The 244,995-nt window shown below is 46.3% G+C and overlaps 6 protein-coding genes and 1 long non-coding RNA gene across 13 annotated transcripts; 1 reads left to right on the top strand and 6 right to left on the bottom strand.

Moving 5' to 3' along the window:
* Nucleotides 1-3,650: 3,650 nt before the first annotated feature.
* CDIP1 (cell death inducing p53 target 1) lies at nt 3,651-27,896 on the top strand. 5 transcript variants are annotated; one of them, XM_082490310.1, is made up of 6 exons: nt 3,651-3,744; nt 23,844-23,945; nt 24,534-24,632; nt 25,090-25,236; nt 25,465-25,726; nt 26,397-27,896. In XM_082490310.1, the coding sequence occupies exons 3-6, from the start codon at nt 24,548-24,550 to the stop codon at nt 26,506-26,508; spliced, it is 606 nt and encodes a 201-aa protein (XP_082346436.1). In that variant the 5' UTR covers nt 3,651-3,744; nt 23,844-23,945; nt 24,534-24,547; the 3' UTR covers nt 26,509-27,896. The 5 variants fall into 5 exon arrangements, with proteins under 5 accessions (XP_082346436.1, XP_082346432.1, XP_082346434.1 ...); XM_082490306.1 differs by having other exon boundaries at nt 25,462-25,726; XM_082490308.1 differs by having other exon boundaries at nt 23,844-23,961; nt 25,462-25,726.
* A 637-nt stretch (nt 27,897-28,533) lies between these two features.
* On the bottom strand, nt 28,534-38,793 carry HMOX2 (heme oxygenase 2). 3 transcript variants are annotated; one of them, XM_082490642.1, is made up of 7 exons: nt 38,754-38,780; nt 35,724-35,854; nt 33,736-33,839; nt 31,852-31,969; nt 30,570-31,061; nt 29,471-29,591; nt 28,534-29,390 (listed from the first exon to the last, which is right to left on the bottom strand). In XM_082490642.1, the coding sequence occupies exons 3-7, from the start codon at nt 33,816-33,818 to the stop codon at nt 29,263-29,265; spliced, it is 942 nt and encodes a 313-aa protein (XP_082346768.1). In that variant the 5' UTR covers nt 33,819-33,839; nt 35,724-35,854; nt 38,754-38,780; the 3' UTR covers nt 28,534-29,262. The 3 variants fall into 3 exon arrangements, with proteins under 3 accessions (XP_082346768.1, XP_082346767.1, XP_082346769.1); XM_082490641.1 differs by lacking the exon at nt 35,724-35,854 and having other exon boundaries at nt 38,754-38,793; XM_082490643.1 differs by lacking the exon at nt 35,724-35,854 and having other exon boundaries at nt 28,534-29,387; nt 38,754-38,793.
* A 256-nt stretch (nt 38,794-39,049) lies between these two features.
* On the bottom strand, nt 39,050-45,285 carry LOC309677930 (uncharacterized protein). Its single transcript, XM_082490835.1, has 3 exons — nt 45,251-45,285; nt 44,976-45,094; nt 39,050-40,849 (listed from the first exon to the last, which is right to left on the bottom strand). The coding sequence occupies exons 2-3, from the start codon at nt 45,064-45,066 to the stop codon at nt 39,663-39,665; spliced, it is 1,278 nt and encodes a 425-aa protein (XP_082346961.1). The 5' UTR covers nt 45,067-45,094; nt 45,251-45,285; the 3' UTR covers nt 39,050-39,662.
* Nucleotides 45,286-48,061: 2,776 nt separating this feature from the next.
* SLX4 (SLX4 structure-specific endonuclease subunit) lies at nt 48,062-71,780 on the bottom strand. The gene is made up of 14 exons (XM_082490429.1): nt 71,280-71,780; nt 69,832-70,098; nt 68,829-69,003; nt 66,847-67,062; nt 65,660-65,874; nt 64,242-64,555; nt 62,814-63,096; nt 61,394-61,482; nt 58,099-58,245; nt 56,199-56,368; nt 52,597-55,055; nt 50,855-50,957; nt 50,150-50,632; nt 48,062-49,619 (listed from the first exon to the last, which is right to left on the bottom strand). The coding sequence occupies exons 1-14, from the start codon at nt 71,647-71,649 to the stop codon at nt 49,283-49,285; spliced, it is 5,628 nt and encodes a 1,875-aa protein (XP_082346555.1). The 5' UTR covers nt 71,650-71,780; the 3' UTR covers nt 48,062-49,282.
* Nucleotides 71,781-89,525: 17,745 nt separating this feature from the next.
* On the bottom strand, nt 89,526-114,636 carry TRAP1 (TNF receptor associated protein 1; the record flags this gene model as incomplete). Its single annotated transcript, XM_082490347.1, has 18 exons — nt 89,526-90,383; nt 90,673-90,745; nt 91,266-91,411; nt 91,951-92,036; nt 92,526-92,664; nt 93,254-93,439; nt 93,967-94,114; nt 95,321-95,390; nt 95,518-95,638; nt 96,030-96,185; nt 98,214-98,287; nt 98,476-98,585; nt 99,795-99,955; nt 100,636-100,707; nt 107,357-107,497; nt 107,904-107,986; nt 109,239-109,406; nt 114,558-114,636. The coding sequence occupies 18 exons, from the start codon at nt 114,634-114,636 to the stop codon at nt 90,282-90,284; spliced, it is 2,115 nt and encodes a 704-aa protein (XP_082346473.1). The 3' UTR covers nt 89,526-90,281.
* Nucleotides 114,637-119,401: 4,765 nt separating this feature from the next.
* Nucleotides 119,402-216,637, bottom strand: CREBBP (CREB binding lysine acetyltransferase). The gene is made up of 31 exons (XM_082490367.1): nt 216,205-216,637; nt 201,404-202,116; nt 179,967-180,143; nt 169,725-169,974; nt 169,078-169,191; nt 161,839-162,081; nt 161,123-161,222; nt 159,231-159,377; nt 158,739-158,856; nt 155,854-156,046; nt 155,666-155,719; nt 154,304-154,428; nt 153,458-153,646; nt 151,556-151,972; nt 150,738-150,917; nt 150,322-150,508; nt 145,256-145,374; nt 144,878-145,117; nt 144,288-144,376; nt 138,777-138,887; nt 137,967-138,023; nt 136,640-136,717; nt 136,075-136,142; nt 131,836-131,986; nt 130,881-131,027; nt 130,336-130,449; nt 129,719-129,884; nt 128,097-128,264; nt 124,825-124,986; nt 124,269-124,550; nt 119,402-122,609 (listed from the first exon to the last, which is right to left on the bottom strand). Exons 1-31 carry the CDS (start codon nt 216,284-216,286, stop codon nt 120,441-120,443), a joined length of 7,410 nt encoding a protein of 2,469 aa, XP_082346493.1. The 5' UTR covers nt 216,287-216,637; the 3' UTR covers nt 119,402-120,440.
* Nucleotides 216,638-227,175: 10,538 nt separating this feature from the next.
* On the bottom strand, nt 227,176-231,603 carry LOC309677495. The gene is made up of 4 exons (XR_014269683.1): nt 231,394-231,603; nt 230,215-230,619; nt 227,496-227,729; nt 227,176-227,348 (listed from the first exon to the last, which is right to left on the bottom strand). It is a non-coding gene; the product is annotated as an uncharacterized lncRNA (long non-coding RNA).
* Between the last annotated feature and the right edge of the window lie 13,392 nt (nt 231,604-244,995).

Here is a 244,995-nt window from a genome sequence, read left to right as displayed (position 1 = left end):
CCAGGGGTGCCACAGAGGGCAGTGACCATGTCCGCAGTCATACCAGCGTGGCTGGGAGTGGGGCAGAGGGACGAGGGGGCTGCAGCAGCTTGGCGACTCAGACAGGATGGCCGAGTGTGGCCCTGCCATCCACCAGTCCTGGCAAAGGTCTGGTGGCACAACCCAGCATGGTGGCCCAGCATGGTGGAGATGTTGGCGCTCACTGTGCTGCTGGAGCTGGCTGTCATGGCAGCTGACATGGCTCCCCACGACTTCATGCTGCTCCCTGAACCAGCTTAGCATGCACGGGGCCTCGTGGGCTGGTTCCTGTGAGGGCTCAGGGCCGAGCTCCTGGCTGGACACCTTCTGAAACAAAACAGCCCCCAAGGTTTTGGGGAGTGAGAAGATCCCCGTGCCGTCCTAGAGCTGAGGGGCATTGCCAGCCCCCAGCAAGGGAGCCTGGCACCCAGGAGCCTGCACGCACCTCACCAGCGGGTGTCCTGCAGACAGTGCTCTGGCAGAGCGTGGTGGCATGCCAGGGGAAGGAGCTCAGCTCCTGCCGCACCTCTGCCTGCGACCAGGAGAGAAATCATCCTTTCTGCCCTGCTCTGGGAGCAGAGAGCCTGGACAGCCCCGGGATGAGGAGGGCAACGCCAAACCTTGCCACCACCCTTGCAGGTCCCCTGGGGCCTCAAAATCTAGAGGGTGTAATCCACCCCTGTGTCTGTGCTGCCATGTCCCAGGGTGAAGATGCTCTCTTGGCATTGCAGGAGGGACAAGAGTAGCAGAGGTGGCTGGTGGAAGCCATCGGGACACCTGGGCACCCAGGGATGGATGTTCCTGCTCTGGTGGCTGGGAAGGTTACATGGACCCTGCCATGTGACCACCCAGCCTTGTGGGGCCAGATGCTTGCCCAGGGAGGTTACCACAGCCAGGGCAGCCCTTGGGAGGCTTGAGTGCGTTTTCCGTAAGGATTTGCCTTAGCCTGACCCTGGATAGATTGGGAACAGTCGCAGGGGCTGGGTGCTGAGTGCCTCTGTGCATGGTGCCACAGACGCTTGCTCCCAGCCCCTCTGCCAGGGCTCCCCCCACTCACCAGTTGGTCCAGGATGCTCTGCAGGAGGTGGCCGTGCTCGTCCTGCTGCACTGACCGCTCTCGCAGGTCCTCCAGACCAGCCTGTTAAACAGAGCCATTGGAGGGTTCGGCATCCACAGGGGTTGGGAATGGGGAGGATCAGCATCCGCAGGGACAGGCAGGGATGGGCAGCAGGGCTCCGTGGCTGCGGGCTGTGTCTACCCAAAACCCCTGGGCTCCAGGGCAGATCCCACATCTCACAGATTAGCCTCAGAGTGGGAAGGAGCCTGAGCTCGAGACCTCATTCCTGTCACCCTGTGCAACCTGGCCATCCACGCAGGTCCTTGGGGAGCCCAACCGCTCTGCCAAGAGATCTCTAGCAACCGGCCTGGCTTCATGCACACACCTTCTGGAAACTGTCCTTCAGGAGCTGCAGCTCCTCCTGGAAGCCCTCGACAGTGGTTTTCAGGGAGCAGGTGGTGGTAAGCATCTCCTGCAGCGTGTCCATGACCTGAGGAACACAGGTTTGGCCAGTGATGCTGTGTCCCCGTGGGCTCCGGGGGACATCAGGAGAAGGAAAGTTGAGGTACACCATGAAGACCTGGATTTGGGGGTGTATCTGGGACCCAGTGGAGCTGCCACAGTGTTGCCACATCTGGCTGGCCCATGGCTGTGCCCACGAAGCTCCCCCAAACTAAAGTGGAAGACACTTAAAAGGGACAAGTGTCCCAGCTCCAGCTTCCTCCCCCTGGCAAAGTTCTGTCACCTTTTCCCTTTGCTCTGTGGTTGTGCTCAAAGCCAAGGTTGTGACATGTGAGATGGGATTGGCTCAGGGCTGCCAGGTCTCACAAGGGATGAAGAGGTGGGTTTACTGTGGGCCAGCCCAATTTTGAGAGGATAGCCAGGCACAAGGCCATCACAACTCTCTCGCGCTGCAACGTGTGGCTCGAGCGAGGAAGACAGTTATGTTGTTACGTGTTGCGTTTCCCACTCAAGAGTCTAAACTTGAACAGCCAAATAACTTGAACTTGTGCTGCAGCAATGACTCCCACGGGATTCTGCCTTGGCATGGGGAAAGCCTGCCTTATGGGGCAGCACTTCTGTCACATGCAGCTCAGCCACTTGCTCTGCCACAGGGAAGAGAGGAGAAGAGGAGTCCAATGGGGTCACTGCTGTCCCTGCTGGGGGAGTGGGAGCTGTGTGCTTCAGCCCACAGCCACCCCAGCCCAGGCACAGCTGGGGGACCCTTGCCAGGGCAGGATGGGACCCAACAGACCTAAATGTCGGAGCAAATACGGATGGAGCCTCAGGGGCAGGTGAGAAGTGACCAAAACTACCTTTGGCTAGTGGCTGTGTTAAATACTGCTCTTTAATTACTCTCAGGTGGAGCTGGGGTCAGCAGAGCCAGAAAGGTTCCTCTGTGCTTCACCGAGCTCCCTGGTCCTGGGCCAGCAGATGTCATGGCAAGGGTAAGACATGACATGGGCGTGTCACTGTGTAGGGCAGGACACTACATAAGGCTGGACATGTGTGTGGCAGGATGCTGTGTCAGGTGGGACACTGCGTAGGGTACAAGATAGGGCTGGTCACTGCATGGGCAGGACGCTGCATAGGGCAGGATGCAACCCAGAGCAGTACACCGTGTCAGGCAGCATGTGGCAGAAGCCAGGACACCACGCAGGGCAGGATGCTTGTGTAGGACAGCATGCTATGTAGAGCAGGACCCTCTGTAGGGCAGAATACTGCACAGGGCAGGAGGCCACACCGAGCAGGACCCCATGGTGGCACCCTGCCAGAGGATGGTTTCTCACCTTTGTTATCCCCTCCTCAGTTACCTCCATCCTCTTCTTCAGCTGCACCATTTGCCACACCTCAGCAGCCGGCCTGCCCATGGCTGGCAGCTCTGCGGTGCCCAGGGGCCCGCTGGGGCGGCTCAGCTGCCCCTCAGCCCTCCCCAGCCACGGCCGCCTCTGCTGATGGAGAGAGCAGGGCTTCCCCCCGGCCACGGGCTCTGGGAGACCCCTCTCGTCCTCCCCCACCTGCGCCGCAGCCTCCTGCGGGTGGAGGTGCTCCAGGAGGCCCCGCAGGAGGATGCGGAGGGCACTGACTTGGGGACCATCAGCTGTGCCGAAGGCCATGTCTGCCAGCTCCGCCAGCGTGATGGTAACACTCATGCTGCCTTCGGCCCCCCCGGGGGCACCCCGGGCCGGGGACGCTGGAGGAGGGCCCGGGGCTGAGGTCACAGGGGATGTTACCGGGAGATGGCCCGCAGGGTTCTGCCCCAGCCCCTTCCCTGCAGCAGCCCGGCAGGGGGTAGCAGGCCCCGGGCCTGGCCCCGGGCCGGTGCGGCCGGGCGAAGGGAGCAGGCCCCGGCCCGGCCCAGTGCGTACCGGGGGCGGGGAAGCAGGCCCAGGCCCAGGCCCAGGCCCAGGCCCCGGCCTGGTGCGGCCGGGCGAAGGGAGCAGGCCCCGGCCCGGCCCAGTGCGTACCGGGGGGGGGAAGCAGGCCCAGGCCCCGGCCTGGTGCGGCCCGGCGAGGTGAAGCAGGCCCCGGCCCGGCGGGGGGAGCAGGCCGCGGCCCCCGGCTGTGAGAGCACGGCCTAGGCCCGCCCCGCCACGGCACCGCCCGCCCCGCCTCGCCCCGCCCCGGAGCCGGCAGGTGCCGGAGCCGCCGCCGGGAGCCGGCAGCCGGTAGGTTCCTTCCCGAGAGGTCGAGGCGGGGGTCGGGCGCAGGGCCCTGGGGAGTGGTGGGGCCGGGCGAGGGAGGGAGGGAGGGAGGGAGGCAGGGAGGCCCGGTGGGGCCGGTGTCCACCCTCCCAGCCCCGGGCAGGCCGCGGCGGCCTGCCGGCAGCGAGGCCAGCTGGAGGCGTGGGGACACTGAGCACGGGGGGCGGGGGGAAGGTGGGAAACGCCGGAGAAGTCCAGCAAAATCCGCCGCCGATAAGAAAAAAAGGGATGAAAATAAATCCCTGGTTAAGTCTTTGAGGGAGGACCGCGCTTCTCCAGGCAGAGGGAAGGGCTCGGTGGCCCGAGCGTTTGCTGCGGAGCGGCACGTCCCGGGGAGAAGAGGTATGGATAGATGGTGATGGGGGCTGGGGGGCCGGGGAGGCAGCCCTGGGGTGTCCGCAGCAGCCACATAGTGCTGCTAAAATCTTAAAAAGCTTCAGCTTTGTACCCTCAGCAGTGCAGGGAAGGGTTGGGACGGGAGGACCGAGGAGGGCCGGAGCAGCGGGCACGGGATGAAATTTAATCGTATGGAAAGCGAGGTCGTGTACTTGGGGAAAGACTTTCCGCTGTAAGGCGAGCGCTCCAGGCCAGCCGAGGTGGTGCCGGCTTGCGGAGAGGATGGCTGGGAGCTGCCAGCAGGGCACAGCTGTGAGAAGAGCAAATATGATCCGTTACCCGGCCAGAGGGAGCCAGGCCTAGGCCACAAGTGTGTGTGTTTCCAGTCATTCTGTGCTCCAGAGAGATGAGCTTAGGCTGGAACTGCCCGTTCAGTGATCAGGAATGGCGAGCCTGTTTTAGAGGAGCTGAAAGAAGCTTGGATGTCTTGGCAAGCAGGAGGAGAAATCATAATGATGGGAATATTGGCCATCAGCACATTGGCAGTGTGAACCCCGTAAAAGGAGGCGAGCTCATTCAGCTAATGGGTAGCTCAGCACAACAACAAATACCAATGAATAAATGTTAGCGGGAGGCTTGGAGGTCTGTAACCATTATAGTGGTGAGATCTTGGTTCTGCCTCCCGAGGGGACTGGAGAGGCAAAAGGGTAGGAGCTGTTAGGGCAGTGTACAGTTGCTCTCTGAAAAGCACAGGGGCTTGTGATTGCTGCCAAATGGAGGGATGGGGCTTGGGACCCTGGGAACAGCCCCAGGGCCGTGCAGGGGAGCGGGAACAGGCAGGCTGGGATGGACACCGCCATGCCGGCATCATCTGGATCGTCCGCAGGAGTCATGCTCAAGGTTAAACTTCTCCAAGTCACTGCAAGCGTAGGTGTGTGCCCCTTGGCCCAAGGCATCACTGGAAAAATTGCTCAGAGACAGTGTCCGCACACCAGTGAGAACTGGTGAGGTGCGCGGTGGTTGTCACGTTCCAGGCTGAGCCTAAAATATCGGGTGGTAGACTAGGTCAGGCACAATGATTTTAAATAGAAATGTTTTAAATGATAATTAATAGTCGTTTGGGGCTGTGTGTAAAACTTGCTGAGAAACGCTTTGTGACTATGCAAGATATCCTCCTGTTTGTTCCCTTTCAACCAGTGAGCTTGAAATGGGGCTTTCGTTTCAGCAGGGGCCCTTCTGCTTTCCGGAGTGTGTGACTGGAACAGGCAGTAGGGGAAACTAGAGCGAGTATTAGGTAGCGTAATATATAACCATAGTATGTCATTCATTCATTTTTAGGAACTAAACAAAACTCATGTCAGCGTGGAAAGCTCAGGCTGACAACTTCCCTTTCCCAAAGGCTTCTCTGTCTAAATGTTGTAACGATGTCCATGTGCCCCAGGAAATCCCCGGAAGCATTTAGCCATGTACCTGCTCTGTTTTTCTTAGGCATTATGCGAGGAAAGAATTCCTCCTTGGAGTAGGGAGGCAGTGACTTTAGGAACTGATACGAGGCTGTCCAGTGGTGTGGCTTGCGCGCAGATGGGGGCTGAGGCTGTAACAAGGGCCCAGATGTCCTCTGAGTGATGCCAAGTGGAGGAAATATGCCCAAGTCTTCCTCAGCTGCTCTTGGTGGTGGGGCTGCAGTGGCTGCATCTGCTTGGAGCTGCGCTCTAAGAGATGCTGGGAGAGAGCATGTACATGTTCATATGCTGAGTATCACAAGTGTCACTGGACTGGGACAGTTAACAGAGAGGGAGCTTCTCTTTCGGAACCTGAGCCCTTCCTAAGAAGATGCAATACCACGCTGAATTTCTTGTTGTGTTCCCTCAACAGGTCCTGCACCTGAGATTCATTTCTGAAATGAAGTTCCTCCTGTGTCTGTTCTGATTGGAGCTCTGTCTCAGCTGCTGTTATGAAAGGAGGGAGGGTGTCTCCCTTAGCACCTTGTTTTGGTTTATGAGCATGTTTTTGAAGCTCGCTTCCTAATCAGCCATGCTTTCTGTGCATGGGAAATCATGCCGTGATGCAAAGCTTTCCTTCTGGATGAAGCACAACTGGCAGATGCACTCTGGGAGCGCAGCTAATGCGCTCCTGTAGCTGAAGGGCATTCAGCCAGGGGCCAGACTAGAGCCTGTCCACCACACCCACACGGTATGTGTTTCAGGGGGTTTTGGGTCCTTGGCACAGTGTTGTCATCTGCAGAAGTGTTCCCAGTGCCAGTGCTACTCACTAACGTAACGAGAGAAGGGATGAAAGTAACTTTATTATGTAAAAGATTATTTTTTTTCCCCCTTCAGATGTGAATTTAGCAAATAAATACTTGTATTTAAAGGATATGGTTGATGCAGACATCTTCCAGTGTGAGGACGAGTGGTTTTGGAAGGAGATATTCTAGTATCTGCTCCGAACCAAGTCCATTTTTTTGCTTAAGGGTAAAGAGAAGTATGAAATTAGGTGTTCTACATCTGTTTATGGTAGCATTGTAAAGCCATTGTATTTGATTTCTAATAATTGCTTTAATCAGGAAAGAATATCCTATATTGAAAGAAGCTAAGTTATTTTAAATTCTTTTTAATAGCGTTTTTTGTAGGGTCTGCAATGGGACTGTGCATCACTTTTGCTGGTATTACCATGGCTCTGTACGTGTGCTGAATGTACCGTCTGTACTGTGATAGTTTTTCTGTGTGCAGGCTCACATTTACTCAGTTTTGCACCAAGCCGAGGAAAAGATTTGTGGCTGCCAGGTGAGACAAGGAGCAAATAGTATTTGCATAATATGGAGTTTAAAATACTAACAAAGGCAGCAGGACTGACTATATCTTTGAACTTTGAGACAGGTATGTCAACTTCTCATCAAACTGCGATGAGAAGGTGTTCTCCCAGACTGGTCTGTTCAAAGCTGCTGAAAACAGGGAGGACAGGACAGTTGGAAAACAACAAATAGATGCTGATATGCCTCATGGTTCTTAGCAGCCGTCAATGATGTTCTAAGAGGAGAGATTTTAATTCCACAAAACTCTTCCCTCTCCCCGATACAGTAAAAGTGATGGTTTGTAGTGGGAACTTCAGTTGTTCTGCAAGTTGTTGGAGGTTTTTGGTTGGTTTTACTTCCAGGACCTGATTTTGCAGCTGTTATGTAGGCAAAGTACTCTAGCCTGAAACCGATTGACTCTCCTGAAGATTTCAGAGCAAGGCACCTGAGCACAGAAGTTAGCAGACACAGATGTGTATGTACCTTTTTTTCCTTCAAAAAACACATGATGAGCAACTTCTGCCTTGGGATGTGGTTCCCGATCGGCACTCAGTATCTGTCTTGCAACTGGGGAGAAGCAGTGCGATTTTCATAAGCAGTATCAGATCTTCGCATGGTCTGCAAAGGACGTATCTCCTTCTCTGATCAAAGGGAACGCAATTAGAACAGATGCCGTAGGAAACCACAATCCATTTTCTCAACAGTATAAAATATCTGAGTCAGGGGGAGCGCAGTTTTTACTTCTGGCATGAAACGCTTGGGGAAACTCTTGGCTGCTGTTACCGTTTTACTTTGGGCTCATTCATTCAGAGCTGCCTGGTGGCTGCAGTCTAAAATTTGTTGTGTTTGTGGTGGTGAAAAAGGGCTGTTTGAGAGCCCAGGGAGTACAGCAGGCCTGTGCTGGTCATAGGTCTGGGTAGAGGATGGAGGTAGGAAGGAAGCTGCTTCATGCTGCACATTTCCCCTGTGAGGCCCCACTTTAGTGCAGCTATCTAATCCGAACTCTCTTAGCAGGCCTGAATTTAGAGTGAGAAAATACAATAACCCCAAAAGATGGCAATGTAATTAGCATCTTAGGAACTGTGAAGAACAGCTGACAGCCGTGTGTGTTCGACTTTGTACTTCTTTGCACAATTGAAACCTGAGATGATCAGAGAATGAAGAAATGAGCTGGGTCTTCCTGTGCAAATTAAGTAATATACTTCTCTATTACCTATTGTAATTAGTAAGGTAACTGCATTAGTAACAGTTATGTTTCCTTTGCCTCCTTTATACATAAGAAAGCAGAATAATACCCAGATCTCGTATAGATTAAGAGAATTTAAGATAAAGTGTTTGTGCTGAGATGGTGGTCCCTCTGCCTTGAACCAGTGTGCAGGTAGACATTCGCTATTGTGTATGTCTGTCACAGATGGAAATGTTTATGATTTAGCAGCGACTCAAAATTTATTAGTGATTTGAGGCAGATCAAGAGGTTGAATTTTAGCAGCACTTAATCATTAACCGATTTAGGGGTTTACAAAGTGATTTAACAAAATCATTGAACAGTGACTTAATTACGGATTTGAAGATGGCAAGATTCAAACTAACTAACTACAAGGTATCCCAAATCAATACATATACATATGAGCAAAAGCATATATTTCAAATTAATACATATACGTATGAGCAAAGCATATAAGCGCACACACTCATACACAGGTCTCTGGTTACTGGAATCAGGAATCTCTTAATAGCGGGCAACTTTAATGAGCTGACAGATACCACTTTTAACTCCTATGCGTGCACGGACAAACAGAAAAAAACCATCCACGTGCATAAAGCCAACGTGTATATCACAAACATATAGGTGGAGAGGTGGCTGAAAGAGAGGCTAGCCTATAGTCAAAATTTCCCTTTGCTGAGTTTAGGTTAAATACGATGCATCGACGTTCCTCAGCAGGCAGCAGTTGAGGCTCGAGAGGGATTGTCTCACCCCGGCCTTCCAATCCTTGAGGTGTCAGTGTCCCCAAACCTTCTTTGATACCCAGTCTCGGCATTTAGAAAGAAAATCTTCTCTACCTTGCCCTAACAGGCTGGCTACCTATTACCTAGTTTTGGCAGATGTGGTTTTGGAAGGAGCATTCTAACTTCAAGGTTACACACAGTTTTGTCTTGCGTTCCATTTTACAATTGTAAATTCCACCCATTGCATCTTACCGTGGTGCATGCACATCCCATGCTCTAGCTATGTTTCATCTTTATTTACTTGTTGCATTGCACGGTCGCAGAGAAAAAGAATTATTTTACTTACAATTTGAACCATGAGAGCCTGTTTGCTTTGGGACAGTTTCCTTGAGCTCTCCTTCTGGGAGTTAGAGTCAAGGCTGGGTCAATGTGCGAAGGCCTTGTGTTGTAGTTATCCCAGCAAGTCCTGGTGCTACTGGGAAGAGGTTGGGTCTGTGGGAGCTGCCTTCTCAGCAGGGTGCCTCCCCCTGCCCTGCCTGGGACGAGTTATGGGAGGCTTGAGGACCTGTGTGGGCTGCAGGGAGAGGCTCTGACTGCTGCAGAGGGGTAAGTTAGGCTTTCTGAGCTCCCCCATGGTTTATACTGGCTCCCTGGAAAAACAAAACAAACCAAAAATACAGCTCACTCTCAGGCTAAAAGGACTTTGCAGATGTGAAAAGGAAAAGCACAGAGGCTTGCTCTCTCTTGCTCTTGGGCTGCGTGTGTAGACACAGTACGCTTCCCGCCTCACTCCAGATCTCAGCCAATATTGTTTTTGTGAGCACTGATGTCCCAAAATGGTATCTACTGCACTTATCTTTACAAAGGAAGCCCTGACTTACGTCATTTGACAATTGAGTCTTTTACCGAGACAAGACGTGGTGGCTGAGGCATGGTTACACGTGAGTACATGTTATCTGCCAGAGTTGGGGACAGCAGGCACAGTCAGCCCACTCCCTGCAGGGATGGACTCGGAGGGTCTTCCCACTTCTTACCTTTGTATTTTTAATCTGGCAGAACCTCACGGTGCAAGATAAAATGAATTGGAGGGGTTTTTTTGCCAAACATGTTTGAAGCACAGTTATTTGATTGAAAAGATACAGCCCCCTCCCTAGTTTGTGAGGGGTAGCCGAGGAATTGTATTAAAAATAAGCCCTCATTGCTCAGAAATCCCTGGTGCTTCCTCCCAGAGCCCCACAGCTGGAGAGCGGGTATAATCTTTTAGATTATGGGTGAGTGAATAAGATTACTGTCCCGGGGAGAATTATTGTAAAATTGATTTCATTTAGGTCACGGAACAAAGATTGTCACGTGGGAAGACTTGAGCAAAACTTAACCGTAGCCTGGCCTTGCTGGGGGCCAGACGGGCAGCGCTGAGGCTGGCTGCGAGATGGGAGCACTTGTCTTCTGCTCGGCCATTTGCAGAGAGTTGTAGGAAACCCGTCCAAGTCGTACTTTACCTCGTGCCCTTCCAGTGTGGGTACGGGAAACGTCTCCCCACCCTCTGCTAATAGCATCCCTGAAATGGACTGTACTTCCCCTTCTGGAAAGCTTTTGTCCAGCCTGTAAATCTTTGTGATATTGGGCTGCTAATGCTGTAGAGGCACAAATAAAGGCAAAGATCAGGGCATAAACGGGGACCAGTTTGTGTCCTGGTAGCCATGCATGGCTGAGCGTGTGTTGCGTCAAGAGGCTGGGTGCCGGGAAGCACCACCAACTTTGCCTGATTCAGCCAGAGCTAAATTTGCCTCCCAGGAGCAGAGGGAGGGTGGACTGCTTTTTATGGCAGTACCATGTGCTTGCAGAGCTTTTAAAATTAAAGATTGGCTAATAAGTTCTGGATTGGCTTATTCATATCTCCAAGACCCAGAACAGCTGCTGACCACGTTTTCTTTCCCTCCCTTTTGGGTTGTTTTGTTTTGGGTTTGTTTTGAGTTTTTTTTTTTTTTTGTATGTGTTTGTTTTTTTTCAAATGGCCATGACTCAGCCCTTCCCTGCTGCTCTCCGAGTTTCCTGATTTCTGAATAGGCTATTCTTGGGACAGCGGTTCCTGACAGATAGGAACAAGGGGAGTGTTGTGTTGTTTTTTTTTTTTTCTCCTATGGCCTGACTTAATGTTCAGCTTTCCTCTGATTTTTTCCTTGTTCCCGAATTACTGAATCATCCTAAATTGTTGGATGTCATCTGCGACATGTTCTTGCCCTTGTACCAAAGGAGCCCTCTCAGGCATGATCCAGGCTGTGATTCTTGCACAGAAACTGGCTTTTCTTCTGCAGCAGAACGATGATGACACTCATAAGAGCATGGAGGGTTATCCTGGTTCGGCTCTATCGTAATGCTTTAAAATTCCTTGTTTTAGCCCTTCTTGTTCCAAGGACAGTGCTTGGCTCTCCAGTGATCTACCTTGCAAGGGATAGATCCAGGTGAGGACCACTTCTTCATGCCGTGTCCATATGACATGGGTGATACAGTGACTCTCACTGCAGAGCTGAGACAGCACACTCCAGTTCCAATGGCAAAGCGTGACTTTGGATGGATGCTGCCTCTGTGCATACTTTCACAAGTAAGGGGGAAAATAGGAACTGGAATTTAAAAACAGTGAAAAAAAGCTTTCTGATTGCTTAATTAGTTACTGCCCCCCTACAGATGGCAGAGGCTGGAAATTTGAAGGATGCTCACTCTGAAATGCTTCATGATGCAGCTACGTAGCTTCTTAACATGGAGGGCTTTTGAATTTCTCCACAAGTTTATTCCTCTGTAGTGTGGGCTGGGGAAAGTCACCTTCCAGCGGCAGGTAGTACACCCCAGGCCAGGCGTGCTGGCTGCCACTCTTGCTGTGCAGATGAGCAGTTGGAAGTGAACGTGGTGTCTAATACTAAACAATCTTTGCTGGGTTCTAGTTTTATTAAGAGCACAGCTCTTTCTGTCAAGACACAGTTGTACGTGAGGGGGAAGTAGCCTGAGCTGTTGTATATTTTGCCTTGAAAACACAGTTGGCTTTTTAAAAAAACCAGAGGCACTCTGTATTTTCTCAAAGTCTGTGGTTACCAGGAGAAATTTCTCAAACAAAAGTACTAGAGGACTCAAAACACAAGGGTAGTGTTCTTCTTTAGCATCCCTCCACGTTTTTGGATATGCTGTGTTGTTGTTAAGCCAACCAAGATAAAAGCTTTTCTGTGCAAGGAGGCTTTGAGAACATTCACTGCCAGATTAAATTAGCCTTTCTGAGAATAAATTAATCGTTGTGATGTAGGCAGCCCTGCTCACTGCGGCTGTAATATCCACTCATGCTCCATCCACAGCAGATAACTTAAACGATAGATGCGGTATCTGTGTTCAGGGTCGCGCTGTTAACTTGAGATTAGATTTCTGGCTGGTGATGAATGAAAATCAGTCCATTGCATTGTATTGATTGTTTCTCCAAATAAGTAGCAGGCTACCTTTTTAAGAGGCAGAGGAACCCCTGGAGTTCCGCGCAGCATCATTTTGGGAGGAAACCATGGGCCAAAGCCAGCGCTGTACCTCTGCTGCAGTAACTCTTCAACCTGGGATGCTTTTGTGATCCTCAGGGGTCCCGGTCACCCAACACGTGGCAGAAGGAGAGTGTTGGAGCCCTACATTGGAAGGAAGGACAAAGACTAGAACAGAGAGTGGAGGAGAGCGGTCGTGGTGGGATTTCTGTACTGTTGCCGACTCCTTTGGGCTTGTGTTTTTAACTGACCACTGGATAAATAGCTGTTGCTAGTGTGTGTGTGCAGCTCTATTCTTAAAGGCATGTACAGTTTGTCTTCCAATTAACTTAGTGCCTTTATGCTGCTTTATGGTATATAAGGAAGTGCTCGCAGGAGGTGTGGTTGCGTGCTGAAGGCTCAACTTGCTCTTCCCACCTGCTCTGCTGTGACCATTCAGCTCCTCCAAAATCTTAACGTGGTCTTTGAGCAAGAGGGTGAAGGTGGGACTGAAAACCATTTCCATTGTCATTAAAAAAGCTTTTCTCCTGGGCTTGTTTAGCTCTTCCACAGAGATCTTACCTGGAGCACATTTGCCTGTTGGGAATGGAGGTTCCCCCAAAGTTCACGGGTTCAAGCTACAAGTGCCGTTATTGGACCGTGCTCAGGCTTTCAGACTGCCTCTTGGGTGCCATGGTTCAGGAGGCGTTAGCGCGGTGGGAGCTCAGTTTTGAGCTGGCTGCTGGGCTATTCTGATGAGAGGGAAAACAGTTCCCAGCTTGTTTAGTGTTGTAGCTGTGGGAGCTGCTCTGTCTCCATCAGGCTCAGGAGGGCGTTTCAGTCCTGAATCCTCCAGAGCAGCTGAGCTATTTACCTGCCCTGAGGACATCTTGGTATAATGCATTTGAATTTTCCCTGTCTCGTCCCCTGCTGTGAGAGCAGTGACCCAGCCTTAGGACTGTTGGAAACCCTCTGACCAGTGATGCTTTTAATTTAACAGTAAAGCAGTGAGGTGTCGCCTGGACAGAGAGGCAGGGAAAGGGTTTAGAAAAGCTTAGAGTGGAGACTTGAGCGGATGCGCTGCTGCGTATTAGGGATGCTTCGAATCCATCTCCTGTGTCTCGTTTTTCAGCGAGAGGTCTTCTGCTTGCTTTGTCTGCGGTTCTGGAGTTGGTGCTGCTCGTGTCCAGGTGATGTCCCACGCATGCCAAAACTGGGACGGTGCCTGGAGCTGTGGCCTGGAGAGGTACGAGGGCATAATTTCTTCACTCTTGTTTTCAAAGGGAAAGGGCTCTGTGTGCCCGATTGCACGTGTTGCTGAATTTGGCTAGCTGATTTGTATGTTGGTCAGTGTTCTTGTCAGATCTGCTTACATTTAAGTGAGGCAGGCTAACGATGTGGCTTTGTTTTCTCCCCTGGCAGAACTGCTGCGCGTTGCCTCCGAGCAAGCAGTAGTGGCAAATTAGGCTCATGGGGAAGCAGCTTTTTGGGTGATTTGAGGGACATATATGTAGCAGCTTGGTAGGTGGCTTTGTTTAGCAGATAGCAACAGAGTTTTGGGGAAGGTGTTACAAAGGAGTTGGCAGGAACTTGGTGCTGCAAACTGAAACCAAAGTCATGAAATGCTTTGGAGTAAAAATGAATGCCATGGACCAGGAAGTCAGTGCAGACTAGCCGAGTCTGGCTGGAACTGGAGGCAGAAATGGGCCCGGCGGGAGCAGAGTGTGACTCAGGGGTGCGTCGCAGTGCTCCCTCTGAGCCACCGCCGTGCTGCTGGAGATGACCCAGCACTGAGCACACTCGGTGGCTGTTGATTAACCCAGGGGGTTAATCCCCTCTGTGAGCTGGGACATTGTCATCAGTCCTTGAGCAGCCCAGATGAGCTGGGCTTGGGAGCAGGGGAGTGTGGGGTACCCTCCTCCTGTCATGGGACGCCATGGGACGAGCGAGCCCCATGCTAGCAGGGTCCTGGGCCACCCTGAGAGAGGTCCTGGTCTGGAAACGGGAAGGTCTGGTCATGCCATGGGAGTAAGAAGGTGAGTGTGATACTATGAGTGGTCTCAGCACGGAGGAGTTCCTCCAGTGCATGTGTCTCTGGAGGTGCATGTGTCCTCCTCGTTGGCAGTAGGACTCAGGAGAGATCTCAGACTTTACACACACACACTCCTGCTTAACCCCAAACAACACTTCTTTGCAAAGAGGGAGCCATGGCCTTAAATAAAATGGAGTGACATAGAGCGCTTCTCCCTAGTCCTCAGGAAAAAAAAAAGCAAGCAAGGTGACACTGTACCTGTTAAATGTAAATGTCAGCAGCTTCTCTGGCGCCAAGGCAGGGGTATCTGTGAGGACAGAAAACGCTAATGTTGCTGGAGGCTGGAGTCAGTCCTATAGCAAGCTGGTGCTATGCCTCGGATAAGAAAACATCAGTACCATGACATATGTTTTGTATATCGCTTGGAAGGAAAATGGATCTGGAATCACCACCACTGTAGTCAAAATTATTTCATTGTGTTGCAAAATCTGCAAGGGAATTCTGAATAGGCTCTTGGGCTCTGATTAATTCTGAAACTGAAATGTGGCTACATCTCCACAAAAGTGCTGATCCTCTATGACTCTAATTTCCTCCTCCCTTGGAGCTTACTGTGTTATTTAATGGGAGTCACACATCTAATCAGTTTGATTCAGAGACGACGTAGCTGTATTATTTGACTTTCTCTCAAAAACCTATAGAATGAGGGAGTAATGAAAAAATGGGGTGCATAAAGGAATAAAATATTTTTAGTGTAGTTTTGGAAAGGAAATTATAAAATCCTGAGTTGTGCTGTGAGTTGTAGTGGGTAATCATCCTGTATTCATCTTCTCTGTGTGAGAGCTGGGGTTGCCGTTGAAATGGGCAGGCAGGAGACACTTTTTCTTGTAGGTAACTGAGGGGCAAAACTCGCCACTGCCGTCTGTGGCAGCGCTCAGCGAGCTGGTGGGCTGTAAAGGAATTAGGGTGGTCCGTGGAGGAACTCCAGGCTGTCTAATCTCTACAACCCCGAGTGCTGGGAGTGGGAGGGGCTGATGGGGGGTCATTCTGCCTTCGCTTGCTGCCGAACTCGTCCTTATGTGTCTGTTATGGGCTGCCATCAGAGGTCAGCTTCGGACCCGTGACTGTCTTTAATGCAAGAAACTGCGGAGCTTCTGCCCGATTTCCTCTGGGACTTCTGCTTGCTGTTAAGCTTTTTGAGATGGGTTTTTTTGTTTGTTTAAACAAACAACTAGTCTTGTGGCACAGTTAAGTTTGGTGTTACATTAAAACACTAGTGTTGGAGTAGATCTTGGCTTTAGTTGCTCTAGATTATTGCAGGTTATGTTATTAACATAATTAACTAGATATCAAATGGATGATGTCATGCAGTATTTATCCTCTCAGGGGAAAAATTAAGTAGATGCACAGGACTCCAGCTGCTGATACCACTGGGTGCTTTCCCATGGATGTTATCAAGTGTTGGCTTGGACTGTTTGTGATCTTCAGTGAAAGTATCACGGAAAAGCTCTCTGGTTCCCCAGAGATTTGGCTTGCGGCACCTTTCTTTTGTCATCTGACTCTCTGGAGCAGGTTGCTAGGGTGCTGAGGAACTCAGGTTAGTTTCTTTTAAATCACATCTTTGCATCCAGGAGAACACCTGCTGTATTGTAGCCTGTCTGCTCTCATGAGGCCAGGTCACCAGCTGGCAAGGTGTGAACAGAAAGCACCTCCTGAGTGGGAGGGAGTGTGTTTTCCAGGGCCAGTATCAGCCTGCAAGGCAGCTTTGGCTGCAGCGTGCTCTGTGCTTGCTCTGCGTTCACAAAACTATCTTTTGGGGGCTGAGTTCAGCTGCCCTGGTGGTGCAGAGCGCTCTGTGCACGCCTGAGCCTTCCCGATGCCCCTAAATGTGTAAGGGCTGGGGTTCAGTTTTGAAGTGTGGGGTAGTGGCCTCTCCGCGCTGATAGCTCACAGGCTCCCCTGCAGCCCCTCTTGGCTCTTGTCGGATGTCACCGCCAGCACGGTGAGCTCTGCAGACGTGTGATGTTTCCCACAGCTGTGTGCTGCAGCTTGGGAGCCTGCGGCAGAGAGCAAAGAGCTACCCCAGTTCATTCTTTTCATTTCGGCTGGTTTTTCTTTAAATGTTCAGGTTAACCAGGTTTTGGCAATGCTGTTTCTGCAGCCTGGGTGTGGAGAGCCAACAAACACTTGGTCAGCCCATCTGGAGTCAAATAGCACTGGAGAGAATCCCAGAGGCGGCAGCAGGTCCTGACAAAGGCTCCTCCTGCACATAACCCTTTGTGGGTGTTGCAGATAAATCATCCTTGTCTTAAGCAGGGGGATTTTGTGTCCTGTTTTCCTAATATCCATACAGAGTTGCTGCGCGAAGCAGTAATTTGAGTCTCTGGCTGAGGACAGCTGAGCCTCGGCTGCATTGTGGAGATTATCTGATTGTGCTTTGGATTTAATACCCTGAGAAATCTTGCTTTGGACACAGCACCTGGCTTCCAGCGAGGATCCTGCTCTTGGTTGGTTTGCCTACTGGGTTACGGTGGCACACAGAAGGTCAAATGACATGTTTGAGGTCCCAAGGTAAATGACTCCAACGAGGATGCTCCTCCAGAGATTCGCGTACTGTAGAGCAGAGCGGGGAACTTCGGACGTCTGACATATCCAGATTGAATGGTGAATAACCTTCTCCTCCGGCAGTCCTTTGTTTTAAAGGACTGCTTCTGTCCTGCTTTGCCAGCAGAGCTCTCCGTGCCCGCACTGAAGGAAGAGCCTGATCCTCCTGGAAGTAACAGTTTTCTGCAGCTGAAATCTGACTGCAGAAGTGTGGGAGAAATCTGCTGTTCTGCGAGCAGCCTGGCTGTTTCTGCACGGTGGGTTTGCCCTCCCTGGCAGCGATGCTGGAGGTGCAGGGCTTGCACTTGGGGAAATGCAGCTGAGTCTCTCCGAAAAAGAACAGACCTTTCTGTTAGTCCTTAACTTAGATTTCCATCTGCGCCGTGCGCGAGTGTGTTGTAGGCATGCACCCTCTTGCTGTCTTGCCCAGGACCTGGACGATGAGTTGAGGAGGTGCTGCTAGGGTTAGCAGCGGGGTAAAGGAAGGGGGTAAATGCCGCCTGGTCAAGGATTGCCGGGGCATGCTCTTTCTAAATGAGGCTGCAGCACTCTCTGCTGTTTATTCCTTCCCTCCTGGCTCTGGGGAGATGGTGAGCAGGCTGGAGGCAGCAAATGCGCATGGGAAGAGGCAAGGCTGAGGCGGAAGTTTGGCTCGCTCACAGGGAAAACGTCTCTTTTCTTTGCTCCGCATAAAAACCAGGCAGAAGTAACAACTGAAGTTGCTTTTTCAGCAGGGATTTTTGCTACCTTTCAAGGTAAGAGCTGTCCGCCGTGGATTGCGTGTAGTGCTTTCAGGAGCAGTGGGAGTTGAGCCACATCCCTGCAAGCTCTGTGCGAGCGTGTGAGTAGGCATGTGCGTGGAGAGGGCAGCAACCCTGGCTTGCTCTGTGGCACAGGTGGAACGCAGAGAGCACGCTGCAGAGCAGGTCCAGGCTGGGCTTCGGAGATGCTGTTCAGAAATGCCATTGTGGAGGAGGGCAATTGTGATTGCCACAGTCAGGGCATGGCTCTGGCCACCTCTCATCCGACCCCTCTCGGTTCAATCTCTTCTTGCTACCGCTAAAGCCCTTTTAAAGGGGGCTTTCAGCCAAATAACATTTTGCCAGCATCTGATCTGCCTTTTGTGCTCATACTTAGCATATTTGTCTGCCTTCCTAGTCTCAGTATTTCCCCGTTTCTGGAGCAGGTAGAATCCCAGGACACACAGGTAGCTTTCCTGGGACCACCAGCTGGGGTGGTATTGGCCACAACGGCTGTTCCTTTTAAAAAAGGAAGGAGGCTGGCCTTAGCAAGGGAGCCCGCCTTCTTTGGAGCTCTTGACTTTGCTTTTAAAGATGTATTTATAAAAGCCTGGAAGCTGAAATTTGTGTCTGATGAGCAACAAAGCTGGAAGTGGTCATATCCTTTTCTCTTATTTATTAATTTAATTTTAGTGTGATTTTTTCCTTTTCTAAATATTGGAAGTTATTTTGGGGGGAGGAAGAGCTCCAAAACCGTGCAGTAGCAGCTTTTGAAGTGCTAACATCACTGAATGTGCTTGAGTATGAGCAAACGCTGCTTCCTGTCTCAGTGGCTGGAGCCACTACTCACATAGGCAAAACAAATCCGAATCACCGTGGGTCTCCAGTTATGCGATGCAGGAGGAGCAAGGACAACACAGGCCGTGTTTCTGCTCGTGGGAGTGGATCTCAGCTGCGCTGTGAGGCTGACTCAGAGCTGCATGGGGCCAGCGCTGCACCATCAGGGTTTGCACGTGAGTTGGACTTGCCAGCAATCTGCTCCGTCCTTCTCAGATTTGTCTCTCCCTTGGTGATTTTGTCCAGGAGGAAGCAGCCTGAAGCGCACACGGCTGCCGCTGGGGAAGGACAGCCTTAAGGAACCAAATCTTTGAATCTCCAAGCAGTGCAGGAATTATCTGTGACTGTCCTCTTCGTGGCATTATCTATTTCATGGTGTGTTAGAATACGTTCAGCTAGGACCTGTTTTGGTGGTGTGGTGTTCCCTGGTCCCACTGCATGCCACGGCTCAATTGTTTTTGGCAAATGGTGCCCGCCGTACCTGTTTGGAGAGCAGATCGGATGGGCAGATCTTTCCTCTTGCCATGTTTGAATCCCAAAGTGTTTCCGCAGTGATCCTGTGTGATGTAGCAGAGGGAAATACAGCCAGTGGGGAGCACTGGACCCTAACACATCCACACATTGCTGCTCTGAGCAGCTGGGAGAGCTTTGTGGTCACCAGTTTTGGATGTGTAATGGGAACTGTGAGCTTTGGGGTATCGATCCCTAATTAGAGCTGGGGTTGCTGAGCATGGGAAGGAGGTGGATTAGAAAGCCTTGTGTTTCTGCATGCAGGGATGCGTGCTGCCCCACTGGCTCTTTGGCTGTGGTCACTGCTGTAGAGAAACCTCAGACAGACCTCTCAGGGCTGGGAGTTAAGCCCTGGTCTGGGGGGATCCAGAGACCTGCTGTTCATTCTTCTCCTTGCCCAAAAGCTGCCTGAAATGAGACCTTGGGTGAACCAGGAGGCACAGAGCCAGCTGTAGGGGAGAGTCCATGGATCGAAGCTGTGGCTGGGGTGGGCCAGGCCCTTTCTGGCCTCGGGGCTGCGATGGAGTCGTGCTCTCCTGGTTGTGTCTGTCACGCTGCTGTGCCCCGGCAGGTGGTGGGAATCTGGGATCTTTTCTCTTTTGTTTCCATTAGCAAATTTCCGGCCTAGCCTCTGTGTGGACTCCCACGCAGCTGTGGTTTAGTCCCTCACGTCCACACTGAATCCAAGCAATCCATGAAGGCCACAAGCTCCGAGATGGCAAGGGAGGGAGGACGAGGAGTGACTGGGTGCATGCGTGGGCCCGGCAGGTGAATCTGGCTGGAGCAGCTCGGCCAGCCACAGCTCGCTGTGCCGTCCATGCTGCAGCAGCACGTGCCAGAGAGCGTGCCAGCACGGGCGATGCTTGCCATTGCACAGCTTCGGGTTGCTGCAGCAGCCACTCCAGACTTTGGGGAGACACAGCGCAGAAATACCCTGCCGGAGCTCGGTGTGTTCAGCCTAGCAAAACAAAGTCCAAGTCAGAGTACGATGGCTCTTTGCAGAAAACAGAGAGCGAAGGGAACTTCAGGCTCTAGAGCAGATGGGTGTAATCCGGCTACAAATAAACTAGAAACTGTAAGGCTGTCAGAGCAGTGGGGGGCCTGAAACAGGCTTCCCACAAGAATAGCAGGAGCAGGGCAGCCAATGCACGTGAAGGGGAGGTTTTGGGGTGTTGTCCCCAGAGAGAAAAAGACGGGTGGGCCGATCCAGCGGGTCCCCTCTGTCCTCTGATCCTTGTTCTGCTTGGTTTGTCACACTGCCAGCCCACAGGGGCCCTTTGCTTGTCTCCTGTGTTTAACAGGAACAGTGTTTGCAGTAATTGCGTGGTGGGTTCATCTTTTGTTGTTAGTTTAAAGTAGAGGAGCCAGTAAAAGCTGTTCTTCCAGTTAAGAACTAATCTGCATTTTTAGCTGGAAATAGCAACTTCTCTGTCCATCCTTTTACTGCTAACCAACTCCTTTTGAGTCTTATGATCCTGCAATGGGTCCTTGCTCCCAAAGGACTTGCACTAGACGTTGGTGATTCCATCAGATCTTGAAGTTAAGCCCGGTAAACTTAGCCTACATTTTTTGTAAAGCTCTTATTTTTTTCCCCTAGGTTTTCAGCTGGTCTATGAGCACGGTTGTTTCAGTAAGTCCGAGTGTGGATGCAATTTCTGCAGTCTTTGGGAACGTTTCTTCCCATGTGAGAACAGCTAGTTTGATCTAAGCTGTTTTCACAACACAGAAATGCACTGGTGGTTCAGCCGTAATAAACCAGCATGGTTAACGTGGGACAGCTTTGTAGTGTACTGGCAGAATGGCTCGTTGTGCTGGTGTGGGTGGCTGGAGATCCTGGGGCACGGTGCAGCCTGCCAGGGCTGTCCTCCCTGGGAAGGGTGCACCGTGAAGTCACTGCTGTGAGCTGCCACCAGACTCCAAGTCCATCTCTCTGTGGCAGTGCCGTGGGCAGGGGAAGTCTCGTTTCTCTTTTGAAAGGCAGAGGGAGCAAAGTAAGTCAACATCACCAAAAGCTAGTGGGTAAAACCAGAAACGACCAGCAGCAAGAGCCCTTTTCGCATGATTCTGGGAATCATATTTGGATGCAAAGTACTGCTATGCTTTTGTTTAAAGGCTGGATCTTCCCAGCTCACCTGCCTGTGCCTGTACCGTCAACCTGCTTCAGCCCAGAAGGGCTGTCCTGGCAGGGGCACACTCGGGGCTTCCCGCTTTCCTGTGCTGAGTGGGTGCTGCTGAGGGAAACTCTGCCTCTTTGCAGGGGTGCCGCCAGCTGCCTCCTGAGAGCGAGGTTGCCTCTGCCCTGCCTTATGAGGGGGAGGATCTGGGTTGCTTTGCTTCAGCCGTGGTTGCTTTTGAGGGGGAATACTGCAGGGTTGTCCGTGCCAGGGCGGTGAGTGATGTTCTGGGCTACCTCCTGTCCAGCGCTGACCCAGCATGGAGGAGGAGCTCTGTGCCCTCCAGCTCCCCATGGAGCTCTCTGGAGGAAACAGGCTGGAGTGGGTTTTGTGCTTCTCACGTTAAGATAAAAGAAAGCACAGGAGAAAGAGCTTCTAAGAGGCTTAAAAGCAACAGGCTTGCTTTTCCTCCCGGGAAGGGCACGCAGACAACATCTTGCTCTTTAGGGATCTCTCTTAATAAGCAGAATATCGCATTAAGAGTGACTGAGTCTGCCAAGTATGAACAGAACAGCTCTGCGGCCCCTGCAGCTTCCTTCATCCCAGTGCACGCGTGGCTCTGAGATTCACTGGCCGTTGCAGTTGTGGCTGCGTTTTCCTACTGGTCAAGGTGGCAGGATTAATTGCTGGCTCAATCTGGGGCTGTTACTTCATCTGACAGGTGTTTCTAGATCGGCTGGCAGAGCACGTGGGTGGGATTGCCTCTTGGTCTCCTCGTCTTCCGAGTTTTCTCGCCAGCTGCTTTGATGATGGGGGGAATAGTGCTGGGGTGTGTTGAAAGATGTTCCATTACGGGAAGGCAGCATCTGAGCAGTAATGGGAGGAGATCTGTTACATTACGAACGCCTTGGGCTCAGCTGGCCTGCGAGGGCAAGGAAAGCTGCCTGGCAGGCGGTGTCCCCAGGTAGAGACTTGGGGATGCTCGGGTTGGGCTGGGCTCATCCAGGAGCCCTGCAGGCACAGGGACAGGAAGGTCTGAAGCTCCGGGGTGCGCAGGGTGGGTTGGTTGGCTACCTTCAAAAGAATAAGTCCTCCTTTTCTCTACATCCCCAGTGAAGCTAAAAAGAGTGTGGCCCAATTTGTAGCTTTGTAGGTCATTGAAGGAGAAGGAGGGCTCTGCAGTGCGCTGCACTTCGGGTGCTTTCCTCCGCCTGGAAGCGCTCTGTGCTACGGCAGCTCTGGCATACTGACTGCACAGGCCGGCTCTCCTTCCCCTGGCTCTTAAGGAAGAAATGGGAGAGAAAAGCAGGAGGAAGATGACCCCCAGCCACCCTTGTATTACACTTTGAAACTGTGTGTCTGTAACATATGGCTTAAGACCTTGGGGGTGAAAATTACTAGTAAATACAGTCATCCTGGGGAGACCCTATGCTGGTCCAGGCTTTGCTCCTCTCAGGGTGATCAGCAACGGGTAACTGTGCTCCTCTGCAGACTTGTGACCTGATTAGATTGCCTGGCACCTTGCAGGAGGCTGCTCGGAGGCAGGGAGCCTGAGCTAGAATAACAGGAGTGGAATAAAGCGAAGCCAAGCAGCTCGGGGAGGGATGGGTCATCCTTCCCGTGCTTGCTGAGGCCTTGGTTTCGCTTAACCCAGCAGCCACAGATGGAGGTGGCCGTGTCACAGGCACCTCTTGGGGCACACCTGCAATGCAGGCAGGATGGGCAGTGCTCGCTGCCTGGCCCAGTGCCCATGGAGGCTTGTGCCATGCTGTGCCATGCCAAGGAGGTTGGTGTGCCCTGGGCGGGTTGTCCAGCATGTGGCATTGGTGCCAGGGCCAGAGGGAGCCTCTCCTCCCAAAGCAGTGACCCCAGCAGGGTGCTGCCCATCTTGGCCCTGCTCTGGCACCCCTTGGCCCCGAGCTCTCTGGGGCTGAGCGAGTGATTCGTACCTCGCCAGGGCTCCGGGCAGCCTTGCTGAGGGGGTGGGGATGTGGCAGCAGCACCTGCTTTGGCCATCTCTTGGGGTGCAGAGCTGCCCTGGTTGTGCCTGTGGGATTTTTGCAGGCTGGTTGTAGCCTCGGTGCATTTTTCCTGCTCAGTTGGGAGCTGCTGGAGTGGGACCGGCTGAGAAATCACCGTCCTTGCAGCGTGCTGACCTGCCTCAGGAGAGCAGGACACCAAGGGGAATGGGACAAGCAGGACCACACTTGCTCCTGGCCTTTTGGGGACAAAGGATGAGGGGGGGTCAAATAGCTGCTCAGACCCCAGGGGGAGCTCCTAGCACTGCTCCCTGGGCTCTGACAGCAATGTCACCACGTCCCATGCCTGTTGGCAGCCTTCCCAAGCACCGAGTGAACAGCCTTTCATTTGTATTTCCCAATTTAGTCACGTCCTATCAGATATAACTGAGCCAGAGTAAACAGGGAAATCGGGTTTCTTGATGCTGTTGCGCTTCCTTGGTGTTCAGAGCAAGCCCCATGTGCCAGGGACGAGAGTCTTCGTGCTGGCCAGCGAGGGGGCACACGTGGGGAGGTTCCTGCCCAGAGCCACTCTCCCCATGCCTGCACCACGGAGGGGAGGGGGTTTGGCGTGGTGGCCAAGGCAGCGCTGGAGCAGTGGCTCCTCTCCGCCTCTGTAACTCACTCACTGTCTCCTTTCACTCAGGTTCGGTGGAGTAAGCCGGCTTCCAACCTACACAGCTCAGAAGAATTGTTTTTCTCAGCTCTGTCACAGCCTCTGAGCTCCTTGCTGCAAGGAAGAGGACAGGTAAAATTTATCCCAGGTAAAATGATGTCTTCAGCAGTTAAAGATGGTCTTACCTTAACTCACTTGAGAGTGTTTAGAGATGCTCTCTGTAGGTTTTCACCCTCCGCCCCAGAGTTTGTGCTTCAGGTTCAGGGGGTTGTGCCATCCTCTTGGCACAGTGTTGCATGTCACACAGCTGGGTGGAGTTGGGGGCTGTGGGCAGCTCTTCCCCGTCTTTGGTCCTATAACACTGCAGCTGAGGAGCTTGGCAGAGCGGCTTCCAGCCCAGTACTGCCCACCATGTGGGCCACACAGCTGAGCCGCACTGAGGAGCTGCTGTGCCCCACATGTGGGCCTTACCAGGGAAGACTTGTGGAGCCAGCGGGAAGATGTTGCACCTTGGATTTGCTGCCTGGGTCGAAGCCCATCCAGCTTTGGGGCCACAGCCATTTGTCTCCCCGTGGCGGAGCTGAGCCAGTGCAGTGGTGGCACCAGCCCCGGACCCCTCCGTTACCTGTCACCTTGTTCCCCAAGCACTGCGCAGCTCCGGGCGGGTGCCTGTGCGCAGCCAAAGGCTGGTGGCTCTTCTAAAAGCTTCTGTCCTTGCAGGGCTGCCTTGAGCCATGTCCAATGACCCTCCGCCACCCTACCCAGGAGGCCCTTCAGCACCGCTGATAGAAGAGAAGCATGGCCCACCCCCCGCAGCAGGTATTGGGGGTCCTAGCGGCTCTGGGGTGTTGGGGTGACATTGCTGAGTGGGCAGGAGGAGGGTGAGCGTGGTTTCCCTGGCAGCGCCCTGGCCATGGCCTCTCCTCAGTGCTCTGCTCTGTGGTGTGCAGTGTAATGGGGAGTGTGGTGTGATGCCCGTCTCCATCTGTCACGGTATCACGCTCCAGGGAGGCAGGAGGTCCCAGGGGCAGTGACGAGAGCAGAGAGCACTCCCTGCTCATAACCTGGGTCTGCTCGCTGCTGTGGGTAATGTGGGGTGAATTTGGGCTGCTTGTGATGCAGAGGATGAGGCCTGGGGTGAAGTGGGGTGGGAGCAGGGGGGGCCACCCCATCTGATGTCCCCTTTCCCTGCTGGGGCTAACCCCCAGACCGCTCAGCCGAGCCCACCATCTCCACCACCTCCTGCCCTGGCAGCTAACTCTGTGTTTCCTTACAGATGGCGTCGCCCCAGTCGTGGGACAGCCCCAGGGGGTTCCCATCCCCCCTCCTGAATTTGGGCCCCCCCCATATGAGCCGCCGTCGCAGCCAGGGTTCGTGCCCCCCCACATGCCCACAGACAGCTCTGGGCCCTACGTGCCACCTGGTGAGTACTGCAAGGTGCCCCAGGGAGGGGGGGAGGGGGACACAATGGGGTTGGGGCTGCCATTGGGGGCTTGCAGGGAGGTTCCTCGGGGTGGGCTGGGGACGCAGTGCCTGCAGCAGGGTTGGCCCCAAGTCAAGGTGGTGGTGTGGCAGCAGCCCCCAGTGAGGATCTGGCCTCTTCTGCCACATGCGACGATGTTCACCTGTGCATGTTTCTCATTCCCAGCAGGTTACTACCCTCCCCCAGGTCCTCACCCTGCCATGGGCTACTACCCTCCCCCAGGCCACTACCCCTCTCCTGGTGGCCACACAGCGACGGTGCTCGTCCCGTCGGGGGCTGCAACCACAGTGACAGTGCTGCAGGGAGAGATCTTCCAGGGCGCCCCCGTGCAGACGGTGTGTCCCCACTGCCAGCAAGCCATCACCACCAAGATCACCTATGAGATTGGGCTCATGAGCTTCCTTCTTGGCTTCTTCTGCTGCTTTGTGGGGTAGGTGCTGGGGCCTCCCTGCTACCAGCAGCCCCGCGGTGATGGTGGTCGCTCAGCCCTGGTCCTGGTAGCCCCAACACTGGTGGCCTTAGCCGAGATGGTGGGCATGGGGGAAGTCTTGGCACTGAGGTGTTACTGGGACAGCAGATGGGTTCCTGGGGTGACGGTGCCTGGACACCTGGGTTCCTGCCAGGGGAGGGGAAGGTGCCACCTCCAAAGGCCCACTGTAGACCCTGGCAACAGAGCAGGTGCTGTCTGTCCCCCAGCCCAGCACCCGCGGCGCTGCAGGGAGCTGCAGGCTCTCCTTGCGGCCAAGGGCTGGCAGCAGTGGGGGCTGCAGGAGGGGCGGCGGGGGGGCGCTTGTCCTAGCCCCCTGCCCCAGCAGTGGCGGTAGGTCAGGCCTCAGTGCTTGCATGCGTCTCACCAAGCTGTCCCTTCCCTCTGCAAGGTGCGCATCAGCCTACTAATGAAGCTCTTACCGTTGTAGCCCACCCCAAAGGGCAGGGTGCTTTGTGCCGCCCTTTGCAGCAGCAGGGGGTGCAGTTGGCTCCCAGGACTCCCCTCTCTTGCCCATGCCCCAGAGTGAACCCCACGTGTACACCCCCCCGCTTTCTCCCTGTGCCCAGGGGCTGCCTGAGCTCACAGCACTCTGCCTCTTCCTGTGCTCCAGGTGTGATCTCTGCTGCTGCCTGATCCCCTGCCTGTTCGATGACTTCAAGGATGTGACACACACGTGTCCCAACTGCAAGGCCTATATCTACACGTACAAGCGCATGTGCTAACAGCATCCCGGGAGCCCGAACCGCTGGAATGACACCAGCCCCTCTCCCGCTGCCGTCCTAGTCTATGCGTGTCCAACACTCTTTCGCTTAACCTCCAGTGGTGTGTATGTGTGTATCCCCTGGCTCCCTCCTGCTTGGCACTGCGCCCACCTTCCCCGAGCTCCAGCCCTCGCTGTGAATGGTCGGATGGGCGATGCTGGCCTGGGTGCACAGGGGAGGTCGGCTCAGGCCTCAGCTGCTCGGGGGGGGGGGGGGGGGAGGCTGCCCTGCAGTGCACAGGAGTGTGTGTGTTTGGGGGGAGGGAGCATCCCTCTGCACCCCCTTACCCTCCAGGTCACCAGTGAGGGCTCTCTCGCCTGGAGCCACCTGGGGAAGAGGAGCAGCTGCTGGAGGTGCCCACCCCTCACTGCCCTGCAGGGAGCTGCTGCAGGCAGGAGGGGCAGCTGCCCCCCAGGAGGGGAAGGGGGACCTGAGCAGCCCAGAGCACACACAGGGGAGGCAGCACAGCCCCTGTGGCACTTTTAGGATGGGGCCCAATGGTGGGTCAGTGCTGAAGAGACAGAGAAGGCAGTGCCACGCATGCCAGGTTTCAGCGTGGTTCATGGCCTGTAGGCAAATCCCCTTCCTCAGGAGACACAGGCAGAGCTGCCTCTGAGGCGTAGTGGGGGGAAAATGGCAGCAGCACCACACCCTTGATCAGCACCTCCGTCCTGCCAGAGCAGCCACCAGCGTCTGGTGGCCGTGGCTGCTCCAGCTGCATGCACCTCCTCCCAGCCCCTGCTGAGGCTCTTTCGGGGAAGGAAAGCCCCTGGCAGTTCCTCGCCCACCTGGCAAACTGCTAGCGAAAAAATGCATCCGGCACATCGCTACCTGCCCCAGCGCTGTAGAGTAGAGGAGTTTGTTACCAGGCCGCAGCTGGCTCGCAGCTCTGGAGCAGACCCATGCCCGCCACAGAGCCATGTCCCGAGCCCAGCAGGGTCTGCGGGCGCACACCCTGCAGCACCCGTCCTGCCACCACCACGGCTGCACCTTGTGGGGTTCCTCGTTGCATGTGGGTGTAGGGGTTTATTTTTAGCTCACTTGATATGGGGCAGAAGGAAGGGGGCAACCAGGCAGTGACAGGAGCTGCCACCAGCACTGTAACAGATGAGGACAAGAGGACCTGGGAGCCACTTTCAGTGTCTCTGTGGCTGCTCCTCCTGCTCCCTCACCTGGCCCCCAGCCTTGCAGTCAGGGCAGCTGGAGCGTGCAGCCCCCAGGGAGAAGCAGGGGGGGGTGTCTCACAGTACACAGGGCTGCAAACACAGCCTGGCCTGCCCAGGCAGCTGCTGTTTGCTCAGAGGTGGAACGGTGGCACTAGTCAGTGTTTTTATGTAAATAAATAACAGACCCTGAACTCTGTGTGCATCTTTTCTTCTCCCCCTGCTCCAAATCCACAGCAGATCTGCCCTCAGGGGAGCTGAGGATGAGGAGGGATGGTAGCAGGTGGGGGGCACAGCAGTGCCAGGTGCTGGAAGATCAGCAGCTTCCCCACCGCAGGCCAGGGCAGCGGCGGCCCTGGGGGGGAACAGGAGCTTTCTCTGCCCATCCCTCAGCTGCAGCCAGGGCTTCCCCAGCTCTGCCCCTCAGGCAGCCTCTCTCCTTGTGCCCCAACGCTCAGCTGAAGGGGATAAAATGCCCCTGAGACTGGGCTGGAGGAAGGCAGAGAGGTGCCTCTGAGGCTCAACACAGCGCCAGGAAGCAGAGCCGGGGCAGCTGTGTGCCCCAGAAGCAGAGCAGCCCCTGCCACCGGGGAAGCATTGCCCCCACCAGGGGAAAGCTCCAGGCTTTGACACCGCCTGGCTGAGCCCCCCCCCCACCCGGAGCTGGGGGAAACCCAAGGGGAGGCAGCAGGGAGAGGGTGGGGTATAAGGATGGGAGTGTCCTGAATCACATGAATCAGAGACAAGTACAAGAGCAATGGAGTCCGTACCCACTCCGCTTCACCCCCTAAGCCTCATCCCCCACACAGACAACACCTCATGGCACCGTTCACTCATTTTCCCAGTGATGCACTCTTGGCTTTCCCCAGCTCCAGCATTGCAACTTTTTATTCCAGTCAAGGCTTCGGAAATAAAACCCAAACCACCCCCACCCCCAACGTTGCACAATACACATTTGTCACCTTCATACCTCCGCACATGGTCCTGTCCCCACTCCCAGGGAGCTTCCTCCAACACCAGTCAGACTTGGTCCCTGGGACACTGCAACACGCAGGACGCTGCTTTGAGCTAATGGCCCCACGGCACAGCCACTGCAGCACGACTGAAACATCAGTTTCTCAGGGCAGGAAACCGAGTGCTCTTTACTGAAAAGGCCGATGAAACATCTTCTGGTTGCAGCCCAGGGCAGGAAACTCCCTCCAGGCGACTGCTCCCGGGAAGGAGATGAAGAGCCAAGCACATGAAGCCTTTGCCAGTACAGGACAAGGACACCTCTAGCCTTAAAATCTGCCCCAGCCCGGGTAGGACAGTGCTGAAGTGGAATCCTCACACCAGATCAGTCCTGTACACTAGTCAGCTAAAGCCATTATATTACAGTGCTTGCATTATTGGTGTGCGAAGAGTCTTTGCCAGTCCTGCAGGATTCCCATTTATTTTCTTACTTACTTCCACCCTGTGGTCAAACTCACCACCAACAGCAAGGGAACAGTTTGAAAGGACCAGACGCGCCTCTCCCCTTGTCACCATTGGGAGCCACGCGCCGCTCTTCCCATCACATCATGTACCACGCCGCAGCTCCTGCTGCCACAGCGATGCAGGCCGCCAGGATCAGCTGCACCAGGGGCTGCTTTGCCAGGGCCATGGCAGCGTGATAGGGACAGCCGGGTGCTGCCTTGCCTGCTAGAACACAGAACACACTGTTAGCGCTGCGAGTCTTGTGCCATACACCTGTGGCAGCTCCGTCGCTGCCCACAACCTACCTAATTTGTCTGCATAGTAAGGGCATTTGCGTATGTCTCCTTTTCCGTCGTGGACTGGAAAGCCTCCGTCTTGGGCTTCTTCTGTCAGTGACCTGCCAATCTTGTCCAGTTCATCAAACACCTGCAAGTGGTCACAGTGAGTACAAGAAGCGGGGAGAGCCAGGCAGCTTTCACCTGGACCCCTGGAACGATCTGGAGAACAGGCACGAGCCACTCCTGCCTGTCTCGCCAAGAAGAACAGCACGTGCGACTCATTCCGGAGCACTTTGCAGGCAGACCTGTGGTGACACCTGGCACATGCTACAGCTTTGAGAAGGCACAGCCCATTCCCAGAGCATCAAGTCAGACCCAGGAGCGAGACAGGCACAGCATCACCCTGCTATTCCCCTCCCAGTGGGAGTACGAGGCAACGCATTCTCCCCTCCCTGCTGCACACCCGCTCTGGGGGTCACTGCTCTGGCAGCCCCTCTGGCTCCCCTGCCAGGGGTTTCCGTGAGGATCCTGACAAAGAAGCCAACCACATCCCATCGTGTTTCTGGCCAGCTTAAACCACACCAACCTGCTCCAGATTAAAGCTTCCATCCAGTAGCTAAAACTATGTTCATAACCTGGGGGCATGTGGCAGCTTGGTCAGGTTTCATGAAAGGCAAATACTATGGGAAGGAACAAGAGGCTACAGACATTTTTGGCCATTGGGCAACATGTCAGACGTGAGAAAGGAGAGGAATTGTAACCGGTGTTGTGCAACATGCTCAAACTGTTTAGGGCTGTCTCTGAGCCAGAGCTCTGCTCCCTTTGCTGCTTCACAGCCACACAGCCCACAGGAATCTTGTAGTGAAGTCATCTTAATTTTTCCCTAATCAAAGGCCTGGCTGCGGTGTTGGAACACGGGAGGAATTCCTACCCACATCTCCAGAAGCTAGCAGAAGAGCTATTCAATCCCAAATCCCACCCCTGCCAGATGGAGGGACTCTGGTGGTCTCAGACCCAAACCACTGCCTGGATGAGCAGTCTGACCGAACTAACCTGGGCCTCAGAGCTGGTCCAGACCCAAAAGCAGCAGCACCTACACATACAAGGAACTCAAGGGATTTAGTACCTGCATGTTAAACCTGAAGGCCCGGTTGGCCTCTTCCACGATCCTTTCCTTGGTGTTCTTGTCCAAGTCCAGAGCATTCATCCTCGCTCTGTAGAGCTGCTTGAACTGTTGCGCATTGGAAATGTTCTCAAACATGTAGAATTGGATCCCTTCCTCAGTATTGGGCAACTTCAGGGCCCTCTGGGCTACCTTCTTCAGTACTTGGCCTCCTGAGAGGTCTCCCATGTAGCGTGTGTAAGCGTGAGCCACTAGCAGCTCTGGCTCGTGCTGTCCCACATGATGGATTCTGTCCACATAGTGCTGAGTTGCCTCTGAACACTGGATCTTCTGTTTCCAGTCTTCTCCATAGAAATATTTCAGGTCTTTGACCAACGCTTCTCTCCGGTGAAGCTCTAGGGGGAAATACAGAGGAGCAAAGACTGGGTTGTCCTTGTTGCGATCCATTTCCTCTTCCAGAGCAGAGTAGGTGAAGTAAAGCGCCACGGTGGCCAGCTACAGACAAAGCACAGCTGAGGTGAGAAACCATTCACTAGATCAGCACATCACACCTTGTAACTACTCCCCCCCCGCACAGAGTTGGGGTAAATGAGGAGGAAACCCCCAGGCTTGACAAAACCAGCCTGGACAGCCCACGGGAGGCACGTATTGCTTGAAGGATCAGAGGCTCTTCTCTACGTTCATAACAACAATGCCTACAGCACACAAGCTAAGAATTAGTCTAATGTTGCCAGCTGTGTCCTCTGGGCCTCCTGTCACCTTGAGAGCAAGGCACAGGGACAAACTTCATTAAAAGTTACAAGTAACACCAACAGCCTCGTGCTATAGCAGACTACTGTATACACTAAGGCCTTCAGGATCAGACTGTGCTGCTCAGACCCAGAATACCATCTCTTCTCTACAGAAGAGAAAGCAATCCAATCTGGAAAACAGTCTAGTCTTCAGAAGATAGACTAAGTGCTGTAATCTCACAAGGATTTCACTCCTGAATATCTTATGGCACCAGTATCTGTCCTGCAGCCACACCTGCCTTGAGCAGCCAGCAGATGCTGGCCCAGCGCTTCCACCTAATCAAACTTGTGCTGGGCCAGCAGCTCCTCACCACCTGGATACACCAGGCAGAAGTTCTAGAGGAGTGCCCTCCTGTAGTTTTGACTATGCCATCTAGAAACTGGATTCCCCCCCATCCCCTACACCCAGGGCTGCGGGGCTCTGCTTCAGAGTCTGCCTCAGTCACTGGGTATGTCAAAGAGCTTTTCTGCCACGGGAGCAGAGCAGCACTCACCTTGAAGAGTTCCTTCTTGATCCGTCCTTTCAGGAAGTCTTTGACAAACTGAGTGTTCTCCGCACGATCGTGGGATTCCTTAGTTCCCTCCTTCAGCAGCTCTGAAAGGTCAGTGGGACTGCAGGCAAAACCAGGGAGAGTTCTTTTCACCCCACTTCCACACGCAGTAATGAGTTTGTCCCTGCTGTGTTTGGAGGGATCCCCCCCTCCCTACCTTCTCAGGCCCAGTCTGGAGAAGGTGGGATCCCTCAGGCCATCCCCACAGGCTTGGCACCACCAGGAGGAAGCAGCAGGGTGGCAGCAGCCAGAGGGTCCTTCCGCAGATGCGGGCACCCATGTGCCAGCCAGAGCTGCCATTCTAAGAGGGCTGGGGTTTACCAGGGGCCCAGACCCAGGATGCTGAAGAACCTGCCAAGCATCCTCTGATCCCTGCACCATTACTTCCGCTTCTCATCCACGCGAGCCCCAACAGTACTACAAAAGGAGGCCTTGAGCATAAAAAGAGCAACTACCGGGGCAGGCTAAAAGGCACAGGAGCCTTGGTGGTATCCTCCTTGGTGACTCTGGGGAAGGAGAAAGGCTCAGGTAAGAGCAGATGGACCCTAGCTTTTCCAACTTGGGTATCAACTGCAGGAGATATGAGAGCCAAGTGACAAAACAGGGCAAGAACAACATTAAGGAATTTATTTAACCTGAATTAGACTGGTTTTGTAAGTTTCCACAAGCTCTCTTTCTAAAAAAAAAAAAATAATCTATTATTTTAAGTTATAGCTGCTGCATCTACCTGGAGTTTGGTACAGAGTTATGAACACCTACACTCATTCAAAATTATGCCAAAGCGCACCTTACAGTTTTTATGACTGTTTTGCTACGGATAGCATGTTCATGTTAGCTGTAAGAGAGACTTTTAACACTCCAGACCCACTGAGTGGCTGAACATGGCAGCCAAGAGGCTAGACAAGGTCTGGATGTGCCAGGAGAGACAGGTAGCATTAACTTCTTATGAAACTGAGCCTGTCAAGTCAAAGAGAAGCCAACCAGCCTACCTAGGTATTCTGGGAAGCATCCTATTCATCCTTCCCATTTTCCAAGTCTGAAGCCTTGGCTTTTAAAGCATGTGTAGGAGTGTAGTGATAGGATGAAGGGTAATGGTTTTAAACAGAAAGAGGGGAGATTTAGATTAGCTATTAGGAAGAAATTTTTCACTCTGAGGGTGGTGAGGCACTGGCCCAGGCTGCCCAGGGAAGCTGTGGCTGCCCCATCCCTGGAGGTGTTCAAGGCCAGGTTGGACGGGACTTGAAGCAACCTGGGCTGGTGGGAGGTGTCCCTGCTCATGGCAGGGGAGTGGAATTAAGTTATCTTTAAGGCCCCTTCCAACCCAAACCATTCTATGATTCTATGAGTAAATTTGGTTTTTAAACTAACCTGCAAGAAAAGATCCTTGCCTAGACCAGTGAGTATTCTGCAAAGGCAAGAGAGGCAGCTCACTGGGGCAGAGTTCACCTCTAGAGTCATCTTCCAAAACAAGAAGCTGCTATCACATGAGACTGCCCAACAAGCCATGGAAAACTGGCTCATCTTGGCCAGGAAGGCACAAACACAACTGCCAAATGGTCAAAGCATTTCTGAAATGCAAGTTTGATAGTAGAGACTAAAAAAAACCAAAGCTGCTTGTTGTCAGCCTTAGCCAAATCTCTCCTTCCCATCCCTTCCACCCTTCCAGTACAGTTTGATTAAACAGATTTTACTGCATATATATTTGATTAATCACCTCTTGGAGTCCCTCACTCCTTTTCAGATCAGGAGAGAGATCACTCCTTTACCTGGAAGGTCTCCTGCCTTGCCCAAGACTGTGCCTGTCCCACGTTGCCAGACAGGACTCACCTGACATTGTTATCTTCTGTTTCCTCATAGCGCAAGATTTCCCCTTCATCTCCCCCTTCTGAGCCCTCCATAGCTGATGGCATTGCTGATGGAGATTAGACAACCTGAAAGGCAAAAATCAGAAAGGAGCTGCCTTAGCAAAGGGATGGGTATGAAATGCTGAGCAGCCTCACAAGGAGCCTCAGAGCTGCAGCACCACACAGGGCGGTGAGGAACAGCCACTGGCTGTTTCCATTGCACATCAGGCACTTTCAAGCCAGCAGTGCTTGTTCAGTTTAGTTACCCCAGGTAAACCTCAATGCTAACACCCAGTACACAAAACATTAATCTCAGAGGAGGCCTATAACATAGCAAGCAGCCTGCACTGGGTTTCCCCACTTCCGAACAGCTGCTGGATGAAGATGACCAGAGACCTCTGCATTTGCGATCTGCATTGAAATGGTGAGAAAGCTGCTTTCCACTGGTGCTACCAAAAAGCTCATCCCATGTTAGACTCCCAGCAGAGTAACTGGAAAGGGAAGCACCTCTCCTTCAGTCAGGAGGGAGAAAAAGCCACTTTGTTTTCACAGCAGTACGAAGCCTCCCCTGGGAGAAAGCTGCAGTGAATTAGGCCAGCTAAGCCCTGAAGTCAGGCAGCTCACAGGGCAAACAAAAGCCTTCCCTGCAGCAGAGAATATGAAGAAGAACTTCCAAAGCAGGGGCAGATTTCACTGCTCTGCCTTCCCTGGGCTGTACTGCATGAAGAGTCAAAGCAGCTGCCCTTCGAACAGAATGAGCTGCAGATAGCTCCTGCTACCACTCACACACTCCTCTCCTGCCTAGCAGGGTTTACTTCAAACCCCAGAAGTAACTGGGCTCTCCCTCCTCTTTCGCAAAAGGAAAAAAATCTCCTCGGATGCAGCAGGATGCACAAGACTCACCCAGAAGCAAGACACCTGGCTTACACCAGCCAAACACCCGTTAAGCCAGAAATCCAGACACCTCATTTATAAAATGGACCTGCAATCAGCTTTGTGCAGAGCAGCACCACCACCTTACAGGCAGCCTTGCCAGATGAGCAAGGAACTAAGCTGCTTGCTGGCTCTTTGGAAAGCACTCACTCTAAGAGAGCCATCCCTCATGCTCTCCCACTTCAGTGGGGTCCCCCTCGGTGGGCTGCATCTGCAGGTTCGCTGCTCAGGCCGTGTCCAGGGGCTGGGAGAACAGCAGACAAGCAGCTGAGAGCTCGTTAGCACAGAGCCAGCACCAGCACATCAGTTGATGACTCCCGGCACACATGAAGCACACCAGTTATAAATTAACTGCCTTCTGGTTCCTCACCCCCGAGTTTCTAAGCCCTGTTTTGCAGCCACTCTCGCTGCCCTCCACGCTCCCACAGGACTCAGCCTATGCACCCGTTCCCCATGTACGGCACAGCAAGGCCCCCCGGCTCGGGCATAGCACCCAGTACGGGGACACATCCCCAGGGTGAAGGTTTCCCCTGCAATCACACAGCCTTTGGGCTCACCAGGACAGAGCCTTCCCCAAAGGGAGGACTGACCAAAATGCATTACTTCGTGATGCAAGCCAGCCCAGTGCAGCAGCAGAAGCCATTAGGGGTGGCCTCCCCATCCCTTGGGTAGAGAAGTTTAGGGCAGGATGATGCAACTGGGGCAGAAAGGCACACCAGCACAAGGGCTCAGAGATATTTGAGGAAACGAGATTCAGGTGCTGTATTGTCTATTTAATCATTCAGTAGAACTGCAAGCATGTTCATAGCACATCAGCAAACGAGGCCTACCTCCATTCATCACACAGCTTCAAAATCAGGAAATACCCACCATTGGGAAGGGAAACCAAAGTAAAGAGGCAAATAATCTGCCAGGGCTCAGACACAAACCTGTCATGGGCACAGGGGGGGAACAGCCTGCTTGCCCTACAGCCAGCCAGCCTCCTGCCAATAGAGACACACAAGTGCTCATGACACCCTAGTGTTCTGCTCAGCTTACCTCAGCCCAGGCACTGCTGAAGAAATGCAGATTCCAAAATTAAACTAGATGAACTGGTTCCAGTTTATCTTATACTTCCAGAGAGCCAGAGTCCTGGAGGAAGGGCGTGCTGCCTCTGCGCACTGCCAGACCTGCAACAGCCAACAGGTGAGAGCAGAGCTACAAAGGGCACTTCAGCACCGGCCATACGTTGGGTTTACCTTAAATCCAGCCCAAGTGAACGCACCAGATCAGAAACTAGTAGTTAAAAGCAGCAACAACCAGAGGCTCCCAATGGCCAGACATACACGGCACAACCCCCGAGAGTTGTACAAGACAAGTCTGCTAACTCACTCGTTAGAGCCTCTGCACCCACGCTGCCCATCACACCTGTGTTTAGCAACACTCACCAACACTGGAGGTTTTGGTGCTCTCCATGCTACATATGGGGCATCCCATGGGGTCTCACAAGCCTTTACCCAAGCCTGTTGATGGCATTGCAGAAGCACAACTGAATTCACAACAGTGAATTATTGTTCCAGTAGCACTGTCTGCTGCTAGAAGAAGGGGTTAGCATGCAAAAAGTCATTTAAGGACTATTCTGCACTCTCTGACTTGTATCTCCCACAGCTTTTTTTGTAAAGGCTCAGTCTGACATGTACATCTCTACAGCAATACACAGGGCAGTGATGACACCGGTCTCTCTACCCTGAAGTAAGGGCAGTACACACACAGGAAAACATGGAATCTTAGATTTTTTCCTGATACCGTCTCTAGTACAGACACCACCCTGATAAGCCATGAATACAAGAGACAAGTCGGCACAAATCAAACTCCTGTCATTTTCAGTATTCGGATATTGCACCAGAACTTGAAGGAGGGGGGCAAAAAATCAAAAGCATTATAACTCTCATAGACCATTGCTTTAACAACTGGCAACTGAAAGCCCAAGACATGGTCACTGGTCAAAGCCCTGGTTTCTCAAGGCATTCTGCTCCTCTGAAAGAGGCAGTGTCCTACGCACCAAGGGGGAGGTTCAAGCAGCTGCCTACCTCCACTGCAGAGGCTGGAACATCCTTTCATTTGCTATGAGGAGCTCTGCTCATCAAGACCCTGGCCGATGTTCAGGGTAAACACATACCTCCCCGGTGCCCTGACTGCAGCCTGCTTGGGACAAATCCAACAGCTAACAAGAGCTGGGATAGCAGGACTGGAGAGTGCAGAGGTTTGGTACAGAACAGCTCAGCACTCCAAACATTTCTTTCCCAATAACAGTATTTAAACTCTCCGAGAAAATATCCCTATCCCATGTAGCCAGCAATTAGTTTGTCCTCACACACATTTCCACAGCAAGCTTCACACTCAAGATGCGCAGCCATTCTCCTCAGTGTGGGAAGACAATCCCAATAATCCTGTACCTTTTGAAGGAAGTAGACGCTGCTGCTGCAGGGAAGCTGGACTGAAAGTCCTGGATTTGCTCGGGCGCCCTCAGGAGAAGTTCAATAATTCACAAACACACAGGCAGTACAAAGTTCATGATTGCTGTTCAACTAGCATGCAACTTCAAGGGATTTCCCCACACGCAGAGCTTGTATCCTTGCTTTAACAAGCAGCAGAGTGTGCCTGGACCTACCCAAGCATCACTGCAGCAGAGACAAACCCCAGAACTCCAGGCCTAGTGGCGTGCAGAGTCATCACAGAGGTAACCTGGCAAGAACGTCAGGAGAGCTTCATGTCTCCTCCCTCTGGGGGGGTATTTGGCACCGGCTGCTGCTGGAAATGGAGACCCACAGAACAGATTACTACATTACCTGATCCCAGGTAGGTTTAAGACTTCACCTGGGCACAGCCTAAATATATGCAATAATTCAAGTCTAAGACACTTCTAACAGTGCCCACGCAAATACTACTTCTGTACCCCAGAGCTGCAGTCCAGCACCTCAACAAACTGAGGAGGGAAACTCCTGGTGAGTTCATAGATCTTGCCCAATCCTGCACTTCGGTAAGCAGCCCTTATGTCAGGCAGCACATCAGGAATCTATTTTTGCACACTGGCTAGGAGAACAGCACAAGGGGCAAGTCAGTCAGTCAGGGTTAGATCAAGGGGGAGAAAGAACGCAAAGTGACAGACACCCATGAATATATCAAACAGCCTTTCCTCCAGGGAGAGCCAGTCCCTGCCCTGTCTGTCCCAGCTCACAGTTGGCTGTGCCTGGGACAACACGAGCAGGGCTAGTGACAGGCACTTACAGCTGATGTATGTAATGTGTACAAGTGCTAGGCACTGTGAGGCTTGAATAAGACATTTGTTTCACCCAGCAATGGAAAAACAGGGATACCAAGAGGCCCCAGAGGCCTCCTGGGCCAAGAGGAGCCAAGTGACCCCCAAGCTACTGCAAGAACCCAGCACAGGACTCCTGTCCCGAAAGACATCCTTCACAAGAAGCTGCGCACAGGAATTCCTGCGGGGACATGAGGCGACCGTTCTGGCACACGTCCTCAGCTGCTGTGCAGACGCTCGCCCACGGGAGCAGAAGGAAGTGATTAGGGAGGCCCGGCGACCGCTGGCCCGGCTCGGCCCGGCGCCAGAGCTTGGCCAGTCACGAGCACGCAGCTCGCGGACTGGCGCGGCGGACCCCGAACAGCTACGAGGCCTGTCAAGGACCGGCCTTCCGCGGCACAGCACCGGCAGTCCGGCCCGGGGCAAGACGGACGGGGCGGCCGACACAGCCCTCCCCGCGGCCGGGGGCAGAGCTAGGCCCTGAGACGGTCCGGACGGGTTTCCCGGCCGAGCGCCGCCCCGCCGCAGGTTACCGGGCCCACCTGCCTCCGGGAGCGGGGAGGCCGGGACAGGCTGGCCTCCTTCGCCCGACGGGGCAGCGGCGAGGGCCGGGAGCAGAGCCCCGCGGGGGGTGGAAGGAAGTCCCACGGGGGGGTCCCGAGGGCCTCAGCTCAGTGCCGACCCGCGGGAGAGGGGCCCCGTCCCCGTCCCCGTCCCCCGTCGCCCCCGGCCCGGCCGCGTTGCCATAGAAACGAGCCGCGCGTACTCACCCGCCGGCACCACTACCTCCGCCCGCCCTCTGCCCCGCGGCGCAAGACAAAAGGCCCGGCCCGGCCGCACGGCATTTATTGACGAGGTGCTGAGGGCGCGGCCAATCAGGAGCCACAGACGACTCGCGGCGGCACCGCCCATTGGTGGAGGCGGCTCGTACGTCACACGGACGCTCCTAGGCCCCGCCCCCGGGGGCAGCTGCCGCGTGCGGCCGCGCAGGCGCAGGCCGACCCCAGCCCCGGGGGCGGGGAAGGTTGTGTAGTAAAGGGAAAATGGCGGAGGCGCTGGTTTGGAACTGCGGTTTTATTGGGCAGTTTTAGAACCGATGACACCGTTGGGGTCCCGGAGCCCCCCCGCAGCCATCCCCACCAGCAGGGCCGCCCCGCGCTAACGAACAGCCCGGGCTTTGGGCCTCTCCCTGCCACAGGCCCAGCCCGTGGCCTGAGGAAGGTAATTCAAAGCCTGTGGATGAAGCAGACGCAGGGAGGGAACTAGAGAGCTTTCCTTTATCGAGTCGGAACGTTGCAGGCTCTACGATGGTCCATTTTGTTCCCTCCCTAAATTGTCCAAAATGAGAAAGGGCATTCCCCTTCCTCTAAAATACACCACTGCGTACCTTCCAGTCTTTTCAAACTACTTCTTTTCTGTCCCTCTCCCCAGAGCTATCTGTCTGAACACCACCTCCTTCCCCTGCTGTGGCACACGCTCTTCCCCAAACCTCCGATTCCACTCCTTGCACCATCTCTCCCCCTTCTTCCACCTCCCTCTTTTAGGACTCATTCTCCTAAAAAGAAATCGCCCGCTGCAAGCAGGGCGGTTGATAGAGCGAAGGGAGAGACGCTCTGGGCTTTGCTCCCCAGGGATGCTCACAGGGTATCAGACCTAACGGCTCCCCACACTCATCCCTCCTATGGCTCCCCGCCCCTGTGGATCTGCTGGTGCCGGAGGAGCGCAGAGCTCACGGTGAAGCCCTTCCCACAGTCAGCACAGGCGTAGGGGCGCTCCCCGGTGTGGATGCGCTGGTGCTGGATGAGGTGGGCGCTTTGCCGAAAGCTGTCCCCGCAGTCGGCACAAGCGTAGGGTCTCTCCCCTGTGTGGACCCGGTGGTGCCGGAGCAGGGCTGATCTCCATAGGAAGCTTTTCCTGCACTCGGTGCACTCAAAGGGGCGCTCCCCGGTGTGGAAGCGGAGGTGCTGGATGAGGTGGGAGCTCACGGTGAAGCTCTTTCCACACTCGGTGCACCCATAGGGACGCTCGCCCATGTGGAACCGCCGGTGTTGGATGAGGGCTGAACTTACGGTGAAGCTCTTCCCGCACTCGGAGCACTCGTACGGCTTCTCCCCCGTGTGGATCCGCTGGTGCTTCATGAGCTCGGAGCTCTGGCTGAAGCTCTTCCCGCACTCCACACACTCGTAGGGTTTCTCCCCGGTGTGGACCCGCTGGTGTCGCGTCAGGGCTGAGCTCACGCTGAAGCTCTTCCCACAGTCGCTGCACTCGTAGGGTTTCTCCCCAGTGTGCACTCGCTGGTGCTGGATGAGCTGCGAGTTCCCGGAGAAGCTCTTCCCACACTCGGCACACTTGTAGGGCTTCTCCCCGGTGTGGGTTACCTGGTGCCGGATCAGCTTCGAGCTCATGCTGAAGCTCTTTCCACACTCGGAGCACTTGTAGGGCCTTTCCCCTGTGTGGATTCTCTGGTGCTGGATGAGATGTGACCGCTGTCGGAAACTCTCCCCGCACTCGGCGCAGGCGAAGGGTTTCTCTCCAGTGTGGATTCTCCGATGCTGGACAAGGTTGGAGCTTACTCGGAAGCTCTTCCCACAGTCCCCACATATCGTCAGTCTCCCTGCAGAAGGATTTCTCTGCTGGATAATATCTGGCAGCCTCCGGAAACTTTTTCCACGTGGCGTCACTCGGCTTTGCCTCTTCCCCAGAGGTCTCTGAACCCTTTCTGACCTGCGTGGGAGGACCGGCTCCTGTGCAGGACTCTGGGAACTGTTCTCCTTGGAGAGTCCTGAGAGTAAACCCATGGGCTCCACTGGCCTGGGGATGCCTTGGTGGGCATTTTCCTCTTTCTTGCTCACAATCCCATCTTCAGCTGCAATAAAATGAGAATCCAGAGGGGAGTCACGGGCAGGACATGGAATTTTGGAAAGGGGAAATCAAAAGAGGCCAAATTCTAAAAATTCAGCAGATTCACTTTAAGTAGAAAGAGTTTGATATTTACCTCCAAACTACACAGTGGATATTTCAGAGTGTTCACAGGAACAAACCCAGCAAATAGCCCTGCATGCTCTGCCAGAACCTGCATGTACTGAAATTATTGGCATATTGGAGGTAAAAGTTTAGTGCTCGAATGGGAAAGATGGCTGCTCTCCCAGGATATTATATCTAAAAATGTTATTAAAAGTTGAACTGGGAGTCAGCCATAAAGAACTACCTTGCTCAGCAGAACGTTACTTGGGTTGCAACAGATGCAACCTCCCTGCTCTTGCGCTGCTAGTATTGCAGAGAGAGAGAGAAGATACACAAAGGAGACACTGGCCCTAAGGCATGAGACACGGAGACCGCCTGGAGCCTGGCTTACGCCAATCTCAGAGCAGAAGAAAGGTAACTTTACGCTTCCATTGGAGCAGAACAAATCTGTTGCCAAAGGTGGCTGGCGAACTGAAGATCCTCCATGGCTGACTCCAGATTACACGCTGAGGAAATCTGATAAACGTAGAAGATGAAGGTAGTGCAAGCCAGTGAAAGTAACGTTAGCTCAACAGTTACGAATGGCTCTTGGGGCATAGGCAGTGAACAAATCCCTGTCCTCTTATTCACATAAAGCCTTTCAGAAGTGGTATGAATCTATGATGCACAGACCCAAGGTCAGCTGAAGGCCTTTCCAAGAGAAGGGGCTTTCTAGGGAGCAGGGACGCCTTCCAGCCCACTGCTCTACTGGGGTTTGATAAGCATCCTAGCAGGTTCAAAAGCACATACCCCCAGCAATTGCTATCAGCAGGGAAATGTAGCTCTTTGCAAGCTTACTGAGGGCTTATACGTTAAACAGTCAAGACAAGACCTGTGTGGCACGCTCCCTTCTGCTGTCAGGGCAGGACAAATGGACATCAGAGGGACATACATGTGATGTAGAAATGGCAACACGTATCTCTGAAGAAAGGCATCACATCCAGGTTTAAGATAGGTCAATGAGGGAAACAGATTTCCAGATGATCTCTTTATACGGACTTTCAGGGGTGAAGGACTTGGAAGGATGACTGGCTGTTGACTATACCCAAAATATGGAACAGGTTGAGGACTTAAGCCACAAACACACAGACCTCCAGATTTGCCTGCTTAAAAGATTCAACAGTACGTCCTGGTTCTCCGAAAACTCTTGTGAAATAAACTGGTAACATATTGGTCGCGTGGGATTGATGTACAAACCACAGGCACTTCCTGTGGTCTGGCAGATTTGTGATAAGGAAGCACAGGCCTTGGAAAAGGAGAGTCACCACTGAACCGTAAGCATGCAATAAAGGAAGGAGAGTATAGAATTTCAACCCACACTGATATATGTACATATTTAATCTTCCCCTTTCTAGTCAGTATAGGAAAACATCACAATATGGTTTTACAGAGAGCTCCTGAGATACCTTTTGTGCCAGTTTGGTGTGGTAGTGATGCCACTTCTTCCCTCACACAGCTTTCACTAAAATCATCCCTTGAGAGGAACAAAAATTGGAACTTTGCAGTTCACCGTAAAGACATTTCCATTCGTCTGCAGCTACTCCATCCAGGCCTGGAGGAAAAGACAAAGGTGATATCCAAAGACAGGACAAGATGAGGACGTTTCTGGCAGGCCAGCATGAAGGTCTTGACCTCTATGTCAGACTTAGTACAGAGCTAGTGAAGTTGTTCTGTTGCTGTTAGGCCCAAAGAGATATCCTTCACCTACACTAGCTTTGGTACTTACACTGAATTTTGATTCGTTACACAGAACTTGAAAAGGCCTTCAAAATACACAAGAATCAAGTCTCCTATGGTGTTCTGTACTTTTGGGGGAAGGTCAGGAGTTTCAAGCTTCTTATTACAATGATGACAGTCACGGCTCCAGCTTTCAACTTCTACAACCAGTTTTGTTACTTCTGAGTTACTCGTTATCTTCACTGGCATCCGGAACAAGTTGTCTGTAAAGGGTTTGATCAAAATCATGACAACTGGAACCCACTGGAGGTATTTTAAGTGGAGAGAGAGTAAGTTCACAATGCTGAGGAATTAATACTAGAAGCATGAAGGTGAACTGGCAAAAATTAATAAGCAAGAGAGACAGGAAGAATGCAGTTCTTCCTCAGCCCATGCCAATTTGGGTTGATGGCAAGACCTCTGTTACATCCAAGACTTCCAGTGCTATAGCTAAAAGACGAGCTCCAGGTAAGCAGAGTAAGCGTACATATTGGGAGATAACCTAAATATCACCCTACATGTACCCTTGGATCCCTCTCTCAAGAGAAGCCAGCAATTTGGCTGATGCTCTGGCCTGCCTCACAGCAGCAAGAGCACACAGCAACTGTGTCCGGCACTGAATCCGAGTTCACAGACGAGAAACTGCTGACAACTATTAAAAATAAGACACCACCATCACAAGTAAGCCTCAGGCTGCTGGAGGATGGTAGACTGTGCTGGGGAGGTGTCACCGGATGCTCATCTTATCGCCTTTTCTGGCATCCACTTCTGGCGAGATCCTGAATCCCTGAGATGGGGCTTGGAGCTACGGGGACCTTTGGTCTAACCCAGCAGGGCTGTTCACAACACCTCACAACACTGCTGGACTCCTGACTGTGGTACCTCACTGCCGGGGGACTGGGAGGTGGCTGATGTGATGCCAGAGAAAGGGCTCGAGGGGAGATCTGGGGCCCAAGAGACTCTTCAAGCAAATGAACAGAAACCGGAGTAAAAGAATTAATGAACAGATGGGCAAAGAGGGCAGACTGGGGAAGAGCTGGTGTGGCCTTGGGAAAGAGATGCCTCACTTCACAAACCACTTAGAATTCTTCAGAGATGTTACCAATTTCAGCAAAAGGGAGATCTGGAGTTCAAAGGCATTCCCAAAAGATGTTCGTCTTTCACCCAAACTGATGAAGAAACTAAGCTGCTGCGGGATGAGTGAGTGACCCACAATAAGGTGGTAAAGGAGGGAAAGGGGAGGTGGAAACATCTGCTGATGGTTCGGAATTATTCAGGGTTAAAGCAACAAAGGCTGACTGTAAAGATCAACTGTGGCAGAGACGTATAATACTGACCAACTAGTTGACAGGGGAACGACAGGGGACATTCATTGCAGGTAAACATGAAGAGCTGCAGAGGGGAAAAGCCTCTATACCTTCTGCTTATACCAGGATGGGCGTAAGATGTTCCTGGTTATCACCCAGGAATAGCACCTTAGAGTTAGAGCAGACAGATGAAAACAACAGCTCCTAGGCAGATAAAACAGCAAATCAAATGTTAGCAATTGTTGGGGAAAAACAAAGAGAATAAAAGACAATGCCTCTCTGCTCAAACCCCACATCCTGACTATGTGGAAGGGGGAGGATGGAACTCCCATTTCAGAGCAACTCTTATAGAGCTGAGAAAGATAGAGAGGCGTGACGTGACTGATCAAAGGTACGGGACAGCTTCTGTATCGGAGATGACTCAACTGCCTGTTCTGCTGCGAAAAGGCACAGCTGATAGGGGAATATCAGAGGACTATAAAAACATAAGTGGCCCATGGGGTGGATACGGACCCATCCTGCACCGTCTATTCTAAATTAAGAACTACTGACACCGAGAGAACTACTAGAAGGCAGCTTCAGAGCAAACCAAAGGAGGTGGCGACTCCCAAAACAGCTCAGCAAGCTGTGGAACTCCTTGCTGCAAGCTGCCACGGATGCTAACGCGTACACAACTGAAGAAGGCAGGAAAATACCCCAAGAGCGGCCAGAGACGAAAACGTCACACGTCTAGTTCAGGAGTTCCTGATCGCTTGGGCCTGGGACAGGGACAGACAGGGACACACCACCGCTCGTCTGCTCTTCTGTGGGTCTCCGGCCCCGGCCACCCTCAGAGACGGCAGGCAGAGCTGGGAGGACCCTGGTGTGACCCAGTACTGCTACTCCTGTGCGTTCCGGTGGGATTTGGGGATCCTGGCGCCGCTTTCCTCCCCGCCGGGTTCACCGATGGTGGCACGGGCCCGTTACCTGGACAGGTGCCGCTGGGAACGCTCTTCCCTCGGTAGGCGTGGAGGTGGGAGAACCACCGTTCCTCCTTCTGATCCATGTGGGAGATCATCTCCAGCGCCGCTCCCGGGGGCCCTGCTCTGGGGAGAGAAACGGGGAGGGTGTGACGAGCCGGGCGGTAACGGACGGGCTTCCCCCCTTGGGAACCGGCGGCTCCCCGCACCCCTACGGCCCCGGGGAGTGAATGCAGCCGCCGGGCTGGGGATCCCCGGGACACCCCCCCTCAGCCCCGGTACCTGCGCTGGGCCCGGCCGGCCCCGCCGTCAGCCACCGGTCCCGGCGGGGGGGGGAGGGGGGGGGGGGGGCGACGGCGCCGCTGTCACGTGACAGCAGCGGCCAATGGCGGGCGGCGCCTTCGCCTCCGAGGGCGAACGAAAATGGCGGCGGCGGGTGGTGGGATGGCGCCGGTCCCGTCCCACTGCCGGATCCGCTCCCAGCTCACGCCGACGCTCTCCCCGCGCTCGGAGGGCCTCCCCGGCGCTGGAGGAGACTCCATGGCGGCCGGAGGGTTTCTCTGGGGGTCTCGGCGGAGGGCAAGGCCGGGCAGGCTCCTCCCTGTCAGGCCAATGCGGGCCCCTCCTCGCAGGAGCGGAGTGAGCAAGACCCACGATAGCAGCCAGCGCTTTCGGAGGAGAAGAAAGGATGTAGAGGACACTGAGGCAGAGCTTCAGGAACTGGTCCTTGGATCAGTGCCCTCCTGAATGATGAGGGCCTCCCCAGAGCACCACGGGGCTGCTGGCGCCTCCTCGGCCCCCAGAGCGGAGACGTGGCCTTCGGTGTTGGGAGAGGGGCAGTGGGCTTGTGCTGAGCTTGGGCACGAGCTCCAATCCTTAGCAATCACTTAAATCCTTACTGAGAACTCATTCCTTAGTAATCTAAGCTTACAAGATGGCGCCTGGGCAGCAGAGTGGCTGTAGAGGCGAGGAACCGGAGCAGAGGAGTACTGCAGGTACCTCAGAAGCCCTGTGCCAGGGGACAGCAACTGACTCACGGGGACACCTTTGCTGAAGGCTGCGTCACCTCTCCCAGGAGCTTTATGTTTCATTAAACAACAAAGCAGTTTACATCCAATGCCTCTGAAAGAAATTCTGTGCTGGAATGGTATGATAAGCAAATGAATACATTTGAAATGCATTTCCGGAACAGCTCCAGTCCCCTTGAAGAACTGCAGGAAGGATTGCTCTCAGATTTATCCCTTCGATATCTAACCGCTGGCACTGTAAAAGTGTAATACCCAGGCTGTGTTGGCCCAGCGGAAGGGGAAGGCACAGCAGCCACCACTCTGCGCTTTACAGCATGCTCATATTTCGTAGCGAATTGGCCCCTCTGTGGGTCTTGGCCGTTGGCAGAGGTGATGGGATCACACCCATGTAAGCAATGCCACTAAGACAGGGTGACTTCTGGAGTAAGTAGGCGCACAGAACTGTGCCTGTGTAAGGAAACAGCTCTCTTCTCACTTGTGAGATTATTACATAAACATCTGCAGGACAGCTTTTCAGAATAAACCTATTGAGACTTATTTTTTTCAGGCAGGAAATGTGCCAGTACACAAACCAACATGGTGTAGCTGCAAAGGAGTATCCATAATCGATCCCACAGCCCATTTGATTGTCGCAGGGAATTCAGAAGCAGGGTTTTGCAAAGCTCACACAGAGCTCACATGGTACACGTGCTTTGTGCAATGCCAGTAACATATCTGCTCCTTTCTTTAACTGATAAAAACAACTAATACCTTAGTTCAAAAGGTACTTTTTTCTGCAGCCTTGGAAGCGTAAAACAGAAGTATCAAAATATTTTTGATAGCTACACAGTTGGAAATAAAAAATGATGACAATGTCTTTTCCAAGACAAACAAGCCTGCATTAGGAAGGTAAGAAAACACAGAAATATATACAAATCAAACTGTTTGGCAACACATTATCACTGGCAGATGGCAGCACCCGCGTTAGCTTTGGGAAGCACTCTTTGCTTATGGATAAATGAAGCAGGGAAATGAATAATTGCTTTCAGATAATTTGCAGCGTATGTCAGATCTGTCCTTGTGGTCTTGAAGGCTGTAAAAGATTTTAAGTCCTTTTCTCATCATCTGAGAAAAGTTTTAGAATTACAAGAGACGTTTTGTCAGCTTCAGCAACAAGAAAGCATTGAGGCAAACCTCTGCAGAGTGCTCACCTCCAAACACTGACAGCGCAGACAGGATATTTAAAATCATCTTTCCACATGAGGCAAAGACTGCCCGGTTGTAAGGTTTAAGGATGACAAAGATAGGGGGATGGAGACATTTCAGTGACTACAATTCATATTTTTTTCATAACACACTAAACAGATTTTTTTATGACACAATGCTATTTGAGTAATTGTAATTTATATCCATTGAACTGTGACACTCTGTTCACAGAAGGTTAAGATATAATAACCAATTACAAAATCTTTGATCATAAATATAATTCTTACCTAAAGAAAGAGGAAAAAAAGCTGGGAAAGGCTCTTATTTATTTTCCCATATTAAGACTGGTAAGTAGGACGTGAGCTTTTTCCGTGTATGAAGTGTGTGCTTGAGAGAGAAATACATGGAACACTGAGGGAAACAACATTTCCTAGAATGCCACTTAAAGCGAGCCTTGTCCTTTTCACGTACCAAAGTCATCTCCCAGCAGCTCTTGCACAAGAAGGTGGGGGAGGAAAAGTGATGCGACTGCCAAGGAAGAAAACCATCCCAAATTCCTGAAAATTCACCATTTTGCCCATTTCCCCCTCACCAGCAGCTCTCCCCTCCAAGGCCAGACCACACTCTTCCCCCCAGGTCTCCCTTACCTTTGCGCAGCTCGTCTCTTTCCAAGTCGCCAATTCATCAGCCACTGCTGCGTGATCGCTCCCATTCCACCTCTCCTTCCTGCCGGGCGCCCGTGACAACTCCTATTCCTCCAGTTCTCTGCTTGGGAGTTTCAGCCAGTACAGGCACAGAGTGCGGACTCTCCTGCTCTTGGCTGGACCCAGTGTTGCTGCTTAGAACCCCCCCAAGTCTGTCATAAGACGTTATTTATAGTTTATCATCACCTTACAAATTGTTTATTGTATATAATATAAATCAAATAAAACCAAGGATAAACTTTATCAAAAATAGAGAAATATTTATGAGTTCCAAATATATAAATACGTTTAGAAATCTGGCTTTTTTTTTTTTTTGAAGTGTTGTGTCCACATTTTGTTGAGTGAGACTCTCTGCAGACTCAGAACTGCCAGAACAGACAAAAGTCAGAAGATGTGAAAATAAATACATAAAAGACAACAATTTAGGGTCCAAGGCTTCCCGCAGAGTCTCAGACAGTTTACAACCTAAGATCAGTCCAGTTTGGAAACGAGCCTGATCAGAGACGTGGGTTTAGATCAGGTTGTAAGAAGTGCTGAAGAGATCCAGTGGGCACTATAATACTGTTGTCTTAAAAACACCTGTCGAGGACATACTCAAGCTACACTGAGAAGGTAAAACGGCGCTCAGGAAATGCAGCAGATGGTATCTCTAACAGATCCAGCACGCAAGTGAATGTACAGAACTGAATGTTCGCATCTAAAGGGCTTTCAGATGACATCTCGTGTCAGAGGGCGCTTTTGGGAGCCATCACAAAGAGACCAGAAAAAACACCTCCACTGTTTGGCAGCCATTTAAGAAACACAGATTTAGGAGTTTTACCAGAGATTACAAATGGAACCAAAGACAGAAGAAAGGCATCGTATTTCCACAATGCTTTCTGCCTTAACCATCAGCAGGGCAATCGTATGCTGAAGAAAGGAAGACAGAAGTCCCTGGGCTCTAAAGATTCAGTGCTTTACACAGGGGAAAGGGGACCAGTTCCTGGCAGGTGGGTTATTCTACCAAATACTGGAGTTCGAAGGGTGAAGCATTTTGCAGCCCAAGGCCAGGGAAAAGGTCTTGGCAAGTGTTGCGGGGGAAAGCACCATCAAGAAGAAAAATTGGGGACCTAAAACCTATTAGAAAAATGGAGAGGAAAAAAAAAAGGCACAGGAAGAAAATCGGGGGGAAAAAAAGAGGCTCCAGACGACCTGTGTGCTGAAGGCAGGACAGCGACTGGAGGAGTGTGCAATTCGTTAGAGCCATTCTCCAGCGTGTCATCTGACAGCAGGCCACAAGGAGGAGCAGTGCACCCACAGACCACAGCACCACTGCTAGCACCAGCCTGGAACGGATTTCCAGCTTCTGGGGAAGGCCTCCACGTACAAAATTTTCAGGATGGAGGAGTGGGCTCCATTCAGTATCGTCTCCTCTGTTTTTTGTTCCCTTTCCTTTTCTGTTCCTTCTCTTTCCGGGCTCTGGCTGTGGTAAATGTGATACAGTGAGCATCTAAAAAATCCAGCAGCTTTGCCTTGGAAATTTTAATGCCATTCTGTTTCAGCTCTGTGTGCAGGTCAGCCAGCTCGATTGGCTCATAAAAGAGAATCTTGCGGTAGAGGGCTGTGTTTGAACGGATGTAGCACCTTACTGCCTCCAGCTTTTCTTCTTCCCGAGCTGCTGCCTGAGATGCTGGAAGCTCCTCTTCCTCCTCCTCAGATGCAAAAGCACAGGCTTCAAATCCATTCATGAAAGAACTAAAAGCAAGATCAAGTAGACCAGAGATGAAGGAAAGAACAGGCCATCGAGAACAGGACCAGAGCTCCCCAGTTCCTCGGTGGCCAACCCCAGTGAGTACCCTCGATAGGATCCCAGACTCTCCATTACCTGCACCCACAAAATGAGCAAAGCAGAACATGGCACATGTTCTGCAAACCTCCTTGCCGAGTAGTGCTGTGCCGTCCTCTCCCTACTCTGGCTGCAGGCTCTCAGCCAACACTGAGGGCTCCTTACCCTCTAACTTGCATGCCAGGCATGCCAGATTCGGATCTTGCCCACGTGGAGCTACAGGCACTTTTGTGTTCTGAGAATAGCTCACTGGGAATTAGACTAAAAAAACCCAAAGCCTATTTCTGTTGTAGGAGCATGTTGACCTTCAAATGATAAGCCTAAGGAGGTGGCAGGGCCACTGTAGGCCACATGGACGCTCACTTCTTTGTTTGCCACGTTCCTAGCTCATCTCTGTCTCGCACCATTGACTGCTTTGTTTAGTATTTTGTTCCCTTACCTCTGTGAACCAAAAGAGATGTCACTCCCATCCACTGAAGAAACTGCAGACTCCTGAGATGCTGAGAGCACTGATTCCTCACCATCAGCTGCCAGAGACCATCTCTCTGGAGATACAGATGACCTTTTCTGCTCTTTGGCTCCTTCTGGGTGATGTGTCACTTTAGTTCCCTCCTTGGGTGCTGCACAGGCTGTTTCATGGGATCCAACAAGCTCATCATCAGCTCTCCCCACAGGGAGCACTGAAGAAGCCGTAGCAACCTGCTTCCTCTTGCCCACAGCCCTGGAGGCATTGGCACGCTTTCGACCTGCAGTCTGGTCCACCTTTGACTGCCTAGAGCGTTTGGCCGGCGACTTCCGCTGGGGAGGCTGGGAAGATGGGATTTCATCCTCAAAGTCAGAGTCCACGTCCTGGTGAGTATACTGGAATATCTCCTTCAGCTTCAACACCATCTGGCGTTTTGGGAGAGCACGAACTCCAAATCTGAAAGAGAAAGGTGGGAGCTTCAGTTAAGATGATGTCACAGCTCAGGAAGGGGCTTGGGCCAGGAAGTCCAGTGGTCTGCTGGAAAAGTGTGACATGACCTCAAAAAACACTGACTGGAGCTTCACCAAGGTTTCCCTTTCAGCCCAGGGGCTTGCCTTCACGCTACCTGCCAGCAAGTTCCTGCTCATAAGGAGATATACTCGTGGAGGTAATGCTAACCTGCTCAGCTCCTTCTTCAGCTGTGGGGTCTCCATCATGGAGTAAGCTGGCATTGGTGTCATCGGAGTGCTGGGAGGCTTGTCATTCTCCTGACAAGAAGGTTCTGCAGCAGGATGAAATTACCATGATCAGAATTAGTACAGAAAGGACTCAGAACAGCTGATATCTTCCCCTATTAGTGGCAGATAACCTAATATTATATAATAATTGTTTAAATAGCACTACTTTTCTACAAGCTCTTTTAATTATTACTCAGCTTCATACTGCACAGAACAGTCAACACTTTTTTTTCCCCTAAGCTGGGATACTTGGGTTTTACTGCCTTTAAATCAGAAAACAGCTTAAATTAAGACATATGTCACGCCTGAATACGAACCCCATTCAGGGCTTTGTTAGAACAGGCAACATTTAAAAGGCAGTTAAAAAAAACCCCATGTTTACTGAATTCTGTGAAGTGGTTCTTCTCCCAGGAAGGAAATTTCGTAACAGGAACCTGCAGAATCACAGAGAATCACAGAATAGTCAGGGTTGGAAGGGACCTCTGGAGATCATCTAGTCCAACCCCCCTGCCAGAGCAGGGTCACCTACAACAGGTTGCACAGGACAGCGTCCAGGCGGGTTTTGAATGTCTCCAGAGTGGGAGACTCCACAACCTCTCTGGGCAGCCTGTTCCAGTGCTCCACTACCCTCAAAGTGAAGAAGTCCCTCCTCATGTTAAGATGGAACTTCCTATGTTCAAGCTTGTGCCCATTACCCCTCGTCCTATCAATGGGCACCACTGAAAAAAGACTCCTCCCATCCCTCTGGCATCCTCCCTTTAAGTATTTGAAAGCATTAATAAGATCCCCCCTCATTCTTCTTTTCTCTAGACTAAAGAGACCCAAGTTCCTCAGCCTTTCCTCATATGAAAGATGTTCTAATCCCCTAATCATCTTCGTAGCCCTTTGCTGGACCCTCTCCAGCAGATCCCTGTCTTTCTTGAACTGGGGAGCCCAGAACTGGACACAGTACTCCAGATGTGGCCTCACCAGGGCAGAGTAGAGGGGGAGGATGACCTCCCTCGACCTGCTGGCCACACTCTTTTTGATGCACCCCAGGATGCCATTGGCCCTCTTGGCCGCCAGGGCACATTGCTGGCTCATGGTCATCCTGTTGTCCACCAGGACTCCCGGGTCCCTTTCCACAGAGCTGCTCTCCAGGAGGTCAGCCCCCAACCTGTACTGATGCGTGGGGTTATTCCTCCCCAGATGCAGTACCCTACATTTACCCTTGTTGAATTTCATTAGGTTCCTCTCTGCCCAGAAGAAGAAACTGAGCAAGTCAGGCTCCTGGGGTCCTGAGTTAGATACTGATTTAATGATACCAATTTACTAATATTGTGAAGCACAGTCAATCCTCACACGTCATGTTCTAAACACCTGTTAAACTCATCACTTAGTATGGCATAATTAATAATACATTTAATTAGATACTATGAGATCAATTACTGGTCTTAGATGGAAGGAACCACGCAAGGATATGTGCCAGGCATGCAGAGGTCTGTTATGAAGGCGCAGAACCAGCAAAGAGAAGGCAGCACCAGACAGCACTGCATCCGCAGAGCTTTGCAGGAAAGCAGGCGTGAAGCCTACCCATGGGCTGGACCCTTTCAATGGATCAAGTGAACTCTAGGTGAGAGGACTACTTAAAATGAAAACAACTGAACCTAGTCAAATAAATCTAGTCTCAATACAAGCTCTCACCAGGAGTCTTTACAGGATCTGTCCGACAGGCACCTGCTGCAGCTGACAACCTCTGAGACAGAGGAAGCATCTCTGGAAATTCATCTTCCTCCTCTTCTCCATTCCAGTCATCCCAGATTTTGGAGTTCAGGTAACTTGGTCTACTGCCCACTGGTGAACATGCCTCAATAGGGCTCTTTTCAAGACAGAGCAAAGTTGTTCTTCTGCCAACAGGACTGCCTCGAAGAGGGGTACTGCCCCTAATTTCCTGCGCATGGGCTGGGCTCTCCCACTGGTCATGCCAAGAGTCTGCTTTGGCGCTGCTGGCAGTGTTGGTCTTTGCACGGCTGACCTGTTTGGAGTCCTGGCTGTTAGCTCTGACTGGCGACAGATAGTCAACGTGCCAGCAGTCATCAACGGGGACCGGGGGCTCGTCACAAAGCAAGACGCTACTACTCACAGAAGGCAGACTTATTTCCTTTTCACTGTCTTCCACCTCAACCACACTGATGTTTGCTTTCTCTTCCAATGACTGCTCGTGGCACGGAGGCACAGGTTTGGATAAAAATGAGATCTTGGCGCACTTACTTTCTATGTTGGTGTGGCCAGGGGAGATGAAAACTGAATCCACTGGAGAAACTGGTGGGGAGTTCTTGGAAAATGATCCTGCTGCTGGGCTGCTGGAAGGGCTCCTTTCACTGACTGAGGTCTCCATAGGCAAATGGTTGTCTGACAATGTTGTTTCACGAACTTCTATTAAATTTCCAGCCATTTCATGGTTACTATTACCTGCTGCTAAGTTCTTTGTATTGAGTTTAGATCCTGAACTCTTTAACAAATTAATACTTGTGACCTCAGTCTGTGTTGAGAAATTTCTGCTTTTGCTCAGAACTGGTGTGTCTGGCACTAGCCAGGAGCTGTCTGTACCTGAAGACATTTCATGACCGAGCCTTTTTTGGGAGCTCAGGTTTGGACTCCGTTTGCTCTCTGTACAAGCATCTGCTTTGCTGAGAGGCAATTCAGTGGGTATCTTTACATCATTACTTATAGGCACTGTATCTGTAAGATCACATGAGACCTGGGTTGATCTCTGCTCTGTTTCAGTGACTGATGAGTTAGGTTCAGGTTTGGGTATCTCGGGACCTCGTTCTATGTTTGTACATTTCAGTCGCCCAGGGATTTCCATTTCCTTCAGAGCAAAGACTGACTCTGGCAACTTCTTGTTTTGTTGTAACTCCATTTCATCATCAGAAGATAAAACAATAACATCGCCTTCCTTGTCCCCCTGAGCTGCAGCATCCTGAGTTCTGATGACTGGTGGTGACAACACAGGGACATACATCTGCTTGTTTAAATCAACACTGCGAAGCTCTTCTGGAGAAATTACATTGTCGTTTCTTGATGCAGTATCCAGCTCGTTGGCTTTCTGAAAGGGTGTGTCATCAGATGGGAATGATATTTCCTTTTTGTTTTGCTTTGGTGTTGCCACATGTTCTCTGGCAAACTTTCTCTCTGATTTTGGAGATGCAGGTGAAGAGCCAACAGCAGGAAAAAGGGGCACATAAGGTTTGGGAGGAGGAGTCCTGTAAAAAACGTTCCTATGTGGAGAGAGGTCTTTTTGTGACTTGTTGTACAGAAGTGAATCATTAACATCAACATGTTTTTCACTAGGAGCCTTTCCTGATTCTCTGATAACTTCTTTCACTGGGGAAAGCTCACAGTATTCCCCCTGAGTTGCAGAAAACAAGTGTTCATAGCTTTCATTTATATTAGTATCACCGTTGAGGCCAGGAAACTGTTTTTCACAGTGATCTGCCCCATCATGTGAGACCTGAGATGACTTGGAATCCTTCACATCTTCACATCTCCTCACAGTCTCTCCTTCATTAGTGGTGGCACCATGGGATGCTACGTCCCATTTTTGAGGTTCACTGTGGTGAGGAACAAAAGTGGTCTGTACAGCATTCACACTCTTGCACCTATTTATATTCTGCATTTTCTCTTCTGCAGACAAGTCACATTTAGATCTTTCCACATCATTGTCATCCCTCAAATCTTTGAAGTTGTTGCTTATTGAAGCAGATTCAGATCTCTCTACCTCTTCTTCCTCAGTTTGCTGGTTCGTACCTTGGGCTGCCTCAGTATCACTGCAGATGCTGCAGTCTGTTCCCTCGCTCACCTCTGTTTCACCTTGAACCATCTTTCTCTGAGTTGCAGCAAACTCATAGATTTCCTCCAGCTCCTGTTCACCCACCGCATTGTCATCTTCCTTCTGGCATTCAGCGTTCAGCAAAGCTACTTCTTCCTCATCTTCACCCACCCACACTGACTTCAAGAGGTCTTGGAAGTTCTCAGCTCTGTCCTCGCAATCTTTTTCATCCCTCACAGAGATAAGATCATCTTCTGAATCCACTCCAGAAGACACCTGACTCTCTCCAGCATTGTTTTCACACTTTGCCATCAGTTCCCTCACACCAAACCTGCAAAGATATAATAGGAATGTTAGTATTTTCTTCCTCCAGTATTTCTTCACCATTTGACTGCCTGATCAGTCTTGTGAGCCTTGTAATTTACATGAGGATGCTGGTTTCCTAAGACATACAAGATCCAGTATACTCCTAAAATCTGGAATTCCCTTTTCCAGGTGTCACTCATGTGAAAGCATTAGGCTCACTCTTCCTTTTTTATGTCTGAGACTAAACAGCTATATGACTACACTAAAACCCCTTTGCTATTTGCACTGATGAGAGCCCCATGGAATGGCTGGATGATGTCTGTCACTTGCAAGCTCCATGGCTTTCTGGAGTGACAGGGCACCTCTGCACATGTAATTTGGCAAGACCCAGCCATTTTCCGTCAGTATCTCAGCAACTGCTCCTATTTCAAGCTCTTTAATTAGCGCGCACCTAGGATCATGACCGAGACCATGGCTGACACAACACGTTAGGATTCTAATGCAAGTGTTGTTCAGATTAAGTGCATCGCTAGTGCAATGCTTTGAGAATCAGATACAGAAAATATGCTCATCATCACCGTCAACATCATCTGTCAATAAAGATCCTGAGACAAAACTCTTGGCAAAAGTTTGCTATTGAACATAGAAAAACTCACACAGATGCAATCTGAAGAGAGACTCACAGAAAAGATGAGGGGTAGAATGATCACAGAATCACAGAATCGTCTAGGTTGGAAGGGACCTTTAAGATCATCAAGTTCAATCATCAACCTAACACTGTCAAAACCACCACTAAACCATGTCCCTCAGCACCACGTCTACACGTCTTTTAAATACCTCCAGGGATGGCAATTCCACTACTCCCCTGGGAAGCATGTTCCAATACTTGACAACGCTTTTGGTGAAGAATCTAAACCTCTCCTGGCATAACTTGAGGCCATTTCCTCTTGTCCTATCACTTGTTACTTGGGAGAAGAGACTGACCCCCACCTCGCTACAAAATCCTTTCAGATAGTTGTAGAGAGCGATCTTATGTTCAAGTTTCATTTAAGATGTAAGCAGAGGACTATGGAATTTGTAAGCCACTAAAACTGCAAGGGAAGATATCAGGTTGGGGTCTGTATGGCTGAAAGCACGAGGGGATTCAAAACATGCTCATGACACAAACCTGGCAGCCAGAGCCCCCACCTGGGGCAGCACCCCAGCAGGAATGTCAGCATCAGCAGCATAAAGGTATCGCAAGAATGCACACACCGCCTCTCCCGTCACGTCACTCAGCAGCACACGGCGTGTCTGCACGTTCCCATCCTCCTCCACTAAGAACCCTTCGCTGTGAACCTGGGGTAGGTAGAAAGCAAAAAAAGTCTATTTGCTGGTAAAGGAATGGCAACACCAATGTTCTTGTTCATGTCAGCTTATTCCTTTCATTCGTTAAAGTCTCATCCTGGGACCAGGACCTGATGCCTCAGAGGGAATCTAAAATGACCAGTTATGCAGAGCTTCATTTCCTTCCTGACCCTACAGCTGTTAGCTTGGATAAAGTTTGACTACTCAGACTGTTTTAGTGGTGCATATAAATGATGGTCTTAGAGTCCTCCAGTTAGTTTTGGAATCAAATTACTTCCCAGAGCACCATTTCCAGAGTTATCAATACCTCTCTACAAGCGAGCTTCCTCTGATCTGTTTTAAATTTACCTACCCTTGGTGCATTGCCAAAATGCCAGTTCTCCTGGTGCCTCACAGGAAAAGAGACACCATACAAAATACTGCTCCCCTCAACTGGACCATTATCTGTGTGGGTCCAGCTTGACCTCAGGTTTTGGTGAAAATGCATCTTCAGTTCGGGAAGGTCTTACTTCCTTTTCAGCCAGATCCTGTATTGCGCTATCTGAAACTCTCTCCAAAGTCAGAGGACACCATGCAACAGAAAACACGAGCTCCAGAGTCATCTCTGATTAATTTCTGTCTCCTTGTTACCCAAAATCTCCAACAAAGAGCACTCCCTCACCTATACAGAAAATAAACATGAAACACTGTTCTGCAGGTGGGGGTCTTACAGGAAAACAACCCTCTGCCACGATCAAAAATACAGCACGGGGCCAATCCCACAACTCTACCCACACAAATGATTCCTGCCCATGAAAACAGTCGATGGGAATGCTGAAGCCAGGCAGAGTTGCAGGGAAATAATAAGAGAACATGGCTAACCCAGTTGTTTTTAAAGTCATTTGATCTATGGGCACATGCATATTTGCTAATGGTTGTGAAGATCCCTTAAACAAATTTCACCTAAGACTGCTGTATGGCATATATGAACCTGCTCCCCCTCCCCAAACTCTCATGGATGCCTTAGAAATGGCCTGAGTCACCCTGGGTGGAAACCGCTGCCAACATGCACGAGGATAAAACTGATTCCACTGTTTTTCCACAAGGACAGCTCTAAAGAAAGCTTCCTTTGTCAGGGAGCTGGCTGTATGGACTGGCAGCAGCTCTGTGAAAGAGTAGAGTTAAATCTTAGGCTCAGTGCCTTTCACTGTCCCGACAGGAGACTGCATAGGAGCAGGCTGGGAACTGTTCAACCCAAAATGCTTCTGGGAACAGAACAACTACTTCACTAGACTTGCAAAATTCAGCGCAGCTACCTCCAAAGCAACTCTGAGAGTGACAAAACCTCTGTGTAGATTATTTTCAAGTACTTCCCAGAATCTCTCTATTCAGGCTCAGGCTTCCCGGCCTGGGTGACAGGCAGGACACACCAAGATGGACAAGGCAGTCTGCACTTGGCACAGGTACAAAAATTCAAGGTCAAAAATCACTTAGGAAGCTTCCTCCATTGCTCATGGGCAGAAGAGGGATCCTTGCCTCCTCATAGCCCCCCTGGACAAAGTACTACATTTTCCACCACTTTGTCAGGATTCTGGTTTCCTCAGCTGAAAAACCAGTGCAGATCCAGAGGCACTTGCCATCAGGCCCAGCTTTGTGCCGATTCTGTCGTGTTAACTGATTGTAGGTGTGGGCAACCTGGGCTTTCCTGAAGCAGAAGAGGAAAGTATGTCAGCAGTACTTACAAATTGAACAGCCTGCGGACACCGTGCGTACAACACAAACATGTGGGTATAAAGGACTTCCCCAGAGTCCACCTGGAACTGGACATCACTTAAGTGGGGGTTGTTGACCATTGCACTGAAATCTTCAGCCAGCAACCTGAGACAGGACTAGAACACAGAAGGAACACAAAGACTGAAGTTACATTACAGCGGTCACACAATTCCCTGAAAAATAAGAAGGGAATAACCCAGTTTGTCAGCACTGCTGTACTGTGGGCCCCAATCGGGATACACTGCCTCTGCCTCCTGAAGATAACTGTCAGCATTATCAACCTCAGGTCCTCCCATACGACAAATAAGCAGACAAGTCTTAACAGACATTTCTGGCTTTGTTTTCCTCGGCTTTTTCAGAGTCTGGCAATTGTGAAGAAAGGGCAGTTGTGTTGTATTCGACTATACTTGTTCTGCCTTGTATTACAGCAAATTATCACCCTCAGATCTTCACCACACCATTTCCTGATGTGGTCTAGCCACTGCCTAGAGTTGGCTTCTTGATCTACTGCCTTCCACCACATTTTTAGGAAACTGCAATTTCCACTTTGATGGACTTGAACTCAATTCACTATAATTAGAGTAAGAGGAAAGAGGATGACTCAGGGATGGGGTAATGAGCCTTTCTTCTCACATTCACTGTCTGGCAGTGACAGCTGAGAAGAGCAGCTCCACAACAAGGGGCCCATATAGAATAAAACTAATGGAGGTGCCTAGTTCAAAGCAATTTATGTGCATGTTACTGAAACCCCTTTTGAAAATTCCACTCAATTATAAAAAAGAAACATAATTTCAATTATCATTCTAGAACCCCTTGCTGGAATTTTGGGGAGGGGTGGCTGACTGAGCTACCTGTGACTGGCTACTGGTGATGGTAAGGTCAGGCCTGGGCTACGCTTCCACAGACAGCAGTGATGAACACTGTTTCTGCTCTGGAGCTGCTCCCAGTACAAACACACCGCAGGCAATCTTCTAAAGGCTCAGATCCCTCTAGGCAAGTGTTGCTCTGGCTGTGGCCAGTGCTCCAGAGAAGTGTGAAATACCCTCAGCTCACGGTTGAGAAGCTGTCTGACTGTAAGTGGAAACCAGTTTAGAGTTAACACACTAATCATTGACCTTGCGCTTTTCAAACCTATTGCAGAGTTGAGGAACTGCAAGTTCTATTCCAGTGAACATCTGCATGAGATGCAGTTCCACCTGGAACAACACAGCTCTGTTTTATTAGCAGGTTTCTACATTAGCAGTGGACTGTGGAAACCCAACCTTTCTACTCACTCCAGCATGTGTTTGCGGGCAGCCAACACTAATTAGCACCAAAACAGCAGCACACACCAGAACACTTCTTCCAGGCCTTCATAGGTGGGCTAGAGAAGACTCTGCATGTCGTGGCAGTGGTGTGGACTGATCTCCAAGGGGAAGACAGGAAGCTCAGTCTGGAAACTAATCTGGTGTTTCTTGCTTTCTTATTCTTGGCAGGTAGGATACCTGCAAGACAGTACCTCAGGAAGCCAGCAAACACAGACTCCTGATGCTACGTTCCAGGCAGCAAGCCCAGAACAGCTTTCCTGCTGATGCTAAAATTACGAATCAGGAATGGGGAAATTAAATAAGGCTAGAAACCTCCTGGCTGCACCATCCTCTGTGCAAAGCAAACGTGCCGGTCTGAAGGCAGCACCAAGCGGCCATGTGCTCCTGTGGGGGAGTACACACCAGAACACGCTCTCCTACCGAGAAGGCCAGCCAGACTGGACTTCACAGGCGTGACAAAAGTCTTAAGCATGGGTGGGGGACCAATGCAATGGATGTATTTGCTCTACATGGTTAAACTCTGTCTGTGCTCATATAAAGCACAAATCTCTCCCACTGGCAATCCAACTCTTCAGCAACACTTCATTTGCTCAGGAAAACTATCATGGAATCAAACTAAATCTGAAAAAATGATCATACTGGTTTTTCTGGTAGCAACTGAGTTTCAACAACAGTATCAGAACAGTTTCTGTATTGCTAAAGGCCTCTGGTTCAATTGGCTCAGAAGCTTATAAAACAAGATGTTTTTTTCCTGCTAAGGATTTTTTTTTTTAATATCCCCAAAGAATATCTAGAGTTTCTGTAACAAGTAGCTGGGATGCTCCAGTTCGGTAGATTCCCACCTCAGAGAACTGTCTCTTTTTACAAGTCTCTTAATTCTATTAGCACAATATGAAAGTGGGTCCTCAAGGCATCAAAATTTATCTGGCATCAAAAGCTATTAGCTTTCATGGCATGATTATTTATTATCAAACCAAAGATAGTAAGTTTCACCAGATAAAGTGGCTGACCCTGGTAGGAAGATGAATTACGGGTTTTTTACATGCACTTCAACTGAAGAAAACTGATTATATATCCATGGGTGATTACACATCCACTGGCGTATCTGGGGTAAGATGTGATCTACAGAACACTACTAGCCTGATAAAAAAATCATCTGTGACTTACTAGCCTGTATTCTTCACCTATTCACCACAGACAGGACACAGACAATTTTCAAGCTAGATCTGATATGCATTCTCGAAATTGAGGATTCTCTATACTAAACCTTTTAAAAGCTCACATTAGCAGCAAAGAAGTGCTCATCTTGAATGGACCTCACAGCATTCCACATCATCTATCAGGCTGTTATGCCAAATGAGAGGATTTAGTGTGAGTCAGCCAGTCCTTGCAAGAATTCTCTCTTCCACTGCAAGGTACGGCATGGAGAGGAAGGTGACAAGAGGAGGAACAGCCCAGTTCAGAACCACCCAAAGTAGTTGGGGGTGTGAGCGTGGAGGAAGCACCAGGCGGCTCTTGTCCCTTCTGGGCTGCAGCCAGTTTTCTCTTGGATAGCCTGGGCATTAAAGCAGAGTTCTGCCGAACGTGGTGCAGCTGCACTCCTAGTTCCTACCCCCGAATACTCTTAGTGCTATACATAACTGTTTAACCTGGTTCTTTTTATATGAACTATGCACAAATTGGCCTTATGTTACCTGTCATTTTAAATCACCTCTCTCATCAGTGCCGAAAAATCCACAGGCCTGCCTGTGGGCATCACTGAAATACATGCTGATCTCACCTGTGCCCACGATGATTCCTGAGTGACTGCGAACCTTAAATACCTCTTTGTTTCTACAGTAAGGAATGGGAAATATTCCATACTTCTATGAATTGCACAAATGCAATAGTTTTTTTTTTTTCTTACAGTGCTAAATAAATAAAAAAAAAAAGTGGGAAAAAAAAGGGTTGTCCTTACTCTTTTACTGCTGCTCGTCAGAAGGCTCTTCTCTTTGGATGGGGGCACAAAGCCACTATGTGGCATATCGCTGGAAGGCAGTTCTTGTCCTCAAAGAAAAAAAACGCGCATCACAAATCACATACAACTCCTTTGTGAGACAGCGTGATCTCCTAACATGATCCTTGCTGTGACAGCTCCCCGAGACAACTGCTATAAGCAACCTGACCGAGCTGAAGGCTCAGCCTCTCCCTCACGCCTTTATTGGAGGGTTTGGCTCAGGGCTGTGACAGGCTGTGGGTACCCGAGTACCATTCAGCCACAACCAGCACCAATCTACTGCACATCTATGCGTGCCACCATGCTCCTTTGCTTTCACGTCTCAGTCTTCCTCCAGTGGGGAAAAAATGACGACTCAGAGCGGGATGGGACATGCCACCGTCCCATCCTAGCAGACAGGCAGGACGCATCTTGGATCCGCATTTCAACCCCAACAAAATGCTGTGAGCCCGCACGAGGCAGCCAGCGAAATCAGTTTTGCACAGCCTGAGCCCTGTGGTAATCTACAGAGTACGCAGAACAGGATGTAGAGCAACAGAAAGAATTAATGTTTTCAGAAATGGGTTCTGGTGCATTAGTGTCTGCACAGTGTTTTCTCCACCTGGTCTCATTTACACACACAATATACATTTATGTGCAGAAATTATTTCCCTCACCCAGGAAGCTGTATCTCCACTGAAATCTCAGGAATAGTTTTATAGGATCAGGAATCATTTGCTGCAGTTTAGTAGGGAAGTGACAAATACTATACCCAAGTGAAAATGCAGACAGGTGAATTTAGCAGCCATGTTCTCTTTCACAGGTGAACAGGAGACACACAACACATACTGCTGAATAGCCAGGCCATTTTAAGGGATATCATTGACCTTGAAATGTGCAGTTGTGCACCACGTGCAACTATGACTCGGGACATTAGAGAGCTGCCCATAGAGGAATTCTAGATGTTCTATTTTTTCAACTCTGTACAGGTACAGATAAACTTCAGGTTTGTGTAATCTTTGTACCAACGTAAAATCATTCCTCTTGCACGTCTCTTTCACCTGAATGTCTCAAGACCTCAAAAGACAGTGCACATAACAGAAAGACTGTCCAAATAGCTGGGATGAGCATTTTGGCCCAGCTGCTGAACATGCCTGGTAGAAAATACTTTGATATTTTAAGGGAATTTTAAAATATGGGATTTATGAATAATTTCAGAAACATCAGCTTGATTGTAACTAAAACTGACTGCAGAAAAATGTCCCTCCACAGTATCACCTCTTGGATCAACAACAACATCCTGTGGGTGCCGTCACGGCTCTCCTAACTCAGCACAGCAAAAGTCTGGCTCTGTGCAGCTGAAAGGACTGGGGACAGGGATCACAGAGCTGCCAGAACTCACCTGGCTGCTCCGCTGCCTGAACGTGGTCAACATCAAGGTTCCACTGAGTGAGGGTAAGTCCTTCCTTGGCCAACTCAACAAGGTCCTGCAGCGTCTGAACATCCTTCTGGCTGGGAGATAAAAACTGCCCATCTCCTTCACGGCCTGACTTGGATTCATCAGATGTTTGGCCTCCAACCTCTGTGCAAGTGGGCTCATGAGAAGTGAGGTCTGGCTGAATTTGCTGGGATACTTTTGGCTGATCAGATCCCACTGAAGGCAAAAGGTTCTCTGGCTTATGATTCTGATCAAAAGAGGGGGAAAAAAAAGACACCAATAAATTAGGTCTCGCTTTATGTATTTGCAGAGCTCACAGTAGTCTCTACTTCATACTTTTGAAACATCTAGTAAAGGATTACAGAATGTTCCCCAGGTACATGGGCTTCAGTGGCAAAAGCTCTCTGCAGTTTTATGAAGGAGTCTCCAGAGATAAGACAGCTCTGAACAGAAGAAAGGAAAATACAACAGAAAATGCAGAAAAGGTGGTTCCTCCAGGAACATGTCTGTGCAGGCAATTGCCAAGCAGGGAGAAAGGATGGTGGAAATGCTCCCACTCCAACATCTAAATATTTCGTTATAGCTGGAGTGCCTGGCAACGGTCACAGATGAAGCTCTCCAGGTGCTCCTGTTCTGAGTTCTGAAATGCTTTTGCAATTACATGTAACTAAATCAAACTTTCACCTTGGAGCTGATATTTTCCAGGTCTGGTCTCTGTTTCCCAATAAAAATAGTTTTGTTTGTTTATTTCTGACTAAAAATGGTTTAGCCATTTCTGTGAATGGAAAGAACCAGAGGGAAAACACACTCTTGCCATGATTTTAAAGGCCTTTCTACTCTTTATTTTTTTAACTTCTCTGGCAGTTTTTCGCTTGAATGAAAGGTCAACAATCTTCATAGAATGGAGTCCCTCCACTACAGCCCTAGCCTGCAATAAGCCAGTGAAAAACTCTGGGCTTTTACAAGGGCAGAATTATTAAGTAAAGCACCTATATATGCACAGTAGTTTTTGAACAGAAGCACCAAATAATTCTTCTTCAAGGAAAGAACGAAGGAAGAGAAGTGATATCCTTCTTCTCAGAGAGCAACAACGTGATGAGAGACTAAAAGAGCTTTGTCTGTTTCTGTAGGCTTGTTTTGTAAAAATGCAGAACACTGAAAGAGGCAGGAGATCTAGGTGAAAAACAGAATGAAACAGTGGTACTGAAAAACGGATCAAAGTCCACATGCATCAAGAGGCAGTGGGATGGGACAACAGGACACGAGCAGTGAGTATGAGTATGCAGAGGCAGGGGATCGCTCGTTTAAATACCAAATGAGGAAACAGAAGGGTTACAGAGCAAGTGAACTGGGGCACACAAGTATCAGAACAAGGACAACAGAGCATCGCACCTGCACAGGCTTCCACGGTACAATTGGAGGGGTTAATTCAGCAGTGTAGAATGATTCAGGGTCACAGGGTCCCGTCAGAGCACTGATATTCCATAAAAAGCACTCCCTGGTTTTGGACAATGGCAAGAGCCAGGTTGCTTTCCCAGATTCATCCTCCAAAATCCTACTAGTGGGAAGCTGAGGGGTGGGAGGGAATTCCACCTCTTCTGCAAGCAGCATAGCAACTCGCTCTTGGATCCTTTTGCGGGCCTTCTCTGGGTCCTGAAGCAGTAATGGTGGAGGTGCAGTTGGCCCTCTTTTACGCCGTTTTTTCTCTTTAAAACGAAAAGGAAGAAGAACTCAAATAAATATACAGCTGAACACATAGAGCAGAGGAGCTAAACATGCCAGGTCCTTCAGGTGTTGAAGTCAGTGATGACCGAAAGGCAGCTACAAGCCGAACACAGCTCTTAAAAGATTTCCACAGGGAGTCGAAAGCCTCACATCACCCTTATGGGAGACATGAACTCCAGAAAAGACTGACTCCTGCTCACATTGCTCTGCTGCCTGTTGGGAGTGGTCACATCTTTACAAGATGTGATCATTATGAAAGCTACTGATATCCATGCCATCTACCTCCCAGACCCATGGAACGGTGCCTGTATGGCACTTGACTAAATCCCAGTGCTTCGCAAAAAAGGGAGAAAAAAACCCTGCCAACAAATCCATGAAAGATTCCTTTTCTTGTGTACTTGTCACTGATTATATCAAACCACAGCTCACAGAAACACTGCACAGCTTCATTTGGGAATCTTCTGCCTTACTACCACCCAACCCCAAATCCAACTGGCAGTACTTACTGCCAGGAGGCAGTGGCACAAAGAGTGAATTCTCCCCTCTACACAGCACTCAATGCTCTCCCCTGGCAGTTGTCTTCCTTCCTAAACCTTTTTACACGCTGAAATAGCAAAGCACATGCTCAACAGCATGTAGTATACACATATGTCCACTATAAAAAGAAAACAGAGATGAGAGATAAGGCTGAAAAAGCTGCATTAATCCAGGTTGCAGCAGGATGAATAGGAAAAATCTATTGCAGGAGAAATAGCAATAATCTGTTCACATTATTTCTTTTCACTTCCACAGTTTACAAAAAACAAGAGCTTATCTTAAGAATATTTTACAGATTCAAAACAATCAATCAGTGAAAAAAATCATGAGATTCCTAAGGGATTTCACTAAAACCCACAGACATTCTGCAACCTTTCTTGACTGTGTGTGGATACTGCATATTGTTGAAGCTTTGACAGCTTAAATAAAACAGAAACAGGGCTGTCATCCCTCCTATACCCAACAAGAAAGCTTTGGTGAAGTGCAAGCTGTGCTACGTTACTCCTCCAATAACACAGCCTTTGATACTAACTCACTTCAACACATACCTGATCCTGGCTTCCATTTGATTGGCAAAGCAGCCACTGGTTTCACATTTGTAACTGATTTTGCTTGTTCCTGCTTTTCTTGCTCCAACAGAGAGCGTGACATTGCCATAGCAACCAGCAAATCTTCATCCTTAGTCTCCATTTTGGCCCTCTTCTGCGTTTTTTTTGACTCCTCTTTGGAAGAGCCTTTTCGCTTTGACCTGCTTGGTTGATTGCTGAAATACAAGAATGCAGCAGGAAGCCCAAGTTAATGTGACTGGATCACAGACAAGAAACACTGAACACTCCAGACCAGCTGCTCTACTGGCTCAGAGAGATTCCCATATCCACGATAATGAAAAACTATTCAGTACCTTCTTCCCTAGCACAGAGCAAAGTATTTCTTATCACCCATGGAATTTAGAGCAATTTAGAGAAAGTCCTGTTTTGAAAGGTAATCACAAGACCACAGCACTGATGTTTACATCTGCTACCTCTATCTTGAATGCTTTTTTGTACCTAAGGGGAAAAAAGTTGAAGCAGGGCAAAACCAAGATTGCCAGAAAATGCTTTCCCACTCTTTCGCTTCTGCGGGGAACAGGCAATGGTCCTTCCTCAGCACAAAGGGACTTACGAGCCCTTCTACAAATTCAGTCAGGCACCTCTTGCTGTACTCCGAATTTTATGCTCAAATCCAAGACAGCAGATGCAGCTCTGCATTTCAAAACACCACGTCTGTTTCCTGTTTGGCTCAGGGTGTAAAGCATTATATCCAGTACAGCCACAAGCCGAATAGCTGAGGCATTGGCATGAGAGATGCTCAGGAGAGACTGCATACTCATACTATGTGGTTTGCTTAATAAACTCACACGCACCGTTCAGCTTTACTGCACAGTTGTCTCCTAGAGCACAAATATTTCTGACACACCAGTGCAAGATTATTTAGACCCCATTTTGCTCCTGCCTGCTGACTTTTAAAGTCAGCCATCACCTGACCACTTCTGAAGGAAAGCAGTATGATTTCTCCAACTACCTACCACATTCTCCTCATGTGGTACTGGGTCATGGCTCCACTTGACCTTCTTTGGACTTTGGGCCCACCCAGAGTGTGAGTCTGCCTCGCTTCTACCGTTCATCCCCAGGAGCACAAGGTCAATGTCTCTCAGGCCAAAGTAAGTAACCAGCATATTTTATTTTCACCAGCTTACCTGGGACACTGAAGAGGTGCATCACCAAGCGTGGACACCTGCAACTGCACTGCCTGAAGAAGCAGCTTAGGAGGAACATCCATCTCGACAGCACAGCGTTTCAAGTGACTGACTCGGCTCTGTGGGGTTTGGAACTGCTTCCCGCAGATGGGACATTCAGGGACCAGTGGTTTGCTGGAGGATGACATCTGTGCTTCTTCCATCTCATCCAGACACCTGTAAGATGACGGCAAAGCTTACCTCTGAAAACTTTAAAACTGTCTGCGCTAAGATTTAAACCATGTTAAAGAAAAGGAAGCACAATAATCTCTAATATCTGTAACAGCCAGAGAAACATCACCTAAAGAAGCAAGAATTATGTGCCCACCACTGTGACAAATATGACATGTTAACAGTTACACAGAGATTATGGCCTCAGAGGCATTTTAAAAACATTTTGCTCAGAAGCAAGCACAGGCAATAACCTTCTTTAACTTCATCATGTGTACATTACCTATTCTGTCTTTCTGCATTCATTCTAACATCCCAGCTAACTTATAAACTACCATTAAAAAAAGAATGACCCTACCAGAGAAATGGCAAGTCTTTCTTATCCAAAACAGGACTACTTCTTGTCCTTCTTACTACTTTTGTAGGCATGACCATATGCAGTGTCAAGAACACAAGCGTTTTCAAGCCAGGTATCTCACTTGACAAGGACAGTGTTTTATGCCATAGAAGAGGGATCAGTCAAAATTAACACCGCATTCAAGAGTGCAAGATAATGAACTTCTAATAATTTCTGGTAGGTCAAAACTATGTAAAAAATTTTAATGTTTCTTTTTGTGTCCTCTCCAAAGAGATTTAGAGTGTGAAATCCTGGATCTGCAGTACCTGATATGAAAATCACTCCCCGATTAGGTAATGACACACACAATGGTCTCCGTGTAAGAAACCATTCATCTGATGTACTAGGACCGGTGATTACTAGTTTGCCACTGCATCTATCCATCTACAGCTTTACCTCTTGTGATAAAGACTGCTATCAAAAAATCCATGGCTAGTATAACCTTGTAATCTCATCTTACGATTACACGCTTAATAGTTCAGAAAGCAGACAATTTAAAAAAAAAACAAACATTTCTGACACACCGTCACTGTTTTACAACCTCTGTCCTCTCAAGCAGCAGTAAGCATCTGAAGACAGAAACAGCAATCCCACCTCTAAAGCTGCAGCTGCAGACAACCCTAATGAGCGTGAGCCACTCAATAACGTGATGTAGGACTGGACAAATCAAATCACCCTTGCCCTCTGAAAGTGCTGGAATTAAGAAATTACAACCATTCAAATGTGCTGTTTCTGCTACTTTCTCAACGGAGAAGCACACACTTTTAATTTACAAAGAGCTATCTGTACATAATATATTAACAGTACTTGACACCACTAAGGAAACTGTTAAATTGAGGGCACTAATTTCAATTTAATTGCATGCATTCTGACAAAAGAGAAGGCAGGGACGCCCTCCCTTAGCCTCTCTACTCTCACTGTCAAAGCTCTACAGTGCAAGTTAGTCATCTTTCTGAATATCACCTTTCCCTCAGCAAACAGCTGGGATACACAGTGACATACTAGATGTCCTTAGACAAACAATTTTTAGCAAAATAGATCAAACATGACTCTGTTGACTGAAAATGCCAGATCTCAGAATCTGCAGTAGAGGGTCCTCATTAATTTTGCTAGCCACTTTACAATCACAGCTCCGCTGCCACAATACTGATGAAAGCAGCATTAGCCTTACCGCACACATCCAGTGTGCCCTTGTGGGGCAAAACAATCAGCCTCCACTTTGAGATAAAACCGACTTGTTAATTCAAGCCATAAAGGTCAATGTCACCATGCAGCTTCCCCTTCTACCATTTTCTTTAATGGCTAAGCTGAGCGAGCAGTCTATAAGGTTAAGGGGGAGAGGATGTGGAAAGGACATATCAAGCTGGTCTTTCACCTGTTAACATGCTGCTCTCGTCGTGTTGTGTTCATGGCTGAGAGATCCTTCTGGCAGATCTGACAAAAAAACAAGCCTACATCCTCTAGGCTTGCCAGGGCTTCCTCTTTGGTTTCCTGCTGAAGAGCCAAAGCCAGAGCACCGTCATGCTCCATGGATGGAAGATGGTGGGTATCTGGCAAAGAAGGGAAAGATGATCTAAGATAGAAAACTAAGAATCCTGTATGAAAGGCGTGGAGCTGTTATGCTTGTCATTATTAGTTTATTAAGCTAGACACGTAAAAAGAAATTGCAATCTTTCTCTTGCATCTTCATCTTTGATCTCTCACAAGGGAATGTACAAACTGCACTTTAAATGCCACAGGCCTGCACTAGCTGAGGAGCAGGAGGTGGCAATTTGTTCACAGTACATCCTACGCAGAGCCAAATGAAGGGTAAATTTTGGCTAAAGTTTCTGGGAAGAACATGGGATGGTTTACACCACATACTATAACACAGCAGATTTTCATGTCCATACAGAACCAACAGGACCTTGACTTATGAAGAACCAAACCAGAGAAAAATTGCTGTCAATTTAATTCATCTGCATAGAACACATTACTTTTGTAGAGTGCTTGGAGATCTACCAAAGACAGGGCCTACCTAAGAGTCACATTTACCTAACAGCTGCCTAACACTGTCCCATGGGAAGGGTGACAAAGTTCACTGATCCTGTTGGAATTTCAACCTGTTTCCAAGACGACAATTATTCCTCCAGAATTGAGCATAAGTTTAATTCAGCCTCAGAGAAAAGCTGGGAGAAAAGTATGGATAGTCCTTTAACAATAGAGAAAGCAAGTTTCCGCAGCAATCCGGAGTGATTTATTCAGTGCTGCACACCGAGCTGCACACTGAGGCTAGCTGGGAACAAAGCCCAGGAATCCGGACTGCTTCTCATGCAACCATTCTCACCAGCCCACAGCACTCTTTTCTGCACGTACAAGAGCTAACAGGAGAAACGTACCATTCTCTGGTGGGTTCTGCTCCTGGCTTTCGTCAGGGAAATCCCCACTGGCTACAGACTTTGGCAAGCTATCATCGTCTGTGCTGTGCTTCAGCTGTTCAGGTGCTACTCTCTTGAACTGCTGCATCCTCTCCACTACCAGCTCTGCTACCCGCATCTTCGACCCTGCGAGCAGTGGTATCTTTGAGGTGGGTGAAGAGCAGGTCCCTGGCTGCGTAGCAGGATGGAAGGATAATGTAGTCTGGGAACAGCCACTCAGAGGATTTACTAGAGGGGGAGAAAACACCAGAGCTTTACCGATCAGTTTTAGGCACATAGCTGAGCTGCCCAGAGAGCTGCTGGGAAGCCTTCCCCTACAGCAGCCTAAGCCAGACACAGTTTTGCAACAGCCATTCTTAGAGGAAGAAGAGAACAACGTGTTTAGTTATTACATGACTTTATACTTGATAACCACAGTAACAGCATCAGGCTTCTGTGCTACAGTGGAGTTTAGATATCTCTATATCCCTTTTAGAGGAAGGAATATTAAGGAAGGTCTCGCCTGAAGGTCACGAGCAAGAACAACAAGCAAGGCAGCCCTACTGCCCCACTTTCCCCAGCATTCCCACCGCAGAATGTCCTGTGGTTCCTGCCGTTCTTCGCTCTGATCTCCAAACCCTATCTGTGACACGAACTTTCAGGCTCTGAGCTGAAGGGCCCGTGAGTTCCCAAAGAGAGGTGGCAGCAAGCAGCAGGTAGAGGCGATGCCAGACTAACACCTCCACATACCACTGCTCTGCTTGAGGTACCCCGTGGTTATGGGCAGCATGTAAGATGGGACCAACTATCTCGCCAGACCATTATCTTGTCTCTGAGTACGGTCAGCAGCACCTACTTAAGAAAGGACAATCGGACAGGACAGGAACAAAATAATCCTTCTATTGGCTGACCTTATTTATCAGTTTAAGGACTCCCTGCACTGGTGACTGCATTCTGGTCATCATGTTTAATAACCACTGAAGGACTAATCCTTTATGAATTAATCCAACACCTTTCTTAACTTGTTTATATTTCTGGCCTTGACAACATCCAGTGGCAATATATTTCACAACACAACGATGCACTGGGTGAAAAAGTACCTCAATATATTCTTAGCTTGCTTCTAGATGATTTGAGGGTGTTTTTCTCAGTTCTGATTTTGCAAAAAACAGTGAACTCCTTAAAACATCACCAAGGCTTCACCTTACTGAAGGACATCTTCTGCCTGCCTGTAGCACAGACCGCACTCCTAGGTTAAACCCCTGGGTAAGCCTAAGTAGCTAAGGGTAGATGGAAACACAAGATGCAAGTCTGCTTTGACCAGTGCTGCTATGCGTCCCCTCCAGCTGGACTTCTGAAGAGCCCCACGGAACTACGGAGTGCTTTCAGTCCTTGCCTATGTTCTTTTTGAAAGATTTTAGTTCACTCACCTGTCAGGGTCTTCTGGCTACACTCACTGGCCACCGTGCTCAGCTGGCTGGCAGGGAAAGGGTTTCTCTTTCCATCCCCTTGTGCAGTCTCACCACTACTACAGGCCACAGCGTCACCATCTTCTTTGTGCACCAACGTTTGTTCCTTTGGACCCCAACCTTGAGACAAGTTTGTTGCCTTCACTGCTGGTAAGTGATGATGGTTTTGGCTCTTTGCAGCAGCTTTGCCTCTTCTTAATTTGCTTTTTGCTACAGTGCTCTTTGACCTGTTCTGAGCCCTCTTTGCTGCCTCAGCATCCCCAGCTTTTTTCTTCGCTCTACCCAAAAGATTTGCCCACAACTCTTTAAAATCACTGTCCTGTTCATCCATTGGCCTGCAGGTTCCAGTACCACTGTGGTCTAACGACACTGTGAGGACGGGAGGGCAGGGGAAGACAGTAGAGTCGGTTCAGGTTTGCATCCTCCGTGACCTGCAATTTTCACCAAGTCCCTTCCACCACCTTGAATATCTCCATTCCCCAGACTTCAATGAGGTCAACACAGTGGGCACCTCTCTGCTGTTCTGACAGTTCATTCTTCCACACTTAATTCACAGCCATTTTGTAGAGCACATTCTCTCTCCAAGGACCTCGCTTGCTTTCACACATAATGCATCGACAAGTTGGTTCTTCAGAGGTCTTGAGACCATAAGTTAAGCACCTTGGTTCGTACAGAACATGCATAGGATCTTTGTGATATGCTTTAGGACTTCAGAAAGACACTTAAAGCTCTAAAAATAAAATAAAATAAAGGTGATTATGTAGGATGGTATGTGCAGATGAACTGTGGGACAGGGCTGAGGTAGAACTCCGAAGGAGAGAATTTGTATAAAATAGTAAGATCAGAAAAAGCACATATTGACCCAAAACACTATCACTGTGATTGTACTACAGACATGCACAAGCCACATTAGGAAAGAAGAGGAAAGTGTTCAAAACAGATATCTGATACTGGGTAGGCTTTTGTCCTGGAGCTCAGGATTTGAGACTGTCCTTTTTTAAAATGTATTCATACTTACATTTATATAACACAAGACCAGGGAATGCAGCAGGGGAGGAAAAAAAAACATCCTTCAGATCAAGCAGCCATTCTAGAGTGTAAAATTCTGCTTTGCGACACTGCAGCTTTAAAGAGGAGAGCCCGACCTCATTTTGAGAAGTAAATAAAGGCAGTTTCTGGCATTTCAGAAGGGTTTCTGGGACAAGTGTGAGAACATCTCTGTCAAACACGTTCATCCTTTCTCTCCTCTTACGCCACGGCTGCTCCCATTCAGGATTAGCTCTCCTGCCAACACTGAACTCTTCCTCCGAGTACTCAATAAACCATGGCACTGACCATGTTTCCCAAACTGCAGTCAAATACACAAGGTAAACAGACTAAACAAATGGTATTTTTAAATGAATTTCTTAATCTTTTCAGCTACAATAAGAACAGCAGTACTAGCTAGGGATTACTTGGAACAGCACTAGGTACAATGTCCAGATGGAAATGCCATCAAGCCCCAGGCAACATTAAAACTAGATCTCTATTCTTAGACATTTTGATTGTCCTCTTCTTCCTAGTCCTGAGTTCACTATGGTTCTGGCTATTTTACCAGAGGTTTTATATTGCTCCCCAAACCTATTTCTTTCAAGCCTAAACCAGAGTGTTTCACTTGGAATGGCAGCAGCTGTGGTTCAGTTTCTCCAGTAAAGCTCTGGGCACACAAAGATTCAAAAAGCAGGAAAAACACACACGAGATTGTTTTCTCAAATGGCTTGGCTGCAGACATGCGAGGCTAAGGAATGCTGGTTACACACTTTCATGGGTCAGCCTTTCCTATAAGCAATTACAGATGTTAATGGATTTATTTATTTTAAACTCAGGCTCCCAAACCAGCAGAGGATTTTGCTGTGAATCTTGGAGTCATTTCCTGTTAGAGAGAAACTGAAGTTTTATGTAGCCAGTTCATAAATTTAATTTTCCTGGACAGAATCTTGGTGTAGTTATCACTGTAAATTGACCATTTTCTTCTAAGTAGGAGACAGCATGTGGAGAAAAACAGAATCTCACAGCCTCCATGGCTTTAAATACCTCTCACAGACACATTTGTACTGTCATATTATTTATGGAGAGTTCCTGATATTAAACTTTGAAACACATCAGCACTTTTGCATTTGCAATCAATGCTCAGTGCCCCAGGATGACCAACTCAGACATAGAAATGATGCAAAACTAACTAAGAATTTATCTGTCTTACTCCCCCCTTTCCAGCCTTGTATTTACAGGCTCCTGCTCTGTTCAACATCTCAGTATTTCTGATGCTGCTGCTATTGGTGTACCTAACAGCCAGTTTTGGCAATAGTTTGTAGAGCTCAAAAAGTAATGGCTTTGAAAATAATTTCTTTCAGTACAGCATTCAATTCAATTTGGAAGATTTTAGTACTCGACAAATCACAAAGCTAGTCAAATAAAATAAACAGCAGCACTCACCTATCCACTTAGATGTCAAATCTATAGCACAGCTGTGCCCTTCAAGTGCGGATCAGCAAAATGGTACAAAACAGGAACTATAAGAATGAAAGATGGAACCTGGAAAATGGAAGGAAAAGGTTAGATTTAGTGTATTTTGTACCAACTGCTCTTTTTGCTCAAGGTCCAAGTTGCAGGGGGAGGGAAACAGCAATAGCACATGCTCTAATGGTGCTAAGTTCTGCCATTTCCATTGACCTGCGTACTTGAAATGTGTAGGTGAGTTAGATGCACTGCTCAGGGGCTGCTCAGCTCAGCAGCATGTCCCCAGCAGTGAGCAGCAGCGCACGCTGCTGCAGGAAAAGCTCAGAACCCTTCAGAAGGCAGAGCAGGTCAGACAGACTGGATAAAGTCCCGAGGAACCTGATCTGACCCCATAGCTGACCCTGCTTTGAGCAGGACATTGGACTAGAGACCTCCTGAAGTCACTTCCAACCTGAGTTATCTTCTGGTCCTACAAATAGTCAGTCCTTGCTTTTTCCACTTGGGATTAATTTTGTTTCATGGTAACTTTCTTGAAACCAGAACCACAACAGGTAATTCTTCTATCCATCACTGTTACTGTCATAACCCTCTAGTCATGCAACACCCTCACCTTTTTGATCCTGCCATTTTTAGACTCACAGGCATCTACTGAATCGAGTTCCCTGGTTTAACTGAAAAAAATCCAGGAGAAAGTACCCCTTTTCCTCACTTCTGTTTGCTTCTTTGGTACTTCACTGACTGTCTTCTGTTGAGACAAGGAGGACAGAAGCTCCAAATACACTCTCTTTAGACCACTCAGAATTTTATTAAATTATATGTATCACATCCTCCAGTGTCTGTGCTCTAAAATAAGAGTCCTGGATTTTTTTTCCTAGCATAATCTTTCCTAACCATCTCCATCAGCATTCCCTGAATCTCCTTCACTCTCCATTGCTTCTTCTGAGACGCGTTGACCAGTACTGCAGACAGCAGAGTGCTGATACTGAAGAAGAGGAAGTTTTACATTGTTCACATTCCTTCCTCATCCAGGCCTCGCAGACCCTAACATCTTCTCTGCTTTGTTTTGAAAGCACCTGCCTGTCGAGCAAAGGTTTTACCTGAACAGAGATGCCCAGGGATCTTTCAGTATCTGGTATTGTTAAGGTGTTCCATATGATTTATCTCTTTTTCCACCTCCATGCTCTACTTCACACTCCTCCATACTGAAGTTCATGATCTACTGTGTCACCTGCAGCTCGGAGCCTGCTGGAACCACCTCTGATCTTGACTGTGCTGAAAAAGCTGTGTCACTGCCCAGCGGGACCACCGGGCACACACCAAGGCGGATTCAGAACAAACCCTTGGATGATCTTTGCTACCATTCAGCCAATTTCCTCTCTCAGATCATTTACCATTCATGATAATTCTTTCTCCCTTTCCCCCTTCTGATTTCTGAGCAAGCTACATTAATCCGTTCTTAATTTCCTGATTTGTTGACAAATTCAAAAGACTCCATTAGACTACTGAGAGACAGCCTACTGGAGAAACTAGGCTACCATGTTGATAAGATGCTATCAGGTTAAAAATATATAATGACAGACATCTACAAATAACCAGCTGATCATTTCAACCGGTTTAATAGGTACATATAAAAGACTTACTGCCTTGTAATTACTTGGTTCAACCATGGAATCCTTCTTAAAAAGAAAAACAAACCACAAAACAACAGGTAAAACATCTGCTACCCTTCTACCTTTCAGAGCAGCTTCTCTTTTAACTACTTAAAGTGTATTTCTACCAGCAGTCAAATCACTTGACATTTCTCTTCTGAGCTCTCAAATATACTACATCCGGGCCTGCCCACTTGCTGCGTAAAACTGTCTTTGTCCGAGGAACAATTCTCCTGCCATTTCAGTCTCCAAGAATATGTCATCATTATGGCCAGAAAGCGCAGATCAGTGCCAGGTAAGCCTCAAAACTCATACCCAGAAGATACCTTTTCCTCTATCAACCCTGCAGTGGTGCCTCAGTATATATCCCTCCTCAATTATTCATCTTTAAGGAAAGCTTGACTCTATAGCTTCAAAAAAGGAAAGTGCCGGGCTACCTTGGGGCCATATTCCTACATTTTGCAAGAAATACTACCGGAATTGGGATTATTTAACACTAGAAAGCGAGGCAAAAAGTCACCTGATTTTTTTTTTTCATACATACCATTTCCTTGTGGTGAAAGTACAACCCACCCTATTCTGGAGAGAGATCCTCTCCCCCCATCTCCACCAGTGAAACAGGCTAACAGGCGGCTGCATTCCTAACTGGGTGCAGGAAGACATGGAGCTGAGCCTGCAGCACCCGTCTCCTCTGACGGGAAACATGGAGTGAGGCCGTCTGTGTGTGCCCGGCAGAGTGGGTTGCTGCAAGAAGGGCGGCACCTTTCTTGGCAGGAGCACCTTCTCCCACTTCCTCCACCAGCAAGATCAACATAGGAGTGGTCCTGACAGTCCCGTAAGGCTGGCCAGAACATAAGGGAAAGTCAAAGAATGGGATCAAAGTGACTGATAGCACCTCACTCTTCAGAAATGAGTTAATTGCCATGGCCTGTACAAACCTAGGCTGCTAATTACAGAGTGTTGACAGCAGACAGGATGATGGGATGCACGCTGTTGCGTTGGCACCGAAACTTTTAGTACCCCCTCCCCTCTCTTTTTCTTTTTTTTTTTTTTAAAGTTGCAGCCTGAAGATCTGAAGGCTGGTAGCAAAACTTTCAGTCAAGCCAGTCCAAATACTGCAAAGGGAAAGAATGTCTGTAGTGTTTGTTCTGGAAACCACACCAGAAGGCGGTCCCTAGGGATTCTTCCAGACCAAATCCTGTAAATAAATCTTCCAACAGGTTCCTGATGGAGAAGAACCTACATGTCAACAGTATAACTTCTGAGAAAACATATTATCCTCCATACTTTCAGAAACCTCTTCACTAGAGCCTGTTCTCCCCAGGTCCCTGAACTATCCAATACCTTTATCACTGACTCGACTCTACAAAGATACGACACTACATCTGTACAGTGCAGGGTTTCTGTGTTTGTGGAAATGCAAATATATTAACACTGAGGACAGCAGCTCTTGTTCTGGCAGGAGAGAACAAATCTAAGTGCAGAGGAGGAATTCCAAGTCAGGTACCAACCCTCTTGTCCTGGTCTCTGCCAGTGCTCCTGTGCCCAAAAAGGATAACAAAACCAGACATGGAAATATAGGAAACGACAAATTAACTCAAGCCTATATAAGTAAGGAAATGATAGCTAGGAAAATCATAACCAGATTCTAATGAGCAATCTTAGCAATGACCAGTATCAATGCGTACTTGACACCACCCACTTCCATTACCTGATATCCCATCAGAGCACCACGCTCACATTTCATTTAAAGACTACACCTGCCCCTGCTAGTCCCTTGTGCATATGGTAAAGCATTTCACAGCTGGTGAGAAACCTAGCACATTCCAGACATGAATTTTAAATCACTACTTACATGACAAAATGCCCTTCTGTCTTTCAAACGCTGTAGAAACTAACCTTACCTTATAAAGCACTTCACCGCAATAGAAAGTTTTACTTCATACCTCCTCTGGAAGGATAAAGGGGAAGTGAACGTAAAAATAAAAACTAACGGTTGCTCAGGTGCAAATGCTCATGGTTTGTATGCAAACACTGTAGCATACAAATCAGAAATATATGCAGCTGGTGTTTCAAAAATGCTTATTTGATTTGATTGAAAACAACAAAAAATTATTAATTTAAACAGAAAGATACAATTGAATTAAGACTGAATAAAAACAATTCACTAGAGGCCCAAAAAATCAATAAAGAGAACATTAAAATCTAATTTGGTTTTCAGAGAAACAGAAGTAATGAGAGTAATAATAAAAAGAAATATGTAAAATAACATCACGATAAGGGAATTGGATAGCACTGAATATAAACAAGGAATTGTATTAAAATGAGGAGGAGGTAAAATTTCAGAAGATTAGTTTTTTGGTCAGAAAAGTTAAGGACTCTCAAAAAGATCTTTTGGTGTACATCAAAAGCAAAAAAGAAAAACCTACCAAGGCCGCTAGATCATCATCAAAACTGTAAAACTGTTAATACTGAGAATATGCAGAACTAAATATTCTTATAATATCCATCCCACAACGTTGATGAAAATAGCCTGTTCTAACAGGAATCCAAAGGGTACTGAACAGCAGCTATTGAAGGTATTTCTGTCAAGAGAATCAGATCATTTGCAAGCAGAAGTCACTGTGATTTTTCAAAAAGGACAATTAGGGAAGTAAACACCAATCTTTCAGACTGAGATCAACTTCACACAGTTGAAAAAATGGCTTATATGGGAATTGACGAATAAAGATGGATAATACAATCAATAACAATCAACACAGTTTTATGAAAACCAAGATGTCCTACGTTAAACTAATAGCTTTTTAATGAGACCTCTGTGTATTAACAGAGGTGTAATTCTTCTGTAAACCATTAAAGAAGTATTGAGGGACAAAATGATTAATTAAAATCATACAAAATCAATACAGCACATTTAAAATTACTAAAATGTCGCTAGATAGGTTTCAAAATGCAACTGCAAACATCAGTCATTGCGCACATACTTCTAGTACCATGCCACAGCAATTAACTCTCTGCCTATCTTGTTTCCTATTATTTAGACTTAGGAAATGAGTTAGGAGAGACATAAACCACCACTGATCAAGCTGTCTGATGATGCAGAGAAAGGAACCGTTAGATAGCGTTGATGACAGACAGAGGCAGAATGGTGCAGACCACTTGGTAAACTAGCACAAAGTCATCGTTTTGGGACAGGGCCATACTTCCAAGATCAGTAAATATGTAGTAATCTATCCTGGGAAGCAATGACTACAAAGGAGTCAGGAGTCCAGACAGATCATCAGAAGAATGGCAAGTCCCTATACGAGGCTGTGGCCATACTGTAACAGTAAAAAGGTTATATTTCCTTTACAGTGGTGAAATTGTTACAGTGAACCTACAGCATGATCCACTCAAAAGAGGATGTGCTGCCCACAGACCCTACAGCACCAGTGGCATACAGCTTAGTACCAGCACTGTTTCAACCCACCTTTACAGTGGCCAGTACAAAGTCTTGCCCAGCCAATCATTCTTCCAAACCGACCACAACATCACCTTATCCCAGGGGTCTGACCCCACTCCAATACCGGCAGTTTGACCATGTCAGACAACTCTATCATTTCGTAGCTCAAGAATGGAGTAATCAATGTTACAGATGTTTATGGCAAGAAAAATCAACAGAATAACTAATGAAAAAGGGAATATAAAGAGAAATAAGAACACTTCAATATTAAATACTCAAGCCATTTCTCTCCAGGACGACACTGTTATTCTTAAAGACATGTTCACTTAAAACAGTGCAAGTTCTACTGATACCATTTTTTCCCAAAATGTGTATCTTCTGATTTGTGACTATGTTGAAGCTTATCATCACAAAAGCCAAATATAAAGTGAAATGTAACACAGTATCTTGATATTCCTATATTCTCTAAAATAGAAGGATGCTTGCTTTGAAAAGGTGACCAAACTCATCATGGATTTCTAAAGGTGATCTAATCATCTATCTTTTACACTCACACTTCATTATTTTGTAACAACGAATAATAATTTGTTCCCTTCTCAGCTAAAATCACATGTAAGAGCTACAGTAAAATACACAACACACTACTTTGTAGGTATGTTCCTTTATGATGTTTCCATGCTTTCATATCTGTTCTCCATACTCCAGCATCCATCGTAAACAGGCTTGGCTTACTGTTCTGAAAATACACTTTAAATTTTTTTCCTATTAAAATATCTTCTCCTTTTATTAACTTAGTTCGTTCACCTTCTCAATATCCAAATATATTGTTACGTATAGACTTGCTGCGAGGGCTCTGGGAACTTCTAGTATCATACCAATGATCTCAGGGATGCATAAATGTGTTTTCCACAGACTGCTACAACAACAGCAAGAAGTCAGCTCTCAGACAACGTCAATTCCTCTGTGTTTAGATTTCAGGAAAATTCTTTCTAGAGACTCTGGACAAGGGCCTTGAATTCAACTGAAGACCCCAAAGGATAACTTGAGTTTCACTAGCATACAATAACGTGTAAAACATACTGTTTAAATTGCTATTTTCTACCATTTCACAGTTTCTTTGGGAAAAAATCTTTGTTAAAAAAAACTGTGGGAAAAGCAAATGCTCAGAAGAACTTGAGGCCCATTTTCTTCCAAATGTAAAACTTATGACAAAAATTCTGTTTCTGTTTCTAGTCTGCCTCTGACACATCTGTATAGTGTAAAGCAATAAAATGACTTCTGGCTATCCAGAAAACTGTTTTAATCCAAACAGCAAAATCAACGGAGAGAGGAGGGACTAGGAGGGAGATGAAGAATAGGATCTTAGGTAGATATGAAAGCAAATCACACAAAGTTTTTTTTTGTAGGTAAAACAGCAACTGTACCCAGCCTGTGATTTTTGAGAGTTGATTCACGAACCAACAGACGGTTGTTGATACAGGAACCAACCATCAGTCACTGTTACCGCCTCTGGCCTTTACCAGAGTCAAACTATTTAGTACAAATAATACGTTTATCCCCAGAAAACGTGGAATTTTGGCTTTATTTAAAATCAGCACAGTTAAAAGAAGCACCTGTGTATCTGCAGGATCAGGGACAAAGTGTTGTCAGTAAAACAGCTGCCAACCACTGCTTCCCCTCAAGGCAGGCCCATACGCTGTTCCTCGTGCCCCCAAGCCTGGAAGAGAAAGATAACATTCCACATTGCTTCATGAAGCAGCTGACAAGACTCCACAGAATCACCTTCCCTGATAACAATGCATGAAAGAAGTCTGCTTTGAGACTTAGAAGTTTTTCCTGAGTCTTCCTAGCAGGCAACGTATGCCACCCTCGCAATCAGCCCTTCCACTGAACAGCTTTGCCTTTGCTTTATCACTGAATTTTTGATTTTGCTGCCACGTTAATGTCGAGGATGGAGCTTCACCCTACCCAGCAGCTGCGGTACAGCCATGAGAGACCCCTCCAAACCCACCCTGTGGTCCCCCAAAGCGTCAGTGCTTCGAAGCCACGCTCGGCGGTGCCCCGGGGCTCTGACAGGCCCCAGAGCGCCAAGGCCCGGCCTCACCTCATGAAGGCCCGCGGCCACCAGGCCCCGCCGCTCGCCCCCCCACACAGGAACCCTCCTCCCGCTCTCAGGGGGATGACGTCCCGCCACTGACGTCGCATCCTCATGCAGATTTACGTCACGCCCTTGGCGGGGTGACGCCAGCCCCTGGACGCGACGCCGACACCTCCCCGCCGGCAGATGGCGCCGCCCCGCGCCCATGGCGCCGGCGTCGTGACGTCACGCCGCCCGCCGGCTCGCAGGGCCGCCGCTGTGGCCGAGCCGCCCCGTTCCGCCCCGCCCGGCCCCGACCGCTCGGCCCCGCTCGGTTCCGCCGCTGACCTCTCCGCCGCGGCACGCGCTCCCGCCGCTCCTCGCGCCCCGCCACCGCGGCGGCGAGCCCCGCTGCCCAGCCGGGGCGCATGCGCGGGGCGCCAACGGTTTCCCGCGACGGGCACAGCGCGCATGCGCGACTAGTCTCCAGCGCCTCTCGGCGCCCCGCGCATGCGCGCTGGGCGAGGGCCGCGCCCTCCCCCGGCGCATGCGCACGGGCTTCCCGCCATCGGTTGCTATGGTGATGCCCCCTCGGCAGGGCCTGGGGAAGCGGACGGTAGTCTTCCCCTCTGCCGGGCGGGCAGCGAGGCGAACCGGGCCTGAGGCGGGCGGTCCGGCGGCCGCCGTGCTCCAGGGGAAGCGGCGGCGGGCCCGGCCGCGTCCCCCCGCCTCAGGGCCGCAGCCGGGCCAGGCCCCGGCCGGGGGGAACGCAACGCGCTGCAGCGTTTCATGAGGTTCTCGGCTCTGGTTGCAACTTACATGAATTAACTAAATACCCCCGAAAGAGGAAAGCATACAGCATTGTTTACTAATATTTTAAAAGAATTCTAATCTATATAAATACTCACATATTAGTAGAAAAACTGTGAATAAGGAGGTAAATACCACATAAGCATGGAACTGTCACTAAAAGTTACTCACCTTCACATTTAAAACCAAAGGTACACATTTGCAGGCTGCAGAGCTGCAGCTAAAGCCCATTGTAATTGTAAAGCACTGGAGTTCTAATGAATGCTGTGCTGTTCCAACAGAAATTTCAGTATTGAAATTTCAAGGTGAGCAGTTACATAGATCAGGCTTTGGCAGAGCTCATCTGCCAAAAGAAAGAGCGTTGCCTTTTTATTTTGTACTTCTTACTACCTGGGGTTGAGCAGGAAGATGGATACCATTTTTTCACTAAGGCTCAGAGACCTCATACTGAATATTAACTTGGAGTTGGGATCAAGAATCATTTCCTCCAAATGAATCATTAATTGTGGCCAAAGGTCTGCAGGTAGAAAATCAGAGATGCGATGGGTGTGAGGGAGTTCATACACTGGATTTGAGTTTTGAATGCATGTTTTGTGTTGAAATCAGGATTTCTTTCTCAAGGCTTGGTATGGACGCAGCAAGAACCAAAATCACTCCTGGGTAACACTTAACAGGCCAAGAGGCAGAGAGGAGAGGTTTAGCAGCACACTGAACATGCTGACATTCCTATTAGTTTGCTTCAAAAACATCCCGATAAGCATTTTACTAACAAATACCAAGCACTGCTTCGAACTATGAGCAATATGATGGCTGCTTTACACATAACATTTATTTTTCCAGAATTATATCTTGATCTGTAATTTGACATCACCAAGAGAAACTGGCACTGTCATAGCACTGCTTGTTTGGAAAGCTTACAGGAAAAAAAAAATCAACTTTTAAAATAGAAGAAGCTCCTGAGACACCATGCTTTTTCACTTTGAGCAAAGCAATTTCGTTTTTAACCCATGCTAAGTTCAAACAATTTTAGCTGGAAACCCTTGAATTTCAAGCAAAGAATTGGTGCCCCTGGTTATTTTGGCAGGACTGATGGGTGTATGTTCTGCAGTGACTCTCCCCAGGAGATGCAATGAGCCCATGTCAGCATGAGAACCCAAAACTGATATGAAGAAATCCTTTGGTTTGTGTCTTTCAACACTTCTGCTAGTTTATTCAAGTTCTTTCTCAAGTTGCTACACTTATGGGAATTAAAAGCACTCTTAAGAAAATCCTGCAAGAACTTGCAAGCGCACATTGCACAAACATACTGAAAAATACTCCTGTTATGATGTACTGAGGCACCACATTGGTTCCACAAGAACAACTAAGCCAAGTCAGAGTAACATTTTGTTGCACAGTACCGTAAATGCAAACAAAATTCGAAAGCACCAAACATTTAAAAGAATAACCGTGAGGAGTCAGAGTGGCACCTCCAGAAGGCACCGGACAGCCTGCAAACCCTGTCCTACATCTGCAGTCGGGGAAACTGCCCATCGGTGTTCGAAGCGATGCTGAACACAGCAAACGTGAGCATCTTCAGCCAGACCAGCCTCCACATCGCAGCTGCCAGGCAACACTGCAGCCTTCTACTGCATTTCACGTAGTCAAATGCAATTTTCTATTCCAAAAGCGCTGAGGTACCAAAGAAAAGAGCCCCTGAGAAATGTGAAACGCATAACATGCACAAGCATGTTTTTTCACCACTTAAATCCTTTAAAGTGCTCAGTGTGAGGAGCACAAACACGCTGAGCCTTGCTGATGTAAATAAATGCAGCCTTTTTAAAGTCTGCATTGAGAAGAGCCAAAAGAACTGTGGTATTTCTAATACAGACGGGTTCAAAAGCACCAACATGCAACAGTACGTACTGGCTACTAAACAGTTATCTGTTTCATGGGACGTTTCAAGGCCCCTCACCATTCCTAAAGGCAACAAGGACGTGGCTGCTGCACCAGGCTCTATTCCCAATTTGTACCCAACATCAGCTAGAAGACACAGTTGCAGTTACAGGTATAGAGGGGAGAAGCAGCTCTCCCCAAATCAGGCAGCTGATCGGAGGCAGACTATCCAATTCTCCACATAGACCTACTGGACTTCTGCTAGCAATTTTTTAATAATTCCTTTTTTCTCCGCACCGGGATATGGCATAAGCCCCCAGTGCTTTAGACTCTAGTATAAAAATCTTGGCTTAATTCAATCCTGTTTGTGGTACTCTCCCATGAATTGTAACTGTATAGATGCAGGCAGGTGCCTGAAATAGCAACACTTCTGATACACATTGTGAAAGACAGGATATTTACTATCACACTTTGGTTTTGAGCTGTCTCTGCAGAAAACGATTATGGAACTTGCGGACACTATTGCCGATACTAAAATGTTTTTAAAATAACCATGCTTGAATTCACCATGCAACGGTATTTATAGTAAATATGTTTATCTACATATCTATGAATACACACATTACCTATTATATATATGTATACATATTTATCCCCAGTATGCTAGTCAGCATTTTTCAAAATGTGTGTTTCGCTTCATTATCTCTGCTCAGTCTGATGGGCAGATCTACTGATCGGTTTTAAGACTTGTAACACTGGTGACTCTTTGGAAGCTCCAGATTAACTTTTTAAAGCTTTCGATACAAATTGATTGAATCCAGGTCAGTGGTAATCAGAGAAGCAGCCACGGAGGCCAATACCAATGAGTAAAGTTTAGGGTTTGCATTAATTTATTGTGTTAATCTGGCCTTCTTGGCACAATACTCAGTGTGCTGAGTATCTTGAAAGGGCAAAACAAGCACAAATGCAGCATTTTCCTCAAAAGCAGGTTTGTTTTGTTTTCCTCTAAAGTGTGATTTTTGGGATGATGCATGCCACTACATCCATCTCCTCTTGTAAGCCTGCCAGAAAAATATCCATGTTTCCATTCAGTAAGTCACATAGCGCGAGTTAGAGCACGCATGTCAAATTAACTTGTTATAAACCAAAATTTGTCTTGTTCTCCTGGGAGGTGAAATCAAATACAATTTCCAAGAAGAACCACCACCATTCGGTAAAGGGCACAGGGCATTAAACATGCAAAGGATCTCTAAACACTTTAAAAATACAGTGCCCAACTAAAAAAAAAAAGTCCATATCCTTTGATTTCTTGAAGCACATTGCAAGATAACTTAGCACACTTGTTTTTTAAAATATCTGCTAAACCACTTGAGACAGAACAAGTCCAGTGACTGAAACACATGAGCGAAACAAAACTCAAGTTGAATCTGTCTGAATCTCCTGTCACAGCTCTGACTTCCTGAGTTTCTAAGGGTTTAATTTGGGACAGTTCCATGAGGATTTACTTACTGATTTACTTCAGGATCAGGTTTTAACCCCAATTACCCCTCATTTACGTGGGCTGCTAAAGGAGATCCAAGCTTTGCTTGGCTTCACAGACTGCTGCTTTGTTAACTGCTATTCCCTGACCCCAAATCCCTTGCAGATCGTATCTTGACATTTGGAATAAATTTGGACAGATATGTTTAATGGACAATTCATTGCGATACCTTTTACCATATAGCTTAAAAAGAGGGGGAAAGTCTGCTGCTTTCACCATTTTTTCATCCTTCCTGCTGCTGTAAATAGATCAACAGCAGTGAGACAATCAGGAGTCCTTACAAATTTAAGTACTTGCAGAAGCCTTTGGTCCTTGCTCTCCTGCCAACTATTCCATTTCGACCAGGACTTATGGCAGGCTTTTTTACCCATTCCCACCTGTTCACGCTCCAGACTGTTTCCAGGAGCAGTGCAATGGGAAGGGGCTTGCGATTTGAGATAAAATTCTTTCTAAAAGGGGCTCCAGGTCTGACAATGGGAGACAGCACCAAGGAGCACACTTCTGTCATGGGCGAGAACAAAAAAGTGACTGTCCAGGCAGATAAACTCCTTCCTTGGCCTGGACTGTGCTGCAACCACAGCATTGGCCACTAAGTGGTCTACAGGCCATGGAGGTGAAGTGTAAAGGGAAGGTAAAGGAGAAACAACAGATGATTCTGATTGCAGAGGGAGAACAAATTACTACTTTTTTTTTTTCCTGGAAGAAAAGCTTCCTGCTGATGAAAGAAAAGAAAAACCCATGTTCAACCCACTCCAGAAGCGTTAGGAGGTGAGCTGTTCTGGGTCAAGAAAGATAGCAACATAGACTTTAGCATCCCATCCTCTTCTTCCCAAATAATAGGGAAGACAACCAGCTGGAAAGGACTTTGCACAGGATAATTCCAGTAAGCAGCCAAGCTTCCAGGTCTCCTCTGAAATCCCAGGAATTTTTGAACCCAGGGGTTACTGGGAAAGCACATGATGTCACTGAATAAGGTTTGGGCAGACCCAGAACTGCCCTGGGAAGGATTTCCAAATAAACAGGGCATTAGAGATGCTCTCAAAGCTGCTATTACATTTGTGTCAATTGCCTCATCCAAACCCAGCAGGTATCTGTCTTTATGCCTCTGGATCTTGGAAGAGGCTTGTTCCACTTTGTGCTGGGATTCTCAAGTCCTGGGCTGTGTCCCTAACTCAGATTCACTGTGTTTCTAAGGGAAATTTATTTAAGCTCCATGCAAACCTTATTTGTACAGTAAGAATAATTCTGACTTAGTTCACAAGGAGAGTGGGAGGATTGATTAACAATTGTGAGGCACTACAGAAGTGCTAAACATTATTAATAGCTCCCAGGTTTTCTTCTTTTGGAAACAGTGGCCATTTCTTGCCATAATGTTTTAAACAGTTGCTGCTCAAGGAGCTTAGATTGCAGATTCCTGGCCTGCGGTTTGTCCATAAATCATAGACCTGGAGCCTACCCAAGACACTCTCGATAGTCTCAGCAGGAAGTCTGGACGAGAGAAAACTCTGTTCTCAATCTGGCCCAGTGAACTACTTTATGGGCCAGTCCAGTTTCAAGGTCCTGAGCCAGACGTGAAAGGGATTCTGTCCAAGTTTAAAAGCACGAGGTCTCAGGAATGTCCTTTCAAACTGGATTTCACTGCCTATAAATATTTTCCATCTTCTGCCCTGGAGGATATCGGTTTGACTCCACAGCTGATGAGCTTGGGCAGAGCAGGACAGAAGGCCACACCGTTTATCACCAACAGTTTGTCAGCACACAAAGTTTAACTTGTAGAAAAAAGAACCCAACCCATATTCAAAGCTACTTCTGAACCCAACCCACACTCAAAGCTACTTCTGAACAGAAAAAAATCCCCCAAAAAACAACACCAAGAAAAAGAGACAGGCAGCAGTTAATAAGGTCCCAGTAAAAATCAAACCCGATAGATCAATTTTCTGCACAAAGCGGGGTTCGCATTCCTTACAGCCAAGAAAACAAATAAGCTCCATGAGATTCTTCCAGGCTTGAGATCCCCAATTCCAACCCATGGGGAAATCTGGTAGAGCAAATGCAGACGGACACAACTAGCCCATGTTGGGTGCTTCACAGCACCACTCCCACATGTTGCACGCTCTTGGAACACTTGGTTCACCTCAGTACGCTAGAAAAATCAGGGGGCACTACTGTCGCTGCAGGAAGACTACAAGCCGGATAGAAACTAGTTAGTGGCAACACTTTTGAGGATGAGTAATTTAGTATCTGAGTGGAGATGATGGGAGCTGGAAGAGCACAATGGCAGCTTCACCACTACAAACAGCACTGGAGTTCTGATGCGAGATCCATACAAGCCTTCTCTGCTCGCACAGCATGTTTTGAGGTCGTACAGAAAGTGAAAAACCAGGTTCTAACTTCCCATGCCTCCCTTTTACCATCACGCTTCAAACAACTTATCCTTTACAGTGCTCATTTACCGAGGAGCCTCTGTTGCATTCCATGTGGAGGCCCTTTCAGAGCCAAAGTCATCTACAGACTAGCTTTCTTTCGGGCAACTCGCCTGTGTTCCTATCAGCACTTCAGTCTGTGTTCATCAACATCATGCCACACGTCCCCCTTTTCCACTAGGATCTGTTCAGTTAGCCATGCATAAAATCTTCATACACCAGCACTCTCTGCAGGCCTTTGCAAAATAAAAGGGGGAAAGCTGAGTCCGAGAGGTGAGGACCCGGAGAGGCTGCCGGTGCCTGCCACGATGAAGCTTAGACAAAGCATCAGACAAAGCAGCATGATAAAGTATGTGAGATTTGGGTCAAAGCACCCTCCTGATCCTGCTGCTGCCGCTCCTTGCTGCCTACGGGCTCCCAGGACTATCGCCACCTCTCACGGTGTTTGATGGGTACAGTGACAAAGGGTAGGCTGCACTCCAGTAACAAAAATCTTACTTGATCTTTTAGTCACAAATCTTTCATGGCAAAAAATTAGCACCTCGAGGGCCGCTGGGATTCCTGGAGGATTCCCGGAGGATTCCCAGGACTGGAGAGGTTAAAGACACATCAAACAGTTCATGACCCTCTCAGAGTAAGCATACTCCATTTTTCACTGCATCAGATTTTATAAATTAACATGGAGCTTCAGTTCAGGCGTTATATCAACAGATGCTATTTTTAGGCTCTGTATCAGTGACCACCAGGTCACCAGCCTGCAGGCTAATGCACTCACCTGCTGTACTGTTAGCATCAGAAAACCACCAAAAGTTTTAATTTTTTCAGTCTGTGTTCATGAAACACACTGCACTGTGAAGTGGCCACACTGTATTGCTCCTTTCAAGTGTCCTACAAGGCTCTGTACATCCGTGTATAGCATCTGGTAATTTTTCCTGCCTATTTACATCAATTTTCACGGCAAAGGATCTTACATCTACTTGGAAGACAGGAACGCTGCCCAGTCTCCGAAGTGTATAGCTGAACTCCACAAATGCTGTCCACGCCAGGAGCAAAACCTTACGCATGTTTACCTGTGCCAGATTACTCTTCTAACCTTGGAGTATGGACAATTAAAGGCTATTTTGTTATTGCACAACCAAGGAACCCCAGCGTAATCAAAAGATGCCACCTGTATCTTACCAGGAGCTGGATCAAGACCTGTGGCATCTAGCTGAGCTACACAGCTACCCTAGTGATGGCGAAGGTGGCTCCTTGTTCTTCTCAACACCCCCTAAACTGTCATGTTAGTTCCTCTTCTGCATCTGAATAAAAATGAAATTTTAGGTGATGTTAATAAAACTTCTAAAAATGGTACCACATGCAGCAGACCCTTTTCATTCCTCTTTGCACAACCAGGCTTCCTTTAGCTTAAAGAGCTGGAGGTTGTCCTGTCCAGAAGGCCATCTGAACAGTTACCCAAATCCAGTTCCAGAATCTTAATCTGGCAATTTAAAGATAAACTAAACAAGTATCACGGCTGCCTCTGAGCCACCGAGCAGGAGAAAGAATTCTTGGAAACCAGTTTGCATGGTGTAAAACCAGATGCCCAGAGGGAAATCTAGCGTGGCATTTTCTGTTACAAGGGCCTCTTCTGTTGAATGGCCATTTTTCCTTAGAAAGGATTCAAGGGGCATTTTCAAAGACAAAGCTAACAGGGTCCATAGCTACAGATTCACCTGTTTTCCCTCCACACACTCTGCTGCTACCTACTGTTGTTTTCACTGCCCTCTCTTCCCACCACCGTCCAGTGCCTGATGCCCTGAAGAACCAAGCAGCATCTGAAGAGAGAAGAACCAACAAATCACCAGCTGGAAGACACAAAGACCGACAAAGTAAAGGGAAGAGAGAAAAGTGGAGGGGGTCTGGAAAAGAAGAGTAGTTTATTTATCATAAATACAGATCAGCTAGACATGCAGTTTATCCCACAGAAGAGGCAAAAAGCCTGGATACTCTCCAGAAAGCCACACACTGGAAAGCTGTTTCCCCATTACTTCCCTTTCTTCACAGCAAGGCCAGGATGAACTCAATTATCCAGCAGCTCGGGCTCGGTGATCTCTTCTGTCACGGGACTGTACTGACACGTTCCACCAACAGCATCTGTGTCTGCTAATGGCAGCAATCGCCATGCCAGCAAACTCCTCCTGCCTGGTCAGAGGTGGAGATTTCTCAACAAATTAATTAGTTCTGTCAGTGCCTGTTCGGAGCACACTGGTGCCCAGGGATTCAGTGGATGGGGGGTGTATTCACAGACCTAACTGGAATCTTGCTGCCAACATCTGTTTTGGGAAAGGCCATTTCTAGAAACAGTATGAAATGAGGCTCTTCAGGCTTGTGTCAGAAATTTGGGCATATTGTTTTAGCAGCAATCTCTGGATTTTGCTGCCACTAAGAACGCCGCACTTTGAACAGGCTGATGACAAATGATCTAATAATTACAACTGGCTCCTCCCTGTGCAGCGAGGGTGGGAAGTCCCCTGCATTCTCCCTGGCCCTCTGCCATGTGAACCCCTCGCTGCACAGTGCCTGCAAGCAGATGCTGCAATAGCTGACAGAGCGACTGCACTTGAGGAAAGAGACGTCAGCACAGAGTTCATCCTTCAGTCTTCTGGGGCTCAGTTCTTCTCCAGGATTCTGGTGAGGAGTTCATTCAGCCGGCTCACCATTGGTCTGGGATCCTCATTCAGTCCTGCTGCTATCATGGCATTCTCATAAATCTGAAAAAGGGAAGCAAGCATTAAATAAGCAGCAAGAGCGAGCTGGATGAGAGCTGGGGAAGAAGTGAATGTCACTCTCCAGGACTTGCATGCTGACACCAACTATGTCTTCTAGGTCGTCTGCTAGGAAAACACATGGACCACAAGTACCAGAAATACCCAAAGAAACACCAGAGAAGCATGTGATTCCTGCCTGCTACAAGGGCTTCGCCCTGTTCCCTGCCACACATGGTCTGCAAGATGGTGCTGGGGAGGATGGTGCCACTTCTGGACAAGGCCTGGCTCTCACCTGATCAAGCAACAGCTGGGCCAGATCAGGCTGACTGTCCTTCAGCTCGTTAAGCTTCTTAATCAGAGCATGCCTGTAAGAACGAGAGACATCAACACTGAGACTCGGTATTTCATAGAATGGTTTAGGTTGGAAGAGACCTTAAAGACCATCTAGTTCCAACCCCCCTTCCATGGGCAGGGACACCTCCCACTAGACCAGGTTGCTCAAAGGCCTGTCCAACCTGGCCTTGAAATTTTTGGACACAATGAGAAAATTATTTCCAGAATGAGCAGCTAAGCCAAGGTGGGACAGAAAAAATTCTACCTATAGGCCAAAATAGCTCCAACTTCCTTGCTCCTGTTCCAGGGGCTTCTCTATTCTCTCTCATCCTGTCCCTATAACCTCCACGGTCCTCAGAGGGCTGGATCCAGTGCGTGTGGGTGGCTCAGGTCAACTGTGCCATGCAGCCTCCCAGACCAAGGCACTGTGGCACATCCTGCACTTAATGAGGAGGGCTCTGCTAACCACAAGCCTCACATTGCCTCTTCTCTGCCTCCACCCCAGCAAGACCGCAGTGCCCCAGACTTAGCACTGGTATCGCTCCCCCTTACCCTGTGTTGATCTCCAGGGTGGGCTGCAGGAGCTGGGCACGCTCCTCTTGGGTCTTGGCCAGCTGCTGCATGCGAAGAAAGTGGCGGGCAGCCCCCATCTCGAGCACAGTGATCATGGCGGGGTGGGTGTCCAGCCGTGTGGTCACCTGTGGCAAAACCAGCAATCAGTGCTGAGATGGAAAATGCGCATGGGTTAGAGGTGGGGGAGGTTCAAGGCCTCGGGGTGTCCTCAGCACAGATCCATACCAAGCCCCTGCATGATTCATCCCCGACCCACAGGAGCTGCCTGAACCAGCAGGAAAGCTGGGGGCCCAAGCGGCCCCACTGGTCCACAGGCAGTAGCTCGCAGCTGGACCCAAAGCACTCCTTGCCAATAAGCCTTTCTAGTCCACAGGCAAGACCGTCACCAGCCTGTTCTTCTGGTAACCTTAGCATGAACTAGTAAAATGGGCTTTGCTCATTACATGTTAAGATGTGGTTCTGCTGCTGCCATGCTGACCATCCAAAAGGCAAATGCCAGAGTTCATACCATTTAGAGAAAGGAGGCACGGAGAAGAACCATTTCTCTCAAGGTCCAAAGGAAAATCTGTAGCAGCAGACCCTAAATCAAACACCATTTTTCTCCCGCTAGATTATTACTTCATTGGATCTCCTGTACTCACTTATCCAGGCACAGAATACCTACCTTAACACCAGTGACTCGAGAACCTAAGGCGTTTCTCATCCAGGCCATCAGATCCTCAGCCTCTTTCTCTGTCAGACGTTCTGCAGCTGGCAGGGGAAAGAGGGCACATCTGAGTGTGCATCTTTACTCCTGAGCTCAGTCCATTTCATACTTCCATTTATCTATTCTCTTGTGGAAATGGGAAGGCAGCACCACCCAGCACACACCTATGTATACACCCTCATCCCAGACTGTGCCATACCCAGGGAGGGCAGGCTCACGTCCTGCTACTGCCTGCCTGCCTGTGTCACGGCACCAGATATACATGAGTTGTCAAAACTCAAATCACAGAAACTCCACCTATGACATTCCATCTGTTTAAATTAGCAAATCACTTAAACTTTGATCATGTGGCACGAAAGGGATCTGCAGGAACTGCGAGTTGCCTCAGAGCATGAGAATGGCAGGATGGAAAGGAGTGCTCTTGCTCACACACTCAGGAACCGCAAGAGCGCTGGAGGAGGTGTACCCTCACTGGCTGGTGCAGGGCAGCAGGACCGCATGCAGCAGGAAGGGCCAGGGGACCCTCACGATACCTGGCTGGCTCTCCTCAAACTTCTCTTCCTTATAGTGATCAACAACGATATCTGTCTCCACCGAGATCAGCTTCTTCTTGTCAAACTCCCGAAGGTGCAAGAGCGTCAGTTCATCAAATTGCTCATAGCAGAACAGGACCTGTGCCAAAAAAGGGACACCACCACACTGTTTGGGATGTAACAGCACTTCCTCCTTCCCAAGACAACTCTACACCAAACGGCAAGAACATCACAAGGGAAAGTAGCAGGTTCAACCCCATGAGACTATTGCTCAGGGCCCCCAGTGAAAGCAAACCCTTGGAGGGCTTTGTTAACATGGGTGGCAGGTCTGCAGCAGGACAAGTCCTGCTGCCCCATGGAAAGCGAGAACCAGCACTAACTCCAGTCCTGAAAGGTTCCCCTGCCCACAGGGAGCGCTTGTAACACCGTTACCAGCCCTGCACGGCAGCTCCTAGGCTCCTGTTCTGGGGTTCAGCAAAGGTATTAAACAGATGTCAGAACTAGACGTCTGCACAAGTACTAACCCGCCTACGCAGAGCGTGTGACAGGTCCTTCCTGGCCTCACTCTGCAGTAGCCAGTCTGAGGGGAGACAGAGGGAGCCCGGGCAAAGACGCTGCCGTGGCAGGGGTCTGTCACTGCCCTGCTCAGCTCTGAGATCCAGGTGAGCCCTGACCACTGGTGCCGTAGTTCAGGGCGTTCCCCTGGCCATGGCACACTGCTCACCCACCTCCATGTCCTTTTTCTTCATGGCCTCAAAGTACGGAGAGTGCTCGGCCAGGTGCCGGTTGGGTGCACACAGGTAGTAGATGTTTCTGCTCCCTGCCTTCATGCGGGAGGCATAGTCGGTCAGGCTGGTCAGCTGGCCTGCGGGCAGGGCGGACGATTCATAACGTAGCAGCTTTGCTATGTCCTCCTGGAAGAAATGTGCTCCTGTGAGCCGATGGCAGGTGACCATAGCTCTACTTGACCACTCCCAGCCCCAAGACATCCCTTTATAGCACGCAGGCCTGTTTGCAGCCCTGCAAAAAGGCTTAGGGCATTCTGAGTCCCTCCTTTCCTGCTCCAGATATCAAGGAGGCAGAAAAGTGACCTAGACAGGACGTAGGTCAAGCTCTCATGGAAATGGGAATGCAGGCAGAGGAAAACAGTAGGGGAAAGCCCTACTTTAAGCGCCTGTTGTAGTTCATACTGCATCAGGGAGGGCTGACAACATGGTGTGGGTACAGAGACTCTGCAGTATCTCAAATTAAGTGGGAAGCAGCACCCAGTCAGAAAGAGTGAGAGTTAGGGTACTAGAGACTATGTAGGTCCTGTTAGATCCAGGAACACAAGTTACAGGTGTGTAAGACTCACAGAGAAGTAGCAGCCCCCCTCATCCCAGGTCACCGTAGAAGCAAATACTCTTTCCCAACAGCTGCAATGCTTCACGATTCCTAGTACCTTGACATCCTGCTCCGCTATCGTGACAATCCCCTCTCTCATGAATACGCCGTAGTCCTCAAAGAATTTGGCATATTTCTCAGGGTCCTTCTTGCTCTGGTCAATGAAGAACTTGATCAACCTCTTCTGCAAAACATCTCGGAGCTTCCTGCAGCAGGAACAAGCCTTTTTAAAGACAGCTGCTAGACCGAGACAAGAGATTTTTAGGAGAACATACCTCTGCCTGTGCAGAGTTTTAGTGATGCATTTGCAAATACGAGGATGAAGAAGAAACTCTAGGACCACTGTCTCCTTTCCATGGCTCTACATCTGTTCTTTGTATCTCAGTCAAGAGCAGCTCTTGAGCTGGAGACACAGCTAGGGTTTGATATAAATGCACTCAGCTCAAATCTTCAGTAACTCCAGTGACTTGGTGATGCTGCAGTACATAACTAACCATGCACAGGGCACCTGTCTCACTCCCACAGCTACCCTTAAACATGGGAAGGAAGCGGCTATAAAAGGGTTACAATTGTAGGAACCCTTTCTGAAGGCCTGAAAATCCACTGTGAAGTGACAGGGTTAATTTGTTGACTATAGTGAGGCATTTTACCAGCTGTAGAACACAAAGTTAACCATCAAACCTAACAAGGTAACAGCACCAACACTAAGAAGTAAGAGCCTACCCTTATTCTTCCCTCCAGTTCCAACAATGGCAGGTGTTTGAGAGGGGACTCGAAGGACTAAAAGCAAGGAAAAACCATAAGGAAAAACCAAAACCAGATCTAAGGGGTTCTTAGAGGAGACTGGCCTGCCAGCAGCCAGCTTCACTGGGCCTCAGCACCAAATGAAAACCCTGCTGGCTGGCACTGGGTTTTTGACAAATGTGCATGTGAGCACAGCAGAGCTTTGAAGGAAGCGTGGAGACAACAGGCACAAGGTGCTGTTTGAAGATCTACACTTAAATAATGGTGACACTAAAGTACGGCCCAGCTTCCTAGTACTGACAGCTGACTTACTGTTTGGTTTTGTTTCCAAACCACTTGGTGGTGCAGAACAGACAGTTTAAATGGCAAATTTGTTGCTACTGCTGTAGACCAGAGACACCGAAAGGCAGCGCAGGGTACGTGGGGCACACGGCCCAAGCAGGCGGCAGTAGATTGCATGACACAGGACACTGCTCCCACATCTCAAGATATGACCAGCATGGCTGAGAACTCACTTTATAGACTACAGAAATTCTCAAGGATGGAAATGCTGCAGCTTACGTGCCAGATCCCTCCAAGCCCTTCTAACTATCCCACAATGTCCCCCTCTCAACCAGCAAGAAGCCAGAAGAGCCTCAGCAGTCCACAGGATCTACCTCTTTGCTTACCTGATAAGGGCACTCTCCTGCAGCAGCTCCCTGCTGAGGTTCAGGGGTATATCCTCACTGTCCACAACACCTGGAACACAGAGCAACCCTTGAACAGAGAGGCAAACACGAGTGCCAGGCTCGGGAAAGCAGCCCCTCGCCTCACCCCCTGTGGAAGCCATAGTCCACAGCCCATTATTCCTGGTCCCAGCACACACCTCTAAGAAAACGCAGCCATTTAGGCAGGATGTCTGCAGCTTTGGTTTGGATGAGAATTTTGCGACTGTAGAGGGCAACGCTGGAGCCCAGTTCCCTGCTGATATCAAACATGGACGGTTTCTGCAGGAAGAAGAGACAGAAGTGTAGTGTAAACACCAGCACTGTACAGGGCACCCCGCCGCACACTACACTGCAGTATCTCTGTGGCTGCACCAGCTGGCCAGCTCACACTGTGGTCCTTCGCTACCAGTGCTGAACCCAACCAGAGCTGAAATCTTGGCTGTCTTCCCTAAGGACCTACCTGAGCCATCTCCCTGCTCCTGTCGCGGCTCCATACCCCCGCAATTATCCCCTGGCACCCAGCCCACCGCAGAGAAGCCACACTGGACACTCCTCCCTGCCATTCTGCAGCCTTAACTGCCTCCTTTCCCTCAGGAGCTCTCTCCTGTTCTCTCCTCTTCAGATCAACCAGGCAGGTGTCCCACTGTTCCCTGGACAGAAGGGCACGTACTTGCTCAGGCACGTAGAAGATGCTGCGGATGTTGAGGGGAGCATCGGTCTTGTAGTGCAGGATGTAGCGGGGCTTGTCGTAGGCTTGCGCTATGAAGCGGTAGAACTCCTCATGCTGCCACTCGCCGATGTCCTTGGGGTCCAGCATCCAGAGCGCCTGTGGAGGAGGAGCAGGGAGATGAGTTCCCATCAGCTCTCAAGACCCGCAGCCTCACTGCAGGGCTTTTCTTTCAGAGTTACGCTTTCCCTCCGGGATGCTGGAGCAGGGAAATAATGACCTTTCAAACAGTCAGAGTCTTCTGCACAGCCCGAGGGCAGTAGGCATGTATAATGCTTCAGGCACATTATCACAGAGAAACAAATTACTGCCCTTCAGCCGATCTCAGGTCACCTCCCACAGAGGTGCTCTTGCCCTGCAACATATATAAGACAGCTTTGTTTAGCCCAAAACAAAAGGGATTTGGCTAACATCCTTTGCCTCACACCTGCTGCTGGCCAAGACAGTTATCACAGCTCGGCTGACGGGCAGTAGTGGTCAAGTATCACAAGGCCTGACCAGCGAGCGAAAGAAAAGCAAAAGTTTAAGCCGGTCTGTTGCAGCCAGGCTGCCATTCTGTTCTACTCGAGCCCCAACAAGTGACAGGAGTGATCACTGGGAGCAATACGAACATCCAGCCCACCCTCCACCTACTATTCCAAGGGACTCCAGGCTCTGGCAGCCCTGCCGTGCTGCCATACACCTTAAAGCTTCTTCTGCCTCAAAGCCTTGTTCCACAAGTGGCTTCATAACATTTCCAGCACACGCAAATGTCCCATAGGGTTTGCAGGATCACAGGTAGGATTACAGACTCAACTGGGTACTAAGGTGCTTTACAGCAGCTGTTGTTAGGTAAAGTGCTGCTTTCCCAGAGGCTGATTTGTAGCTAGTTATCACAGTTAGACTGCAAAAGCCTCTAACTCCATGTTGTCAGCTACATGGCAAGCATTCAAGGGCTTATCTAGGAAAATCCACACCAGGGATCTAACTATGGCTCTGTTTACAGTGAACTGATGTTGATGTGTGGAAAAACGCAAAACCAAGATCCTGGATAAAGAAAAGGCCTGAAAGGGAAGCATAATGAGAAAAAAGCTGTTGCTGTATCCTAAGGGAAAACACACTTTCTGATAAGAAGATAAAAGCACACGACTCTATTAAGGGCATTTCACCCCTTGCTCTAGTCCTACTCTTCTCTAGGGAGTCTGTTCTATTGATTGTCAGGTACAAAGAGCAAACAGCTGTCTAAATCTATTTCTGGTTTTGCAATTTAAGGGAAACAGCTACAAAGTCTTTGGAACAGAAACACTATTATGCAGGAATCCAAATAAATATCAGTGACTAATAACACCAATTACAGCACCTTAGGTAAATTAACACAATAAAATATTTAAATACAGTCTTGAAAGTCTTGTGCATTCAGTGCCACATTCCAGGAAACAAACAAAAAAAACCCACCCCACTCTCTCTACCTGCTGTCTTAGGTGAGGAAGCTTTAAACAACCACAAAAGGAAATGCTGGAAATGATTAATGGATTTTTGTTTTAAAGGTAATTAATTTCACCTAGTTGATTCCTGATTGGGCCAAGAACTTCTGCCTAAAATGATCTGGCTGCAATATAATTTTAAGCGGTCAGAAAATGCCAGCAACAAGCAGTGCTCTGCAAGGAGCTGTGAAGAAAACCTGGCTGTGAGCTGAGGCACCAAGAAAACCAACCACTTGCTGGCACTGGCTATCCCATGCTGAAGGACAGAAAGAACTGCAACAAGAGGTGTCAGCACACCAGCAATATGAGCTATCCCTACATCACTGACACATCTCCTGGCTTAAGCAGTTAGAATAAGTATTATAAAGCACTGAAATAATAATTCTGATTAAGGGAATATCCAGAAGATAACTATAAATAAAAACTGCTTTGCTAATCTGCAAGAATGATCTCCAACAAATGCAAACAAGCAGTTCCAGGCATGACTTCGGCTTGCTTGTCTCCTTTTGTTCTAATTAACTGATCACTACAGGGTCTGTGATATCCTGGACAATCCTCCCCTGATTTCCAGGGACAGCAGCAGCTTTATGCTGTTTCCTGTCTCCGGTGGAGGATTACAGTGGTTCATCTCCACAAGTCACCTGCCTGTGGCCATACTGCTCACCTGTAATGTGTTAATTCTTCTCCCATTGAGGTACAGTGGGAAGCTGATGAAGTTACTGTATTTTGTAACCACCTCTGGAATGGAAAGAAGACACAGAAGAGTCACATTTGTGTAAATGACACAGTAAGAATTTCTCATGAAACAGCAGGTGAAAAGTGTTGCATGAGAGGAAAATGGCTGTAAATTCACCTCCCGCTCAAGGGGCAGCAACAGACTTCACACAGCCCTTCAGCAGGTCACAGCATTTCCCTCCTCCACTCACCCTTGACTCGGTCTTCGTTTGCAAACTCCTTGCAGTCTTCTTTGAGATGTATAATAATCTTAGTCCCAGTTCTGACACCAGATGCTTCTGCAATCTCAAACATTCCTGAACTAGGATTAGAAACAGACCCTGTGTCAGCTTGTGCCTTAGATACATCCATGATGGGACATAAAAACGTTTTATTAAACAAAGAGCACGCACAACACTTCAGCGCCAAGAGGAAAAGGCAAAAACACCTTGAATGCTCTCTACACCTCTGAGAAGCCCCCCCAAAACATGTGGCTGTCTTCCCTAAAGAGACACCAGCCCCAGGACACACTGCTCTGCAAAGACACCAGCAGCCTCTACTGAAAAGGAAACAAACTTCAAACAAACTTCAGGTTGTGTGGGCTCAGCCTTCAACTCCTCTCCTAGATTTCCTACAGTGACTGCAACACCCAGCTCCTGCCTTCTCCCTTGATAACGCTGACTTGTTTGTGGGCCTTCAATTGTCTCTCCACTGGAGTATGCAGTAACTGGTTATGATGAAAAGCAGCTGTGCTCTGCTGAAGACAGCCCGTTCTGCATGATCATTCCTACCCTACTGCTAAGTGGGATGGGGATCAACCACTGGTGAGAGCACTGCCCCAGGGGAGAGACAGCAGCAGCGATGACAGACAAGCGTTCAATGTGTATGGCAGCACAGTATACAGCAGCTTGCCTGCAGCTCAATATAGTCTGATGTCTCAGTTACAAGATTTTTTTTTTTTTTCAAGAATTTAAGTAACTTAGTAAATGCTTTATTCCTAGGAGATTTTAAGGGGATGCAGAGCTTTTCACCCCCAGGAGCTCAAATTTCAACAAGGTCCAGCAGTCCACAGCTTTGTCATGGCAGATCTTTGCAACTTCAAGCTGAAAGCACACAGCCCTGACCCACGGAAGACCCATACCTACAGAGCCACAGCACTGCACGAGCCCTGCATACTGTGGGTGCCCTCAAGCAAAAACCCAGGGAATGACTTGATCGAAAGAGATTAAGTTTGTCTCTCCAGTCTGGGGCACTGCTAAGATGACTGCCTGCCAGCAGGGAAGGAACAGGAGAGACAGGTACTCTCTTTGTCCACAATACGCCTGCTCTGACAAAGCAAGTTTGTCCCTGTGGTTTTCACCCCAGCACATCTAGCCACACTTTCTTGCCGTGTATAATCTGAGCAGGATCTAAACCAGTAAGCCTGGTCATGAAAAGATCACACAAGCCCTGTCTTGCTTCGCACAGCTTTCAGTCCATGCCTGGTCTGGACACAGCCCCGCCACGTTTCCATCCCATTCTGCAGCCTTACCCATCCGAAGACCAGTGGTAGCCTGGGCTCCCCGGCTCCACAGACTGTGAGAACACCTCCACTTTATCAGCCACCATGAAAGCTGAGTAGAAACCCACTCCAAACTGGCCGATGATTTTACTACTGGCTTCAGCTTGGCTCTGCAGAGCATCTAGAAAAGCCTGGAGGAACAAAGGAGACATCAAATGGCGCACGTGACTTTGGGTACCACTGGGAGGCTGCAATCCATCCTCCAGCTGGGCTCCCCGTGCACTGATCCAGCCCTATGCCAGGTCCAGTACCCTCATCCCACACTTCTGCATCAGTGCTCTCAGGATGGTGCCCGAGGAAAAGGGTCTCTCCCACAGGGACTGCACCGCTGGAAAAGGGAAGCATTGCTTCGGGCAACACTCACTGCCACTAGCAGTTAAGGAAAACAAGCAAGGGCTCAGTCGATCAGGAGCACGAAACCTTAAAGTGGTGACTCCAGAGATGAAAGACACAGCTGCTGCCCTCCCGGACGCAGGGTGAACACCGAATGAGCATATGCCCCTCCATAACAATGGCCTGGGGAGGAAGGAGTTGCTTTTGGGAGTGAGGGCAACCAGGTGCAGCAGCATTACACACAGGGCCCATTAGCGCTGCTCGGGCACCACTGGCCTCCCACGGCACACAGCAGAGACCATTAAGAGCCAGAAGACTCCACAGGTAGGGTTTCACCTTCCAAGAGGGGTGTAATTTCACAGCTGGGCTGGGGACCAAGGGACAGGACGGAATGAGTAATTATTAGGAGAAAGAAAGTGGCTGTAATTGGAGAAGACTTTTCTAAGGGGGGAAAAAGGGGTTCCTCATCCCAAGTTACCTTTGAGCCTGATCGAGCAATGGTACCGAGGTTAGAAACCAGTTCCTCCTGGGTCATCCCGATACCTGTGTCCTGAAAAGAAACAGCAAATGTAGCTGAAACATCAGTAATGAAGCACTGCTTTAGCATCCAGCACCCGAGCAACTTCTGCCTCTGACTCCCACTCTCTCCCAGCCAGCTGAGCAGCAAACGCAACAGCAGACTTCCAGCTGTGACTCCACCTGCACACGGTCAGGATAGCGGGCTGCACACAGCTTCAAGGGGCAGCCACAGCTGCCTCGTGGCTATAAACTACTAGAAAGTTCAAAATTCAAGCCTTTTATTGAGAGAAAACAAAACCATGCCAAGACAGGCTGTTTTCTACACCCCCTCTAAAAATGCACAGGATGGCAGTGCTGGAAAGAGATCTCAACCCAGCCACAGCCTCACTGTGCCAGGTGCCGTGCACGTACAGACACAGTTTCCATTCCTGAACAGCTCCAAAGGTTCCAGAGTTGAGAAACAGTGAGAAGCAGCTTATTTCCAATCCTCAGATGTGGAACTGATGCCCTCACACCAGGAATCAGTGGCACAGCAGCAAAACCCTTAACTGTCAGGTAATGCAGACCCTTGTCTACAAGCACCACGTTCGCTGATCTCCTGGTAAGGCCAGTTGTCTTGGCTGAAAAGAGGGAGGATGCCCAGTAAGATCTCAACAGTGGGAGATGAAAAGCCAGGAAAAACAAACAGGGTATGGCAAAATCTCAGGAATCTGACATGGTCCCTTCCCCCAGGGAAGAAAAAGCCAGAGAGAAAAGTTTTCAGCATCTGGTTCAGGTTTTGTTCGTGCCAGAGCCTAAACAGAACTCTTAACTCCTCTGATCCACTCCTATTTATAGCACAGCATGTCATTCCCAAATTCCAGCATGTTGAAAAAAATATATCCCTACCCTGTGAATTTATTTGGCTATTGAATTCCGAACTCCCTGCCAAACTTATTGCAAATGCTTAATGACAATTCCTGGAGATTAGTTTGATGAGGGTGAATGGCAACGAACAAAGAGAGCACGGCTCGAAACGGTCTGCTCTTCCAACAGCAGCCGAGCCGCTATCAGGGAAAGCGGAAAGCGTCCTTTTCGATGGCCGGCCGAAGATCCTGGCAAAGCAGACATTTCCTACTGCAGGAAAACACCTGGGCGGATTACGATGAAAACGCCATCAAGATTCAAACCGCTCTTGCAGCGTTGGCGTTTCCTGCGGCTGGCCTTCGCACTGCGCTTCTCGGCTCCATTCACCAGATGGTGCTGCTCCGGGAAACGGGGAATAAAGTGGTGGCGGCAGCAGAGGAGCTTGGCTTCTGCAGAGCAGGCCCTCTTCAGCGATGGGAAGCAAACGAACCTGCCCATGAAGAGCCCGCCTCGGGCTGGGTCGATGCAAGCACTGGCAGCGCTAGCTCCATGGAATCCAAGGAAGGAGCTGGCGGGACTTCCACTGCCCTTCTCTGCGCTGCACGGGCCGCTGCTTGGCCTGCAGACATCTTCATCAGGAGCCACTGTGTCATCACGCAACCCTCTGCAAACACTTTCTACCTGTCATCGGCCAGCATAAATGCCAGGACTGCCGTTGCTCCACCATCAACATTACAACTTTCCTGCCCCTGCAGACAGTTTCAAGCCCTCCCTTCAGTCTGCGAGAAAAGTTTTATCAGGCTGAAAACAGCCACAGCAGAGTTAGTTGAAAAAGCACAAAGCAAATTGTACGTGGGGCTTCCCAAATTACAGGACATGAGGCGTATGTTCAGAGTTCAAAGTGCCAAATGCTACTGCACAGCTTGGAGAAACTAACCAGTGTATACCATGAAACAGAGTTCAGGGCGCTGACGCTTCATGAGCTGAAGGTTAATTACAGAAGCCCCTCTGTTACGCAGCAGAACAACAACCTATTCACCTGGTTGAGTTTCCCTTCTGGGATTTCTTAGGGTGCAGAACAAACAGCCTCCCCCAAACCATCCCCTCTGCAGGACAACACAGCAGGCTGCAGACCTTCACCCCACCTTCTGAGGGACTATGAAGAGCTCTACGGCCACACTTGTTGAACCACACTTCTGAACTAAGTAACATTTACCCTGCAGAACATTGCTTTTAGCACCTTTTTGTGCGGGGAGACCTCCCAGATACAGAGCCTGCTGCTGAACCGCCTGGGACCTTTGCGCTTTCTCTGCACTTTGTTCTAACCTTTGTGGTGTGGGTGCCGGATGTCTGCGGAGATCGCTCTGTGTAATGATGGCTGGATAACTGCCTGGCATGCAGTACTTTAGGGCTCCCACCGTGACATCCTCTGTGTTCGCTCCGCAGCCCTGAGGACCCTCATCTTCCTTGACAGAGGGGTAAATGAACACCTTCAGCCCCACTATGTCTCATCAGATCAGTCAGTCCACAGCTCTTGTATTCATACCGCGCTTTTTGGTAAAGCAGAAACAAACCGCACATAATTACAGCAACAAATCTAGTTTAAATCAACAAATTGCTTAGTTTAGATGATAAACAAGATCCTAGGTAATGTGACATCTTTGCTCATTACCTGAGTCCAATTTAAGGTATTGCAGAGCCTCATTACACCAAACAATCCATTAACTAACCCTTAACTGCTGCCTTTGCCCGGATGCATCTGAAAGAATACTTGCAGGTAGAGGTACATATCTGAGCTACTGTGCCTTTCATTTTGCTGTGTTGCAAAACAAACACTTGAAACACTAATTTCAGTGCAGAATCTCAACAGGGCATCAGAAGAACACTGACTACATTATAAAATAAGGACGTATTGCTTTCACCAACTGATAAGGTAATAAAATCCCAAAATGTCCAACCAGCAAGCGTCCCCTCTGTTATTTAAATGCCTTGCTTAAAGAGATTTAAAATTCACAAGACCAGGAGAGCAGCCACACTGGAGCACTGTTGTGGTTTAGAACCAACACGGCATCTGCAGCAGCTGGGAACGGAAGAAAGGCACAACAAAACTGATGCATACAGATACAAGGTAATCTTGGCACATGGAGGCTGTCCAAAGCAGAGCGCCTGAGGTTTCCTTTCCTTTCCAATACCCTGTGTTAACACTATTTTCAACAATTCCGAGCATTGCTACAGGCTCAGCCTCCGCCCATCCAGGCCTAAACGCCTGCTGTTCAGAAAAGTACTTCCTTTTATCCACTTTGAATTTCCCATTTCTAAACGTGACATGCTCTTACTCTGGCATGAAGAGGAAGAAAAGATTCTGCATTCCTTCCCTGGTCCACAGGTTATTTGAGATGTGCTTTGAGAGAACCATTTCTGGTTCTCTCGCTTATTTGTTAAAGATGATGCAACAACTGGAAGCTCTAACCCACCCCTGCAATCAGTGGCACGTTTCTGTAAGCTTAATTCCACCGGAGGCTTGTCCAAGTACAGCCGGCTTCACCCCTCCATCTCTGCCTGCATTGCTGTCCACCTCCTGATCCTGTATGCCCAAGCAGCAGACGGGTGCTACGCTGCTGCACACAGCGAAGGACGTAACCCTCTCTCTGCTGCAGCCTGCGAGCACAGGGTGGCTGCCAGGACACGACCCAGCATGGAGGGGGACCGGCTCCCCACCTGCACCAAGCTGCGTTGGACACACTGCGGGTGCACCTGCAGTCCACTGCTAAAGCCCAGACTGTTTATAACTCATAAGCCAGGAGAGATCTGCTCAGCGATACAGGGAGCTGTTGCAGGGAGGAGCGGTGTTTGCAGTCATTTTAACTCCTCCCAAACACAGCAAACTTGTTATTTTGTGGTTTTGCAGGCACTGATTTTGGATGACTGCAACAGCATGAAGGCAGCACGGCAAAGAGCACCGAGCAGCCCAAGCTCTGGCAGCAATTACGCTGCTCACCCGTGTCAAAACAGCAGCCATACTCCCTCACCCAGCGGCAGCAGCTATTAGCTCTTTAAGCATTTCAAACAATTTCCTCTAAACTGCTAGCACTGTCCTAGTCCTAAATTAAGCATCAGCCACGAAAACGGCTCCAGTTCCTGAGCTCACGCAGACACAGGGTTACCACTAGACACGGCAGAGCTGCGTGGCAGCAACGCCGACTGCACCGCAGCCAAGCGCCTGTCACCAGCCGGCCGCGAGGAGCCTCGGGCAGGTGTTGAAGGAGAGCTCTGTGGTCACAGGGCTTTGGGGTCTGTAAGAGGTTCTTCTGTTCCCACCTCAAAGAGTCCAAAACCACGTCTGTAATGCCTTAGCACGCAGAACTGCAGAGCTCTGCAGATCTGTCCTCGTTGAAAACACACCCCTAACATTTTCAAGTGGATTTTCTTCAGAGATCTGACCTTGCAGACTGTGGCTGCTACCAGATGGAGCTGTCCTAGAAAAAGAATGAGGCAGTTTGCAAATGGATGGAGGAAACCACGGTATTTGCTAAAACAACAGGACTTTGGTGAAGGAACTGAGGTAGTGTAATCCAGTGGACTAGACAGTGAATATCTCCCTCTTAGCTGATACAACACTTGGCAATGCTTACGTAGGATATCCACGAATGAGGACAAGATATTAAAATTCTGAGTGTTGCTCTGCTTATGACTGAAATTCAGTCCTGGCAGAGAAGTAAGCAGTATCGCAGTCACTTAACAAAGATGACCGTAGTCCTTTACTGGCACTAGATAATCTCTCCCAGGAACATGCCTGTAACAGAGGCCACCACATGTTACAGACCTGCCTTTTCTCATCTGGTGAGACACAAACAGATGCTACAGGGCTTGAAAGGAGAAAGGAGGCATCCAGCAGATCCAGGGGCCAAGAACAGCCCGAAGATCTGAGGACAAGGACCTAGGGGTCAAAGTGAGACAACGGGACCTTTCTAGAAAAAAATGGGGTGACTGTTGCTGCAGATCACACATGGAGGACCTTCTGCTGCTGTTCTGGTGGGTTGTAGTGAGCACAGAAAACACAACAGCAACTAAGGGGCAGGTCCATCTCTGTCTCAATCCTCGCAGGGTTTTTTTTTTGCACCTTTGCATTCCTGAAAGGTAGGGAAATGATCTGAATGAGGCTTGTTCAAAGTAATCATATGCAGTATGTTTCTTCAAGAGGTTATAAATAAACCCTTCACTGGAGGTAAGGAGCTTTAGGCACTACTGAGAAGGCAAATCTATTAAAAGAGATTGGAGTAGCGCTGTTCCCTCTCCCTTCTCAGAGTGCAGTACTGCTGCGGTTAAAAGCCTCCTAGTTAAGACTCATTTAGTCGCATTAGAGATGCACAGGCAGCCAGGTAGGGGGTTATAAAAAGACAAATCCCTAACACATCTAATTGGGTATGACATCAAACACACCCTATCTGCAAGGTGGGCAAACGAGTCTCTTAAAACCGCCAGAGAAGGGGACAGCTTCCACAGTTACAGGGCATGAGTTGTAAGAATGTCTTGACGGGTTCAGAAGCTACGGTGTCCACTATGATCTCAAAAGGGAAAGAGGACAGCAAGGCAGGAATGACACCCTACCTGGGACTAAACGAGAGCTCATTAAAGAATCGGTGTTACACAGCAGTCAGAAAAACGCAGTAGTCAGGTGCAATAGGAATAGCAAAGCCTCTGCATTACAGTTTGAGAATCTTTGGGTTGATGATTGTGTTACCCACTGACGATCACTAACTTCCCCATGGCAACCGCAGCTGCTTGTTCTGCAGAGCAACAGAAGTATAAAATAACTGAGCAGCCTCCAACAGCAAGTGCTTTTGTCCCACGTGAAAAACAGCAGATCGTGTGCTCTGTCTGTGCCACGTCTCCCCTGGCCCTGCTATGGTCAGCCTTCACTCGCACGCTGCTGTCTGCCTCATTCTCTGCTCTCCTGAGAACTGCCCACAGGTACGCTCTCACAGCAGACACTGGTACACCAGGAAAGTTACCAGTTTGCCTTCTTTGCATGAAGAACTTTGCCAAGAAAACACCAAAACTGAGCCTCAGCCTTCCACCCTGGACAAGAGCCATTAAGAAGAGCAATCAAAGTAGAGAGAGAAGGACCAGCTCCACCTTCCCTCACCACTGAGTCCCACAGGTGAGCATGCTTACACTGATTGCCCCCCTCCTGCTAAGCATTTTGTCGCCAGGAGGGAACAATCCAAACCAGAACTGCAGAAAAGGAGGACAGACAAGTGCTATGGTACTGCCGCAATCTGTCCCACTTGTAGGCCAGGGCAGAGCCTCAGCATCAGCAGGACTTGGCCTGTCCTGGAGCAGGAGGAGATAGAGACACAACAGGAGGTTCTTCTCACCACCCCAGTATCTCTCAGTGACAGAGGCGAGAGGGAAGGTCTGCGAGCTACCATGTAACAGCTCTGACTTAAGGAGGTGACAAAATTCCTTCCCAAAGATCAGGATGAAAACAAACTCCCAGCTTTTCCACTAGTGTGAAATGCACACACAACCCAAGAAGTGCACCAGACATGGTATGGGGAGAAAAACTACCAGGAGTTCCTAACAGGGAAGAAAGGAGCGGCTAATTTTCCTATGGGGGCAAGTGGGGACCAGATAAATTGGTGGTTTCTTATCAAATCCTGAGGTTACAGCCTCATGAACCAGAGTTCAGCTGAAGACAAGACACTTCTTCAGGCAGGAGAGGGCATCCATGGGACTGTGCTGCCACTCAGCTTCCACTGATCCTTCCAGGGACAAAGACTAGTGATGAGAGCAGGAGGGAATAACGCTCTCCTGTTACCAAAGGGAGGTACCTGGATCGTGATGGTTCCCTTTCCACTGTCCGTCTGCAGATGGATCTCCATCTCTGGCAAGGCCTTCCCTTCTGCCGTCAGCCGATGACGCAGTTTCTCCAGTGCATCGCTGCCATTGGAGATCAGCTCCCGGATAAATACCTGGGGACAAGACACAACCTGACACTGCAGCCCGGCCCCATCCACTGCACAGGACTCCCAGAGACCTGGGAACTCACTGCCTACTCACAAACTAATTCCCAGCTCGCTAGAAAAAGAACTGCGTTTTCCCATTATCTGCCAGGAGAATAGATTGTCTGAACTCAATATTAAAGTGCAGAGGGTCTGAGGCTCACAGCGTCACCTGGCTGTCCTTACAAATTGTTTTGAAAACATTTTCAAGGTGTCTTAAGAAAACGTCATTCAAGAAAGCATGTCACATGAAAAGCACAGGACTTGTTGGAAAACTGAGCAGGCATTCTCCCAGCAATACCGTTTTGGTTGTACCCCTTGACAGAGACAGGGCTTTGCCAACAGAAAATCTACCAGCAAGTAGTGGGTTCCTTACCTCCTTCTCTGAGTACAAGGAACGGGCAACAATGTCCAGCAGTTTCTTCGTTTCAGCCTGAAACTCATGTTTAGAAGCTGCACCTAGAATAAAATCACACACACACCTTTAAGGCACTTCACCAGGTTCCTCTTGAGAAGGAAGGCAAAATTGTAGTCTTACCACATGCTTCAACTTCCCGGGAGTGAAGGCCTGAAGCAGGATGGGCCACAGGTAGCTGTGGCCTCCAACAAGATGACAACAAAGGTCCATGCAATCCCCAACCGCTCCCTCGAGTGCCTCCCACGGTTTATAGCCTGCCTTCCATACTCTTCCTTGACTCGATTTTCAAGGGAACCATCTGAGTACGCCTTGCTCCAAGAGCTTCTACAGCCAGGTAGCATTTCTCATGACCAAACAATACTCAGAGCCTCCAGCAGAAAAAGGCAGATTCTCAAACGTCTCTGTGGAGCAGGCAAGGGAGTGCGTGCGTACAGCCACCTATGCAGGTAGGAAGCTGTGCCCAAAAAGAGAATTTTCCTCAGAGAATAACACTACAACACATCTCAGCTGAAAGACCATCCTTGACCTTTTAAAAATAGCATTTCTCCTGCCAGAGGCATTAGTGAACACTGAAGCAACATGGGGGAAGCCACAGGTCACACGTCACCTCTGCCATGCCTTGCTGGCGAGGACCTACATTCCCTGGTGACAGGGGCGAAGCTGGCGTGTGGACAGCAGCAGGAGAAGCACATCAACCCCAGTGGGGGCTTCACAGCCCAGCAGTCTCAAAAGTACTGGGCAAAAAAACCACAGGAGCACCGAGTTAAGATGCTATTTCTGTGCTTGAATAACTCACGTTACTCTGCTTTAAAGCACCTCTCTCTGGAGACATGCAAAGCACTTCATTCTAACTAAAAGGTTGACATGAGGATTATCATTAGATTTCCATGATTCATAGCAATGACCTGCACAGGCACAGCTTGCTTCTGGGACAAAAAGTCTCATTTTAGGAAAATTCTAGTGCCTGCAGAATCTCTACATGTATGCATGACCATCAGTTGCCTGGCTAAGCTCACAGATGCAACTTCTTCCCACGACTTGGTGGCCTCATTTCTCAGTAAAAGCCGTTCTGACGTACACATTCCAGTTTTGGGGAGGTGATGGTGCAAAACAGATTCAGACTGCAGTCTGCCAGCTAGGATGTCATGACCAATACCTGCACCACCTCCAGAGGCAGAAACACTACGGCAGAGGGCTCACCCTCATAGTCAGGATACAGCTGCCCCCAGATCTTCTCCCAGGTCTGCCTGCACCCCAAGAGTGCTCCCACAAGACACCTATGTCCGTGCCCACCTTTCACGTTCTCCGTGTTGCTGATGATGGTGTGCAGGGGCTCTTCTTCCTTGTTCTCCGCTGTCTGCGTGCTGTACGTCCGGACAGCAGAAATGCTGGTGGCAGGGACATTGTACCGGAGGCTCCAATGACGGAGTATTTGTCTTTGGAGACATGCTGCTCCTTTTGCTAAGAGACACAATTGAAGGTATTTCAGTATAAATCACAAGTATCAGCAGCAACAGGAGCACTCTTTAAGTTCCCACTTAAGCAATCCCATGGGGAGTTACACTGTCTGAGCAAGACTGAAGGTCCCTCACAATCCAACACCCACCGTTTCCCTCTGGCATTGCTTTCACTGCATAAGAAGGGCCAAATTGCTACTTTGGACTGTTTCTTCTGAATTAAAATTCTAACCAGAAGATGACAAGGAGTAGCTTTCACAACAAATTAACTGGTGAGGAAGAGGCAGTCTGCAGCTTTCATTGCTGTTACCTGGCCAAGCTGAAGACAACAGGGAACACTTCAACTCCCACACTGCTGCCAGTGACAATGTAAAACCCCGGTACAAGCGAGGCAGCCTGCACCTCCAGGAGACACCTCTGCTGCACATGCAGCTTTTCTGGATGCTGTACTAACACTTACCACCAGGCAGGCACCAAAGTCTATGTCCTCCTGCTCACTTTCATCCTGCTGACTGTAACCAGCTCCCGTACAATAAGCTCTCTCCCATATCTAATAACACCAACACCACCAGCCAGCCCTGCTCAGCCCCTATCAGCCAGCTGAGCGGTTACTTTATGGCAATAGATATTTGGCCCTTGAGTGTCCGAGAAGAGCTAACAGAGCACAGGGATTACATCCTCCAACAACGCCAGCTCTGGGTAAGCAGCACATGCAGCAACAAAGCCACTACTCAACAAAGCAATCAGTGAGGAAAATGAGAGACAAGTCAGGAAACCGCACGAGCCCCGTTAAGTACTGGGATTCCCAGTTCTACTTCCATTGTACCCAGGTGAACCGAACAGTCTTCTCTCTGACAGGGGAAGAAACAAAGCCAAACCTGGCCACAAAAAGACCATTTACAGCACTACAGAGCTCTGTCCAAAGACAGTTACTTGGTGTGATTTCTGAATTGTAGTGAGAATGGTTTGTGCCGGAGTAAGAGCCCGGAGGGTGCAGATTGGAATGAGCAGTTGCGCTGGGAGAGGTGACTTGGCCTTCCCCAACCCCACAATGAACATAAACGGTCAGGGCTGTTCTGTGGTGCAGAGGAGCGATCAGGATGGCCTGGGCAGAGCTGGGAGAATCTGGATAAGCAGCAAAAGTGGCTGGAAGCAGAGACAAGCCCAGGCTTTTCTCACAGCTCCTTCTGCGCTTGCAGGCTGTTTCATGACGCAAGGGAAGGAGGCAAACCCTACACCCCAGGCCTGCAAGAGGCACACTTTCAAGGTGTCCTTTCTTGAGATGAACGGGTACAAAAACCCAAAGACTAAACTGAGAACCATTAGTATGGCGAGAGTCCCAAAGCACACCTGTGACCTCCCTGGAAACAGCTTCTTTGGCTGTCCACAGCCCTCCAGTCCAGCTGACACACTGTGAGAACTCCGCTCCTTCCTGAACCTTCCTCCACCTTGTTACAGCCCTTGAGTGAACTCTCCATCTCAGCCCTTTCACCAACATCTCCTGTCATCCTCTAGTTCATCTTGGGAGGTCTCAGGCTCCCTTCACCAGTGGTCTGCAAACCTCCTGCCCACCTGAGTAGGTACTACAGCCAGTATGGTCATCGAGAACAGGTCCTGCTGCTCCAGTCCATCAGGCTGGGCTCTCACTCACTCCAGATCAGGTGAACACAAACCTGTAAGCTTTAACAGTGCTCCTGCCTCCTGCACCTCGTCCCCAAGAGCTGATCAAGGAAGCTGTCAGTCCTCATTCTTCCTCCTCCTCACACAAAGCTTTGAATCAAGATCCACTTCTCCAGCCAGAAGCTTGAATTTCTCCCCAGTTATTCTGCCCTTAAAGAGCCCACAAATAGTTCTTAATGCATCTGAACACCTCCTACACACATAACTGCTCGCTTGCTGTGTCACAAACAGTTCTGCCGCATTATCACAGGACACGTTATTTATCTTTCATTCAACTGCCTTTGTTGGGCTCATCTGAGAAACCAACAAGGGAAACAGCCCGGATGACCAAAGCAGAAAGCAGCAGAGAATTCACCATGTGGCTCTCCAGCCCATTGAGCTTCAGAGAGGCCAGAGTCGGCCCAAGGACTATGCATTTTAGTTATGTATTTACACAGGGTTTACATATTTTACACTCATTTTATGCTAGATGGTGTAGGATACTCTGAAGAATCTGCACTTGTGTCACAGAATGGTCAGGGTTGGAAGGGACCTCTGTAGATCATCTCGTCCGTGCTCTGGCAGGGGGGGTTGGACACCTACAGCAGTTGCACAGGACACGTCCAGGCTGGTTTGGAATGTCTCCAGGGTGGGAGACTCCACAACCTCTCTGGGCAGCCTGTGCCAGTGCTCTGCCACCCTCACAGGAAAGAAGTTCCTCCTCATGTTAAGATGGAACTTCCTATGGTCAAGTTTGTGCCCGTTACCTCTTGTCCACTTGTATGTATACACACACACACATTTCCCAACCAGCAGAAATAAAGGAGGGAATTTTGCTCCCTCCCTGGCTCCAGGATCCAAAAGAGAAACAGATCAGAAGCAGCTCCACGCTAACCTTGAGGCCACTTCTAACTAACATCAGACCTCCAGGCAGCCAAGGCCCCAGCACCAACTAACAGGTCAGCCCCCAGCCCACAAACACTAACCAACTCTAGAACTACAGCTATTTATGATGCATCTCCCTCCCTCTAAAGCACAATAATAAATCACCACCCATCAATTCAGAAGTTATTTTTGGATTTGTGCAATGTTTGGTCTTATCATCCTTAATTAACAGCCCATCCTGTGCCAGGTAGAGACAAGGCTCATTAAATGCAATCTGCAGCATCTTCAGATCATTTGCCTCTTGCAGAACCCTTGCCTGGCCAGCTGGGGAAAGGCTCCCGGCAATTCTGGACATAGACCCACAATTATTGGAACACAAAAGCTCTTGAGAAAGTATCTGCTGAGTTAACAGGTTGAACGACACTCAGAATGAGCTCCAGAAACAAATTCCTAAGACCAAGAAACAAAGAAGGAACGGCTCTTGCCCCAGTTGAACACTGTGATGTGCTGGGACAAATCAGGTATTTTTATATCGAGTTAAGCAAACACAGTCCATATACCTTCCTATTTGCATCACTGCCCCACCTGCACCATCAGAGAGAGCAGACACCCGCGTTACTCTACAGCTGCCAGTTCTCTGGGAATCCTAAGTGATCCTGTGCGTATGACCACAGAGCGGCCTCGCACATGGGGAATTCGCCGCAGAAAAGAGAAGGACCCTCAGTCTCAAGGGCGCCTTTCAACCCAGGCACCAGGATGCTTCAGTGATGCCCGAACCCAACCAACCCCTCCCCCTAGGAAACACAGCCTCTTCTGGGAAAAGGACTGCAGTGAGCCAAGCCGAACGTAAGTTAGACATTTAGGGTGGGAAACCGAGCACAAAGCAGTGCATGGCTCAAAACAAAGAGGAGAATTTAGGTCAGCAGAAATTACCGTAATAGCTTGATTGCCGTACAGTTGCAAGCCTGAGGGTGCTCTCGCAAGGAAAAGCACTAGCAATAAGGTGCTTCCAGCTCAGATCTCACTAGAAGAAAGGGTACTCTAGCTGAGCACCAGATCCTCCGCAGATCTCAGGAGAAGAGAGCCCCTGACTGATCCGCTCACACCAACAAGTCTCCCAAAAAACTCTGTACCAGCTTCAGCCTTCAGCATTACGAGAGCCAAGAGAAAACGCTGCCAACTTTCCATGGTCAAAGGGAAGAGATAACTGTCCCTGCAGCCAGGGATCTCCACCTGCATGGAAGTGCAAGGACACCACCTCCTGCTCCTTCCACCTCAGACAGCTTCTGCTCACTTCCCCCCCCAACCCCACCACTCCCCCAAAAGACCTGAATGACAGGTTAAGGAACAAAACTCTGGCTCTGCTGGAGTACGTCTAACGGAGGCACATGGCTTATCTCTCAGACACGGATGCTAACAAGCCACTGGGGATTTCCGTGCTGGAAGAACTGAATTGCCCGGACACACTGAAGTGGCACTCGATGGCACAATAAATCTAACAATCTGGCCCTGATAGCGACCCTATTTGTCACACGATTTCCTCTGTCACATTTTCTCCTCTTAACCCACAGGGAAACCACAGACCGCACCGACAACCTACAAATCTGTCGATTAGGAGCCAGACGACAGATGAGGAAATACTGAGCACAGCACGGGCTGCTCACAGAAGACACACACCATGTCTTGTTAACAACTCACACGCACGTTTCCAGACCTGCGCACTATGGCCTCGATAAGACAGCGCATCCCATACTCTAGACCTTGGAGTTTGGATTTTCTCAGCCCTCAACCTTGATGGGTCTCTTCGGCGAAATCTTGAGCTCGTCCCTGGGAGACACAGACCCTTCAGGCTCCTCTGATGGGTGAGCTCGCACTGAAACAGCCAGCAAAAGGACAGGCCCCTGCTCTTGCTCACTTCCCAGTCCCCAGCTGACCCAGACATGCTACACACCCTATATGAGCCAGCAGATGGACCTGGACATCCTATATACTCTATATGAGCCAGCAGATGGACCTGGATATAGCTATATACTCCAGATGAGCCAGCAGATGGACCTAGACATGCCATACACCCTATATGAGCCAGCACATGAACCTGGACATGCTGTATGACCTGGACAATCTACATACTCTATACGAGCCAGCAGATGAACCTGGACATGCTATATACGATGCATCAAATGAACTTGCACATGCCATAGGACGTGTGCATGCTATACACAGACCATGGGAGCCAGCAGATGACCCTGAGCACGCCATATACCCTATACAAGCCTACAGGAACGCGCCTCCCAACGGGAGGGCCGGCCGTCCAGCGCTGCCGTTGCCCAGAGGAGCCGGAGCTGTGGCGAGCAGCTCCCTTGGCGGGCGGGCCGGCACCGCGGCAGCCCACCCCACCCCCCCCCCGGTTCCGCGCCCGAAGGCCCGAACCGGCCGGGAGTGCGGGCCGCCCACTTGTGCGCACACAGACCGGGGGGTCACGACGGACGAGACACCCGCGGCCCCTCGGGCCGCCCTCCCCGGGCCCACCCCTCCCCGGGCCCCGCCAGGGCTCGGCGCAGGTTCCCGGCCAACCCGGTAATGGCGGCGCGGCGGGGCCGTCCCGGCTCACCTGCGGGGACCCGCCGCCCGACCCCGGCCCCCAGCAGAGCCGCCAGGTACCGCCCCCGCCGCGCCGCCACCGCCGCCATGCCGCGCGCCCCCGCCTCACGCCGCGCCGCTCCACCGCCGGCGCCTGCCGATGGCGTCACGGGGCGGGGCGCGCGGGCACCGAGGGGCGCGCGGGCCTGGCCTGGCCTGGCCTGCCCCGCCGCCTGCGGCCGCCACGTCGCGCTCGCGCACGCACGTCCCGCTCACCCCCACCCCCCCGCCTTTTTCAGGCCGCAGCGGGAACCCCGCTCCCCTCAGGCCCCCCCCGCTCCCCTCACGGCCCTCCGTTCCCCTCGGGGACACCCACTCCCCTCACGGCCCCGCGCTCACCTCAGGGCCCACCCGCTCCCCTCACGTCCCCCCCAGATGCCCTCAGGGCCCCACTATTCCCCTCAGGCCCCCCCGGGGGGGGGGAGCTCTGCTCCCTTCAGGGACTCCCGGCTCCCCTCACAGCCCCCCAGATCCCCTCACGGCCCCCAGCTCCAGCCCCCAGGCCTGACAGCAGAGCCCAAAGCCTCGTGCCTGGGTGGGCCCATAGGCCCCGTCCTCATGGCATGGGGTGGACCACCCGCCACTGCCCTTTCGTACCCGGGAAATCACTGTTCTTCCTTCACCACATTTCCCTTCCTGCAGACACCACCAGCCACAGCTGCCATTTGGTGCCAGCTCATCAGCTGCCGCATAAGGAGTCCCGAACAGGTTTCATGCTGCGGGACGAGCTGCTCTGCCCAAGCTCCTCCAGGAAAACCACCTCCCTGGGCGCCCCACTTGCAGCTCTCCCACGCCGAGTCCCTCCTTGCTGGGATCAGCTCCGGCTGCCCCGCTTTAGCATCGGCAAAGCAGGGCCTGTCCCATGTCTGGGGCCATTTCTGCTGTGGGTTTTCAGGGCTGTCCTCCATCTTGCAACAGAGCTTGTAACTGGACAGTCCCAGTCCAGGACACCACTGCCAAACCTTTCCTATTTTGATGGTTAAAATGCCTTCCATGTTTCTTCTACCCTGAGGGCTTGTTAGCAACGGGGAGCCAGGAACAGGTTACAAAAACACCCACCTGTCCCCGTACAGACACCTGTGAGGGCACCTCACAGTTACTGTCCCAGGATTTGCTGCAGGAAGCCCATTTCACACCACAGGTTGCAGCAGGAGCCAGCAGAAAATGGTGCGCTGCATCTCTCCCAGCTTCCCCACTGAGGGGGCTGAGGGCCAAGGACAGGCTGCGCCAGGCTGGGAGCAGCCCCCATGTGCCACACCTTGGCCAGGCTGCCCTGCTCAACTTTGGGCAAATTGCTTAATATCTCATTTTCCCAATCCTCTGAAATTCCTCATGTCCTGGGGCTGCTGTGAGCATAGATCATCAAGAGCTAAGGGGCCGAGGTATTGGAGAAAGGCTTTGGACAGGGTGGGGGTGAGAGAGGAAATAAACCGCTCTGCTGAGAGCTGAATTTGGAACGTGCGTGAGAGCAGAGCCTGGCCTCAATGAACACCACGGCTAAAAATAAAAGATCGAGCAGGTCTCATTTCAGTGAGCACTAACCACTTCCAGACAGAGGAGACGAGGGCCTTCAGGAGGGAACCGTGACCACCGAACAGAGACAGCTTTGTAATCCCCAGGCTCAGGGGAACTTGCTGGAAAAGCTACGCGTGCAATTCGCTCCTGCTTGCAACTTATCCTTGGGACCAGGCCGATCCGCTTGTTGTTTTGGGAGATTTGCATCTCAGAAACACTCACACGCAGTGGGGTTTGTGTGATGCTGGATGCTATGGATTAGGTGTGACAAAGCCAGCACGAGCCTTTGCATCACTCCGGCACCCTTCAGCCAGGCTGCATTTCCACCTGGAACCGACCCCAGCCCCTCCTCGAGATTCCCTCTGCTGCAGCCAAAACCAAAATGACTTCTGAGCCCGTTTCCAACACTTCCTTCCTCCTGCTGCTGCGTTCATTGGTACCTCCACTGACCTCACAGCACTCCTGAGCGCTGCTCTGCCACCACACCCTACCAGAGCCCTTGTACCTGCTGTGAAGCACCTGAGTCTTCCTCCTACCTCACCTTGGGCTGTGTCACCCTCCTGCCTTGGGTCCGCTTTGACCAGTTAAGCCACGAAGCATGTTCCTGCAGGGAAGGCTTGGGGACCGCAGGGGATCTGGTACAGATCCTCCCCTCTCTCTGGGCTCATTCTGATTATCCAGCGGTTGGCACTGACTGGCTTCAGTCGCTGCCCTGGCAGCACGCTGGGGGTGGCAGAGATCACCCCATTCCCTGTTTTAAGTTCCCAGCTGTGGAGAGGAAGCACAGGGAAGGCCCCCAAACAGCAACCTGCGTGCTCTGCCGCGCTCCCCCGCCTCCATAGTGGCTGCTCGACCTTCACTGCACTGGGAAAACCATGGGCTGTAATTTGCCTTGGAAGAAGCACCCAGTGCACACCCACATCACTTTGTAAGCTGTTAACTGCCTTCACTTACTGCTGTACACTGCCACGGACTTGGAGGAATGTTACGCTGCTATAGCTGTGGACACACACCGCTTCTGGCTTCAGACATGGTTACTGACGGGGTTACTGTCCCCAGCTGCACCCCCAGCAGGAAGGCTCCTCTTCCTCAGCCCGCTGCTTCGGTCAGACCCTCACCCATCCAGGTGGAAGACCAGAGCAGGGAGGGCTTATGCAGGTGCTGTGGGCTCATCTCTGGTAGGACAGCGCTGAGCAGCTGAACCTCAGCTGGTGTGTCTGCAGCAAGGAGAAACACGCTCACAGCCTGCTGTGGTAGCAGTGTTGGTAGAAGTCAGGATAGCCAGCAGCAGAGAGCAGACCGTGGTGGACAGGCAAAAGAAGAGCAGAGAAACGAGTTGTTCAGATTTAAGCACCTTCTTCCCCTCCAGAATTCAGTAAGGGGGAAAGGCCTTTGCCACCCCCTCCGGCTACAGAGATCCAGCACCGATCTCCAGTGCGTTCTTGCCTTAGAGATTCTCGTTTCTAGGACACTGTTCCTTATTGCCAGTACCTCCCCCATCAAAACACAGGCAAGGACCTGAAAGATCAGATGCTCATCCAGTCTTCAGATATGCTGAATTTCCTATCATCAAAGGAGACCGGAGCGAAGACCCCCAGGCACAGGGGCTGAACACTGCACCCAGCCCCTCCTCAGGTCCGACTTCAGCTTTGCACTTCCCTTCTCTCCCTGGCCAAGTATCTGCTCTTATCTGAAAGAATTGCTCCATCAGGCTGGGATTATCAGATCTAAATCTATCCCTTTGTCTGTGCTCTCGCCATACTTCAGATTGTATTTAAAAAAAATTCCGGTATTTGCATCCCATCGAGTTTTTTCTCCACTCTTCCCCAGGAGCGGGAACCCCAGGGAGTTGCAGCCTGAGAGCCACAACACCTCTCGGTGCTCCGAACAGGACTCGGCTTATCCAAATCCGGAAGCGGTGCCGACGTTTTTAAAATGGACGCTACTTAAAGGTATTAGCGAGATTGAGTGCAGTTATCCTAACCTTGGGTGTCAGGCTTCACTGATCCTAGCGGGCACCAGCCAAGTGGAACCATCCTTCAATCCAAGCAGTTTTACCAGCTTTTATTAGAAACACCAGCACATTTCAAGTTTCCTCTTTTTGATCACAAATATAGTATTTTTCCTCTTTTTAAGTACACAGCATGAGACACAGCATCAGGGCTTTCCAACTATTTTTTTTTTTTTTTTTACAGCAATTTCTTTTGGACAAGCTCTGGGTTAGTGTTCACTGACCTCACCCCAGCCCCAAATTTTGACATCTTGAATTGCTGAAGACAATTGCGTGGGCAGATGAATCCAATGGTGGTGAAAAAGGTACAATAGTTGAAAGTTTGCAAGAAAAGTTTAAGCAGAGACCCTCTACAGATAAAAAGAATGAAGTAGCGCCGCAGCGCACTACTGTTTTCACAGTACGGGGATAAAAGTTGAGATAAATCCTTTGTTCTTCTCCCCCCGTCCTCCCCCAACACGGTTCCTATGAAAACGTAAGGCTGGAGGAAGCGCTAAACTTAACGTGAAAAGCCAAGTGTGCCCGGTGCTCCCCGCTGGAGCGGCGGCTGCCGGGCATCGGGATCCCGTGCTGGGCTGGCTGCGAATCCCATGCCGGTCGCACGTAACCGAGAAGCCTCGAGGTCTGGGTGATGGCATTTTAGGCTAGTCGTGGTTTTAAGCTCACACCTACGTTGGGAAAGTTTCCCTGGACTTTTTAACTCCAAGAAAGCAATTCAGTGGGGGGAGGAGGGGCAAGTATCCCAGGAACATGAGGGCATGGTGACAGGATATTAAAGGGAACATGTACATGATTTGTTATTTTTTATTCCACAGAAAACCCTCAAATCTAGACTCAGAGTTAACAGCAGAAAAATAGTGTTAAAGTCAATAGGTTCATATTTTACTGTAGACTAAATAAATTAGCCTAGAATTAACTCAATACTCTCTATTTTCCTTTCATTGGTGATCCTTCTCTAAATTAATGCAGTTTTTAAAAAGCGACGGCTATTAATAATTTATTCCAGTTAACCCTTAGGGATGAACACCTGCAAATATTCCATGTACGGGAACCATTCCCCTCTCTCCTCTCCCTCCCCGAAAAGGAAACGATTGCTAAAGGGTGGTGTCAAACAGACGTGCTACCTACAGTACTCCAGGCATCGTGCCACTCCTATCGCTGCCTCTGGCTGCTCCGTGTAATGAGTGAATATTCATAGCCATGTCTTACAAAGAACATGATCCAAAAAATATATAAATAAATAAAAACCTTAAACATTCTTACATGGATTTTAAAGAACAGAATACATGTTAAAAACTTCAGTAATTTATATCAATTTTAAGCAATACTTTATATACAATGGAAAAAAGACATGCATAGTCCAAATACAATGTTGAAAACAGCATTTTCATAACAAAAAACCCAAACACTAAGTGTTAATACCATGTACATGAATTCAAGAAGGACCACCCTTTTTGTCTGTTGCACACAGTTTATTTAACAATATGATATTATAAGTAAGAAATGAGTTTGTTTTTTTGTTGTTTTTTTTTTTGTCTTTACCATTCTATACAGTGATTGAATCTTCTTGGATTTTCTTATTTATAGTAATTATAGCGCTTGCATGATTTACACTAGAATTGCTTTTCCTCATTTCAAGTTTCACACAGAAGAAAGAAAGAAAAGAATGCTTCTTCTCTATTCAAATCAGCACGGTCTAAGAGTGATCATCCCTATTTTCATCTAAAACCAGTTTTATCAGAGAAACAAAGCAACAATTTCTACATCTGCAAGACAAGGATTTTGGCATTGGCCAATGTGTGGTTTTGTGTGCAAGAGTCAATTCCTATCTTTCCAGGGGTAATACTTCAAACGCCTGCAGAGTTCACTATAGAAAAAAAAAAAAAATAATCTTCCCGCAACGTGGCAAAGTTACTGGGATACATTATAATGTTGCATTATTTCAGGAAACAGTTTCTGAATATTATTTTTTTCTTCTTTTAAACGCAAATGTTTAAAGTCTTGAAAATACAAATAAAAAATATGAATATAATGAACTTGTTTTCCCCATTAAAAAAAAGGTATGAGTCAACAGCAACAAAAAAATAAAAACCAAAAAAACCCACAAAAGAGACCAGATATTTTAACCGCCTGGCTTTAACAAAAAAATATATTCTTTGTATTGTTTTTTCTTTTTTTCTTTAAACAGCAATTCATTCTTCCATGTGTAGGAAGCAGCAGTTCCATCTAGGATTCAAAACAACCCAGATGTCTGAATTTTCAGTACAAAATGTCCAAGAACACGAAAGGAAAAAAAAAAAAAAAAAAAAAAGTGATGCTCCCATAATGCTACAAACCCTCCACAAATTTTTCTAATGTGTCCCCGGTGGTGTCACCGACCAGAGACAATTCGTTAGACAACGCACTCCTGTTCGGGGTGTTTAGTTGTGGAAGCATTGCACTCTGTTCTGGGTTGCCCAAGTGTCCCTGATCCATGGAGCTAGCCATAGTGACTGCGAGTCCTGGGTGGGGGGAACCAGTCTGGGGAGAGACGTGGTGAGGTGACGGTTGGGGCTGTATCCTGGGTGACGGGCTGGAATGTGGCGGCTGGGACTGGGGACGGGGAGACTGAACGGGTGCTGGGGACCGCACCTGGTTGCTGAGGGAGGTGGCGATCTGCTGGCCAGGGAGATGAGACGCCTGCGCTTGTCCTGAGAGCATGTGCTGCTGTGGGCTCATGGGGTTAGGCTGGCCGGGGGACCCTATCTGCTGTTTCATCTGCTGCTGTTGCAGGATGCGCTGCTGCAGTGCTTGCTGGATGTTGGGAGTGCCGTCCGCCCCCATGCCGGGCTGGCCCATCTGGTTCAGCTGTCCCATCTGAGCCATCTGTCCCATGGAACCCCCCTGTATGGATATATGCTGCTGCATCCGCTGCTGCTGCATGGCTTGAGGGTAACCTCCCGGTCCTTGAGGCTGCTGGAACTGGTTGTGTCCTGCCATCCCTCCTGCCATGCCAGCCCCTCCTTGCTGCTGCTGCTGTTGCTGCTGCTGCTGCAGTAGTTGCCGCCTCAGTATTTCTCTGTACTGTGGACTCATGTTCGCCATGCTGGGGTTGTGGCCGGGGTTCATAATGTTTATAGCTTGTCCCTGGGGATTCATAGCTCCTATCCCTTGCTGCTGGGGAGGAACGCTCGGTCTCTGCACTCCTGCTTGCATCGCGTTCATGTTCTGCAGTCCTGCTTGAGCGTGCATGCCTGGCTGTTGCATGCCGGTCTGCGGCTGCTGCATCCCCGGCTGGGGCTGTATGCCTGCTTGCGGCTGCATCCCAGGCTGGTTCGCCACGTATTTGGCCGTTCTTTGCTTTATAAAAGCTGCCATAAGCTGCGGGTTGGATTTAAGAATATTAAGAACTTGCTGTTGCTGCTGTGGAGAACTTGGTGATTTCAAGGTCCTCAGTAAGTCCTGAAGTGCATTCGGGGGGATGCTTCGTGGTGGCTGCTGCACGCCTGGCATCCTTGGCGCAGCCACTGCTTGTGGCGTCGCCATTGGCATAACCGGTCTTGCCATTCCCGGCTGCATTGGTTGCTGCTGCGGCATTGGAGGTGACTGCCATTGTCCAGGCTGCATGTTGGACATCACTGGACCGCTTACAGGGTTGGGCCGGGGTACATTCATGCTGACTTGCTGCATCTGGTTCACTGAACCCACCGTCGGGTTTACTAGTCCTGGGCGACCAGGAGGCAAACCATTGTTAATGTTGTTGACCCTGTAGAGCTGCTGCTGCTGCTGGGCAGCTTCCCTCTCAATCTGCCGAGCCGCTTCCACTGCGGCCGGCGGAGGCTGAGCCGGAGGTGGAGGCGCGGAAACCGGGTTTGCGGGTTTTCCTGTTGAAACAGTAGTAGGGGGCTGAGTTCTCGACACACTGGGAAAGCCAGCCGGTGACATACTTACAGGGGAAGGCTGGGGCTGGGGAGGAGGCTGTGGTGTTTGCGGTGTACTTGGCTGCTGTGTAGGGGTACCAGGCGTTGCTGAGGTAGGAGAAGGCAAACTTTGCTGAGGCACGTTTCGGGTGTTCATGGTAGCCATCCTTCTGCGCATGAGCTGAGCCTGCTGCAGGCGGTGCTGGATCTGCTGCTGTCGAAGCTTGTGTTTGATATTGAGACAGAATGGCACAGGGCATTTGTTCTCTTGGCAGTGTTTGGCATGGTAGCAGCAAAGAGCTATGAGCTGTTTGCACACCGGACAGCCACCGTTGGTCTTGCGCTTGCAGCCCTTGGTGTGCTGGACAACCCGTTTCATCTTCTGGCAGGATGGCAATGAGCAGTTTGCATTGCGGCACTGACAGGCATGGACAAGGGACTGAATGCAGCGCTGGATGCTGAGTCGTCGCGACTCCTGGGGGCTCTTTGACTGTTGTTCTCCTTGGCTGTTGCTCTCATCATCCAGACCCAAGCCCCACTTAACCATCTTGTGGTCATGGCTCTTAGTGTTGTAGCAGTTAATGCAGAGGTCGTAGTCCTGAAAGCAAAGAAAACGCAGAGTTCAGTTGTCTACAATCAGCAGCCGTAACAGCAAAAGAGCAGAAGAGCCCTGTGTGGAAGCACGCTTTGGGTTTCAGTGGGTACAACCACGCAGCAGAAGAAAAGCAGGACAGCAGCCATGCGCTGTGAACAGCTGCCCGCTTCCGTTTACCCCTGGTACACCGAGGCAGAGGAGCAGCTGCGGAGTCACCACGACAGCAGGAGCGGACTTTTGGGGCAGGCAGCTGGCGGCAGAAGCCACCTGGGCTGCCTTAGCAAAGCGAGCCTGCAATCACAAATCTTGACTAGGGTGGGTAACAACGCAAAAATGGGCTGCAATTGTGTCTTCATTCTATTACATTAAAATATCTTGCAGGGTTTGGGGTTTTTTTTTTTTGTTTTTCCCTTTTGATGATAGGAACTGTTTACTTTTCTGCGATGTCTTGGGTACCTACATGAGGAAGGCCAAAACCTCTAACTAGTACGACAAATCTAACGCCAATACTTAAAGAACGGGGTTTGGCTCTCCATTTAGTTACTCTTAGTGTAATTACTGACTAATAATTACTACCCTGAAATACATATTTTTAACCTCTAAAATGACCTTCAAATCGAGTGCAAGTTGCATGCTAAGACAGACACTGGTCTGAAAACCTGCTCAAACACCCGCATTCTCACTGCCCTGTCCTTTTTTGCTGGAGGAAGGGCACTGCCTTATACAGAAGTACCCAGAAGACACCTAAAGCCATACCTCCTTCCACCACTTAATTCCCCTAGCGCGTACAATACATTTCCTACAGTCTTGCCTCAAGAAGCCCTGTTCACTGCTTTCCTCGGAGGGATTAATTAAGACTCTTCCACCACAAACCTGGCAATAACTTGAAGTATAAAAACTAGGCTGCACTTATTCAATGGTTTTTTTTGGTTCAGCTACAGCCAGAGGTCATCACAAACCCTGTAGAGGCTACCTGCTCCTCAAGTCCACCTGTTTAACTCCATGCGTAATTGCTCTCTAACGCAGTTCAGTGGAAGTGATCTATGCTGTAGAAGGACTAGGCATTAAAAGCACTGAGCCAGGTTAGGAAGCAATTATTTGGGCTGATTGGAAGGGGCAGGCAACCTCTAACACTGGGCTGAAGGGACAACGGTGTGTGGCAGCCTCCTCTCCCAGCTCTGCTGCAGCCTGGACACGCGCTTGGCCACAGTCCTTATAACATGAAGTACCACGTACAAAATAGAAGGAAAGCTTTTACCTGGCAGGAAGGTACGCTAACTTTTCTCGCAGACATCCATTTAATGTGGATGAGGTGGTGCCCTGCGGAGTCAGACTAGTCTGACACAGTTACACCCTACCACCCAGTCCTAAAGGTCTTTAATATTTAGCAAAAACTTGTGTATGCAGAGGAGCCACAGTGGAATATATGAGGCAACAGGAGCCATTCCAGAGTACTGGTGTTTTTCAGGTTGAGAAACTAAAGGCACTTACCCTAGAAGAAGAGGTACCCCCCTGTGGTAGTCACCTCGCCTTAATGCTTAGCAGCCCTTTCATCAGGACAGGCTTAATTTGGAGGAACTTTGGTCAATACCCCCCCAAAAAAATAATCAAGCTTGGCTGTAGGGCAAGAAAGCGCAGCATTCTTTGTTGATATACACCTACCTCACAGACAGTGCAATGCCACCGTGTTTCCACATGATGTTTGCACTCATTGCACGTATAGACAAAGCGGTCCTGCCCTTGAGTATGTAGTTCTACCAGCATGCAGAGCGTGGACCACTTGGATCGGCGTAGTGAGGAGAACTCCCAGTGCTTATCTCTGGCTAAGGTGAGGAAGGCATCTCGCCCATCCATCAAATCACAGCTAAGTAATGGATCAGGGTCCACAATGGGAGGCAGAGTGTTAATTACAGGCCCAGCGTGTAAATGAATCACAAAAAAGACCTGCAGATAAATGGGGGGGGGGAGGGAATAAAAATCAATGAAGTTAGATAATCTCGCAGGAAAAAGCGCGTGTTCTGTTGCAGTAATGGTGTGCTACAAATGTTATCTAATTAACTGAGTTTAGGCTAATCTCTTCCAGTATGTTGTTACACAACAGACAAAATTTTAGCACGATCACAAGCTTTACTCCTCCTGGTTTTTCAATTCTGACTATCATCATGCCTGGATTTACAGGAATAAAATCTTCTCTTTATGCAGCGTATTTTGACAGTACCTCTTTATGCTTCTCCATAGTGGCATACAGCTTCTGAGACAGATCATTGGACACGTTTGGCATGCTGGGTTTCTTCTTGTTAGCTCTGCTGATGCTGCTCTTATTCTTGTTGGTTTTTTTGTTGTTCTTTTTCTTGGCGTTTTTGCTGTCGCCCTGGCTTCCCTGCAATAAACGCAAAGGAAAGATGTTACGCTTTATAGAGGTCTCTCCCATTCACTATAGCTGAAAGTGAAACGTTTCTGCTGGCAGTAACAGAACTTTGTTCCAATGCCTGCAAATCAGCCATCCTGTGTTAAATATATCCTATCTTCCAGGAAAAATCAAAAGCCAAACTGGCAGGCAAACAAATTCAAACGCTGTTTAAAAATAGATTTTTAAAGTATGCATATATATTAAATAATTTGTATCTTACACTTACACTGTACTTCAGCTTCCACTGCTTGCTTTACAAAATCTTACAGATATTTGACGATAAAATGAGTTAAAAATAAAATGGACTTTAAAAAATTCCAGAAGTGCAGTATTTTGCTTTGTTGAGCAGTTGGGGTTTCACATACTTGCTTGAACTCTGATTTTATTTTTTTTGTTTGTTTTTATTGAACAAATTTAGAGCTAGTACACAGATAAGAAGGTGCAGGATTTGAAACCAACAAAATACATTATTATTCTCCATCCTGAAGACTTACTGCTGCAACTCCAAAAAAGAAATATCCCCCAAAGCTTCACTTGTGTCTATGTTGCGACATAGACCACAGCGACCATATACTGAATACTAGATGTAAGTAAAGAGAGTAAAAAATAGCAAATGATGCTATTTAGATGACCCATGAAAACAGAAATAACTTTTAGACTTCCCATGTCCTTGAAAAATAAAAACCCAAGCCCTCAGCAGGGAGCTCGCCGCTCATTAAAAAGCCCCTCTCTAACTGCTAGAATGTTGGTCATCGTAATATTAAAAATAAGCTACTGAAATACTCTGATAGAAAGTTTCACGAACACTATGCACAAGCAAACACAGGGTTTATCCACAAGCATATTTATTCAAAGAAAACAAAAATATTTCAACTGAAGAAAGCAATTCTATATATAGACTGTTGCCATCGTTCTACTCTATTAATTAGGCTTAGATAGAAATTCCCTGTCCAATCTTGGGTTTTCTGTAACTAATTTTATTTATTTTTTTGACCAAACTTGTTTGGAAATCAAAATTATAGCATTTTATGGGAAACCAGACAGAGCTCTATGTGATTTGAAGATATTCAGAAATGAGCTATTGTATATTCCCATCTTGACTTCTTTTCCCCAAAATTTTCTACCACCCTGATAGAATTAGGGCACGACCTCCTTTGCCTATACATTCTACAGCATCAATGAAGAATTTAAAAATTTACAGAATAGGTTGAAACTTAGCTGACAGTATAAGTCCTAGTTTTCTTTCTACTCTACCTTTAACAAGTTTATATTTGGTCAATTGTACAAAGCTGTTCCAAAATGTTTTAAGAAGCTGTAAGATTGTTTTTTTCACTTAATTTTGATGGCATTTAACATATTTGGCCAGGTTTGCCAGAGATGCTGACAGCACAGTTACTCAGTGAGCCTTGTCCCTTCAGAACCTTTTTCAAGAACTTCTGAATATTTACCACCTCTTTAGACTCTCTTTAACTGATACTCGCAGCACACGTCAACTTTTAAGCAGCAGCTCTCTCTCCACATATACAAAGATTAGAACTATGAATTTAAGAAAAGATAGATGCATTCTGTACCATCTCAATATAAGGCAAGTGCTTCTACTTGTGGAGATCCCCACTGATCCCCAAGCGACTCAAGTTCAGGTGATTGCACTGGAGAACTTCTCATGCTTTTAATTTCACCCCTTCTTCTGAGACAAGTGGCAAAGACCCCACTGTTACGGTTTTTTATTGCATTCTTGGATGACATTTTCAGCAATTTGGATGCAGGTTTTGCTCCCCCGCTACCCCAAGCAACATCAATGGCATTCAGAGGGAACATAGGGCTGTTAACAGCCAAGGCTGCAGCTTCTCACTTTAGGCAGACAACTTGTATGAGTTTCACAGTTAGCTGTTCTGGGCTTTTTAAAACACCTTTTTTCTCCTCTTGGATGCAGAGGTTTACACTGGCCTTTTCACTGGAAGGACACGCTCTGATTTATTGAAAGTGATACTGTTAGCAAAAGAGGACTGCAACTTAAATTCTCAGCCTTGTCTTTCGGTTACTTTTATACTGCTGTTTGTTGAAATATTTCAATATTAAAGGTTACATTCAGAAGGAACAAGGTGAAAACTATTAACTTTATGGTTCCATGAAAAAATATCGCAACAAACTATATTTGCTTTGAAGGAGCAGCTAAGGTTTAATAGAAGGAATTTTCTGACATAACGAAATTGATGGATTAAGGTCTATCGCTCCACATCAATCACACGTAATACACGCTGTATGCAAATTGTCACAGCATCTGAGCTGGATGCAGTCCCTCGCCAGTTCCAAGTTGTTGGTTCCACCTCAATCTCCTAGCTTTCAGATTTTCCTACTCTATTTTCAAAACACCTTGCTGCAAATCCCAAGTAAAAGGGAGAGTATAAAAGTGCTAAGACCATTTGGATACAAGCAAGACAGAAATAAAAATGAATAATGAAATTCTGGCAAGGACCCTGAGAAAATTTTGTTTTGTTTTAGGAAACAAAGAGAGCATGCCGGTGAAGGAAAACCACCATCAGGACCAGTGTTTCACACCAATGCAAAGCTTGCAATAAATACTTTTGAATTTTCAGCCCCCTGCTGTTGCAGACAACTAGAAATACTTTTGTGTAAATAATAGCAAAATTTAATTCAGCTTTGAAAAATACAGCATCTTTCAAAATGCAAATACTGAAGGTGATTTGCAAAGGTGTGAACCAGAAGCTCAGCCAAATGACTGCAAGCAAATGTAGCAGTCATGATGCAATCCAAAAGTAGCTTAACAGATTTCTCCGAGAACAGAGATGCTGCACTGATGTAACTGATTTCTGATTCTGTTAAAAAAAAAAAAAAACAACAAACAAAACCAAAACCCAAAACAACCACCAAACTAAGCCAAGCCATCAGTATATCTGTTATCCAAGAAAAAGAAACCAACAGAAATGCAGTTAAAGGGAACCCTGATTTGATGTCTGATGTGAATAACCTTTTCTGGTGTGCCGGATGTGAACTCTCTAATTTATTGAAGTGTTAATCATCAGCTTTGTGAGCCAGAAGCAAACATAGCGTTAACTCACCTCTGTTGTTTCACTAGCTGCAGTGCTTTCTTCCTTTTTCCTTTCCTCCTCCTCCTGCTCCAACTCCTTAATGCTTTCTTCCAGCACATTGGGCCAGAAATCACCTTCAAAGTAAGGCAGCTCCTTGGCACTTGTCAGCCTGTCCTCAGTTGCTTGTTTGAAGATGTCCTGTTAAGTGTAGCACACAATACCAAGAATAAATAAATGAAGACCACTTAGGATAGAGAGGAGGAGCAGAGACGTGACCCAGGGCTACACTGAACAGCTGTGCCTCACTTCCAGCCCATGGCCCGCTCCTGGCCGGCATCCTTTGCTGGGTGCAGCTCAAAAACTGGCCTGGCAATACTGATAACAGCCCACTCCCTGTTTCATCTTGGAAACACAGCTGCTGAGGCTCTCCTCAACCTCCATAACGCAACCAGTTCACACTCCTGACATTATGGGAGAGGCTAAGATACCCCTGGAAAACGTAACAAACCCCTCCCTGGTAACTACGCCAATTAAAGATGAAGCCTACACCACTTAGCTTTTCCTGCACTGCTCCTGAACAAGAGCAGGAACTGTTCTAGTGACAGCAAGTGCATCTCATTCGCCCCTTTCCCTTACAAATTTGAAAGTGCGTAAGCACTTCACTGCATGCGTGTGGGCCGTGCATCATATGTGCAATAAGCCTGGTAACTCCGGGAAGAATTACTGAATGCACCGGCCAGATATTACACACAGGAATATTAAATAATATCTGGTTGTGGTAGGGGAACTGTGCGCAGCCGGTGTCCTCCGCTGACCACTGGCTGAAGCTCTGTGGACCACCCGTCAGAAAGAGTGGGGACCACTGGGAGGAATAGGTATTCTGAAAAGGAACAGGTATTTTACACAGTTGTTGTGGAGGTGGTTTTTTTTTTTTTTTAAGTGCATTGCGTTTAACAAGCACATACAAGACTAATCAATTTTCTTCTTCAGATTCATTTCAAGACCACCTTATTAGGAGAGATTTTCTAGCTCTTTGCTGCACCGGATCAGATGACAAGGCTTGCTATATGCCATTCTGTTCCACACATTTAGTAACTGTCACTTGCAATCAAAACATCAATTTTTTTCCAGCACTGTCACTACCATTAAGAAATTCTTGTAAATTTTAGCATGTAAGGAGTGGCAAATGCTACCTTTGCCATCTTTAACTTATTTCCTTGGGTACACGTATGATATCCTCCAATTATGAAAATCATCCTTTTTCTCTTCAAGTGAAGAAGCTGTTTTATAAGCAGTTTTTTGATTTCATACTAGTGGGGTCCAGTATTCCACCCGATCCTCCAGAATCACCGGAAGCAAACAACTTCTATAAACCTTAACAAACGATGACATACACTGCAGTCTTCAAGGCAAGGAAGTAAGAGAAGTATGCGAAGGCAGGCTCCCGCACGCTTCTTAATGCAGAAACCAAACCTAAGCAATTTTCAGTCTGAAAGGCAGAACCTCCAGAAAATCTAAGAAAATGAAGAAACTAACGGAGAATAAAACCCCTTGTACGCCACCATGACAGTTTCATGCCTTACGAAACAATGTTTGCTACCTTCAAATGAAAAGCTCATGAAAATTAATTCAGGAAGTAAACAGTAGCAAACCTTGTAGTCATGAATGATTCTCTCCGCAAATGCCTTGTCCAGCATCTTCTTATACCATTCTTGCAAACGTTTGGGTTTGGGTATTTTCTGATCAGGCGGATGGCAATGAAAAATATAGTCATCTCCTTCACTCGGGGGACAGGCCCAGATGTGTCCTGTCACATACCTGCGTTTCACACACACAAAAAAATCTTAACCGTTTTGACTACCATCTTAAAATTAACTCAGCCAAACTGAGATATAAATTCAGACCTCTGGCTTTTTTTTTTTCTTCTTCTTTTCTTTTTTTTCTTTGTAACAAAGATGCTGAGGCAATAACCTCTATTTATACAAGAGATGAGAAAAGGTCCAGGATGTAATAATGACGCTTAAACATCAAGTGAACCTCTTATAAAAAGAATGATATGCTGTCAGTTTAAGAATTCTAACACATAAAAAACCCCTTAGTGATAAAATCCAAATTTCTCTCTCCACTACTGAAGAGGCATGTGTTCCACGTATCTCAGAAAGGGCAGAAGGAGAGAGAGAGACCATCCCAAGTGAAAAGCTACTTGGCATCCTGGATGTGAAAAATGCAAAGAAAAAAAGATTTATTTCTTTACAAAGATCTCACTTACCCAAGTTTCTTCACATACTCCAAGTATCCAATGAGGATTTCATGATAAACTGCAGTTCGGAGACAACGGGGGCGGAAGAAATGAATACTATCTAGATACGATATGTACACACGCCTATAGTAATGAGAGAAGAATGATAGAAAATCATGTATGGCTGAACATCTCTTTCGTCTACTGAGAACTGACTTTTATACTAGATACATCTATAACTATACTGAACAAAGAAAAATCAATTATGACATTATTTTAATGCACTTTTAAGCATCTTAACATGGTATAAACAGTTCTCAAAAGCAATAGGTAGCATTTTTTTAGGCAGCAAGAATATACATTGAGAGGCAAAATCAAAATACATAATAGAAAACTTTGTAACATTTTTGTTGTGATATTTATTTTTCACTTCAAAGTCATCTGTAGTCATACAGTAGGACTTATTTGTGCCACAGAATTGAAACGGATCTTCGGTATTTGAGAGTAATTGTCCACTGAATGTAGCAAGACGTTCTCTGTGCACGCATCACCGATGCACGGAAATGAAAGCGTACCTTGTATTTGGAGGGGGGCAATCCGAGCCATACTCCTGTACATGCATGCCAAAGAAGCACACATCTACTCCGTCGATCTCCTCAAATGCAAACAGAGCTTTGGTACGGTAAGGGAAAGATTCTGACATCTCACCAGAATCCACAAATCTGAAGGAAAAGGTGGTAAGAAGGAAAAGGAAAAAAAACAAACCAACAAAACCAACAAAAAGCCAATTAATAAACAAGTGTCCTACCAGAATGAGGAAATTCTTTTCAACCTTATTTTTAACTCATTAGAAACATTTATGCATAAGTTAAATAGGGTCAGATCAGAGCTGTATTAAAACAGGGAGTGCTGTCAAGGCATAATCTGTTACTATAAAACTCAGGGAAAGACAGCGTCCGTATAGTTAACGTACGCCTGAACAAGCAAGCATTGAGTACACCGCACCCACAGGCCCCGAAATACACTGTAGATTAGAAAACCTAATGTATTATGATGAAGAGATGTCACGTAAACACTGTCCTTACGGATTAAAGCCAAAATACTTCATAGAATAAACCTTTTAAGCTTTTTACTTATGATGAAGCACATTAAAAATAACTTCTGAAAACACAACAAAACGAAGGAATGGCAACTATTTCAAACTAAACTATGAGTTCTGTAATGCTAACCAAAACGTGGTCAGACTCTCTCTCAAGATTTAGTAATAGAAGGGCACAGTTTTATAACCCAAATCAGGACGTCCCCGCTATCCCCCTAAAACCAGCCAAAATACAACTGTATTTTGAATCTCCTCCAAGTTACCTTAGTGCATACGGCTTTTTTTCCTTTCCTAACTTTACTCGTGCGTAAGTTTCAAAAACATGCAAAGGGATTACGGTGCAAATTGGCACAGTTTCACAATATTTATGCAGGGAGACTTCAAAACAAAAAGATTTCAAGATTGCATTTACTGTGATTAATAGAACCAACCTGGATTTCATTCCTGGTTTAACTTCTACTGTCTTATCTGAACTTGCCACCACTCTGACAAAGACCTCTCCAGCTTCAGGATGATTCTGTCGCCGCAAAAATTTGTTTACTCTATCTTCCAAATGGTTTCCTAAACGCGTAGTCTGTAGCCCTAGAAATGACAGGAGGAGAACATGACAACAGAAATGTTAATACTGGAGAAATCACTGTTAAGTTCAGGGTGTTACATGCTTGTAAGGTCTTTCAGCTTCTCTGTAGAAGTACGCTTTTTTCCCCCTTTGTTTTACCTCCATAGGAGAATTTGCTGGTTTTACTTATGCAGCCAAAATTTAAAAAAAGCAAACCCATCCTTGTTTTTACCCAAGCCGTAAGTATTTGTACCTTAACGTGGAAGCTAAAACCGCTATAGTGGGAAAATTACTTAGTAAGTGAACTAACAAAGGCGGCTTCACACGGCATTTTTAAATTTGTAGGCTTATTTTATGAACACTGCAAATGTTTTCTCCTAACAAAACCACTATCTGGCTGTTTGACAAAGATTACATCACTTTATAGATCTGGCTCAATGCCACACCTTTTCAAGCAAAGCAAAGCAAATCAACAGAAATGAAAAGCCTTTTGACTTCAATGGAGATTTCATTGCTTTTTCTTTTCTTTTCAAGAGAGCTTTTAGATTGAACAGTTACAGTAATCTGCACATAAAGCTTAAATAGTTCTTGCACAGTGATAGAGGTCTTTAAAAGTTCAAGTCCACATATTGTCCAGATCCCCTCTCTCGGTCTTTACATTTACAATTAGCTTTTGTGGGGACAGCGGTTTTTGTAGTATTACAGGATGTGACGGTTTTCAAATAAATCCACAACAAATTACAGAAATTAAGATGAAGATTTTGCTTTAAAGTAAGAAAACAGAAGTAGCATGCTGTTTTGACTTGAAGATTTATGATTATTTCTCTTATCCTGCTGTACTTATTTTACCAACTAGTGTTTCTAGTTCATTTTTATGGTCAATCTGCTATATTTTTCAAAGTGACGATGCAATCTACAGACATTCATTTTACTAAAATGCATTTAATTTTCAGCTCTCCATTGTTTCAGTTTTGAGTTGGTTTTTTTTTTTTGGCTACTGACACAAGGCTGTTGGTTCTTCTTCCCGACTCCTGAGCTTACATACAGAACGCTGCAGTAAAATACCTATGCTAAAAATGATTTTCCCCAATAATGGGGAAAAAAGGCACATATGCTCCAAAGAAGATCTCACTTTTCAGGGATTGATATACTTCAAATTTTATTTTACTATCAGTTTCTAGAAATTGCCAAATGCAGCAATCTTGTTTTACATCTTTCAGTCTGTCCCCTTCTCCAGAGAGATTCTATGGTTAAAACCAGCACAACACAGTCTAAATATCAAGTACCTAGGAGCCAATTATTAAATTTAAAGGTGCGTTAAAGTAAAAATACACTATGCCTTTTACCATTTCCAATCTACTGGCCTTTTCCAGTGTTTCCCAGCCCAAAACAATGTATTTGCTTTTCCATAAATAATAGAAGGGGTTGATTTTCAAGGAGATTTGAGAATTTTAAAGAAAATTCACAAATACTTTCTGAAGAAATTATTTTGTTTTGTTGAGTTCTCTGAAGACAAACAGAAAAATAAAGAAATGTCTCCATTTCAACCAATGAGTTGGTATATTTTTAGCAGGCCATTTTAGCTAACTTGTGTTTTCATTTTATCATCTTTCCAATGCTAAGCAACCAAAGGATATCTTGCTTCCTTCCTTACGCTGCGATGCATTAAGACTTGAAAAACAAACAAAAAGACCAGATAAGAAGATAAAAAGAAAACAGATAGCATTACGGTTATATTCACTGTAAGGCAAGGATCTAAAAGCTGTATATTTTGAAATACTGGAATGTGCAAATTCTTTTAGAAAGCAACCGGATTTTGGTTCTTGGACACCTCTCACGCACATACTTGCAATACAAGCTCAGGTCTTGATGAAAACCGCAGTGCAAACTTGAAAAAAGGCACCCAAATTGGTAACAACACAGAGGGCTTTCAGGCCACTTGAGGACAGAAGTTTTGCTGCAGCAGCAACGGCCAAGACATTTGTTACTGGACGTTACCGGACAGATAGGAAGAAAGTCAGACTTCTGGCTTACTGTGACTTTTTGTCAGGAAACTACTTTGGGCGACTTATTTGTCAGGATATCTTTTGTCTTTGAACGTCTCCACATTAGCTGCTGGTTAAGTAATATTTGTAGATTTTCTTAGTAAGAAAAATACTCCAAAAGTTAGGAATTTCACAGCGTAGTCCAGCTGTACACTGGTTTGTAGGTTATATTTGGCAAGCTATCAGTCAGCTTTATGCGACTTACTTGAGATGTGGTCAAGATAACCAGTTTTACTTAGTATACATTAGGAATATGAATGTTACCATAACAGCTAAGGGATGTGCTACCTTGATTATTAGTAGTTGTGCCACTATGCTTGAAAGCACGTAGAAATATTGATGGCAATTCAGTAAATAAGGGTTTTTATGGGGAGGGAGGGGGAGAGGAAACATGTCAATGTTTCAAACTTACATTGCTCATGTTTGGTTTTAGGGCAGTAGTAAGACCAAGGTTTGACAACAAGAACAGGCTTTCCTTCCCTGTTCTTGTGTTTCCACTAGAACAACGTTAAAGAAAAGTGATCTCAAGAGCTGAGCCCACCAGTGGATTACAGCTGGCAGCAGGACTCAAATCATCATGGGAAAAAGAAAACAAGATAGACGAAGAGGAGGGAAAGGAGAAAGAAAAGGAGATCAATGGAAAGGAAAAAAGCACCATTACTTCCCTGTCCAGATCCATAACGAACAGAATGGTTACCTTGAATTAAATGCTGATGACTCAAACTTTAAGCAACGTCACAGAACTGCAGACATCCAAGGAATCACATACTTATTTAAGACAATTTACATCAATGTATGCTGTAAAGTCAGCATATAATAGAAGAGACATCTATTTAAAATTGTTATCTAAAACTACACTTTTACTTCATCATTTTATTAATGCTCTCTTACAATCTTAATCTGTCTTTAATGAGACTAACTTTAGTCTTTTTAACAACACAATCTTGCATGCGTCAGGTTACTCTAGAGACCGTTTTGATTGCTGTAACCTAATACGTCTCATACAGCATTATCATCTCCAAATTATCCCCTTTCAAATCTCTCATTATGCAATCAACCACACACGAAGTTATCAAGAGTTTAATGCAAAACCACTCCTTTATTACACTTTGGAAGATTCAGGCTTGCAAAGTCACAGTATGACAAGGTAATGCCCAGAACTTCCAAGGACCAAAGAAGAACAAGGAAGGAATCAAGTGTACCTGCAAGTTCTAGTTGTTTAAGTGTCTGAATCACCCTCTTGGCTTCTGCACTCACTTTATTTTTCTACTCTATGCCACTGACACTGCATTTTCAATCCTAGCCCCTACTCCCCCCAGGCTCCCCGAAATGCGTATGAGTAAAAGTTATCAAATTATGTTCTCTGATATTAAATGCATGCAAAAAAATGCCTGTGTAAGGACTACTAAGGAGACGGAGACAACTTGACTGGGCGTCTCTTGGCACTCTCTTTAGTGCACATTTTAACAACATTATGACAATAGTTACTTCCAGGAAAATCTAGACGCATGGTACAATTGGTGCCTTCTTCCAGTGGACAGTCGTTCTAACACAGTCCACTCTAGAAGCAAGAAAAGCTCTTCAAATACATTAGTACTTGGCACCACCACAGTACACCTGAAGTGCAGTACAACTTGTTATTACATGTTATTTGAAGGGCACAGAGGTGACAGTAATTTACTACAGTTTCAATGCTACATGGAAACGTGTCTAAATATAGCCAGTAAAGTGCACGCAGCCTTAGGTTTCTCCTGTTCTGTTCCCCCACCCCACTTTTCTCTCTCTCTCTTTTTTTTCTTTTTTTTTTTTTTAAATCTTAGAAAAATAAGGACATAGATGCCAAATACCTCAGGCAGCATTAAGACTGACCACAAACACAGAGAGCAGGCCTTTAAAATGTTGATTAAAATGCTGACAGCTACTAAAGCCTTGGGCTACACTACTCCCCCTTTTGCAAATGTTCCTGTACTGTCTATCATGACAACAGAAAGTCTCAATCAAACAGCTATTAGGGGTGGCAGGGAGAAGATGAAAGTTGAAGATAAAAATAGAAATATCAGACTCACTTTTAGCACTGAATTTGTTTTCTTTACGTGTTCTACCAGTTTTCTTCAGACAGTTGTCACAGACAAACCTATTGAGAAAAAAAAATTGCCAAAAACTTAGCATAAATCCATTACGGGCTAGCTTAAACCCAATGTCTGAACCCATCATTTAAATGTCCAAGTATGATAAATTTTTCTCTGGGTTTGAACAGTTTGTACCTCTCCATTTTCGAGAGACTTAAAGCCTTTATGACCTGGTTTAATTCTGCCAAGCAGTTACACCTGCATTTGTGTTCTGCAGTATACAAATTTACCTCCAACCAACTCCCATTGTTTAGTAGTTAGAAAGAAACCACAGAAATCTGTGTATGAGAACAAGTTGGTTTCATGCACATTTTCATTTGAATATACTGAAATGAGACCCCAAACACCAAAAAATTATTTTATTTAGAAACGCTTTGTCCTTTTATAATCAGTTCTTAAAAGACAGTGACTGCATATTAAAGAGGAAAGGCAGAAAGTCTTAATTATATAAACTACACCGGTCTTGTTAAACAAGGGGTAAAAAACCTAGCAAACGTCTTACCCTGAAGGCCAAATAATATCATAATGTAATACACAAATCTGGTGCATCTTCCGACCACATTCTTTGCAGTCAACAAACCTGAGAAGAAAAAACAGCGGCCAATCACTTTTTTTGTTAGGCAAGTAATTTTCCAGAATTCAGCAAGAAAGAAGGACTTTCCAACCCTCTGCTAAGAACCGAATCAACTTCAGCAGGCCCCATTTATGTGTCAGTTTAAAAAAATACTCGTTACAATAGCTTCAGATATACATCTATCATTCATGTGCACATTATATATATATAAAAAAAAATTAAAAGTAAAGTGTACTAGTTTAAAAATGTGAAATGGGCTGTTACGCACAACTTTTTCTGGATCTTTTCCTGTCCTTTTATAAGCAGAGTTCTGAGTTTTCCCAGCTTGCCTGAATTCTGCTTAACAATACCTCCACAGATTTAATTTTCAATTGTTGCAACAACCACAAGCTGACTAAATGGTTGCTCAACTTACTGTAAATGTAAAAACTAGTCATTCGTGAATCACCGTGCCCAGAAAACATGTATTAGCTTGTCTTCACCTGCACGGATCTGCTACCGTTTTTGGGTTTTGCTGAGGTTTTTTTTTTGGTCTGTATGTCAAAATTATTTTGTTGGATCAAGTCAAGACCGCAACATTGGGTTTGAAGCCAAAGGCATTGGGGTGTATCTCAGCAGTCTACCTTAAAAGGAGGAGCTCTATTTGCAAAGATGAAAAAAGGAATCAAAACGTATTTATTGCGTATCCAACTGCCGGAAAACAAAGCCGTAGTAAGATAGAATCTCATTTCAGCCAGTTACAGACAGCAGGAAAAGCAGCACAGTGCTACTAAAGAAATGGTCAACTTGGCTGGGACTGAACCTCCCGAGGGTAATAAACGCAAGGGAGGAGGAGGACAGCTCTTTCAGTGGGCTAAGCGCTCAAGTGAAGCGGAAAAAATGTTGTTTTAGAAGTCTAGCTAAATCCAGAAGAGGAAGTGCAGAACTCCCCGCCTCCTCCAGGTACTCAGGGCTTGGTGTAAAGGCTCTATACGATGAAGGGCCATTTTCAGCCTTGGAGAACATACCTTAGGAATTACCCAAACAAACAGAACTCAGAACATGCTCACGTTGTCCTCTGGGATATCAGTGGCAGACATCAAGTTTGTATGCTGCACTACGAACTCTAGAGAAAGATGCTGCAGCCTCTTTGGGCAGACATGGGGGTAAGAAGGAAGACTACTTTATTCACTGCCTGACTTCTGAAGTGCTGGCTAAAGGACAAGTGAAAGTGACGAGATTATGTTAAAAAAACCCATAATGGCCTGGTACTTACGGCTCTGGATCTAGCGTATCATTTTTCTTCTTTTCAAACTGATCCTTAGAGATGGTTCTAGAGACAAAGAGTTAATATGAAAACTCAGTAGCACCTTTACATCAGAGGCCAAGAAAATATTACGCTTTTCTGAATTGCAGCAAACGAGCAAACCTCAAGTCGGAAGAAAGCATATCAGTATTTATTTTCTATTCAGAGAAAGCAATTCAGTTAATTTTATTTTAAGCTACAGGAAATATTTTCACTTTCTGTGTAAATTAAAAGCAAAATAAGAGATACCCAAGTATAGACATAAATGTAAAATCATAAAGAACAAGGGAAGCTATCGTCAGTAAAGCAGCCACCTTCCAAACCAGCTTGTATTCCTTAGCAACCTTAGGGCATCTCATTTTCTGGCCAGGCTACACACAAGCCACTGGTTTCATAAACAAAAGCTGTGCTTCAAAAGGTGAGACAACAGGATAAGCCAAAGTCTTTCATTTGAAAAGATAACGGATTAGTGACATTTATTGACACAGCTTCCATTCCCCGCCCCTCCAACCACATTATCTAGGGTCTGCCACCCCCTGCACCCCGTCCACGGGCAGCGCTTGAGCACAACTGGCCAGGAGCGACACTGTTGGGCAGACTAACAGACCCAACACAGTAACGACTGTTAATCACCCGTTACTGCGAAAATCTATTAGTAAGAAAGTAGGTATTTCCCCACGAACGCCACCACCGGCCGCAGGGTCTTACTGTCAAATCAGGACTACACATCATCCCTCCCTACTTAAAAAAGGGGCATGCAGAAGAAAGGAAGCGACTTACGTTTGAGGCTGGGAAGGGTCATCACCCAGGGTGACATTCTCCCCCTGGATTTCAGTGAAACACTTCTCACAGAAGTGATACCTGTCAGCAAGAAGGCCATATTTGGGTGAACTGGTCCAGCACAACATACAGCCACCCAAGCACGGAGCCACCAACCAGAGCAGGGCAGATCACCACGACGAAAGGGGGGGCGTTGTTGGTTGATTGATGGGTCAGTGTGGACAATGAGGAGGAACAGAGGGGAGGGCAGGATTAGAGAACAGGGGAGGGAACAAACAGCACAGACGTAAGAGGTAAGACGCAAACACCAAGACAACACAGAGCAGAAAGCCAAGGCAAAGCACAGATTAGCATTCGGTCTCATTTTACACATTACTAACAAGTTGTCGGGCGTCAAATTCAAAATTTGGGGAGGATTAATGAAGTAGCTACCAAGCGCTACGTTTGTATAGACTTCAAATTTAAGAATTTGGATTTGATTTGCATTACTTAGGAAAAAATGCTCTTTGATTCCAGGCTGGCAATTGATCGAGTTTCCTTTAGGTAAAAAAAACAGCCTGTCAAAAAGCTTTAAGAACACGTTTATTACAGGTTTAAGTAATTAGAAAATATGCTGAAAGCATTTACTGATTGTCAGTAAAAACCTGCAAGAGCAGAAATACTTCGTATTGAAAAAAAGTCCATAAAAATATTAAATTCAAAAGTTATTTGACTGTAAGATTAAATGTGACCAATTGCTCAGCTAATATTATTTAATATAAATGAAACCAAATCCATACTCTAGACAAACATTTAACAGAAATGCAATTATGGGTCAGAGTTTCCAGCCATTTATCTATATCAGTACAATATATGTATATATGTGAACAACATTAAATATTGTACATACATACAATATATTTATCAGATACATTAAAGATGTGGAACTAAGCTTAACAAATTGAATATGAGGCTAGGTACAATTTTTGGTCACCAGACCAAGAGCCAATCCAAGTTATACTCAGCAAAACCAATACTACAGTTTAACAAACCAAGCTGAGTAAATTGGAATACAACTCTAGAAAAATACAATCTGCATTTGAAAAAAAAAAAAAAAAAAAAGTAAAAAATCAAGTTACACAGATTTTTTGTTTGTTTGTTTGTTATGAACTGGAACCAAAATTGCCAGGGTCATTAAAAAAAAAAAAAAAAAAAAGGAGGCTAAATGTTTGGAAAGGATATGAATTCACACATGAACAAAGGTAACAAAGAGAGGCCACAGCTGTAAAATGCAGGAAGGCCACAAAGGATCATCAAAATAAAGGAGCTGTATGGAGGATCAAGAGTGAGAGAGTATAAGCAGCAATGGCAGCACAGTAAAACGCAGTTTTAGTACTCAAACACCAGAACCGTAAGAATGGTAGTGTATAAAAGGCATCAAACGAGACTCAATGTCACAATGAACCAACAACTTAAGGGATGGAGATTAATAAATATGGCAGCTTGCCCCTTCAACCACATACTCATACACTTAAACTACTGTAATCCGGGTGTCAGATCTCCGAGGTTGTGCTTTCCTGGAGACAACAAAAGCCATTTATCGGCACTTATTGAAATGTATGGATCAGAATTTCCTCCTGTGACACACGCTGGCCATCACATCGCCACTACGTGTTTTCTAAATGTTTGTGAAACACAGCGCAAGCAAGGGGGAGCGGGTCCTTCAGCAGCGCCCGTTGAATCGGGGGTGGTGGTGGGGGGGAAGACATTCTGCAGAGCAATCTGTGTCCTCCCCAGGCGGGAGCCAGGTCTGTGTTACCATAGCATAATTTACAAGAGCCTGAAAACTTCTGCAAACTCTGCCAGCTGGCTCAGGCTTCAAGAGCTCCTCTGCTAGCCAAGAACCACTTAAATGCAGCAGCACACTGAATACTCTCTCTACTGTGGGACTGACACAAAGAGGAAAAAGGTGTATTTTATTCTAGTTAATATAGCCCGTACTGACATACCCACGTAATCATCTTACCAGCAGGGCTGCCGCAACTTTGATAGCAACCGCGCGAGCTAAAATGCCACGCTCCCTGCCCAGAGGGCTGCTCGCCAGCCTACCACAAGTGACTTCTCTTCTCCTGGGTCAGCTCAACTAGGATTAAACACATCACCCTCCCAAGGAAAAACAAGGCTTTCGGAGCTGATAATGCAACAGAACGAGGCCAGGAGAAAATAAATAAATAAATAAATGTATCCCATTAATTTATAATCATTGGGAATGATAAATATATTATGGTTAGTACAGAGTAGTATTACAAGAGAATTTCAGGAGTGGATACTGACACTGCACATCTCTCTTACACTGACTTCTCGTGCCCCTTGCCCCATACCCGATACACTATCATCTAATTTTTCTTTTTTTTTTTTTTTAAAAACCCAAACATAATAGGCTCAGAATTTTATATCGCCCATGTCCTTTTTTTCCCCCCTCTATAATGTGCTTCTTTAAATTTTTCTTCAATTAAAAAACCTAACTAATTATTTTTCTTACTAACAAGGTTGCTCATTTTAAGGGTCAGATCAGGAAGGACTGAAATGCAGGAGGACCCAAACACAGGAGTGTGTAGCTAGAAAAATCCACGGTCGAGGCTCCTATTAATACTACGCTATGTTTAAACAGTCTGAGAAATGGTTAATTCTGATCCATTTTTAGAATAATTTACGGGCTTTCAAAGCACTTGTGAAACTGAGCAACAAGGCTGCCTTCGATATTGGATTTAAGTTACACGGCAGAAATCTAACGAGCTCCACCAGCACAGATATTTCACCCTCTGTTCGCACTGCGGCTGCGGGAAGCTCCGGCTCGCAGGGACGAGCTCTTCAGTTCGGCAGTGTGTTAAGCACGTGCTCCAGCGATCCGTGGATCTGAAGGGGAGCACAGGATTTCACACGCCACAGAACCGAAGGCTAATGCTAGCAAGAGTCAAGCCTTAATCCATGGTATTAAAATGAGGAAATAAAAATTGAAATACAGTGAAAATGAATCACCTAAAGATCATGAACATTTGTCCATAAAATAACCAAGGTGAAACAGTAGCTATAACTTATTATGAATATGGACCCTTAGAAATGGAGACTTGCTTGTAATTCATTGACTTTTGTACGTCACTACAAATATTCAACAAAACCCGTAGAAAGCATACAGTATTCTAGTTGTAACAGTCATAGGAAATCCAAACAATGTAATTATTGCAACGCATCAAAAATGGAAAGCTTTTCAAATGCAGACTGTTCAGGTGACTGATTCCCATTTATCAAAGAGTAACGTTATGGTTCAACACCAAAGTCCAGAAAATGCTCAATCTCTGCCTTAACAGGTGAATTTCCAACTCTATTTAAGTGCATTCAAAGGAAATTCTGAATTAGTAGCCAGATGCTAGCACTGATATGGAACACTGATGAGTTTTCTCAACTGGATATTCACACAGGAAGTGTATTTTCTGAACAGTCACTTTAATGTAAACTTCTGCCTTATTATGGAAGCCAAACAGTTCCACACCAGATAATGAACTTTTAATCATTGAACTGTAGTGCCCGAGTTCATTTATTCAAGGATGCCTGAATATTCTTAGTTGTAATGTAGTTATGGGATACGCTGGATTTCAAATACATCCAATTTTGTCTGTTTCGTAAACTGAAAATGACAAGAACGTTTGACCAATTAAAGGTCTGCTGGAACCACAGAATTTTTTTTTCACTAATTTGCTACTTGGTTAAGAAAAATCTAGGATTTGAAGATCACTGTCACAGGGGATAGTTAATTTGACTGTTTCAGAGCAATGCAGCTGATGAATAAGAGCTTTCTATGATCTGAGAATCCAAACGCATCACACCTGCCCCCAACTGAAAACCACCCCAAATCCCCAAACCCCAACCCTTTTCTCAAGACATCCGGACGAACAGAAATCTACACCCACCTCTGTTCTGCTACTGCCCTAACTGACACTTCGAACAAACCACCCCCCTTTTATTACTACCCTTTAGACTAAACTCAGTGTAAATGGACTATCACATCTGCAGCGGTAGGAAACGGAACTATCGCACCACTGAGCCCAGAGGAACCCACTGCCCCATCATCCCTGTACTTATTGCTAGTGAGCAACACTGCCTTCCACCAAGTAATCCAAAGGATTTAATACTAACTTAAATAGGAGAGGTATCACTGAAAGAAAAATTGCCCCTTCCTCAATTATTTTTGAACTTGCTATTTTTTTCAAACACAGTACTAGCTGGATGCACGATATGAAAAGTATTTGAAATTCTACCACACAGAGTTGGTATTTAAGGGTTATCCCCCCCCCCCCCGTACTGAAGTACTATCTCTTTAACTGCATTTTAATTGCTTTATTTCTCTTCAGACTGACTTTTTTCAGCGTTCACAACAGCTATATAAAACCTTTTATGAGAGCTCGTGAATTCACATTCCTTTGCGTCGATACTATCTGCCACAAAGGCCACCTGAGAGCCAACATACAATGAAAGACGACATGTTTTCATCTCCCACACCATGCTTGTGTACCTAGGTGGTACACAACTGTCCTGCACCAGCTTACGGCAAGTTCGGTGATGGAGGGATCGCCCCAAGAGAGACTAAATGCAGCACCGACTGTCTGAATTAGTTCTGTAACTTCAGTTAGACAACAGCCCCGCCGAGCGCTGCAAAGCTGGCCAGACTTAGAGTGCCAAACCTCTGGAAAGCAATTCCTAACTTTGCTTTAAAGAGGGAAAAGGAAGCTTGTTTCTTAGCCCATTTATGTTTTCTATTTTTTTTTTTGAGGGGAATATAATAAACTAAGAAACCAAAACCAAAGCCAAGTTTGCTTTGTTTTTAAAGCACTGTCGATTTCAGCATAACAAGGAAAATTAATATTGTAATATAACAATTGTTTAATAATCATACAAACAGCACATCCTAATATTTATTAAAAAAAAAACAAACCAGAAACTATTGTTTTCATAGCTTCTCATGGAGTCTGGGTAGTTTCCAATGCTAATTCAAAGCTAATTTAAATAGAATTAAGTACTAACTAGGAAGAGAGAAAGTAAGTCTTGCAATCAATCACTGTATCCTTTACTTTGCAAATTCTGATGCTAATTTGGTAACAAACCTGCATATTTTTACAATATTCCCAGAACATGGTTTTTCAGTGCCTTTTTGCAGTTCTGCCCTTCTCCCTCCAGCAAGCCCTGCGACTCGGTTTGTGCAAAACACGGACAACTTTGCTTCCACTTAAGTGGTGCGGGGTGCAGCCTTAGCTAATAGCAAGCACTTAAGTACAGTGTGCGTCAAGCTGCAGTACAGCAAAGTAAAGGGTCGCCTGCAAAAGGACAGCATGCAAAGATACAAAACCGACTTTCTCCTAACTTAGCTGCCAAAGGAAAGAAAAAGTTAATTAATCCTCCTCCTCCTCATGTGGAGAGGACTCAAAAGGATCTCACTTCCTCAATAAGGGGAAAAAAAAACCAAAGTCAAGGACTTACCTATTCTGGTAACTGTAGTAGGCTGCGTCACGGGGAATAGTACACAACTGCTTGCCGTAGCAGCACAAGGTCTGGGGAGAAAACTCATACTGCAAAGCAACGGTGAGGAAAAGCAGCTTTAAAATGCAATCTTATGTTAATCAAGTGTCTCTTAGGCAAACCTGATGCTTACATATACCATAATACATTGTTATGTTTATCACACTTTTCCAAGCTATTCTAAATATATTAGCACAACTCTCTTAATTTAATTACAATTATTAACTATGTAAGCTAAACATCTGACCCTCTAACCACCTACTTTGTTGCAACAGACATGGGAAACAGGCAAAGCATTTTAATATTGCTTACGACCAAAAAAGGTGTTCTCTGACGGAGAAAAATACAATAGTAATAGAACAGCAGCAAGAAGGATGTTATCAACCTTTTTTAGCTCTTAGCATGCTTGTAACAAAGCAAACTTTGCCCAACCGTTTCATTAAATATTTCCATTTAAAAAAAAAAAAACAAACGAGTATACAAAGCATATGTTTTATCTGATTCAAGCAAAGCTCTTTGGAAGAATACGACTCCATTCCTGGAATACATACCTTGCGCCCACAACAGTAGCCAAGTGATTGCATAACAGGATCAATTTCTTGTTCAAACACCTCCGCGAGTTTAGTGCAAAACTTATAGACCCTGGAAGTCTTGCGATTGTAAAGCCAGGCGTTGTTAAACATTAGCCAAACATCATCCACGTATTGCCAGGGTTCTTGGTACTGCCCAGTATCCAATTTACGTTTAATGGTTGAAAGATCCATAGGATTCTTCACAATGTCAAAGTAGTCCTTCAAACATACACACAAAACCCTTTATTTTTAAGATGTCAACCGTTCATATCATGTTGTACAGAAAAGATGAAATGTTTGTATAAGCAAAGACAAAACAAAAACTTTTTTTTTTTTTTTTTTTTAATGCCGACTCACCGGAATCCCTAAAAGCTGGGGATCCACAGGCTGTCTGAAAGGTAGAGACTCTGGGTCCTGCCGGTACAAAGCTTCAAGAGTAGGCATCAGAGCCTGGCGCAGCTCCTCGGGTTTGAAAACTGTAAATGAAAGTCAGAAAGGTTAGAAAATTTCCTTCCAGGTTTCCTAACCTCTTGACTCCCCTAAACAAACGTTAACACAAAAATCTTAAGAGGCATTTCCTGATCTGCATAGCTGATCGAAAGCAAAACTTACAATCAAGAGGCTTTATGTTTACTCAAATCACAGTAGGTGATATTCCCAGAATAAGAAAATAGGAACAACTGTAGTACATAAGGATACATATTCTAGTGCATTAAAAAAAAAAAAACAAACAAAAAAACCCACCGAACTTATCCAGAACCACATTAATTCAAGTGCTTCAACATGGATGAACCGTAGCTCTTCAGAGAGGAGACTACGCATATTTTCTTCTCCCTCCCTTCTAACCTTGTTTGCTATTTCCAAGCCAAGATTCTGCTAGCAAAACTCACCGTAGTGGACAGGGCCAAAGAGCCAGCTCTACACAGAGTAACCAGATGTCTTGATAGCTGGCAAAAGAATTTTCTGGCCATAGTATACAAACAGTCCTGCTCTGATGGACTGTTAATTGATTTTGAAAGTGTTAATACTCCCAGATTTATATGCATCATTACAATCCCTTGGCAACAGTGGCATGGCAACAGCCACGTTTCTTTCAATAGTGGATGACAAGGACAAGAAAGGCAATGCATTTTCTGAAAAATAATGATAACTTGGAGAGCTCTCTCAACAACTCAGCAGTGTAATTACATTTATTTCCTTAGGAACAGAGTCTTTAAATAGGGAAAAATGCCTATTATTGAGGAAAAAAGACAACTACGGAAAGCAGGATGGCATCTAATATATATTTACCTGGCTGAAATGAGAACGATACCAGTAAGAAGGAGCAATTAGGAGTGCTGTTGAAAGCGCTTAAATCAACAGAGCTATGGTGACCCCTTTGAGGCTGATCATTGCTTTTGTCACTCAAAAGGTATTTTGGTAAGATATAATTGCTTTTTGGGACTCCCGGTTAAAATATTTTTTAAAAGTTCTTTCTTTTTGTTCTTTTTCATTCGGGTGATATTTCTGAGAGGAAGTATTTGCATCTCAACCACGCTCACTGAAATTACACTCCAAAATAAAGCAAGACAAGAAACTAAGCTGACACTACTCAAAACATTTCTGAAGCATTAAGTTCCCTTGTTTTTTTAGCCATCTGTAGATGCTGCACTCCTGGAAATTGTTAGTCAGGTTGAAAATTGTTAAGACCATTTGAGCGCACTGCCTCTAACTGGAGAGAGGATTGCTGCTCAGGTACCCAACAGGCAAGGTACCAGCCAAGTCACTTAAATCATGGCAGAGGACCGAGCAAGCTGCCAGAAGGGTTTCTGCAAGAGCTTGTCTGACAAAGACATCAAGATCTCGCGCTGCTACTACCGAACTCAGTCTCGCCAGATGAAAAACGAGATGAGCCAAGGAGGCCTACGTTTGTCGTTACAAGAACTAATGCAGCCTGGTGATCGTTTCAGCTGTTGCCGCAGTCTCAGTCCCAATAAAATGGCAATTCTCTTCCATGTTAATTGATAGGATACATGCAGGCACTTTCCCATGAAGGGAACTCTACCATATACCCTCAAAGTTTTATAAACTACTAAATTAAATCATGAAATTCTCGAGAACAGAAAGAAATTTCAAATTCCATTCATGAGAAAAGTATTCTCTATTGCTTCTGGAACCATCGTGCTCTGGCTCAGGTAGTTCATAACCTGCTAATCTGAATTGTTTCATTTAATGAAATTTAAAGGTCAAAAAGCACCTTTTAATAATCTACTCTGGCCACCTGCTTGACACTGCTTTTAGAATCTTCCCTGCACTGACTCTATAACAACATACCACTAAGCTACAGTATCTTTCAAAATAAATCCAATCTTAACTTAAACCCAAACTACAGAGATCCAGCACAACTTTTGCCAAGTTCCTTAAAGCGTAATTATCTTTGCCAATAAAAGTTTACAACCTACTTTCATTTTGAAGTTGGAAAAAATAAAAATCAAAATCCAGTTATCGTTTCGATTTATGACTTCACCTAAAAACGTAAAGAAAAGTCGCCTTCACCTTTAGCAGTAAAAAAGCTGCTCTGCCTCTAAGGAATATGACTAATAACAGCACATTTGATCACAGAATCTCCCTATACATAGATTTTACAAGAAAGTTTCTGTTCCCTGCTCTTCCCCTTTTCCACAATTAAATGCTCTCGGTTCTCCTCTTGTAGCTAGAAGATCTTTGTAAGAAGCTGGCATCCAGTTACCCCATTTTGTCTTGGATGTGTGGGTGGTAAAAAGAAAATGGGATCTTCGCCTGAATCACGATGACGTATTATCTGCCAGAGAAGAGCATAATGCTACCTTTTTTACCTTTTAAATTTTTTATTTCTTTCAAACAGAGGAAATCCTGCTTATGATTACTAAGGAGAAAATTCGTAAAGGAAGATGAAGACATTTTCAAAACAATAAGGACAATATACCTGAATACCCCACCCCAAAACCAAGCCCTTGCAGGTTTTGCATTATTAAGTCTTATAAAGATGAGAAGAAACCAGTAAAATTAATGTTGAGGGTCAAACTAAGGCAGCCATCTACAACAAGCAGAGGAGACGGGAGCTACCTAAATGAGTACTACATGGTTTCTTTTGAGAAGACTGCGAGGGAAGAGGCAAGGAACCAAAGCCCTTCCTTTCTTGCTTATGTTAGATTTGCAGAAAAAAAAGCAAAACAAAACCAAAGCCTGAATTTGGAAGGATTTGGTTGCCCTTATTTATGAAGGCAAAACCTTGATGAGGAAGAATAGCTCGCTAAAGGGGTGTCTGCAATTCTCCGAAAAAGCCAAACTACCCAAATTCAGGTGTGAGTCGAGCAGAGCAGTATCTCAGCAATATTATCTCGGTCTGTTCTCTAGCCCACGCCGCATTTCCCGTCCCTCGAGTCTAGTTATACGAGGTGTGCACAGCCAGGCCGACGGCGCTCAGCACACAGATGAGACTCCAACTCCACAACAGAAGCCACTTGTACCCAGAAAAACTCTCCTTTAGGGTCCAGATGAATCTTTTCGAATAGTAAGGTATCAGGCTACAACTCGCTAAGTTATCTTATAGCATACACGCTCCAGGACACTCCCAACTGCGAGCCTGCCTCTTCGCAGCCACGTCCCAGGTTACTGTGGGGTGCACCGCAGGAAACTGGCCGTCATGGGAAGAAGGAAGAGTTTCCAATACTTCTGTAACCCATGAAAAACTCCAGATGAGTCTCATGAGTAGTTTTAAAATATCATATAACCCTTAAGCACACTTCACAGTATTTGCTCTCGAATACCTCTTGGTCTATCTAGCATTTTAAGACAAACGCTCTATTAAGTTGAACAAACAACTTGGTGAGAAAATGTCACTATTTAACATTGTATATGCTGTTGTACCTGCCCGTGCTGCACATGTATTATACTGTACAGTTACGTAGTGACAATATTTCTAAGATAAAATTGTGTTACTAAATGAGGTATTGGAAATAGGCAGTAACCCAGACTGAATCGGCAGAATGACAGCGCAGCTCTTCCACAGACTAATTCTGCAAGAACATTCCTCTTTCAACCACTCGCTTCGATTTATTTGCGAGCACACTCCTTCTAACAAGCAGCAACGACTCTTTGCACTGTGAATATAACTGGTTTATAAACGCTAATAATAATAAGCTTTCCACTCCCTATGTTACGTTTTGTTCGAAGAGGGCTCTGCGCGTTAGTGCTGCAGCGCACTCGTTTGGCTGGCCCACTGCGCTACAAACTGAAAATATCATCTACAGGAAAATGTGTTTCGTAATGTTTTATTAGAAAAAAGATTACGTTTAGTAATTAAATGGAACCCAAGGCATATAAGAGATCAAGATTCAAGCTGCACAAACTTTTAAAACTTTACGATTTCTTGATCGCATTCTGGAAAGCATGCGCCCATAATCTTCTCCTAATGTAGTTATATGCAGGTTCCTTTGCAAGGGAAGAAAAAAAAAAAAAAAAGTAATGAAATACATCATCACTTTCCTTTTTTTGTCATTTTCGGCATGTTGAAAGCTTACCTTTGGTCAAAACCTAAAAACTAACCACAGGAAACGTTATCTCATGAAACAGGATACTAAGAGACAGAGGTCTCTATAAACAGTTAAGGTTTTTGAGTCCAAAAGCTTATCTTGCATGCTCCCATAAGGCCTGTGCTACCAATGGAGTTATTTCTCCCCGCCTGTTCTCTTTAAGAATGTTATTTGTTTATTTCTTACTAACCCAAGGCATGTGATCCTTTATGTAAGTCCATTCAAGACCTGCAACGCCATCAAGTTTGCTTTTGGAAAAATATACAGTATACAGACACTGTCACACCTGAATCTACGCTAACACTGTAGATTAATTTAAGAGATTACTGATCTAACTATTTCTGAGGAGAAAGCTTTCAAATGAACACTACACTGAAAACTACACAGCAGCGGACCAGCCTTGGAGAACACAGATGCAGGGGATGAGTACAAGCACCTGATTCCCAGAGCAGTGAAGGCTAAATCTCAGTATGAAGTCGGAAAAGCAAAGCAATGGATATTCTCGGTTACCGAGAGCACTCTACTTACACTAAGCTCCCTTGACAGGGCACTGGCCAAGATGTACAGGGAGACATTTAGGTATATAATTTCTCCAGCAATCACTGCCTTACTGCCTTGGTCCTTCTGGGCAGAAACTGGAAGACGACTGCTGGGATCAAGACCACACTGACATGCTTTTCTCGCCTGTGATTCATGTAACGTTAAAAGAATGCTACTTTCAAAAATAAATTACACAAAGTATGGATCTCTGCAAGCTCCATGTGCTGGAATACGTGTGCAAAACAGACCTCCCAGCAGGAACTGAGACTGGGGAAAACAAATGCTAGTAAAACAAAAGTACACAAGAAAAACTCAGGGCAATACACGTACTTTTTTTGCGGGGCTGAGATGGCGATGTGGATTGTGAGGTGGTTCCATTAGTGCCGCTCTCCTCTTCCTCTTTAGCATCTACTTTTATTTCAGGCTTCTTTTCTTCTATTTCCATTGGCTCCTGTTTCAGTTCTGTTCCATCTGTTTCTTCTTTTGTTTGTGAAGATCCTTGTAAATCCTCCTCCACCTTAAGAAAGGATGCAACGAGGTGTACTATTACATCCATGACCCAAACTTGAGTCATCAAAATACTAGTTTGAGATTGTCAAAGCACTCTCCGTCCATGGCTTTCCTCGGGACAGTTACTTTCCAGTAACTACCCTCCTCTCGCCCCTTAGCTCACCAATTCAGACACATCATTAAGTGCTTTTATATCTATCACTGCTTTCAGTTAAGCTGTATAGAATCTCATTTACCTCAGTCTTAGCTTCCACTTGTGTCTCACTAGTCTCTGGCTCAGTTTCTTCAGTTTTAACTTCTGATTTGCTTTCTAGCATTGGTGCATCTGGTCCTAGTTGCTGGGAATTCGTATCAGCACTAGCAACTGAGGCAGGGGTGGGGACCCTGTTATCAATACTAGCTGCTGCCTGGGATAGCTGTTGTAAAAACAGTACAAAAGAAAGACACTGCATATATAGAAATATTTTCCTTTACTAAAAATGAACAGCACAAAAGAGACATGAGATGATATTCTAAAACAGTGCAGAACATGGATACAGGAGCTCACTGTAGCCAAGTTTCTATATAACACATTTAATAACTCTGCTTTACAGAGGAGAAGCCAAGGAAGAATTCTGCCCCAAAGAGGCTTCCTTTACAGAGAAAACACCTGCCCAATAAAACACTGTACATTCCTTAACATGTGCATTCATCCTGTCTAAAGCTTAAAAGAAAAAATTTGTGCAAGTTTCATGATCAAAGACGACCGATTCTGATTAAGGCCAAATACAGTATTAGGCCTGTAATGCCTCATCTTTCTGCACACTGCTGCCATTTTTACTTCAAGCAGTTCAAAGTCATTCAATACGCCCCCCTCCTTCAAACAGCGCTGAGAACATCTGAACACACGCGTACACACACATTTTTACACATCTCTATAACAAACCCTTTGGTCTAAAGTAGAAGCTACCATTGACAACTATGGGCTCTATACGTTCACGACATGGTGCGACACACAGGGAGAGCTCTTGTGGAATGCCATGACACGTGAAAAATGCAACTAGCTGGTACTTACTGGAGTGCCAGGTGGCTGTGCCTGCACGGATGTTGGCTGTTGCTGAGATGGCTGTGGGGTTGGCACAGACTGGGGTTGAACTGGGGTCTGAGGTTGCGGTGTGACTTGAGCCTGTGCTGCAGTCTGCCCCGTAGGTGTGCTTTGTGTCTGTGTGGCGTTTGGAACAGAACCCGGTGTTGGTGTTGGTGTTTGTCCTGAAGATGAGACCGGTGTCGATGGCTGAGTGGGTGCTGCCGGCTGAGGAGGAGTCATTCCAGTTGGCGTTTGGTGCTGAATAGGTGGCATCCCAGCAGCAGTGGACACAGGGGGTGTAGTCTGATGTAGAGGTGGCTGGGTCACTGGTGGACACGGCAACTGCCCACTCTGCGGTCCTAGCATGTTCATGGAGTTGGGAAGAGCAGCACTGGGAACCTGCCCCTGCTAGAGAAAGAGACTGTCTTACAGACATGTGACTCCTAAAACTCGGAATCACACTTAGCCTTTAAATCACAGCACTGCAGTCTTCTCTAACAGAATACTGTAAGTCTAAACACCAGATCAACTATAAACAAATGTTGCTATTGCAAATGACTATGCTCTGATTTCTCTCATCGTTTTCATCAGCTCTTAGTCAAAGACCTTGCTCCTAGACCCCACGTGCATGTGCCATGCAAGTCTTTTTATATTAATTCTACTGGCACAGAGACGGAATCCTCACAATCTCTGAGTAACGCAGAAACCCACAGGCAAACAATATCTAAATCGTGCCATTAGCTGGGCAAAGGTCAGACTTCGCATACAAAACGGTTTCGAGCAAATACACATTTAGGCTTGGACTCCAATGCAGTCCTGCTTTAGAAGACAGTTCAGCACATCTAATACCTGCCCCACTGCACAGTGCAAGACTTAAGAGGGTTTTTTTGTTTTCTTTCTTTTTTTTTTTAATTTTTAAATTCTAATTAGACTACTCCAGGTGCTTAAGAAAATTGTGGATTTGTTTTTCAGAGCAGCAACAATAGAGTATTCTGGATGTGCATAGACTTTTAAACTATACATTTCACTAAAGACTGCATCAGATCACTAGTGCTAAAAAAAGAATACTCTATCCTCAGATGTACCTCTTACTCATAGAAAGCTAAATCAATTAACAGTTTCCTGCAGATGAGGTTTCAAATTTAAAACATCCTTCTATATTGCCTGTACATAGTCAGTTTTATAGAACTACGTGCATTAGGCAAAAACGTTTACCACAAAGGCGGTGTAACAATTGAGCCAGGGCCCAAAAAATTGTAGATGCTCCATCCTGAACGTACTCTAAACTTGACTCAGAGCCCTTCATAACCTGATCTAAGTTATCTCTCATTTGAGGATGGACTAGAGAACTCTGGAGGTCTCAAGTAACCCAAATTACTTGGACTCTGAGTTAAAAAACAAACCTCTCCCTGTAGAAAAGCATATACTTCATAAGCACAGCTGCTACTTCACTGACCACTACAGTAACAAAAAAACGTTACAGAAAAACAATTTCCTTTTCAGTAGAGTGGTTAAAAGAAACTTTTAAAGGTCTTCCCCAGCCACTTTATCGTAACTCTTGATTTAAAGTTAGCCACTAAGTTCCACACAAAGTCAAAAGCATAGGCTCATAAGCATCCCATAAACTAACTTCTGATATTCCCCCTAAAATTCTTATCAGCATGCATTTTTATTTTAGATTTTAAATCAGGGGTTACAGGGCATTGCCGCCCAGTTAGCATACGTAGCTAGGTTACAGGAGAGCTTATGAAGAATGTAGATGTAACCCAGGATCCCTCAAAGTCAGAGGTGACTACAATCAGCAAAGGATATATAAACAAACAAAACATAAATAAATGAGAACAAAATAATTAAGAGTAAATAACTCAAGCATTGGAAAATAGATATTACCTGTGCCACCCCCGCCTGGGCTGTTGATTGACCCATGCCCACATTGTTTACATTCATAGCCCCAGTGGATGCTGGAAACTGATTCTGGGGCAGGAACTGGTTCTGGGTAGGAGCCTGACCCATCATGTTGTTGGAATGAGCTCCCATCATGTTCTGCGGCTGAGGCATTCGGGAGGGAGACATTGCCATCTAAAAATCAACACCCAAATTAAACATATTGCCATTTATTATTGTGCAGCAAGACAAAGGAAAACACCCTCAACGTAATTGGCCAAAAGATAGGACAAAAAAAATAAAAGGAAAACTGTCTTCAGTAAACCAAATGGAAGTGGGCATACGCATAGAACTTTAGCATTTGTTCCACAGTATTCATGAGGAAGTTATTTTTAGACAGGGAATATTTAAAACTCTAAGAGTGTTAAAGCTCCATTTTGTTCTCTGAGCTAATGGAGATAATTCAGGGAAACTGAAAATATTTCTGTTTTTCTAAAGAATACAAACATGTTTTCATGGAGGAATAAAGGAGGTATACATTCTGCAGACACAGTTTCTGAAAGAACTATGCTCCTTCCACAGACTGTTGCAGATTATTGCATCTCTGGCATCTACCTCTCTAAAGTTTTTTGTTTGTGTTTTTTTTTTTTTTTATTATTATTATTATTAAAAAACCCTGTAAATACTGAAAACAAACGCCTCAATAAAAGCCTGACAGGCTCGGTATGTTTCCATGAAATTATCCTACAATTTACAGTATTACGCTATGACATGGCCTTTTCAGAACAGCCTTAACGCTGCTACACGTAACCAACTAATTTTGAGAAGAACTTGGTAACAAGAAGTACGAACCGCAGGAACAGCGCCCATGTTGTTCATTTGTACAGGGTGGTTCATTGGAGAAGCTGCACGGGGTCCCATGGGTGCTTGTGGCATCTGTACATTCCCTATGGACATGGGGTTAAACTGATTCATTCCTGCAAATGCACCCCCAAAACAACTCATTAGGAACAAGTCATCAGAATTTATGTATGTATACTCTACTATAAAATTAACATTTATTATGACTAAAGTTTGACTGCCCCACACCTCATCTTTTTCTTTTAACTTTGTTCTAATTACTTGGCTTAAGAGACAAATCAGGATGCAAATCTTTAGGGGGATACCAGTTAGGGTGAAATATAGCTTTTGGTGTCTTAAAAAAAAAGGCAAGCAAAAGATGCAGAGTTTGGATGATCTGCAAAGACAGGATGCTATTTGTAAGTAATACCTTGGGATGGTTTCTTAAAATCAGGCATTTGCTTTGAAACAGCAAGGTCTTATTCAGGCCCCACTGAAATGGCTGAAGTAAATGTGAAAAAATACATATTGTATATATGAAGGCAATGCCTAGCCTCAAATCAGGACAAAATCTAGCAATATGCTTAAACAGATGCTGTACTTTTTATACAAAACATTTAACCCCTCCAAAAACCCCAAATTTGTCTAACAGGAATAAAGGTGTAAATAAATAATTATGGAGCCATACTGGCTATCAACTGTTTCTCCTATTGAAATGAATTTTAAAAGGATTTAACTTCTCAAGGACATCTCAACACAAGTTTCAACTTACTACTAACTCTGAACCAAGAAATAAAAGAATTGGGGAAACTTTTTGGAAGAAGCTCAAGTACCTAGAAGTCATGGCTTTTTATTTTTCAGAAAAAAACCCACCCATGAGCCCACAGCAACCTACATCAGTGATAGCAAGCCATCAGTGCTACGAACAAGCTACCAGGCTTTTTTGGATGCATTTTGCATCAGAAACCAAGAAAGGATACCATTAGTTATACAGATTCTAGGATTAATGTGCTAAGTTTCCAGCTACAGGTGTATTTTTGGCTCATTAACTGGTGAAAACACGCCAACATCCTCCCCCCTGCCACTACAGTGTTTAGATTATCCACAGTATTCTTGCTTGCGCTCGCCTCTTTTTGAAAGGACTGAATTACTTCCCAACTGCTAACAAAGTACTGGGTACATGGAGCAGTCCTTCAGACAAGACTGCACTGAGACAGCTCCTGCCACAGAGCAACAACAAAGAACGATGCTGAAAAAAGGGAGACCCAGTAGTTCCCCCCACCCCAACTCCAAAAGAAAAACAGAAGATCAGCTTTTCCCCCTAACAATTGTTTTGAACCCACAAATTGCAATTAGAGAGGAAAACATAGATACCTTGAGACACCTGCATACGACTTATAGGCACAGTTGGCATGGACATAGGCCCATCTGCAACACAACAGAAGAATGGTCAGCAAAAACCACTTTAAAATACGAACTCGAGATTAGCGCGAGTGCCCAAGGGCACAGACAGGGCAGAGCTACAGCTGAAGTGCAGAAGTACCTCTGGGAGAAGTACTTACTGGGCGGCCTGACGGGCTGTGCCTGGCCCATGGCAGCAGCCACCTGTGGGATACCAGGGGGCTGAGGTCCTGGGGTCTGTAAGGCTGGCTGGTTCCCCAACATCCCTTGTTTATGGAGACGAGATCTCCGTTTCTCTTCTAGCTCCTTTTGGATCTTATAGATTTTCTCTGCTAATAAATGATAGTATTCATCCTGAAAGAGTAAAAGAAAATAGTGTCAACTATAAGGAAGCAGCAGCAGAACTCACGTAGTCTATGAGAATACCATCACCTGTTTTGTTGTTTGTTTGGTTTTTTTTTTTAAAACGTATACACCTGCCTATTTGAAAAAGAAGTATTTAAATTGAGAAAGTCTCATCGCTGCTTTAATGCAGAAAAGGAAAAACAAAGCTTCCAGAAAACACATGAGACGTGGCTTTATGGCTATCCTTCATATCCACCCTGAGGAGATTAGTAGACAAAGGAGAAGACTGTAGGTTCCCTGATGCTTCAACAAAAATCAGGAAGCTGTGATTTAGTTTCTAAGTGTTTGTGATTTTTAAATGTTATTTTCATAATAAACATTTCCACTAATCCACAGACAAAAGAAAAAGATGTGCCCAGCAACACAGTTATGCTGAATAAACTTCAGGCGACAGATGTTGAGGACAGATCAATTTTTACTTAAAGAAAGGAACCACTCTTTTCCTAAAGAGTCTGACTACCGACAGTCATTGGAGGGAATAAACAAAAACAGACAAAAACCCAAAGGAATGGAGGAAATCAGTGAAAAATAGTCCACAGGCACAGATAACTAAACACTACATCTGTAGAAGATGAAAAATCCATTTTACTCAATCCACATTGACAACAGATCAAATAAGATAGTCACAGTGCACAGCGAGGTAGACAATTTTGCTTGTCAGAAATTGCTGGACACTCATCTGCCAAGTGCATGAGATTACGTACCTGTTAAAGGCAAAAAGTCCCCACAAACCCTCAAGACTACATTTCTTTTGTGGGGTCACCTATGCTCTTAAAACCCAGTGTTACATGGAGCAAAGGTTGAGTGATGCTTGTCCCACAATTTTGTCTTCATCCATTTTCCATCAAAACTAAAATTTGTTATTACAGTAAGATTGAGTTCATTTCAGCAAACTAATATGAAATAGGTGTTCTTCACCAGCCTTATTAAGAAAGTCCAGTAGCCTTATTAAGAAAGTCCAGTGTTGCAATGTAAAGCGTTGGTTTTAGGTCACTTCCCTCCTCCAAACATATCAAAAATCCACCAGTGCAGACACTTTCTACCATTCAATTTAAAAGCGCTACAGCCCCTTCCCCTCTCCTGCTCCAGACACTTCACCTAGAACTTCCTACTTTTAAATTTAATATCATGCTACTTTCACACTGCAAAGATTCCTGAAAAGGGATGCATTCAAAAGGAGCACCTACTACTAAACCAGTGTCAAACTGTTTACAGTGATGCCTCATACTACTCTGGTTTTCAATGTCAAAATAGAATGGATGCTACTCAAAAAGAAGGATGCAATTCCACACGGCATCGTTAATACATCCAAAACTACTCCCTTCTTCCAAGTTTGTGGCTTGAAGCCAAATACGATAGATGAATTCCCATAAAAGAGACTTTTGGCAATGAGGCTCTAACAGCTGTTTTAAAGGGTGAAGAGAAGATACTTTTGGGTATTTGCCTGGCATAGAGGTCAGAAGACATTTAATTTTATAACCAGAATTCTACTATGCTTATCTTTACTAAGAAGGTATTTAGATATCTATGAAATCCTCGTTATCTATCAAGTTGTCCTCTAAAGCCGTGAGGGTGATCAAGGGTGACTTCACACTAGTCTTCCTTGCTAAACAACCTGCCGGTAGCCACAAGGAGAATATGATAGTCACTGACCAACGCTGACACAGCAGCAGCATTACAGGTATGGCCACTGCCTATCTACCTCTAGCAAATAAAACCTGTACATCTTCAGTTCTTCTGAGAGATTGTCTGAGAGGGGCAGACTAAGTGTCACTGTCTTACTGCATGATCAGCACCTGAAATGCCACTAACTACTCTCTTTAGATACTCTTACCTTATTTAAGAAACGACCTCAAGATTCTGATGAGATAAGCTCTCATTAGCTATTACTACTGGTGCTACTAACATTGTCTTTACCTAACGAAAACTTTCACGGAGTGGTTCCTTTAGGGCAGAATTACCAGTGTTGTAATGAAACAGTATCCTTGGCACGTCAGTCAACAGGGGTTTTCTCCCTCTGAGTAAGAGATGTGAACTGACACCTCTTTGCAGACAGAGCAAAAATCATGAACAAGAACAGGAATTTCATCTTGTTTCCCATGCACAAGGACAAACGCAGGCAAACTGACTGTTGAGACGTGAAACAGCTATGTGTCTCAGCCAAATCCCTCTCGGCGCTGCCGAGTAGAGGAGAAAGAGTTCCAACAGTGCAGGTAAGAAAGGTAAGCGGTGTAACAGGACTGAGTCCTAGAGAAAACCTCCAACGGTAGAGAGGCATTAAGAAAGTCTGAAAACTACTATTTACACTGACTTCCAGAAAGGAGAAAGTCAGCAAGGGAAACCTCAAGAACTGCAAGCTGTGCTCCAATCTCCAACGCGTATCAACCACGCTTTCAGGAGGAATGCAAATAGGGCTGGCACGATGTTGTCTAGTTTTCACGGAGCTGAGGGAGGTGAATTAGCTTGGAGTGACATTAATCAGACGGCTTGGGACTATACAAACACTGTCACAGAGAGCAAGCACAGCTTTCCTCATCAAGAGAACAGTGAAACGATTCTCTGTGGTTTTCATTATGGTTATAAGATTTGTGATACTACTGTTCCTGAACATATATGGAATATCCGTCCTGAAGCAACATACCCTACTGTTAGCAGATTCATACATATCTCCTTCCACTTTCCTGGCATAAGCCACCAAATTCTCCATGCGGCGATCCTTCAGTGCTGCCGGATCAGGAGTGGGGAAGATGGCTTGGACACTACAAGAAAGAAGAAAGGATAAAAGAAAAATTCTTCAGAGAAAGTATTATAATATCTGTTGCACGACTCCCTACAAGATTAAAGCAAATTCAACGACAAAAAAAGGTGAGGTTTGACAGTCTAAATACTTGTTTACAACAGCAGAGCAAATTTACTAGCAATATAAACTTATTTCATGGCCATTCCTTAACGAGCACAAAGAACGGACTGAAGAGGAAGGTTAAAGGTAACAGCTCATCCTCTGTGGCGCAGGGTCACAGAACTACTACTGGTAACTTTCTCATCAACAACTTTTCAGCTTAGTAGTAGAACCACAGTATTGAAATTCTTTAAAAACATTCAGGAAAAATAGGCTGTCTTGGTGAATACTTACAGTTTATGCACTAAATGATTGCGCAGGTCCTGAGTGACATGTTCATGCCATGCTTTCCTTACCCCGGTACTAGAAGGAGGTGCAGCTGTTGGCATTGAGCTGAGGTTTCCAACATTGCCAGAATTTGTGCCATCATTCATTAGCGGGCTAAAATAAAAAGAAAAGGGGACTGCTACAGTACAGAATGTGGAGTTTTGTTGTACGTTTGATGCCTGAAGGCGTATTTAAGGAATTCCTTTCATCACTTCTAGCTACTGGGGAGCTAGAAGCTCCCCATTTCCCACTAGGGAGGTGATTTGAGCCAGCCAGCATGGCTTCACCAAGACCAACCTAGTGGCCTTCTATGATGGAGTGACTACATCAGTGGATAAGGGAAGAGCTACAGATGTCATCTATCTGGACTTCTGTAAGGCCTGACACGGTCCCCCACAACATCCTTCTCTCTAAATTGAAGAGATATGGATTTGATGCGTGGATTGTTTGGTGGATGAGGTATTGGTTGGACGATCACATCCAGAGGGTAGTGGTCAACAGTTCGATGTCCAGACGGACATTGGTGACAAGTGGTGTTCCTCAGGGGTCTGTATTGGGGCTAGTACTGTTTAGTATCTTCATCGGTGACATGGACAGTGGGATCGAGCACACCCTTAGCAAGTTTGTGGAGAACACCAAGCTGAGTGGTGTGACTGATGCACCTGAGGGATGGGATGCCATCCAGAGGGATCTGGACAAGCTTGTGAAGTGGGCCTGTGTGAACCTCATGAGGTTCAACACGGCCAAGCACAGGGTCCTGCACCTGGGTCAGGGCAACCCTTGGTATCAATACAGGCTGAGGATGAAGAGATGGAGAGCAGCCCTGCCAAGAAGGACTTGGGGGCACTGTGGGTGAACAGCTGGACATGAGCCAACAATGTGCTCTTGCAGCCCAGATGGCCAAGCATATCCTCAGCTGCATCCAAAGCAGCATGGCCAGCAGGTCAAGGGACATGACTCTACACCTCTACTCTGCTCTGGTGAGAGCCCCCTGCAGTACTGTATCCAGCTCGGGGGCCCTCAGCACAGGAGAGATGTCAACATGTTGGAGTGGATCAAGAGGAGGGCCACAAAAATGCTCTGAGGGCTGGAGCACCTCTCCTATGAGGACAGGCTGAGAGAGTTGGGGTCGTCAGCGTGGAGAAGAGAAGGCTCCGGGGAGACCTTATTGTGGCCTTTCAGTACTTACACGGGGCTTATAAAAAAGAAGGGGACAAACATTTTAGCAGGGCCTGTTGCGATAGGACAAGGGGTAATGGTTTTAAACTAAAGGAGAGTAGATTCAGGCTAGATACAAGGAAGACATTTTTTATGCTGATGGTGGTAAGACACTGGCCCAGGTTGCCCAGAGAGATGGTAGGTGTCCCATCCCTGGAAACATCCAAGGTCAGGTTGGATGGGGCTCTGAGCACCTGGTCTAGTGGAAGATGTCCCTGCTCATTGCATGGGGGTTGGACTAGATGGCCTTTAAAGGTCCCCTCCAACCCAAACTACTCTACGATTCAACAATTCTACTGCATCAAACATTCTCAAAGTGAAATTTTGCTATCAGCAAACTGCAACACCTACAGCAGAAAAGCTCAGGAGTTTGCAAGACATGGTATGAATGATAAAGAATCACAACTTAAAAATACAAAGTATTCTTCCTTTGGGAATTCATTTAAAACTACTGAATATTCTGAGGCTCTCTGGGGGAACAAAGTGGTAGATACAGCATTAAAATAGGACAGAGCGTAGCTATAGATGTGACTGATCATTTCCATGCCAATACAATTAGTTTTTAAAGCATGCTCTTTATTTACATTCATAAGCATGTAAATAAATGTTTAATTGAGCAAGAATGAAAATGCGTGCATTACTTATTTGTCCCAAGGGATGTTGGAAGAGCAGTTTCAGAAATTAGACTAGCTTGCTGGTCTGTTGTTATTCCTCCTGCGGGAAGGTTCATCTGGTTGGCTCCTTTGGGACAAAATTAAACATCATTGGTACCCTGTTCACAATTTTGACAATAACATGGCAAAACTACACTTTACTGACCCAACTGGTTAACGAAAGAAACAGCGTAACAGATAAGTACTTCTATGGCAATATCTGCTGTGGTACATATACACAGCTACTTATGGAATCAAGTTTTTTTCTACAAAAAGTAATCTATTAAAATTTAAAATTCAAAACCTCTTAACATTAGTTCAGTAAGCTAAAAAGATGATAATACTAACAATTAAGTTCCAGCAAGAAACGAGCATTTGAGACAGAATTGTCTGCTTGAACAGGTGAAATACTGAAACCAAAATCCTTCAGCAATTCTGTCCAATCACCTCAGAGAGCAATAAGCTATGGACTATATTTTAAAAGAAAAGAAAACAACTGCTATTTGGCAGAAGCAATAAATTCAAAGCTTTCTAAAAGTCAAATGTAAATGAATGGCAGTGTTCATAAATAGTACAATTTTAAGTTATTAATCAACAGGATCAGAAAGCCACTACTCTGGTCTAGTGAAACACTAGACTGTCCTAAAAATTTAACAGTTCAGTTTATATTAACACCTTCGTTTCTTGGTATTTTTTCCACCTACCCAATGCATTAATGGTCCTCATTTGCTGGTGAGCCTGAGGCTGTGCCGGCTGTTGGCCTTGTACCTGGGGCTGCAACTGTGTTTGAGGCTGGTTGCCATATGGCAGTCCAAGAGCAGCATAGGCTCGTTGCATGGAGCTGGGGTCAATCGGATTAGGATTAGTTAGCGATGGAGTATTCTGCTGGCCTGTGCCAACAGAACCGATGGAATTTTGGATTCCACCAGCTGGAGACCCTAGAAGGGCTATAAAAAAAGAAAGAATAAGAGAAAATTGAAAATCAATGAGTCCACACAAGAAAACAAATCATGCCAAGAATCAACAGAACATGCACATAGTTATATGGTATATATTTTTCTGCCAAAGGACAGAATGATGGGTACCCGAGATGCCAAGTGTGGAAACTCAGACTTTGATTCTACAGGACAGAAACCACCCTAGCAATTAATACATGCAGTCTAAAGAGAAGTGCTGTAAATTTCAGGCAGATAAGCCCATAATGACTGTAATATACATAAAGTATAGGCTCCAATATAAGGCTAAATAGGATTTTCATGCTTGGGACAGTAGACTAAAGGTGGGGGGAATTAATTCCTCTACTTCTTTCTTCCCATCAATCCCATTTTAGGTCAAAATATTTGGCTCCAGAACAGACATCCTGAGTTCAGCAGAAATACTGTGTCCTTGGACACAAAGGTAATAGTGAAGATCTGATGGTAGAAATTTTCATTCCGAGCAGTCACTAGATGAATCCTCTGAAGGCCAAATTACCCTAAAACCCAAGTTATTCAGAGATATGAAAAGCCCTGATGGGTTTCAGATTGTACTGACAAAATCTAAAATAATTTGAAGGGTCAGAAAGGCGATGAGCCTGCCACAGGTTTTGGTAAACAATTTAGATAATAATATTCAGGTATTAATTAACCTACATGATCACCACAACCAACCAATCTCTCTCACTGCATGAACGTATGGAAATTTCCATTGTAGACAGGAAATTAAAACAACAGGGAAAACTAGTTTTCACTAAACACAGATGTGAATAAAAAACTGCTTTCCCGTCCTTGTTTTAGCTGCCATTCTAAGCAATAGCACGTTCCATTGTGAATGACACATGGAGTATACCATTCACTACGGAGACACTGCATTTTGATAATCAAGACTCTGGTAGAAGTAATACTAATACATACTTCGCATTTTTTCCCCTCAAGTGATTAATGATGTAATGTACACTAGAAATTTCTGGGCTAAACATAGCAACAACAATAACTTTTAATACAGGAAAAAATAGTTGTTTTACTGAAATAGTTGGGAGACGCAGCCCCACAGAAAACAATTTTTTTCCCCCAAGGACAATCCACAGTATTTTCAACACTGGGTTCACCACGGAAATCAGGCTCACAGGTGCTTACACTCTGTGGATGCATTCACAGTAACTTGAACTTGCTGATTATTTCCAGGCAAGTTTAAAAACAAAGACAGAAGCTGACTGAGATCCTATCAGTTTCATTTAAGAGAAAAAAAAAAACAAACCAAAACACATTAAAGAGCAACTGTACAAATTTCTTGTTGGACTTGAATCACACAGTGTAAGAGAAGGAGGCCTTTACACTAGTGCAAACCAAAAAATAGGAAGTGTCTAGAGATGTTCAATAGCACAAAACTTATGGCACCCTGGAATTCAAACGGGTTCAGAGATTGTTGTGACAGCAAAGGATCGACTCACTAGGTAAAAAAATTCCAGCTTGTTAGAGAAAGAGGTTGGTATTTCTCCAGAAAAGTTACAACAAAAGAACCCCAGACTTTCACTGTGTGCTGTAAATCAGAAGTGGAGATGGGAGAATGACCCTGGAGATAGCAGAAGACTGACCACAGGTGATGCTGAAGGCTGGGAACAAGAAAAAGGCCATCCCACTGTGGGTAGCTAACTGTTTCACCATTCCTTGTGCTCTTCTGGGGAATAAAGCTGGCACTGATCTTCTGAGGCCTACGAGCTTGGCTTGAAGCTCACAGTGAAGCAAAGACAGAGCTTGGAGAAGTCAACCACCTCTCACCCATGGTTTTGGGCTGAGTTTTGGCAGTGGTATCAGTTACTATGAAGCACAAGTTCAGCCCTCATGTTAGAGCAGCTTTAGGAACCACAATCCAGCCAATTCTAGAGAAATCTACTTTGGCGAGATCAGATTTCCAGATCTCTTTTTCTGCCCCAGATAAAAGACTACGTATAAAATTTAGTTTGGGTATTTGTCAGAGCTCACAGTCTGAATGTCACTTTAAAAGTGACAAGATGGAAAGTGAGTCCATTCTAAACAGGAAAAAAACCCACTGTTTCTTCATAAAACTACTAACATTATCGTAAGTGGACAACATGCGGAGACCAGTATTTTGACTTGCAGTGGGAAGAGACTAATGATCTCCAAGAAGTTCCACACGTGTGTATGTACCTAGTCAAGCACGCAAAACTCAATGACGTTGGGAACAGCCTAATGCTCAAACTGAAGTATTCTTATTAGAGGACAGACTACGTTCATACAGCCAGCAGTACACTTCCAAAAAGGAAATGAGTGGCTCTGACTATTAGGTCTCAGCTTTTCAGTATTTTATAACTCAATTAATAGCATACTGTGCTGAGTATTTTCACAACATCGTGAATCTGATTTTGAAGGTTTTTTTTTTTTTGTCTGTTTGTTCATTGGTTTTATATTTATGCATGACATTATCTCAATCTGTCAAGCAAGAAGATGGAAGAAGAGAGTATTAAATTTCCATACTGGACAGATCAAGTGCAAATACAATATTTTCTGTGGCATATACCATAGGAAATCAAGTCCATTAAAATAAATGCAGCACTGAAACAAACAGGAGTTATCACATTAGACCAGCGCTACATGAAACAATGTCTACTGTGATATTTTATTTTTTTTTGTATTAACTGATGCTTTAGACATTGATGAGCTCATGACAGAAGCTACAAGGGTGAAGACAACTCTGTACAGGACTGTTTAGATTCTAAACGCTTTAAAGACAACTGAGGTCTGTACATCCCACTGTTACAAAGTCACATGTGTTTATGTATCTTAAGAATGAAAGTTCAAAAAAGCAGAAGTTAAGCAGCCCCAGAACTTCCTGAACAGCCATGATTAGGCCCTCTTGGGCATATGCATTAGGATGTAATCTAAATGATCAAACACCACCTTGTCTACAGGATTCCTCCTTCGGTGTGCAAAGTAGATAATGCTGCCTCAATGAAAACTGCACTCTTGTCTTCTAGAGGGGAACCCTTCTGCCCCTCCAGCTGATTAGAATTTATTTTAAACACAGACATCTTAATGCTATTTTAAGTACAAATGCCCAGCACTTCTCTAACCTGACCACCCCAATGAAAGCAACGTGTTAATCCATGTTTGGGAAGTCAGATTTAAATTCTTCATTTTGCTTCCAAATTGCATAATTGACACTAGGTCAGCAGTGTTCAAATGCAGCTCCTCGCTCTGCTCATTACATCCATTCTAGCTCAAAGTGACTGGAGCAAAAATTCTGCTGGTAACCTTGACTCACTTCAGCACAAGCCTGTCCTGCACCCAGAATCAGGCAGGCATAGAAAAGGTAAGTGTACACGAACATTTAATTAAAGGCTGTATCACCAATCAAATCACGGGGTAAGTAAAGAACTTAAGAACAACTTAAAGGTAGGAGGTGTCAGTATTAAACTTCACCACCAATGCCATTTTAATTTTTAAGTTAATCATTAAACTAAAAGCATTCACAGTATAGCATCCTATTAGTCAATGAATGGAACTTCTTAATCCGTGGGCCAACCATCTATCATGTGGCTCAGTGGAATAACTGATAGCTGGTAGGTCACCATTACGTATGATTTCCAGCACTTGAAAGCACAAGAGACACATTTGGTTTGTAGATTTTACAGCCAGTTACTGACAGTAAGACTTGAGCAAACTGGATTTCCTTGTGTCCTGGTTGTTACCGGAAACTGGCTCTTGTGAAGAAGTTGCTGCCTACTCTTTCTGAACACGTTTCCCTGCGTACCAATGCACTTCTTCCTTCTCTACAAAGGGTCAGGTCCCAAATGCTCTACATCCAGGTCTTCTTTCATTTTTCTGCCCACACTCAATAACCTACTTCCTCGGCCAGCTAGTACCTAGTCAAATCCCACACCCTTCCTCCCCAAGCCCACATACTCCTCAATTTCTGGCCCAGCCTTCTTGAAAATCAGGTTTTTAGACAAAGATTAGTGGTCTCAGATTTACTCTTTCTCAATCCAGCTTTTTCCTCACTGCATTTTATATGCAATTTTCCTACAAGGAAAAATACAGGGGAGTCTAGCTCCATGTTCACAACTCCATCTCCCAGTCTCACTCAACTGAACAGGGATCCCAAAGATTTTCTAGACTCTCCGGATCCAGGAAGGAAGCACATCAAGCATTGCGTGAGGATGGCCCAGGTTACAATAAACGGTGAGCACAGCACACTTATCACCACCTGTGGGGCTCCAAGGGGAAGCATAGCTGTTCGGTGGCACAACACGCACCCGCCCAGGCCAGCAACAGAAGAATTAAGCTCTAGCACGTTAACGACAAGGCAAATCTCCAGAAAAATAACTGTTTCAATAGAGCTATATAGCTGGGAAACGTATCAACAGCTGTTTGGCAAGAGTTTATAACCCAAATTGCGATGGGCTCAGCAGAGAGGAAGAAGTACTTCCTAACAAAAACAACCCTCTAACCCCAAAACATTTATACCAAATTTTAAGTCATTACTTCAAAACACAGGAGTCACTGGCCTATTCAAAAGAAAAGCTTAATATTTTAGCATGTCCAAAATAACTTTTTTTTTTTTCAGTTTCTTTCTACCCTCCCAGAGGTATAACACGGTGTAATACAGAAAGAGCCATGGGGAACAGAAAGTTTCAAACTTGTCCCAACATGTCCTGTTAACAAGTCATGTTACTATCAACAAATATAATAAAAGACAGTTCAGAATTACTTAAAAAAAAAAAAAAAAAAAACCACAACCAAAAAACCAAAACCAAACAACAAAACAAACCACTAAAACATGGAGTAGATACCTGTAGAGAAACAGCTCCATGGTAATAACCTAAAACTTCTTGCGGCACGAAGAGGGAATCCCCCAAGGAGTAGGAACAGATAGCGACAAAGAGCATATGAGCCACTGCGCGTGGGAAGGGTGGAAGCAAGCCACCGTATCGCAATGTTTCACAAGTGCTCAACTGCAGAACTTTCTAAAAGATTGGCACACTTTGAAGGAGTCCCTTGAAAGCCCAGCAGAGATATAACAGGACACGAAACAACAATGGTAAAACATGCGTGAGCACAGCAAGGACGATTCTAGGACTCAAGGTCATTAATGACCATTGCGTGGTCATTCATTCTGTAAGGACCACAGCCTCACAAAAGGAACGAGGGTCACTATACTAATCTCTTCTTCCCTTTCTAAATGTTCTCACCATATTCTGCCATATGCAGACCCCTTCTTCCCCCCAGTTTAGCAGACGCTATAATTACGTACTCCTAAGAGAGCCAACATTTTCTTCAAGTCTTAAACTAACCTAGCTTAGGCTAGCTTTCACCTGGTCAGGCACAGTGTTTTCAAATGCACATATTAATGTAAATCATTTCACAAATGTTTCTGAATGCCTAAAAGGGGGTATTCTTTTTAATATATCTAAACAAGTATTTTTAGTGTTCACTTTTTACCTTCAAACAAACCACAAGGTGTTACATGGATGAGTCAGAGACATAATCCAGAACAAAGAACCTTGCACCTCAGCATACTAACTGCAAATTTTCATGGCTACTGCCATTAGATTATTGATTAATTGAATAGAAGGAGTGTTCATATTTATCTCTCCAATAGAGCCGAACTCTACACTTATCCACTATAATTCTGTTGCATTCAAACAACATCCTATTTGATCCCATAATAAAACTATTTTTAAGGATTGTTCCTGTTGAAGTGCCTTCTCTTTTGACAAGTTGTATGGATGATGTAAAAACAAATACTGCACAAACTATTTTTCTACAGCAGCTTGTATTGAAAAATAACAATTCTGTTGTGCTAGATGTTGTTAGCACTTTGATAACAACTATGTAATAAGGATGTTATGCACAAATGGACCATGTCATATTAAAAGGCAAAGCTTTCAACACATTTCTTGAAGGCCAAACATAACTAATCACTTGCAACAAATTACTACTTTCAACACACAAGACATATCTGGTTTACCAAGGAGAAGTTTGGTAAAATGAAAACAAAATACTTACCTCCAGGTAGCTCTGTATTTACAAATTTTTGCAGTTTTGGAGGGAAAACACACCCTCCTGAAACTATGAGAGCATCCTCAATGGATAATTTGGACAGTCTTACCAGCTACTCTCTCCTCTACCTTAATGTCACCTAACCTGGGAGCTCTTCTCTACCCTCCAAAGTTTATTAGTGTTCCACACTGCAGTCTCAGCCTAAATGGAAACTAGCAGAATGCTTCCAACACATTTCAAACATAGAGGCTTTGCAAGTCCTCCAGCTATTTTCCACTTCTTAACCCTTATTTAAATATATTTAGGCATAACATTACTTAGACTTCTGGAACTGAGGCGTCTATGCTCTAAAATGTTCTACCTTGGCTTCTTTTCAAAGGATTTGATGAGAAGCAAGCCTACCAACTTAAGCTCCATATTTTCTGTTTCAGAGCAAGAGGGAAGAAATCCACTAGAAATTGCCTGTCCCCAAGCATCAGTAACAGCTATTACAAAAAACCAGGCACGGGCAAACCCACTCTGATTTGCAGAACTTCAGCTAGTCTATACCAGCATTAAATACACTTAATGATTAACACACCCAGACCAGACCTTTTTGTAGCTTTTATCTTCCCCAAAAGTCTCCCTACATCCACAGTTGCGTTATAACTGGAACCTACTGACCTACCTCACAATAAAACACCAGTTAGGAGTTGCCACGCCCTTTAAATACAGACGAGTGCTTGATCTGAGACTTTCCCTTTTTAATTATTGTGTATTTAAGTAACAAATTGCACTCAATGATTAGAAAAGAGAAATCACTAGTCTATTAATCCTTATACAAGATTATTAAACAGCTATTAAGTTTGTTGGGACACTGTCAAAGTTTATTCCTACATTGCGCGTTCGATCAACTTAATTTTAACAGTATAATTCCCTCGTGACAGCAGTAAAACAACTACTTACGTTGTTGATTTCTTTTGTCACTGGCGTTTTTCAAAGGAAGGCACACAGGACAGTCGTGCCGAGTACAATTCTTCCAGTGGGAGATGATTTGTCTCGAAGATGCACAATGAGCAACTGTAACAAGGAAAAGCAATAGAATTAAAGTCACTCATTGGTTAACTGGTTTTGAATTAACTAATCTCATTTTTTTGAGCAACTCTATTCTTTCTCCTTTACAAGCAATACTGTACATACAACTAAACACAGCTCAACGCAACTAAAATTTTTTTGGAACACATCGATAATGCCCTAATAAATGAAGGAAACCAGTACTAAAATCTAAAACAATGACACGGTGCATATTACACCCTCTTTATATGACAGAGGAGGTGAAAAAGACGCTTGCAAGGCTATATCGGTACTATCCTACTTCTAAAGGGCAAATATTGCGTTCTGTTTTCTAAACTGACAACTGTGAAGAGTTCCGAAATGAAAACCCGGCAAAGGTAATGAAAAAGGGAGCTGCTGTTTAATTAAAGAACCAGTTTTGGCACTCATTTGTGCCAGGTATAGGGATCTTCTTGACAAGAAGAGAAACGCCGCTGACAAATACATAAGAAACCTTACAAAGCTCGTTTGCAAGAGTAGCTTCAGCACCGTGCTCTCACCTTGACAGGCCTTCCCCGCTTGACAGTGTGTCATGTGGTTGAGGACGTTTTTCATGGTTCGACAGTGCGGGAGAGCACAGGCCCGCACCTCTCCGTTTGCTTGCTCGCGCCTCTGACATTTGTGAGCGTGAAGCAGCAAAACCAACTGCTGCTGGATCAGTTTGCGCTTCTCCGGATCTGCTGTTGGTCCAGTTGCCATTGCCTGCGTCGGTACGATCCCCACTTGTTGTACTTGGGTTTGCATCTGGGACTGAGAGAACAGAGAGTTTAGCATCACATTTGCAAGTCTCAATTATGATCTTAATCTGGTATAATAATTTGAGTATCACAAGACTATTCGCCAAGCGTTCTGCTATGACTAGCTACAAGGATTATTGCGTCAGCCTCTGTAGCATTCTCAAACATTTCTATTCTAACGTTGGAACAGCAAAAATGTACTGAGAGGTTCGTCTGTTCAGACATTTACAAACAATAGTTTAAGCAGTAAGACATCCAAAATCTTGTGTTTATTAGACAGATCATAATTCCAACAGGAATGAGCTCTTAACCACACTGGAGGTGGAATTCAAGTCTGTTCAGTATTGTATTTTCATATTATAGGTTTTACACACTTCAATCCTAGTTTCTTGTCCCCAACAGAAAGAGGAGTCCAATGGGAGAAAACAGTCAAAATTGTGACTGCCTCTGTATATCACAGTGAAAAACAGAACTGATTTTCCAAGCCTAAATTAGCCTTTCTTCTCACAAGTGAGTGCTGATATTCCTTTCATTGAGAAAATTTCCAAGGTAAGATGGATACAGTTTTCTCCCAGAAAGGGCCACCTAAATCTGGATTGTATTAGGTCTACCGAAGTGAACTAGAGTGAACTACAGGGTGATGCTAGGTTGTGTCAGCCCGTAAAATCCGCTGCTTTATTTCCAGCATCCATTCTTTATGGATACACACCTGTGCCAATGCCCGAGCCCTGTCTGACAGAGCCTGCGTACCCACAGAGATCTTCAGGCTAAGACACAGCTCATAACAGCGCAGAAAAGAAATAGCGTCCTTAACATACCATTTCTTCAGCACAGATTTAGAAGCTTTTCTAACCACCTTCTTGGACCTCTGAAGGGCAACAAATATAGAAACTCGATTTTCAAAATTAAACGCATCCACAGCCTGCAACAACTCCATGAGCAGGAGCAGATCCGGGACTGCAAAAATGCTTAAATCCCTGTGATTTGCAGCCTGAATTAATCTCATGGACAAACATGAAACTGTCCCAAGAATCACTTTGTAAATACAGGTTACCACAGAAAAGCTCACCAACTTCCAAGCTACCTAAGGAAAATCAGCCATTAAAAACACAAACAGAACATACGAAGAACAGGATTATACCGGGGAGTTCAGAGGAAACGGTTCAGTGCTGTCTACAAAGCTACTGACCAAAGCTCGCTAACTGCATTTAAGGAAAAATCACGCTTAAGTGACAAAATACATCACTTGTAACCTGCTCTGCTTTTGACCTTTGAGGAGGACTCCCCAGAAAATTCCACAACCTACAGACAGAGCACATAGCAGTAACCCCCCTTGTTTTCTCAGGTAAACAAAAGGTTCCCTGGCACAAGTTCTCACTACTCCAGCAGCATGCCTCGTCCTCAGATTTAAAACCTGATGTGCAGGTGGCAAAGAGCTAGCTTTTCTTCTGGAGAACAGAGCACACAAGATCAAGCAGAGAACAGAATGACTGGCGTTTGATGGAGGAGGTGGGAACTCTGTCACTCATAATGACTACAGTAAGTCTTAAACAACGGGGAATTGCTGCATCTGTTTGTCTTGAGCTCGCAAGAAAAAGAGCAATAAAAGGAAAGAGGGTGAAGGAAACCCATCCACTTATGCTCCCAGTGCAGGTAGCTGAAATTAAGTCTTCCACTTCTTCTGTGAACAAATCCACCAGAGCAGACAGGTTTTGCTGAAACAATTCTTGGGTCACAAATAGGAAACAATTAGTTCAGCCAATCTGCAGATAAATACAGAGACCATGCCAAAGAAAATCTTGTTGGAAACAATGCTTTCATCCCAGTCAAAGAATCGTTTCCCAAGTCAAAGTTTTCCTTTTGTTACTACCCTATCAGTTAACAGACATGACCACAGCTGTATCAGCACAGATGCCCTGACCCAAAAGGATTTCTTGAAGATCGAGTAACAAAAAAGCAGAATCACGGAATATCAGTAGTTAGAAGAACAAGCAGTCTCAGTCTGGATGAGTGTCTACAGCTGGGCACAAAAAAAGAACTCAGAATATTGCCTAAACTCTAAAGAGTTATGTTGGTCACTATTTCAACCTTGTAAAGTCCTCAACCTGGAAATATAACGAATGATCTTTCCACCACCTATCTTACGTTCAGGACTGCTGACTGTTCGAGGAAGTTGATCTCTTCCCTGTTAAGTTTGAATTTTAAGAACAGTGGTCTGCAGGACCAAAAACAAAGACATGCTCGTGCACTGCAGTCACATCAAAGGTGTGTAAATCCTCCACCAACCACAGAAACCATTCCTCTCCAGAACGAGCGGGAGGCTTCATGTTGCTTCACCAGAATGAGAGTTTTCTTGAAGCAGAAAATTCAGACACTTTTGCTCCCACAATTAAAATAAATGCTTCAAACATCAGATACACGAGGTAAAAAAAAAAGATAGTTTTGCTTCTCTTGTTACTTTACTGAGCTCCACCATAGAGAGAACAAACAGATCAGGGGTTGAAGGTCTGCTAAAACCTCTGACAGAGATGGTAGCTTCATTAACCAGTTTTCTAGTAACCCAGTAATACAACACTTCTATACTGTAAAGCAGCCATTAATACAATTTAAAATTATGGAAACTAGATATTCATACAGAAAAGACAGGTCTGCCCTGTCCCTATTCTGAAGGGAAAAAACTTCTGGGCAGCACAGATGCACAAGTATCTCATCTTCATGGACTTGGATGGACACAAAGTTCCCTGGAGGTTTTACTTTACTGAGATGACCAGTAATCCTCTATGTTTTGAAGTGTTTATATTCAAAACCACTCAACATTGTCTGTCAAGACCAAACACTATGTACCTTTTCTTATAAAAGCAGGCAACAGCTTCAATAGCACTGGTAATCTTTCAACAGGTAAACAGCCTAGCTGCCATATAGCATTAAGGTTTTAAAATATATTTCCACTTTTATAGTTTCTTTTTATTTCCATGTTCTTTCCTTCTCCCTGATAACAAAATACCACCTTCTGGAATCGCTGTATTAGGACAACTTAATCAACAGTGGATCTTAGTGAGGTAATTAAGAATCCACTGCCACAAAGGATTACTATTTTGACACAGTTGTTTGTTTTATAGGCCTTCCCTCACCCTAACAAGAAAGCAGGTAGCAATTCATACTTGGGGGTTTTCTCAGGCTGTTGACACCTTGGACTAGAAAAAGGATGTTATTTAATAGTGACAAGAGATTTCTAACATGTCATCCCCATGTGCATTTACATTGTGGGCACATCCAGTCTATCAATTAAGACTTTAACAAAACAACCCTTGCAGTATCTGCAGAGAGCAAAGTTGCATCCCACCGTCACTCATGCACGAGTACATAAGGCGAAACGCACCCAGACCTCCTCAGTTCCCCCTCAATCACAGGCTTAAAGTGTGATCGTAAGGGTCCCTTTCAGAGAAAGGATAGTGGGCTTAAAGTGGATATATGCGTGAACCGTAAATCTCAAAGAACACTCCTAATTAGCAACACTTCTATCTGAATTAAGTATTCACAGTGTGATCAACTCCAATGACGTACCCTGCACACTTACATTAAGATTGAATGAAGTCCTTCCTGCAAACAGGAATTGCAGGAATGCTCTAATAAGCATTGAACCAGCTCTGAACAGCCCAGGAAGCACCGTTCCATCACAAAACTGCAAGGAGAGCTCCAGCAGCAGCTATCTGGTGGCATCGAGGAAGGAGGTGTTTCTCAGTGCCGACACTTCAAGACCGCAGGCTTTCTCCAGTGACTACCAGAGCTTCACTGTGACAGCGACACAGAACCAGATTATACTTCTTGCAATTCACTCTGATATTCTCCACGTGGATGGTGGTTTCTCTGGTTCCATCAGCTACCGTGAACAGGCATGGTCTGAACAGCCTGGTCCTGTCCATACAGGAAGGATCCTTCTGCCACCAGGCATCTGAAGGTCTGCTTAGTCTTCCGAAGTCCATATACACACACAACATGCCGACATGAGTAGTACTACAAGCACCAGCACTTGCATTTGCGCCCAATAACCCTACAGTGCTGCTTTTTCTCATCCAAGTAGCAGAAGGAATCAGAATCTGAGTCTGTATGGTGGGCAGAAGACTTAAGAGAGAGGAAAAAAGCCTTCCTGAGCTGGACACAGCCTCAGAAGATGGTAATGCTCTCTGGACAGTGATTGACTTGAGTGGCAAGAAGTTATGTTAGCCTGTTAGTAGCACCAATCTGAGAGCTTGCAATGCAGCTACAAATGAGAAGAAAGGGAAGGCAATACTCTCCGGTCCCACATACAAAGCTGACACGATGCACAGTCTTAACATGAAGAATATGTTCAGAGCCCAAAATTTATTTCAAAGCTTTGGTATTAACATGGCTACAGGCAGAGTTTTCATGTCAAGAGTGAAGAGGAATATTTTCATCTTCCACTTACCACTATGGAGTATAACTTCCCCATCTGAAGCCAGTACTGGGGAGCGAGTCTCACAAGCCCATGGCAACCACAAAAGGCAAGACGGCTCCTGTGGTCATTCTACTGAAGGAACTTGAATAGTTGATCCTAGAGAATGCCCTCAATGCCCTTGGCTTTTAATCACCAAAAAAGTTTGCCTCCAAATCCAGCAAATGCCTCGATATTATGCAGTTGACTGCTGGGAATCAAGGCTGGATCAGCATTTTTCTTAAGGATACACTTTTGGAATTTCATCTCCTTGTCTTTAAGGACCACCAAATAACAAGATACGCGTAATGAAGTAGTGTTTCAAAGCAACAAAAAGGAACAAAGCTTGACATAGGAATCTGCAGAGTCCAGTTCTCACACACAGGAAATTAAGTGAACAAAATTTTAAGAGAGCTTTATATAGAATTTACTAGGTGATAAAACAGACTGAGGAATGATCAACATTAAAAATCCCAATCTGTGGATAAGAGACAGATAAGAAGTTTTAAGTGAAGGAAAGCCATGCTGTCAGAGTGCTGGCTATGGAGTACTCCACCTCAACTGCTGGAAGAGAGTAAGAAATGGCAATGGATATTTTCCACCACATATATTCATATACAGAAGGTGGGAGAGTGGAACACGAGCCAGAGTGCAGGGGAATGAGCAGATCCTCTTTTTCAGCTTGCTTTTGCCAGCCTGGCACCATTATTTATGGATGGTGCAAAAAATTAAAGTGTTCCACCGTCCAAAGCAATACATGTTTCCAGGACCAATTCCTGCACCAAGACAGAATAGGGATGCCTACTTTGCTCCCAATATAATGTATATAATATAATCCGTAAAATTTGTTTCCAGGTTATTAAGAAATTTTCCTTAAAAGACTGTGGTTAAGCAACACGGCCAAGACCTTTTCCCCAGCTGTTTGCTAGGCTGCTGCTCCACTTTGAATCATGTGGGATTTTCTTGAGGAAGAGGAGTGAGCATGCCTGGGAAAGAAAAACTTTCAGAGTGCAGGTCAGGGCAGGCACAGGGAAGATGAGCACAGCAAAGAGCAAGCCCACCAGAGACTGGGAGACTGCTGATGAGAGCAGCAAACAGACACACAGAATGCCTCTGGGGCGACAGCCACAGACCTTTCCCGCAGTGAAAGAGAAGACCGAGTTTGCTGCAAGAGAGGAAAAAATATCACTGAAAGGTTAAGAAAGCAAGCCTTCCTTGCTGCAAGGACCCAACAGAGATTTTTCATAAAGCCTTTTATTTCTGGTCTCTAGAATAAAATACGAGTTGTCTATTTTAAGTAGCCACAGTTCTACTTGTTCTAATTAAATCTGGCCTCTCAGCTTAAAAGCTTTTCTTCCTCTCTCTAGGAGGTCTGCAGAAGGCACACCTAAGACATCCTCATCCCCAGTCATTCTTTTCCTCTCTTCTGATCAAAATCTGTTAATAAAGAAAGCCAAAGGACATAAAAACAAACAGAGAAACAAGGAAGAATGCAACAGAAATCTTGAGATATGGTTTATTAAAAGATCAGGATTAAAAAATGCAAGAGAAGACGTGCTGCTCCAATTCTAAGTCAAGAGAACTGAGGAGAAACAATTTCCTTCACTTCCAAAAAGTAATATTCTCTCAACTCCATCTGCTGGTCACAAGGATAACTGTGAAACCAAACTGGTGTCTGGAAGCCAAACTTCACACATTGTATTCTTAACCCATGTAGAAATATTAGATTTACTGGTATGTCCACAAAGAAACCATCCATCACCACCCTTGGAATATGCAGCATGGCAGACATCGCAAAGCTTCAGCAAGTTTGATGGAAAAATCTTACAGGGTTCCCCCCACTGATATACATCCCAAAGTCTGGGTACTTTGAGAACAAGAGGCTCCTGGCTCCCGTACAGGCTGCACACTGCGCTGAGTGCCAAAGTGCAGAGCACGGCTCACTTCCACAGTCCAGAGATTTTGCATGATTTCACCGCAGCGAGTACTGCCAATCCTGCATCGAACGATTTAAGTGACACTGAATCTCAATAGTGTGTCACCAAAACTTCCAACAACTTCAGAAGCAACATCTTTCTTTTGGAAATAAGTCATTCACACAAGATTTCAAGCTGCCCACTCTGTAAGGAAAACCAATCGTATTCTGTAACAGTCACACAAAACAAAAGCTAAAATGTTGTTTGGATCCATAGTTGGGAAAACAAAACAAACAAAAAAATCAATCCATCTGGCTGGCACTGAAAATTAATACCTTAATGCTGACCTTTTAATCATATTAATACCATAAGGTTTGTTACTTCTTTCCTAATTAAAGAGATTAAACCAAATGTGCTTTCTCAGGGTCTAGTGTAAGGTCACGCTTGGAACAAGGGCTGGAAGATGCAGTGCACTAACGCTTCTGAGAACCACTTCATTTGGGTGGTGGGGGGAAGAGAGAGCATGTTGTTCTTCAGAGAGTGGTAGCTTAAATTTGGATTAAAAAAAAATAAAAAAAAAATCCACTGCTGCAGCAGAGGTTTATCCTGGCTGCCAGCACGAGGGTTGTGCCTGGCAGTGGGAAAACCCCTGGTTAGTCTTTGGGACAGGGGTGCCACACTTAATGATGCTTAGAATAAGTGGGTTAAGAAACACACACATCTGCTTTACTTTTGCAGCGTACAGGTAAGGTTACAAAGAAAGGCAAAAGACTGAAAGGAGTATTTAAAAAATATCTTGCTTTTCAGGACCAAGGGGTCTGAAGACAAAGGCTACACCTTTATTTCCTCTTCTCTTACTTAGATATTCCTAGTGGTAGCCAAGGTGTTTAACGTCATGCTGGAATCTGGTTTCCTGCCTCAGACATGCCACATATAACCAATGTTTTCATGCATATGGGTTTGTCTCTCACATGGAATAGTACTTTTGGGGCCCTTTAAGGTACGGGTAGTATAGAGGGCTGGTTTAGCAAGATATGTGGCTCCATTCATCTCACAAAAAACCTTGGAGGTCTTTTTAAAAAGATGTAATTGGTCTTCTCTTGCTGTAGTACAAGGAGTCTGAACTGATCCTCCACAGGTTCATTTTTGACAGACGGTAACGCAACACTATACCCTTTTCCACTCCACTCCTGCCTCCACAAACCAGGACAGACCATGCACGAAGCCAAATACATCAAATCAAACCGCCATCTCTAGGGTCCTAAAGCATCATGGGCCATCGCAAGTGGTGAAGGGATTGCAGCAAGAAAGCATGGCGTAATCGTTCAAACACTGCAACTCTGCTCGGGGGAACCGCCTCTGTCACAAGCAACTTTCACAAGTGTCATTTGGGTCATATTTTAGTTGCCCAATGCAAGACACAAACAGCACTTCCATGAGTTGTGGGAGCACAGATCTAACCGATGTGAATGTCATTTTACCCTTAGATAATGTCTTAACATATGAAATGAAGAAGGCTTTAGCAAGCCAGAGCCTACACACCTCAAGTTCAGAGTCAGCAGATTCTTTCAGTCTTACTCTCTTTGTGCTTCTCAGCCTCACGTTTAAAACTGGGGCAACACATCTTTATCTCAGAGAGGCACTGTGAAAATTAACTAATCCAAAGTATATGCCCGCTCCAGTGACGACTGCCACAGGAAAGACCGTTTGGAAAAGACCAAGTAAAATATATTACTGCACACAGTCAAGAGGGCCCACAGCTACTCATTGAGCAGCAAAAATAGAACAAAATGTTGACTATACGCTCTTTCAGAGGGCACTGTTCGCATTGTATGCCGAATAAAGCAAAGTCCCTGTGGAAGGAATAGCATATGGCTGTGTATGTACTATTACCAAATAATTACACCGCCTTAACCACTGCTGCCAAGTAGAGGTTAAAATTTAACAAGTCTGACATTTCCTTTTAAATTCTTGGCTTTGCAATAAAAATGTTTAGATGGAAACTTCATATTTTAAAGATGAAAGTTCCTCCCACCATCAGGACCACAATCAAACTCCAACCACCACATGATCCATACGCAGGGTTGAGAGCTTTTGGCTCGACAGTACAGATGTCTGTTGCCTGAAATGGCTGTGACTCTCTGTAGTGGCTTGAGGGAAAAAAAATATATTGGGCATACGAAGCTTTTGACACATAAGAAACATGGTTTTGATTGTTCTCTCAGAAGACAACTCATATTTTTGACATTGTAAGGAAACTGCAATTGACAGGACTGGGAAAGTAAGTTTCCTGTACTTTCCTGTCTCTTGGACAAGATTGGAGAAAGGAAACAAAGTTTTTGCTTTTACCTCCTTCCCCACCACTAGACAAGCCTTGACAGCAAATGCCTTTTTTATTCCATGTGAATATCTGCCATTACATCCTATACTAGTAAACGAGTACTTTAAGATTTCGGCTTCCCGAAACCTGACATTTAAGCGAGCACAAAATTAGGCTTCAGAACCATCCAGTCCCTGAGACAAATACAGCGCTTTGATCGGATCTGCAGGTTCTCTGCAGAATCAGGGCAATAATTAATTTGCTTTACACCTGATCCAAACTTAAAGTATTTTAAAAACAAAATTAGAAAAGTCACAGAGCAAATCGTCTTTTACAAATACCCTGCACGAGTGCAAGTGGTATTCTGAACACGGTCTTAATCCTAGTCTCCAGCTCCTTTCCATAATCATAAGCAGTAAATGACAGATGATATTAAACAAAGATTTCACAGTGTAACTAGAGGAAAATTAGTTTCCCTCCCTCTAAAGTGAGGAGAAAAGAGGAAGTTTACTACATCCTGTTCCCTCTCATACATAGCCTTGTTAGTGATAGGCAGATAGCAAACTCACTGATGGGAGGACAAGTGTTGCTTCTGCCAAAAAATAGCTGGTTTGCTAGTTAAATTAAAATATAAGCAATTTGCATCTTATGGAAGGTTTTACAAGTTTCTATAGTAACTGCTATCATGTATAAGAATATAAAATGCAACAAGCTGGAGTTTCCATAGAAACGACACAAGCGGTTTGATTAATACGCAGACATACTGAGACAAATGAGAATATTTAATTTCACTTTATAAAGAAAACTCTAGTAAACAGAATACTACAAACTTGGGCAAAGTATCCTAATAAGAATTATTCTCATAAACTTGTGAGCGGCAAGTCACACACAATATAAAGTGAGAAGCATGTGGTGTGCTTACCGTATTAAGTTCAAAGGATATGAAAAGTACTATTTAGTTTCAGGAATCCAATGATGTATCCGACACGTTCTAATTGATTTAGGAATTTAAACTCACAAACAGTACTTACAGGTAAGACATTCTCATCTGGTTTGGAACTAAACGTACCGGACAAAATGAAAGGATGTAACGCAATCCTTATAACAAAACTCCGATTGCTTAGAAAGTCGAAATTACTGCATAAAAATGCACACAAACTTTCTATGTGCACTGCAGAGTGGTAGTGAGGAACCACAGGGCAACTCTGATGTTTAAATGACCATGGAGTAATCGTCCAGTAACGCCGTATCACCCAAGAATTGAGAATGTACTACCCAGACATAACAAAAAAGGGAAACAGGCAGGTACAACTCACCATATTTGGCACACTGGTGACGGGAGTACTCTTGATGTCGGCAGGGAAGGGAGACAAACTATTCGCCATGCCTGGCTTGTTTGGTAACTGAGGATTCACTCCTGTCGCTCCCATCTGCTGCCCTCCAGTTTGACTGAAAGGCTGCCCAAAGGGACTAGTGTTACCTGCCATTCCCATCTGGAAAAGAATGAATGAAATTATTATAATTTCCTTGATTCCAAAGGGATATTAAATAAAACCAACAACAAAACATATGTCAAATATCCATCTTTGTATTCACAGAGATCAAATTCCGGTTTAAATTGCTCAATATTGAATTCTCAATTTCACAACTTTAATCAAATTTAAATTAAAATTTAAAAAAATATTTAATAAATTTACACGGCTATGTGTGTCTGAAGCCTTGCAATTCAACTGACAAAATCATTGTGCAAATGCAAAGGAGAAAACAAGATTACCCTTCCCAATCTTCATTGACAGAAACTACTTTTTCCAATGCTCCACAAACTTCTGAAAACCAAACCAACCTCAAATGCTGTAATACTTTCATGTTCTGTGCACAAAGCATGACATTGTACACAGACTACATGGGAAAGGAGAGGAATATATAGAGGCATCTAGCGAACTCTTATCTACTTATGTTTTGGTACTTGAGGAAAAATGTCAGAAAAAAAGGACATCTATCTAAGGCTGACATCCTTGACAAATTACACTCCCAAAACTCCTTAAGACTAGCAAGCAGAAACATGACTCCCCCCGAATGAGCAGAGAGAACACTGTCCATCCAAAGAGCCATCTCGCCTGAAGAACAGTCTCCCAAGAGAAGTGCTGAAATCTCTATTACTTGAGCCAATTAATATTACACTGGACAAAAGGCCCTGAAAAGACACTTTAACAGGCATTTACTTCTTTCAAAGAGAATGCCTAAGAATAGGACCCTCCTTCCCCCCTCCAAATAAAGAGGAAATAAAAGTTGACAGTACTCCCCCCGCCCCGCACTGGGAGGATTTCTAGATGACTTTATCACCTGTCAGAATGTCTTAAATATAAATCGAACCACTCAGCAAGCCTTTATCTGAAATATTAAATCCTGTTTTCCCCTTCCTTTGACCTCTCCAGCCCTTCCTTACACAACACACTGGTTTTCCATGGTCCCGGTCTTTTTATTTCCCTTACCAGCAGGGATTCAGAAGGACCATTCTCATGGCTGGAAGAGTCTTATCAGTGTAACAGCCTCATAATAAGGAATTGCTCAGTGGTTGCTTTTTCATGCTTACAGGAATTGGACTGAACGACCAGTTGACGAAGCACTGGTTAAGAGCAGTAAATTATATTGGGGCAGAGTCCAATAAACATAATTTGACTGTGCCTCGTCTTCTTTGTCAGCGTACTTTGTACTCTTGGGTTTCAGAGAGCTGGCCCAGCCACCCTCGAAGTAGCTTTCTGTTAGGGAATACTCCCTTAACCTGCATCCCGCAGAGGGACTGTTGCCAGATTCAGGCCTTTTTCCACTGTACAAAATTTTATATCTTTACAGAAGAATCTGACCCACTATATACACATTAAAAAAAAGCGAAAAGCTGTTACTTGGCAACATAAGAGGTTATCACGTATGCGTTGTGTTCCAGAGTAAAGCTGAATAATTCAAATAGCATAAAAAAAACACCCCACAATTGCTTAACAGCATCAAAACTTAGTAATAAAGACTGCTTTTAAAGAAAAGCGGTGTTAGCTACTATCATATTGCACAAATACCATGAATTTTATTTTCTGTATTTCTGTGTTTGTTTTGTAGGACTGTATGTTGAAGGAAATTAGTTTTTTTTAATTATTATTTATTACAGCATGGATTTTGGCAGCTTTTCTCTGAAGAATTAATAGCAAAGTATTTAATAAACTTGCACACTCATCTTAAACCCACTGCTTCAGCCAGGGTATGAGAAAGGATCATGAGACATCTACAGCTATTCATTAATACCATGATGGTCTACCAGATTAACAGTGAAGAAAATCTCTGCATCTAAAAGTGAGATTCTGAGAAAGTAGCTTATGACCGACTATTTAAACCTTTCAGAGGCCAGAAATAGAACATTAGCTGTTTGGCTGTTATTCAGTTCCCCTGGTGTCTAAATCCTCAACTACAAACTTCATTTGCCTGCAGAAGGATTTGGCCCTTCGAGTCTTCTTTGAACTTGCTTGCAGGTTTGGTGGAGTTTTGTTAAACTGAATGAATATATTGATTATTCTGGCAACCACCGCTATGCTAGAACTTCCTATGAGTCCTACAGCCACCACCACCACTGGGAAAGCACAGTGGTGAGCCCAGATTGGGCAAGAGAAATGGTGCATACACATAAACCTATTTCCATGGCCCTGCTCGGGCCATACCAGCCTGCAGGAGACAGCATGAGCAAAGTCCTTCTTAGACCTTGCAGCTTAGGGATGGAGCATATTCAGCCACTGGGGAGGAGATGGAAAAGGCTCAATGCAGACAATGAAGTTGCCTAACACCGATGTGCTGAGCTTGCGCAGCATAATGTTATACGCCTCTGCCAGAATCTTAAAAAACACAGTTGAATTTTCAAAAAGCAGACAAGAGATTTCCTTCAGGCAGTGAGAACGCTAAGCAAATTTTACATCAGATTTAAAGTTTTTGCTCCAAAAGAAAGAGAGAGGTATTCTTAATCTCATTTCATTGTCAGGAAAGATGAACATTTTTTATTAAAGGAAAAATGTTTAAAAATAGATTTTTAGGAAAAATAGTACAACTACTTTGGTCTCAAAAGACAAAGAACAGAAAATTTAATTTTAAGTTTGTTAAAACTTTAAACCACTAGAACATCCCAAATGCACCAAGGAACTGCAATTCTAACAGGTACCGCATGGTTGGTTTATCATATTTTAACATTTCCTTTTCAATAGATCTTGTTATTAAAACATATCGCAACTCAGTACAACAACAAAGCAACGTTTCAAGTCTTCCAAACTGAGTGGTTAATAGGATGAGGATAATTCTTCCTCTTCTAGGTGGTCATTAAGTAATATACTTGATTGACATTTTAAAAAATGCCTGGCTGGTCTTCGAAATCAAGCTGGAGGCAGAGTAGCTTCTATTTGAAACTGTATTCTTTTAAACCTGCTCTCTGCCACATAGGATTTCAACATCTACAGCTGCGCTTCAATAAGTGAAAGTAACCTAAAGATAAAGAGTTACACCAGTCTACTACTAAAAAATAAAAAGCAGATAGTTTGACAACATTGTAAAACATCAGACATGCTCTTTAACCTACACTTCATTTTTGTAAATTACTGCCACAGAAACAAACTGCCAAAGACTACTTTTTTGGTTTGAAGTCCATCTTTAGAAAAAAGAAAAAAAAAAGCACATTAAAAAATCTGACAAGGTGGAAAGACTTCTCTTCAGGCAATCCCTGAAGTAAAAATGGAGACAAAAATCAGGAGGGACCATATACAAGATGAATCTATTAAAGCTCATGGACATTTGTAGCTTCAGCATTTTTTTAAACTCAGTTTTGCCTCCTTGGAGTTAAGCTTATTAATGGGACTGATTTCCAGAGAGTAGAAGTGCACAACACAATGCAAGAACTGCTCTAATGAACTCTTATCTATTTATAACAGTTTTCAAGCAAGGCTGGGATCGAAGAGGAGTTTTAGTGGCAGAACTACCTGCTGCCAAACAGCATTAAGACCAAGAGAGTTTCAGAGCTGTTCCTGGGATCCCGAGGAGCAGCTCGGCATTTATTCCAGCGACAACCGCCTCCAGCCAACGCAGTCAGGTAGGGACTCCAGCAAAGGAAACCACAGTCAGCTCCTCACCCATGGGAAGGCAAAAAATAGGAGGTGGAAGGAAAGGAAGAACCAGGCACATCCCCTGCATATCAAACGCTGAAAGATGTGCGAGTGCGTTCAGGCATTAACTGGCACTTCCTGGTTAATTATCTGAACATTGAGATCAGGTGACCTTCCGTAAAACTTTATCTATACCGCTGCTAATTGAAATCTCAAAAAAAAAAACAACTGGCAAATATAATGAGATGGCTGAGCATGTACACAGTGAAGATTTTACACTGCTTATTCATTCTGCAAACTGAAACCAGCAGCTCCGAAGCGAACGAGTCAGAAGGCTCAAACGCTGCGGCTCCTGCCTCTGCCCCCGGGGTTTTTTCCTATGTGAAATGAGGGGGCAGGTGGGGGAAGGCAGATACTCAGAAGACCTTTGTTTTTATATTTCTGAAACAGAACTCTGATCCCAAATTAGGTAGTTCAGGGGAAGATTACTAGGTAATTACAAGTCATCAAAGAAGATAAACCAGCAAGAATATGGGAGTTAGTAACCTGGTAGGAATGGTCGTTTTCATGTGGGACTCTGAGCCATCACAAAAGACTTGTATTTTGCTTAAAGTTTGTTAAATTTACTTTCCTGAAAGGAATGAAAGCAAAAAGCAATCCAGCGCAAGCGGTTTCTTTTTCCACCTGCAATGAATGGGCACAGACATCTATCACAGGGCTACTCAAGCTTCAACATACCGTGGTGGCCGGTGCATTTGCATTAACAACAGAAGCAGAAAGCTTCTCTCTGAAAACCTGGGTTATGTTGCAGTTCACTCCCATTTTGTTCTAAGCTTAAGGCCGTTCGTTCCCCCCCCCCCCCCCCCCCCCCCGTTGTCTTCTCTTCCTCTCTATCAGTTCATTCAACGGTCAGTTCATCTCCTTTCTCTACCTGATGCAAGCCCCGTTTTCTGCAGGCCATGTTCCCTGCACTCCAGCCCGGGCTGGCTCCATGCGTCCCACCTCATCCTCTGGCAACTCAGGTTTTATACACATTTTTCTGCGTTATAATTTTGTGCAACTCTTGCTCCTTGCCTGGTTCTTTGTGGTCACAACCGCAATGACTTCTGACGGAGTAAAGCAGACTTTTCCATAAGCAAGGGGTTTTCTACGCAGCTGTTCCATCAATTGCAATGGGGGGCATGCAGGGATATAGATATACATATATATATATATATATGAAGGCTAGAAGTGCCTGAAGAAGTAACATGATTAATGCAAGACACCAGCTTAAACACATTAGTTGCACTCTAAAACAGCACTTCTCAGAAGTATGATAATGCTACTCTCCTTTAATGGAAAAGATGCATTTAATTCAATAATTCTGCTATCCCAGAAAGACAGATTCTGTTCCCTTTTTTAATCACTATGGCAACTCTCTAAGATACTGGAATCTATTACTGAGCGTGGATAGGAAGTAAGGTATTTCACTACTCTCACAAGCAGAAGAATGTACAAACTTCTGAGCTGAAAAAAACAAACTTAAAACCTTTGTTTATCTGACTTGGACCACAGGAGACATCTCAAACAGCAATGTTTTGCACAGCAGGTGTGGGAGACACTTCTCTGTTTTGCTTTTTAGTTATTTTCAGAGCAGAACAGCAATTCAATTTACTCTAGTTCCTGGAATTTCATAGATATTCTATATCAAGTGTGTGACCAAATCTATAGACCTCATCGGATGGTGCAACTCAGAGTTGATGTGACAGAAATGAGAAGTCCACTAACCTAATTAAAAAGATACTTGACTGGATATTCATACGATGCCTTTTCTTCTATCTTTAAAGCTTACTCTTTTCCTCCCTTCTTTATCACTGCTGACATACCACAGCACTTCTTCCTCTAGCCCAGCATCAAGGAGCTACTCCCTCTTTGTACACGAAGCGTCGAGGCCATAAATAAATCCTGTCCTTTCCTCCTAACACTAAGTTTTTATTAACTGTCCCTTCACCTCTGCCACTACAGCCGGTTTCCTCGTTCAAGCATCAGAGTTACTTCATTACCACGTATTCCTCTGAGGCTCCCAGGACATGCAACCAATACAACATGCTGCAAAAACCATTCACTGTTACAGGCACATAATTTCCTATTCACAATCCCTTTTTTAGCTTCCCCTCCAATAAGTTGTCATAAACCACAGAAGTGTATACAGTTCTGCTCTTTGCTACTCGTTTTCCTTCGGGAAACTCGGCTCTCCTCTGTTGCCTCTACCCGCCTTTCACTCCAGGGTTTCCAAAAGTAACAAAAGGTCTGGCAGGACAGACAGAGTTCACTATCAGTATTCCTGCAAGAGAGAAAGCAACCTCATTTGCAGGCACGTGCCAAGGAGCAGCACCTACCTCTGACAACACTCCTGGTTTTGTACCTTGCACCACCGTTGCCTACACAAAATTAATGTCGTATTTTAATTTTTTTTTTTTTAAATTAGTTGGTCCAGACAGATTAGTCCAGAAAAAAAAACACTTATTTCTAAGTTAAATGTTGATTTTCATTAAGTTTTGAAGCACTGACTCTTCTGTACAAAAATGGAAGGTTATTCTGGACAGGTATTTAAAACCTAACCAAAGCAATACCACCAGATGTGGACTAGCCTGACAGCAGAAAAAATACTGAATGGTTGATATGAGAATCAAAGAACTCAAAGCAGCATGGGTTCAGTGGAAAATAAGCCTGGCTGAAGTAATCTGATTATGATCCAATCCTGTAAACTAAAAATAGTTATTGTTAATATTAAATTCGGTACTTACTAGATTTTTAACTAGAAAACAGTCCTAGAAAGAAAGGAAGCAAGCTAGACGAGCTCGGCTGGACATTGGAAGCTGTGAATCTGCAAAGTGCTCGAACAACAAATCTGAGCTCTCAATATGACAACAGGAGGTATGTAAAGAAAACTGGGTAAGCGTAAGGCGACATCTTTATGCATTTGGCTTGGTGTGAATGCTATTGTAATGACGGCGATCATGCTGCATTAGTTCTTCATGAATGATATGTGAAAACGACAGGATTCAGAGAAGCCTCAAGAACTATTTAAAGGACTAAGCGGCATGGCTACAACAGACAGTAATTGCAATCTAATAGCCTAATTTATTTAGCTTACTCTTTAAGCTTATTAATTTGCTTATCTTATTAAGGCAAGGACTGAAATGATGCTAAAGTACTGATTTGGGGAATAGAAAAGTGATAACAAATATTTTCTATTTAGCAAAGACCCATCAACAGGTAAGAGCTGAAGCTCTGTAGCTTCAAAGCAAGAACTAGAAAAAAAATGAAGTGACCAAATACCACTGAAATTTTCAAGATTAATATCATCTTTTATCTAAATAGTGTGTGCTTCTACTCATCAACAGGAATTAATTCACAAAAGCCAGAAGGCCTATAAACAGAGGTATCATGTCTGACTTTGTATCACTGTCATTTTTATATGCTTAACTCTTTATAAAATGAAACCTAGTAATAGAAAAGGAATTAGAGTTTCCCTTCTGCCTGTCTAGAGACAACGCAGAAAGGTGAAAAGAAAAAGTTACCTCAGGAAGCAAAAATGACCTAAGACCTTGACCAAGCTGCCAAGTCCATTAACCAAACCCAGAGACAAGTATCAAAGTCCAGGAAAGCAGAGGTGCAGAACAGAAGCCAAAAACTGCATCAAACTGTTGTATCCTCCTCTGCACCACAGAACCGTTATTAGACTGAGCATGGCCACATGCAACTTCAGATGATTGCTCTTCTAATGACACGAGATAGGAGACAGGGTGGACTGCAAGACAGAATTTCATTCATTCACTCAATCCAGCAGCAATTAAGTTGCCTCTTCAGACTGACACTGATTGCAGGATCACAAAAACACTTATCTTGTTAGCTAGGTGTCCTAAAGAAACTAGGCTTAAGCAATGGTGCTGTGACAATCAGTGTCCCGTCTCCTCCCCCTTCCTCAAATCAATTTTTCCCTAATCAGTTTGGAAATCACTGGTCAATTTGACCCCTTTTGTTAAAGCTCTCACAGATAATTAAGTTCCTAAGATTGCTGAGTAGAGAGATAGACGGGTAGATTATGACACTCAGATTAACATCTCCACGAAGAAAAGGCACAAAGACCTCTGTCATTCCCCACTGTGTTTCGCAGCAGACAGCGGATCCCGGGCTCTGAACGAGCCACCATTATTGCCAGCCTTGTCCTGTCAGCACCTCAGAAAGATTATCTGAGGACATGGGAGGGAGCCGAGAGCAGGCTAGGAATTGCTTTAGAAGACCCTTGGGGTGGGGTGTTGTGAAGAACGACAGCCTCCGTAAGCCGCAGTGTGAGGATACGCAGCCAATCTACTGGTTCTGCCACTCTCAGATCTGTTTTGACAGTAGAAAAATGGGAAAGTCAGAGCGTTTCTTCCCACCAAACTGTTCCCATGCCCCTGAATCTGACAAAAGAGTTATAGGAGGAAGACACAAAGACAGCGTTTTAGTGAGCCACCACCATCCTTGTATAATTCTGGACTTAGTCTATGGTGCAAAAGCTAAAATCGATTTAAGTGTAAGCCCTAGATTAATAATTTAAATTACTTCAGAGAACAGAACACGCATGTCATAATTAAGGAAAGAAGAGAGAGAGCAGAGGCATCCTAGATATGTTCTGTTTTGAGAAAAGGCTAGATCTTCACAAACCGCAGTGTTGAAGAGCTGCATACGTGAGAGCTTGCCTGGTCAATGCTCTAGTACAACACATTTGCCACCCGCTACCGCTTTCTTCTAAATCCCTTGTATTTGCAAGGCAGGACATTCCCCCTACTTCCTCCTGTTGAAACAACCTAGTGTGAACAGCATTTCACGGAGGTCAAAGACAAATTTAAGTATTCCAAGGCAACAAGACCGCTTAAAAAATGCTAAACACCAAGGAAACAATAACTAGTTCCCCCACTCCAAAGCTACCTATAAATTCAGTTTTCTGAACGACTGAGCTGTAACATCAGGATTATACCATGATCAATAGCTTTAGGTTGACCGAACAACTGTGCATAAATAATCCTACCCTTCTAGAGCTGTTGTTACTCAGTATCTCGCATGCTTCATCCAAAATACCCTATTACATCACCGATGTGTTAGGGACACTTCTCCCCTCCACACCCCACCCAAAAAGAGCAAGCTGGCATGAAATGGAAATTCTGCACTTCCCACTATAACCCACAGATCCAAGAAGCATCCTTTGGGTTCGGCATGAACAGAACGACTGGGCATACAGAAATGGTATATCACTCCTGCCTCCAAGCTCTCACTGTCGTAAGCCACTACAGGGTGACTCAGAACTTCTCCGGTTCGTGCTGCCACCAAGTCATGCAACCCCATGCACCCTTTATTTCCTCTTTTATGGGCCTCACCAAAACCAGTCACTTAATACTCCATTATTGGACAAAGTTTTCAAATCCCCTGTCAAATTACTACACCTACTTCAAATCTGGGCTTTCAACACACAACTTGGTTAAAAAGCTCAGCGTTTTGTGTCCTTTCTCTCTTCTCATCGACTGAAATGTTTTCGCAACCAAGAAGTGTGACACTTTGCTTGGCTTAAATAACTTGAACGTTTTTCCTTTTGATCTTCTCTTTCTCTCAAGACGAGGAAATCGAGCAGTCAGGTGTCTCAGATGTTCAGAAGTTATCAGCTAAAGTATACAAAGTACTGCGAATGCAAGAGTAGATCTGCCCTAAGTAATGGAGGAACATCAGAAACTCGGACTGCTTTTCACACTGTTAGCAAGCAACAGTGAAAGAGGACAGAACTGCTTTCAAAAGTCTTATTTCTGCTTTCCATTGTGGTAGCTCAATGAGAGACAGAGACCTATGCTTTGCCATCTGCACTGCTTCACTGCCGGTTCCCAGATGAGTTTAACACACACGAATTCCAGAGCTACTGTGATCCGGCATCAACCACCTGGAGTTAATCCCTCCTCAGTCCCTGTGTGCTACTGCCACCACTCCGCTCAGCCGCTCCGCTTGCACGCTCGGTACAAAAGAGCAGCCTTCCAGCCAGGCACACGCCAAGGACTTCGCACTTTGGACTCTTACCTCCCTCTGGTATGAAACCCAAATCTCTAACACGAAACAAGGTCCACCTAACCGATTAATGCTCTCAGAGAAGCGTAAAAGATAGGTCCATTAGGAATTTATGTTCATTTGCGAAGTGGGAAAGACAGGCTTTCTTTACTATGTTGGCATCATCTTGTATCTGTTTACTGACAAAAAAAAAAAGTAAGTCTCTACTAATTACTATTTCATCCTATAGTAACGTGTTCCAAAAGAAAGTCACCATGGTGCTTAGTATGTATAATGCCAGAGGGACAGATGGAGAAGCAAGGAAAAGATTAATCATTTTATGGCAGAAAGCCAGTGGCATTACCAAAAAAAAAAAAAAAAAGTGAATTCAGTTTCAGTGCAAGAATGGTGGCGATCCTATTATCTCAGCTGAGGTGAGAGCTCCTCACCTGAACCAATCTGCAGATTAGGCAATTTGACAAAAATACTAATTTAAAAATACTCACTTTTAAAGTCAGTAACAAGAATACCCTAAAAAAAAAAAAAAAACAACACTTGAAGACTCAGTTTTGAGAACTAAATCGTGATCTGGCTAGCAGCGTTCAGCGGAAGCCCATCTTGTGCTGAAAGACTCCAATTTTCCTACCTCTTTAAGCTCACTGCTATAACAAAAGCCTACCACAACAGATTCATGAAGCATTTAAAGTGCCTTGCTCTTCAGTAGTAAACTAACTCAAAGAAAAATACTCAAATGCCCAGGAATAATTGTAATTTACTTCATCCTTTATTACAGGACGAAAGATTGTGTAAAGCTGGAAATAAAATTTTTAAAATCCCATTAAGAGGAAGCCGGGTGTTTTATTACCACTTGTAATAAGATTTGAAATTCTCTTCCAAGCATTTCACAGAGGTCAAGACAAATTTAAGTATTCCAAGGCAACAAGACCACTTAAAAAAATGTACAAATGTTTCCACATAATTACTGAAATACAAAAGACAGAACTTCGTGGGAAAACACTCTTTACAAATGCCTGGATAAGTAGAGAACAAACTCTTTTAATACATTAACTAGATGTGAACTTTTTCCAGGGAAAAAAATTTTAAAATCATATGCTTGCACTGTATATACACTTAAAGAAAGAAAACGTCTCCAAAATTCTGCACAAGCCCGAGTACTGATACAACGGAATATACTATAGGAAGAATCAAAGTAATTTCTGCACTGAGCATCATTATTGTACTTACGAATCAAAAATAAAGCTCAGAAGGCTTACTTCGTAATGAGTGTAACCCCTGCAAATAAAAACTTCAAAGCTCTAATGTATAATTAGCCACAATTGATCAATGTGTTCCAATTGCTTCAAGAGCTTTTACAAGTGCCAAGTAGAAAAAGTGGCTTTCTTCAGATAAACAAGAATTATTCTTACTACATAAGAAGAGAAAATTAACCTGAAGCGCACAACTAACTAAAGATGTTTCAAAGGTTTGTTTCATCGAGAAAATCCAGTTTGGACACAAACAGCAATTCAACAACACTTAAAAAGAGGACTTTGAAAGACACTCAAATATCCCTGTCCTCCCCCAATTGCTATACTTCATCATCATTAAGGTAAATACAGGTTTCTAAACCAACAGCAAATCTCAACACAAAGTCAATGCTTCTTCCTTTATTTTCTGTGTTGTAGATATTAGCCGTTTGAGATGCACCCAACAGTCCACAAAAGAATTTACAGATGCGTCTGCCGGCATCTCAGTAGTTCTGAAGTCCCTATAGTCAGTTGGAGACAGCCAAGTAAATGGAGAGCCCATCACATTCCAAAAATTTAGTATTATAAGGAATAAACTGTTTTGGTAAGAAAAACAGTAGCACTACTGAAGAGATTCTTTCCCATTTATCTCCCAGAAGCTGGCCAAAGATACATTATCAGGCAGTCTGTGTGATATGATATTCTACAGAGGTGGGAGAAAAGGCAGTAGTAGCTCTACAGAGTAACAGCAATAGGAAAGACGTCTCAAAAATATAGTGAAAAGAGGTACTCTGTTTCCTTTCTTTACAGTATGTACTTTCCTTGGCAGACATGAATCCTGAAGAGAAGTGGACACACTGAAGGGAGAGACTGTGCTTCTAAAAGAAGTAATTATTCTATTTCAATCCAGAACTGGGAGGCAGGGGGGGAATCAAATAGACACGAAACAAATTTACACTACAGGTCACATTAAATACATTAAAAGAAAAAAAATCAATAATGCTTGCTCAAAACAAACACTTAGCAAAAATATCATAGCCTGCCATTAACGGTAACTAAGGAGAAACATAACTATAAATAATTTACACTGTTGAAATAATTTTTAAATAACTTTAAGAGCCAAACATGTTTATTTTGAAACACCACACTGACTTGAAGCGCTACTTTGAGATCTCCAGTCTTTCTGTAGAAATACGCTCTCCTCGAAGATTTAACAATTCACACGAAGCTATCAAGACTCCTCAACAGGTTTTTAAACAAGGTATGATGGTTGTCTTTAAACACATGCTTAAAATTGAACACTGCGAAGAAACTAGACCTATATCTACACGCTCCTCCCTGAAAGCAGCCTGCACACAGTACCATCCAGAGCCGTATTTTAACCCAAGGTGCCCCGTATCAGACTAAGGAAGCAAACACAGCTCATTCCAAGAGTGAAATCCCCTCTTCGACTTGTGGTGTTCCAACACTTTTCTGTTTCTAGGGTACAAAGATCCTCCCGCAGTAAAGGTAGGTATTTAATTTAGTCACTTTGCCAAAAGTTTCAAAGGGCACTTGTTTTTTGTTTGTTTTTTAAAAATCCCCTTTAAAAAACAAGAAGAAAGAATACCCTACAAATAGGGCAGCATTATGCTGCAGTCCCTCTGAAAACACAAAACCTTTCCACCCCAAAACAGCAGCATCTCTCGGAGACTCCTAAATAATCTATTTACTACTCTCTTCTAATAGTCTATTTCATAGACTGGTCATTTTGGCAAGGATGTTCCTATATTTAACGTGCTGTATTTTCATTATGATTCATTCTAAAACAAAGGCACTACTGAACCCCTTTTATGGCACAGTATGCCTCTTATTTGCCAAATCTACAGCAGATTCATATGTACGCATACCAAAAGATACAACTATCAATCACTTTGGGGCTGGAACATGTTTAGAACATAAGTACTAACACCTCCAGATGCTACTTAGAGGTAGTTCTTGTAGCATCAGGAGTTTAAAAATCATCTGAAGTCCTCATTCATCTAAATCTCAATTCCACAAAGTATTTCTGGTCTCAGAATTAAAACCATTGCTGGGATTACATATAAACAGTTAAAACACAAACAATAAACATAAAGTACTACGTATCTCCCCAGTCAGGGCAATATTCTTTATTGTAAATATTCTTTATTGTAAATATTCTTGTAAATATTGTAAAATTGTAAATATTGTAAAATATTGTAAATATTCTTTATTGTAGTGGCAAGGAGGAGGAGGGTGGGGAGGAGAAATAAGCACGTGCAATTCATGGCCGACGGACAAAGGTGCAGCAGTCAAATTGTCTATTGATGCCACCACACACAAACGGACTAAGGCTTCCAAATAAAAAACAACAGGTATTTCCTCCGAACATTCACAAGAAGAAAGGAAAAAAGCTATTATATTTTGCCATTACTTATACTCAGCCCTGCAAAGTAAACAAGCAAATGCGTCACTAAGAATTCAGGATTTTTTTGAGATGTGGGGAAAAGCGTGTATTGAAACATCTTTTCTACTTTAAAAGTTAATCTTTAAATAAAGATGAAAAATAGCCTGCCCGCTATAAAGTAGACTTGGGCATGCTCTGTGTAGCCTCTTGCATTGAAATGTCAAGCCCCTGGCTACGTGAGGGGATTTGAAAATTCCAAAGCGCAACTTTCAAACATAATGTTATATTTTGTCTGACGGCAGAACCTGTCCCATCTGTACTTTCACTTGTGGAAGCCACAGACGGAGAATCGCCTGCCCTCGCTGCTTCTCCACTCCGGATCCGTTCCTTAGCTCGGCTGGCACAGTATACCATGCTATATACAATTTTCCAAGTCTCCTGCATTGCCTTTTTTTTTTTTTTTTGAAGGCAATAGGCCATCAGCATTTAGTTTTCAGACCATAATACCAAGTGTTTTGACACATTTCTGTATGTACTTCCAATTACCGGATTCCCATTATAAACACAGCTCACTGTCAAGTACAAATACTAAGTTTATCTTGTAAGTAAGGAGAAGTTTTGAGACTTGCTAAAAGGTTTTGTCATCAGAATTGCTCCTGTTCGATGGTATCTATATGCACGATCAGACCCTATTAGGAAAATTACTACGACAAAGACATTTCCTTCTGACTGAAGTAACCAGGCGTTGCATAACTTCTACACACCAACATTTCAGTTGGCAGGTTTTCCTCCCTCTCAACATCTGAGTCATTTTTTTACCTGTGTATTAAAAAAAAAAAAAAACAACACAACCACAAAACCCCACAACTACAAACAGCAGCAGGAAGGCATGTGAAAACAGCCTAAAAGCTAGGAAGAAATCATTTCAGTCATATCTGTTAGTAAGGACTTGGAAGTTTATTGTGTCATTTTAATAAACCTTCTGAAACAACACTGGAAATCTTGCTTTTAATCTGCAGCTTCCAAGAAAACCTGGTGGATCTGTAAGGTTCCCTTCCAAAACCTTCTTTCAGATACACTACCTACAAATAAATCCCATTCCAACAACAAAAAACTGAAGAATTACAAGACGGCAACTAATATGATTTAGAGTTAATGACAAAATCCTTAACGTTTGTGTTGTGTTACCACAGTAGAAGATAATGGCACTATTCTACCCTGAAGAGATACCATAAACATTTCTTTTTTGTCAGCTGGATGACAAACCAATGTAAGTTAGCAGGGACGGGCGTTTTAACTGCCGGTGTTGGAAGCAGAAGGAGGGGAAACCAAGTTGCAATCTGTCCCCGTGAAGGCTGGCTGTTCCATTTCTTGCAGCACTAGAGCCAAACTGAACCTCGATACCTGCTTAAGCAGAAGACAGGAGCCAAGTGACTATCTATTCAAAGATCTTCAATGACATTGCACAACTGCAAATGAAATTTAACTCATGCGCTAGAAATAGGAAACAACTCAATTTCAGGTGCCAGGAGTAATAGTTGTGGTAAATGAGCTTTTTAAGTCATCAAATCTCTTCAGTGTATCAGAGTAAACTCATCTGTGGAGTACCACTTTGCACGGTCATGTTTCAAAACAAAACTGCGTTACAGATATTTTAATTTTACTACGAGTCAGAGAGTTTTGCTGTTATGTGTTTCTATATATTTATATCCTTCTTCTGTTTGTATTATTGTAAAAGCACATATGTCTCTTCTCAGTAAAAACACTGTTTTGGTGACAGTTATTCAACAGAGAACCAAGCAACTAAGGTCAAGTCTGTAGTATTATTAAGAGTCCCCTGAAACTGGGAGGCAGCATTATTTGGAATCCGATTTGGCCCGGCTACTTGTGACTGCCAGAGGCATGGTCTGCTAGGAGACAGTCAGCTTGGCAGCCTCCTACGGACAACTTAGAGGATGAGAAGCAAATTAACTGCAAGTCATGTTAAAACAATTCAGGCGGATTCAGACAGATTGAGAGCCACCAGAGAAACAAACAGCAGCAGCAGTTTGCTAAAACACACAGAACTGCAAAGGAATGAGAACATCTTCAGCTGACTTAATTCACAATCAGCAAGCGTATCTAAATCTGGTACTTAGCAATATCAACTGGCTAATCTGTTTAAATAAATAGTTTGCTTCATTTTTTCTCACTACAAATTTTCCTTAGTACGGATTCCTCAAAACACTGAGTCAAGCAACATAACTACATCCACAACTGAAGTCTTTTATCAGAATTCTTGCTCTTTAGAGTAGTTCATTCTCTTATTACATTTACTCAAGATTAATATCCAACACCAAAACACCACTCAGTGGACAACCACGGGGAGCAACACTGTGAAGGTGCTTGTCAAACGCACACGTATTATATATACACACCCAGCCCAGAAACAACAACTAACAGAATTCAGTTCTTTTATAGCTCAACAATAAAAAAAAAAAAAAAATGAGATGACTGATTATTCTCTTGGTAGACGTAAAAAATGGTTTTACTGTTTTCTGAAGTTCACTTCTGGTAAGAGTCCCCCCTTGCCTTTAATCTAAAACTTTCCCTACTGCAACATGCACTGCCATGTAGCTATTTCGACTAAAACAAAGCTGAAAACATGCAGCATTCAAGTTAATTAGGCCAATACAGTTAAGAGAAAAGACTGCTCTGAATTCATGTGCAGAAATCCAGCATATTAGGTCTGTTTTTGCAGTTAGTGATGTTTTGAACCTCTAAGATTTTGGTGACAATCCTACTACCGGTACCAACTTCCAGCTAAATACATAAATGCACAAGTAATGAAAACTCATCACTTGTACGCAGCACTTTGAACTCTGTATCTAAACTCATTACTACCAGATCATTTCCTGAAATACTACATTGGAAGATCCGCCAGCCAGAGCAGCTTTTCTATCGGTTTCCCCCTGCCAGGCAGGTTACAGCTTACATCAATACAAATATTTTCCTTTGGAGTTTTCAAAATATGTAGAATGAGGTTACTTAAAATCTACAATGTTGTCAAGGCGTTTTACAAAAAACCAATACTGTGGTAATCCTCATAACTAGGTATGACAATAAACAATCATTTTCTCCTGATGTCTTTATAGATTCAGACTAGGATCTGACCAAACAATTACATCCTTTTACTGGGCATACAGAGCCTAATAACACGTTTGATTAAACTGCACCTTTCAGAGAGAAAACTAACCTTGCGGTGGGTTTACTAGCCCTATAGAGAAAAACACTTTGAAAGGAACCCCCGGCAAGGTGCAGTTTCACTGCAGGTTAAAATCAATGGCTTCTCTAGATCATCAGCCACACACAACTCCAGGATTTTTTCCCAAGTTTCTGCTGCTGGGTACTACTGTATCTTTGAGTGATACGGCTTTGAAGTTACTGAAGAAAAGGCGATTCCTTTTACAGAACTGTATAAGGAAGCATTACACCTTGGAAACACATGAAAAAGAAAACACTCAGGAGTCCTACTCATCTCAATGGGACTTTACTATGTCTTAAGGGAAAGTGCAAAAGTACGAATTAGGTGAAGCACTGTCCAAAACTCTTAACACAGTACAAAAAGGAAGTTTGAGAACCTTACAAAATGAATGGGAACTTCCCAACATTTTCTTCTGATTTTCCACTAGCTTTGATAGCAGTATTAGGACGAGGGGAACGCATCTCAGCAAGCAACTATATAACATCTAACATACAGAAACGCAACTTCAAGCTCTAGCTGCCGGCCCCCATGAACTATATGAAGGCTTCATCTCCGTCATCTGAAAAAGATGAACTCTCACACACAAACAGGAGAGTATTAGGCACAGAGCATGCTTGCAACGAAGCGCTTATTTCTGTGGAAGCAACAGACCATCTGCCTAGCTTTGCTACTGCTTAAAGTGTTTGACAACCAACAATCTTAAAAAACAACTCTAATTGACAAAGATTTTCTAGATGGTTTGAACATGTTTTCTGGACTTACTGGACTTTACAAAAAACCATGGTGCGACACAAAAGGACAATTCTGCCACTACTGGAAATTACTGCAATAAGATGATCTGTTCCTCTACCCCATACCAAGTGATAATTGTTCAAAGAAGAATCCTTCTGCTCTTTTAAGCAGATTTCCTAAAGAACTTCAACCCAGTCGAATGAAAACTATCTTTGTAGTGTTGTCCAAGAAAACAGGGCCACAATGCCACAGTTACAAGCAAAATTGTTACACAAAAGGAGTCTGGTAGGGAACGGAGCAGATATATATATCCAGTAGCACAGAAGAGAGGTTTCCTTAATGGTTTCCAGAGGATCTCAGACAAGTCAAAAATCACAAAGCAGGAGTACTAAATAAATCTGAATATGCAAATTGCACAGCCGTGGCCAATGAAGAATTCAAATCCTTGCTATAGTAAGTTACTGTATTTTTAAATTCACAGAACCTTCTTGGGGACTACTCTGCTCCCTATTTCCAAAAATATTCTAGGCTATCAAGAAAGTGTTATATACTCCCCAAGAAAACACGACTGACTTTAACAGCTATTGTTTAACTTGTATTGACAGGTTGCTTCTTCTAGAGGATCATATGAGATCCATTAAATCCTTTGCTCATGTCTCTATAGATTGAGGAATTATTTTGCTTTAATCTTTCCCTACCAACGGAAAAACATTTGTCTTGATGTCAGCACCTTATGGGACTCTGGCATTGAGAATTGGCTATTTTTCATGCCCTTTTCAATTGGTTAGGGGTAAGGTTTATCCGGCACCTTCAGCTTATGCAAGCACATGATCATGAGTTTGAGTTACCATGCTCATTTCTGGCATACTTTTCATTCTTTCAAGAGCTGCCTTAATGGCAAGTCCAGCTCAAAATTAACAATATTGGCTTATGATGCTCCAGATGAAATGAATCCCAGTTATTTCTGAGAGCAGGTGAAAGGATCAGACTCTGGATTATTTTTTTCCCCTTCTTTTATCTCTTACTAGAAAGAATGCTTATAAAAATATATGACAAGAAAGAAAAACAGAAAAAGCAATGTCCTTTCCTTGATCAGTAATTTACTAAAAAAGGATTAGAACAAACTATCACTGAAGCAAGGACTTGCCCAACAAAACTGGTCCCAAACCATAAAGGGTCACGAGTGCTACACATCACATATAAACACACTGAATTGAGGAAAAATAGGCTTTTGAGTCATAGTTGAATGTTAATCAGTGATGCACACTGCTTATTTTAAATATAATGAGAAAATCTTGCTTTAAAAAGTTCTTTTAGATTTTTTGCTGCATTTGTATTTCACACCTCCTTCTTTCCCTTAGGATATAGTGGTACAGGCGCCACCCAGAGAATTTGCTTCCAACCTTGATACAGTTCTTCAAGCCTGATGGCAGCTACATTTTAAGCCGTTTAGTCAAGTTAGGCACATTCACTATTAGGTAGATCAGCTGCCTCACCACTTTTATTGCTGCTCTTCAAATCTTTTAAGCTGCATACATGAAGAGGTAAACATCAGGGAACAGGAGGTGAAAAAACAAACTAACCCACATTCTCTTTCAGCAGAAATTGCAGTTTCAGAAGAACAGACAAACTCACTGAAATGTTTCTTTACTTTTCTTAAAAGATTTCATCACAACTGGAGCATCAAGAAGAGAAAAAGCTAACACAATCACGGTCGATAATCCTATTAGGACAATAAACTGGGGGTGGGAAGAGACTGGAAGAAGATGCCAATCCTCAAATGTCTATTAAAGAGAATGGCAAAAAAGGAGAACGCTTCTGCTTGTCAGGATTAAAATCAGGGAGCAAGTAATTTGTTCCAAAATGGAAACATAAAATACTGAGCTCACTTGCTCTCTTACTAAGAGAAAATTAAGACATAAAGAAAGAAAAACTTTATTAAAAAAACAACACAAAGTGCTTTTAAGCTTTATCTTGTTCAGCATGAGGCAAAGCCTCAGTAAACACCAAATTTTCTATTTTTTCAAGCTGGCCAAGCTTTTAAAACTGTTTTCTTTTAAGAGCTAGCACCTTCACAGAAACACCTTTTTATCACTTCTGGTCTATCATTAAATAGCCCTACCTTTTCAGTTTCTCCAAACAACTTTGTGTCTAAGGACTTCTGAAAGCACTAATTTTGCTCTAATCTTTTGGAAATGCACCACCAGTGCTGAGCACAGCACTGCATCCAAGGACCACCTAATGATTTGCATAACAGCGACACTTCCACTGTTCTTTCGCAATACCTTCCTTGTCTGAATTAACTTTTACTTTACTTCTTGAACATATGCTAACTGAGAAAGTCCAGGTCACCTTCCCGAGCTGGTGAACGGCATTTGCAGCTGGCATCAGGCGAAGACTGAAGCCCCTGAAAAACAGCATTTGTCCGAGTACTGAACTATGCCTTACAAGTGGCGGGTTGGTTTAAAGTAAACCAAGACATCACGGAACCTCCCCCGCCTGGTCCGTATGTACTGTCAGGTGAAGACTGTAGGCAAGTCCCTTTGCTTTGGGGTAATTCTACTTGAGTTAGTTCACATAGAAAATTAGTAGTTTCACCACATAACTGCGCGGCGGCAAGGAAAAATCTACTGCTAAGAACTTGGATATCTGTAAGCTTATAGAAATACGCCAGAGAATTAGAACTTGTCACTCTTCCAACAAATTTCAAAGAAAAACAAATGAGAGAGAAGTTGATTTTCTTTCTGTGCAGACCAATTTGCTCCACACAACAAATTTAGCCCATTCGGAGGCTGGAGACAGCTATATCCACTTTAATGTGCTATGACCTTTACTCAGACCACAAGCAACTCCTCCTTAAGCAAAGGGATCCCCTTCACTGCATAGAGAATGCTTTTTATGTTTTTTATTTTAAAAAATTAACTATACAGTACTCCACAATGATGTCAGCATTTCTTCAGAGAACATGACATACACTTGTGTCAGGCAATGCAATTTTTCCACGATTCCTAACACATCAACGAATTAACATTTACATGTTAACAAACTACAGCAATAATGACTAGTGATGTATGAATAGATAAGATATCAGAGATAAAAAATTATCTTTTTCTACATATCAGATCATGGTGGGTTTGCCATGAAAATTTCAGGGAGGAACTGTACCAAAGCAACACAGACAAGGGACGAGGCACACTGCTAACCAACCGAAAGACAGGAGGAGCAGCAATCAAAACACTTCTCTAAGCTCACACCTGGAAAATGAAGGACTAAAAAGCAATGACTATACCAAGCAGGGATCAGAGCAGTGCCCCAAGACAGACGGTAATGCTTCCAGGTGTTTATATTCCCTGCCCTGATCTGCAATGGCCACCGAATTAAGACTTCTTGCCCAGACACTACCCTTCTCTTTCACAGAGTTTGCATTAGCTTGGATACTGATGTGAAATTTGATGTTTTCAGATCAGTTCCTCCGTATTTGAAAAACATTCACTGCACAGTTGTTGACAGCGGTCCTTGACAAGATGACCAATTGCTACACCTCTCCCCTCAATCAACAAATATTTCTCTAACGGTTTTCACACCACGTTACAAGATACTGTTGTCTAGCAGCTAAAGTGAGATCCTGTGCAGAAGTAATCATCTGCTTCCTTTTTGCTGGATTACGCTACTCTTTCCTCATTCACCCTGCTAAGATACTATCCAACTTTCAACTTTGAGGATGTGTTTTTCAACAAGTGCTTTCATTTCCGATTACAGGAGAAATACTGTTTCAATTATCTTGCTTTCGTGATATCACTGGTGACTGAAACAGATAACTACAGGCTCAAAAAAGTGCACTCTTTAGTTCTGTTCCAGAAAAGAGTCTACTACATTTTCTAAATACCTGTATGGAGAAAAAACAAGCACAACAAATAGAATATATTAAATTAAATGTACATACTTTAGTCATTGCTCCTGTCTGTGCTGTGTTCAGTCCGGTGTGACCAGCCATCTGTGGAGATACTTGGGTTAAAGTCTCTGCCAGCACACTGCCTGCATTCCCCTGCATGGCAGGGGCAGAATATTGCATTCCTGCTCCCCTTCCTCTTCCAGCTGCCCCAAGAGATCCATTCATTACCTGCCCTTGTCCTTGCTGAGGCTGATTCATTAAACTGTGACCAGAATTACTGTTGAGAAGGCTCTGGTGTGTCTGACTGAAATTAGTATTCATACATATCCCAGGTCCAGTCTGTGATGTTGCAGGGCTGCTCGTCACCATCCCCACTTGTTTTTGTGCTTGAGAGTTCAGAGTTTGTGATGCAGGTGTGGTAGGTCCAGAGGTGCTGGCTGCTTGCTTTGCCAGGCCTGAAGCAGAAGAGTCTCCCTGGTTTAAAGGGCTCTTACCCATAGCACCCAGATTACCGATATTAGCACTGTTCGGCTGCCCTTGAACTTGACTACCAACTCCCTGCTGGACAGGGCTATTTGAGTTCACATTTCCAATTCCTGGGTTTAAGGAAGAGCCGCTGCCTCCCCTTAGAAGTTCAGAAAGCTGCTTGTGTTTGGAAGCTGCATCCGGAACAAGGTTCCCACTGCTGTTTAAAAGGCCCAACTCGCCATTAGGGATCAGCTCATCGGGAAGATCATTTTCCAAGTCAAACAAAGATCCAAAATCTAGAAGTTAAAACAGAAACACAGGTAAGAAAAACATGACAAACAAGCAATGAAAATATTCATCCACACTACTCTGTACTAGTCTTAAACAATGACATGATTAAGGTACATCTTTACCCAAGACTCAATATTGCCAGCAAGTGAGCAAGGGTCCCCACAACATGAACTCCAGAGCCTTTCAGAAAGCACAGCCAGTAGTACGTACTGTGCACACACAACCATACAGAGTAGAACACTGGCCAGGAAATAGTTTTTTTGCAAGACATTTGACAAAACACTGTACCAAACTTCAGAAACTAAGGTGGCATGAATACGATGATCTAACTCCAAAATTTCTCTCGTTTTGGCTAAAAGAAGGCAGTAGAAATATCACGAGGGTTTTTTTCCCTATTGATTTACTCTCCTAAAAGAGTGATTACATCACCTTCTCCGACCTCCTATGTAATCCCAAGCCACTGGATTTCACCCAGCAATAATACCTCAACCCTGTAATTTATGTTTGCGCATGACCAAAGAACATCTTCCAGCTAGGCTTCAAAGCTTGATCAAAAGACAACTACTTCTTCAGTAGTTTGATCCCAGTCTCACATATGAACATGTCCAATATCAGTTTCTAGTTATTGATTTGTATCAAACTGATCAATCTGGATCAATTTGATCCACTACCTCAGAAGATCCTGAAAAGCACTCAGCATTTTCTCCTCATAATGCCTCTTGAAGCAAGTCACATCTCGATCCCTGAACCGCTCAAATAATTCAAATTGCTCTCTAAGTGCCCAGCCCTCATTTATCATGCCCAATATTGACAAAGGTAATCCACACACTCTCCAATGAGCAAAATAAATCAATCAAATCTTCATTAAGCCACTTGAAGGAGCTGCTCTGCCTGCCTGGAACATTCAGACTGATTAAAAAGTCGTGGGATTTTTTTTTTTTTTTTTAGAAAGGATCAACTCAGGTTAACAGAACTATTTTATTGCACATCATAAGCAGCTTCTGTGTAACAATGTTATTTTGGTATGTAACTAGAAATAGAAAGTTACTTGACTGTACATAGGTACTTCCATGTGAAAACAGAAGTTCTATATTTGAAGACATAAGAACAAGTGCATACAGCAGTATTAATAAACATGTGAGCAGACTAGCCTGAATTCATCAGAGTAGCCTGAATTCGTCAGTCGATGAATTCAAACATGCAGCACATATCAGAAAAGTTTTCCAGTCCAAGGATGTGATCTAAACCAACCATTTTTTACTGTAACATAACAGAAATATATGAAAACTTTATTTTGCCCTCCCAAAGCCAACTTTGAAAAACCCTAGTCCCTCACAGTGAGCAACAGAGAAACCAAAATTTTTCCAGGTTAGAAAAAAGTCTTTTTGGAAGAAGGGCATCCCAAAAGTTTCATTGTTTTAAAGTTTAATTCATTCTTCAACCACAAAAAGTTAGTGCAAGAATCAGGTTGCAGAAGCAGCATAAGATGGTACAGCAAGTGACAGCCCGGCCCACACTAACTGCATTGAAAAGAAACAACAAAACCCAAATACCACGTAACCCGTACCACAAAGCTAGGATGCACTACTGATACTGAAATATGATGCATTCATCAGCCTTTGAATTGTCAAGTCAACCTAACTGAAAAAAAAAAAAAAACCAACAACAAAAAAACCAACGTTCTGATGTGTTGCAATGACCAGCGAATTACATAAACAGTCACAGTAAACATATACAAAAATGTTAAATTCTGCCTGGTTTGAGACACTCACAGCAGCATGTCCTTTAGGGCCCTACATCTTACCATCGTTACCAACTAAAGTCAATAAGCTCTGAGGAATCCTTCCAGGTTTGCATCACACTGGCTGTGGCAAAACACACCAGAGCTCAGGAACAGACCTCCTATTCCCTTTCAAGCAGGGAAGTAAAGAACTAACATTTTTGTTAGCTCGGTTCATTAAAGTATTTCTAATTTCACTGTTACTTGCTGCCTTTCCCTTCAGTTGTTTAGTTCACCTTTTCAGCTTGTCTTTTACAGAAATTCCCGGTGTACCTTCAACTACATTCTTTCCAGCGATGACTTCATCTCTCCTCCTCTTTCCCACACCACCGCTCGACACTTGCTGTGCTGCAATTTGTGTCTCTTCCTGTACGTTTTGCTTCTACTTCCCTTCCTCCAAGATTTCACTATTTTTAACCTTCCATCCATCTCCAACCCCCCTCCGATGAAAACCCCATCGCCTGTTTTCGGCGCCAAGCCCCGTTTGGCTCGAAGTGAGTCCCCGGTGCCCGGGTCTCTGCAGCGCAGCCCCTCTCACCGACGGCGGCGGCGACTGCAGCCTGGAGCACAACCAAAGCCATCTGCCTGCGTGTCACGAAGGGTGGTGACACAGGGTCCACGGCTGAAGCTTCGCCTTTGTTGAACTGCTCTCGTCACCCCAGCTCACTGGGAAGTTCAAGGTTTACAGCGCTTCTTCAGACAACTTTTTAAAATCCCATGAACGGTGTTTTTCCAAGTTTCTGCACTCAAACTGTTAATATTTCATGAAAAAAAAAGATATATATTTGTGTGTGTGTGTGTGTGTGTGTGTGTGTGTGTGTGTGCGCGCACACTTGGGGCCAGGGGCCAAGAAGGGGAGGGGGAAGATGTTTCGGTGGCTTAAAAAAAGAGTATTTTTTTCCAGTTGTATTTCAAAATGGGATGTTGGAATATAAGTGCTCAAATGTTTTTGTTTGGCTGGCCGGACTCTTAAAATTCTTGCCAGAGCCAAGGATTGGAAATGTTTTTACAGTTTACAAAAAGAGTGAAGAAAGCATTTGGGAATGCTGCCTCTTAAAACCTAAAATAATCTGCCACTCTTTAGCTCCTGTAAGGCAGCTATACGTTCAGGTTAGGCACGGAAAGTTTACGGCTCTGCCAGCAGGAAAATAAACAGCAGGTAAACAGCTTAGCACAGTGGCCATGTAAAAATTCAGTGAGTATTTAAATGTTCAGGCAATGATTAATCTTCCTGCTTTTATATTTTAATCAGAGTTTTGTATGTTAAAAACATCAACACAAGGCACATTTTACAACAGCTATAAAATACAACAGAAAACAAAAGTCTACTTGAGCATGCCTGCAACAAATCCATAAAGATAAGATATTGTTTTGGCAGTTATATAAAAAAATATATATACATAGAAATATATACATAGAAAAATCTGCCATAATAAGAATGCAGCCCACTTCTACTGGTAGCAAAATGAAAAGTGACCTCAGTCCCCTCACTCTCACGAGAAGAGCATAATTGATCCCATTCTCAATGCTTCAACTATTTCTCAAAGTCAACGGCAGCTACCAAGAGTCCCAGGAAAAAAAAAAAAAAAGATGCCTTTGCCATTACATACAGTCATCTGAAGCAATGCTCAAAACCCACCTACACTGAGGAGTCCCACTCCAGTTACTGAGCTTTGTACCTGCTCCATCTCTCAAACCTGCTGCTTACCTAGCATGCAACAGAACAGGAAAAAAAAAGGTCTTTGTTTTAAAAGAGGATAGATTCCCTTTACTAATAACACACATACTTCTGATTTCAGTGCTCAGGAAGCAGTAGAGCTGACTAAGGCTGCGGAGACCCACCTCGTAGCGTCTCAGCTCTCACATGGCACTTCCGACCCTAAACCTCACACCTTTCATTATCTCCGTTGCATAAAACCAAACGGCCTCTTAACAGGAGAGCGCCAAAAACCAGATAACATGTCTTTCCGAAGGGATGGAAAAGCACTAGGCAACTACAACACCCCCACTCTTTCCAAAGGGCTCCTTTTCCAGTTTGAGAATTTTGCATTCTTTGAGCAGCTATTTTCACACATAGAAGATAACCACACTTGAGACACACTCTCTCCTAATTTCAGTTTTATGAGCTTAAATGTCACAGTTTTCTGCCTTCCTGGACAACACTTTCAGCAAACAGAATAAAAAAAGATGTTCTGTTTCCTTCCAAGCCTTCTCAGAAGAAAAAACTGTGCTGCGTTCTCAAGCAGAACATTTTCATCTGTATGACTACTTGCAACTGTTATCAGGAGACTCTTTCTCAATATACATATTCAATCAATTAACATGTTTCAATGTCACCATTTTTTTCCCTTCAACTCAGTCTGGAGAGGTGACAAACATTCTAAAGAAATACCTTAAGTGATTTATTATCTCAAACATATCACACAGCAAGCGGGAGGAGAACTATATTTTTTAACACATAATCTCCATTTGAAATGTGATTGGGAGTTTTCCTGCCCCAAACTTTGACTGCCCATCCACAGAGCAGACACTGAAGTCACACTGCAGTCCCAGCACACAAGCAGTATTTTCACCGTGCCTTTCTTTCATGCCAACATGGCTGTTACATTTCAGTGAGCCCAATTTTGTTTTGTAAGGCTTCTTTCAATCATGCCAGACCCCAGCAGACAAAGCCTCAACAGTTCAGAGCTCCAGCCATTCCCTAAAATTCAATGTCAGGTAACCCAACTCAATAGCCATACTGTTTGGTGCAGTCAGCAATTACCACATCCGTTCCAAACTCCTTTCGAGGTTTGAGGATTCTATAATTTATTGTTTCATAAAAGATAATTAGCGCATTTAATGTTTTAAAGCAATTAAACAATGCATTCATAGAAAAAATAAGATTTCCAGTAAGGAAACTTTACATTAGCATCTTAACCTAATGAGACACAAAGAAAGACAGCAAACCGACGTGCATATGACCTTGACTTTCAGAAGAAGAGCATCACTTTTTCAGAACACTTTTTAACAATCAGTTTGAGAAAGCCAGTGATGAGGGACCTGGCTGGGCCAAGGAGACCCTAAAGGCTGGGTGGAGGAGGGTGAGGGGGGAAATCAGAGCTCCAATAACAGGCATCTGGATGGGTCCTAGCAAGTTACAGCTTGCATAATAACAGAGTTAAATATCTAACTAAATTTCCTTCTGCCCCATCTTTGGAACTACTTGCATTTGGGATGAGAAGGAAATACAGTCTGGTTTGCTCACCCCTAAGTCAGTGGCTGGTCAAAATTCAAATATATCGATACACAGAAATGAGCCTCACGTTTAGGCACTCCAGGTACCTGCCTCTAGGAAACTCATTAGAATAATTATCACAGACTACGCTATTACAGACTCGCAGTCACTCAGGTTGGAAGGGACATCAGGAGGTCCATAGCCTCTTCTCAAAGGGCAAGCGCTCTAGCCCCCTGACCTCCTTGGTAGCCCTTCACTAAATTGACTCCAGTTCCTCCATGAGCTTCCTGGTGATGGAAGGGAGGCTGATCGGTTTGTAGTCGCCTGTTTTGTCCTTTTAGCCTTTCTTGGAAACGGGTGTCACACTTGCCCTTCTCTTGCTTTCCTATGGCAGGGACTTTTGGGATAGGGAGATTGAGAAGGAGGCATTCATTCTACCACGCTTCCCTTGCAATTTTTTTTTTTCCTGGCAAAGCGTGATTCTCCGTAAGATGAATACCATCCAGGGTACAGACATGCAACTAAGCAGCAACACAGTTCCTAAAAATCAATTAAATTAGATCCATTTTGTGCATCCCAATAACCAAAAGGGACACAATCAGCTTAGAATCTAGTTAATCTTAAATTAAAGTAGCTTCAAGCTCCTAAAATCTCCCCCAATCCATTTCTGTAAGACTTCAGCAACTAAGTGACTTTTCAAAACTGAAGCTCATTACACAGAGCAAACAAATCAAGAAGCTAATGAAAAAGAATCACTTCTCGTCTAACCTCCACTGCAATACTACCGGTATTATTGATTCGGTCTTAAAAACACTCCTGACACCAGCCCCAACACCAGACATACAAGTCAGGATGGGGAAAATGCACGTCTCTATACCCCCTATACCACAACTAACGTGGGCGATAACAACAACTACCTGATACAGGAAAGACCAACTCTTCTCCCTCAGCTACTTTCTCACCTCCCTGAAAACAGAACGGTATAAACCAAGGCCCTTCCTTGATTACACCAAGTTTAGTTCCTAGCCCCTCTTTCCACTTGCATGTTGTGCATCGCAATGTCATAACCTCAAGTTTCTCACTACTGCACTTATCCAAATTGTCTCTGACATCTCTCTTTTGCTGTGCTCATAATGAAAATACAATCTGACGTTGAAGGTCTGGAAAAAAATAAGATACTTGCTTCTTTCACAAATAACCATTGTTTTGTCTACTTCTACTGCCTTTCCATTAAAAAAAAATATTTTAAAGTAATAATCACAGAATAGTTGAATGTTCCACCATTAAAAACGAAGTAGTATATAAGGGCACACTAAATGCACGTGGTACCAAAGCTAATATACAGAAATAAATATGAAAAATGTGTTCAGGTAAGAAGCTAGTCTCTCATCTCCCAGATGCCAGAGGGGAATAAAAGCAAAATAACCCCCGAAATGTGTGGCTGAAGCAGCCCAACAAGAGCACTCACTCTGATCTGTCCTACAAAGCATCAGATGGCAAACGATGGATCGACTTTGCTTTCCTCTGGTCCTACAGCACCTCTCCATAACTGTTCTTCCTCTTAATTGTTTCCCAAGATGTCTTCACTATTTTGACACTATTGCCATGTCTGCTCTTGCCAGTAACTTTAAATCCTACCCAGTAGCATGAACAACACGGACATGACTATTGTCACATCTCAAGTAGCAACCAGGCTACACACACTTGCTGACCAAAAGGCCTCAGTCATTTACTTTGCCGTAAGAGCAGAAATCTGGACAGAAGGAAGAGGAGGCAAGGAATCCGCCTATAGACTGGGAGACCACCACACTGGTAACATCAGTTACCAGGTTCTCATTCACAAGACCATCCTCATGAAGATTAAATATTTTAGGGTTCCTGGAGCACATTAACAGAAGCGAGATCTCCTCATCCTATCACAAACACACACATCTCTTCTGTTGCCCTATTTTAAAAGCTGACAAAACATTTAAGTTCGGGACAACCCTTTAAAGACGAATCATCTGAGAATCCAGTAATTAATAGTGGGCATTTGCTTAAGGCAGCATGAAATGCACAGTCTGTACGAAAACAGTGTTTGCATGCAAATGCCTTCAGTTTGCTCACACAAGTGACAGATCCACTGCTTCATGTTAAGGCTGTGCCACCCTCGCTGCACATCTGGGAAAAAATCAGCAGATAACATACAAAGACATGAATTATCTTGACAAACTTTAACCGTGACGTTCTCTGGCCACTGACTTCTTACTAAATACACAGGTCAACACCAGGCGTTTCAGATTTTAAATTGTTCAGTCCTCCATCCTCCCCACGATGACTGACAGCATCGGTGGTGAGAAATTCGTGCTCAGCACTGCCTTCTAACTCGGGCTGCTCCAAACACTCCCTTCAGCTACACAAGTCCTTCTCTGAAAGTTCCCACCTTCATGCACCTTCTGTAACAGAAGCACAGAACAAGCCTATTCTGTGAAGGCTAAAATAGCAGTGATTAATATGTACTTGAGGTAATATTAGGAAACAAAAAAGTGTTACAGAAGATTACTAAGAAACAGGCAAGTTCTGTGTCTCCTTTATGACGTATAATAGCTGCAAGAAGCGTGTTTCCATTCTATTTGTTTTAATGCCACATTTTCATCCCTATTTCTGATACCAAATAATAAGTGAAGGGTCATTTGCTTGGCAACTCAAATTCAGCTTTGCAAGAACAAACACAAAATAAACCAAATGTGCATAAGGAAGCAACAGCAAACGTGCCTGAAACTAACGTTTTTTATAAATTTCACTCTTAAAAAAGCTTCCAACCGTAACTGACTGAATACAGAAAAACCAATGCCCTCACAAATCTATTTTACTTTAAAGCATTAATTTCAGTGAGATGAGGCTGTTCTGAATCATTCTCATTAATACTTTCCTTAAAGGAGTTTATGAACCTTAGGAAAAAACTTCACAGCTACTACAAAACAGATATACATTCAGTACTTACTGAATTCAAATCTCTTGGTAATTTCCACATTTCTTTGCTCCATTAGATGAAACTACACAGGAGATGACACAGAAGTTATGTCATCAACAACACCCACTAAAACAGCTTCAAAGTACTGGCTGCGGTAAAGTTGGGCAGAGCGAGAGAGAAGCTTGTGCTGTTCAGGTGTGACACACGGGGACAGGGGTTGGCATCTAATATTCCGTTTCCCCTCTCACTGCGCAACAGAAAGTAGCCAGTTCCGATGTGTGCCTCAGAGATGTCCGAGAGCAGCAATGAAACAACGTCTACCTGCAAGACTGGGAGGCAGGTCACCTAGAAAGAGCAACTCTTTTTGACAACGCTGTCTTCCTGAGGAAGTTCCCACAGCATTAAAGATGACCCTCAGAGAAGCAGGAGATTATTTCATAGGCTTACATATGTATAAATAAAAATATAGACACACACACACGTAGTTATTTCAAATCAAAGACACAATATTTATCCAATGTTCCAAATAAGATCCCTACTTCTCAATGGTGCTAAGAAAAGAGGAAAAGCAAGATGAAGTAAAGCTTTTGGAGAGTATACATTAAGAGACTTAGATTCTGAGTTACAATTGCGAATTACCAGTGATAATAGAAGTTTCAGTTTGCTTTTGATTCACACTATGGTTCTGCACAATACCTGATAGTATTTGTTGAGACACTTCTATTAAAGAGAGTTTTCCAAATAAAAGATTTAGGTTCTCTCTGCATCTCAGACATCTGAGAAGACAGATGGAAAACATAACATATGTTAAAAGGAAGATTTACAAAGCAAAAATTCTTGAAAGTGTAAACCAAATTAGGATGGAAGTGTCAGATTTCTAAGCTATCCCACATGCTTTTTCTTTGTATAAGAACAAACCCCAGAATTTTTCAAATCCTGTTTTTCAACTACTCCCTCCACCCCAATTTCACATTAACCTGCAGTATTTTGCTAACTGAGAGAGCTTTTTATTCACGTTCTTCTCTATTAGCAGGTAACAAAGTCTCTAATAAAAATAAACTCTGAGAATAGGTGGGGTTTTTTTTAACGTGAAGTTGCAGATGTAATAGCAAAACACAGCATGTCACTGCAGAAATAATTAATGGCACTGGACTATGACTCCAAGGAACATTCAGCCAGAATAGAAAGTGAATAATCTGCAGCAGAAAACTGGGAATCATTTCACAAGCTATCAAGAGATCTCTGGGGTACAACAAAGACTGACCCCCCGAGCACAGTCTTTATTCCTGCCTGCTGTTGGCAGGGTTTCTCCAGGAGCTCAATGCCACAGCACAAGACAGCATTTACCACGTTAATTTTAAGTCATCAATTTGATGAACTCCCAAATACATATGTGATTATCACTGAAAGTATGAATTTCAAAAAAGGAAGGGGCACAATTGTAGGACTGCAGACTGACACATAAAATCATCATCTGCTCAACTTTTCATCTCACACAGATGTTAAGTGGTAAACTCCTTGGAGAAGTCTATTAAAAAAAAAAAACCCAAACAATGAGAAAGTATACAATAACCTGCTATCAGCAATGCTTCATGAATTGGTAAGAATAAGCTGTGCTAGACTCTCAATAAACGAGCCAATTTCTAATCTTACCGATCTCCTGTCCCAGATTACTACTGCAGTCACTTAAGGTGCAAAAAAAAAAAAAAAAAAAAAAAAAGAAATCTAGCTTGTATCAAACTCAACACAGCTCACAGCTCAGAGTAAACACTTTAGCATGGCTTCATCATCTCCCATCCACTACCCCCATCAATACAGGTACACGGTAAGTCTTAAGAAACAACATAGCCCTGAAATATCACACTGCATTTTTTCCCATCCGGGCTAGTTATGCTGCAAGTACCACAAAACAAAGGAAATTTGCGTGAAATAATCACAACTATACGCACTCCTTCACCTACATCTTTCCAGAAGAAGCATTTCTTCCCCCAGTTTTCTGCTTATAAACCCAAGTCTCTTCTCGTAATGGAATTACCCTTGTTCTTATTGCAGGGAGAGATGGAGAAAGCATGCGTATAAAAGCGATTCTTACTGTCACAGTGTACAAATAACACGAAAGTTTTGCACGCATCATATAAAACAAGAGCAGAGTGATTAAACGGGCTTCCATCAAACTTTGCAACTATGCAGGAACGAGCCCTTCTAAAACATACATAGTAATGCTTTCATGTGCACAAACAAAATCTGGTTTTAGATCACCGAGACGTCAGTCCATTTGAAGTCTCAGCTAAGTACACAAACACAAGCTTAGAAAGCCTGGCTGTCTCTCCTTAAGCTACTTTGTTTTAAAGGTAACCCACCTCTTCTAAAACTAAAACCCAAATCCACTGAAATACACCTATCTGTTTTTTGGCAGGAGAGTAAGATAAATCAGGCTGCGTATTGACGCAAACTCCCTCCTGCGAAGTTCTGTAGCCCGCTGGGAGTTAGCCAGAGATCTACATATCTCGGCACGTACAAAGGAACGTGCGACAAGGCCAGTCTTTCCCCAATTTTAAAACAGGGTCACTGTGATGCTAACACACCAGGCCATACAGAGAAGGTGAATCACTGGAGGTCTCAGCCTGCAGCTCTTGCAGCAGCAGCAGCCACCATACTGTTTATCTGAAGTTGTGGAGAGGGGAGAAAGAAGAAAAAAAAAAACAACAAACAAACAAAAAAAAAAAACCCAACAAAGCCACAAACACAAGAAAGTATGAGGTGAAAATCCAGCTCTGACAGACTTTTGAAACTGCTCATCTTGCCTTCTTTCCAGCTTCACCCACTTTAGGAATTCATTAACTCATAATGCAGGTAAGGACACCCTCTGCTTTGGCCCAAATTAGGATTTGTCGTTTCTGGAACTAGCATAGAACGGCAGAAGGCTGCAGGGTACGTAGCAAATGCAGACAGAGGCATTACTTGCAACGCAACACAGACCACCACCACGCTACCTGCAGAACCACGGCAAAGGGGCACCTGAAGAACGCCAGCTTTGCTGCTGCTCCATTCAAGCACGTTTTTCACAATCTTCAGACCAAGACCAACTCAGGAACGCTGCCAGGTCACTGTATATTCTGCCGAAGGACCCATGCCAACAACGTACAAAGTAATGACGACACTCAACATTAAAACAGTACGCTGCCATAACCAAAGTTACTGTAAATCTACTTTTTGTATGAGTCCTGTGTCTATTTTGCAGCACGCTAGACGAGAATGCCTCATAACAGTTATAGAGGAGACAAATGCTTAGGTACGAACAATACCATGTATCTAATAAAGCGGTAATTAGACAAAAGCACTACTCCTACCTGCCTAGCCAAGGAAAAAAATCTTTCCCATGGACATTTTACAACAGGAGTCAGCTCGTTCAATATCACACAGCAATGGCAAGCTAAGCTAACAGCCACGAATCTTAACCTTCCTTATTGATACAAAGAGCAGCGGAGCAACTGCGAAATGGGACTATTCGTGAAACTTAACAATGGTCACGGTACACGTTTCTGTTACCCTTTAATCTCTAGTCCCTTCTCTGAGACCAGACATTTGATTTAGTTGCTTAAGTTTACCAGAAAAGGTCATATTTTCAGAACGTAAGTAGACCAATTTCAATTGCACAAACTTTGCTCCGGTAAGCTGAGAAGCTATTTTTATCAGAAAGATTAAAGGCAGCTAAAATTTACCCTGACAAAAGGAGTTGCTTAACATCACCGCATCAAAGCATAAAGCGAAATATAAGCAAGGATGAGCAGCTGCTTTCTGCCGAACATTCCGGCCCGCCATCAGGCCCTTCGCTGTCGCACCGCTATGCCCAGCTACGAGCATTCGCAGGCTCGGGGCCCGACTGTGCAGCAACAGAACTGCACAAACGGGCCTCACGCAACGTCTTTTAGGGCACGTCCCGCTCACGCGAGCTGCAGCATCAAACAGCGCGGATTTACGACTGCAATTACAATTCAGTTTTCCAATACACAACTCGCTGCTGGTTCAGGGCGCGAGCCTCAAGCCCATCTACCCAAGCACCTCTGGCCACAAAGGCAACTTTCCAGGTTGCAACATAACTTTTTCATTTGAGCCGCAGCCTGGTTTAGGTTCAGGAGCAGGTACGTGATAGTGATCGCTACTCAAACCATTTGTATTGCCTGCTACAATGCACAGAAACGCTCAGCGATCTTTCAAACAAGCAGCACTAGCTGCTGGCAACAAACCTAAAGAGATTTTTGGGGGAGAAAGCACTTCTCAGCACACAAACATTACCTGCGCTCGCAATCAGAGAGGTATTTTTGCCTGAATAACACCGGGGGATGACGATGGAACGCTACAGACACTCTCCTACTTGCTCAAAATACAACCTGAGGTTTGCCATCCCTGGTGACCAAAGGCCGCCTAAGCTGTGCAAAACTTTATGCAGATGTTGGAGTTTACATATCTAGCACTGCACAGAGCTCACCGAGGCGCATTAGAACTTGCTGAACAGGACGTAATTATGTCTGAAGCATTCCAGAACAGACCAAGTGAACTTCAAAAAAGAAAAGGAAAAAAAAAAAAAAAAAAAAAGACGACACTGCTTTAAACATCTTTCACTGGCTACCAGCAGAGTCTAAAATGTCTAGCTAAGGAATTAAAGAACTACTGTGCTTTCCCTGAGTTACTGTGGTGCATTTCACAGCAACTTGCATCTCAGCCTTCCATATGATATTCCGCCGCTTCCACGAAAGGGATTAACGTAGTTCAATCACAAGACCTCACCTAGATATTCTCTCCCAATTCTTATTGACAACACAGTTTCTTTTCAACGTTTAATTTATTTGCAGGTTACAAAGATTCCATTACAAAAAAAACCCCAACACCCAAAAGGACCGAAGTATCTACAAGCTATTGCCAAACGCAGATTAAGCAAACCAAAAAAACCCACAGAATTTATCAGTTCAAGTATAGTAATAATTTTTTCAGTCTATAAAACCACAGCAGGCATAGCATGATTAACTTATCACTGTGCCTTCGACAAGATTCGTTAATCTCTGAAAACAGAAATGCAAGTCCAACACACTTCTTGTCCCTATAAAACCACTGTTTCAGTGATTAAAACAGTTGGAACACTGAAAGACGTCAGTACACGTACACATGCTCTTATGCACACACGTGCGTATTTACAACGGGCACGCGCTTGCTGGAAATGAGAAATTTTGATGTGTTTCATTACCTACAAACCCGTTACAACGGAAAAAAAAAAAAAAACAAAACCAAAAAACCACCCAAGCAGGCCGAAGACTCTACGCGACACAGAGACAAGTCACGGCGACTGCCAGCCTGCCGGCGCATTTCATCAGGCAAGCAACCCCACAACTTAAAATTATTATCTGCAATTTACTCGTTTTCCAAGGAAAAAAAAAAAATAAAAATGCTCCGAACGGGTCGAGCCGAGCGTGTTACAGCAGGGTCACAGGTGGGAGGATAAAAATGGAAAATATTAATATGGTATTAGGGTGTTTTTATTCCGTAGCACGGAGGGGCACAGGGGAAGAGGCTGCCTGCATAGGGCTTTTAGTTGTGGGCGATATATGAGGTTTTTAAGGAGCAGAGACAGAAGAAGGGAGGTCGGTGTCTCCACTGGTGGGGGTCCTCTTCCTCCTCTCCTGCCCGCACCCCCCCTCACCTGGACACCCCTCCAACACCCGAGCCGAGGCGGATCCCTCCATCCCTTTCAACCACGAAAGGAGCGCTCGATGGACGGGAGGGAAAAAGGCAAATTCAACTCAAAAGAAAAAAAAAAAAAAAAAAAGGCCTTAAACCGTCTCTCCCAACCGCTATTTATAGCCGGGACGGTACTCGGCGTACGGGTCCCGCCCGGTAACTTCGACTGGAGGAGGCCCAAACGCTCCGTGAGGGATTCTTCCCACCCCCCTCCCCTTCTCCGGCACCTCGCCAGGCCGGTTCCCACCCCCGCCGGGAACCGAGGAAGGGCGGGCGGGCGGTTCCCCCCCCCCCCCCTCCGGCGGGCGGTCGGGCCCGGCGTTCGCCGGGCCCGACCGCCCGCCGGAGGAAGGGAGGGGGGGGACCGCCGGTGAGGCCCTCCCGCCCCCGCACCGCCCCGCAGGCCTTACCTGTGCTATCGCTGGCGAAGCCCGGCGAGTTGAGCTTGGCTCGCTTGGGGTTGGGCGGCCCGTCGAGTAAGTTCTCCGCCATGGTAGCCGGGCTGGGCCGTCCGAGCCGGTAAATCGTTGAAGCCGGGAGGCGGGGGGGTGTAAGTCTGAGGTGAAGGTTGTGGTGGTGGTGGGGGGGGTTGAAGCTCGTTCTCTCTTCCCCGTCGAACAACAGCGCCGCTCAGTGCCCGACCGGCGGCGGCCCCCGTTCCCCCATACCCGGGCCGGGCCGCCGCCGCAGCAGGCCGCAGGGGAGGAGGGTTCGGGGCGGGGTGGGGGAAGAGCCCAGCGCCCCCTCCCTGCCGGCCTCGCTCCTCCCGGCCTCTTCCCCCCCGCCCGGCGGCCGCCGCCGCCGAGGAGGTGCCCGGATGGCGGCTCAGTCAGTCAGAGTCGGGGAGCATAGCGCCCCCCCTCACCCCCCCCCCTCTTCCACCACCACCACACACACCTCACCTTCGCCCCGTCCCCTCCCCTCCGCGCCGGGGGGTTCGCCCCGGCCCCCGCCCGCCCGCCCCCGCCCGCGGCCGAACCGCGGCCGAGGTAGGGGAGGGGGAAGGAGGGGGGGAGGGAAAAAGAGGTTGGGGGGGGGTAAGGGTGGGGGGGAGTGAGGGGAGAGAGAGAAAAAAAAAAAAAAAAGGAAAAAATTGAAAAAAAAAAAAAAACAAAAATCGGAAAAAAACCCGAAAACACCCCAAAAACGCCCCAAAACAATGAGCGCGGCGCGGCGGCGGCGGCGGCTCCCGGTCTCGGCGGCGGCGCTGGGTTGGCTCCGGCCGGCTCTGCCCCGCTGCCTCGAGCCCCTCTGCCCGTCGGCGGCGCTCCGCGCGGCTGCCCGTGTCCCGGCGGGCGGCCCCGCTGCCCCGGCCCGGCCCGGCCCGGCCCCGCTCCGCTCGCGCCGCGCTCCGGCTCCGCGACAAGATGGCGGCTGTTGATTCCTCAATTAAAAAAAAAAGTTTTTTTTTCTCTTCTCTTTTCCAGAGACCATGGGGGCGGGGACGGGGCGGGGCCTGCGTCTGGCGTCACAGCGCACGGCGGCACGCCCCTCCCCGCCCCCGCCGACGCCGGAAAGGCGCGAGCGGCGCCGGAAAGAGGCGAGGTCGTCCTCAGTTGCTCCGCAGAGGGGCCGGTGGGGCTGTGTGTCCCCTCCTCACGGAACCGTTTGGTGCCCCTGCAGTGGCCCGCCCGCGGTGTCCCCCCTCGGTTCCCTCCGCAGCGTCGCCCTCGGTTGCCGCCGGTCTCTCACCTCAGTCTCCCCTACGTGCTCCTGTCGGGGTTTCCCCCACAGCTGCCCCTTCACCGTGCCCCCTCTCGGTCACCCCTCAGCCCCCTCACAGTCGCCCCCCACAGCCTTCCCAACGCAGATGTCCCCTCTCAGAACCCCCACAGTCGCTCCCCGGTCTTCCCTTTCAATCCTAGTACAGATGTCCGCCCTCAGTCCCCTCACAGTCACCCCCTGCAGTCTCCCCTCTCAGTTCCACCGCAGATATCCCCTCAATGTCTCTCTCACAGTGTCCCTTCTCAGTCCCCCCACAGTCCCAAGTCAGATGTCCCCTCTCAACATTCCCCCCGCTGTGTCCCCTCTTAGTCGCTCCCCACATTATCCTCTCCGCAGTCCCCTCCGGTTTTGCCCCTCAGTCCTGCTACAGATGTGCCCCGCTCAGCCTCCCTTCAGTCCCCTCACAGTTGCCCCCTACAGCGCCTCCCCTCAGCCACCCACACTCCCCCCTCAGTCCCACCACAGATGTCCCCTCTCAACGTCCCCCTCACAGTGACCCCTCCCAATCTCCTCTGAGTCCCTTCACAGTCACTCCCAGAATTATCTTCCCCTCAGTCCCCCACAGACTCCCCTGTCAGCCCTAATGAAGATGTCCCCTCTCAGTCTCCCCTCAGCCCCCTCACAGTTGCCCCCCCAAGTCTCCCCTCTCAGTCCCACCATGGATTTCCCCTCTCAACACCCACCTCAACATGTTCCCTCTCAGTCCCACCACAGATGACCCCTCTCAGTGTCCCACTTCGTGCTGCCCTCTCTTAGTCTCCCCTCATCCCCCTCACAGTCGCTCCCCACATTGTCCTCCCCTCTCAGTCCCACCGTGGATGTCCCCTCTCAACGTCCCCTCTCAGTGCCCCCAGTTCCCCCAGGCCCTCAGAGCTGAGGTGCAGCGCCCACAGCCCGGGGAGGCCATGCCACCCCGTGCCCTCCCTCTCCCGCAAGCGCCAAACTCCGTGGCTGACATGCACACCCATGGCCTCAGCTTTCTCCTGCTCCTCAACCCTCATGTGTGGCCGCGCCGGCCTCCGCGGTGGGGCTTTGGGTGTCTCACATGAGGGCAGATCTCCAGCCTGAGCTGACCAGGGCCAAACCCAGCTTTGCTTTAACGCTCTGTCTAGACAGACTTCCCCAACCCGAAACAGGCTGGAGCTCATCAGCTTCTGTGGATTTCCATACTGGTTCCCAACCTGAGAAGCAGGTCGTATAAGCCCCCGGCGATGTGCCCTGCCGATGTGGCTCCTCGTACCTGAACTGGTTGCTTGGGGCTGTTTTCATCGCCTACATGTCGGTACGTCCTGGAAGAGCAGCCGCAACCAGAGGACGGGCTGGAGAAGGGCACCGAGACAATCCTGAGGATGCGTTGATGAAGTCCATAAGCCGGCCATGGATTAATCAGCAACATTTTATTGGTTGAGAGGAGACCTATAATGATACCTTCTTTTGCAAAGAGTAAGTCTGGCTTTTGTTTACTGCAAAACTCGAATTCATTACGTTTACTTCTACATTTACATGCATTTCATTACATTTACTTGCAAATTCCGTATTTATTTACATGGTGCCTGTCCTTGCTGAGGGACTGACTGTAATCATGCTGGAGGTCTCTTACAGGCCTCTGCTTCTATCACTATATTACTCAGTAGCTACACAAGTAAGTGCTCTTTGGTTATGCCTGCCTTAATTTCCTTCAAAAGCAGCAATTTCCCGTCTGTTTTAGGATGGCTTAGCATGCAACAAGGTTTGTTGTCTCACTGCAGCTCCAGGCAGGAGAACAAGAGCTTTGGCCCAGCAGTGTTTTACTGTAATACAAGGCATTTGCCCCAGTTTAAGTTGAGGGAAAGTGTTTTGCTGTTGGAAGGTGAGGGCTGGAAATCAGGTCAGGTTGTCTGTCAAGCACGACCAAGGACAGAAGTGCCCTTTGCTATCTGCTGCTTCAAATTTTTAACACGTTTGGTCAGTGCATTTTGAACTGCAGCTTGGGTAACGTTTTGCGCTTGCCTTGCCCATTGTGTCACTTGCGGTCTTGGAAATGAAGGATCTGCTGGAGCAGCTGATGCTAGGAGACACCCATAGCCTTTTGCTCCCCTTATAACCCCCTTGTCTGCTGCTGCAATGGCTCTGCAGCTCTGGCATGAAGTCTGGATGGAGATGGACCACTGGGAACAGAACCTGAGCGGTCCCACAGCTACCACGTAGCTCCAAGAGGATGTCCATGGTGCCTGGCACTAGGCAATATGCTGACGTTACACCAGTACTGCAGCTCTGACCATACAGCCACCGAGCAAGAGGCCCAGACACCGCTGCAACAGGAGCTGCTTGTGCCAGCGTGCCTGCCAGGGCAACGCTACGTGCTCGATGTTGGGAACAGGGAGCAGATGGGAGGACTCGTAGAGGCCATGATTAGCTGGGAGAGCTCTTCTATCTCTACAGCAAGTGCCAGGTTTGCCACATCGGTGAAATCAGAGCAGGGCTGCGAGTCCTGGGGATGGAGTGGAAGAAGGTGCTTTAGAGGGAAGGAATCCTATATGCAAGACAGTAGGGGTAGGGGAGGATCCTATTGCTGCTCTGTCCTGGATCCTATTTGCTTCTCCATGGCACGATGTCCCCTGAGGATGGCCCCAGATGCCCCCTGCCATGGGATTAGAACAGCATTGAGTTAATGACAGGAGGGAGAGGAAGACCTTGACTGTTATCCACTGCCCCTGGAAACAGGGCTATGATTAAATACCTAGAAGGCTTAATATTACTGCAGTGCTTGGGGTACCACAGCTCTTTGGTATTGGTATTTGCAAGAGTCAGATGGTCTCACCCACTGGGAATGCCAAACACAGAACAAGCTCAAATGGAGTAGGAGGATTTTATGAGAAGAAAGGAAACTCTTTGAAAGACACTATATAGCAAGCGAGCCAGTCGTACCACTGCAAACTTGCACCCAGGATTCCCAGTCTGGACCCCAGCTCCCCCAGCTGATGGTTAAGCCCTTGCCTGGATTCCGGAGGACTTCATCTGTGGTGCTCAGGAGGCGCGGTGAGGCAGGTGCTTAATGGATAACTCCTTAATTCAGGGACTAGTTCCAAGAGAAATTGCATAATAAAATCTGCACTGCTGCAGCCCATTTCCAGACTTCCTGTCTCTAGAACTAAGCTGCTTAAAGATACAGTTCCTGAGATCCTACCTTCCTTCCCCGGCCAAAACATGGAAGTATCATTCCTGTAGCTTGTGACCTCAAAACCTTACAGCCAAACAATTAACGATGTTTGAATAACTTCTGAGGAGCTCTGTCCTGTAACTTGGAGTCATTGTGGCATCACCGGAGTGGTTCTCATTGGGAATAAGAGAGTCTGTTTTTCCTGGTTAAGGTTATGTCCCAGCATCTGGTTGCCTTACTGTCCCTGTGAGCTGCCAAATTAAGCTGTCCCCAGCAAAAAGACAAGCCCAGCCCCTGTTACCTCCTCTCCTCCTGGCAGCCGCAGAAGGTATTGCCTCTTTTTTCTCCAAGGGTGTCTCTCTGGTTACACACACCCTGCACTCATGGGATTGTGGAGCAACTTTATGTGAAATAACTGTTGTTTCTGGCTTCTGATTTTCATTGTATGTGTGAATCCTTGTTGTGTTCAGGAAGTGGTGGTTACCCCTGGGACCGCAATCATAGTGCTGTTTCGTGTTTAGCTATATGTCTGTGCACTTCTGCAAACCCTTAGCTCCTTGGGTTACAGAGCCTAACTAACATCCCAAGTGGTCTCCTCGCTTCATTTTATACAAAACAAAGTATCTGCAGGTGGCTGACCATGTTCTGTAGGTGCCATCCTTTCATTTGTTGCTGCTAAGCACTGGTCAGACCTGATTCTCCTTCCCTTTTCAGTATGTATTCATTATTTTAAAGCCATTTCCTACCTACATGTTGAATAAAGTCTAGTGGGGACTCGAAGCAACCACAGACATTACTGTGAACTGCTGAAAATCCTGGACCATCCTCTCTACTAGCATAACTCTGATGTCGAGGAATCATCCATGTAACAAGGCTATCTCACAGAAGTGAGAATAACAGTTCAGGAATAACACGTAGTCTTCTGTCATCAGCGTAATCCAATCTGTCACTCCGAGTGGTCCTTTTTTCTTATGTCCCAAATGTGAAGCCCTTTTGCTGGAGTTGGCCTGTAATTTTGCCACGCCTGACAAACTATTATGAAAAATCTGTATAAATCTGTCTTGACACTCTCATCCTGAGTTGTTGCTCTAGAAATCATAGTTTGCACTTTGTCTGAGAGACAACAGTCCATTTGCTTTATTTTTTAAGTCAAACTGCTATGAAAACTGTCTGTCTTTGGGCTCTGCTACACTACAGTTTTGTCCGTCTGACACCAGCTCTCACCCAGCCTCACATTCAGTTTGAAAATCATAGCTCTATCTATAAAATAGTAATCTCTATAATCTGGGCAAGTTTCATGTCTGCCAGCTCCCTTTTAGCAGTTGCAATTAGTGGTTTATGGGTGGTTTCAGCCAATGTGGGCCAAAATAAAGACAGGAAACTCTTATTTTTCCCCTGCAGATTACAGTGAAAGATCCTTTCCCCGAGCACACAGCAATGCAGGGTACCACAGCCCATTCTGGCAATGCAAGATGGGAAGATGTCAATGTTTTCCACCCCCTTGCTCTCTGCCTTGTCCTTCTGTCAAAGATTTGGCCTTCCCCATTACACAGTCAGTAGGAGGGAGCATTTACAAGCTCTTCAGGTGCTGCAGGTCACAGTTTGGCATTAGCTTAATCCCAGCTGAATGGCAGTCCAAGTTCACGTGCTGAGCTGTGAAGCTATGGCAGTGAGCACCACTCACGCTCCTGTCTGCCAAGTTCACCAAGAATCCACCTCTTGCCTGAACCTGTATCTCAGAGAAAGACGTCATCCTTCCCACCGGAGCTGGTGCCTCCATCCATTCTTTCTTCTGTTCACCCAGAGCATCTCAGAGCAGTGACATTTTAGCATCTTTGAGCCTCTGCCCCAAGGTAGGGGACTGGGCGATTCCCTGTCCTGTGAAAGGCGTCTTCAGATTCCTCCTCACCCGTTTCTGTCCTCTGCTCTTTCCATGAGGGCATCGCGGAGACAAGATCAAGGGTTCGGCCCATTTTACCACACTAAGCATTGCTCCTTTCGATCAAATGCATTTATTAACCTACTTGGATAGACTGCATATTTCTTTTGTGGAAGTAAATTCATTACTATAAATCTCATAGTCCAGCTGTTTTACTCTCTGCATATAGCTTGCTTTTTTTAATTTTTTTTTTAATTGGTAGCAGTGCTCACAGCAATGCAGTGACTTCCACGTAAGCGTCTAAGATGACATTTGGAAATGCCCTCCTTGCATTCTGGCTGACAGTCCTTATTTCTTGCTGCAGCAAAATCTGATGTCCCCATGAAAACTCTTCCTGAGCTTGTAGTCTCACCATTCTCCTGTTAGTCACCCATGTGCAAAATTCTGCTGAGCCTTTGCAAAGCCGTGGGGACACTGATTGCATTTTTTCCCCTGCTCTGCCATTGTCCCAGCTGGTGGAGGCAGCCACAACAGCACGGCTCTGCTGTTGCTCCCGCTCCATTGAGCCTTGCCTGTCCCTCTGCCTCAGTCCTCTTCTTTAAAGGGATTCTTGGTGTCAGTCACAGCTTTAGTGCAAGACCTTTGATTATCTCTAGGAACTTCATTCCTGGAAAATTCTCCCTAGCTTGTCAAGGGTTAATCCTGGCTTGTACACCAACCCATAAACTTTTTGCTTTGGCCTCAACTCCTCACACCTGTTAAAAAACTTTATTTCTTATCAGAGGCTCTGTTGAACTCCCAGAGTCACCCAGAAAGCAACCCCAAGCTCTTCTGTAGTGTCAGCCTCTCTCCGTCACTTGGGTTAAAAGCCAACTCTGAAATGTTTTGATTTTAGGTGGCAGACAGGTCCCTCATCTTCTGCATTAGGCTCCAAGAGTTAACTCAACCCAAGTTCTCGGAGAAAGGTAAAGCCTCAGATGTGGCTGCCTTGTCCTTGCTCAGACACCGTCACAGGCCATCGTGCATCCGACAGGCCCACTCAGGGCAGGGACCAGCTCCAAAGGTGAATGCACAATAGCACTGCGCCTCTGCAGACCCCAACCGCTGTCCCAAAGCTGAGCTCTTTGGAGGGAAATGGTCGGCTCCTCCACAGGACTTGCCTGCCCTGCTACTGTCTTGCGCACCTAGTCACCACCCTGTCTGCAAACTCTGCTCAGCCCTCTCCTTTTCCCCGAGGCACCCAAATTTTGTTGTTTGATGGCACTTCCAGCTATGGAAATGCCTGGTTCTGTGGCTGGACACACGCAAACCCCTCTAGCTTATGGCACACAAGACCTCTGCAGCACTCAAGGCCCAGCAGCTTTGCCAGTGGCCATCACTCCATCCCACCGGCCTGGGGGGTCACCCCGCAACCACCCTTCTCAGGGATCCCACCAGCCTGCATCTCCTACAGGTCACCCTGAAGACCAACAGGGGTGCTTGTCCCCCTCGAGCCTTCAAGCAAGGCTGCAGACTGTGCTCTCCTCCCGTGGAGGGAAGGGCCCCCGGCAGCGACCAGGAAGACTATCTGGGCTGGGTTTCTGGAAAACTGTCCTGATGAACCAGTTCCAATTTGTATAAAATTCTTCAATATTTATCAGGGCAGGAAGCCCATTGAGCTGGGTTGTCAAGGTGAATACATTAACCGCCTGTTCGTTCCTCCAGCCTTGCTCTTCCTCCACCATAAGGGTTCTTCCCCTCTTTTAGACAAAACAGAGCAACTTTCACAGGAGAGAGGAGCTCAGAGCTTGGTGTGGTCTAGTTTGAAGTGAGACCTGTTGTCACCCAGCCCCACGTTGCTTGAAGAGCACCCCACCGAGCCGTTCTGTGGGTGTCTGGTCCCCATCGCCACGTTGGCCAAGTAGCTATCAGGAAAGATCTAGCTCCAGGCCCAGCCTTGGGGTGCATTGGTGGACATGGTGGTCTCTTGAGGGCCCTCCTGGTCAGGAGCTGAGGTTTAGGACACCTGGGGCCAAACAATGCAGGCTGTGGCGTAGAGCTGGACATCAGGAGAGTGTTACAGTGTCAGGTGTCAAGCAGAGGAGGCACCTCCCTCTGGTCTGGAGTCAAGAACTGCATTTTCTAGGAGAAATGAGGCTGGTCATCTTCTCAGCATTTTTGGGGGACTGGTAGAGTTGGATGATGATGGCCTCCCCCTGCTTCCTAGCAAATAATGCATTTGTGGAAAACTGCATTTTTTGCAGGTGGATACTTCTTGCATGTTCAGGTGTTCAGTGAATATTCAGAAACCCCTGAGGTTTCAGCTTTTGGAACTGGGAAAGCACAGAAACTTTCTGATCCATTAATTGATAAAGAAAACATTTAATTTCCATGCTGCATGAGCAAAGCTTTAAAAACAGCTTTTAGCTCGAAAACTGGGAAAAGAAAAGGAGTAAGAAAGGACAAAGTGACCAAAATATATCATTTCACCAACCTTCCCCTCACTGGATTTTTCACATCGGTTTGATTCAAACCAAATTCATTATTTTTTTCTTGTTATGGCAACAACCAGTTAAAAGGCTTCACTATTTCTCTAGCCCTGTGGCTCTCTCTGAGAGCTCCTTGGGTGAGGTCTGGGTCTCTTGCATCCCACTTAGATATGTCTCTCTTCCCTCCTATTGACTTGCGTTGGCTGCCTGAGTCACGCCTGGCATCTCCTGGGTGCCCAGTGTAGTGTGCAGAGCCAAGCCCAACCCCTTTTTGTCAATATAGACCAGAATTTGTCCCAAACACAGCACGAGGGCTTCAGCTGTAAAACATTTTTCAGCAGAAATCGCCTTTTGCCATGCATTTGCACAGTGCCTAAATAGCGGGCTTAGGCAAAAATAGAAATAGTTGTTGCCATTACGGCTTCTAGCTCAGGTTAAGGGGATCAGAGCAGGGCAGCAAAGCGGACTGTCGTAGTGGTCATAATCGGCACAGGAAAAACTGGGATAATTTCCACTGGAAAACCTGTGTGAGAGCAACTCCAACGAGGTGCTCTACTCTGTTGCTTTCAAGGTTATAAAAAAAATTATCACCCTCTCAGCTGTGATGTCCCATTCTGTGACATTAATGGCAGCAAAATTTAAAGCTGAAGGAATCTCTTGGCACAGTATGTAATTTGCCTGGGGAAATTAGTTTCAAAAAGGATCAGAAAGTTAAATACTATTGCTGGGCTTAAAATGAAGGTGCATAATTTTATAGCGAAAATAATATTTTTCTATGATAAATTATGTAGAAGGCAAGAGTAATAAAATGTCATGCTCCAGGGTATAAAACAATCCCTGTAAAGGTCAGGAAGCACTTTTAACGTATGTGCACATCACCGCACATTAGTCCAGATGCATTTTAATTTGTTTGGATTTTGTGTCCTTGATTGGACACGATACTCTTCTCCCCTGAAGTTCCTCAAGGCCAAACACCTTGTTGGCTGGACCAGCAGAGAAACCTTCCCTGGCTCTCGCAGATGATTGCTCCATTCTTTGAAGCATGAGGCTGGATTGTTTTTGCTATGCATGTTACTCCTGTCCCAATCTTGCAAGACTTGACACACTGTAAGGTCTCGATGGCATCTCGCCCTCTGATTTGTGACTCTGCGATTTTGCTGTTACAACACTCTCTCTAATTATAACAGGATTAACTTTTCAAACTAACCTGTCCACCTTGGGCACGCTGCTTACTTCCTACAATGCTGAATTCAACAGGTTGGCTGTCGATGTGCACAGCTCTGCACTGAGCATGCTGCACTTAGGTCTTAGATCATCCTAGGCTGCTCGTTTTTCTGTTTTCATAAGCCAGCAGCAGATTAGGCCTTAAAAAGAGAAACTCCCTTTTTTCCTGCTTTTCTTTCTAGCCCACATCGGCTATTAAAGCTTATCCCAGCCTTGTGCTTAGCAGGGGAGTGGAGCCAGATCAGCTCCAAATCGCCCAGCCTGGAGGTCCCATCATCGTGTTCCTGGAGCAGTGCTTGACAAATTACCACACCTTGGATCTGTTCTCCAGCTCCATCATATCCGGTTTATGGTGACATCTATTAAATCAGCCTGTAAACAATCAGTTTGGCCCCTCTGACAAGTCAGCTCCACTCCCCATGGTCCAAGCCCACATCTCCCTGGTTATCTGAAGGCTTCTCAGCTACTTTCCAGGCTCTCCTATACAAGAAGGCACTTGGTGCTCATTTAGGGCAATTTAGCAGACTGGTTTGAATTTGAGAGCTCTGAAATACACTTGTGAAATAAAAACAGACCCAACCTTTTTACAACGGCTTTCAGGGATGCTCGCAGCATTCTGAAATGCTCAGGTGGAATTTGCTTGCGAGCTTTGTAAAATTACCCTCTGGGAGAGAGCGAATAGGGGAGAATTCAAGCTAGGAAAGCCAATTTACATTATTGTAGTGTAAAACAGGACAGAGCTGTTATCTCAAACTCACACTACAACAGCAGCCGAAGACCTTGTAAAATACAGGATTTTGCATGGATAGAGGCTCTGCGAGGAAGAGTTTATAACTCAAAACATCACAAAACGTACCTTAAATCATCACAAAAGTACCAGAACCAGCACAAGCCCAGTCGCTGGAGCAAGTGCAGTCCCGTGACCCCAGCCCGCGCGTGGGGAGAGCGAAGCAGTCGGGAAGAAGAGTGATGTGAGACTTCCAGCTATGGAGGTGACCAGCCTGGACTGAGCCCCTGACACACGCAATGGTGCTTGGGTTGAGCCTTGGTTGACAGCACTGACACCAGTTGCACACTGTGCTCTCGAGCCCCTTTTTGCCCCCGCGGTCCTGCCTCCTCCTGCGGTAACAAGAAAGGGGCGAGGGCAGCCAAGGCTGGGTGGCTGGCACCGCTAAGGCTGCAAACCCACCACAGGGTTGCTTAAAAGCTTCTAGGAGGCAACCAGCAAAGAGGGAGACCTGGAGAGGGGATGTGGATTTCACTCACTCACAACATGCCGCTTCATTTATCCTCTTGTGGCTCCAGCAGCTGGTGCAGACTTCTCCGTGGTGGAGCCCAGACACCCATTTCTGGGCCTCTTTGAGGGATCTCCCAGGGCTACTCATCCTGCTGAAGCCAGGGAACATCCCGGCACAGTTCGGCAGCGGGTGGTCACTCTGTGGCTCTGGACATGGAGTTCAAATCCCATCTGCCAGACATCTCGGGCTTTTTGGAGAGTTGCTGGAAAGAAATCCCATTCTCATCCTTCTCCTCCTCTGGTCTACAAGTGGTTGCTGTCGTGACATGGCCCTGCTCTCCCCCCAGCCTTCCATCAGAGATGCTCGGAATTACCTCTGCCTCTTTCAGAGCAAAGGCAGCCCCATCTCCTTCTTCCCCAACTCTCCTTGAACAAGCAGTGACTCTCTGCACTCCCACTCCAGCACCATTTCCCACCGCAACACTGGGGTATCTTTATAGCTTTGGTTCTGAATTTGGATCATCATCTGGCTGTGCCCAAACAATCAAAAAACCATCCCCAAACTGTCTGGCTTTGTATTTTCCTGAAGTTTAAGTCCGACTGAAACCATCAGATCATCTTTTCTGTATTTTTGGATGTCACAGGTCATCGTATTTCACTCAAACACTGAGCCCTATAACTCGGGTCAGATCAAAACCCCGCAGCCCTTGGGAGCGCGGAGCTGCTGTGGGCTGAGATGGGAAGCGACGAGGTGCCAGCGTGGCCCTGGCGCTACCAGGGTGGGTTTAAACACTCGCAGCACGAGCTTGGCGCTCCAGCCTGAAGAAAGGGGGACAATCCCGGCACCCTGGAGCCCTCTCCCTCCCCGTCTGGCACAGGGCACCCAGCTCTCGGACTGGGTGATCTTGCAGCACTGGGGCAAGGCAAGAAATCCTCATGACTTCATCTACCCAGCTCCCTGCTCGCAGGCTGAGCTGTTCCTCCCAAAACTGAATTAAAAATGTGCGGTTGAAAATGAGCTAATTTTGCTTTAAAGGCTGCAAGCCCTGGTGAGTGCACTGCTCCCCTTGCAAATTGTCGCAGTATGCAGTTACTGTCGCTGCGAGAGAGCTGCAGCTTATTTCAAGGTTGAATTTGTCCAGCTTCTCGTCCCCGGGACATTTACATCTCTGGAAATGATCTGGGGACGTCGCAGTCTGTTACAGCGGAGCTGTCGCATTCCTTGGTCAGATCTCTAGGCAGGAGCTTGATTTTTATAAGTCTAATGTCACTATATACCCCCTTCTTTACATTCTCTGTTTTATTTAACATTAGGGGAAAACATGTATTTTATTTTCAAGCTTTTCTTTGCGATTGCAAGGACCAGGTACTTTTCTAGTGACGAGAGCTGAGAATCTCATGCATTTGCGTGACTGCAACCAATGACTTTAAAAACTGCTTTAACTAAATCACTGCCCAGAATTTATCACAGACTCGCGAGGCTGATGCACATGAAGGCTGCTGACACCCAGCACAGAACATATGAGCCCTAAAGTACCTAAAATTATCTCGTGTTAGCTTTTGAAAATATGTCTCCACCCTCCATTCAGAATGACAACTTTTGGCAACAACAAGAAAACAGAAATGACAGATGGTAACAAAATCTGGTACACAAACATGACAGTAGGCAATATAATGAACATTTCACCCACTCGTTCATTTATGCTAATCATCGCTTTTGAGCAACCTGAATTGTTATGCCAGACAGCAGCGGATCTGAAGCATGGCATAGCAAATCTCAAAGGGCCACCAACCTGAAACCAGAATAAAACCCCCACTGGGCTACTCGTTGTGAATGAAATTAAAGTATCGCTAAACCCCAGCCTGCTCTGACGGCCGCTGAAAAATCCCTCCGTTCCTAAAAAGCACATCGAACTCTCCTCCTGCCCTGAAATTCCTGCCCTGAAAAACACCACATCCACGAAATAGGGGTAGTCCTGTTTTCCCGCTACCCAAAGCGTCACCAAAACTCAGATGAACCAGCAAAAATTTGCACGCAAAGGTGAGAATTGGCATCCTTGCAGTAAACGCGTATTGTGCTAACAAAACGTATTTTTTTATGGCGACAAAGATTTTCCTTTAAAAACGCTTTCTTCTCAGGCTGAGTTCTCCAGTATGAATTCAGTCCCCGTGGGAAAATGTTTATTCTTTTATTTGAAGCCCACTTATCTCATGCTGACATTCTCAGTGGAAGGTGCTATGTCACCCACAAAACTCCTTTTATTTCCTATAAAAATGTAAATCAGCCTATTTTTTTCCCCAACAACCTTATGTAATGAACAGTATCCTTGCTCAATTATTTTGAAGACATGCTTTTAGCCTCTATTTTATGCAGAAATCTGTAAGATTGAAACCATTCCTCCTCTTCCTTCCCTGATGTTTCGGTGCTTGCTCCTATAGCTGCTGAGGCAAAGGTCTATTGATGTTCCTGGGGTAGGTAGGACCTAAAAACATCTCAGAGGGCAACAGCAACGCCATTTTATTCTCCCGAGGGAATAAAAGAAGTTTTCCCACAAATAAATTGCCAGTGCTTTCAGGTAAAAAAGAGGGAATCCTGAGCAATTGCCCTCAGAGCTGGCCAAGATGTCTAATTGAACAAAACTATACATATTTGTAGTTATAAATGAGGACAGTCCTCCATGATGATTTCCAGACACTGCCCTTTATAAGACCCAATTTTCATTTGCTTACAATGCTGTCAAACATTACCTATGGTAGATGAAATGCTGTCTTCTGGGGCTGAAACTGTAGTGAAAACTCACAGGAAAAAAAAAAAGCAAATTTCAGCCAAAACATTTCAGTTGCTTCTGAGGGGGAAAAACCTCCACTATATAGTCTTGGTAGGTTTCCAGTAACCACGTCTGCAAGTGCTACGTTCAGCCCCAGGATAAAGGGCTGGAGATGATCTTGGTGTCAGTGATGCATCTCCCATTGTCCTCATGAAGACCCACCCAGATTTGCCTGACCGGGGGAAAACTTAGCTTTTCCTGCCTTCTGTCTTCTTTCTCTTGTCATCTCCTGCCCTGGATGAAGCATGTTTAGTTGTTCCTTGGGTGGAAGCTACTCCATTTCTTTAATCGTCTTTGTTGTCCATCTCCACTTCTTATAGCCCTCCTGTGCAAAGAAATAAATCAATTTTGAGTCAAGGGGATCTCAACAGCGTGGAGCAGTCAAAGCAGAAGCCCGCCATTCCTAAAAATAATGCCCCAACCAACTCTCAGCCTTGGCAATGCTGCTGCTGGAGAAACACTGATCAGCAGGGCTGGGGCCTTCCAGAGACCCCTACGCCGCAGCACCGGGGGGGCTCTGCGGTGCCAGCAGCGACAGCATCTGCCCTCTGCAGGATGGGGTGGCCTGCACAGTGACCAGCGGCTCAGCCACCCCTCAGGGATGACACAGCGCACTTTCAGCAGTCTTGCCCTTAAAAGAAGGTTGTTTCAGACTCATAATGTTCCTCCTTAGCTGGTTCGTACCTGTGGCTGGCTCCCAGCCCACATGCCATCTCCATTGACGGCAATGTTGCTCGATCTGACTTTCCCAGATCTGATCCCATCTCAGATCAATGCCCTTTTGGAGGCACCTGTCCAAGCATGCACCAGACAACATCTCTTTGAGACACTTCTTCCCTCCTTCCCCTTGCTCTTAACCTGACCACCCTCCTGCATAGACCACTGATGTCCATGCAGAGCAGGATGCTGATAGACCATCTGATAACTGTGGACAGTGCTGCAGATTTGGGGTGACCCCAGCAGCAGGACAACCTTGGGCTGAAGATGGGGGCTCTGGTGGGGAGCAGGGCTCAGCAGCACCAGGCAGCAGCAATGCATGGCGCAAGGTGCCCCCTGGCTGGGGCCATCTGTGAGCCCAGCACCTCCTCCAGCCTCTCACCTGTCTGTTGCAAACCATATCGATATGGACAAACTGACAGTCAGGACTGCTGTGTCGAATATGGAACACGTCAATCCATAGGTACAGATGCCACCTGTTAAGAGAAGCAAATCCTTAGTGTTTTTTGTTTTTAGGGTTTTTTCCAAGGCTTTGCATGCACACAAAGACTTCCCATCCCCTGCCACCCACACTCCCCCCCCATCCTCCGCCCCGCTTCAGAGTTAGGGAGCCAGAAGGGATGTTGCTCTGATTTGCTCCAGGACGTGGTGAACTGGGTGGCAGGTTGTTTGCTGGGAAGAGATCTGGCCTGGGACAGCGTGAGGAGGTGGGAGCTTCTGCCTGCTGTTTGTCATGGAAAAGGGAAGATGTCTGCATCCTGCTGATAGCACACGCTGCTCCTGAAACCGGGAACGCCACCTCGGGAGGACGCTGCCCCGATTCCATGGCTGAAGAAGACTTAGCCCCGTGTCCTCAGCCACCCAGGTGCGTTCATGGGGGAGGAGTGTCCCACAACTTGGGGTCCCTGGGTGCCCTAGTGCTGCCTGGCCATGGGGCAACCAGCTCTGGAGCAGGGTGCACGGGGGCCAGGATGCAGTGGCAGATGGTCTCGGTTGCTTTGCTGCAGCCCCGGGGCTAGGACCCCCGACAGCCTCCAGCTCTGCCGGGGCTGTCCCCACGTCTCCAGCTGGGGTTTTGCCTGCTCGCTGGACATGCTCAAAGTTCACCATTCTATAAATACCCAAAGCAGGGCTGCCAGCGTCCTCCTGGCTGGGGGGGGCTGCTAAAACGAAACGGAGTTTCATTGCAATTAACCCTTTAGGTGCGTGACTCCCCTCTGTGCGGTTTGAAAAAGAGGAATCCTCAGATTCAAAATGTTTCTAAAGCCAGAAGAGTGCAGCAAACTCCTTCTGTGGGCTGATTCCTGCTGGGAACGGCGCAGGGATGGGTACCCGGAGCGGAGGAGCACGGGGGGCTGGCGGGACACTGCAGAGGATGGGTGTTTTGTGGCCAGGCATGTGTAAAGTCCCAGTGTGACCCCATGGCTCCAGGAGGTCCTCGCACTGGGGACGTGGTGGAGTGGGGCCAGCATCGCCCATGTCCCCCTGTAGAGCAGAGGCTGCCTGAGCGCCCCACACTCCCCGCAGAGTCCTCCCCTGTCCCCCTGCCTCACGCTGCACAGCCCCATACCCTTCCCCATATGGCCCCACAAAGCACGACCTCGTGTCCTGTCCCATATGGCCCTATACGCTACAGCCCTGCATGGCCTGTGCTGCCCAGCCTGCCCCTCGTCCCCGTCCCCACATGCAGGTCTGGCTCCCAGCCACAGCCGAGCAGAAGGGCTAAAACACATCTAACACCCCAAAGGGCAACAGAAATGCACTAAATCAGGACAAGCTCTGTCCCTGGCTTGGGGACAACCATGGGAATCCCCAGCGCTGCTGGGTCACCCGAGGCAGAGCACAGCGTGTTGCCCACAACGGGGTGCGAAGGCACACAGGGGCACAAGGCTTCCCGGGGAGCCAAACACGGGTTAGACCCCCTCAACCCGTAGCCCTACAAAGCCAGATGTGGTGCCAGATGTGTCTTTTTACTCATTTCCCCACCACACACCTTACCACGCTGGGTGACGGTCCGGCTGGTCTCCAAGGAAGAGCCTCTTCCTCCTCTTACCCTGTCCAGATAGCAGGAGAGGGACAGCTCGAAGCTAATGGCAGGGGACAAACCTGCACTGGCAGCAGCAGAGCCGCCTGGGGAGCCCCGACGGGCTGCGTGTGACCCCGCGGCTCCTGCTGAGGCTGGACATAGTTCGGTGCATGCATGGCCCAGGGACAAGATGGGCTCAGGACCATGCCCGGCATTTGCTTGACCAGGTTTTTGGGTTACTCAAGTCATCGCTCCTGATGACGACAGGGATGCTGCCTTGCCATGACGCTGCACCCTGTGCCCCTGTACCATGCCCAGACCCTCACATGTCCCGGTCCAGGAGGTCACTGCCCCAGAGCTAGGTTCCTAAAGCCCCACGGCTGCCTGTGCAGCACCGCAGGACTCTGCGCACTGTGCAGTGCCGGAGCAAATGCGCCGAGCGGGTGGCACTAGGGGGAGATAAAGGCCGGGACATACCAGGCCCTGAGACTTCGCCAGCCCTCTCTTGTCCCCCTGTCCCCTTGCCCCAGGTGCAGGTTTCTGCATGTCACCGTCCCTTTGCTTTGCAGGGTCTTTCCTGGTGTCTTTGGGAAGCACCTTTAGCGACGAGAGTCCTTGAGGCATTCACACCTTCTTGCAGCAAAACGCTGCCTTCTGCCACGTGCAGATAGCACAGGGGCACCCAAAAACTGACCCAGGAGGAAGGAAAACAGCACACGATGCCCAGAACAGGGGCCAGCAGTGCAAGAAGAGTCTGGGGACCCGGCCTGGAAGCAGAGAGTGACGGACACTGCAAGACCTCAGTTGGAAGCTCAACCCATCCCTGCCCCGGCTCCCCTTTCCCAATGCCCCTGGTGGGTGCGCTCGGTATCGGCGCAGCGCTGCCAGCCCCCACCGGGTCCCTACACCGGAGCACCAGCAAACTGGGCACCTCCAGAGCTAAAAAACAGTTTGGGTGGGATCTCTGGCACCAGGCATCACCCCGCTGTTGCTCCTCTCTCCACAGGCTCCCTGCGACCCCTCTCACTGGAGATGGGGAGGATTTCAACAGGCAGAATTTGGGGGAGCTCCTGGGAGCCGAGGAGCCAAACCAGCCGGACCTGCCGCTGTCGGAGCTGTTCGTGCCCAGCCGGATCCCACAGGCACCCATGGGTGCAGCCGTGGAGCTCACGGCGCAAATCAGCACCACACACTGGGGTAAGCACGGTGCGACAGCTGCTCCACAGGGCAGCAGCAACATAAGGGGGGCACTTTTTGCTTGTATTTTCTATGGATTAAAAAGGAAAAGGTAAAATCACAGCCTCCCCAGATCCCAGTGCCAGAGGGAGCTGGACATGGTGCAGGGGTTCAGGCTTTGCCGGCAGCTCCTTGGGCAGAGCGAAGCCCATCCTCGGGTCACCGGCTGCCAGCGCCTCACTGAACCCATCCCTCTCACCCTGGGAGTGAAAGGGCTCGAGCACAGGTTTTCCGCCTCCTCCACCACATCTCATCAAAGGCCTTTTGGCTCCCAACAGGTCCCCGTGCCCATGGTCACACCATGGCAGAACGGCATTGCTCACCCTGCAGCTGCATCTCTATTTTGCTAATATTTAAAACTATTTAGAGCTCCAGTTCTAAAGTTTTCAGTAGCCTCCCTCTTAAACTTTGTGCCCGGCTGCGCTGGAGGGAAACGGGGAGGCTGGGGTGGCCGGTAACTTGATAGCGGCATTGGCCTTGGACCAGGGAGGCGGGATGCAGAGAGGGAGGAAGGCAGAGGGGTGCCCGGGCTGGGGTGTTATCCGAGCCCCTGTGGGAACAAGGTGTCTTTGCCACGATGTGAGCTGGCAAGAGCAAGAGAAGGGAAGGAGAACCTCCGTCAGCGCTTTGCTATGCGTTGCACTCCCCACTCCTCAAGACACACAGGCTCACCGCTGCGCTGAGTGTCCAGTGGCAGAGGCAGCTCCAACTCGATGCCATCGTATAAAAGAGCTGAAGACTTGTACCAAGTCCCCCTCTTGGATTATTTTCCCTGCCAAGACGCTCCCTGCACCCAGCACCTGACTGCAGCAACTCCAGCTCCGCATGCCCAACCCCTGTGGCCACCTTGTCCCCTCCTCCGGGGCCGCTCCTTGTCCTCAGCCCCCGTTATGGCCACTAAACCCTGTGGGGGCTCTGGTGCAAGTCTGGGATTTGCACTGTCTTTTACCCTGTGGATATAGGGATTTGCAAGACAACCTGAAAGTAAAGGCTCATTTTTTATCACATTTTTGAATAAAATTAAGTAAGCACAAAAGCATTCCCTGCGATTCTGCTTGTGGCACCCAGTGCTGCGACTGCAGTGCAGCTTTCCCACGGTGAAACGCATCGCATGCCACGAAGGGATACAAGTTCAGAATCGTGGGCTGCAAACAGGCAGGGTTTGAGGTTTATATTAATTCTTAACAATCATATTAATTGTTCCCCAGGCAGGAGAGGAGCTGGCTGTTGGGGAAGGCTCTGGTGCTCCACATTCCCAAAACCAAGCTGGAGTATTGATGAAACAGGCAACTGGACCTGGAGATTCAGCTTGGAGAAGATCCTACAGGGCTCTCGAATGTTCTCGTGCCTGCCTCCAGCTTTGCTCCGTGCACCAGCAGAAGCCTGGGGACTTGCTCGGTGGGCCACAGGCCCTCGCTGCAGTGAGCTCGTCGCTCTCATGCTGCCTCTTGTTGTGGTTACGGATGTGGCCGCTGCCACCCCAGCGCCTTTGAAGCCATGCCCACCGTGCCCAGCCTTCTGCCACTAACCACGTAGATCACCCAGGCTTGCACACCTGGTGGGGGGCCGGAGATTGCTGCGAGTAATTGGTGTTCGCACCCAGCACCCCAACACCACCATGTGCGCCAGGCTGATGTCTGAGCAGGACACCCATGGGTGTTCTGCCAGACCCTGCAGCTCTTCTGCGCCATCAACAACCTCTGCGTTCGAGAGGAGGGAGCATGACCTGAGCACCAGCACGAAGCTCTGCGGTGACCCTGACAGCTTACCCATCCTCTGCACTAAAAAAACTGCTTTAAAAACTGCTTAAAAACCCCCTCATCCAGAGACACCCGAGCATGGGACGGGTCCTTCCGCTCAGCACCATGCGGTCAAGGTCTCTTCTGGGGACTTGCCCAAAGCTTTTCTATAGTGAAGCCCCTCGGGGGGGCTCCCGGCTCTGGCTCTGCCTTCCCAGCCCCGACATCTCACCCATCAGGAAGCTGCTGGCCTGGAGCCTCCTGCCAGCGTTTCTCCCCTTTTGACACATCAGAAAAGTTTCCACATTGGTGTTTTGTTTTGTTTTGTTTTTTTCTTTTAGCAAATCATTCCTAAGATCGCGTCATCCTGCCATGTGTGTTACCCATTCGTTTGCAGGCTCCCAGCTTGGACCCGGCCTTTGAAAAATGACATTTCTCCTCCAACACGCACCCACGGCATCAAAACCCGGTCCCTCGGCAGACAGAGACGGGCTCACCCCAACAGCTCCTGCTCGCAGCCGCCTCGTGCCGAGCTGAACACGATGGCTTGTCTTAGCGTCGAGTACAAAGCATATGCAGGACAGATGGATATGAGGTGAGTAAGATAATTAAGCATGTTAATGAAGTTCATTTGCATCTAGCTCTTAAATCCCCATAAACTCTGCAAAGCTGTGAAATGAGAACTGCCGCTTGACACCGCAAAGCAACAAAAATTTAGTTACCGAAAGCAAACCACTGATGGTGATAAAAGCTGGCTGTGGCCCGGCCAAGCAAAGCCCCGGCAGGTCCCTGGTGCCCAGCTGCTGTGGCAGGTCCCTGCTGCACAGTGCCACCAACGGGTGCTGGAGTGGCAACGGTCATTGAATATGAATTGCTTACAAGCTTTGGTGGGCTTAAACGTTATGAAACCAGGGAGAACGTGGGGGGGGAGAAGGGGAAATTATTGCTTCAAAGATTTGACCCCAGAGATGGAGGAGACGCTTTGTAAGCGGGATGCAAAGGAAAGCCGGTCGCGGGTGTGGGGAGCCAGGCTTGAGCGCCATCGCTGCCATGGTGCACCCAAAGTGGGGCCAGGCCTGGCAACATCAGCAGGCTCCTGCGGTGAAGCCTCGGCGATGGCGTGGCAGAGCGAGGCAGACAGGGTGTCCCCTGGAGCAGCGATGTGTCCAGCTCAGGCTGGGCTGCCAGGTGGTGGGGCTGGGACCCAGAGGGAGCTGGAGCAGCCCCAGGAAACCAGGGGAGCAGCTAGAGCTTGGGGATCCCCAGGATTCCCCCAAGGACACCCCAGGATGGTGAGACGGCTCCAGGTGCTACGGCAGCACGCCCCAGGGCAAGGTGGACATTTGCATCTTTCTGTCACCCTGGAGTTGATGGTGGCTCCACAGAAACAGCTGACCCCGAGAGTAGCACAGCTGCGTGGAGACACCAGCCTGGGACACCCCTCCCCCTCTCCCCGAATAACCCTCTGGGTAAGTTCACGCTTACCTTGCAGGCACCCAGGACAACCTTGAAACACAAAGGCAGCAGAAAGCAGCAGCTCCCGCGGAGCTCCCTGCTGCTGCAGCATGACCGAGGTGTAGGATCCGTGGCAGCGCCTGCAGGCAGGAGAGATGCCACGGCCGCCAGGTCAGCCCCGTTGTCCCCCCTCATCCAGCTGGGCCAAGGACACCGAGTTACCCGGGGCTGCCTACGGACAAACACAGCCTGGCCTTTTGGGAACGGCCGTGAAACGCATCCCCAAAAGATCTTTGGGTTTTTTCTTGTACCCAGAGTCCCCATGTAAACTAAATAAACACAGGGAGCATCTTTCAATATACCCTGCGTGGGTGTACAACACGTTCTCGACCGTGAACCACAGCACAGCGAGAGAAGAAACCTTAACGTGGGGTTACCTGGGGAGAAGACAACGCAGAGCTGAAAAGGAAAACGGGAAGACTAGATTAATTTGAAACACCATGGTAAGATTTATTAAAAAAATATCCCTTGGCAGTTCACAATCACCACGATCTACAATAGGAACCCGCCTGGATAACACTGGAACAGTTTTCGCCCACAGCAGAAGGCGAACACCCAGGAACACTCGAGCATGGCTTACACACACCTAATGGCGAGTCACACGGTGCAACCGCTGGCTGCAGAGCCCATCGCACCACACGCACATTACACACGTGCTCTGATACTTACCTTGTCTTTGGGAAAAAACCCACTATTTAACATATGAAGGAAAGCAATGAAATCATCAGCCTCAGGGAAACTGGACTGCACCTCTCCGTGATTGCAGGAGGACAAAGCTCTTGGTCTGCTGTGACCCGCTGGGAGAGCAGGGAAAAGGGAAACTCAGAGGCCCGGCTGGACCCGTACAAAAGCTTACGGCCGCAGGGCCCCAGTGCCAGCACGGTGAAGAAGAGAAGGGTTTGGTGCTGCTGGTCGGTGCTCATTGGTGGGCAGGAGGAGAGGAGCAGAGCACCTGGGCACGGATCCTGCAGATCTTCCAGGTGGGAACCTCACTTTGCAAAGGCTCAGAATTACACCAGGGTTGTTTTTCCCCCCCCCCCCGAGTTGAAACCCAATGAACATACAATGCGATGCTTAAAAGAGACCCTGATGGAGGCAGAGGGTGTGTGAGAGACAGACAGACAGACAGACAGACAGAGAGACAAACATGGGGTTTGCTGCTGAGCCACCTGCAGCAGTCCAACACCTTCAGCTCTTTTGGCCGAACGGGTTCAGATTTTGAAAGCATTAAGTCTCCTCTTCTCAGCCGTTTCTTTTTCTGTGGACTCTTACGCCAGAATAACAATGCCTCAACTCCACTTCCCAAGTGGATTCATTTGAATAAGGCACTGGTATTCCAGAATAAGCCATCCATGCTCTCTGCTAAAGGAAAAAAATATCTATTTAAAATTCATCCCCAATTTTGGCCAAAGCAAGCTCCCCGTGTGGAAAAGCTCTTTGCTGGGACCGCCCGCCACAGCCAGTGGTGACAACACGATGGCTGCAGAGGCGCTGCCGGCCCGGATGCTGCACAGCCCCTTCCCCACAGTTTAGAGCAATATTAAAATGAGGAAAAATTAGGAAGGAGTCATCTTCTCAGCTGGCTTTGGGAACAGGAAGGTCATTTACTGCCAACCAACACCAACACATCAAAGTGCAGCGGGTCTATGTGACAAATTCCTTTCGCGTTTAAAATGCTTTCTAAATATGCACCTAATCAAAAATTAACTCGGTGGCTTTGTGATTTATCAAAGAAACATTGTAAAAAGCCAGATCCAAAACAAAGGGCTGAAAAAACTTCTCTTCCAAACTATTATTCTTCGAAACAATGTGCAAGCGGCACGGGACTGCGTTTGAAGTCGTGCTGGAGCCAAAATAAAAAAAGCAAACCAATTTTAAGTTGACATAGTGTATTGTGAATTACTTTCTCAGCTTTTCTACATCTAAGATAGCGTGAAATGATCTGCCATACAGTAAAACAGTTTAATATACAATTGATTACAGAGCCGTAGTAACGAGTCGGAGATAATACGCGTTTTATCTATATACATATATAGCTTAATATTTCACAGATACAACTTTTTTCCATTTCGGTTTTGTCAACGAAGCATAGGCAGAATATTTACAGTGAAGCCGCTGCGAGGAAGCCCCATCCCCCAGCAAAGCCCCCGGCAGAAGCTGCCAGCTTCCCCAGCGGTGTGTAAACAGACCCGTTCTCTCTCTTTTTGCAAGAAGGTTGGGGAGAAGGTAGCGGGAACACGGGCTTCGCCGGGGTGGGAAGAGAAAGAAAAAAAGATATCACAAAGAAACAATGTCCAGCTAACCTGGAGACTTTAAAATGGTTTAATTTGCCTTTTTTTTTTTTTTTTTTCTTCTTTCTTTTTAACTGGAAACTGTTCTCAATGAATGTTTCAATTCACAATTCAGTAACGTTTCAATAACGTTCTCAATTAACACTTTCAGTACAATCTCCACGTGTGCTTATGTGAGGCCAGGCGGCGCTGGAGGCTCGGGTAATACTGCGGACGCAGCTTTTAAACAAAGTAGGGGACGGTCAGGAGTCCGCGCTGGCCCCGGGCCCACACTGGTTCCCCTCCTGACAGCCACTGGGAAAACCAACACCAACCCTGATTAGAGTTTCTCACTTCAAAAATAATTTCTTGCAGGCTGTTTGTCATCGGGCACCGCAGATCTTGAGGCGCAGCGACTGCTTATATAGGGCCGCGTGTAGGTGTAATACTGTATAAGCCGAGGTCGGACAGCCCCAACCCCAATGCACCGTGGTTGGACTGCAGCGCCTCCATTTCTAGCGCGTGGTTTTAACAACCAGCTGAAATTTGCTCCCATGAAAAAATGGAAGGAAACCAACAGGCCCGGAGGGAAGACGTATTTACAAAGGCATCCGACAGCCATCGGGCTGACCGTGGACCGGCTCAACCGAGCAGGACAGCGGGACGCTGTCCCCAGAGCAAACCTCCCCAGACCTGCGCCAGCTGCTGAAGCCCCGCTGCTGCCCCGGCACCACTGCGGGACACACACGGCGGCTCCTCTGCTGGGTCCGGTGCCAGGGGCACGTCCAGCTCCTTCCCGACTCACCCGGCTTTCCATCGTCTCCATCCCTGCCTTCTCCATCGCAATGCCACGGGATCGAATGAGCCCGGCGGTGGGAAAGAAGGAACCCAGCCCCTGCCGCCAGCAAATACAATGTTTTATGCAAAGTTAAAAATACTGTTTCACAGAACGAAGGAGGTTTTCTGAGCAATGCGATACATAAAGCCATCACATCAGTCCTGGGGGAGCGAGGTGACTTTCCTGAGAGCACAAGGGGAGAGCCTGTCTGCCTGTTCCGGGGTAATTCGGTGAGGGTGGCCAAGGTCCTTAGCATCTTTGGATACTGCCGCTGCCTCCTCACAAGTAGGAGACACCCGCCATTGAGCAGAAAAAAAAATCCCAAATATTCAGCGCAAACTTGAAATGGTCTTTTGTCTTTCAGCAGATGTTTGGAGTTATTAAGGCTCTTGGCTTTAAAGAGTTTATTACTTTGGAAGTTTAAAGCTGTACTCGCAGTAGGGTATTACAAGTCTCTGTCTCAGCATCTATCTATCTATCTCAACGTGGCCTCTGAAAACTAGAAGAAAGAAATTAAATTGGGGGGAAGGTTATGGCAACTGTGGACTCCTGAACTACCACACGTTAAGAGAAATGTGCTGGTGCCAGTGGGACTGTGCCGGTACCTGGACAGTGGCCAAATCCTGGTTCAGGCAGTGATGTGGAGCCGACCACTGCGACACTGCAAAATCCCTCCTTTGGACCATTTCTAAGGGCAACAGCAAGATGGAGTTATACAGCCAATACTGGAAATAAATCTCAGATGAAGCTCTGGTCTCGCTTGAATAAAGGCAAAGTTTCAAAGATGCTAAAGAGGCATTTTCCCTCTGGTAATACCTGCAGATGTACCACATGCTGCATTTTCCCTGCTCCGAGCTTAAATCTTTCAACAACGAATTGACACAAACAGTTTTTCCATTGCAAACTAATATTTAGTGAATGCATTAAGTTAGAAACAAGCGAAGACATAAGTGACTATGTGAGAAAAGAAGGAAAAACTTGAGAAAGTCGCTTTGTTTTGACTAATCCGAAGGAAGATTTGAGAATTGATGCTCAAATCGGGGACGCGCGAGTGGCGGCGCCGGCAGCAGTCACCTGCTGGGATGCTTGGCTCTGACTTCCACCGCGCATGGCTGCTCATTGCCGCATGACAAATTGGCTAAAGCAGCACCGGTCAGAGCCGAAACTTAAAATTTTACTAACTGTTCCCAGCCATGACCTTCTCTGCAGTTCTTCGGATTCAGTGAACACTGCAGCCTCTGGAGATTAAAATACGTGTTGTTGCAGTGAGTCGGAAAACAGGGAGAGAACAGAACAAACCACGTAAAGGCTACGATGCGAGAAGCTGACGCGGCAGCCTCAGGGCTTTTCCAGGAGCATAAAACATACACGACTACTTCCTCGACACCGATTCCCGACTTGGAGACACGCGTGTGGAACAGCGGCTAGAAACGATGTTAAGTGTATTGCACGTGGAGCGGCGCGTGTGAAAACGCTGGGCGCCTCTCTCCTGCTCCTCACCAGCCCCGGGCTGGGTGGCTCGGTGAGGCGAGCAAATGGCTACCAGCTACAATAAGGGACCAGGGGAAAGAAAAAAAAGCTTTAAATATCTTCTACCGATCTATTTTTGCCAAAATAATCTTCTTTCTCAAAATCTAATGTTGACTCGTAACAAATATTTCTCTGCACGTTGTACAGCCACTTACCCCAGCTGAAGGCAGTTTAGCTTATCTTAATGACTGAAAAGAGGTTTTATACAGAAAACTTGCATTAGGTTTTTTTTTCTACCCGAGCTTTACCCAGCCTCTATAAAGCACCTCAAAACTCTTCCTCACAGCACCACTCGAACTGAGCCGCCGTTAAGACACAATATATTTCACCCCTATTTTATTTTCTACATGAACCTCATCAGAGCCCGACATTTGATTTCAAATGAACTTGAATAAGACAAAGACAATAAGCTCCTGGTGTCTGATTTTCACCGACAAAATCCTTCTCGTCACTCTGGACAGAGTTCAGAGGGTGGCGTAAAATCAGATTTTTCTTAAAAAATAAGCCCTTTTTAAGGGTCCCCGATCCCACAACAGAAAACACACGTTGCTCAGCCTGTTGCTGGGAAGCCAGGGCTCTGCTTCGCACCCGAAAACCCTTCCCCTCCGGCAACCGGCAAAGACAGCACACCTGGAAATTAAAGAGCAGCCTTCAAACCAACCCAACAACTCGTTTCACGCTCACCTTCTCCTTTTCTCACTCATTTCAGACCTGGGAGCCCATGTTATCCTTCACAGCATCTCTCGCGCTGTGTGCGTTTGCCCGGCAAGCCAAAACCCCATCACTATGCACCGCTCCTGCTGCGTTTCTGCAGACCGCGGTCTTCCACCTCTCCAGCTTCCTTTACATTTTCTTCCTTTACATTTTGGGGGTATTTTAGCAGAAAACGGTCCACGCTTTCGCAGCTCAACTGAAAAACCTTCAAGATGATCGGAACACTCAAGTTAAATACTGGACAACTACAGCGTCTGCAGGAATTGGCATGTAATGGTTACAATTTCCAACATGTTACAGGACTTTGCAGAACGCTACCGCCACTGCCTGCAGAAAACATTCTCAGCAACAGCAAACAGCAAAATTCAGGTTTTTCTCAAACATTTTCCCCCCAGAAATCCAATCAAGGACTGCTACAGCCTGTGTAAGGAGCTCAAAAGGAAAAACGTTGGAATAAATGACTTTCCTGCCCAAAGCGATGCTCCACACACAGCTCAGCCAAGTCTGGGGATTACTCTGAGACCCCAACTGGGTTTTCGCAGCTGCCGGGGCATCGAGATGGGAGCACCACGGCACTGGGGGATCCCTGCACCTCTACCTCGACTGTTTCTCTTTCCACATGAAAATCATTCTGTACTTACAGTCAAACCACCCTGAGACATCTTCAGCAACTGGGAAAGTCACATCAATAAATAATTACTGCATTTTTAGCAGTTTTGTAACTAAAAAGGGACTTGAAGGAACACTGCTCAGCGAATCCCAACACTGGCAGCAACACACTGGATTTTATTTCTTACCCTCCTCTGCTTTTGCACGCTTGCTAAAACTCAGGGTAATAAAACTTTTTTTTCCCGCTTCTGGTGTGATGAAAAATGTCTTTTTTCACAGAATTCTTAAATTTAAACTACTGGAATGTGCCTGCTGCTCTTCTGTAACTTCTGTCAAGCAGCTTAACGCCACCACAGGAGAAAGCCGCAGCCGCCACAAATGGACGAAGGTCTCAAAGCGAACGTACTCTCCCCTTTGTATTAGGAAGCGGAGAGAGGCAAACAGCAGCGAAAGCAGCGTCTGAAGCCACAACTCGGCAGCAGCGGGGTTCAAACGCTGCTCTGCGGTGCAGGAGATGCAGGGAGGCGAGAACCCCCCGCGCATCCCGGCCAGAGCGAGCAAACTAGAACCACAGCAGGGAACAAGGGAGAAAAGAGGGTCTTTAAAATTTGGCAAAAAAACCCCAAACCCCAAAACACCACCCCAAGCCACAGAGTTAAACAGTTGATCACATTATTACCAACCTCAGGTGCTCTTCAGCTTCCCGTGATGTTGCAAAATAAAGACATGAAGTTAATAACTGCTCCCTTGCAACATTTTGTTGTTGTTGTTGCGTTCAGAATGAAAGCTTTAAGAACAGGTTAGAGTTAATTTTTAAACACTAGATACCTTAAAACCTTGGCTCTTTAATCAAGAATAAGCTCGTCTTTAACTAAAAGCCTGTACGGGTACAGTGTTTGGTTTACAGCTCCTGTCATTTTTGTTCCTGGCACCTCCTTTCTGTGTTTTAGCCCTCATGTAAGAGTATCCAAATACTTACTTTTTTGTAAAGCCCCTGGAGAGTCCCTCCTCTCCCCCCTCAGTTTGTGATCTTAAAAATCCTCCTGTGCTTTGTGTTAGGAGACAGCAGGAGCTGCAGTGAGGCAGCGGCACCGTCCCACCCCGCTCGCAGCACTCGCGTTACCTCCAGCAACGGGGAACAGCCCCAAATCCTGGGAAATAATAAGCAAATCTGTTCTTCTCTCAAAATCATAAACGCCAGAAGTAAATCAATAGGAACATCATCTACTTGGTTTTGAATGAGAAATCTGTCTCACAGAAGTAGCTGGGAGAAAAATAAACATTTTTGTGTGTTAGCAGATTAAGACGACACTGCAGAAAATATTCAGCATATTCCTCATTACTCAATGCTCCAGAGCAGCTCCCACGAGCGAACCTGTGGCAGAAGGCAACGTGGGGCTGGCAAATATTCAGCAATCTTTCCCCTCCCCTCCTCTGGATAATTTTTAAATTATCACCATTAAACCACCCTAAAAATAGAAAGCGCAGCAACGCTCCGACTATTCTT

The sequence above is a fragment of the Vanellus vanellus genome (assembly GCF_965231255.1).
Source record: "Vanellus vanellus genome assembly, chromosome: 14".
Classification (NCBI taxonomy): domain Eukaryota; kingdom Metazoa; phylum Chordata; class Aves; order Charadriiformes; family Charadriidae; genus Vanellus; species Vanellus vanellus.
The sequence above is the reverse complement of the archived record's forward strand: the minus strand, read 5'-3'. Positions and strand labels throughout refer to the sequence as shown.

Coding starts and splice junctions, on each gene's coding strand:
- CDIP1 (XM_082490306.1), top strand. CDS start 24,548: ATGTCCAATGACCCTCCGCCACCCTACCCAGGAGGCCCTTCAGCACCG. Junction 25,237..25,461: donor TGGGCCCTACGTGCCACCTG/GTGAGTACTGCA, acceptor TCTCATTCCCAG/CAGGTTACTACCCTCCCCCA. Junction 25,727..26,396: donor TTCTTCTGCTGCTTTGTGGG/GTAGGTGCTGGG, acceptor CCTGTGCTCCAG/GTGTGATCTCTGCTGCTGCC.
- HMOX2 (XM_082490641.1), bottom strand. CDS start 33,818: ATGCCATCAGCTATGGAGGGCTCAGAAGGGGGAGATGAAGGGGAAATC. Junction 31,062..31,851: donor TCAAGAAGGAACTCTTCAAG/GTGAGTGCTGCT, acceptor CTTTGTCTGTAG/CTGGCCACCGTGGCGCTTTA. Junction 29,592..30,569: donor CCTTCAGGTTTAACATGCAG/GTACTAAATCCC, acceptor GACCACTTGCAG/GTGTTTGATGAACTGGACAA.
- LOC309677930 (XM_082490835.1), bottom strand. CDS start 45,066: ATGATCTCCCACATGGATCAGAAGGAGGAACGGTGGTTCTCCCACCTC. Junction 40,850..44,975: donor TCCCAGCGGCACCTGTCCAG/GTAACGGGCCCG, acceptor ATTTTATTGCAG/CTGAAGATGGGATTGTGAGC.
- SLX4 (XM_082490429.1), bottom strand. CDS start 71,649: ATGGATGAACAGGACAGTGATTTTAAAGAGTTGTGGGCAAATCTTTTG. Junction 70,099..71,279: donor TAGCCAGAAGACCCTGACAG/GTGAGTGAACTA, acceptor CTCCCCCTCTAG/TAAATCCTCTGAGTGGCTGT. Junction 67,063..68,828: donor CGAGAGCAGCATGTTAACAG/GTGAAAGACCAG, acceptor GTCATCTTACAG/GTGTCTGGATGAGATGGAAG.
- CREBBP (XM_082490367.1), bottom strand. CDS start 216,286: ATGGCGGAGAACTTACTCGACGGGCCGCCCAACCCCAAGCGAGCCAAG. Junction 153,647..154,303: donor ACATGGGCGCTGTTCCTGCG/GTTCGTACTTCT, acceptor GTTGATTTTTAG/ATGGCAATGTCTCCCTCCCG. Junction 150,918..151,555: donor CACAGCCACCTGGCACTCCA/GTAAGTACCAGC, acceptor TTTTTACAACAG/CTATCCCAGGCAGCAGCTAG.